The sequence below is a fragment of the Herpailurus yagouaroundi genome, unplaced genomic scaffold (assembly GCF_014898765.1).
Source record: "Herpailurus yagouaroundi ecotype Mexico unplaced genomic scaffold, PumYag 139, whole genome shotgun sequence".
NCBI classification, from domain to species: Eukaryota; Metazoa; Chordata; class Mammalia; order Carnivora; family Felidae; genus Herpailurus; species Herpailurus yagouaroundi.
In genome coordinates, this window is record NW_024412394.1 from 32,158,825 (window position 1) to 32,447,182 (window position 288,358).

At 37.0% G+C, this 288,358-nt stretch overlaps 4 protein-coding genes, 1 long non-coding RNA gene, 1 other non-coding gene and 1 pseudogene across 20 annotated transcripts in view; 6 read left to right on the forward strand and 1 right to left on the reverse strand.

Moving 5' to 3' along the window:
* Positions 1–23,637: 23,637 nt before the first annotated feature.
* Positions 23,638–23,847, forward strand: LOC121030147 (small nucleolar RNA U3). The gene has a single exon (XR_005790082.1). It is a non-coding gene; the product is annotated as a small nucleolar RNA U3 (small nucleolar RNA).
* LOC121029132 (uncharacterized) lies at positions 23,732–49,230 on the reverse strand. Its single transcript, XR_005789606.1, has 4 exons — positions 49,213–49,230; positions 28,412–28,566; positions 24,859–24,895; positions 23,732–23,849 (listed from the first exon to the last, which is right to left on the reverse strand). It is a non-coding gene; the product is annotated as an uncharacterized LOC121029132 (long non-coding RNA).
* LOC121029131 (NADH dehydrogenase [ubiquinone] 1 alpha subcomplex subunit 1-like) lies at positions 30,733–30,938 on the forward strand (annotated as a pseudogene).
* Positions 49,231–52,874: 3,644 nt separating the features above from the next.
* On the forward strand, positions 52,875–175,343 carry FAM135A (family with sequence similarity 135 member A). Of its 14 annotated transcripts, none has more exons than XM_040473883.1 (24): positions 52,879–53,073; positions 54,663–54,751; positions 67,872–67,961; positions 69,468–69,583; positions 72,654–72,733; positions 90,005–90,144; positions 90,255–90,325; positions 92,001–92,174; positions 95,807–95,933; positions 96,601–96,754; positions 100,435–100,512; positions 117,328–117,377; positions 122,778–122,933; positions 149,225–149,298; positions 150,642–150,796; positions 151,011–151,862; positions 152,532–153,366; positions 154,821–154,981; positions 157,298–157,389; positions 157,897–157,994; positions 159,645–159,796; positions 161,797–161,907; positions 171,219–171,332; positions 173,916–175,336. In XM_040473883.1, the coding sequence occupies exons 4-24, from the start codon at positions 69,507–69,509 to the stop codon at positions 174,119–174,121; spliced, it is 3,957 nt and encodes a 1,318-aa protein (XP_040329817.1). In that variant the 5' UTR covers positions 52,879–53,073; positions 54,663–54,751; positions 67,872–67,961; positions 69,468–69,506; the 3' UTR covers positions 174,122–175,336. The 14 variants fall into 14 exon arrangements, with proteins under 14 accessions (XP_040329811.1, XP_040329813.1, XP_040329812.1 ...); XM_040473887.1 differs by having other exon boundaries at positions 52,884–53,073; positions 151,599–151,862; XM_040473874.1 differs by having other exon boundaries at positions 52,876–53,073; positions 151,011–153,366.
* Positions 175,344–180,980: 5,637 nt separating this feature from the next.
* SDHAF4 (succinate dehydrogenase complex assembly factor 4) lies at positions 180,981–213,163 on the forward strand. Its single transcript, XM_040473889.1, has 3 exons — positions 180,981–181,154; positions 196,107–196,256; positions 212,911–213,163. Exons 1-3 carry the CDS (start codon positions 181,091–181,093, stop codon positions 213,018–213,020), a joined length of 324 nt encoding a protein of 107 aa, XP_040329823.1. The 5' UTR covers positions 180,981–181,090; the 3' UTR covers positions 213,021–213,163.
* A 32,757-nt stretch (positions 213,164–245,920) lies between these two features.
* Positions 245,921–272,726, forward strand: LOC121030042 (uncharacterized). Its single transcript, XM_040474601.1, has 6 exons — positions 245,921–246,203; positions 249,229–249,332; positions 251,656–251,768; positions 251,957–252,339; positions 269,850–269,944; positions 272,328–272,726. The coding sequence occupies exons 1-6, from the start codon at positions 246,095–246,097 to the stop codon at positions 272,724–272,726; spliced, it is 1,203 nt and encodes a 400-aa protein (XP_040330535.1). The 5' UTR covers positions 245,921–246,094.
* Positions 272,621–288,358, forward strand: part of SMAP1 (small ArfGAP 1) — a 204,069-nt gene continuing 188,331 nt past the window's right edge. Inside the window, exon 1 of one of the 2 annotated variants that reach the window (XM_040473891.1) lies at positions 272,621–272,873. In XM_040473891.1, coding sequence (XP_040329825.1) covers positions 272,756–272,873 — 118 coding nt within the window. In that variant the 5' untranslated portion in view covers positions 272,621–272,755. The remainder of the gene's footprint in view (positions 272,874–288,358) is intronic. The other variant, XM_040473890.1, reaches the window with a different exon arrangement.

A 288,358-nucleotide genomic window follows, 5' to 3' on the forward strand; every position in this document is an offset into this window, starting at 1 on the left:
TTTTAAATGATAATACATTAATGTATCATTTATAATTTAAAATGAATAAAACCAAATCAAGGACAAAAGCTTATAATTCCTTTGTAGTGATACCTTCAGTTATCTCAGACTCCAGAATTGAACAAACTGTAGGTTGAATGAGCCATAAGTGAAAAACATCAATGGACAGTTTAATCAATATTCACTCTCAATTTGTAAGGTGTCTCATTGATCCACTTGTCGACTTTAAAGTGATGCAATTAACAAGCACCACGGTAAAAAGATCCTTTAGGATGATATCAAAAACTCAAGAGAGTACTAAAATGTGGCTTTTCTGATGACATTTAGAAATATATATAAAGTTCTGCAATTACTTCAAAGGAGTACTTTATGAAAAAGAAGTTCAAACATTTTTTTTAATTTAGAGCTTAGATATCATCTGTGAAACTGGTAATATACTATTAGATAAAACACTTAAAGAGAAATTATAAATTGCTAAATTAAATATCGCTTTTAAAAAAGACAACCATATGCCTGTTATCAGAATATAACTTAAAATATAATTACTACTACCTTGGAACTTATAATTTAGTAGGTCAGACAGATATTAAACAATCAAATAAATTAGTATATAATTACAAATAATAATTTGGGTTTGTTTTAATTTTAATTCCAGTTAGTTAACATACGGTGATATATTAGTTTCATAGTCAACATAGTGACTCAACAATTCCATACAACACCTACTGTTCATCACAGCACGTGTGTTTCTTAATACCTATCACCTATTTAACCTATCCCCCACCATCTCCCCTCTAGAGAATGCTTCTATAAACGTTGGAGTGCATGTATCCCTTTGAATTAGTATTTTTGTATTCCTTGGATAAATGCCTACTAGTGCAATTGCTAGATTATAGGGTAGTTTTATTTTTACCTTTTTGAGGGAACTCCACATTCCACATTGTTTTCCAGAGTGGCTGCACCAGTTTGCATCCCCACCAACAGTACAAGAGGGTTCCCCTTTCTCCACATCCTCACCAACACATGTTGTTTCTTGTATTGTTGATTTTAACCGTTCTGACAAGTATGAAGTGATATCTCATTGTCATTTTCATTTATATTTCCTTGATGATGAGTAATGTTGAACATCTTTTCATGTGTCTGTTTGCCATTTGTATGTCTTCTTTGGAAAAAAGAATATTTATTCCTGTCTTCTGCCCATTTATTAATTGATTACTCATTTTGGGGATGTTGAGTTTTATAAGTTCTTTATATATTTTGGGTACTAACCCTTTATTAGATATGTCATTTGCAAATATCTTGTCCCATTCCATTGGTTGCTTTTTAGTTTAGTTGTTTCCTTTGCTGTGCAGAAGCTTTTTATTTTGATAAAGTCCTAATATTAGTTTACTTTTGCTCTTGTTTCCCTTGCCTCAGGAGACATATCTAGAAAGAAGTTTCTATGGCCAATGTCAATGTCAATGCCTGTGTTCTTTTGTAGGAATTTGAAAGTTTTCTGTCTCACATTTCTGTCTTTAATTCATTTTAAATTTATTTTTGTGGTTGGTGTAAGAAAGTGGTCCAGTTTCATTCTCCTGTATGCCGCCATCCAGTTTTCCCAACACCATTCATTGAAGAGACCATCTTTTTTCTCATTGGATATTCTTTCCTGTTCTGTCAAAGATCAATTGACCAGATAGTTGTGGGTTCATTTCCGGTTTTTTTATTCTGTTCCATTGATCTATGTGTCTGTTTTTGTGCCAGAACCATACTGTTTTGATCACCACAGCTTTGTAATGCAATCTGAAGTCTAGAATTGTGATGCCTCCAGCTTTGCTTTTCTTTTTCAAGGTTGCCTTTGTTTGTGTTGTGGTTCCATACAAATTTTAGAATTGTTTGTTCTAGTTCTGTGAAAAATGCTGTTGATATTTTGATAGATATTGCATTAAATCTGTAGATTTCTTTGGGTAGTATAAACGATTTAATAATATTGGTTCTTCCAATCCATGCACATGGAATGTCTTACCATTTCCTTGTGTCATCTTCAATTTCTTTCATCACTATTTTATAGTTTTCAGATTACAGGTCTTTCACCTCTTGGGTTAGATTTATTCCTAGGCATTTTGTTGTTTTTGGTGCAACTGTAATAAGATTGATTCCTTATGTCTCTTTTTCCCCATGAAGGGTGATATTTGCTGTGGGTTTTTTGTATATGTCCTTTATTATGTTGAGGTATGTCCCTCTAAACCTATTTTGTTGAGGGTTTTTATCATGAATAGATATTATACTTTGTTGAATGCCTTTTCTGCATCTACTGAAATGATCATATGGTTCTTATCCTTTCTTTTGTTAATGCAGTGTATCATGTTGATTGATTTGTGAATATTGAACCACTCTTGCAACAAAGGAATAAATCCCACTTGATAGTGGTGAATGATTCTTCTAAAGTATTGTTGGATTTGGTTGCCTAGTATTTTATTGAGAATTTTTGCATCCATCTTCATCAGGGATATTGGCCTGTAGTTCTCGTTTTTCATGGTGTCTTTATCTAGTTTTGGTATCAAGGTAATTCTGGCCTCATAGAATGACTTCTCCTTCCTTTTCTATTTGTTTGAATAGTTTAAGTATAATAGGTATTAACTCTTCTCTAAATGTTTGATAGAATTTGCCTGTGAAGCCATCTGGCCCTGTAGTTTGTTTGTTGTGACTGATTTGATTACCAATTCAATTTCTTTGCTAATTATCAGTCTGTTCAAGTTTTCTATTCTTTTCCTGTTTCATTGTTGGTAGTTTATCCTTTTCTAGGAATTTATCCATCTCATACAGGTTGTCCAATTTGTTGACATGTAGTTTTTCATAATATTCTCTTATAATTGCCTTTCTGTGGTGTTGGCTTTTTATTTTTCCTCTTTTATTTATTTATTTATTTATTTATTTATTTATTTAGGTCATTTCTCTTTTCTTTTTGATAAGTATAGGCTTGATATTTATCAATTTTATTAATTTTTTCAAAGAATCAGCTCTTGGTTTCACTGATCTATTATATTGGGATTTTTTGTTTGTTTTAGTTTCTATATCATTTATTTCTAGTCTAATCTTTATTATTCCCTTCCTTCTGCTGGCTTTAGGCTTCATTTGTTGTTCTTTTTCTAGCTCCTTGCATGTAAGGTTAGGTTGTTTATTTGAGATATTCCTTGCCTTTAAAAAAAAAAATTGATTCGTTATTTTTTGAGGGTGGAGGGGCAGAGAGAGAGAGAGAGAGAGAGAGAGAGAGAATTCCAAGCAGGCTCCGTGCTGTCAGCACAGAGCCCAACACAGGGCTTGGTCTCACAAACTATGAGATCATGACTTGAACTGAAGTCAAGAATCAGACGCTTAACTGACTGAGCCACCCAGGTGCCCCGAGATTTTTCTTGCTTCTTGAGGTACACTTGTATTGCTATATACTTCCATCTTCAAACTGTTTTTGCTACATCCCAAAGATTTTTGGACCATTGTGTTTTCATTTTCATTTGTGTCCATGTATTTTTCAATTTCTTCTATATCCTGGCTGACCCATTTCATGTTAGTGGCATGTTATTTAACATCCATGTGTTTGTGGTCTTTCCAAATTTTTTCTAATGGTTGACTTCTAGTTTCATAGCGTTTTGGTCAGAAAAGGTGCATGGTATTATCTCAATCCTTTTGTATTTGTTAAGACCTGTTTTATGACCTAATATGTGGTCTATTCTGGAGAATGTTCTGTGTGTATGTGAAAGAATACATATTCTGTTGTTTTAGGATGAAATGTTCTGAATATATCTGTTAAGTCCATCTGGTCCAGTGTGTCATTCAGAGCCATTGTTTCCTTGTTTATTTTCTCTTTAGATGATCTGTCCATTGACGTAAATAGGTTGTTAAAATCCCCTACTAATACTGTATTATTTTCAATGAGTTCATTTATGTTTGTTATACATTTTTTATATATTTGGGTGCTCTAATTTGGATTTTATTTTGTCTATCCCCTCTAAATTTGTCCATAGTACTTTTTACTTATTGCTATTAATCTTGCTTGCTGAGACCCTAAATCAGCCTTTCCATCTAGTGTATGTAGAGAGGTGTACACAATGAAGAAATTATTATATAAAGCACAGAGCACTGGCCTGAAAATCAGTTGAGTTCCAGCTCTGCCCCCAGTCAGTGAAATTGCAGAGTTCTTTGGGCTCTGTAAAATTAAGTGGTGCCATACATGTCCTGGTAGGGTCCTTGCAATTTTAAAACCATGGGATAAATATCTTTTCCATCCCAACATTATTTGGGATCCCAGCAATTTGCTATTTCATAACAAATAAAGGTTGTGTCTCCCAGCAGGGAAAATGGATTTAAAATTATTGATGTATAAACAATTCATACAAATAAGTAATAAGTAAGAAAACTTGTAAGATACGATAGTCTTGGCTTTAAGAAATATACAATAAAGAATGTTCAGTATAATCAATAATGCACAGGTTTGGTTGTGACTGGAAGGATGGTTAAGCTGTGCAATGTTGAAATCTTTTTCCCTACAGATCTTTTTTTTTTTTTTAATTTTTTTTCAACGTTTTTTATTTATTATTGGGACAGAGAGAGACAGAGCATGAACGGGGGAGGGGCAGAGAGAGAGGGAGACACAGAATCGGAAACAGGCTCCAGGCTCCAAGCCATCAGCCCAGAGCCTGACGCGGGGCTGGAACTCACGGACCGCGAGATCGTGACCTGGCTGAAGTCGGACGCTTAACCGACTGCGCCACCCAGGCGCCCCCCCTACAGATCTTTAAAAACAAAGAAGATTTCAAATTGCAGTGGGATGGTTTAAGAAATAGTAAAGTTGAGATGACATATATAAAGCACATTCCAAACCTCTGAACATTTCTGAGACATTTTCTTCATACCTAATGTATTTTTTTCCATAAAAGAAGAGTTCTTTTTAATTATCCATGGACATTCATTATTAATAAAACTCTATCTTTGAATCATAATTTACACTAAAGTCTCCAGAAGTTAAAAATATGTATGAAAATTTGAAAACTCCACTCAAGAGGTCACTGCAAGGACATTAAAGGCATTTACTTTGTTTAGGTGTGATGTGCCTTATGATTAGGGCTGAGTCACACTGCAATACTCTAGGGGAATTAAACACATTAATCTAATTATGAGAGTTTCACAGCACTCTTAGCAGAAAGACATTCACCAAATTTCAATTATTTTTAGAAGATCTATCTTTGATTTTAATTTAAAATGTGATTAAGTTCCCCTTTCTGTTACCTAAACTGAAGTAAAGCAGTCTTTAAGTTTATTCAAAGACAAAAGAATAGCATTATTAGTGTTTGGCTCTTTCACATAGCTTACATTTAACAATAAAATGTCAGTTTTCTTTATATCTAAAGATATTATTTTCTCAAGTAGGTTTAATATTTTCTCAACTAGGTTTAATATTGGACAGTCTTGAACCCAATAAGGTGCAAACATTACACATTTTATTTTTTTCCCAATCACTCTCTTCAAATATATTTTGTCAAATCTCTTTTCCTGACCTTAACAGCATCTCAGGCAGATCCTCTAGCTTTTAGGTCACTATGAATATTTTAAAAATCTAGTCCAGTCTAGGCTAGTTTAAATTTCCAAATCTTATATTCAATTTAGTGTTTATAACCTTGTTCCAAAGCACTAGCCAATGCAGCCTGAAGGACATGGATGATGTCAAGTTCATGATATGCTCTTTCACTCCTTCAGAGAGGTGGGAACAGAAACATGATATGAAGAGATGGGAATGGGGTCAAGATCATTGGTGCTCATTGAATATCTATGTGCTCCTAGATATTTTGTATCCCTCGTGCATCAAATTGGGGCAATACGACCAGTTCTTAAAGTAGAACATAAAGGCAAATGAGAGATGTCTCTTCTGGTCTAGGCAGTTAAAATCAAGGATATCTTCTATATGTATACTCTTTCCCTTGGCTGTGTGGCTGAAAACCAAGGACTCAAGTCTAACACGGCAGTGTTGAACTAGATGTTGCCTGGGTCTCTGAGTTGCAACTAGGAGAAAAGTGGCCTGCCCAGCCTGCATCAGATTATGATGTAAAGGTATATACATTTCTGTTTCACTAAGCCATTGAGAATCTTTTACCACAATATAATCCACCATGCATCCTATTTAATGCAAAGATAGACTGGGAGGTGAGGCAAAATGAGTAGGCCACACTGGATCTGATCAAAGAAACAAAGGAGAAGGAGAGGATGGGTACATGAAATGACAGCAAACCCACTTGAGGTTGTTTGTACACTGGTGAGAAAGAGCCAATAAAGTAAGAAACTGGCAATGTTATGAAGACAGGAGACCATAAGTGGGTCAGTTTTCATGAAGAGAATTGAAGGACTAAGGTTAAGGACACAAGTGAAGAGACAAGTCTGGGAAGGAGTGTTTGCCCAAAGACAAGAGAAAAGGAGAAAACAAATCAGCTGGAAAAATGATTAAAAGTTGCAGAAAATCTTATAAGAACAAAATGGACCACTTTTGCCTATCTTCTGATAGAGATGTAGTCAAAGGAATTTCTAAATGACTTGAGCTTGTATTAAGTTTCTCTCACATACTTAAATTTATTAAGTTTTATCCCCACAGAGTTCACTTAATACCTATTCTTAAGGTATACTAAGCCTGATATCTTCTAAATCTTATGTGCTTTTAATGCATTTCTGGGCAGAGTTACTCATGCTCCTTGTACACTAGCAGTATCATAAATTAGAATTGGGAATTACTAAGGTATGAGTTTACCAACCTGAATGTGATAAAAGTCTAACAGAATTAAGCACAGGTTTTACAGGAAGATATTTTGTTTAAATTGAGCACCAAACAGAAGAAAAAGGTTATTTCATTTTTTTAAAAGTTGGAAAAACATAATTTATAGAAAAGTATGATATGCTTTGTATTAAAAATACCAGAAGGGAGGAATAGAGGGAGAAAGGGAAAGGTGCCAGTGGTCAGTAGATAATTGGGCATGCAAATTTACTGTTCCCAATGAATGAGTCAATAGATTTGGAAATATTAACTTATTTTACATGTGCCAGTATCACTCTTTAAAATCAGGTGATGATTATCATGTTTTGTCTCTTTAAGAGATCAATCTTTAAATTGTTCAAGGATTCTATTTCAAGAGCACAGAATAATTATTAGTTGGTTCTTCCATACAACTGGTAATCAAGCCTTTTATTCTTCCTTTCCGATATCTCTTATGTCTGCCCACACTGTATCATATTTCAGCCCTTTGTCACCTTATACCAAGATCCTCTAGATCTTCAGAGTTCCCAGCCTTCCAGTCTATCCTGAATGCCTCCTAAAAGTGCTATTTTTATCATGTCATTCTCAGACTTGAAACTTCCAGTGCTTCCCCACTGTGTATAATAGAGAGGTTATTTGCCTGATATTCAGGAATGGCCTTCAAAGGCATTTTTTTGAGGGTACTGAAATTCTGTGCAAACTTTTTTATGCTGTATGTTATTTTGCTGGTAAAAATATCCAGTTTTCTCATATCCTGTGGGAAGCCCTAAAAAAGTTTGAAAATCACCAATCCATAGGTAAAAACCCAAACTCAATGACCAGCATACAAGAAGTGAGATCAAGCATGCATTTCACTAGTGGTCCCTAAGCAGAATTTCTGCTGGGTTAGTTCTTCTCATCCTATTCATTCATTTGTTTATTCACTCAACAAGAATTCCTTGAGCACTTTTATGGTCTATACATGAACTGTGGACACATAAATGAACAGAGAACACATAAATGAAAGAACAGTTTCATCCTTACAGTACTTCCGAGCTCTTATCAGAACACACCTCTCAGGCAGGTGGGGAATTAGGTCTGTGAGTAGGCCTGGGATTTCAGGAATTGAAACAAGGTATGAGAGTTAAAGGAAATGGCCCTTAGGGGTCAAGAACAAAAGGAGAATGAAAGTAATATCCAAAGAGCTCCTCTAACACATCAAGTCCAAAGGGGAATGGTAGGCGAAGAAGTGAAAGTCAAGCAGTAGCAGATGGAACAAATGAATTCAAGAAGATAAACAGAAGGTTGAGCCAGCAGAGAGACTCTGGAGTGCCCATGCATACAATCGGATTCCTTGCCATGTAGCCTCCACATGTGCCAGTGGGAGAGGAGGACACTAAAGGGTGCCGAGAGAATCCTAGAAGCTTTACAGTGCTGGTCACACATAGGCTGATCCTTCAAAGAGGAGCAGGATTTTGTCAGATGGACAGAGGGGAAGGTAGGACAATCCATAAAAGGGAATATTAAATGCAAAGGCCCAGAGACTTGACACATCACGTTTTGGGGAACAAAAAGTGGTTTAAAATAGAGATGTGGGGTAAATTATTTAGAGATGATGCCTAATAACCCTCTCTAAGTATATAGATACTTGGCAATCCAAAAGAAAATTAGACTTGTAATCCAGAATGTTAGAATAACCAGAGGTCACTAGACCAAGCCCCTTTATTTTACAGACCAAGAAACTCAGGTTTGGGGAGGACATTTGTCTCACCCAAGTTAACTAACAGCAAAGTCAACACTGCGTTCCTCATATGCTAGTGTAGGTTTTATTTGATGTATGCACATAACCTGATCCAAACCATTTGGCATCCTACCAGAACTAGACATTCAGAAGAAAAACCATTTATGACTATAAAATCAGAAGATAGGTGGGGAAATGGTAATTTTCTACTTTCATAGTTTATAATACTGAGCATCATCATTGGAGAGTCTAATAATTAAAAAGAAAAAGGTGAAAAGCATGAAAATGGTGAGGTAATCCTATCGTCTCTGTCCATTCCAGAATTAGGGCCTAGCATTGTGCCTGGTACCTAGTCAGTGGTGTGCTGGAAAATGGTTAACAAGCAGCATTCAGGAAAGGAAGGGTGGAGACTCATTTGTAGGGTTTTCCCATTTCTGTGGTGTAAATATGTCCTTCATGGCCACTTTTAAGCTACCAATGTGATATAAATGAGATGCTAACAACTGGCACTTAGGAGTCAGTACAAGCTGGTTCAAATGTGTTACTACTAGTAGATGAGAATAAACACCTAATGAATCCATCAACAACTAACCACCACCTGTAGAACGTCCAGCCTCCTTCTGGTTTCAGTTAAAGTTGAGCCAAGCCTGCTCATTTGTGACAGACAAAATGAAATAGTTAATCTATCTATTAGTGCATTTACTAAATGAATATAGACACTAAACCCTACCTTCCTAGTACAATAGCACTAGCCTGATCCTCCCTACCTTGGTTCACTACCTTGAACTTGACCTTGCTCTTGGTGGTAGTGTTACCCATCACAGTTTCAGGAACAAGTGTGACACAAAAGCACTGTCCAGAACCATTGGAGAGATTCTTTTAGAGTACTTAAATCATCTGGATTTGATTCTGAAATAGTGAGATCAAGAAGATGGAAGTCATGTATAAATCAACTTCAAGTGTGACACCCAGAGATAATACCAAGTGATGAGAAAAGGCTATATGGAAACTTAGTGACATTCACAAGCACCTGATATAGAGGCAGAGGGTCACTCATCACTGTTAATATCTCTACTGGTATTGCACCCTTAACATGGCTAAATGTGAATATTAGGCTCTGGATAAAGTACTACAGTTTGGTGTCTCTCCTAGGAGTTGAGCTATTCATTGCCCAGCCATGCTAAAGTGGGTATTTGAATGGTCCTTTAAGGAAAGGCATTCTAGGGCTAGAAAATCATGCTGGGGCATCCTCTGCAGGATTTCACCACTTAATCAGCCTAGCTGGCACTTCTGTAACATTCATTGAGAGGGTTTCTTGTTCTCTTTCCAGCTTTTCCCTTGTACCCTCATCTCCCAAATGGACTTTGTGGGAACCAGGCCACACTGGCAGCTCTCTGCTGCCCTCTTCTGTCACCAAGTGGTAATGACTCTAGTGGCCCCATCCTTTGGACAAGAAACCAAGGTCATGAGGAATTTTCTTCAAAACCAGTTATTCTCTGTTCTTTACCTTCCAGCTTCTATATATTTCTGTGAACTGTTGACACCTATTCATGCTTTGTACGCTGGCATCAGAGACAACTACGTCTCCTGGATTCTTTCATAATTTCTCTGTTGACACGTGTGGGTCTTTTCCTGAATTTCTACTTCTTTCTTATTAACAATAGATATCTTCAAAGAGATAATTCAAGGACATCTGCTTCTTTTCCCCCACATTCACTCCTAAAAGAAAATCAGCCCCTTAAAAATCTTCGAACAGCTACAACTGAAGTTATATTTTTCTATTACAAGACCTAACATTTCTACACTTCTATTACAAATGTAACACTGCTACATTGTTCACTTTTTCTTTTCACAATCCTTATGTATACAGATTTCTAGGATAGAGTTAATAGTTTAGCTAAATGTCTCACCCTGGCCCTCAAATGACAAGAGTATAAGATCCAGGTCTCTCAGGAACAAATTGTGTAGATCTTTCTTAAAAAATTAAAATATTACTTACCATGTGGATTTCCAGTGAACTTATGAAAATTCATCAACCCTAGAAAAATAATGGGTAATCACACCCTAAAATCAGGCAAATATGTACATAAACCAAGAGGATACAGGGAGTAAGATTATTGTCTCAGTGTGGGCATTAGCAAAGGGTTTGCTGTAACAGCTCCTGCCCAGTTCATGTAGCCATGAGTTGAGGTTTGCCAACAAGAAAAGATGGTTCTTACTTCCCAGAGGAAATTTATTTTCACTACCCTCTGCAACCCCTCTCCTGTGCAACCCTATTAAGAATGTACAACTCTATAATTTACAGACACAGACACATGCTAATTATTCTATTTTCTAAGGAGATAGAAAAATTCAGTCTGCCAGTATCAGTTCCAAAATGGATGATCTATTGAGGATTAAGTTCTAAGCTTATATTCACTACATTCATCCATAATAATAAGATTTTGGTTCATTTGAACATAAATGCTGCAGCTGGAGTATCTGAAAGCAGGATTTATTAAAATCTCCACCCAAGTTATTACTGAATATGTCGTCCACATGTCTGACACGAGTTTTCCAAAAGTAAATTAATATTTACTGAGAAGGGAGGTAAAATGAGTCCACAATGTAAATGAATCACCTCATTTCTATTTTAAATAATTGTACTTTATATTACCTTTTAAACTAACATCAGGTATTTTCCATTTTTAATAAAGAAGTATCTTTCTGTCATTGAGTAAAATCAGCTGATCCAAATCAAATATTATACTATCAAATTTTATAAAAGTAAATAACTCTGAAGTAAGCATAGCTTATTATGAGTAATGTAGTGTACTTACTATAAAACAGCTTTTTAAATTGCTTTATTATAATGTTGTCAGTAGGTAAAGGCAGCACCAACAATGGATTTTACATATTCTAAGGAATGAGACATCCATATTCTTGATTTTTAACATGACAAACCTAATTTCATCCGTCATATAAATAGCCCATGGCATAGAGAGTCATCACTCTGAACATGTGAGAAAATATATTCAATCAATTAAATCATAATGTAAAAGAATGAACATACCAACATTTAACATGTATATGTGTCAGAACTTAAGATTAAATATAGGTAATATTACTGACAAAAAATTCTTCATTTACCTTTTGTATATACTGCAAACAGATATGCTTTTGTAGAATCTAGTCTGCCTCAATTATAAGTGGTTAGAATCTACTAATGAATTTGTATGTCTTGAATTTCCAGCCTTTATATCTCAGGCCATCAACACCAAGAATATAAAAGAATGATATAGTCATAAAGATTTTATGTAAACACATAGTTCAGTGCTTTGAATTAGAGTAAACATAAAGATTAGTCATTAATTTGCTGATGGTTCTTAACGTTTCTTGTCTATCTACCAACTTTTTTGTACATCTAAAGCTGTAGAAAACCAGTATTTCTTCAGTATGGCCACTAGATGGCAGAGACTTGGAACTGGGTCTTGGCCTAAAAGTCGTTTAAACAAAACAAAACACAAAACAAAATTGTTATGAATGGTAGGCATAGAGAAATAGAATTTATAATACTTTGGCTCAAGAAGAAAAGAATTAATGATGAGTTTTTCCTTATACCAAATTTAGGTGTCCCATATAAAGATTTTAGGACACAAGGAGTTTGCAGTTTGGCATACATGGCGGTAGGGAAGAAAATTGGTAATGAGAGACAAAAATATTTTCCCTGAAATTTATCTGTTTTCACCATAATAAATATTACAACAGAATAGCAATAAAGGGAATCTATAGGGGTTAAAACCCGTGGTTCTCTCTCCTCACTTTGGAATGAACACAGATAAATATATGTATGCAACTACTAGGAACGTACTCTTACAGGTTAACAAATAAGTTGAAGTTTAAATTGAAGCCATCTAGTGGCATACTGAGCAATTTATTTATTTTTCAGAGATTTTTCAATGTTTGTTTATTTTTCAGAGAGCACAAGCAGGGGAGAGGCAGAGGGAGACAAAGGATCCAAAGTGGGTTCTGCGCTGTCAGCACAGAGTCCCATGCAGGGGTTCAAACTCAGGAACCGTGAGATCATGACCTGAACTGAAGTCGGAGACTAAACTGATTGAGCCATCCAGGCACCCCCACACTGAGCAATTTAGATGCCTTTGTATACAACTTCTTATTTATAAATCCCAATAGTAATTTTTACTCCAAATAACATTTTTAACACCTTTATTGAAATAAAATTCACATTCCATACAATTCAGTCACTCAAAGTGTACAATTCAGTATTTTTCAGTATATTCACAAAGTTATACAACCATCACCACAATCTAATTTTGTAACATTCTGTCCTCTTTCAAAGAAACCCTGTACCAGTTGGCTGTCAGTATTCATCGCCTTTACTATCTACCTCACTAATCACTAATCTACTTTGTGTCTCTATGGATTTGCTTATTCTGGGTATTTCATATAGATAGAGTCACACAATATATGGTCCATTGTGACTGGCTTCATGCTCTTAGTGTAATGTTTTCAAGATTTATTCATGTTGTAGCATGTATCAGAACTTCATTCCTTTCTAAGGCTGAAAATACTCCATCATGTGGCTATAACACATTTTCTTTATCCATTTTCTTCATCAGTTGATGGACATCGAGATTGTTTCCATCTTTTAGGTATTATGAATAATGTTACTATGAACACTGGCATACAGGTATCTATTTGAATCTCTGTTTTCAAGTTCTAGGTTATATACCTAGGAGTGGAATTACTTGGTCATATAATTCTATGTTTAACTTTTTGAGCAACTGTCAAACTATTTTCCACAGTGTCTGCATCATTCTGCGTTCCCACTAGCAATGCACAAGTGTTCCACTGCCATTTTCTGGAGGTTGTTTATTTGTTTGTTTTTTATAGCCATCCTACAGTGTATGAAGTGGTATTTCTTTTTTTTTTAAGTTTATTTATTTATTTTGAGAGAGAGAGAGAGAGAGAAATCATGTGTGAGCAGGAGAGGGCCAGAGAGAGGGAGAGAGAGACAGAATCCCAAGCAGACTTCACCGTCAGTGCAGAGCAGGATGCAAGGCTCAAACTCACAACCGTGAGATCATGACCTGAACCAAAATCAAGAGTCGGACACTTAACCAATGGAGCCACCCATGCAACCCATGAAGTGGTATTCCATTGCGGCTTTCATTCATTTTGTGTTTTTGTTTTCAAAAACCAATCTATCTATCTCCAACTTCATTTTGATTTTCTACATTCTACCTACGAATTATAAAATTCTCAAATTTTATAAGACATTACACTGTTAAATTCACTAAATTCTCATTTATATCTATTCATTTTGGCTCTTGATAAAAGCTACTATAAAGAAACTTGTTTAAAAGACTACCCATATTGAAATAGCATCTGACTAACTGGTCAAATTATCTGGAAAAAAAATTTTTTTTCTCACAACTGCTGTTTTTCAATCTTGACCCCAATCTTCTGGTAACAATGGCAGATGACACACAAAAATGTTCCATGAATTCATTTATAAAAGTGATATACAGGGGTGCCTGGGTGGCTCAGTTGGTTAAGCGGCCAACTTCAGCTCGGGTCATGATCTCACGGTTTGTGAGTTCGACCCTTGCATCAGGCACTGCGCTGACAGCTTGGACCCTGGAGCCTGTTTCAGATTCTGTCTCTCCCTTTCTCTCTGTTCCTCCCCCACTCACACTCTGTCTCTCTCTCAAAAATAAATAAAGATTTTTTAAAAAGTGATATACATTGTGGTGAGGACAACAACTACAACCATTATTGCACATTGTATCAGGCATTTACATCTGATAAGCCACAGGCCTAAGGTGGCAAAGTTACTAAACTACTGAACTTGGATTCAAACCAAGATGTCTGGCTTCAAGGACAATTTTGCTGGCCTCTTTGTTGTGTCCTCTGGAGATGGGAGGATCATATTAAATTTCCCAGTGAAGATTTAATATATGTGTCTGTAGACATATAGACAGGATTTAGATTTGTGATGATAACACTGAGGAGGTCCAGGGACAATAAGACCTTGTATTTCAAAATTTGTGCCCACCCAATATCTTAATACAACTATGCATAAAACTGCAAGAAACATAACAGAATATGAAGCATGACAGTATTCATTCATTTGTTCTTTCCTTTATTCATTCATTCGTTCAAAAATATTTAGAGTGATGATCATATGTTAGATAATACCCTAGGCACTGACAATACATCAACGAACAATAAAAATTCCTGCACTTGGGGACCTTCCTTGCAGTAGATAGACACAGATAAGAAATACAGGAACCTAAAAATAAAATAAGCTCATTTTTGATGGTGAAAAAAAGCTAGAAGAGAATTCAAAAGGGTGATGAAATAAAGAGTTGTGGTGACGAGAGGCTACTTTGGCTCAGAGAGTCAAACAAAATCTCTCCGCAAGGGTGACATTTGCACTTATGCCAAAAAAGATGAGAAGGAGCCAACTATGTCACGATCTGAGGAAAGAGTGCCAGGCAGAGGGAACAAACAAAGCAAGTGAGAACACATGGAGATGAGAACAAGCGTAGCTATTGCAGGAAGAGGCAGATGGCTACAGAGGTTGGGACATAGTAGATGGCAGTGAGACAGGTGGTGATAAAATCTGGGGAACAGGTAATGTCAGATCATGAAGGCTTCTTGGCCATGATAAGGAGTTTGGCATTAGTCTAATTGAGGGACTAGATGTTAGAGGATTTTAAGAAAACAAACAAACAAACAAAAAACCGTGGTCAACAAATATGGTAAAAGTGATTAGATTCAGGATGTATTTTAGAAGTAGAACCAGGATATCTTGCTGCAGTATCAGATATGGGCAACAGAAAGCAAAGAGTTACATTTATGAAATGGTCTTACATTGTAAAATATAATTTGTACTTGTATTTTTGGAAAACAGAAGAGCAAATGTAAATTTCCTAACAGGATTGAAATTAAAATAAGAGAAACACTCTGTTTCTCATTTTTCTCCTCTGGAGAAAAATTAAAATTTTCCATCACTACATCAGACTGCATTCCAATAATTTTAATTACACCATGCCTCTACTGGAAATGACACGTACTTTATTGTATTTGTTGTGCTATATGCAGAGAATTTTTCTAAGAAAAAAAATGAATAAACTACTTGGCCATAATCACCAAAAGGCTTTTCATTTAAATAGTTGCATGTGCTCCTAGTGGCAGACATATCTAGGGGTATCTGCCTCACAATCACAGCCTCTGTCTCTTCAGACTACCTTCACCTATAATCCCACCCAAGAAACCAACCAGACATCCATGTTTGTACCATGTCATTTCATTCCCTAACCCCAAGACACATGAGATCGCACCAAGATTGCCCAGGACTGGCTAATTTATTGGCAGACGATTGATAGAACCAAGACAAAAGAGAACCCATTTGTGGTGTAAGTTCTGGAACTGAAAGAAAGCATACAGACTCAGAATTCAGGAATCCTATAGTTTGGGTGGCTATCTTCCAACTAGAATTCCTGGCTGAGACACTCCCTTCCTCCACTTAAAATATGATGTTATTGACACATAGTTGGCTTTCACTTAACTTTTTTCAAGAATAAATCTAATGCAAGCCCTGGCTACAGGGTGGCCACTGGTGAGATATTGCTCACCAACTGATCTATCTTCTCCATTTCAGAGAAAGGATAATTCTGTCTCAGAGTATGAGTCTTCCAAGATCACTTCACTACCACGGTAACCCTCTATGTTTCTAGGAAAGTAAAGGTTAAAAATTACAGCTCCTTTTTCCAAAAACCCTTAACTGGTATTCTGTGCCACTTAAAACTTTCCTGATAGCCACCAAACCAAGAGTGAAAACTTTAAGAAAAGGCATTTTTTTCTGGCCAATTTTATTTGATGCAGCCCTAGTTTGCTAGCTGAGATTAGAATATGTTTGGTGATAAGATGCAGTGTATGAGAGTTACAAGTGTTTTATCACATTCTGCTATACCATAGGGCCAAAATAAAAAGAAAATATGTAGGGATATCACTAGAAATATGCAAGAACCTGATAAGGAAAAGGAAGCCTGCAATGTGACAAAGTCCACAGATAAATTTAATCAAGTGGAGCAAAATTCAAATAATAAATATTCTGGGCACCAAAAGACCTGAAATAGAAACAAGGACAATGTGATACATTTTTAACTGTATATTCCCACCCATACTATATTCCTGTGTATACCCTATACATATATGTATATAAATTCATAAAGAAAGGCTTGCAAGAAGGCATACCAACTGGTAATACCAGTTATTGCCTTTGGAGAGACCATCAGGGACCAGAAGTGGTCAGAGGGAACTTGGGCTTAATCTAGAATGTCTGCTTTTTTTTTTTTTTTTTTTTTTACAGCAAGAGTATATACATAAATTGCTTCTATAATTAAATGTGTTTTCTAATTATATAAGGAAAATATGAAGAAAGGCTTTAAAATGAAAAAAGAAAAAAATAACATCATAAGAATTATGCTAATGTGAAAATAGTTGCCAAGGACAAGGTGTAATGTTGGCCAGTTTGCCACTGTGTGAATCTACGGAAATCGTGGCTAAAGGCTTACAAATTCATACTACCAAATTCTACATAAAGCTTTTTTATAAGTCCCTCTAATCAGTTTTTTCATTGAAGTGGGAAGGAATAAGATCTACTACCACTAAATTGGCACGCTGCGTCAGTTCTCAACAAAAGATGAATTGCTCTAAATTCATTCTCACCCAACCTTGATAAAATCTGAAAAGATGTCCCCATGAAAAAGCTGGAAAGAGATCCACTAAAGCAGCAGGACTAATTAAGGACCCTCACTTCAAACCCTTAATGCTTTATGCTTCTATTGAAATGAGTTAGTAGTGGACAAACAGAAAGCAATGGATGACAGGTAAGCTGTTCTAAGAATTGTTAAGAGCACAACCTAAAGTTGAAATATCAAATAATTATCCATCTTGTCATTTTTTAATCACCCTGTTCAAACCACCTTGTTATTCAACACGTAACTGAGATTTCTTACCACCAAACCAAAAATTTCCCCAATCCCTTGTCAGAATACTAATCACACTTTCAAAACATGATTTAAAAAAAGAAAAAAAAAGACAGAAGATAAGGAAAGAAAGTAGTGAGAAATTTACTTGCTTGGGTGCCAGATATCTCAAAGTATTCCAAAAGCATGACCTAATCTAAAGTGTTCTAGAAGCAAAAGATAAAGTCATATTTATTTTCATTAGCTTTACAAACATCTTACCTACCTCTCTAAAGGTGTTTAAAAGGAAAATCTGAGAGATGAGATCATGCTTTTCTGGCTAACATAAAACACCATCTGAAAAAGTACATGGAATGTTAGGGAAGTTTTCAGAATGTCTAGGAGGAGCATTAAAAAAATTTTCCCTTGGTAGTCTTTCCTTCTGTTTTTGAGGATGGAAAATGCAAATAAATAAAGGCAATTTTTTTTAAACACTCTCTCTCTCTCTCTCTCTCTCTCTCTCTCTCTCTCTTTTTCTGTGTGTTTTTGTGTACACCACTGAATCACAGTGAATAGGGTGATGGACTTTCAATGGACTTCCCATTAATAACTACAGCTTTTCACACATCCGTCCATTCTCTTAGTGCCCGTAGGCCCAAACCACACATCTGCACAACAGCTGGGGATGGCCCCAAAAGCTGTGCTGCAGGCCCCAAAGCAAGTAGACATCACTAGATTCTGAGAGAATTGAACTCGTGATCCTGGCATCCACGAGGCTGTAATCAAAGGAGTTTACAACCAATAACTGCTTGGGTAAAAGTAGTTTTCAAGAATAATGATGGCATGAACAGTATTTCAGAAAATAAAAGTGTATTATTGAAGACTAGAAAATAGTATAGAATAAATTTCTGATTTCAAATCATGTCCAAAATACCTTTTTGTTGTTCTTTTTAAACCTCGGGTAACTTTTGGTGAAATAACTTTGAGTGTCTTTTTCAAACCTAAAAATTTGTTTTTGTGTATTTTAACAGTCTATCTTTTCAAAAAGTAATCTGTATCAAAATCAATTTAGAAGATGCTTTGAGTTATAAATTCATTACTAGGGGAACTATAATAAGCTATTCATCAGAAAAGACTGGATAAGCTAAGGTAGGAGCAAATTAGCAATAAACTAGTAAACTAGTAAACTAACAAATTTTATGCTGATGTGGAAAAATAAAAGCAACCATGAGATTCAACACAAATTACCAGCAATATTTAGCTGCATAAACATGGCTCTCAGTAGATCCCAAGTGAATGCAGTAGCCAGAAAAACCAGAAGTGAGGAACTGTCATCACAGGATGCATCCACAGGATGCTGTGGCATCCATACATTTGGTCAAGTCCCAGTCTGGATATTGCTGTAAAGTCATTTTTTTAGATATTAACATTTATAGCAGAAGACTTAGAGTAAAGCAAATTATCCTCTATAATGTGGGTGGGCCTCATCCAATCATTTGAAGCCTTTAAGAGAAAACAGACTGAGGTTCATCAGAGGAAGAGGTAATTCTGCAGTCTACCTTTGAACTCAGGCTGCAGCATGAACTCTTACCTGGGTTTCTAGCCTGCTGGTCTATCCTGCAGATTTGGACTCCCCAGCCCCTACAATCATGTGATCCAATTCCTTCAAATCTTTCTCTGTCTCTTTCTCCGTTTCTGTCTCTCTGTCTCTCTCTCCATATATATATATATGTACATATACATATACATATACATATACATATACATATACATATGCATATGCATATATTTACACATCATATTTGTTCTGTTTCTCTAGAGAACTCTGATTAATACAGAAACCAAAAACAAATACTTTCTCTATTGCCTTAACAAGTTTTTCCTCCTGGAAAAAATAAGGGGGGAGGAATATAAAGACACATACCTATGATTACTTTTAAATAGCTGCATCTCCATGAAAAAAGTGAAGGGAAAGACTTTGGATTCATTTATTCCACAAATGCTCATGGGGCACCTACTCCATGGCAGGCCCTGCACTGCCCAGTTCTCCTGGGAAACACAGCAGAAAATGAAAGGAACAAAGCCTCAACCCTTGTGGAGTTTACCATCCAGTAGCAAGATGGAGATGACAGACAAACAAATACACAGTGGATTAAATGGTGTAAGAGCAAGGAAGGAAAGGGAAATAGAGAAGAGGGTTTCTATTTTAAATGTAGTGAGCAGGGACGGCCAAGAAGCTATCAGCAGAAGAGAGAGCCAGGCTGAGGAAAGAACAAGTACAAGGTGCAAGGAGGCCAGGTACCTGGTCTATTCACAGAAGAGTGGGAAGGCCAGTGGGGCTGGAGGTGAGTCATCCAGGGAGAGAATAACGGAAGACAAAATCTTTCTCTGGGTGATGTGTAAAGCTATTGGAAGGATTTGGACAAAGGAGTGACATGATTTTGAACAATACTCAGCTATATGGAGGATAGATTATAGGAGGGCAAGCGTGGACTAAGGGAGACCTTTAAGATGCTATACTACAGGCAAGAAAGGATGATGACTGTAGTTATTAGGTGGTAGATATATAATCTCATCCGTACATGGAAAACAGAACTCCAAATTGGAGATGGCCCTTTTAGAAATACCAAGATTTAAAGGTTATACAGTTGGTTATGGCATAGAAGGATGATCAAGGCTTATGCATAAACCCAAGCAAGCATTCTTGGAAGTTCCTTGGCAGGGCACAGGCAGGAGAATCCATCAGAGACATCACAATTACAAGGGCTACATTTATAATCACAGATAAAAATGCTTGAGATGTTCAAGTTCCACAGCTATAGAGAAAGGCTGTGTGACCAAAAGGAACATAGTGTGCTCTGCAGTCTAAAAAAGGGAGCAATAGCTTTCCTAGTCTCTCTAGAATTATCCCAGATAGGCAAAACGTTGGCCATGTTTCCACATTCAGTCTGGCTTCTTGGCACATATATCCTTATAACACAGACAGATGCATCAGTCTGTCTTGGCAACAGCCGTTATGATCACCCACCTTAATCTTCTTGCACCAATTCAATGCTCAATAACAACCTAATTATAATGTAGCTTCCCATGGAGATTTTCCTATGAGAAGCAAGTTCTCATACTAGTGATTATGAAATTTAAGTTCTGATAGTTATGCTTTCAGTGTAAGTTAATAAACAGGCTCAGTGTTATATTTATGTGAATGTCATGAGTCTAACTGATATGAATCAATCTACTTGGATCTGAATGCTCAGAAAATTTAAGATTTCTGTCCTGCTAAACTGAGGAGCAGACTCCAAATCTATGATAATGATGCCCTCAGGTCTAGCATTAATAAGCCAGTCTCTGAGGTGATTTGAGTTGTCCTTTGACAAGAGAATAAGTTTCTTAGGTGAAGAATTCAGGAGGAATGTGAAAGGAATGAAATGTGCAAAACTACAGAGACAGGAAATGGAGGATTGTGTTCCCATCATCATTTAGCCTAAATGAAGCAGAGACTAAGTGTTTGAGCAATGTTGAGAGAGAAGCTTGGAAAAATTGTTTAAGGCCAAAATATCCCTTGAATGCCATAATGGGAATTTTGGATTCTTTCCTAACACCAAAGAGAGTGGGAGCTATTTTCAATCAGAAGAGAACTATAGAGGTGTATAGATACGTTTTAGAAAAATATGGCTGATGACGGTGTGGAGGATTAGACTAAAGTAGAGAGAGACTGAATGGAATGGGATGAGTTAGAAAGAGTCTAAGTGGAAAACTACATGGACCTGAATAAAGGCAGGGGCAATGGGGTACAGAGAAGATGAAGAACCAGCAAGACAAGACAAAATAAGCCACATGTGAATATTAATGGAGAAGCATGGATAGATTTAGCCTAGCCAGATAATTGGAAAGCAAACTCATTAACTGAGATAGGCAATGGAGATGGAAAGGCAGGCTTTGGAAGGGGTATATTGAGCTTAGTTTTAAACATGTTGATTTTGAAATGTTTATGGGTCATTCAAGTGGAGATGTCCAAAAGGCAATGGAACATAAGTCTGTAGTTTGGGAGAACCATGTGAACATAAGCTGTGACTCTGGGATTTGCCACAGACAATAAGCAAAGTTATAGAAGCCCATGAGTTAGAAGTTGGCAGTGGTGTGGATGGTTCACAAGTGAGATGTAAGAAGATTAAGAATGAAATTCCAGATGCTCACAATATATAAGGTGTTGACAGAGTAAAAGGAATCATTAAAAGATCCTTAAAAGTAATCAAAAGTATGAGGAGAGAGAAAAATGAACAATGTTATAAAAATCCAACAGAAAAATATTTAAGGATGAAGAGAGAAGTCAGCATTTCTAAACACTACAGAGTAGGTAAAAGAAAATAATGATGGAAAAGAGACCTTTCCATTTAGCAGTCAAGTCATTGGTAATCTTCGTCAGAACCATTTCAGTGAGGTAATGAGTCAGAAATGAAATTGCAAAGACAGTAGGTGAACACAGCTCTTTCAAGAAGTTTCGAAGTTAAGAAAAACAAAAGGGCAACTTGTGAAGGAGACATGCTCATCTAGGATCTGCTTTCAATCCTCCTAACTACTCTCCCTGCTTCCGCTTGCTCTTCTCTCCAAGTCATACACTATCCTGCTGCCAGATGAATCTTCTAGAATGGCAGTTACTGAATGTGATTCTTTCCTTAAAATCTTCAATGGTTCCTCATTCTTTCTTATTCACACTTCAGCCTGACATTTGACATTTCACCAGGATTGGTCCTCCCTATACATCCCATACCCACCCTCCTACTGTGCCTCAGCCAAGAAGGACTTCTCAGCTGCTCTTATGTACTAATCATTGAGCATACCCTTCCTTCTAATTGATATATTATCTGCCTTTTCTCAAGTAATCAATCTACCTGTTCTTCAGGGGTCAAGTTAATTTCCTAGTCTTTCATGAAAAACAAGGAAGAAAAGGAAGTGAGAATAATTACTAAGAAGTTTTATCTATTTTACCTTACTAGTGGGCTAGAAAGAAGGCAACGGTAAAAAGAGAAAGGGAAACAGCTTGAGAAAGTAAAAATGTCTATACCAATGTAGCGATCAATAACCATACTATTTTGAAAATAGTATCATTCTTGGCCAAGCGTTTATATACTTTTGGTAGTTAAGTTCCCTGTTTACTCCCAGTTGTAATGTCTTGTTTATACAGGACCATAACAAGTACTGTATTTAAAGCTTTTTAGCCTCTTATGAATACATATATGAATAATTGCTATTTAACAGATTTGGGACCCAGATTTGGAACTCAAACACTAGAGAAAAATACCCTGGGAACTTTTCAAAATTACACATATTCCTGGAGATTCTGTTCTCATCTCACTTGGTTTACACCCCCTACCTACTGGTTTTTGAGTCCTCTCACTGATAAGTGAGGTGCTTGCCTCAGGTATGGGTTTGAGAACCACCGAAGAGTTTGTTGAGTGAGAAAAGTCAAAACTGCTACAGAATTTCAGTTTGGTTATTCCTCGTGAAACAGAAAACACAAAAAATGGAAGCAATTAGCTGGGTGACTTCAATTCCTCAGAATATAAAGAATATCCCCCAGGAAAGTATTAAATGGTATCAGGAGATTTTTCCTCCTGAATAGTCACTTAAGAATTTGAAAAATATGCAAGGAGTGCCATATCAAAGTAAAAATAAATCAGCCAACAGACTGTCTCCAATCTGTTGGGTGATATATTTGGCATATTTTATAATTAAATAAGCTGACTTTTAAGAGTCTAAACAACTACTTTGTTTTCTTAATAAGACTGCATGGAACTCTGTATTCCTTGTCAATCACATTGATCCTGCTGTGTCTTGTAGACAGGCGATGCTGCTTTTTCCTGCAACACTGTATTAATACCTCTTAATGATATGGATGCAATTCTATTGAGGCACTAATATTTTTATTCAGTGTATGAACACCAAATAGTCCCAAGCTGTTTTGATAACTAGTACCTTAGACTGTGTTATTGTTGTTTACTCCATGCAATGATAGTCAGTATTTACTTAGCATCTTAAATTTTAATGGCTTTATGTTTATTTTTATTAACAAAAGAAAACAGAACTCTTTGAAATAAGTATCTGATGAAAGATACTAAGGTACCAAAAGTTCAAATTCTATCCCAGGATTTTAAAATCAGACACTTGTCAAGACTATACCTTCAGGGATCATTTCTATCGTTTGTTACTAGAGAAGTTTCTCTGAACGTGTAGAGTACCTGAAACTGTGAGGAGAGGGTGCAGTGTTCCTTCCTGTGAAGCTCACTCTGGGTGTTGTCTTTGCAGCTGTCCTTGGTCATTGATAATCGTTCTTCTCCTCCTTTGGGGGAGTAAGAGGGAAGAGACACTGTCTGAGTAGTTTCTGCAAAAATAAAATAAAATAAAACAAAGTAAAATTAAAAAAATAAAATAAAATAAGAAAATTGTCTCACTTGGCCCTCACTCATGGTGAGCATCAGAATCACTCAGGGAGCTTGTTAAACATACAGACTCTCACACTGGGAAATTTCCATGAGGCCTGAAAATCTGCATTTAAAATGAGAATTCAGGATGGTTCTTGAATTACAGTTTGAAAATTACTGACCCACTCCCTCACTTATACATGATGAAACTGAGCCTGAGAGGCTAAATAACTTACCCAAGGCCACATAGCTAGATAATGACAAGTGTAGAACTGAGATGGCTAACTCCCAGCTCTGTGCTCTTACCACCCTGTGACCCTGCCTATTTGGACTGCCCTCTCCCTGCATTCCTATAACAGGAGCTGTCATCTCTCTAGTCCTCCTATGAAAAGAAGTTCACAGACAGCAGTACCTACAGGTGCTATAGACCAGAAGGAAGTTGTCAATGTAAAGTAATGAATTTTTGTAATGAATAGTAGAAGAAAGGCTGTTACCATAAGGGGAGTACAAACTATACAAGCACCAATGGAACATTAAGGCAAAATATCAAGAGCTTGGTGAGATAGACAAAGACTACTATGAAATGGCAAGTTTACTTATTTTACTCAATGTGATTAAAATCATCAATAAATTTTCTTTATTCAGCATTATATTTTTTATATTTGCCATCTCAATAAATGTATAATAAAAATATTTGATAACTGATAATTAAGTGTAACTAAATCTGATAAGTGAATATCAGAGAGTCTATACCTTGAATTTAGCTTATCTTTCTAAATTTCAGTTTATTCTGTGAAAATATGTACTATGCTAAACCTACCCACTATTCAGAATTATCCTGAGTACAGCAACATTACATGAATAGGGTTTCATGCTGTCCTAGCACATGGTAGATACTCAGTAAATGTTACAAAATTTTAAAAATATTGTATGGTGGAAGAATCAGAGAGATTACCATTACATACATACCAAAGTAGAATTGTTGATACTTCCCATCGCTAGAGTGCTGTAGAAATTACAAAACATGACAGATCAAAGATATAAGAAAGATTTAGGAGATTTAAGAGAACACTTATGTATAATAACAGGGATGGAACCAATGGAATACAATGTCAAACAAAAGAAGCCAGAGGCAGTAACATAAACGCTATGATTGTAAACATTAAAAACAAACAGGCATTGACTAAACTATATTTCAGGGAATGCATAGTTAGGAGGCAAAACTACAAAGGAAAGCAAGGAATTAATGAAAACACCAGGATAGTGCTTCCCTCTAAAAGGTGCAGAGGGAGTTGCCATGAGGAAAGATGCATGATGGATTTCTAGAGTGATGGCCATGTTCTATTTTTTTGACCTAGGTGGCGTTTACATTAGTATCCCCTTAAACATAATTATTTACTTTTGTGTTTTATGTATTTCTATGTATGTATGTTATATGTCACAATAAAAATTTTTTAAGGTTTTTAAAGAGGCAAATTTAGTAGGTAAAGCTAAAAGGAGACACTAGACATTCTTATTAGACATTTGAGTTGTCTCTCCACATGAACTACTAAAATAATAGAGTACAGCTGTGCAGCAGGTTCATGTAAATATTTATCTGTGTCCTGACCCAGAGGACTCACCCTGGAGGTGTTGTGATGTTTAACTGGAAGGCATTTGAACACAGGTTGCCAGGATCCATTCAACACTAAACATATAGCCAATCTAATTCCATATGACTTACTCATGAGTGCTGACTGTATTCAAAATCTTCATAGTCTTAAAAATAGTCATGTTTGCTTATTCCAACAATGCTTTCAGCCATAGTTTCTATGGTTCCCAACTCCACATGGAGAAATAATATATGTCCTAAAGGATAAGATGACTAATTTTCTGAGATTCACAAGGACAAAAGTTGTCATTTTGTGACTTTGGCTAAACACATCTACAGCAAAATAAATGCAGGATGTTTTCAGAAACTAAACTAAGACGTTAACCAGAACATTAGAAGATGAAAATATAGTCAATGGCCATGGTTTATCATTTCATTATTTAAATTGACTAATACTATCTGACATCTAGATAAAACTGTTTGGGATGAGATACCCATGTTTGTTTTATCATTTGCTTTAAGTTACATAATAGCTAGAAACTTGAAATAAAATCAACTTGGTCTCAGAGTTACTGACAACTGCTTCCACGCAACTGAATTTAAATGTTTCTAATTTCCTGTGGTTTATTATTTGGAGCCAGAAAATGGACCTAACTTAATAATATGCTACTTCAAGATCAATTAACTGGATTTGCTTTAATGAAATTTGTCATACAAACAAAACAGTACAATTTATATGCACAACTTAAAGAATGATAATAAATACCCATGTGCCCACCACAAAACTTAAGAAATAGAATACAAAAAAATCTTTGTTTCCCTTTCTCCCCCATAAAAGATAAAAACTATTCTGAATTTTACGAATATCACTCCATGCTTCTCTCTGCAGTTTTTTTTTGCCACATGTATGCTGTATATACAATTATGCATACTGTTTAGCTATACATGTTTTAAGCATTATATAAATAGAATCATGTGGTAGGATGAAAACTCAATAAATTTTATTTATTAAGCATTATATTTTTTAGATTTACCATGTCAATAAATATATATGTACTTTATTTTCAATGTTTTATATTCAATTGTATGAATATATACCATAAAGTACCCATTCTTATATTCATACAGAAGGCATTTGGTTTGTTTCCAGTTTGAGTTTTTCTTTTTTTTCCTATTACAAAACAACAACAACAACAACAACAATGCTATAAACATTCTTAGACATGTTCTTGGTGCCCAGGTGCAAAAGTTTCTTATGAGTGACTATCTAGGAGTGGAATTCCTAGATCATAGGTATGCATATCTTTAAGTTCAGCACATATACCAAAATGTTTTTCCAAAGTGGTTGTACAAGTTTACATTCTTGAGGGTTTGAGTTTACTTTTCATTAAATCTATTCATTTACAAACAAAGCAACAATATTAACTTTCCCTTGTAGATTCTTGTGGTTACAAGTATTAGAAGCAAACCCTAAAAGGAGAAATTAATTGGCCCACCTAACCAAACTGTAAGAAGGGTAAAGGTAGAGTTAGCTTTGCATGTGATTGGAAGCAGAAATTTGGATTTCAACAGGACTCCTCTAACTCTCATTTCCACTTCTCAGTGAATATGTTATTCTCATTTCTCTCAGAACATTTCTCCACCAAGGAAGGGACATTGTTACTGATGCATGGGGACACTTGTACCCCAATGTTTATAGCAGCACTCTCAACAATAGCCAAATTATGGAAATACCCTAAATGTCCATCAACTGATGAATGGATAAAGAAATTGTGGTTTATATACACAATGGAGTACTACGTGGCAATGAGAAAGAATGAAATATGGCCCTTTGTAGCAACATGGATGGAACTGGAGAGTGTGATGCTAAGTGAAATAAGCCATACAGAGAAAGACAGATACCATATGGTTTCACTCTTAGGTGGATCCTGAGAAACTTAACAGAAACCCATGGGGGAGGGGAAGGAAAGGAAGGGACATTGTTTCTATAGATCCAGATTCACTTCCTTCCAATTTCTTCTCAGCTCCAGGTTGAAAATCCTGACAAAAATCTCTGAGGATCAGCCGGAGTTACAAGCCCATACCTTAAATTAATAATCACTGTGACCAGTAGGTGATGCACTCTGATTAGGTCACATGACCATTTCTGTGTCCAGAGGATTAGGGACTTTGTTGCCAGATAAGAGGGAAGAGAAAAATGAGCAGATAACAAATATATGCACTAGTGTGGGCAAAACCAGTAAAGAATTATTATAACTGGGATTGTGGCTAAATGAAATAAACCTTCTACCTAAATCTCACATGAATAAAAATTATCCTTTTTACACCCTAGAAACCAGAAGACACAGAGAATATCACACCTGAGAACTTCAACTCTTCCACCATTAGAAGGTCAGGTAAGACACACTTCTCTTTCCGCTCCCCTGTGGAGGAACCACAGGTAGGAGATGTGAGAACAGAAGATACCTCAGAACTTGAGCATATCCTCCTTGAGACTGAACTTGACCCAAAAGGACTGTTGAGGCTATAGAGCTAGAGAAAGTTTTAAATGTCATAACATTTTTTTCTTAACAATTTTTTCTTAACAATTTTTTTCTACTAATCAGAAGTTAGAGAGGTACTAGGGTGGCTCAGTCCATTAAGTGTCCGACTCTTGGTTTTGGCTTGGGCCATAATGTCAGAGGTCGTGGGTTCAAGCCCCCACACTGGGCTCTGTGCTGAGATTGTGAAGCCTGCTTGGGATTCTTTCTCTCCATCTCTCCCTGCCCCTCCCCAGCATGTGTGCTCTCTCTCTCTCTCAAAATAAATAAACTTTTTTAAAAAAGAGGCTGGAAGCTTTGAAAAGGGTCAGAATTGTTATAGACAGAAACAAATAACATATGTCCAACAATTGACCTGTGAAATAACACTGTATGCCTTCTAAATTCCTACCTTGTTCTTCCGGCTTAGGCAGTGCCGACATAACCTCCTCTCAGCCCCTCCTGGCTGCAGGCTCCCATGTCTCCACTTGGTCCCCTCCCTGCCTCAGCTTTGGGGTCATAGAGCCTTGCCACCAGGATGCCATGTAGAGTCAGCATCCATGCCACCTGGAATGAAAAAACAGGTATATCTGATGCTGTCAGGCCCAGCCAATATTCCCTCACACTTATCATTTCTGTGTACACCAGCCTGACTTTCATATCCCAATGCCTTCATATCCCTGACTAAAGGTTTTCTGTGGCCAGCAGTGTGAACTCACACTATAGTTTACACATGCCGAGGAATTAATGCCCTTTGGAAGCAGCCCTCAACTAATGACCGTCTGGTAGACAGTAGATAGATACTTTAGCTCCTTAACCTTAGGTGTGGGATAACCTGAGGTATGAGCTCTAAATTATTCCCCAGTGTCCCCCAGCAGGATTAGACTCTGTCCACAGCGGGAACTTGTTTGATAGCACAACTGTGAGATAATAGAACAAAATGTGTACTGGCCTCTGCTCCCCAATTCCTGTCACAACACTCCCAAACCTTGTGTAATTTCCTAAGTGCTGAGAGCACTAGCAACATTTTTGTTCTAATATTTGGGCTTTGACTCCACGTCCTGAACAGAGCTCCTAAAAACCTTTGTTAATTTCCTGGGTGATAGGGGTGCCTTTGTTCTAATGAGGTGACTCTGGGCTCCTGGATAGCTCCTAAATGAAGGCTGGTCACCGGAAAGAATAAGCCATGGTTAGAAGCTTGGAATTTTCAGTCCCACCTCCTATTCTCTTGAGGAGAGAGAGGGACTAGAAATGGAGTTAATGATTGATCATGCCTATGTAGGGAATACCTATGTAGGGAAGCCTCCACAAAATCCCAATAGTGAGAGGTTCAGGGAGCTTCCCAGTGAGTGAACACATCTACACTGGGAGGGTAAAACACCACAACTCCCTGAAACAGAATCTCCTGTGCTCAGGACCCTCCCAGATCTCATCCTGTGCACCTCTCCCTCTTGCTGTTCATCTGTATCCTTTATCATATCCTTTAATAAACTGGCATATGTAAGCAAGTGTTTCCCTGAGCTCTGTGAGCCACTCTGGCAAATTAATTGAACCTGAGGAGGGGGTCATGGGAATCCCCAATTTGTATCCAAATCAGACAGAAGTTGTGGGTAATCTGGGGATCTACGACTTGTAACTGGCATCTAAAGTAAAATGACAGTAGTACTGTGGGACTGAGCCCTTAACCTGTGGGCTCTGACACTGTCTCCAGGTAGAGAGTGTCAGAAATTAGCTAAATTGTAGGATACCCAGTTGATGCCATGGGGAATTGTTTGGTGCTTGGAAAACCTCCCACACATTTGGAGACCAGAAGTATCATAAGTGAAGTGTTTTGCATGAGTAGTAAAGAGATACACAGGAGAGGGGAGAACTGGGGCTTTCCCTATAAAGGAAGAAGACTACTGAGTACTGCTCACACAACACTTTTATTGGCTTTCTTCTCTTTCGTTTAATTTCTCCAGTAACCTATTGGTGTTTCCTAGAAATACATCTCAAGTAAAGCCTCCTGTACCCAAATCCTTTCCTTGGGTCAGCCTCTGGAGGGCCACAAATTAAGTCAACAGGGAAACTAAACTTAAGAGCCTCTAAATACATGATCCCGTTCTTCAGTTCTTCAGTTTCCAGTGTGTTACTTCCTGTTATGATATTATTCAAAGTAGTTTATTTTTTATTGTTGTTTTTCAAAGAGAGGTAGGCTGACCAGTGGTGACTTCCTAAAATTTGCCCTTCTTAAAAAAAAAAAAAAAGAGAGAGAGAGCCTGAAAGACTAACAAGAGATCAAAAAACAGATGAAGAGAGAACAGAGCTGAGAAGTGTATTTATGGAGTTCAGGTCAGGGATGAATAAAAGAATAAAATGAAACTATTACAGAGGTGAACTTGTCGTTAGAATCAACAAAAGGTAAAATAGATATGGATAAAAATATAGTCAGGGACAAAGAAGACATGCTTGAGGAAATACCAAAATGAAATAGAAAAGAACAAAGACATAAAATTATAGAAAGAAGATGACAAATATGGACAACATACAAATAATCACTGTTCTGAAAGAGAACACATGGAATGCTAAAAAATTCAAATACAAATGGGTATGCCTTGTTTTATTGAGCTTCACCTTAATATGTGCTTTGCAGATATTGCCTTTTTTACAAATTAAAGGCCTCTGGCAACCCAGAGGCTGGGTCGCCTTTAAAGGGCTAGGATAGAAGGGTTAGGCCTTGGCCACCATAATGCAATGTGGTTCCACATTCTGCCCAGATTGGCATCATGGCTGTGTGCTTGATCATCCCCAGCATAGCCACTGCGCATATCGAAGGCTCACTAAAGGGACAAGGGAAAAAGTGTTGCCCATTATTCATATGAGTAGAGTTTAATGGAAAGAGGCTCATGTGTGGAGTTTATCATTACTATGTATCAAAGGGTTTGAAGAACATTGATTAAGGAAGCATTTTCCTGATTGAAGAAAAATAACTCAGTTATGTTCATCTACCCCTTCTAGAAGGTTATGCACTGAATTAATGTAGTGCATAGTAAAAACAACAAAAAAGTAAAAAAAAAAAAAAGTGTTCTGGCAATCCTGAGTTGAGCAAGTCTGTCAGTGCCATTTTCCCAACAGTATCTGCTCTCCTCCCTGCATCACATTTTGGTGATTCTCTAAATATATCAAACTTTTTCATTCTTATATTTGTTACAGTGACCCATAATCACTAATTGCAACTTACTGAAACAGCTCAGAAGATGGTTGTCATTTTTCAGCAATAAATTATTTTTTAAGTTTATTTATTTATTTTGAGAGAGACATAAACAGCACAAGTGGGGAGGAACAGAGAGAGGGAACTCAGTGCACAGAGCCCGTCAAAGAGCTTGAACTCATGAAACCATGAGACCATGACCTAAGCCAAAACCAAGAGTTGGATGCCTAACTGACTGAGCCACCCAGGTGCCCCAACAATAAAGGATTTTTAACTAAGGTATGTGCACTGTTTGTTTAGTGCAATAATGCTATTGCACACCTAGTGGACCACAGTACAGTGTAAACACAACTTTTATGGCTTTATGTGATGGTTTGGAACTGAACGTGTAATTTCTCTGAGGTATGCCTGTAATTGAATAAATATCCCTGAAGTAAAGATTTGAATTTCTGTTTTACAAAGACTTGGCTTAGCCAATACCCCAGAAAATTTGATTAGGGTTTATTAATCAGACATATCCTAGAAAAGGGATCTGGGGTAGGGAGTTGTAGAAAGTTACACAGGCAAGAAATAAGAAGTGCATGAACCACATCAGCTAAAATAAGAAAGAAGAGAAGTAAATGAATTCAGGAGGTATTTAGGATCTTGACATGCTAGAGATCAGCATAGTATGGTTGTTAAAAGGCCAGCTCTATAATAAAACTCCCTGAGTTTAGATCCCAGCTTTATTTCTTGTATTATCCTGTGATCTCAGCAAGTTATTTTGCCTCTCTGTGCCTCAGTTTTCTGATCTTTAAAATGGAAATAATAGTAGCCACCTATAATAGGGTAACTCTGAAGATTAAATGAGAGGACACATTAGAAAAATGTGAATAAGAAATTTAAAAAAAATAGAAAAAAAGAGGACACTCTTAGCAAAATGACTGGCCCATATTAAGTACTATTAATTATTATTAAATTCAATAGAGATTGGTAATTTTCTGAAGGTGGGAGAGTCAGAGAGAGAGAAGATAAAGATATGCCTAGGTTTCAAGATTAGACAATCATAGTACCATCCCAATCATCCACAAGGAGAACACAGAAAAGATTATACAAATTTTCTTAGTTAGAAAGCATCCATTCTGAACATTTTAATATTGAGGTGTCTTTGGGCATTTAGGTCAAGGTGTTCTGTGGATATCAAGAGCTCAGGAGAGCAGTCAGGGCTAAAGGCAGATGTTGATATCTTTAATGTGAGCTTGAAGACATGGATGTGGGTAAGATCTCCTTTCTGATGCACAAAATGAGAGAAGAAAAGGAGGAGAGCTGAACCTGTAGAATATCCTCATTATGGCAGAGCAGAGAACTGAGGTTCATGACAAGGGACCAGTGGAAAATAAAGAGGAGGGGAAGGATAAACGATTGAGCAAAAGGCATGAGGACTTCGGAGAGCCTGTGGGCAGGAGCATGGATGAGCAGCCTAGCTTTCGTCAATAGGAGGATACTCTTTCTACTGTAAGAGAAAGAAAACTGTAATGGTGTATGTGGAAGCAGATAAGTTTGTAGGTGGCAGTTAGTAAAGCTGAAGGGTTCCTCACCAGTGCTTTGGTTTTGTCTGTAAAGTAAGAGAAAGTCCATCTGTAGCCAAATACAGGAAGGTGGTGCAGAGCAAGGTTAAGAATAAGTGATGATAGGAGAGTGGCCAGAGATGCCCCTCCCCCTCCCCTAAGAGAAGACCACAGTGAGGACACAGCAGACACTGAATGAAAAGCATGAATTAGAGTATTGCATATCGAAAAAAAAATTCGCAGGATTTTTCCCCCTGAAGCTTTTCCAGTGTTCTGAACACAGAAACAAGATGGTTAGATAGATCCAGGATGGAGAATTTGAGGTAAGATGTGGCCTGCAAGGTTTATAACATGGCTGCTTTTGCCATAAAACAAAGTAGGAAATAATTAAATTTGTTCCGTTTCAAGATTCACCTGGCAGGATAGTGTTGGCTTATGGTATAGAATACCTGTACCCTGCTTCAAGAGCCTATTATCTATGGAAAGGACTTTAATCCTATAATAAAATCTCTCATAGCATACAATGAACAGTATTTCCTAGAATTTTTAAAAACTAATAAGAAGGAAGTTTGAATATGCTGAGTAACGTGCAAGCCGGTTATTGGAAAAGGAAAGCATAGTTGAAAGATTATTGTTTTAATACCCTTTCAGCTATCTGAAAGATTCCATTTTATATTTTATATAACAAGTTCTATAAAGCACAAGGCTTAGTCAGAGAAACATCAGTCTCATACCTGACTTTTCATACTTAGTATAAAAGTCTGGGGAATTTTTTTATCCTCCATCCAATTATGGTTTGAAATTGTACCTCCAGAAAAACGGGCATTTTAGAATCAATTACTTCAAGCAGTTCATGTAGATAAATGCATTTTTAGTTCAATTTTAGCATTCAGTAGTTTGTAGCAAATTGTTTTGAGTGTAAATACACAATCCCTTCTTTGATCATTTCAAGATATAATTTATTAACTACCTCAAACTTTATTCACAAAACAGCATCATGGTGTAAGATTGTTAGGGAAGCTTGGCAACAAGTAGAATCTGTTCTTGCCTTTTTTCCAAAGGGTCAGTTGTCAATATAAAAAATATGTCGAAGAAAAGGTCAATCAATGAGGGACAAGGCAACGTATTGAAGGGTAATTAATCAAACTGAGGCAAACATAAAAAAGAGAATGCAGAATAGTGACAAGGAAAAAATTAATATAAAAGTAGTAAGGTGCATGTTATGAACCAAAATTACAAGGCAAATTCTTCAGAATAAACAAACTCTAAACAATGAGTCTATGAGGAGCTGCCATAGGGCTTTAGTTTCTCATGCACTTGCACTAACTCTGAAAAGGTAATGATAGTTAGTAACCCACTTTCCCCCTTCTTTGACTTTCTATCTCAAAACAAAGCAGGTCAACGAACAAACGTTAAAAAGTTAAAGGCCATGTGAGAAAGAGCTCATAAGACAACAGAGGTGCTCTGTGTCTAAAGGAAGGAAAGGGAAATACAGTTCTTAAAATCAGATAGAGCAATTAGAACTGATAAAGAACTTTATTCCTTAACACTTTTCATTATGGTATTGTTTGTGTGGTATATATGTGTATTATTACTTCCACTATCCTCTTTCCATAATAATCTAGGTCAGATGTGGATATAAATGATTTTCAGAAGTTATTCTTGGTATATACCATATCACATACACAAAAAAAACCAATGGCTCTCTAATAACTAGCCACATACATGGCATTTCTACCCATAATAGTAAATAATAATAACTTTCTTTTTTTTTTAAGTTTATTTATTTATTTATTTATTTTTAATTTTTTTTTTCAACGTTTATTTATTTTTGGGACAGAGAGAGACAGAGCATGAACGGGGGAGGGGCAGAGAGAGAGGGAGACACAGAATCGGAAACAGGCTCCAGGCTCTGAGCCATCAGCCCAGAGCCCGACGCGGGGCTCAAACTCACGGACCGCGAGATCGTGACCTGGCTGAAGTCGGACGCTTAACCGACTGCGCCACCCAGGCGCCCCTATTTATTTATTTTGAGAGAGACAGAGTCAGTTGGAGAGGAGCAGAAAGGGAGAGAGAGAGAGAATCCCAAGCAGGCTCCATGATGTCAACACAGAGTCCAATGTGGGGTTCGAACCCACAAAACTGTGAGATCATGACCTGAGCCAAGACCAAGAGTCAGACCCTTTAACCAACGGAGCCACCCAGGCACCCCAATAATAGTAACAACTTTCTAACTGAACTAATGTAAAATATGACATAGATGCATTTTATATTCTACAATAACCCATTCATCTTTACTACTTAGATTTTTTTTCTAGTTACCAATACTTTTGTTTTTCTGAAACCTATGCAATCAGTTCTTTGTCAATTCTTTACTAGTATCATTTGAATTTAAGAAAGTTGCATTGCAAAAAAGAATATAGTTTACAATTATATTTGAGGATGAGAGCACTAAAAATCTAATGATGCTTGTGAAAACGTGGCAAATAGTTATTTGCTTTCATGACCTTATTAGATGCCTAGTAAACTAAGCTGATTCCTAAAGCTCCCTTCCTACTTATTCTCAACTTCCATTATACATGCTATTTTAATAAATTATTTAATTTCTATTGTTCTGAGTTCTTAGAGTTTTCCACATCACAATTCTCTGGTTTCCAGTGTGTTATTTCCTGTCATGAGATTTTTTAAAGTAGTTTGTTTTTATTGTTGTTTTTCAAAAAGAGGCAGGCTGACCAAGGGTGCTTAAGGATATTTCACAATGCTAGTTCTTTCCTGCATACACACACACACACACACACACACACACACATATACACACGCCCACACCCACAAGTAAGTACACACCCCCACATACATACACACACACACACGTACACACATGTACACACACCTCCACACGTACACACATGCACACATACACACCCCATATGTACACACACATACACTTCTATATACGTACACTTTAATTACAAAGAGCTGGACATCAGTCACAACTCCTCACACTGTTGAGTTACAGTGGCTTACTCTGTAGATACTGGGTAAAGAAGCAAAGAAAACAGGTAGACTTGTCCCTCAGCTTGATAGCCTCACTCCACCTGGCACACCAGTCATCCTTTCTACAAGTTACATCCTGTCTATAGACAGACTGGCCCAACAACAAAGTTGTATCTGTTAAAGCGAAACATGCCCAAAAAGGTGTGTGTTGGAGCAGAGGGGCATGGGGAAGGGGAGTGAGTTGAAACAGGAAAGCGGATTCTAGAAAGAGATAATATCCAACCCATCAAAATTTTATATATACTAAGTCAGGCAAATCCTTGTGATTATTTTTACTTACATTTTGCTCTAGAAGATAGCAATATTAGCATATTCTAGAAAAGATCAACTTTAGTAAAACATCATTAAGTGAGAGACGTATAATTAAATGTTATTGAGAAAAAAAATTTTTTAGTCTATTTCATACATTTAAGTTTAATGAAGTCCCAAAATATAGAACCGCTACCTGCACACATTAAGTAAACACCAGCTGGGTAACTGGGTGGGGTTGGAAAAGAGGCACTCAATTATTTTAGATTGTTCATTCCTTATATACATTTGGTTTTATGTGTGAGAGTGTTTGTCACCCTGATTCAGAATGCAATGATTTTTAATAGTACTTGTGTCATCATTTTTTCTAAGCCTGCCGAATAATTTATTGTGGAAGAGCTAAAAAGGTGCTCTAATTTGCTAGTATTTCAAAGAATTTATTTCCTCAGGGAAAGAACTGGAAAGATTGGTTCCAAATTTAAAATATCAAATCTGGTAGTTTAGCACTCAAAAATGAGTAGTTACATGGAGTTTACCAGTGATACTTTAAAATTCATATTCTGGCTATATGTACAGGGTTTTTCTGGGCAAAATCATAGTAAGTATACCAAAGTGAGATAACAGTCTTCATTCCAAAATGTTCCCCAAAATAACTTCTGAACCATATGGTAGAAATTTAAAACAGATGACTAAATTTGCTGTCATCTTTGATTATTGTCAATAATAAAACCAACAGAGAGAGCTAGACTTTAAACACTAATACCTTATAAATATGAACTTACATGAAACTATAGAAATACTCTCTCAAAATACTCTTTTTCAAAAAAAAAAAAAAGGCAAAACCAGAGATGAAGGGAAGAAACAAATATTGAGTAACACTAATTGCCAGCCAGACACTGGGATAGATCTTTTACATACCTTAGATCATTTAACAGTATAGTTAGATAGGAAATGTTCTACAGCAGAGGTGTTTAGTTTTTTTCTAAGCTAGCGTAACTCTTGACTCACATGTTAATAATGCAAAGATTATTCATCCTGCCCTATGTTTCTCTTGCACAAGATTTTCTTTCTTTTAAAAGTTCTATTTTTTGACTCATCATCTGCCCCAGGCTGTCTCCAAAAGATTGGTTTAATACCCTAATGAGTCATGTTCCTCTTCCCAGTCAACTGAGCAGGATATCAAAGCTTCTTTATCTTTCTGGGAGGATACAAAGTCATTAAGCATAAATATGTCCTTTGCCAATAAACTTGTGGGTTGGGTTCAGTTATTAACTTGGTGAGCCTCCACCCAGCAAACTATTCTAGGAAATAATTTGATGAGTGAGGTGTTTTATATTCATATTTCAGCAAACCAGTAATCTCCCTAAGTACTGCTGCTGAAGGCTGAATGCCCTGGAAAGTTTGCCATCCCATCCCCATTAGTGCACAACCACCGAGTTTGACAGATGAAAAGATGCGTTGTCAACAGAATCATTTTTTGTTTTCTTTTAAATGGCGTTGCCTTGCTTGTTATAAAGATCAGTAAATCTTTGTTCGTTTCAACTTTGATGAGGCTATGAGCTGTTGTAAAGCACAGAGCTGCATCCTAACTTAGGGAGTATGGAAGTGGGAAATTGGAAGTGAGAGTCAATGATGATCAAATATGGCCCCAAACTGAGAAGTTCCTCCTCCACCTGGAAGAAAAACAGCACTGGGAGCATATACCCTTCTTTCCACTAAGAGAAGAGATTAGATTCACTGGTATGTTTTCGGTATAGCAGCCTGTGGTGTGACAATGGCAAATGATACAATTTCTATGCCACTCCTCCCTCCAACCAGACATACACGTGATACAAAGGAGAGCCTGAAGGGGTGGAGGGTAGGTAGGTGAGGCCTTTAGGGGACATAGCAAGTTGGGCACCTCCATTTTCATGGGATCAAATACAATCAGTTCTAATCTACTTGGGAGCTGAGTACACTCTTAGTTCATAAAACACCATAAGCAATATTTCATTTCCTAAATGCAAGGACATAAAGGAAATTTAATTTTTTTAGGGAAAAACTCTCCTGAAATCAAATGAGTTAATTTTGTATTGAATTCTTACCATGCAGTTGGTGCTGAGCCAACCAAGCTCCTTACATGCTTTTTTTTTTTTTTGCTCACAAAAGCTTACCATAAGTCCATAAAATAGCCATTATTTCATCATTTCAAAAATGAAAAACTTAAGACAGTAACTTGCCCAGAAGTCCACAGCTGAGCCAAAAATTAAGCCAAAGTTTTGTTTGTTTCTTTTTAAGAGCCAGAATTACTTTTTTTAATTTTTAAAATATTTTTATTTATTTTTGAGAGAGAGACAGAGCGAGTGGGAGAGAGGCAGAGAGATACACACACAAAATATCTGAAGCAGGCTCCAGGCTCTGAGCTGTCAGCACAGAGCCTGATGAGAGGCTCAAACTCACAAGCTGTGAGATCATGACCTGAGCAGAAGTTGGACATTCAACCGACTGAGCCATCCAGGCGCCCCAAGAGCCAGAATTATTGACAAGTATATTATATTGCCCATATAGTAACCAAATAAAACTAATCTAACTAGCATGCAGTTATATTATAATTAGTTTGTATTATGTTATAATTAGTCTTATAATTAGTTTGTATTATGTTTATATTATAACTTGTTTTGATATAAAAATTTTACAATTTTTATTTTTAAAAATCACAAGATGATGAAGTTTTCAAAGTAAACATTGTACGACAATGAAAAATAACTCTATAAAAAATGGCTAAAATTCCTACTATAAACAGCATCAAGATTCACTTTCAAAAGCAGTGATCCCACTGAAAACCACAAAGGGGGAAAAAAAAGACAAAATAAACAGAGATTTGACACAGGTGGGTTGTAAGGGCTCAGGTATTCTTCTTTATACTTCTCTCTATATTTGTATGTATGTTTAAAATATTTTACATAGAAATATGTTCATAAAAACCAGATCATTACTTATGCAGAACTTCCTCATTCTGTATTCTGGCTATAATCCTTTCCTTGACTATTCCCCAGGTAACCTGTGCTCTGACTTTGTGTCTACATCACAGGCATAACCAAAAATAATTTAAAAAAAGAATATAGGGGCGCCTGGGTGGCTTGGTTGGTTAAGCATCCGACTTCGGCTCAGGTCATGATCTCATGGTCTGTGAGTTCGAGCCCCGTGTCGGGCTCTGTGCTGACCGCTCAGAGCCTGGAGCCTGTTTCAGATTCTGTTTCTCCCTCTCTCTCTCTGCCCCTCCCCTGTTCATGCTCTGTCTCTCTCTGTCTCAAAAATAAATAAACGTTAAAAAAAAATAAAAAATAAAATAAAATAAAATAAAATAAAATAAAAATAAAAATAAAAAAAGAATATATATGAGGCAAAAACCTATCTTAAGTAATAAGAAAATATAAAAAGACGCTAGGGACAGATGATTTAATAAATTCTTTTAAAATCCCATGCAATATAACAACAAAAACAACAACAAAGCTTCCAAATTAATTTTACAAATTTAGTACAAACCTAATACCAACAGATGAAAAATACAAAGAGAAGGCAGGAAAGGGAATAGGGGAAGAAGGGAGACACTAAGAGAAATTTAAAAGAAAACAAATTAAGAACAATATATTTATGAATATAGATGGAGACAAATGTTAAATAAAATTATGGCAAATTTAATTAAAAACTACATTGAAAAAAATCAACCCCCACCAAAGAAATTTTACTCTCATGAAATGGAAGGAAAAGAGTACCTAATATACATAAATATACACATGAACACACACACATATACACACATGAATCTTTCTCAACCATAGAAAAGAATGAAATCTTTTCATTTGCAATGACATGGATGGAGCTAGAAAGTATTATGCTAAGCAAAATAAGTCATTCAAAGAAAGACAAATACCATATAATTTCGCTCATAGGTGGAATTTTTCTTTTTTAATGTTTATTTATTTATTTTGAGAGAGAGAGAGAGAGAGAGAGAGGGGGGTTGGGGCAGAGAGAGAGAGAGAGAGAGGCTCCCAAGCAGGCTCCATGCTTAGCATGAAGCCCGACGTGGGGCTCAATCCCACAACCATGAGACCTTGACCTGAACTGAAATTGAGTTGAATGCTTAACTCAGGCACCCCTCATATGTGGAATTTAAGAAACAAAACAGATGAACATAGGGGAAAAAAAGAGAGACAAACCAGGAAACAAATTCTTAACTATGGAGAACAAACTGAGGGGTACTGGAGGGGAGGTGGGCAGGGGAATAGGGTAAATGGTTGATGGGTATTAAAGAGGGCACTTATTGTGATGATCACTGGGTGTTACATGTAAGTGTTGAATCACTAAATTCTACACTTAAACTAATATCACACTGTATGTTAATAAACTTGAAAAAGAAAAAAAGAGGTACCTAATAAATCTAAATAAAAACTTGAAAAAGAAAAAGAGGGGGGTAGCTAATAAATTTAACACTAATTCTTGATTTTTTTAAACATCCACAGTAAACTAGAAGTAGATGGATATTTCCCGAACATGATTTTAAAAATATTATCTGTTGTATTAGTTAAGGGAACACTAGTTGCTGCAAGAGATAAACCCTAAAATCTCTGTGGTTCAATAAAATGTTTATTTCTTATTCCTAAGATGTCCAAACACTGGCAATGTCAAAGCAGGTGAAGAAAGGTGGTTTTAGGAGGGTAATGTGTAGATGTACTGTCCACGTGATCATTCAGAGATTTAGGCTAATGGAGCCCCTGCCAACTTCATTACATGACCTCAAAGGCTACCTTGAGAACTGACATCTAATCAGCAAACAGGGAGCAAGAGAAGATCATACATGAGATATTTGTGACATGCATTATGTCAAGAAGTGGCACCCATCACTTCCACTAGCATCCTACTAATTAGGGCTGACTCACATGGTTGCTTCTAACTGCAAAGAAGTCTGGAATGTGATCTGTTTGTGTGCCAGGAGAAGGGAGAAACAGGTTTGCATAGCTAGCAAGCTTCTGCCAAGTTTATCCTCCTGGTCATCATATAGCCTTTCACTCTTCTTCCAACATGGAGTTATGTATCTTCTTCCCAAGAGAAACAGTTCAAAAGCCCATACAGTCACTGAATCTGACCTAGAATCAATAATCTCCAAGAGGTGTTCTTTCTCTATCTGGTAATGGTGTGGTCTGAGAGTCCAGCAACCTATAAACTAAAATGATAAATTACCTGCCCATTTCCCTCACACACATATGTCACTCCATAAAAAGGGAGTCCTACTTTCCATATTCAACTCCTTTTTGTCTTTTATCCTCATCCTATTCTTGGTATTTGGAAATACTCTTGTCTAAGTAACAACCTCAATCTCTACTCGATAACAAGTTGTAGTTTTCATCTCTCAAAAGCTGCCTCGAGCCACCCTATTTAAACGCTGTTTCTGATTCCATTTGCTCCACCTGCCCTTTTGCTCCTTCTGCTGCTATTATTCCCATCCCTGATGCAGAGTTTATAAGCCTTTATAAGCCTTGCTAAGAAATCTGCACTTGACCCTAGATAGCTACCAAAGAATTTTAATCATAAGCATGATAACATAATAAAATTTGCATTTTAGGAAAATCACTCAGCAGTAGGGAGAATGGTTTGAATGGACATAAACTGAAGCAGAAGACATTCAGAGTAAGCTAGAAGAACAAAGAAGAAGAAGGAGGAGGGGGGGAAGGGGGAGGGGGAGGGGAAAGGGGAGAGGAAGAAGGAGGGAGAGGGGAAAGAAGAAGAAAAGAAGGAGGGCTAATTTGGGGCCTTGTTATTATCAGTAATATAAAATACAATTTTAGAAAAATTACTGTATCTAAGAGACCTTGAACATATCAGCTCAGGAATATTAAAGCTCCTTCATTTGTCTTGTAGAAATAGAGAAAAAGATGAGCTAAATAATAACTTCATTTAAAATTAAAAATCATTGGGGCGCCTGGGTGGCTCAGTTGGTTGGGTGACTGACTTCGCCCAGGTCATGATCTCACAGTTTTTGAGTTCAAGCCCTATGTCGGGCTCTGTGCTGACAGCTCAGAGCCTGGAGCCTGTTTCGGATTCTGTGTCTCCTCCTCTCTCTACCCCTCCCCTGCTCACGCTCTGTGTCTCTCTGTCTCTCAATAATAAATAAACGTTAAAAAAAATAAAAAAAAAATAAAATTAAAAATCATCTAACATTGAATTTTATACTCACCCTGAATGTAAGAAAGATAGACTATTAGTTTGTTTACAAAGGATTCATTAACTAATTTCAAGCAGGATTAATTTTATTACCCTATTATTTTACTGTGTCTAGCAAGTCTAAAAATAATGGATTAACTCTTTAAGGATTAACAAAAGGAAGTGAGTTCTATTTGAATTTTTTTCTTAGAGGCCCAGAATTCTAAATTAAATATTATCTTACCATGCATTGTTAATAAATTGTTTCATTGAATAAGATAAGGTATGTGAAAGCATAAACATAAAGTACAACATTTATTGAAGTCTTCTTTGTACAAGGCACGATACCAAGATAGAAAGAAGAGAAAAATATGTATTCTATCTTAAAGGAACGTTTATACTAACATATATACCAAAAAAGAACTCAATGTGAGATGAATATCTTCCTATGCCAGAAAAGTACATAGGAAGCATTTGTGATTGCCCTGTAAATACAATCACTTTGGCCAGAAAAAATAAATCAGATTCCAAACTGAGGATTTATAAGTAACTGAGCAGATCAAAATAGGCCCCAAATCTACCCTATCCCCTTTCTACTTAAAGAAATATCCTAAGAAAACATCAAAGCCTAATGAAAGGAATGAAAGCAGTAAGTGGAGTACAACTGACAATGTTCTTGACACAGGAGAATCACAGATTTTGAAGCGTAGGACATTAGCATCTTGCTCACAGTACAGAAGTAGAAACTGAGGGCTAGCGTGGTTACATGGCTCACCCAGATTCACACAGTTTTTCAAATCTGAAGATGTAATGCAGCAATAGTCTTTTTGTTTTACCAAATTGACAGGTAGAAGAATAGTCCTCCTGGACAAAACTCAATATTTATGCAGCAGGTATTTTCTGCATTTAGATGTAATCCAGTTCAAACCTTTTCCAGTTTATGAAAGTATCTTAAGAGAAAGGAGAGTTTCAGAAAGAATATCTTCAATCTTTAATCTCTTCTACTTTCCTATCCCAATGCTGTGGTAAGGACAATCTAAAGCAAAAATTATCTAGGAAACTAAAGACCCCCTTTATGCTAAGACACTAGAAAACCCTGTGGCATCAACATTCTTGTCTTAGTCTATTTGGGCTGTTAAAAAATATACTATAGACTAGATGGCTTATAAACAACATAAATTTATTTCTCATAGTTCTAAAGGCTAGAAGTCCAAGATCAAGGTGCCAGCACATTCATTGCCTGGTGAGGACCTACATCTTTGTTCACAGATGGCACTTTTTCGCTACATCCTCCCATTGCAGAAAGAGAAAAGGAGGTTTTGGGGGCTACTTTTATAAGGGCACCAATCCTATTCATGAGGGCAGAGCCCTCTATGATAAAACATCATAGAGTACTCATAAGGGCTGTGCCTCATATTGGGGAAAAATTAGTCATAAACTAAATTCTGCTCTTTTATCCCCCGACAAAGCATAAAAGCAAAACTTGAGAGGATCAAACTGGTTTCAAATAACTTAGTTACACTCCAAGATAAGCTCAAGAATATTTACAGGAACACAAAACTATTTGAAGCCCAACAAAGTAAAATTTACAATGTTGGCAATCAAATAAAAAATTATCAGGAATTAAAACAATCAGAAAAACACAATCCATCATAAGGAGAAAAATCAATCCATTGAAATTGACCCAGAGATGATACAGATAACAAGACACAGATTATTAGGACATTAAGCCATAACTGAATTCATATACTCAAGAAACTAGAGGAAATATTGAACATGTTAAATAAAGATATGAACAATATAAAAATTATGCCAAATAATTTTCCCTATCCTACATTAGAAAACCACAATGTGTGAAATGAAAAATACACTGGAAATGATTAACAGCAGAGTAGACATATAGAAGGAAATATTGCTGAACTTGAAGACACAGCAATAGGAACTATCCAAAATGAAACAAAGAGGGGAAAAAAACTGAAGAAAATTTTAAAAAGAACACAAATAAGCTGTGGGACTACTGTAAGACATCTAAAATATGTGTAATGATGGTTCCCCTCAGAAAGGAAAGAATGGTAGAGAAGACTATTTGAATAATGGTGAAAAGTACTCAAAAATTTGATGAAAAATGTAAATTCATAGATCCATGAACGCAACAAACCTGAAGCACAAAAAAAAAAAAATGAAGAAAATTACACCAAAACACATCATGATCAAATTGCTTAAAATCAGGAATGAAGAAAGGATGGGAGCAGGGGAAGGCATATGACACAATCAGGAGCACCAATAAGGATAACTGCAGATTTCTTGTTGGAAATAATGCAAGTGAGAAGACAGTATAGCAGCAACTTAAAACACTAAGAGGAAAAAAATGTCAGTCTACAATTCCATACGTATAAATAAACAAAATGAAGTGAAGACGTTTTCAGACATACAAAGCAGAAAGTATGCATCACCAGCATACCTGCATTAAAAGAAATGTTAGAAGAAGAACTAGGAATGATAACAGATGAAAATTTAGATCAACAAAAAAAATTGAAGAGCACTAGAAATGACAACTATGTGGGTAAATACAAAAGATCTCTCTAATTATTTAAATTAAAAAATAATTGACTGTCTAAAACCAATAATAATTCATTATAAGGTTTATAACACATGTAGAAATACATGTAAAATGTAAAATGTATGACAATAACCCAAAGCCTGAGAGGCTTTGCAAAGTTTTTACACTACATGCAAAGTGGTATAATATCCCTTAAAAGTAAATGGTAATAACCTAAAAATGTATATGATAACCCTTAAACTCTGAAATATTATAATAAAGAGCAGTAGCTAATAAGCCAAAAAAAGATAAAATGTAATCTTTTAAAAAAATTAATACAAAATAAGACAAAAAATAAGAAAAAAAGGACAAAGAACAGAAGGCACAAATAAAACACCAACAGCAAGATAGTAGATTTAAACCCAACCATGTCAGTAACTACACTAAATGCAAATGATCTAAACATTCCAATTAAAAGGCAGATTGTCAGTTTGGATTAAAAAAGCAAGGCATATCTATATGATGCATGCCTTCAAGAAGCCCACGTTAAATATAAAGACACATATAGGTTAAAAGTAAAATGATGAAAAACGATTTACCATGATAACATGAGTTAAAAGAAAGAAAATTGGAATGTTGGTATTAATATGAGACAAAGTAGATTTCACAGCAAAAAAAAAAAAAAAAAATCACCAGGATAAATGAGGGCCATTTCATAATGATAAAGGGATAAATTTCCTTAAAAAGACATAATGATCCTAAACATATATACACTTAATAAAAGGACTCAAAATACATGATAGTTTTTGAGTCCTTTTATTAAGTGTATATATGTTTATATATCAATACAGGATGAAATATCAACTCCATAATCATAATCAGAAATTTCAACACCCAACTCTCAATAATTGATAGAACACATAGAAATCAGTAAGGGTATAGAATACTTCAACAATACTACCAATCAACCTGACATAAGTGACATTTCTAGAATATTGCACTTAACAGCAGAATACCTTTTTTTTTTCAAATGTGCACAGAATATTTATGAAAATCACCCATATTCTGAACCATTTAAAAAATGCCAACAAATTTTAAAGGACTCAAGTAATACAAAATATAGTCTCTGAGCACAAATACAATTATAAATCAATAAGAGAAATATCTCTAAAATATCCTCAAATATTTTAAAACTAAATATCATACTTTTAAATATGTCATGGGGCTCATGAAATTAGAAATTAGACAGTATTTTGAACAGAATGAAAATGAAAACAAACATGACAAGGTTTGTAGGATTTGGCTAAGGCAGTACTTAAAAAAAAATTTCAAGTATACTACCAACACTTATATAGAAAAGAATAAATGTGTCAATCAACAGCCTGAGTTAAGAAATTAAAACAAGAACAACAAAACCCAAAGCAAGAAGAAGAAAGGAAATAATAAAGACCAGAGTGGAAATGAATGATGTAGAAAACAGAAGAACAATAGATAATATCAGTGAAAACAAAGCTGATTCTTGGTAAAGATTGATAAAATTGACAAACTTCAAGTCAAACTGATTAGGGAAAAAGAGAAGACAATTATAGCAGTATCAAGAACGAGAGGGGTAACATCACTAAAGGCTCTACATTTATCTAAAAAGATCATAAGGGAGTATTATAAAAAACATTATGCCAAAAAATGTGATAACTTAATGAAATGGACAAATTTTTCCTGAAAGACACAAACTATCAGAGCTCATTCAAGAAAAATAGTAACCACAATGCATTATATCTACAAAATAAATTAAATTTGTAATTAAAATTTCTTTCACAAAGAAAACCTCAAACCCAGACTGAGAGTAAAGTAAACCTGTGAGCATATATTTTCTTCAAGAAGTTTCTATAAATAGAATCACCCATAAGCTAACCATTTACTCAGCTCCCAGATCACTTTAGGTTGCATTTGTTTCTAAATACTTTGGGGGTGGTGGGGTGTGGGGAATGGTTTAGGTAGCTTTTTTTTTTTTTTTTCAACGTTTATTTATTTTTGGGACAGAGAGAGACAGAGCATGAACGGGGGAGGGGCAGAGAGAGAGGGAGACACAGAATCGAAAACAGGCTCCAGGCTCTGAGCCATCAGCCCAGAGCCCGACGCGGGGCAGAACCCACGGACCGCAAGATCGTGACCTGGCTGAAGTCGGACGCTTAACTGACTGCGCCACCCAGGCGCCCCTTAGGTAGCTTTTAAAGACATAATGGAAATAATGAATGAGATTCATATTTCCAAATACAAAGCTTTCCTTTTTCTGTACCCAAGATAAATTTGGCAACTGCTACATATTTAAATAAATCTAAGGATAAATAAATTTGGTAGTTGACCATGAAAGACATAAAGCATAATGATATCTTTAATATAGAAAAATGATTTATTATAGTCCCCCCTCCCTATCTGCTGCATTCCAATCAATATTCCCAATGTAAAATCTAAGAAGTGGAGAGTTTTTCTGCTGAAGAGATTTTAAACATATGAGTTAATTTTGCATTCCCTGTGGAGGTCTGCAAATTGACATAGGAGATTAGAGTTGTATATTTTGTTTATTAAGAGGGTTTAAGCACTGATTTTGGATGCTTCTTGTTATAAATTGATCTATCAATCTATCATTACTTCTCGTTACTCCTGCCAGTGACAGGGACAATCAGAAATGGGTACCTTTTTTGTGTGTGTGTAAAAGATCTTTGTAATAATCAATTTCACAACATCCTCATGAGGCAGCTTTTTATTATGATACCTTACAGATCAGGAAGCTAGAAAAGGAAGTTATGCAAATGTATAAGGTAATTGATATTAGAAAGACATTTTGAAGTTTTGACTATGTGCTTAATCTGTGAAGTTACTAATATGGCTGTGAGGCCCGGCTTAAGTAAATGCAGAGAGGAGGAGGGTAATAGAAACTAGAAGGTTGGGAGAGCAATGGAGCTATGTGTGATTGGGGAAAGCGGAGCAGGATGAGTCTAGTTTGAGATATGTTGAGTAAGAGAAGTCAGCAATATATGTGATGATGTCTGATGTGTGACAAGGTCTGATATGAAGCAGAAGTTATCTGACTAGAGTTGGCTTAAAGATCAGTATTCAAGATAAGAATGCCTGAGTCATTAGAAGATTGAGATTCTTGCCCTAATATGTTTGCTATCACAGATCAAATAGTAACTAATATAAATATTATTTTTAAAGAAAACAAGGTAAGCTTCAAGCATATAAGGAGGAGAATAATTCAGAAATCATTTCATTACTGTTACTTGATACTAGATAATTATGCTTCACAGGAATGATTCCGTGGGATGGTAGTGGGAGGAATGTCTTCTGTCTGACAGATTCTCTCTGAATGATCCAAGCAGACACTCTGTCTGGAAATCCAGATAATCTGAGTTGCAACTCCAAAGTCACTGCTTGACCGCTCCTTTCACACTGTATAACAAAAGCTTTTCTGCAGTATAATAAGTTATGTGGCTATCAGGTTTTTTTCTGTAATATCATTGTTAAAAACTACTGTATAAGCATTTTAAAAACTATTTATAGACCCAAATATTTTTTCCTTGAATATATTCACTTCTAACTCAGAAGAATATACAATAAAAAGTCTTCTTTCCTCCATTCACCAAGCACTCCAGGCTCCAAGTTTCCCTCTCAGGAGCAACCAACATTATGAGTTAAAAAAAAGCGGGGGGCACCTGGGTGGCTCACTCAGTTAAGCATCCAACTCTTGGTTTCCGCTCAGGTCATGATCTTGTGGTTTCATGGGTTTGAGCCCCGCATTGGGTTCTGCGCCCACTGTGCACCTGGCAGAGCCTGCTTGAGATTCCCTCTCCCCCTCTCTCTCTTCCCCTCCCCCACTAACACTGTCTCTGTCTCTCTCAAAAAAACTTTAAAAATAAAAAAAATATATTTAAAAAGAGAAGAAGAAACTTTTTTTTGATGGTTTGCTATTATGTTACAGGAAGAAAAAATTGGTAATTGAGTTTTATATGGTGGTTCTTCCAGAAAGATCATGGCTATTAAGTCATGAAATAATGTTACAACATTAAGTTATGAACTAATACATTTGTCTTTTTTTTTTTTTAATTTATTTTTGGGACAGAGAGAGACAGATCATGAACGGGCGAGGGGCAGAGAGAGAGGGAGACACAGAATTGGAAACAGGCTCCAGGCTCTGAGCCATCAGCCCAGAGCCCGACGCGGGGCTCGAACTCACGGACCGCGAGATCGTGACCCGGCTGAAGTCGGACGCTTAACCGACTGCGCCACCCAGGCGCCCCAACAAGAATATTTTAAAGACCATAAATCCCAGGAAGGAAAAAGCAAGCTTACCTGCTTAATGAATTAATGTCTAGCAACAGACAAATACAGACATAGTTCCATGAGGCTATTTTCAAGTTTACAATATTCATTTCTTCTAATGTCTCAATCTTTACCTGAGCCGATATTGTGCAATTTTATAGGGGAGAGATAACCTGATCTTTGGTTAAAGAGAATACTCCAGTTAGAAAGGTTTACTGAAGATTCAAAGATGTTCTGTGCCAGGGGCGCCTGGGTGGCTCAGTGTTGACAACTCGGAGCCTGGAGCCTGCTTCAGATTCTGTGTCTCCTTCTCTCTCTGTCCCTTCCCTACTTGTGCTCTGTCTCTCTCTGTCTCTCAAAAAGACATAAATGTAAAAAAAAAAAATGTTCTGTGCCAAAGTTAAATTATATAAATCAACTATAGGATGGAAAGTATTCCAAACCTTCCATTCTTTGAGTATTCATGACTTGTAAGACTCAGCTTAATGTACATTAAATGTGACCAAAAAAATGTTAATTAGCATAAATTCTGACTCAAAACCTGGGGAGGTAAATGGGAAGTAAATTTAGAATCATAAGGTTTCTAAAGGACCTTAGACACTATAATCTGATTCTCTTATTATATGAGAAAACTGGGACCAAGATTACACAGTATGCTAAAGAATCTAGAACTTTAACCCAGGTAATCTGACAATTAGATGAATGCATTCTCTAATAGAGATAACATAATTTTTCTAATTGTCTTTAATAGATTATTTTATATTCTTCTATTGGTGAATAATTTCCATGAAGTCTTGTCTAAATTTCTAGATTAGTTAAGTGCTCTTCCTCTCTTGGGTTCCCAAACAACCTCTTTAGTACAGTTTATTGGCATCTGAGGAGCATGTCTGCCCATACCAGATTGCAAATTCCCTGAGCATTGGGACTGACTTGATCCTCATTGTACCCTATTAGCTAGTACAGTGCTTGACACACTCTGAATAGATAATAAAAAATACCAGTTGAATAGATCTTTCCTTGAAATCCTTCAATGGCTCACCATGATCTGATCTTTGCCTGCTTCTCTAACCTCACATCCCCAAGTTGCGGCCATCAGATTATGCCTAGATTTAGTTCTGTGCAAAGATCAGTTTCTTATTACATAGTTCTGTCTAAGCAATTTCTTTCTCTTTCTGTCTCTCCACCTCCACACACATACACACGTATCCCACTTTATTAACTCTCTGGAATCATTTTCTCTTGGAAGTCTTTCCTGACTCATGACCTCTTCCAGCCTAAATTGGATTCATGCCCTTCCTCTGAGCTCCAGAGGAGCTCCTCCTTGTGCACCTATTTCTGCACTATACACATTACGTTGTAAAGTAATTATGCAAATACTCCAACCAAGTTCTCTTTTATTCACGTTGGTACCCTCCAAAATTAGTACACTGTCTGGCACATAGATGATTTAAAAATGTGATTTGAATAAAAAGAACACATAATAGAGAAGGGATCTTAGCACAGGGTGTATTTTAGGGAGGGCATAGATGTGTAAATGCAAATAATGGAATATTTAATATATTTTTTCTAAGAGAAGAAGAACTAAAGGAATAAAAAGCCTTTCAGTTTTGAGCCTATAAATTCAAATCACAAAATAAACAATAAAGGACCTTATGAGAAAGGATATTAAAATGGTATTTGGCTATTTAAAAAAAGAGATTAGGAATCAGGAAAGCAAACCATTCATGCAAATGCTAATAGACTGGTAATAATAGGATAACAGGGCACACAGAATCATGTTAGAAATACATACTAAGATGAAGAAAAACCAGAAGACAAATTATATTCAAAACCTATCCCTCAAATGGCCTGGGCTACGAGGCATCATTACAGATGGTCCCTTACTTATGATGGCTTGACTTACCACTTACAACTTTACTATGGTGAGAAAGTGGTAAGAATTCAGTAGAAAACAAACTTCAAATTTTGAAAAAATATTTTTTTTGGCAAAATGCAGTATACTGTCACAATACTGGGCAGTGGTAGTGAGCCACAGCTCCCAGTCAACCATGCAATCCTGAAGATAAACAACCAATACACTTAGAATCATTCTGTTTTTCAATTTCAGTACAGTATTCAAGAAATTATATGACATATTCAACATTTTGGTATAAAATAGGCTTTGTGTTACATGGTTTTGCCCAACTGCAGGCTAATGTATTCTGAGCACATTTAAGGGAAGCTAGGCTAGGCTGTGTATGCTTTGTAAGTTAGATGTATTTCATACATTTTCAACTCAATATTTTTTAATTTTTTTTTTTTTTTTTTTTTTTTTTTTTTTTTTTTTTGAGAGAGAGAGAGAGTGCGCCCAAGTAGGGTTGGGGCAGAGAAAGGGAGACACACAATCCCAAGCAAGCCCTAGGCTCTGAGCTGTCAGCACAGAGCCCAACAAGGGACTCAAACCCACAAACAGCAAGATCATGACCTGAGCCCATGACCTGAGTCGAGGTCAGATGCTTAATTGACTCAGCCACCTAGGCACCCCAATTTTTTTTAAGTATTTATTTTCAAAGAGAGAGTGCACTACCAGTGGGGTAGGGGCAGAGAGAGGGGGAGAGAATTCCGAACAGGCTCTGTGTTGTTGAAGCAGAACCTGACAGAGGTCCTCGAACTCAGACACCATTGAGATCATGACCTGAGCTAAGATGGAGAGTGGGATGCTTAATCAACTGAGCCACCCAGGCAACCCCAACTCCCAATATTCTCAATATATGATGGGTTTATAAGGTCATAACTCTGTCATAACTCAAGGAAGATCTGTATTCCCAAATAAGTGCACAAACCCTTTTCTTTTGAATTCATTTTTATTAAAACATACCTACAAAATTTACCATTTTAACCTTTTTATAACTACAGTTCAGTGCCATTAAGTACGCTTATTGTTCTACATCCATCAACACTATTCATCCTCCAAATTCACTTTTAACACACACCACAGCCACAATTTCCTTTTTTTCATTAACTTTGCTTTAGTAGCACAGCTACAAAAAATTCGCCTGGATTACATTCAGAAACTGGGATGAGAAAGTAAATCACAAGATTATCCTTCACGGGCTAACCAAATCATAGGCTTCTTTTAATGGAATTTCAAAGCTAAAGACTTCACTTCATCGCCCTCTCTCCCCGCCTTTGTGGGCATCAGTAACCTAGCAGTAACCATAGCAGCATCCACGATCTCTCCAAAAATGCAAGAAGTCCCTAAAAGCCAGCAGTTTTGAGCCAGCGTGGATTTCCTGCAGCTTCCTTTCCTACTGCGCAAGGGGAGTAGCGCAGGGACTAGGCTCTTTATCCAGGACGGCAGCCAAAAGGTCAGGAAGAGCGAATAAAAATCAACGTGAGAAATAGAGCTGAAGTCCTAGCACTCCCTCCTTTTGCGATCCTCCTATGCCCTCCTCTTCAGCATGAAACACAGACTCTCCCCTTGTTTCTTTAAACCCCTAGTCAGACACTTCTGCAGGGGTTCGCGCATTTTATTGACGCAAAACTCCCGTTCTCGCGAGAGCTTGGGATAGCGAGCCGAATAGAGTGGATAAATCCCGAAATCTGTTGGCACTGGCGCTTGAGAGGCTTGGAACGCGGGGGGAGGGGCGGGGCTAAGTGTTTGCAAGGGGCGGGGCCTAGCCTCAGAGAGGGGAGGGACCAGGGAGGAACGGGGAGGCGAGAGAAGGCCGGGGGCGGGGCCGCAGGGCCGGAGACCTGTTGATCGCAGGTAGCGCTGGCTGGCCGGGAATCCCTCGAGACTGGGGCGACTGCGCATGCTCACTGGCCGTGGTGGGCCGGTAGCCGAGCGGCGGTGACGAACCGGCTCCTCCGCTGCGGTGGTTGCGGTTGCTGCGATGGCGATGTGAGGGGGCCCGGGGCGGGATGGTGCTGACCCGGGTAGGGCCGTCTTTTTCCAGCAGGACAACGAGTTCCTCCGTCCGACAGGCAGTGGAGGAGGCCGAACCCGGCGAAAGGTAAGCCTCTGTCTTCACCGTCTCCCCGGGTTCCCTACACCCAGGACCCCTCCCTCCCTCCCTCTTTCCCACGGGCCCGGCAGGAAGCGGCCTCCTTCTCCTTGTCCCCGCTCGCCCGCTGCGGCCCCTCGTCCGGCGGCTGCCCGTCGGAGCCCAGCCCTGGGCCCGCTGAAGGTCGGTGGGGACGGCTGTGCAGAGTGCCCTCCGGGTGGCGAGGAGCCACGGCGCTCACTGGGTGCTCCCTGCCGCCCCTGCCCCTGCGGCATGTTCTTCGGCCGGCTCTTCCTGAACCTCACTCCAGTTCCCAGACCTCGCCTGCCCTTCGCCGTCTGCTCCATCCTCGCCGCTCTGTCCTCCCTTTACCCCTCTTTCGTAGTTCTGCTCTTTCATCCCCTCCTCCCACGTGCCCTTTCGCTCGGCTGGTCTCTCCGTTGAGGCAGTGTATCCTTTTGCTCCCCTCGATTGCTTCCATCTCGCTGTGCATCCCTAGTCTGGCTCTTCTTCCTGACTCTCCTTACCCTCACCGACCAAGTTTGCCTCTGTGATTTCTTCCTTGGCTCTCTTCTCATTTTTCTGTTGTCGGCACATCTTCGTTCTCTTTTGTGAGTTTACGATTGTGTGTTTGCTTTAATGTCGTTTTGCGCTGGAGTTCCTTCGGTGCCCCACCTTACCTTCGCAGGCCCTTACTCCCATAATCTTTAGCTCTTTTTGGTACCCTGTTTCATCGGTTTCCGTCTGATGGCTCGCGTCCTCCCGTCCTTTGCCTTTATTCCTTTATTTCTGTTATCTAATCTTGGGTGTTTCTCTCTCTCTCTCTCTCAAACTGCTTTTGGTGTTTTTAGGTTTTGTTTTGTTTTTGTTTTTTGCTTTTTCATAGCCTCTTCAGTCTGTTTTACTTTTCATTATATCTCTGAAGAGTTGTCTCTTGTGCTTTCTACCTAAGCTAGGTATCCTCTCAGTATTCTTAATTCAGCTTCCAATTTAATAAAATCTCTTTTATCTCTTTTCTTCCCTCACTGGGAATATCATCAAAAGAGTGACAGTAGCAATAAACCTCTTATATTTACTGATTGAACCTTTAATTTCTAAGAATTACGTTTATATGTCAGAAGAAGTAAGTTGAATGTAGACTTGATGAAAGTATAAAGGGTTAAGATTTGTTAAAGGCTGATCTACAAACATAAGGTTAAAATTTGGAAATTTTGTTGCCCTTCAGTAAATACAGTTGTCCAAGAGCTGACCTTAAATGAAATTTAACAAATTTTATTTTAGAGAATTCGTTAATTTGCTATTTTATATATTTACTATTGCAAATGATTGCATCATTTTCTTGAGGGTCTCTGTTCTCTTTAATAAATGCATATAATTTCTCCTAATTTAAGAATAGGTGTAATGTGCCTACTGAATGAAAAATATGTGAGAATAGAAGTATTAAATTTTTGAATTGGGCAAAAGACCTTTCTAACCAGTGTTGGAGCCCCCACCATTTAATTTACATAAAACCGCTCTGTTTAAATAATGGTGTAGTATTTTATTTTGAAGGCATCTGCTGAAGCAGTTACTTTCAGTGAAGTTTGCCTTTATTCTAGGGTTGAAGATCAACTGGATTATGTATTTCATTCTGGAATCTCAAAGCAGTCCACAAACAGTAAATTCTTCCTTACATTGTCTATGTCAGGTAGGACTTAAATTTTTCTGTTTCTGTTGTACAGAAGGGAGACACCAAGGCAAAAAAATGTAGTTTCTTATTCAAAGTGATACTAGAAATAAAAGTGGAGGGAAATACAATTTAGGATCCAGTGTCATTAAGCCACACCTCTGTTGGAAGAACCAGCAATTATTGTGTGTGGTAAGAGGTGATGAACTCCTCAACTTTTAAGACTTTTTTAAAGTGATTTTTCCAATGCAAATAGAGATAACTGCTGCTTCTGAAGGAAGCTTTCCATCTTTCAAAGACAAATCTTTTTTATTTTTAGGTAGCAATTCATGAAAAAAGTAAATGCCTACAAATTCTTGTTGGTTTTTGTTTTGTTTTGTTTTGTTTTGTTTTGTTTTGTTTTGTTTTGTTTTAGTGTGTTGATTCTGTGCTCTTAGAAATTATGGGGCGCCTGGGTGGCGCAGTCGGTTAAGCGTCCGACTTCAGCCGGGTCACGATCTCGCGGTCCGTGAGTTCGAGCCCCACGTCGGGCTCTGGGCTGATGGCTCAGAGCCTGGAGCCTGTTTCCAATTCTGTGTCTCCCTCTCTCTCTGCCCCTCGCCTTTTTGCTCTGTCTCTCTCTGTCCCAAAAATAAATAAACGTTGAAAAAAAAAAAGAAATTAAAAAAAAAAATTATGGTGGACAACAGGCACAGGACTTGAAGTCAGAAGATCTAAACTAGGGGCATCTGGTAGCTCAGTCGGTTAAGTGCCTAACTCCGGCTCCAGTCATGATTTCACAGTTCATGAGTTCCAGCCCCATGTCAGGCTCTGTGCTGACAGCTCAGAGCCTGGAGCGTGTTTCAGATTCAGTGTCTCCCTCTCTCTGTCTGTCCCCCAGTCGCGTGCTTGCTCTCTCTCTCCCTCTCTGTCTCTCTCAAAAGTAAATAAACATTAAGAAGATCTAAACTATTATGATGACTCATGACATTAATTTGTAGAAGCCACTTAACCTCTATAGGTAGGTGTTTCTACCTGTAATAAGTGGGTAAAAAAGGTGGCCACTCAGTGATCTTTCAGTGGCAAAGAAAGCCTTATTTAAAGATACTTAGGGCCACCACAGGCAAAAGTTGCTATATAAATACTTTATTTCCATCTCTTTTAGACTGTGTAAGAGAATAATTGAATGCTTAAATTCCAGATCAAACTGGAACTTCAATTTTTTTAATTTAATTTTAGACTTCTGTGAAAAATCTAGTAGAGTGCTGGTGAACTATATACTAGCTTATACTAATGTTCATATTACAATGAAACAGATACTGTTGCATTCAGTATATAGAATTAAAATGCCCTTTGTCAGGATTTGACACTGAGAAATGTAGGAGTTATTCATGTAACTTTGGTTACCTACATAATTTTCTGTTGTCTTATATTTTAGTTTTGTTTATTGTAAAAATACACCCTTGACAGTGGGGTTGTTTAGGAATTAGAAAGGGCAAGAATTTCCTTCACTTTGATTCTGGGAATTGAGGAAAAACTGCATAAAAATGAATGTTGTGGTATGTATCTGTGTGTATTTAAGTGAATGGCTACAGGTGGGTGCACATAGATTTGAAATGAGGAATGTGGTTTTTTTTTTAATATTTTAATGTCTTTATTTTTGAGAGAGAGAGAAAGACACACAGAGCATGAGTGGGGGAGGGATAGAGAGAGAGGGAGACACAGAATAGGCAGCAGGCTCTAGGCTCTGAGCTGTCAGCACAGAGCCTGATGCAGGGCTCGAACTCATGAACTGTGAGGTCATGACCTGAGCCGAAGTTGGATGCTTAATCGACTGAGCCACCCAGGCACCTCGAGGAATGTGTTTTTTATTTTTCTTTTCCTTGAGTTGTTTGTCAAGAAGAAAATCTGGAAATGAATAAGAATAAGCAGAATGGTGATACAAAAATAAAAGCTAAATGAACTCAATGATTTTTTAGAAAAGTTACAAAGCACTGGTTGTTAGGTCTAGATTTTTCAGAAGGAAGAGTGAAACAGCTCATAATGGGTTTCACCATTTTATTTTTAAAGATAAGCATTTTTTAATAAGTGCATACTTAGTTATCAGTAATGTGCTAAATTTAATAAAAATTAGCATCTTTTTTCTTAACAGGAATATAGAGGTGCCAGGCATATTATCCCAGATTATACCAGGTCTCTCCTGCTTGAATAACGCCTTCTTATTTTGATGAAATAATCCTTATGAGCTATCTCTCAACCAAAACAATATCCTGAGAAAATATAGCATATTTCCTTTTATGGGATTAAGTCGATTTACACCATCCATAATACAGAAAGTATTTCTACATTATATTGTCAATATAGAAGTCTATAATTAATAGTATTTTGGAACATTTCTGTCAAGTTTTATGAAATGTCCTTTTGCTACAGTTCTTAATATAATCAAAAATAGAAGTATTCCTTTTTGAAATCCCCTTGAAGTTGTCTTATGGGATGCAGCTGCTTCATTCAATATTGTTTTTAGGTCATTGGTATCTCTGACATCTGCTGCTTGATGTCTTCAAGTTGCCAGTAAGTCATGGCCTGCAACTGGAAGTACTGCTCACTGTAAATGTCTAAACAGCAAGGTCAGGGCTTATTGACAGTCACAGTTTCAGACCTTAGAAGCCTATATTTCCTTTGCCATCACCTTTGTCTTCTGGAATTGAGGACCCCATATGTTAAAACCACCCTCATTTGTCCTCAGGCTTACTGAAAATTCATTCTTTTCCTCAGGAGGGTAAGATTAGAGTATAGGTGTCACTAGTCCTATTCTATAAAAGTAGTAATTTTTTTTCAAAGTATGATAATTATATAATATAATGCTTGCCAAGGGCCCCAGTTTTGTAGAAGAGTTCTGAAATAGCCCTCCAGTTAGGGGGAACCAAAGAAATGTCTTTAGGGAGTGAAATCAGTAGAAAAAATTTTTGAATAGCGAGTTGTGATATTCACGTTTCCTTCTTTTTTCCCCTGGTTTTTCTCAACACCTAAGATCTTAGTGGAAGCCAACTCTTTTCCCTTTAAGGTCTGATGGCCTGTAAATGACAATATATATTTTTAAGTTTATTTATTTTGAGAGAGAGAGAGTGCAAGCACAAGCAGGGGAGGGGTAGAGAGAGAGAGGGAGAGAGGGAATCCCAAGCAGGCTGTATGCAGTCAGAGCAGAGACCGACATGGGGCTCTATCTCACAAACTGCAAGATCATACCTAAGCTGAAACCAAGAGCCTATCGCTTAACCTACTGAGCCACCTAGGCACCTCCTAAATCACAATATTTTTAAACCACGAAATTGAAACTGGTAATAAAAACCTATTTAGTTGAGTTACATTGTTTCTCTAAATGAAGTCTTATTTTAAAAATTGAGATAAGGGGCACCTTATCAGTTAAGCATCTGACTCTAGATCTCAGCACAAGTCTTGATCTCAGGGTCATGAATTCAAGTCCTGCATTTTGGGCTATGTGCTGGACATGAAGCCTACTTAAAAAAAATTAACATATTGAGATGTAAGGAATTGTTGAATCACTTTATTGTACACCTAAAGCTGAAATAATACTGTATTTTAACTATACTGGAATTAAAATAAAAACCTAATAAAAAAAGGAAAAAAAGTTGACATAAAATAAAATCATAGTATCAGCTATTTATTGAGCACCATGTACCAAGTACCATGCTTATGGCTTCATGTGTGTGTGTGTGTCTAAAATCTTTTTAATTCTTACCTTTTGACGTAGAAGTTACAAATATTTCCCCATTTGAGAAAAGTAAGATTTAGTAAGTCTGGATTAGAAGCCACATCTCTCTGACATCAAAGTTACTGCTAGACTAAAGAAAGCAAGAAAGCATAGACTTTTATGAAAGCATTGTTTGTTTCTTAGAATATTTTTCAAAGAGGGGTTCCTGGGTGGCTCAGTAGGTTAAGCATCCAACTTCAGCTCAGGTCATGATCTCCCCATTCATGAATTTGAGCCCTGTGTCAGGCTCTGTGCTAGGAGCCTGGAGCCTGCTTTGGATTCGGTGTCTCCCTGTCTCTCTTCCCCTCCCCGATTCACACTCTGTCTCTCTCTCAAAATAAATAAATATTTAAAAAATTTTTTTAAATTATTTTTTATAGTTATTCATTTTTGAGAGACAGAGAGACAGAGCACATGTGGGGGAGAAACAGAGAGGGAGGCACAGAATCTGAAGCAGGCTCCAGGCTCTGAGCTGTCAGCACAGAACCCAATGTGGGACTTGAACTCATGGACCGTGAGATCATGATGTAAGCCAAAGTCAAACACTTAACTGACTGAACCACCCAGGCGTCCCCAAAATTTTTTTTTTAAAATAATATTTTTCGAAGAGAGCATTATACTTATTTTTGTTCTGGTTCTGAGCTTTGTTGTCTGTTGAGATAACCAATATGATGAAATATTTTAAGGGATGCTGGGCAGCTCCCTGAACTAGGTAGTAGATAATGGCTGTGGTTCTTTGTGAATTTCTCTTCATGTTAAAAGAGGTAACTAGTTTTTGGTCATTTGGGCTATTCTTGTTTTTTTTTTAAGTAAATAATAACATACTACATTCAAAGGAATTCTGTATTAAGTTACTGGCAGATTTGTTTTATGTCATTGATGTGTCCCTGAAAAGTTTATGTGAGCTGGGTTTAATAAATTAAATCTGTTTTCTCATTGTTGATATAATGTCAGAGGTAGCTTTCATTAAGTGTCCCATAATGAGCGATAGAAGTTATTTGTCTGTTTATGTCATTCTCATTTAGTAAGTCAACCATGGGAATACTCTGAGAAGTTACCAACATTCTTTCAGTGTTTAAAAAAAATTCTTTGTGTGGATTTTCTATCACATTAATACAGTTATCCAAAGTGAAGAATGTTTTTTTTTTTTTTAATGCTTATTTATTTATTTTGATTGAGAGAGAGAGCATGTACATGAGCTGGGGGAGGGGCAGAAAGAGAGAGAGAGAGAAAGAGAATCCTAGTGCCTGACATGGGGCTCAGTCTCATGAATGGTGATCATGACCTGAGCTGAAATTTAGACTCAGATACTTAACCTACTAAGCCACCCACGCACCACCAAAGTGAACAGTATTTTGTTTTGAGAATGCTTTCTTCTTAATCTAAGTGCCAGTTCTAAGATTAGTAATCATGTATTTCTCTTTTATTAGATAATAACTGTTCAAAACCAAATTTTAAAGAAATTAGAAGATAACAGTGCCTTTACAACTTCAGATTTTGTGTTTCTAGGTGTGGGATGTGAGACATTTGAAGATTTCATAATTAGAGAAAAATGCTAATTACATGGAAAATTAAATGTGGTTAATTTATCAAGGATTATTTTTTTCATTAATGCTGCATTCTGATTTCAGTTTTTCTTTTAGTGGGGGCATATTTATCTCATGGCTTGACGATTATTCAATCTATTTCCAAAACAGGTCAGGTGTGGACTTTACAATTATGTAAGTTTAAATTTAGGCCCTGTAGTTTGGCACATTTGAAGGTTTTGTCATTTTTCCATTATTTCTTAACTGTAATCTTGGATAAGTTATATACACGTTTTGCTCTTTAGTTCCCTTACCTGTAAAGTGGAGTAATGATAGCTCTTTTCAGATTTTTATGAGAATTAAATGAAATCACATAGTTAAAGTTACTGGTATAATAGTAGGTACTCCAAAAAGTTCTGAATGTTTGTATTTCGTTTCAATTTGATAGTGCTGTTGGGTTTATATCTGATATCAGTAGAGAAACATACAGCTATTTCAAATATACTTTGTCTATCAAGCTGTTCTCATTATTTTCCCTTTGGAAGGTCTCCTCTTCCCCTGTCTCTAAAAGAGAAGAATTTAGTACTCTTTTCTCTTCTTAAATATTTCTGTAATTTGGGCAGTATAGTATATGGCTGACTCTCAGGAATTCATTGTGATGAGTAATCACTAGCAGCAAAAGTTTCTAGACCAGTGATCTTCCTTAATTTACATCTTCCTTAGTAGATAAGCTCATCTTCACTGTGAATCAGTTTTTGAAATGAGAGATGTTACTGATGAAAGTGTGTTGTGCATGTGAAATATTGTGAAGGCAAAAAGAGAGTTAAAAGCCATCTGAATGGTATGAACTTCAGAGTCAGGCAAGTGACAGGTGGCCTGGCCATTTTAGAGCAGGATATAATACAGTGACTTAGCATGTTTAGCCCCTGCAAGAGGGAGCTTACAAAGCTGAGCAGGGTGTCAGGGCTTCAGCCAAACAGAAAGAGAACTAAATGTAAATCAAGAAATAACATATTCAGATGTTTAGATATTTAGACTGATATTTAGACTGAACCAACCAGTGTAGACTTAACCAATTTAGGTGGCCAGAATTATACCAGATGGCAGGGTTAGGGATGCACGACTAATCCAGATATCACTGGTTGATTGTTCTCAGTTTGCTGTTGTGTAGTCTGACTTGGTCAGGATTAGCTCAAAGACTGTAGGGGCCTGAGCCTATGTAGATTGGAGTTCTACAATGCTCTAGGTGAGTGGGATTTAGAAAAGGTGGCAGCTCAGCACACTCCCATGCCCAAAGTACACATCTTCAGACTTTTCTCAGTTTGCTGTAGCACTTGACTGTTATAAGAGTACTTTTTTCACAAAGTTGGGAGAACAGCATTTTGAAGGCTTCTGAACGTGCTCCTATTTTGAGCTTCCTGCTTATTCATTAGGAGAAGGCCCAAGAAAATGAATCCAAAGCTGACTAGCTAGTAACAAATGGATTGAGTTAACCTCCTTCTTTGTTCCCATCATATTCGTATTTAACATATTTGAATTGAACTGTATGTATTAGATGCTTTCCTCTGTTGGTCCCAGATCCCAAATGTCAGTCTCAGGCCCCACATCTCTCTCAAAGTGTAAACCCCTCATCTATTTGGGCTTGAATGTGTTGTTCCTTCATTTGGTATCAGTTCCTATATGTCTGTCATATTTCGAGTTTCTCGCTATATTGAATATGAACATTTAAAGATGTGTTTATTTTTTGTACGATATGGCCCCTAAATGCAAGGTTACTGTGTTTAGTGTTCAGCTGAAGAAACAGTGAATTTTTTCCTAAAGCTGGAAAACAAAGTGAAACGTGTTTTACTCACTGGTAAATGGTATATTGATTGTCAACATGGAGCCTTTCTAGGGGAATTTTAAGAGTAAGTTGGCCCAATTTGCATTCCCACGAACAGTGCAAGAGGGTTACTGTTTCTCCACATTCTCTCCAGCATCTATAGTCTCCTGATTTGTTCATTTTGGCCACTCTGACTGGCTTGAGGTGATACCTGAGTGTGGTTTTGATTTGTATTTCCCTGATGAGGAGCGACGCTGAACATCTTTTCATGTGCCTGTTGGCCATCCGGATGTCTTCTTTAGAGAAGTGTCTATTCATGTTTTCTGCAAAACTTTCTAGTAGCTACATTTTAAAAAATAAAATAAGCTGGGAAAATTAATTTTTATAATATATTTTATTTAACCCAACATATCTAAAATATTATTTCAAGATGTGATAAATATATAAACATATTAATGAGATATTTATGTTCTTTTTCTATACTAAGTCTTTGAAATCTACTGTGTACTTTATGCTTAGAGCATATCTTAATTAGTGTACTACATTTTTAACAGTTAAAATAGAACATAGTCCTATCAAAATGATAAAGTTATGTTCAGTGGAAAAATTTATACTGCGTTAGTGTTTGGATTAAAATTTAAATTACTAAAAAAAATAAATAAAATTTAAATTACTTTAAAATTAAAAATTCAGTTCTTCGGTCACCGTAGTCACATTTTAATTGTTCAATAGCCAGGTGTGTCTAGGGGCCACTGTGTTGGACAGAGCAGTTCTAGAGGGCCAAGAACTTCTCTTGCAGGTTAACAGGTGATTTTGTTTCTTTGGAAGTAAGCTATATTTTCCTGAGGTATTATAAGGTAATTGTCAGATTGTTCTCCCTGTCAGTATAAGAGCCTTTCAGTATAAATTTCCCATTTAGTATCAGAGCCAGTTTCTGTTTCAGGCCCCCAGTGCCTTCTTTGGATTGGAGTTTGTAGTTTAGTCAGCTCAATTCTCTTAGGGACCTAGGTAATGCCCCAGGAAGGAATCCTACTTCAACAGACCTCTCAAATTATTCTGTTTAGCTACTTTGCCAGGTCCAGGAAACAGAAAGAACAATTTAGTCTCAGGTAAATCAGTTTATCCCCGTAGCTCCAAATGCTCAGATTAAAGTGACAGATTCTAAGCCAGCAAGCCGACTGTGGAGCAGAGTTCCCAGACATCATCTGGGTAAAAGGAAAGATGTTCTTTCTTCACCTTCTTTCATTCTTAAGAGAGGACAGACCAGGATTTTTCTGTTTCATGAAAGATCCTTTTCCTGAGGAGCAGAATGCCTAAGAATCTGTGTTAGTGAGAGATTGCAAACTCTAAATGCACTTTTCCTGTAGATGAATTTGATTTGAACTACATAGGTATTGTTTGTTTTTGTTTATTTTTTAGCTGTTTGGCAACATCTGAAGTTTAGTAGATTTCATCTTTAGAAAAAAAATTTTTCCAATTTCTCCTTGAAAACTTAGAACTGCCGACATCGCTGGGCCAGCAAGAATTGGCTATACCTATGTGGCAGTTGCTCCCTGTAATGGGAAAAGGGAAGTTTATGAGTTTATGAGAAGAGAATCACACAGATCCCCTTTGACTGTGAGAGTCCTCTGAGTTTTTCTTGTCCTTCTCTTTTTGCCTATTCTCCTTTTCCTTTAGTCCTTCTTTGAAATTTTTCTTCTACCAATACTTAAACATAAAAATAATTGTTTACTCCTTTTTTGAGGGGGAATGAAAATCAGATTTATCAGCATCACTCTGTCTATACCTGTACATGTATTATATATTTCTACTTAGAGAATAATCAATAAAAAGACATGGATTTGAGAAAAATGAGACAGTAACAATAGAACAAAAAACAGCAGAATACGAGAGGAAGAGTGAAAGAAGTTACAAACAGACCTAGAACATATGCTAGTAAAGGAATTTTATCATAAAAGTTTATTCATGCATGTCTCTTGTTTTCCTTATATCAGTGTAATAATTCCTTTCTTCAAGTTGGTTGGGTTTAAATAGAAAAATAGTTACATTTAATATTTATGGAAGAGTCCATGTTAATTTATTAAATCTTTGTTAAATATTAAATTGAGTGCCTACTGGGTGTCAGGCAGTGGGGAGACAGCTGTGAACAGAGTAGTCAGAAATCCTGCCTTTAGGGGTGTCTGGGTGGCTTAGGGACACCTGGGTAGCTCGGTCAGTAAAGCGTCCAACTTTGGCTCAGGTCATGATCTCGTGGTTCATGAGTTTGGGCCCTGCATTGAGCTCTCTGCTATCAGCGTGGAGACAGCTTCAGATTCTCTGTCCCCTCTCTCTCTGCCTCTCCCCTAGTGGCAGGTGCTCTCTCTCTCTGCCTTTTTCTCTCTCAAAAAAAATAAAGATTAAAAAAAAAAGAAGAATTCCTGCCATTATAAAGCTTACATGTTAGTGGGGAAAAATAATAAAAACTAATAAATTAAAGTCTTTCTTGTTAGATGGAGATAAGTTTGAGGGAAAACAAAAAAACATAAGGGAGGAAAAAGGATGTACCAGGAGAGTTACTATTTATTTTATTTTTTTTGAGAGTTACTATTTTAGATAGTGTGCCCAGGAAAGGGCTATTTGAGTTCAAGACTGGAAAGAGGTGGAAGAGTGATTCATTAAAATATTGGGAGGGAGGGGCGCCTGGGTGGCTCGGTCGGTTAAGCGTCCGACTTCGGCTCAGGTCATGATCTCATGGTCCATGGGTTCAAGCCCCGCGTCGGGCTCTGTGCTGACAGCTCAGAGCCTGGAGCCTGTTTCAGATTCTGTGTCTCCCTCTCTCTGTGACCCTCCCCATTCATGCTCTCTCTCTGTCTCAAAAATAAATAAACGTTAAAAAAAAATTAAAAAAATAAAATAAAATATTGGGAGGGAAGAGTGTTCCAGAGAACAAATGGAAATGTCCTGGAGTAGGAATATATTTGGTGTGTTTGAGGAATAGCAAGGAAACTAGTGGGCGGAGTGGTAGGAGATAAGGTCAGAGAAGTTATAGAAGATACAGATTATATGAAGCCAACATATAGGCTGTCGTAAGGGAATTTTACTGAGTATTGTGGGAAACCACTGAAGGTTTGGAAGAGAGGAAAGAGATATAATTTAGATTCTTTTCAAATAATATATATTATATAACATTAAAATATACTACAAATTATGTATAACTGTATAGTATTAAATATATATGTTATGCAGTATATAAAGGATAATCTGGCTGCTTCTTTTGCAAATAGCTTGCAGTGGGTGGCATATTAGAGTATAGGTTAGTTGTTGTTGCTGTAACAAAGAGTTATAAGACATAAAAGGCTGAGCAGTCTGGATAGGTAGGACATCTGTGCTCTGTGAAGCTATTCAGGAGTCCAGAATCTTTCCATCTTTTTGTTTTACCATTCTTTGGGGTTTTGTCCTGATTTGCATGGTCAAAACTAGATCACTACCAAGAAGATGTTCCCCCTTTGAAAAAGGGAAACAATTGCATCAAGAAGAATAAAATACCTAGGAATAAATTTAACTGAGGAGGTGAAAGACCTGTACTCTGAAAACTGTTAAGACATTGAAGAAAGAAATTGAAGATGACACAAATGGAAAGATATATCATGCTTATAGATTAGAAAAATTAATATTGTTAAAATGTCCATAGTACCCAAAGCAATCTACAGACTCAGTTCAATCCCTGTCAAAATACCATTGACATTTTTCACAGAACTAGAACAAATAATCCTAAAATTTGTATGGAACAACAAAAGACCTTAAATATCAAAGCAGTCTTGAGAAGAAAAAACAAAGCTGGAGGTATCGCTCCCTGATTTCAAATTATACTACAAAGCTATAGTAATCAAAACAGTATGGTACTAGCACAAAAACAGACATATAGATCTATGTAACAGAGTAGAGAGCCCAGAAATAAACCCAGTTTATAGGGTCAGTTAATCTGTGACAGGAGGCAGAAATACTATGGGGAAAAGACAATCTATTCAATAAATGGTGCTAAGAAAACTGGACAGAGACATACAAAATAATGAAACTGGACCATTTTTTTTATACCAGATTAAAAAAAAATCCAAAAGGATTAAAGACTTAAATGTAAAACCTACATCCAAAAAACTTCTAAAAGAAAACATAGGCAGTAAGCTTTTTGGCATTGAGCTTAGCAGTATTTTATATATATATATATATCTCTCCTCAGGCAATGGCAACAACAGGAAAAATAAACAAATGAGATTATATCACACTGAGAGGCTTTTGCACAGTGAAGGATACCATCAACCAAACAAAAATGCAGCCTACTGAATGGGAAAAGATAGTTGCAAAGATGTATCTGATAAGGAGTTGATAGCCAAAATATATAAAGAATTCCTACAACTTGATAGCAATAAAACCCCCAAACAACCCAATTAAAAAATGGACAGAGGACCTGAATAGACATTTTTCCAAAGAAGACATACAGATGGCCAACAGACACATAAAAAGATGCTCAACATCACTAGTCATCAGGGAAGTGCAAATCAAAACCACAATGAGATACCACCTCACAACAGACAGAATGACTAGTATCAAAAAGATGAGAAATAACAAGTATTGGTGAGGAAGTGGAGAAAAGGAAACCCTCATGCACTGTTGGTTGTAATGTAAATTGGTGCAGCCACCATAGAGGACAGTATGGATGTTTCTCAAAGTATTAAAAATAGAAATACCATACAATCCAGTAATTCATTCTACTTCTGGGTATTTATCCAAAGAAAATGAAAACACTAATGCCAAAAGATGTATGCACCCCTATATTCATTGTAGCATTATTTATAATAGTTAAGGTAAGGAAGGAATCTATATATCCATCAAGAGATGAATAAATAAGATGCGCTGTATTAATACAATGGAATATTACTTAACCATAAAAAAGAATGAAATCTTGCCATTTGTAGCAATGTGATGGGACCTAGAAGGTGTTTTACAAAGTGAAAAAAGGCAGACAAAGATAGATACCATGTGATTTCACTTATATGTGGTATCTAAAACAAAACAAATGAACACAACAGAAGCAGATTCATAGATACAGAGAACAAACTAGTAGTTGTCAGAGGGGATGGAGGTAGGGGAATGGGCAAAATAGGTGAAGGGAATTAAGAGGTATAAATTCCCAGTTATAAAATAAATAAATCACAGAGATGTAATGTACAACATAGGGAATTTAGCCAATAATAATGTAATAATTTATATAGTGACAGATGGTAACCAAAACTATTTAAGTGGTCATAAGGTATAAAAATAGCAAATCACTATGTTGTACACCTGAAACTAATATATTAATGTATGTTAGTTATAAATTACTAACAAATAAAATAGCAGTTATTGAAAGTGGTAAAGTCTATATGTTTATGATAAAGAAATCTATGAAGAAGAGTGAATGTGATCTTTATTCTAATATTTTTAGTATCTAAGGTAATTTTACCAAGGGCAAGTGGTTTATTTTTTAGGCTATAAATATTTGGGGTGTGAACAAAACTATCCATAACATATCCAGGCATTCTTTTTTGTCAAAATGTTTAAAATAGTTCAAGTGTGTGTGTGTGTGTGTGTGTGTGTGTGTGTGTGTACATACCTACATATGCACACATGCATATTTCATATATTTATAATTTCAGAAATTACTCTACCCAAGGAGTTATTTTAAAATGGTAAGTTTTATATCTAAAAAGTTAATAAGCTTATAATATTTTGAAGATTCATGAAGATTGTTTTTGAGCCACTGAACTAAGAAAGTATTCTTATGTATTATTGCCCTTTGAAGTATACACAGTGAATCCTTAACAAAGATATAATAGTTAATATTGATATCAGTGAAACTGTGAATGAAAAATCTCTAAAACTTATTTTTAAGCCTTATGCAAGATACAGATCTTTTAGATAAATTGAGATTGTTAAGTAATGAAGCATATGTTTCCTTAAAATGGACTTCTTTATGTGTAAAATAGAATAAAATGTTTAAAATGTTATTTTCTTTCTTTCTCACAGGGGGAACAATATATTTTCAATAAGAATCAGTAACTGGAAGTACAAGTTTGGTTATTTAATAATGTTAAAATGAAGCTTTAACCAACAGAGGTAAGAATATGTTACTTTTCTATTTAAGAGATCAGAATATTTATCAAATTTCTCTGAAGAACTATTTCAAAAACTATGAAGGGTCTGAGATTTTATCCCATTTGCAAGCTAACAAGTTGGCCTGCCACAATGCCATGGATGTGAGCAGAAGACAGGAGACTACCCCTAGATCTAAGAAAAGGATGGGTTGTATTCACAGCAGTAGCAGTAGCAGTAGCAGTAGCTATAGTACCAGGCCACACCTGCATGTGAGTAGTTTGTATTATAGGAGAGGAACCCCAAGCTAAGGGGACCCAAATCTTTTATAATGGATAGTAAGTCTGTCTGACTTATGCCTCAGGGGGAGACTATCTCTACTAATGGAATAAACAGATTTGCTCTTTGTTCCAGTATGAGACACTATCTGACTTCTAAGACTGTTCGATAAACATACATCTCTGAAAAGTAGCATGGAACAGAGACAGTGTCTCCTTGCAAAACATGCAGAAACAGGAGACTGGAGAATTGTCTTTCAACACTTTCTTAACTCTGAATTGTATTTTAAAGAATGTATTATTGATAAAGATGATTGTTACAGTACTTTTTTGAAATAGTGAAAAGATGGAAACCACTGAAATACCCAATAATAGGAGATGGTTTAAATTATAATAGTAAACAATTGAAAATAATATTATAAAACTATGTTTATTGACATAGGTGTTCATCAAAAAGTTAAATAAATAAACAGATTATAAGATATGCATGAGGTTTGATCCCATTTTTATAGAAATTTTACAAATGCACACACATACAAAGAATATATACCCAAGTATACATTTTAGTGGATAGAATCGTGAATGTTTTTATTTTTGCTTGTGTATATTTTTTTAAACCTCTTAAATGAATACTTCAGGCTTTTGTAATGAGGGAAATTTTTTTTTTGAAATTTAAAAATGAATAGTAATTTAAGAACTTCATGTAACAGAAAAAAACCTTCATGAATTTTAATGGAAATTAAAGAATGCTAATTCTCTTTTTGACTCTGGGGTTGCCTTTATGTGCAATGTGAATAATTAGATTGTTTACTTTTTTCTTTACTATTTTATCTGTAATAGATAAAGTCCAGAGTTTCTTTTAGCAGTTTGCTATATTATATTATTTATTGCTATAGCAGTTTGCTATATAGCAGTTTGCTATATATATATATATATATATATACTATATTATTGTGACATATATGTCACAAAGGGAAACAAATCTTAGAAAATACATTCTGTTAGAACATACCTGAAATTATAGATTATTGCTATTTAGTATATAAATTATTAGTAAGTATATTTAGTTGATTCTGGTGCTCTTTAGTTGGGATAGACTAAGTTAGGTACACTGAACTAATGTGCTTCATTGCTTCATTTTTATTTTCTGCCTATGTATCATACTCTGAAATATGTTTAAATATTAATGGTTTTCTTAAGTTGGCATTTTGTTGTGCTTCTCGTGATTTTTTTTCTGCCTTCTCTTACCGAGGTGCTGTCACCAGATTTGTCTTCTGAGTATAAATTGAAAATGACTGAAGTTCAAGCAATGGTAGAATTCTCTGTGGAGCTAAACAAGTTCTACAATGTGGATTTATTTCAGAGAGGGTGTGTATTTTAATCATGAAGATTATATATCTTGCATAGGAAAAGGTGTACAGTTTCCATTTAAATTTAATTACATACTTATATTCCAGTATATAAGGAAAACAATGAACTGTATTCAAATAATTATTTTCTTAGAAAAATTTTATTTTAAAGTAGATGTTTGAGAATTATTCATATGAATTTAATGATAATGCTGAATATATGTAATGTGCATTTATGATTTTGTACTGAGCCTTGAAAGGACTTTTATGAAAATGTTTAAGATCTCATTTTTGCTTGTAAAAGCTTATAGTGTATGGGAAAAATAAAATATATGCACAAAACAGCTAAGTGGAAACAAAATGATGATCTTTCAAGAAGTGTATATAGAAAGTGCTCTAGGAATCAGAACAGAAAGACATTTTTTCTGGGTTAATATGTTAGGAAAGTCATTATGGAGAGTGCGGTACAAAGTAGGCATAAGATAAAGTGAAAAACTCTTGGTAGGAGAGAGCAGCATGAATCAAGCCTTGGAAATAGGAATGAATATGCTATTTTATTTTTTTTAATTTTTTTTTTCAACGTTTATTCATTTTTGGGACAGAGAGAGACAGAGCATGAACGGGGGAGGGGCAGAGAGAGAGGGAGACACAGAATCGGAAACAGGCTCCAGGCTCTGAGCCATCAGCCCAGAGCCTGACGCGGGGCTCGAACTCACGGACCGCGAGATCGTGACCTGGCTGAAGTCAGACGCTTAACTGACTGCGCCACTCAGGCGCCCCTGAATATGCTATTTTAAAGAATATTTAGTAGGGGCGCCTGGGTGGCTCAGTCGGTTGAGTGGCCGACTTCGGCTCAGGTCACGATCTCGTGGTCGGTGAGTTCGAGCCCCGCGTCAGGCTCTGTGCTGACAGCTCGGAGCCTGGAGCCTGTTTCGGATTCTGTGTCTCCCTCTCTCTGACCCTCCCCCGTTCATGCTCTGTCTCTCTCTGTCTCAAAAATAAATAAATGTTAAAAAAAAAATTAAAAAAAATAAAGAATATTTAGTAAATTAGATATTCTCTAGGAGAATTGCAGAAGAAAAGATAGTAAAGAAATGAAAGGTTATGTTTGTGAAGGGCTCTTAGTGTCTGGAGAAGAGTTGACAGGGATTTGGGCAGCCATCAGTGGTTTCCAAGTAAGAATGAAATTATCACTATTATTACAATAAACACTAACATGATGAAGATTGTGATATATTAGATTGATTGTTGTAGAAGAAATAGAAGCATAATGGACAGTTTAGAAGTGCTTGCAGTAACTCAGGGAAAAAAAACCTAAAGGAATGTACTAAGAGTGGTAGTAACGGAACTCTGACTAACAGAAGTTGGGTGAGAGAGATTTTCTATTAGTTTTTGTTGTTGTTTTGCTTTACTATGTGGCTGCTCTTGGCTTTGCCATCTTGTTGAAAAAATAAAAACAGCTGTCCTCTGCTTTACATGGTCTCTCACTTCTCAGCAGGACAGGCTGAACTTATTTTTATGGCAGAGACAGGAGTCAAAGAAGGAGAGCAGAGGATGCAGGACCCCTTGAATTGCCACTCTTGTTACTTCCACTCCATTCTGTTGACTAGGCAACTTATGAGACCAGCCCGGGAGTCTAAGCTGATAGTTCTTAAGCTAGTAAAACTTACTTAAAAACTTTATGAGGCTTCTCTGTGACTGATACAGTTCATTCCAAGCTCTGGAACCCACACCCACAATTGTCTTTTGAGACATGACTACTAGATGTAATTACTATTTGGGGATCAGAATTCTGTGGGATCATGCCCTTAAATTTCCTAAAAGTCCTTTTGTCAAATGAACGTCTACTTAGACACTGTTTTAGTTTCTGTAGCAATCTTAAGAAAGGGATTTATAGTCATATTCTTGGTATGATCTTTGTCCATGGCAGCATTTTATTTGGAAAATCTTTAAGGGGTTTTGTTTTCCAATCTAACAAGTTCTAGTCCATCTATATTCCCTCTAGGTCCTGTTTGTAAAGTGACTAGTTCTTTCTTTAGCTCATCTCTTTCTTGCAAAACCTTATGATACTTAGCTAGGAGCAACGAGTTGACATTTTCATCATTCTGCCTGGAAGTTAGCCTGCTCAAGTCCCGAAGTTTCTTAGATACATTGTCCAACTTCTTCTAAGTTATTGCTGACAGTGTATTTTACAAAAGTTTCTGTGATATATTACATGGGTTACCATTTTTAAAATCTCTGTAGTTTACCCATCTTTTTTGCTTCTGTAATTGTAACTGTTACATTAGTCTCCAAATCAATGCCATATATTTGAAGTTTTCCTTATGGTACATACTACTTCAAAGTTACCAATTTGTGTATTAATATGTATTGTGGCAATATGCAACTAATAATAAACACAAAGCTTCAAACACAAAGCTTGAATTGAAATGAAAATAAACATTTATTTTTGCTCACAAGTCTGTGGATTAGCTGAATGATTTTGATCATCTGGGCTGGCCTGGCTGACTTTGCTGGGCTCCGTTATGAGTTCACACTCAACTGGAAGGTTGGCTGGGTGCTAGCTGATACAGAATGGCCTTACTTGGGTGGACTCAGTTCTGTTTTATGATCTCTCATCCTCCAGCTTATTTTCACAGAGGAGGCAGGGTCCAAAGAGAGAATCTATGCAAGAAGACCTTTTAAGACCTAGGCTTGCAACTAGCATTCTTCATCTCTGCCAGATGGTATTGCCCAAAACAAGTTATAAGGCCAGTCCAGATTTATAAACCAAATTAAGCAGTGAAAGTCTTAGATGCCTTACTAACTCCTCTGGTTGCTATGACATTCTCTCATTTAAAGTAAGAAATGCTGTATATATTTCTTTTGTTTCTCTCATTCATCTTTATATATGCTGGTTTCCCTTTGGGTTTTATTCATGCTGGTATTTGACCTATGGATCTTGTTGTTTTTCACCAGTAATAAATATTATGGGAAACTGATATAAGTAGAACAATTTTGTTGTTTAATGCATACAGATATATAGATATTGGGGCATTGCATATTTTAAAATATTTTTTGAAATCATTTTTTTGTCTATTTTTCTTCAGTTTTTACCAGATACGTGCATCTATGAAAATTCCACCAAGAGTTCCTCACAGAGTAGAAGCTAGTTTGTTACATGCAGCAGGTAAGCCAAGGAATACTTTTAACATTTAAGAAAATCTGAAGCATCATTATAATGGCTAATAATAACATTTAATAATTATTCTTATTTTGGAGGCGCCTGGGTGGCTTAGTTAGTTAAGCATCCAACTCTTGATTTTGGCTTAGGTCATGGTCTCGCAGTTTGTGGGATTGAGCACATTGGGCTCTGTGCACTGACCTGCTCAGAGCCTACTTGGGATTCTCCCTCTCTCCCTTTCGTTTTGTCCCTCCCCCACTCACACCTTGTCTCTCTCAAAATAAATAAATTTTTTAAAAAGTCTTCTTCCTTTAAAAAAATTACCATTTTTTAATTACAAATATAAGATACTAAAGGGTATCATTATAATACTTTTTATAAGAAATATATTTAAGGCCTCAGTAAAACAAGCATGATTATAGGTTCCTTGTCTTTTGATTTCTTGTGAAGAACAAATGAAAGAATGTATGTGAAATTTCCATGAAAACAAACGTAAGTAGGGGTGATATCAATTACATCATGTAAGATGTAATTTTTAAAAATATACAGTGAATGTGTACATATAATTTGATATATGATTACAAAGGTGTTTTATGATAAAGTTTTATAGTATGCCTTTGAGAATATTTATTAGCTACATTTTGGTCTGGATTAACTACAGTAAAAAACAAAACAAAACAAAAAACAAAACAAATGCCAGAAAGCAATATATAAGGTATAAGATGGATATATTACAGCCGTTCAGTAATTTACTTACATTCTGTGGAGAGACCAGCATTAAAATGTTTGAGCCCAAACTGGTGGTCCTGACATAATCAGTGGGCATTTTTTAGCTTTCCTGATACAGTATACTCTGTTTCATTCTATACATTTAGGAAATGAAATGGTTAATGAAACATTCTAGTGAGTTAACATATATGTCAAATATGAATAATGAATTTTGAAGGTATCATTAAAAATAAAATACACCTAACACTAAAGCTATGCTGACCATAATTCACTCTATTTTTTAAATTTAAGAAAGTATTTTAGGAATTTGAAGTGTTTAGGATTATCTTTTTAGTATCCTATGTGTACTAAAATGCTAGATTATGATAAATTTTAATGAATTGTACAAAGTGGAGAGTTTATTCTTTCTTTCTGAAGACTCTTCAAATGCTCAGGGAGACTTCTTGCTTATGACCAAAAATATGTACATTCTGTCTTTTAAAAAAAATCAATTTTTGTGTTGGCCTGGCATACATATTAAAGTATATATTTATTGTCACTTGGACTTTTGTACGTCTACTTTCTATGAAACACAGGGGTTAAAACCACTAATATTACAAGATAGATTTGATCCTCCCTTTTTGAACTTCCTTAACCTAGTAAACTAAATATCTTCCCTATTGTGTCATCTAAAGTTGCCAGTTGAAAAAAAGACCTTTTTATTTATTTTTTTCAGCTTTATTGAGAATTAATCAAATAGAATTTCATATATTTAAAGTATACAGTGTGATTTGTTATATGTACATTATGAAATAATTGACACAATCAAGATAATTAACACATCCATCACCTCACAGTTTACTCTTTTTTGTGTGTGTATTTGTGCATGTGTGTGTGTACAGTGAAAACACAAGATCTACTCTTAGCGAATTTAAATATATAATACTTTATTATTAAAGGTAGTCACCATGTTGTGCATTAAATAGAACTGAAAGTTTACACCATTTGACCTCTCCATTTCTTTCTTTCATCCCTCAACCCCTAGCAAGTACAGTTCTGCTGTCTGTTTCTAGGAAATTGACTGTTTTGTTTTGTTTCCATATGTGATTCCATGCAGTATTTATCTTTCTCTGTCTGACTTATCTCACTTAGCATAGTGCCCTCCGGGTTCATCCATAATGTTGCAAACGGCAGGATTTCCATCTTTTTTATGGCTGAATAAGACCTCTCTCTTTCTCTTTCTCTTTCTCTTTCTCTTTCTCTTTCTCTTTCTCTTTCTCTCTCTCTCTCTCTCTCTCTCTCTCTCTCTCTCTCCCTCTGTGTGTGTGTGTGTGTGTGTGTGTGATACCACATTTTCTTAATACATTCATCCACTGACAGATACTTAGATTATTTCCATATCTTGGCTATTGTGAATAATGCTGCATTGAACGTGGGAGTGCAGATTTGTCTTCAAGATACTGATTTCATTTCTTTCAAACATATACCCATGAGTGGGATGGCTGGATCATTATGGTAGCTGTAATTTTAATTTTTTGAGGAACCTCTATAAAGTTTTCTGCAGTGGCTGCACCAGTGTGCACTCCCACCAACAGTGCACAAAGGTTTCCTTTTCTCTGTGTCTTTGCTAACACTTGTTATATTTTGACATTTAGATAATAGCAATTCTAGTAGATGTGAGGTAATATCTCTTTGTGGTTTTGATTTACATTTTCCCTGATGATTAGTGATGTTGAGCAACTTTTTATATGTACCTGTAGTCATCTGTATGTCTTCTTCAGAAAAATGTCTGTTCAGATCTTCTGCCCATTTTTTAATCAGATTGTTTTTGCTATTGAGCTATGTGAGCTCTTTTTTTGGATTTTAATCCCCTGAGATATATATGATTTTCAAATATTTTTCCACATTTTGTGGGTTCTCTTTTCATTTTGTGGATGGTTTCCTTTGCTCTGCAGAAGCTTTGTACTTTGATGTAATCCCACTTGTTTATTTTTGCCTTTGCTTTTGGGGTCAAATCCAAAGAACATTACCAAGATCAGTGTCAAGGGCTTTCTCTCTTATGCTTTCTTCTAGGAGTTTTTTGGTTTTAGGTCTTAAATGTAAGTCTTTAATACAATTGAGTTAATTTCTGTGAGTGATATAAGATAGGGGTATAGTTTCATTCTTTTCCATGTGGATATCCAGTTTTCTCAGCACCACTAGGACACTATCCTTTCCCTATTATATGTTGTTGGTACCTTGTCAAAGATTAGTTGACCATGTGTGTGAGTTTATTTCTAGGCTCTGTTCTCTTCCCTTGGTCTGTGTACTTTTTTTTAAATGTCATTATCACACTGCTTTGATTACTATAGCCTTGTAATAGTAATACTGTAGCCTTGCAATTAGGAAGTGTGATGCATCTAGCTTTGTTCATTTTTTCTTAAGATTGCTGTGGCTTTAAATGAATTTAGGATAGTTTTTTCCTGTGTCTGTGAAAAATGGCATGGAAATTTTGATAAAGATGTTATTGAATCTATAGATCCCTTGGGATAGTGTAGACATTTAACAGCATTAATTCTTCCAATCTAAGAACGCAGGATCTCTCTTCCTTCATTTGTGTCTTCTTCAGTTCCTTTCATCAGTGTCTTATAGTTTTCAGTGTACAGGTTTTTATCTCCTTGGTTAAATTTATTCCTAAGTATTTTATTATTTTCGATGCTATTATAAATGAATTTCTCTCCTTTTTAAATAATAGAGTGATTTTAAATTTATGAAATAAACATACTAGAAAAACTTACTTTTATTTTTATTTTTTTTTTCCAACGTTTTTATTTATTTTTGGGACAGAGAGAGACAGAGCATGAACAGGGGAGGGGCAGAGAGAGAGGGAGACACAGAATCGGAAACAGGCTCCAGGCTCCGAGCCATCAGCCCAGAGCCTGACGCGGGGCTCGAACTCACGGACCGCGAGATCGTGACCTGGCTGAAGTCGGACGCTCAACCGACTGCGCCACCCAGGCGCCCCTTATTTTTTAATTGAAGTATAGTTGACACATAATATTAGATTAGTTACAGGTGAGCAACACAGTGATGGGATTGCTTTCTTGATTTCTCTTTTGAATAGTTCATTGTTAGTGTATAGACAAGCAACTGATTTTTGTATGTTGATTTTATATCCTGCAACTTTAGTGAATTTATTGGTTAGTTCTAACAACTTTTTGGTGGAATCTTGATATCATGTTATCTGCACTAAGAGATAATTCTACTTCTTCCTTTCCTGTTTGGATGCATGTAATTTCTTCTTAGTGCCAAATTGCGGTGGCTGGGACTGCCAATAATAGAAGTGATAAGAGTGGGTACTTTTGTTTCTAACTTTAGAAGAAAGATTTTAACTTTTAACTGTTGGGTATGGTGTTAGCAATGGGCTTGTCCTGTATGGCCTTTATTATGTTGAGGTATATTTCTTCTATGCCTAATTTATTGAAATTTTTATCATGAAAGTATGTTGAATTTTGTCAAATGCTTTTTCTGCATCTACTGAAACGATCATGATTTTTGTCCTTCATTCTGTTAATATGGTATATCATTTATTTGCATATGTCAAATCACCCTTGCATCCCAGGGATGAATCTCTTGGTCATAGTGTATGATCCTTTTAAAGTACTCTTGAAAAAAAAAAAAAAAAAAGTACTCTTGAAGGGGCACCTGGGTGGCTCAGTTGCTTAAGCTTCTGACTTCGGCTCAGGTCATGATCTTATGGTTCATAAATTTGAGTCCCGTGTCGGGCTCTGTGCTGACAACTCAGAGCCTGGAGTCTGCTTCAGATTCTGTGTCTCCATCTCTCTCTGCCCCTCCCCCACTTGAGCACTCTCTTGCGCGCGCTCTCTCTCTCTCTCTCTCTCTGTCTCTCAAAAATAAATAACACAGGTATTGAGGAGATCACCTTTTGGAATGAGCACTGGGTGTTGTATGGAAACCAATTTGACAATAAATTTCATATATTGAAATAAATAAATAAATAAATAAATAACACATTAAAAAAATTTTTTTTAATAAAATAGTCTTGAATTTGGATTGTTAGTATTTTCTTGAGGGTTTTTGCATTTGTGTTCATCAGGGTTATTGACCAGTAATTTTCTTTTCTTGTAGTGTCTTTGGTATTGCTAGCCTTTTGAAATGAATTTGAAATGTTACTTCTTGGTCAATTATTGGAAAAATTTGAGAAGGATTGGTATTAATTCATCTTTAAATGTTTGATAGAGTTTGCCAGTGAAGACATCTGGTCCTGGGCTTTTATTTGCTGGGAGATTTTTGATTGCTGATTCAATGTTTCACATTTTGGTCTGTTCAGATTTTGTTTCTTTATGATTCAGTTTTGGTAAGGTGTATGTTTCCAGAAATTTACCCATTTCTTCTAGTTTATCTACTTTGTTGGCATATAATTGTTCATTGTAGTCTCTTACCCTTTGTATTTCTACAAAGGATAGTTATAGTGTCTTCTCTTTCATTTGTAATTATTTGAGTCATCTTTTTTTCATAGTCTACCTAAAGGTTTGTTCATTTTATCTTTTCAAAAAACCAACTCTTAGTTTCATTGACCTTTTCTATTGTCTTTCTAGTCTCTATTTCATTTATTTCCACTCCAATCTTTGTTATTCCCTTCCTTCTGCTTACTTTGGGCTTAGTTTGTTCTTTTTCTAGTATCTTGAGGTATAAGTTTAAGTTGTTTGAGATTTTTCTAGGTTATTTGTATGGCAGAAATTTACATGTAGTTAATATCATTTACAAAGTAAGGTTCTTTTGACATTATGACAAATATTATTTCAGAAATACCCAATAGAGTACTTTCTTTTTTTTTTTTTAATTTTTTTTAATGTTAATTTATTTTTGAGAGAGAGAGAAAGGGGGGGAGGGGCAGAGAGGGAGGGAGACACAGAATCCGAAGCAGGCTCCACCAGGCTCTGAGCTGTCAGCACAGAGCCTGACACAGGGCTCGAACCCATGAACTGTGCAATCATGACCTGAGCCGAAGTCAGATGCTTAACTGACTGAGCCACCCAGGCGCCCCTAAGTACTTGCTTTTTAAGTGCCTTAAGTGCCTTTTCCTGGACACTGTCACTGTGATTTTGGTTTAGGTTTTTTGTTTGTTTATTTTTGGTTGGATTTTTATTAGGTGTAAGTCCAGATTGAGTCATTGTCACTATCACCAGCTTCTGATACTAATAACTGTGTGTTATTGACTGTGAAATGTCAATTATCTGATAATTTACTAGTGTGTGGAAAGGAAGTATCTTTTAAAAATAGTTGATAGCAGACACCAGTCTTTAAAAGAGAAAGCTTGGGTTTGGAAAGCAATAGGATTTTATAATATATAATTTTAGTTTGTATGTGAAAATATTATTTATGTGTGCATTTTTTATAGCATTACACTAGAAATTTTTAAGAGGTTACATCTTTTTTATTAAATTATAACAGCCAAAATCAAGAACATGAGAACTAGATTTTGAACATAAGAAGTAAGTGTTAATTTCTTTCATACTTTTTCAAAATAGCAAACTTTTGTCTCTCATGTCTAAAATGTAATACCTAATATAATTTTTCAAGGTCTTTTTTTATCCTGGGGTGCCTTGGTGGCTCACTTGGTTAAGCAACTGACCCTTGATTTCGGCTCAGGTTGTGACCTCATGGTTGTGAAGATCAAGCCCTACGTTGGGCTCCATGCTGAATGTGGAGCCTGTGTGGGATTCTCTCTCTCTGTCTCTCTGTCTCTCTCTGCTCCTCCCCCACTTGTGCTTTCTCTGTCTCTCTCTATCAAAAAGTAAATGAATAAACACTTAAAAATATATTTTTTAATGTTATATCAGTATATTTTCTTTTTCTCTAGTTGAGAATATCTTTCCTGTTTATGGTACATGATCATATCTATGGATTTTTACAAATAGAATGACCTTTAACAAATTACGAGGTGTGCATCTTTCTTTATCCCAATACCATTCCCAGCATGACTATCTTTTATATGTGTGTAGTACCCCACAGGTTCTTGTTTCATCCTCTGAACACCTCTGTATAATATGAATCTGGTATTTCAGTTGTATTTTCTGCCATTGTACCCCAGGATAGCCTATCATGTTAAATGTTTAAGTTCATATGAAAATTAGGTATAGTAGATCCAAAATAATGTTCTCATGTCCAGATGAATTTTTCCTTATCAGCGATCTGGAAGAACAAAAGAGAGGGAGAGAGAGCAAGCACAAAGAAAGCAACCAGTGTATTCTAGTCTTAGAAGTACTGATTTGGTTCTCTTTTTATGCCCCTTCTCTTCCAAGATGTGTTTCATTTTAAAATAGTATTTAAGAGTTCCTGGAGTTTGTATCTTTTTAATACTAGTAAATTTGTTAGGAAAAGGTATCCTTCCCAAAAGTTTCTCTAGAAATTATTCCTGTGAATTTGGTTGACTTTGTTTTAATAAGTACAGATCTTTGATGTCTAGACTCATCCTTGATAACATAAATATATTCAGATAGGGGTAATTTTTCTTTATCTGGTGAGTTTATTCTCTTTTTACCTCTCTTCCTTAAAAATTCACTTTTTCGGGGCGCCTGGGTGGCGCAGTCAGTTAAGCGTCCGACTTTAGCCAGGTCACGATCTCGCGGTCCGTGGGTTTGAGCCCCGCGTCGGGCTCTGGGCTGATGGCTCAGAGCCTGGAGCCTGTTTCCGATTCTGTGTCTCCCTCTCTCTCTGCCCCTCCCCCGTTCATGCTCTGCTTCTCTCTGTCCCAAAAATAAAAAATAAAAACATTGAAAAAAAAATTCAAAAAAAAAATTCACTTTTTCTTCTAAGGGCTTGGATTTTCTCTATACTTTTATTACACACCCTATTTTTCTTGTTGGATTTGCACTATCATCTTAAGACCTTTCCTTTCCAGCACTGTATTTTACCATAATTCCTATACTTTGTGTATATTTCTGGAAAACTTTTAGAAGAAGAAAGAAAGTACTGATTTTGTCTGTGAGTTGCAGAAGGGCAAGTTAGATGTAGGAATTAGATGGTATCATACAGCTTATTGCAACACATTTAAATTATTTCCAGCATGAAATTGTGCTGACAGTGAGAGGTTTGAGTCAGGAAATAGCTGTCATCTGCAATAGCATCAGTCATAAAAGACAATGAGTATTTATAGAGCTGTTGAAAATTGATTAATAAGAAAATATTTACAGACTTCTACAACAAAGAAGTCATTCTTGATTCTAAGGAACTGTCCCCAGTTTGAAATGTTAGAGCACTATGTACTATTGTGATAAAAAGTGCAAATAACAACTCCCCGTTTCTAATAACGATAGCATTTTTTTAGAAAGAAACATACATTGTTTTATTTGCTTTTTTAATATCCACCCATCCCTTTTTTCTGAAAAAAGAAATAATTTTTTGCAAATAATACAAATAGTTAAAAAATCTATTAGTCTAGAAAGATTTGTAGTGAAAACATAGTTACTTCCCTAGATGCATCCACTTTTCACTATTTCTTTAGTTCTAATGGTTTCCTTTATATAGGCTTTTTTACTTCCTGGTATGATAAATGACAACTGAAGGATAGACTACTTCCTCCTTCTCTTCTCTGCTTTTTAGGAGATGCCATTATGCCCATGTCATTCTTTGTTTCTTTGACCTTGGCTGTAACTGTTAAATGATATATTGTTTAAACCTCCATTTTCGATTTTAGCAAATAAGACAAATCCTATTTTGTAATGCCTCTTTTTTCAAATTTTCTCTTTTCCTCCACCTTTCAACTTGTTAAATATATCCTTTGTTTTATGTTATCAAAGTTTCTAACATTCATATTCTGTTTTGTAACTGTAGTTAAATCTTACTGTGCTTTGTCTATGGGTTTGTTCCAAATGTTGAAAACAAGTAAACAGCTTTTCATTTTTCATTTCATTTTCATGAGAGGGAGAGTACTTATAAAATTGAAACGACTATCCAACATAAAGAAAGGATCTTAAGTTTCTGTGAAGACAAGACAAATCTAGTTACCATTTTGGTACTGATCTGGGTCACCTGTTACAGAGAGGTAGCTATAGATATATCTTAGAAGCTGTAAATTCAAAGATGTGGCTCTGTTGTAGTTAATAAAGTAGTGATTTGGAATCAGGATACCAGCTTCCTTTTATGTTACCTTGCAAAACTCACTTAACCTCTGTGAGCCTCAGGTTCTCATCTGTGAAGTGTGTTACCTGCTTTACAGGGTTGTTATGTGTTTAAGTGAAAGTTCTCGGTAAACTGTAAAGGGCTGTATACATATGTAAAATATTATTATTTGACATCTGGTACTATAAGAAAGAATGAGAAACAGTCACGTTTTGACTTACTGTGTATACTATTTGTGAACCATTTAATGCACAGAGCTAAAAATTATAATAAAGTTATTTTGATGATTTCCTGTGATATATATAATTGTGCAGCATAGTAGGTACATAGGATAACATCTCATGTTAATATGTAAATTACAATGTTTTTTAAATTAATAAAGCCATTTCTGGGATAAGAAGAATGAGCTAGAATGACCAAGGGCAAAAAGGGAAATCCGAGGGAAAGAAGAGATCTCACAAAAGACCCCTGAATTTATAACTTGTCAAGGAAATCTAAGTACCTACCCTGCATTTCTATGCTTATAAAACTAACTTAATCTGTAGATAGTGTTTGAATTTGGATTTGTTCTGCCACTCACTCGTAAGTGTTGTTCTGCCACTTACTAGCTTTTGGTCTTAAAGCAAATTACTCTGTTTCTCTGAGACTTACCTAATCAGTGGAGGGAAATAATCCCTGTCTTACAGTGTGTTTGTGAAAATTAAATGAGAAAATTAGATACAGAGACCTGGTATAATGTTCAGTAAATATTGGTTCCCTTTGTCATGTCCTCTATTTCTACCCTAAATTACCCCAGATGTTAAAAAACTGAAATAAGGTGAACTCTAGGATCTCAGAAACAACTTGATTTAAGGACAGTCATGAAGAAGGAGTTGCCCGTCAACCATATATGTGCCTTTTCTTCCTTAGTTTTCAAGAATTAGCCTTACTAATAACACAGGATAACTGAGTGGTATGGTTTAACCTTTCTATACCTCCTTTGGGTCTTTTCTTCCCCTATGAAACACCTACTTCTTACTAGTGTAAGGGTTCTGTGATATGTAAGAGTGTACTGCATACCTATGTTTAAACTAGTTTATCAGTGTGACATAGAAGACCGAGCACAGGCTTTGGGGCAAACAGCAGTGGCATTTGCTCCTAGATAAATTATTTAAATTATCGGAGCCTTAGTATCTCTAAAATAGATTAGTTCCTGCACAATAAAATTGCCTAAAGGATTAGTAATAATATACATAAAGCACAGTGCCTGGCACGTAAGTGCTCTGTAGATGGTAGCTAGCAGTAGTAAAATAAAACAACTACTTTCTTCTTCTTTTTTTATTGGATAAATTTGACATACAATATGTAAATTTAAGGTGTACCATGTGTTGCTTTGATACATTTGTTTATTATAATGTGATTGTTGTAATAATATTTATTGACATTATATAATTGTAGCACAATATTGTTGCCTACATTCGTTATACTGTACAGTAGATATCTATGGCTTATTTACTACTCCTTACAGGTTTGTATTCTTAAATAACATCAAACTTATTTCCCCACCCCCTCATCCCCTGTTAACTACCATTTTACTCTGTTTTTTACGACTTTGAGTTTTTTAGATTCTACAAATAAGTGATAATGCATTATTTTTTTATTTTTCTGACCTATCTCACTTAGCATAATGTGCTCAGGGTTCATCCATCTTGTTGCAAATGGCAAGATAGTCTCCTTTCTAACAGCTGAATAAAATTCCATTGTGTATATATACCCCATCTTTTTAATCCATTCATTCATTGTTTCTGTATCTTGGCTGTTGTGAATAATGCTGCAGTAAACATAGGAGTGCATTTATCTCCGTGAAATCTTTTCATTTCCTTTAGATATATACTAGAAATGAAATTGCTGGATGCTATGGCAGATCTTATTTTAATTTTTTAAGGACCCTCCATATTGTTTTCCATAGTGGTCAGGCCAATTTACATTCCCACCAGCAGTGGATAGGGTTTCCCTTTCACCACATTCTTGTTAGCACCTATTGTCTGTTGTCTTCTTGATAATAGCCATTCCAATACATGTAAGGTGATAACTCATTGTGTTGTTGATTAGCATTTCCCTGATGATTGTGATGTTGAACATCTTGTCATGTACCTATTAGGCATTTTGATGTCATGTTTAGAAAAATTTCTATGTAGTTTTTCTATGAGACTGCTATTCATGAGGAGAAAGAAGGGAAATTGCATAAAACTTCAAACAATAATATGTGAGGAAGGTCTTATTACTATATATATATATTTTTTCTCTACTTTGATAAAAATTTCATAGCTAGATAAGCATTTGGACTAATAAGAAATCAACCCTGCTTGAACAACAAAAACATTTTTCCAGTTATTTGTATTTGACCAGATTTTTTCAAAGTCATTTATTCTAGATAAAATTTTTTGCGTGTATATATATTCCTATCTACCACCACCCAGTGCTTTTTATACAGGTGATAGCAGTTAAGAACAAATTAATATCAAGAAAAAAGGAAGGTTGGGGCACCTGGGTGGCTCAGTCTGTTAAGCATACAACTCTTGATTTCAGCTCAGGTCATGATCTCACAGTTTGTGGGTTTCAGCCCTGCATCAGGCTCTGCACTGACAGTGCATAGCCTGCTTGGGATTCTGTCTCTCTCCCTGTCTCTCTCTCCCCCTCTCTCTCTATCTCAAAAATAAATAAATAAATAAATAAACAAACAAACAAACAAACGTTTTTATTAAAAATTTTTTTTTCAACATTTATTTATTTTTGCGACAGAGAGAGACAGAGCATGAACGGGGGAGGGGCAGAGAGAGAGGGAGACACAGAATCGGAAACAGGCTCCAGGCTCTGAGCCATCAGCCCAGAGCCCGACGCGGGGCTCGAACCCACGGACCGCGAGATCGTGACCTGGCTGAAGTCGGACGCCTAACCGACTGCGCCACCCAGGCGCCCCCAAACGTTTTTAAATAAAGAAAAAAGGGTGGAAATAAGGACTAGCTATCAAAGTAAGGAGGGGTTGTCCCAGTTATGTGCCTTGGCAGTGGTTAATTGGCCACTAGAAATAAAGCTTCAAATATTTTGACATGCTGGTAGATGAACCATCTGTTTCCTCCCTGTTAGTTGTCTCCTTAAGCTTTTCCCAGCTATCAACTTTTCCAGGCCTTCCTTTGAGAGCCATTGAAATATTTTGACAGTTTTGCTGAATTGTTAAGATTTTTCATGATTTGACCCTATCCTACATGTCTAACTTTATTTGCTACCATTTCCTTGTGGATTTCTCCCCATGGAACCACTTCCAGTTTCTCACATTTGAAGAGTTCTAACTTACTTAATATTTTGTGCATGTATTTTCCACCTCATTGTCTCCTTTGTCCTAGTTTAGAAGTTTCCTCTGCTATGTTTCATAACACTTTTCTATAAACATCTTTTTAACATCTTATAATTTTTTGTTATTTATTTTATTATAATACAATCAAACATCAAGAATCATAAAAGGAGATTGCTTTTTTTAGAATGAGGAAGATTTGGGGTGCCTGGGTGGCTCAGTCGGTAGAGCGTCCGACTTCGGCTCAGGTCATGATCTCGTGGTCTGTGAGTTCAAGCCCCATGTCGGGCTCTGTGCTGATGGCTCAGAGCCTGGAGCCTGCTTGGGATCCTGTGTCTCCCTCTCTCTGCTCCTCCCCCACTCATTCTCTGTCTGTCTCTCTCTCCTTCAAAAATAAATTAAAAAAATTAAAAAAAAATTTTTTTAAATGAGGAAGATTCTGGGGTGCCTAGATGGCTCAGTTGGTTGAGCATCTGACTTTGGCCCCAGTCGTGATCTCACGGTTTGTGGGTTCAAACCCCGCATCAGGCTCTGTGCTGACAGCATGGAGCCTGCTTTGGATTCCATGTCTCCCTCTCTGTCTGCACCTCCCCCACTCACTTTCTCTCCCTCTCAAAAATAAACAAACATTAAGAAAATTTAAAAAAATATAATAAAATGAGGAAGGTTTAAATAAATAAATCTTCATTTTATGTCACTAATCCATTACTGTTAATAGTAACTGAATGAGCTCAACAATCATGAATGGAAAACTCAGCAGAGTTAGATCTTTCAATAAACTTGGCATAGCTTATGAAACTTGAGTCCATTTGGCATTATAGCCCTCCATTTTGCTTTCCCCAGATTGAACAGCTTCCTTCTGTCACAACCATTGTCTTTTTACCTGGCTTAAGAGATAGTGATAATTACATTGGCATTTGCTTTGGCCTCCAAAATAGGGAGTTAAGAGATTATCCCATTGTAGTCCAATTATTTGCTTGAATGTTTCTATTCAAACTAGATTGGGAACTCTGAAAACAAGGGCAGGGTTCTTATTTATGTTCATTATCTCTTAGTTCCCGATACTTTAGAAGCTTAATAAATTATGGTTGAATGAATGCTCACTTGTTCACAAAATAAATAACAGATATCAGTACTAGCTGTTTAAGCAAAGGGAACATAAATGTGAAAGATAATGATAGGAATAAAATATAAAACATAAATTATCACAACTTAATGTAAGTATTCATAGGCCTCTATCACAGGTCTCTAAAAGTGTAGATCAGATGTTTGGGTTAGCAGATAACTGACAGGCAAAGTGACAATAGAGTTCTTTCAACAAGAAATTAGGGCACTAAATTAAGTGTGATGAAAGTTCAAGTATTCAATAAATACATGCTAAGGGCTTATTATGTGTAAGACATATTGCTCACTCCTAAATTATAGCAATGAAAATGATATATGTGGTCCTGACCTCATTGATGGAAGTTATCATCTAGTAAAGATTAAAAAGCACAGAGTGTTTCACATTCAAGACAAGAAAAGAACTATACACATATGTTTGGGTCTTTTTGTTTCTAAGACTCTTCGGTAATAGCAATATAAAACACAAAAAAGGAATAGTAAAATATTTCAGTAAGTTTTTGCAGGCAGAAAACAGAAGTGAGAGCTGAACTGCTTTTTAAGGACACCTTCTCCCAGGGATTTCAGGAAGGTACAGCAGGTGAAGGGAAATAAGGGGTGGGCCTGAAATCAGAGATGAATTAAAGGTCTGTAATCAGGTCAGCTGTTATAGTTGGCCACCCCAGACCCAACTGCAGTATGTCAGGAAGATTAGTGTTTACCTTAGGATAAAAACGTGGGGACTTTTCTCTAAGTAAATTGCCATGAGATATTAACATATTAATGCTTCAGAGTAAAGCACATTCTTTTTTGCGTGTGTTAAAAATCTACTCTCAACAGACTTTACAGTATATAGTACAGTGTTGCTATAACTTAGGAGTGCACATTGTTGTACAGCAGAGTTCTAGAGCTTTTTAACTTTGCATGACTGAAACTCTGTACCACTGACTAGCAGTTCCTCATTTCTCCCTCCCCGCGGCCCCTAGCAACCACTATTCTACTTTCTTTGATGAGTTTGACTATTTTAGATAGCACATATAAATAGAATCATGCAGCGTTTGGCCTGTTTCACTTAGCTTAAGTCGTTATGGTCTATCCATATGTTGCTGCATATTATAGGATTTCCTTTTATTAAGGTTGAAAATATTCTATTGTATAAATCATTTTCTTTACCCATTCACCTACTTACGGACAGGTTATTTCTACCACTTAGCTATTGTGAATCATGCGGCAGTGAATTATGGAAGTGCAGATGTATCTTCAAGATCCTGTTTTCAATTCTTTGGGATAAATAGCAGATGTATAATTGCTGGATCATATGATAGTTCTATTTTTAATTTTTTGAGGAACCTTCATTCTGTTTCCAGTAGTGGCAACACCATTTTACATTCTCACCAATAGTGTACAAGTGTTCCAGTTTCTCCACAAGTGCTGACCCTATACATAATACCACTATATGGAGTAAGAAGAATGTCAGACATGGACCTTGACTTCAAGAAGTTTATATTCCTTCTCTTCAGATTCTCTCCCTTTCCATCTTCATTTGACTCTTTTTTATGGTATTGTCAAATACCATTGTCAGTAGGGTCTTTCCTGAGATCCCAGACGAGGTTCACCCTCATAAGATAACATAGCACTCTATTTCTGTCATACTCAGTACAGATGTAATTTACAGAATTCGAGGAGGGCAGGGAAAGTGGGTTTTTTTTTTCCTTTGGTTTGGTGTACTTAACTTGAAACAATGTATGTCACAGAGTAACTGTACAACACATATTTAGAATTTTTATGAAAAGTATCACACATTTTTGAAGATCATATAAAACATTATTTTATTAAATAATAAAATGAATACCCAAATACTCATTCCTTCATTTAAGAAATAGAACATTGTTGGGGTGCCTGGGTAGCTCAGTCGGTTGAGTATCTGACTTCGGCTCAGGTCATGATCTCATAGTTTGTGAGTTTGAGCCCCACATCGGGCTCTGTGCTGACAGCTCAGAGCCTGGAGCCTGCTTCACATCCTGTGTCTCCCTCTCTGTCTGCCCTCCACTGCTCATGCTTTCTCGCTCTCTCTCAAAAATAAATAAAAACATTAAAAAAGAAACAAAGAAATAGAACATTACTACTACCATAAAAACCTCCTGTATACCCCACCTCATTTTTGTGTTAATCATTCTTTTTGCTTTCTGTATAGTTTTATCACCTGTGAATGTCATCCAAGTATATATCTGGTTGAGTTTGGAGAAACTGAATAGTAAGCACAAGCCTAGTCGTGTAAGAAAGCTGTAGTATCACTACTGTTAAAAGAAGTCTCCCAGAGAAAAAGCTGAATGAAGTCTCTGGGTCATAGTACGCTTCTGTATACTAAAAAGTTTTAAGACCCCTTTTTGGGGGAAGTTAGTCGACAAAGTCAGGAGTGAATCATGTGAAATTTAGATCTCATCACAGTGCTTCTGGTAAGTTTGTAATATGATGAAGTATTAGATAACAAACACATTGAGTAGGCTGATTTGCCTCTAAACTTAACATTTAACTTTTCTTCCTCCAAGGGAATGGGTCAAAACAGAAACCTTCTGTTCAGTGAAAAGACTGCCCTCTTATGATCTAGGCAATAGGGCAGAAACTTCCATCAGTGTGCCCTCAGATAAATTGAGCAGTGAAAAGAATCTGGTCAAGCTTTTAATCTGTTCTTAAGTTAAAAAATGATACCATGGCAGCAAGAATCTTTCATATGACAGACCTCAAAATATTTGTTGAGGCACACTAATCCAATATTTATTAGCCATGTTCTAGAACTAAGGCAGAAGAAGGGCTCTTAGTACCTCACCGTAAGTCATCCCTTCACTACACAGGTTCTGACCTCAGGCCACCACTCCATATGGATACCTTCTTATTCCGTTTGAACTCTGGTGTCCCACTCTAGGCTCCCTGCTGTGCAGAGATACCCACGTTGTTGAAATGTTTAGATTCCACCTTGTTGGAATGACCTGACACCAACAACCTGGACGGAGGTAGAACAAACTTGACATGTAAAGGGCATGGTCTTCCATGAGACTGATCTTACTTCAGACATAAGGTGCCACTTAAAGGGTCCAGTGGCTACCCTCATTTCTGATTAGATAGCAACAAATTTGGGGTTCCCATTACACTTCAGGTGTGATAATTCACTGAAACAACGCACAGAACTCAGGAAAGCACTCTACTTATTATTATAGTTTTATTATAGCAAAGGGATACATATCAGAGCCAGCCAAAAGAAGAGGTGCATAGGGCAAGGTCTGAAAGGGTTCCAGATTTGTAAAGCTTCTTTGTTCTCTCTGCAAGGAGTCAGGACATATTACCCTCCCAGAAAGTTTGCATGTGGCAATATGTAGAATACTGCCAATCAGGAAAGCTCACTTGATTGAATCATTGCTCAGTCTTCAGCCCCCTTCCCCTCACTGGAGGTTGAGCTTAAACCATGTGGGTCAGTCGCCAACTCTGTATTCATGTAGTTGATCTTGTGTGGCCAGCCTCCATCCTGAGTCATCTCCTTACCATTATTTGGGCCTACCATGAATAACTCATCACTGGGAAATTCTAAGGATTTAGAGGCCACTTACAAGGAATTGGGACAAAAGCCAAACTCTTTATTCCAAGGATTTAGAAGTTGCCACCCAGCAACCAGGACAATGGCCAATCAAATTCTTTACTATGCATCTATGGAAAACTAAATTGCTTCCTTCTGCGTGTACAGATCAGTTGTTCCTTTTAAAAGAATCTACCTTGAGATTCCTCATTTACCTTCTCAGATTAAGATAAGTTGTACAAAAATTTTATGATGGTTATAATGTACTTATTTATTCATTTTTTTACATAGAAAGTAGTAAACTTTCAGAAATGTTCTAATACTGCTATGTAAAATGGTAATGGTACTGGAGTAATACAGTAAAACATATGGTATTTTAAAGTATTAATTTACTTGTATTGTGTTTTTACTTTTACCTGTCAGTTACATATCTTATCTGTTTTAGGTATGACTTTAGCCTTTCCAGCTTCAGTTCATGATTCTCTGATTTGCAGTAAAACATTTCAAATTCTATATAAAAATGAGGAGGTTGTTTTAAATGATGTCATGATCTTCAAAGTTAAAATGTTGTTGGATGAAAAAAAGGTAAACATCTCTTCATATATATTTAGATAAATATTTTTATAGAGCCTCAAGGCTTATTTCTAACTTTGTGTAAGTATTCAAAAATATCTTACATTGTAATTTCTCTTGAGATTGAAGAAACCCTTGAAGAAATGAATTTTCTGTTATCTTTGGATCTACACTTCACAGATGGAGATTATTCGTAAGTAGACTAATCAAACAATTAAAAATCTTTCGTTTCTCATAACTGGTATCTATTCTCCATTTTGTTAGAAATCTAGCCTGTCCGTTTCTTGTTTATTTAAACTACTTCTGTCTAGATACCGTATGTTTTCACTCATAGATGGATCTTGAGAAACTTAACAGAAGACCATGGGGGAGTGCAAGGGGAAAAAAAACAGTTACAGAGAGGGAGGGAGGCAAACTATAAGAGAGTCTTGGATACTGAGAACAAACTGAGGGTTGATGGAGGATGGGGGGAGAGAGGAAAGTGGGTGATGAGCATTGAGGAGGGCACTTGTTGGGATGAGCACTGGGTGTTATATGGAAACCAATTTGTCAATAAATTATATTAAAAAATAAAATTAAATAAACTACTTCTGTCTAACTGGAACAGTCTCATGAGAGTGGTTACACATACTCTTTTGTATCCATGTCAATTCTGTGTGCCCCAGGTAGCAAATCAGACAAGTTGAAGAAATATGATACAATTTCCTAGACTCTAGAAACTCCACTGATAATACCACTACTATGAGACATTTAAATGTAACTGAACTCTCTTTCACTATATCACTGACCATCTTAGTGGCATGAGTGATGCCATGTTTAGACGGGACTCTTGATATGTAGAGTGTTATCAAGACTGATGACTCTTATACTTTGCAGTTATTTCTAGTTGAGTAATTCCTAGAGCCCTTGAGGAAGTTTTAGGACTGGCTACTCTGAACTTGTTCACACATGTGGACATTCAGTCATATATGTTAGGGACACGTGCTTGTATTCATTTAAAACAAGAATCAGAGATTTGTTTAGCAATTTTATCTTTTGCAGTTTTTTTTTCTCATTTCAAACATACTTGTAGAAATACTTTTTAAAAATTGTACATACATTTAGACTCTTGTGGGAAAAATGGCTAAGCAGTCACATCCTGAAAAGTCTACTTGAGATGTCCTCTTTACTATCAGGGAGGAATAAGAATTTTTGATGTGGCAGCTACTGCTCCTCTATAATACTTGTTTATTACAAAGAATTCCTTAAGGGATTATTTTCAAACCAACTCAGAATTTTATAAATAAAGTAAAATGAAATGAGTAAGTAGTTTAACTATAGGTAGTTATAACATATGTATGGGTTAAAATACATACACACACACAAACTCATTGGGAATCATTCTCATGGCATTGTTTTAATTTTTTATATGTAGAAATCTGACAGACTAAATATTTATAATAAAATATCTACCAGTTGCTTACTTTCAAGCATCACTTAATAACAAAATTTTGTATAATAAAAGTAATTTTAACTGTCTTTTGGGATTTATTATTATAGGATTTGACTTCTGTTATACTGCAACCTTATAATGAACAGTATACCCTAGGGAGTAAAATTTAGTGTAAGGTAAGAGTACTTCTTAGTCTGTCAAAAAGGATTCGTTTTATAGGAACATTAGTAAAAAAACAACAACAAAAAAAAAACCCAGTCTATATCATGGACTGGTAGAAAACTGAAGGTAAGATCTGGTTATTATTACTAGATTTAACATTTCTGTCTAATGAGATGTGATGCTTTAAAAATTATTCTGAGTTTTTAAAAAGTAATTAATTAAATATTAGCCTTTATTATGCCATACTTATATGCAAATGTGTTGCTTTTTATAGGGCAGACGACCTGAATGCCTTGCAGCTAATAAGTAGCCGAACATTGAAGCTGCACTTTAGCCTCCACAGAGGCCTTCATCATCATGTTAATGTTATGTTTGATTATTTCCACCTCTCTGTTGTGTCTGTTACAGTCCACGCATCATTGGTTGCACTGCACCAGCCACTAATAAGGTAAATTTAATCAATACCCTGGTCCTAATTAATGTAGTATCTTTTATAGTGAAAACATATACATTGATAAAGTTAATTAGGAATTTCTAAATTTATAATTATTAAGTACTTTCATTTTATACTAAAGTCATAAAATAATAATATTTAAGAGCATGGGAATATTAAATTGATAACTCTTTTAATGCAGAAGTATGAAACAATCTTTGTCAAATAAACTGATCAAGAAAACCAGTGCAGTCTGGAAATAATCATACAGCATTGTTTAGTCTGTACCTGTGTTTTTGTTTTTTAAATGTTTCTTTATTTTTGAGAGAGAGAGAGAGTGTGTGGGGGGGGGGGGAGAGAAAGGGAAAGAGTTGGGGAGAGAGGATGACAGCCTGATGCGTGGCTTGAACTCACGAATCGTAAGATCATGACCTGAACCAAAGTTGGATACTTTAACCTGCTGAGCCACCCAGGTGCCCTTGTACCTATGTTTTTTGTTTGTTTGTTTTTTTAACGTTTATTTATTTTTGAGACAGAGAGAGACAGAGCATGAACGGGGGAGGGTCAGAGAGAGAGGGAGACACAGAATCTGAAACAGGCTTCAGGCTCTGAGCTGTCAGCACAGAGCCTGACGCTGGGCTCGAACTCACGGACCGCGAGATCATGACCTGAGCCAAAGTCGGATGCTCAACTGACTGAGCCACCCAGGTGCCCCGTACCTGTGTTTTTAAGCAGTGCTGTACTATATTCATTCTCTGGAAAAGTATATTCATTTTTTTCTTCTTTTTTTGGCCTCATCTCTGGATCAGCTAATTCTTTCTTAAATCTATTGCTATATAATAATTCTTGTTTTCCAAGTCATTAATCAATTTTATGGATCTTTACTAATAAGCTTTTAAACTGTATCATGTACCATTTTCTCCTAAAGGTACATGATATTCTGGATTATAATAAATGCATTGAGATAATTATTTATTTCTGCCCACTTCCATAGGAAGATGAATTGTTTTTCATTATGTAAGAATGCATGTCAAGCTTTTCAGTTTTTTACAATAAAACATTGTCCTTTTGTGGTGTGGGCAACAGATAGACACTTAAAATCAGTAACTTACATGAAAAAGACTCCCAATTGATTTGATTTCTGAACTGTCTACTTTACAATTTCTGTCACAAATCTGATCCCAACAACTGATACTTAGGATGGTGCTTCAGGAATGTGATGTTAAACTGATTTGTCAGAAAAACTAAGTAGGGGGCGGGGGCGCTTGTGTGGCTCAGTTGGTTAAGCATCTGACTCTTGGTTTCCACTCAAGTCATGATCTCATGGTTCGTGGGATTGAGCCCTGCATTAGGCTCTGTGCTGACAGCTCAGGAAGAAGTCTTTTTCCTAATGACTTGCTTTGCTTTCCTTATACCTGTAACTAGTTGTTTTATTATCTTTTTTTTTAGCTCTTAGGACTTTGAGAGCTTGTTCTTGGTTGCTATAACTTTTGTAAACAGGAAAGTGTTCCTATTACATAATTTTATTGTAAACTTTTTCAAAAAATTTTTAGATATTGATTGAATAAATTAATATGTAATAACATGAAAGGTAAATGAAATTTCTTTTATAAGAAAGTGCTTCTTTTGAAATATGACTTTGAAATGAATAGTATACAATATTTTTAATGAATTACATGTTAGGTTTTAATGCTAAAAGTTTATTTAAAAATATATTTCTGTAGTTTTCTGAATCTCTTGTTACTGTAATTTCAATAATCTCTAAAATATTTCAGCCATTTTTTTTCTTTAGAATATTGGCTTAATTTCTCTTCTGAGAAATATACAAACAATTTATAGAGGTTAGCTCATCTTATTGATGTTGCTTCCTAAGGCCCCAAATAAATAGAGTTAGTGATATTTACATCACTAATCCTAGTGAGTTAAATGTGTGCTTCCTCTTGCAATGCAGCAGTTTTTGCCACAGACTAGTAGGAGAAAGAGGCAGCTCATCTCCTACAGACCGTCCAATGTCTCCTAGAGACATTTTGGCTCGGAATTAGAAGCCAAGAGGATTAGCTGTTGGCTCTGGTTAGTGACTGGAAAAGAAAATGAGATGCCACAACAGCTGAGGTTGCTGTTCTTTTATTTAGCTGCCGTGGGCCTTGATCTCCCTTCTGTTGTGGCTAGAACTTTGCCATGAAAGATGCAGCACCTTTTGCTGCCTTTTTCCTTTCCTGGAACTGAGAAGGGAAGCAAGGAAGGGGTAAAGAAAAGCTTTTTGCTGGTGCATGCCAGTAGAGGGGTCACGTTAAGGGTAACATTCCTCACTATGCTTTGACAAGTTTTTTCTGAGGTTTTATTAAATGGCTTTTTTCTCCTCTAAACAAAATGAAACAATATTTTACAAATATCATCTTTTTAAATGTTATTTTTATTTAAAATAATTTCTATGATCAACACAACTACAGACATTAAATCAATTACTTATAATAAGTGGGGTTAGATTTCTTTCTTTGCTTGTTTTTTACATAATCTGTTTTTAGATTTTTTTTTTAAGTTTATTCATTTTTGAGAGAGAGAGACAGAGCATGAGCAGGGGAGGGGCAGAGAGAGAGAGGGAGACACAAAATCCAAAACAGGCTCCAGGCTCTGAGCTGTCATCACAGAGCCCAATGTGGGGCTCAAACTCACGAACCATGAGATCATGACCTGAACTGAAGTCCGACACTTAACTGACTAAGCCACCTAGGTGCCCCTATGTAATATTTTTATATGTGAACTTTTCTAAGGATAACTTCTATGACTCAATTCTGAAAAACACATTGTGGCAAATGTAAGTTACCATTGACTTGCAACTCCCTTCTTTGCTGGGATGTGGATATTTAATTTTTGCAAAGCAAATTGATTTTGCAAATGAAGACTGCTTTCTGCTTATGGCAAAATTGACTTTCATTCCTGTCTTTTCCGTTTTGCCAAACTGTCAAACAGTCCAAATGCTTTGGGCTACTTATAATTAACCAATACTTTATCTCAAAATTGTATATGACTTTAAACATTCAAATAGAATATGCCTTTTACTGTATAGAACTTATGGTATATTAAATGTAATGTTAATATTAACAATAGTTCATATATGATTGAGACAGTACCTTGAAGTGCTTGAAGATTGTCTTAATAGAGTTCATAGGCTTATAGTAAAGAGAAAGGAAATACCTTGTTTTTGCTAAATAGAGGCAACAAATAGATTTAGTAGCTTTTCTTTTTCTATATTTAAGTGGGAAGCTATTTCTATAAGTAGAGTCCATATTTGATTAGCTTTATGAACTTGGTACCAGTTCTGACAGATTAGTATTTCCAAATTAAAGCTTGATCCTCATTTGTCATTTAACTACTTGGATTCCACACTGTTTTTATTTTTAGAATCCTTTGAGACTTCCTAAAACCCAGTTATGGAGACGTTATCTCAGGCATCTAGTCTTGATTTTTTATATATTCTTTGTCTTTTCATAAATGATTTCAGTTATTAAAGGACATTTTTCAGAATACTTTAGAAATTATAACTTTGCAAAACCCTTGCTCTTTATTTTTATAAGATTTTCTTTTGTAAGTATTCAACATTCAAATAGGCTATTAGGACAATAATAATGTAATAATTATTTCTCCAGCTTTCCTCGCCCTGTGAAGACAACTTGGCTAAATAGAAATGCACCAGCACAAAACAAAGATTCTGTGATTCCTACTCTTGAAAGTGTGGTCTTTGGTATAAACTACACAAAACAGTTATCACCAGACGTAAGAACTGAAATACTTATGCATCCTTTTTTCCTCTTATTTTAAATGAAGTCTTTTTTAACTGTTGTATCTGTGAATGTGATGTTTATGTTATTATTTGAATTCAGTAATTTACAGATCTAGTTGAATATGATCTTAACAAATTGGTTGGTTCCAGTTGTTTATTGTGAAAACTAACCTGATACTTAGCGATTAACCAGATTTAATGGATAAAGATCTTTGACAATGCCTTTTTAACTTGTTACTATCACCTCTTGCTCCCTTAACAGAACTGGTAGAATCATTCCAAAGGAGCTTGTAAAGAACAGTTGCCAGAGTTGAGACTCAGCTTGCAATAGTATAAGTACAACCAATATTTCCTTGAAAGGGACTTATACTATAGAAACAGAGTATCTGTCCTGCAGTGCAAATGTAATTTGAATCTCCAGTTTTCAAAAAGCATAATTTAATCTGTTTGTTTTGAAAGCCCACTGTAATTGAAATTACTAGAGTCACATTTTATATGTTTCAATTACTTGTATGAACAGAAGCAATTCTCTAAAATATTACTGAATTTTTATGGTTTAGAATAGTAAATGTTTAGAATTTTTCCTTTATTATTCGAAGTTTTAAGTGTAGTATTTTTTGGTTACTAATACTGTATATCCCAAATCTATTCTTTGTTTAGGGTTGCAGCTTCATCATTGCAGACTCCTTCCTACATCATGCGTATCATTTCCATTATACACTTTGTGCCACTTTGCTGCTAGCCTTCAAAGGATTGCACAGCTACTTCATTACGGTAACAGAAGAGATTCCCTCTTGTCAGAAACTAGAACTGGGTATGTTAAAAGTAGCCAGACCTAATCTATAGTTGAAGTCTTCTCTTCATTCTCATTTTGCTAGTTATCAGCTTTGCCGTAGCTTTTCTTTACTAAAACTACAGTGTTTATATGCTTCACTTCTACTTCTTTCTCAATTCCATCTTTTTTGACCCTTGATATTACTTTCTGCAATTTAAAAATTCTTTTTATGGTATTGAGAAATAACTTCTTGGTTCTAAGTTTGAAATGAGTCTTTTGATAGATTTTTAAAAAATATATGTCAATATAACATTTCTATTAAAATATAACCAGAAAACATACTAGATAGCAAATGTTATAATTCTCTACAAAATCATGGGGAGATGAGCTAAATCTGTACTTCCAAATATTTAAATCTAAGCAGATTGTAGGTGCTTGGATCATTTTTATATACATTTGGTTCTAAGTGATCTCAGATCTTATTTCTTTTAATTCAGAGAATAATAATGTTAGTTTTAACATTCTGAAATTTATTTAAATCATTAAAATAATCAATCTTGGTTTTAGTCCAGCAGTAATATCTGCATATATGTTACAGTACACAATAAAAAATGATCTTGTCTTGATTTTGCATACCATTTGTAGAATGGTATACAGAATGCTTTTGCACATATTTCACAGAAGATAAATTTTGGAGATTAGCAAAAATAGGTTTTTATTCAGACCTTTTATGTTAGCTTAATAAGCTTTTCTTTTCAGACATCAGCTAATAGTTCATCATAATAAGCACATTTTAAAATTCTCAGAATAAATTAATTTTGTCATTATATACTTGAATAAATCAAGAATTACTTTTAAATTTTACTTAATCAGTTTTCTTTGTTTATTTGTTTCTCAAGGATATCAGTCTTTTAACAGTGTTGAGGCACTTTTAAAAATAGTCACTGTTATTGAAAATAATTCTTGGGTTTGAGACTAGTTAGCCTATTATTCTAATTGCCTATTTGGGGATATAAAAGAATTGTAAGAACATGTAATGATTTGTATGTCACTTAAATTCAGCTGTGCTGATATTGTGCCACTGCCTATCAGCAATTACTCCAGTGGATTTGATTAACAGATATCACTCAGTTGACTACTTAGAATACTTAATTCAAGGATCCCAATGTATATACAGATGTACAAACAATAGGAAAATTTATTCTTTTTTGTTCATGTATTCTTTCCCAAGACAAAAATGGTAGAAACATTTTGATTACTGTCTCTGAAATACTCTTTTTCCTTTCTATTTTGTGTATTTAGAATCCTTCTGTTTCTCTTAGGAAAATCTTGTAGGAAACCACTGCCTCAAAAGTCAACTTTTTCAAATGTTCTCTTTTGAACATGTAAGAAATGTTTGTAGAATAGAACGAATCTAGACTATCACTATCCTCAATTCATGGAACAATGATGCTCATATATTTTTTAATTTGATTTTTTTGGAACTCCAGCACATTTTCTTAGAATCACATTATAAATTTTGGTTAATGACCAAAGTACAAAATTATTAAGTTACAACATTGATGAAGGACGATACCAAGTGCCTGAAAAATAGAATTCTAAAAAGAAGCAGTGTGAAACTTAGAAGCCATGAATAATGGTATTTCTACTAGAAAAATCTGTTAGTAGTTTGGATGTTGAATGGTGTAGTAGAATTCATAGAGGCATTATCTTGTGCTTAAGAGTACATGTTTGGAGCCATTTCTGTCCCTTACTAGCTTTGGGACTGTATACACAAAGTGGTTTTCATTTGAAAGAGTGATTGAAGGGAACCAGATGTGCATAAGTAGGAAGGAAAAACGAGGACATCCAAAAGGCAGAGGGTGTAAAGGAGCTCTAGGAGTAAGACTTCTTAATGGTGTAGTTCCCTTGGGCTTTTATGGGCACCTACTGTGTCAGGTATTAAGCTAATTACTGAGGAAAGAATAGGGTCTCTCTTTAAAGAACCTTGACTTCTCTTCTTTTAATAAGTGATCAGTTCAACATTGGGATGGACAGGAGGGACTCACCCAGCAAGACAGGACTTCTTGGGGCTTTAATGTAGAGAGTTGTACCTGAGATGGGCATATAAATGTCTGTATAAGGAAGACATCTATCTGCATATAATTTTCAAATAGATTTAACATGTAATACTTGAGAACGAAAAAGCACGAGTCACATTTTAAGTTAGATAAAAATATTTCTAAAAGGAAGTAATATTTATTGGTAAATACATAATGATTAAAACAAGCACCTCTTCAAAGCCAAGATTTATTTCAAATATCTTACACAGTATTAGCACTTTATTACTAATTTATTAATATAATTCAACATGATAATTCATTTATTTATCAGGTTATAAATTATCTTACGGGTAAGGGTGGCTTTTATGTTATATATATTACTTTGGCCTTATACATGTAATATAGAAAAATCATAATTAAAAGAGCCCTTATATTTAATATCAGAAGTTAGGTACTAAATGAATACAAACTTTATTCCAAATTATTTGCTTAAAATATTTTATCACAAACCAACTTCTAAGGCAAACGTAGACTTTAGTCTTAAATAGTGAAAGAATAAAATTATTAGTACCTTACACATACTACCTACTCAAAATATATTTGTTGAATAATATATATGAATGAATGAATGAAATGGCACAATATAGTTTTTGTTGTTACTTATAAAGTATATAGGCATCAACACATAACTTATCATAGTTTACTAGGGATCTTTAAAATCAAGACTCATCTTCAATAAATATTTATTGGTAGCATTTGTTATTCTTAAACTTTTCATCTTTATATTTTCTATTTATTGTGAATTTTAATTTATTCTTCAATGCATCTTCTAAATATCTAAAAAATACTATTAACTATTTAAAAAAATAATTACATATTCTGAATTATTAACATTATTTATTTTTATCCTAGCAAAATTATATTACAAGCACTAGAGAGTACTTCCATAAAGCACTGTTGACTATCATTACATTCACCAGTTTTAATAGGTGGATATAAAGTAGTTCTTAATTAAAGGGTGTTTATTGTGTTTCCTTCTACTATTTGATATTTTTCTTGAGTTTTCAAATAAGTATATATAAAAGTCTTAAACTCTACCATGCTTTGAAAAATAGATCTAAACCCTATTCCCTCTTTTAAAATAATACCTTGAATTCCTTTCTGCTTTTGCCATTTTCTTTTCTACTAGTTGAATGATGTACATTTTTTTTTTTTTTTAAATAATGTGTAGTTAAATATGTGTTTGGTGCAAGGAGCTCTTACTGGAAATGGGAGTCACAAGTTCAGGAATCTAGGCTTTGGCAGATGATGTAAACTTTCTGGGCCCTGGTATCTACACTTGTAAAAGCAGGGGTTGATCTAGCTCATTTCTCAGATCCCTGCCAACTCTAAAATTCTTAGTCTAAGAAATTAAAACATAAAAATAACATTGGATTATGAAATGTTGAGTAGTTCATACATTTAAATAGAAAAAAGAACAAAGTAATATAAACTTAAATGTACATCATTTGCAATTCTAATAAGCTAATTAACTAACTGAAAGACTCTGCTGTGGTGTTCTAATCTAACTGCACTGTCAGATCAATACTAAGTCTATTATCAGGTTGGAAAATTCTAGTAAACTTTATTGTAAAAGGAGTATTAGTAACTAGTGCTGTGTGCAATCCTTGTAACTAGCCAAGGCCAACATGCAGGTCCTTTATGAGCGCCTTCTCAGAAGAAAACAGCCACGAACCCAGAAAGACACCTGTCTAGGTATGTTTACAAATAGGTTAAGTAAATAATCCTTTTCTATTAGTATGAAATTTTGCTTTAAATTAGTGTCAAATTTCATAAATACGTATTTATTAATATAGTATGTTCCTACCACTATTATTTTAGAAATTCTAGAATCAGTTTTCTTTGTAAATAAGCTTCAGTTAATTTCTTAATTTATAATATTGACGTTTTTAATTAAAACTTGAAAAGGTAAATACAAATATTTCTTTGGCTATTTTCCATATTCTTTTTACAGTTCCTACAAAGAGCACTTTTTGGAAACCATGTTTATTGCCAGAATTTGTGTTTACTGATAATTACCTTAAATTTGTCCAAAGTCAGCTTATCTTTGGGTAGGCCCAATTATAATGAAATGTGGCTTAAAAACTGAAGCTAATTAATTTCATGCACTATTAGAAATAAAGAAGAGAAATATCTTCAGTATCTGGTTTTGCTTTCTAAGTCAATTTAGATTTATTTTTTACTGTTCTTAGCTTCAAAAGCAAAATAGTATCAAAACATTACTATCCAGATATTACATATTTTAACGGAAATAATCTGATTTCATTATTTTATTTATATGTTTCCCTGCATATTTTAGACTTTTGTTCTTGAATAGCAATAGTACTTAACTTACTGTACTTTCGTAAGTATATTGAAGGTTTTTACTTGGTGTTGAATAGACCCATTACAATTACATTTTTTAAAAGTTATGAAAAACTATAGAAATAAAAAATAAAATCATAGTGTTTATTTCTTGGTTTTCAGAAATATGAACAAAATGAAATTAAGGAGCCAAAATCTTTCTCACTATTTCTCAGATGAAAATAGCTCAGAAAAAGTTAGGTCAATTTTCAATAAAACTGTTAATGGAGAAACTGATCTTATTGTCAGAAAAGAAAAAAGAAAGGTTAAAGATTTATTTGTGGTTATTATTTTAGAATATAATTTTATATTCTCATATAAAGTATAAAATTAAAGAATTCATAATATTAAATTGTGATCATTTCTGACATACTTTAGTGGATGAAAATATATTTCTTGTTTAAACTGTTATATTGCCAGCCTATCAGCTTACGTTTGAGCATAGTAAATTCTAAATAACTGTACAAAATGCTGCGTGTATTAAGTTCTATATAAAGAAGGGCCCAGTTTTTGGTTAGATGGGAAAAGACCTGATTCAAACCATAATGAAGTTAAGTGATACTTGTATTGAGGTATTTTTTATCCTTAAAACCTGGTATTATATTGGCATTTTCTGAGCTATGTTATTACAGATATCAGTTGAATGAATGAATAGATGAATGGGTGGGTGGATTTAGAAAATAAATGTAAGATATATTTACCCTTTGACCTAGCATCCCCACTTTGGTTAACCTTTATCATAAAAATATGAGTACTAGTATGTAAAGATATATGTATAAACATGCTTATTATAGTATTTATCTTTATGATAAAACTCTGAAAATAAAGATAAATGAAAAAGAGTAGAATATGAAGGAAATTTTCTTTTTTAATTTTAGTTAGTTAACACAGGACAATATTGGCTTTAGGAGTAGAATTCAGTGATTCATCACTTACATACAACACTCAGTGTTGTCACAAGTGCCCTCCTTAATACCCATCACCCATCTAGCCCATCTCTCACCAACCTCCCTCCATCAACCCTCAGTTTGTTCTCTATTATTAAGAGTCTCATGTGGTTTGTTTCCCTCTCTTTTTTTCCCTTTCCTTCTCCTGTGTTCATCTGTTTTGTTTCTTTAATTCCACATATGAGTGAAATCATATGGTATTTGTCTTTGACTTATTTTGCTTAGCATAGTACATTCTAGCTCCATCCACATCATTACAAATGGCAAGATATCATTTTTTTTTATGGCTAATATTCCTGTGTGTGTATACCACACCATCTTTATTCATTCATCAGTTGATGGACATTTGGGCTCTCTTCTTAGTTTGGCTATTGTTAATAATGCTGCTATAAACATTGGGGTACATGTACCCCTTTGAATCTGTATCTTTGTACCCTTTAGGTAAATACTTGAAATGTAATTGCTGGTTTAATTTTTTGAGGAACCTCCATACTGTTCTCCAGAGAGGCTGCAGCAGTTTGCATTCCGCCCCCAACAGTGCAAGAGGGTTCACCTTTCTCCACATCTTCGCCAATACCTATTGTTTCTTGTGTTGTTAATTTTAACCATTCTGCAGGTGTGAGGTGATATCCCATTGTGGTTTTGATTTGTATTTCCCTGATGATGGGTGATATTGAGCATCTTTTCATTTGTCTATCAGCCATCTGGATGTCTTTGGAAAAAAATGTCTATTCATGTCTTCTGCCTGTTTCTTAACTGGGTTGTTTGTTTTTTGGGTGGTGAGTTTGGTAAGTTCTTCATAGAGATTGGATACTAAGCCTTTATTGGATATGTCATTTGTAAATATCTTCTGCCTATGGAATGGCAGTTTTCCACCATGTCACCATCCAGTTTTCCCAGCACCATTTGCTGAAGAGACTGTCTTTTTTCCATTGGATATTCTTTCTTGCTTTGTTGAAGGCATTTTAACAATGTTTGTTCTTCCAGGCAATGGGCATGGAATGCTTTTCCATTTCTTTGTGTTTTCTTCAGTTTCTTTCATGAGTGTTCTATAGTTTTCAGAGATCTTTAACCTCTTTAGTTGGGTTTATTCCTAAGTATCTTATTGGTTTTGGGGCCATTGTAAATGAGATCGATTCCTTGCTTTCATTTTCTGCTGTTTCATTATTAGTGTATAGAAATGCAACAGATTTCTACACATTTATTTTATGTCCTGCCACTTTGCTGAATTCATATATTCTGGTAGATTTTTGGTGGAGTCTTTCGGGTGTTTTATATGTTTCGGGTTTCCTACATAGAATATCATGTCATCAGCAAATGGTGAAAGTTTGATTTCCTCCTCGCCAATTTGTCCTTTATTTGTTTTTGTTGTGTGATTGCTGAGGCTAAGACTTCCAGTACTATGTTAAATACTAATGGTGAGAGTTGACATTTATGTCTTCTTCCTGACCGTAGGAGAAAGGCTCAGTTTTTCCCCATTGAGGATGAGATTTGCTGTGGGTCTTTCATACATGCCCTTTATCATGTTGTAGTATGTTCATCTAACCCTAGTCTCTTGAGGGTTTTTAATCAAGATTGGGTGCTGTATTTCATCAAATGCTTTTTCTGCCTCTATTGAGGGGATCATGTGGATCTTATCCTTTTTTTTTATTAATGTGATGTATCACATTGATGGATTTGCGAATATTGAGCTAGCTGTGCAGCCCAGGAATAAATCCCACTTGATCATGGTGAATAATTCGTTTAATGTACTGTTGAATTCAATTTGCTAGTATCCTGTTGAGAATTTTTTGCGTCCATGTTCATAAGGGATATTGGCCTATAATTCTCCTTTTTGATGGGTTCTTTGGTTTTGGAATCAAGGTAATGCTGGCTTCATAGAATGAGTTTGAGAGTTTTCCTTCCATTTCTATTTTTGGAAAAGTTTGAGAAGAATAGGTATTAAGTCTTTTTTTAAATATCTGGTAGAATTCCCCTAGGATGCCATCTGGCCCTGACTCTTGTTTGTTGGGAGATTTTTGATTACTGATTCAATTCCTTAATGGTTATGGGTTCATTCAAATTTTCCATTTCTTCCTATTAAAATTGTGGTAGTTTGTGAATTTCTAGGAATTTGTCCATTTCTTCCAGATTGCCCAGTTTGTTGGCATATAATTTTTCATAGTATTATACTTGTTTGTATTTCTATCATGTTGGTTGTGATCTCTTCTCTTCCATTTGTGATTTTATCTATTTGGGGACCTTCTCTTTTGTTTTTGGTAGGTCTGGCTAAGGGTTTATCAATTGTGTTTATTCTTTCAAAGAAACGGCTGTTCGTTTTGTCAATCTGTTCTGTTGTTTTTTTTTTTTTTAATTTCTATATCATTTATTTCTGATCTAATCTTTATTATTTCCCTTCTTCTGGCATGAGGCTTTATTTGCTGTTCCTTTTATAGCTCCTTTAGCTGTAAGGTTAGGTTGTATATTTGGGACCTTTCTTGCTTCTTGAGGTAGGCCTGAATTGCAATATACTTCCCTCTTAGGACTGCCTTTGTTGCCTTCCAAAGGTTTTGGACTGTTGTGTTTTCATTTTCATTTGTTTCCATGTATTTTTTAAATTTTTTCTTTAATTTTCTGGTTAAACCATTCATTTCCTTAGTAGGTTATTCTTTAAACCTCCTTGTATTTGAGGGCTTTGCAAAATTTTTTCTTGTGGTTAACTAGAAGTGTCACAGAGTTGTGATCTGAAAATATGTATGGTATGATTTTGATCTTTTTGTACTTGTTGAGGGCTGTTTTGTGACCCAGTATGTGATCTATTCTGGAGAATGTTCCATGTGCACTCAAGAAGAATGTGTATTCTGCTACTTCACGATGAAATGTTCTGAATATATCTGTTAAGTCCATCTGGTTCGTTGTAAAATTCAAAGGTGGTGTTTCATTGTTGATTTTCTGCTTACATGATCTTTCCATTGCTGTATGTAGGATGTTAAAATCCTCTACTATTATTGTATTTTTAACAATGGGTTTCTTTATATTTGTTATTAATTGATTTATATATTTGGATTCTTCCAAGTTGGGGGCATAATATTTACAGTTGTTAGATCTTATTGGTGGATACATCCTTAAATGTGATGTTATGCCCTCCTTCATTTCTTATTACAGTCTTTGTTTTAAAATCTAGTTTGTCTGATATAAGTATGGCTACTGTGGCTTTCTTTTGACATCCATTAGTGTAATAGATGTTAGCTGCTATGTCACCTGTAGAATTGGTGTTTCTGGTGATGTTCTCTGGTCCTTTCTAGTCTTTGTTGCTTTGGGGTTTTTTTAATTTTTTTTTTCCTCCACTCAGAGAGTCCCCCTTAAAATTTCTTGCAGGGCTGGTTTAGTGGTCATGAACTCCTTTTGTTTTTGTTTGGGAAATTCTACATCTCTCCTTCTATTCTGAATGACAGCCTTGCTGGATAAAGAATTCTTGGCTACATATTTTTCCCTTTCAGCACGTTGAATATTTCCTGTCACTCCCTTCTGACCTGCCAAGTTTCAGTGGACCGGTCTGCTGCTAATCCTACTTGTCGAACCTTGTAGGTTAAGGTCCTATTGTCCCTAACTACTCTCAGAATTTTCTCTTTATCTTTGTATTTTGTAAGTTTCACTATGATATGTAGTGGCATTGACCTGTTTTGTTGATTTTGACAGGAGTTCTCTGTGCCTCTTGGACTTGAATGCCTGGTGTGTTTTTTTGGGTTCTTTTGTTTAGTTTTGTTTTTGTTTTGTTTGTTTGTTTGTTGCTAGATTAAGTAAGTTCTCAGCTATAATTTGTTCAAATAAACCTTCTGCCCCTTTTACCTGTTTTCTTCTGGGACTCCTATTTCACTTAATGGAATCACTGAGTTCCCTAAGTCTACCTTCATGATCTAATAGTTTTCTTTCCCTCTTCTTTTCAGCATTGTTATTTTCCATAATTTTATCTTCTGTATCACCTTTTCTTTCCTCTTCTTCTTCATTCCTTGTTGTGACTATTTACCATCAGTTTTGCCTCTCAGTTACACCATTTTTTATTTCAGCCTGATCTGTTTTTAGGTCTTTTATCTCTGCAGCAAGAGTTTCTCTGGTGTGTTGAGTGCTTTTCTTTCAAGCCAAGCTAGTAGTCTTATGACTGTTGTTCTAAATTCCTATTTAGATATTGCTTATATTCCATTATAAGATATTGCTTATATCTGTTTTTAGCAAGTTCCTGACTGTGATTTCTTCTTGACCTTTCTTTTGGGGTGAATTCCTGTATCTTGTCATTTTAGCTAAGTTTCTGTCTTTTGCGTGTTTTGAAAGCTTGTTATATTTCCTGCGCCTGAGAGTAATGCTGTATTAAAAAGGGGTCATACACTGATCAGAGCCTGGCACTTAAGGAAGTGTTTCTAGTGTATGCTGTGTGCACTCTGCTATTGGGTTTTGGCTGCTCTTTAAGACTGGTCAGCCCTCTGCAGAGTTCCTTGCTTGCAGTGGGGAGTGTTTGGACCTTTAACTAGGTGTGCTCTGATTTGTTTGTTAAAATAAGCCTGGAAAGAAAAGAACAAAAGAATAAAGAAGAGTGGGGGGGAAAAGAAACCTGATGATCCAAAAGAAAAGGAAAAGGAATGAAAAAAACCCAAACAATCAAAATATGTAAGCCTTATTCCAAAGAAAAAGAAAAGAAGAAAGAGAAAGAAAATGAGAAAAGGAAATGAAAAAACAAAGAAAAAAAGCCATAAGGCTGATTCCAAAGGGAATAAAAAGAAGAAGAAAAAAAGTAAGCCTGATCCAGTTTCCACCAGAACTGCAGGTGACGCTTTGAAGTATCTATGACATTAGCCTTGGTACATGCAGGGTGCTGCCTGTGCCGGTCTTCTGGAGGAGAGGACTGCTGGACTCACTCAGGGTCAGACCTGCCCCAGTAAATATGCAATTGCCAGGCACAGAGGGACGGGGCTTGGTATGAGCAGGTCCCACCTCCACTGGGGTCCGTTGTGTTGCTCTCTGAAGTCCCACCATGTCAGTGGTAAGAGGGAAAATGGTGCCACCCCACTCTCTTATCCTTGGACAGGGGATCTCACACCCCAATTTGTTCAGGAAGCCCTCAAAGAATAGTGAGGGCAGTCAGCACGCCTTACGCCACAGCTCTGGTGTGTGGCTAGGATTCAGAACTCAAAATCTTAAAGGACCAGGTACCACATGGACCCACTCTCCTCTTCTGGAGTAGAGCTTCTTTGTGCTATGTCTGATGTTCTTTGTGTCAAAAAAACAATCCCTTACCTGTGCAGAATCTATGGTTATCAGCCTCTGTGTGTGCATGCTTCTGTCCGCCTTTCACGGGCACCTACAGGGTCTTTTGTCCTTGGAGAGGCAATATACTTCTTCCAAAAGTACTTCAAGAAGTGGAATGTTCTCTTCCACTGGGACCCAGGAGATCCCTATACCACACTATCCTATCCACTCCAGGGCCAGCGCCCTCCTCCCCAGGGGCAAACACCACAGCTCCACTCTGGAGAAAGTCATACACTCCCAAAACCTCAGAGTTTGAGCTCCACAGACTATTTGCAAAAAACCTGGGACACTGAGTGCCTCTCACTCCCCAGTCTATGGTCCAGAGAGGTTTTCCTCTTGTACGAATCCAACACTGCACTCTCAAACCCTTTCTCTTTCTCTCCCTTTTGTCTCTGCACAGAAAGGGTTCACTCCCCACCGTGGCACCACTGTTTTTCTCTCCCCCAATTCTCTTCCACACACCTCACACCTGCACACTGTCTCCCTCCAACTGTGGAGATCCTTCTGCCAGTCCTCATATCGATTTCCTGGGTATCCTGAGTGATCTGACTTCAGTACAGCTGTGTTTGAGGGAGGAGAAAAACCCAGGGTCCCCATATTTCTGTCATTTTCTACTGACCATCAATCAAGGAAATTATAAGGCATGCACACCAAGGAATATTGTGCAGCCATTTAAAAAAAAAATTAGGGCTACATACCAGATTTCCATGGAGTATTGCTGAGAGAAAAAAGCAAAGTGTACAAAAGTGTGTAAAACACAATCATGTTTTTATTTAAAAAAAAAAAAAGTGACTCCAAAACCCATATAAAGGCATACCTCATTTTATTGTACTTTACAGATACTGCATTTCTTACAAATTGAAAATTTGTGGCAACCCTGCACTGAACGGGTTTGTTGGCACCACTTTTCCAACAGCATTTGCTCACTCCATATGTCTGTCACATTTTGGTAATTCTCACAGTCTTTAAAATTTTTACATTATTTTAATATTTGTTGCAGTGATCTGTACTCAGCAATCTTTGATGTTACTATTGTAATTGTTTGGGACACCATGAACCACACCCATGTAAGATGGTGAATTTATTAATAAATATGTGTTCTGACTGCTCCACTGACCAGTTTTCCCTCATCTCTCTCCGTTTCCTTGAGCCTCTCTATTCCCTGAGACACAACAATATTGAAATTAGGCCAATTAATAATAACCCTACAATGGCCTTTAAGTGTTTACGTGAAAGGAAGTGTTATATATCTCTCATTTTAAGTCAAAAGCTAAAGATGATTAAGCTTAGTGAGGAAGATACTTTGAAGGCCACAACAGGCCAAAAGCTGAACCTCTTTCTCCAACCAATTAACTGAACTGTGAATGCAAAGGAGAAGTTCTTGAAGAAAATTAAAAGTGCTACTCCATTGAACACATGATGATGAGAAAACAAAACAGCCTTATTGCTATTATGGAGAAAGCTTTACTAGCAATTTCACTCATATGTGGTATTCAAGAAACAAAACAAAGAAGCATAGGGGACAAAAAAAAGAGAGGCAAACCAAGAAACAGATTCTTTTTTTTTCTTTTAATATGTAATTTATTGTCAAATTGGTTTGCATACAATATCCAGTGCTCATCCCAACAGGTGCCCTCCTCAGTGCCCATCATCCGCTTTTCCCTCCCCCCCTACCCCATCAATCCTGTTTGTTCTCAGTATTTAAGAGTCTCTTATGGTTTGCCTCCTTCCCTCTGTGTAGCTTTTTCTTTTTTTCCCCCCTTCCCCTTCCCCATGGACTTTTGTTAAGTTTCTCAGGATCCACATGAGAGTGAAAACATAGGGTATCTGCCTTTCTCTGCCTGACTTATTTCACTTAGCATAACACTCTCCAGTTCCACCCACAGTGCTACAAATGGCCAGATTTCATTCTTTCTCATTGCCAAGTAGTATTCCATTGTATATATAAACCACATCTTTATCCATTTGTCAACTGATGGACAGTTAGGCTCTTTCCATAATTTGGCTATTGTTGAAAGTATGGCTATAAACATTGGGGTACAAGTGCTCCAATGCATCAGCATTCCTGTATCGCTTGGGTAAATTCCTAGCAGTGCTATTGCTGGGTCATAGGGTAGATCTATTTTTAATTTTTTGAGAAACCTCCACACTGTTTTCCAGAGTGGCTGCACCAGTTTGCATTCCCACCAACAGTGCAAGAGGGTTCCCGTTTCTCCACATCCTCTCCAGCATCTGTAGTCTCCTGATTTGTTCATTTTGGCCACTCTTGACTGGCGTGAGGTGATATCTGAGTGTGGTTTTGATTTGTATTTCCCTGATAAGGAGCGACGTTGAACATCTTTTCATGTGCCTGTTGGCCATCCGGATGTCTTCTTTAGAGAAGTGTCTATTCATGTTTTCTGCCCATTTCCTCACTGGGTTATTTGTTTTTTGGGTGTGGAGTTTGGTGAGTTCTTTATAGATTTTGGATACTAGCCCTTTGTCCGATATGTCATTTGCAAATACTTTTTCCCATTCCGTTGGTTGCATTTTAGTTTTGTTGATTGTTTCCTTTGTAGTGCTGACCTTTTTATCTTCATGAGGTCCCAATAGTTCATTTTTGCTTTTAATTTCCTCACCTTTGGGGATGTGTCAAGTAAGAAATTGCTGCGGCTGAGGTCAGAGAAGTTTTTCCTGCTTTCTCCTCTAGGGTTTTGATGATTTCCTGTCTCACTTTCAGGTCCTTTATCCATTTAGAGTTTATTTTTGTGAATGGTGTAAGAAAGTGGTCTAGTTTCATCCTTCTGCACTTTGCTGTCCAGTTCTCCCAGCACCATTTGTTAAAGAGACTGTCTTTTTTCCATTGGATATTCTTTCCTGCTTTGTCAAAGTTGGTCATACTTTTGGGGGTCCAATTCTAGGGTCTCGACTCAATTCCTTTGGTCTGTGTGTCTGTTTTTATGCCAGTACAATGCTGTCTTGATGATTAGAGCTTTGTAGTAGAGGCTAAAGTCTGGGATTGTGATGCCTTCTGCTTTGGTTGTCTTGTTCAATACTGCTTTGGGTATTCAGGGTCTTTTGTGGTTCCATACAAACTTTAGGATTGCTTGTTCTAGCTTCGAGAAGAATGCTGGTGCAACTTTGATTGGGATTGCCTTGAATGTGTAGATTGCTTTGGGTAGTATTGACACATTTTAACAGTATTTATTTCAGTCCATGAGCACGGAATGTTTTTCCATTTCTTTATATCTTCTTCAATTTCCTTCATAAGCTTTCTACAGTTTTCAGCGTAGAGATCTTTTACATCTTTGGTTAGGTTTATTCCTAGGTATTTTATGATTCATGGTGCAATTGTGAATGGGATCAGTTTCTTTATTTGTCTTTCTGTTGCTTCATTATTAGTGGATAAGAATGCAACTGATTTCTGTACATTAATTTTCTGTCGCGACTTTGCTAAATTCATGTATCAGTTCTAGCAGATATTTGGTGGAGTCTGTCGGGTTTTCCATGTATAATATCATGTCATCTGCAAAAAGTGAAAGCTTGACTTCATCTGTGCCAATTTTGATGCCTTTGATTTCCTTTTGTTGTCTGATTGGTGATGCTAGAACTTCCAACACTGTGTTAAACAACAACTGTGAGAGTGGACATCCCTGTCGTGTTCCTGATCTCAGGGGGAAAGCCCTCAGTTTTTCCCCATTGAGGATGATATTAGCTGTGGACTTTTCATAAATGGCTTTTATGATGTTTAAGTATGTTCCTTCTATCCCAACTTTCTCGAGGGTTTTTATTAAGAAAGGATGCTGAATTTTGTCAAATGCTTTTTCTGCATCGATTGACAGGATCATATGGTTCTCATCTTTTCTTTTATTAATGTAATGTATCACATTGATTTATTTGTAAATGTTGAACCAGCCCTGCAGCCCAGGAATGAATCCCACTTGATCATGGTGAATAATTCTTTTTATATGCTGTTGAATTCGATTTGCTAGTATGTTATTGAGAATTTTGCATCCATATTCATCAGGGATATTGGCCTGTCGTTCTCTTTTTCTTGCTGGGTCTCTGTCAGGTTTGGGAATCAAAGTAATGCTGGCTTCATAGAATGAATCTGGAAGTTTTCCTTCCCTTTCTACTTTTTGGAACAGCTTGAGGAGGATAGGTATTCTCTCTGCTTTAAATGTCTGGTAGAATTCTCCAGGGAACCCATCTGGTCCTGGATTCTTATTTGTTGGGAGATTTTTGGTAACTGATTCAATTTCGTTGCTGGTTATGGGTCTGTTCAAATTTTCTTTTTTTTCCTGTTTGAGATTTGGAAGTGTGTGAGTGCTTAGGAATTTGTCCATTTCTCCCAGGTGGTCCGGTTTGTTGGCATATAACTTTTCATTGTATTCCCGGATAATTGCTTGTTTTTCTGAGGGGTTGTTATAATTCCATTTTCATTCATGATTTTATCTATTTGGGTCATCTCCCTTTTCTTTTTGAGAAGCCTGGCCAGAGGTTTATCAATTTTGTTTATTTTTTCAAAAAACCAACTCTTGGTTTCATTGATCTGCTCTACAGTTTTTTTAGATTCTCTATTGTTTATTTTTGCTCTGATCTTTATTATTTCTCTTCTTCTGCTGGGTATAGGGTGTCTTTGCTGTTCTGCTTCTATTTCCTTTAGGTGTGCTGTTAGATTTTGTATTTGGGATTTTTCTTGTTTCTTGAGATAGGCTTGGATGGCAATGTATTTTCCTCTCAGGACTGCCTTCGCTGCATCCCAAAGTGTTTGGATTGTTGTATTTTCATTTTCATTTGTTTCCATATATTTTTTAATTTCTTCTCCAAATGCCTGGTTAACCCACTCATTCTTTAGTAGGGTGTTCTTTAACCTCCATGCTTTTGGAGGTTTTCCAGACTTTTTCCTGTGGTTGATTTCAAGCTTCATAGCATTGTGGTCTGAAAGTATGCATGGTATGATTTCAATTCTTGTATACTTATGAAGGGCTGTTTTGTGACCCAGTATGTGATCTGTCTTGGAGAATGTTTCCTGTGCACTCGAGAAGAAAGTATATTCTGTTGCTTTGGGATGCAGAGTTCTAAATAGATCTGTCAAGTCCATCTGATCCAATATGTCATTCAGGGCCCTTGTTTCCTTATTTATTCTCTGCCTAGATGTTCTGTCCATTGCTGTAAGTGGAGTATTAAAGTCCCCTGCAATTACCACATTCTTATCAATAAGGTTGCTTATGTTTGTGATTAATTGTTTTCTATATTTGGGGGCTCCTGTATTTGGCGCATAGATATTTATAATTGTTAGCTCTTCCTGACGGATAGATCCTGTAATTATCATATAATGCCCTTCTTCATCTCGTTATAGCCTTTAATTTAAAGTCTAGTTTGTCTGATATAAGTATGGCTACTCCAGCTTTCTTTTGACTTCCAGTGGCATGATAAATAGTTCTCCATCCCCTCACTCTCAATCTGAAGGTGTCCTCAGGACTAAAATGAGTCTCTTGTAGACAGCAAATAGATGGGTCTTGTTTTTTTATCCATTCTGATACCCTGTGTCTTTTGGTTGGTGCATTTAGTCCATTTACGTTCAGTGTTATTATAGAAAGATATGGGTTTAGAGTCATTGTGATGTCTGTAGGTTTCATGCTTGTAGTGATGTCTCTGGTACTTGGTCTCACAGGATCCCCCTTAGGATCTCTTGTAGGGCTGGTTTAGTGGTGATGAATTCCTTCAGTTTTTGTTTGTTCGGGAAGACCCTTATTTCCTTCTATTCTAAATGACAGGCTTGCTGGATAAAGGATTCCCGGCTACATATTTTTTCTGTTTATCACATTGAAGATTTCCTGCCATTCCTTTCTGGCTTGTCAAGTTTCAGTAGATAGGTCTGCTACTTCCCTTATGTGTCTCCCTTTGTGTGTTAGGGCCCGTTTATCCCTAGCTACTTTCAGAATTCTCTCCTTATCCTTGTATTTTGCCAGTTTCACTATAATATGTCATGCAGGAGATCGATTCAAGTTACGTATGAATGGAGTTCTCTGTGCCTCTTGGATTTCAATGCCTTTTTCCTTCCCCAGATCAGGGAAGTTCTCAGCTATGATTTGTTCAGGTACACCCTCAGCCCCTTTCTTTCTCTCTTCTTCTTCTGGAATTCCTGTGATACAGATATTGTTCCATTTGATTGCATCACTTAGTTCTTTAAATCTCCCCTAGTACTCCTGAATTTATCTCTCTTTTTCTCAGCCTCCTCTTTTTCCATAATTTTATCTTCTAATTCACCTATTCTCTCCTCTGCCTCTTCAGTGTGCACTCTGGCTGCCTCCATTTTATCTTGCACTTCAGTTATAGCATTTTTAATTCATCATGACTATTTTTTAGTCCCTTGATCTCTATAGCAATAGATTCTCTGCTGTCCTCTGCTTTTTTCAAGCCCAGTGATTAATTTTATGTCTATTATTCTAAATTCTTGTTCTGTTATATTGCTTACATTGGTTTTGATCAATTCATTAGCTGTCGCGACTTCCTGGAGTTTCTTTTGAGAAGAATTCTTCTGTTTTGTTACTTTGGCTAGCTTTCTCTACCTTATGCGTTTTTTTTTTTTAATTTTTTTTTTTTAACATTTATTTATTTCTGAGACAGAGAGAGACAGAGCATGAACAGGGGAGGGTCAGAGAGAGAGGGAGACACAGAATCTGAAACAGGCTCCAGGCTCTGAGCTGTCAGCACAGAGCCCGACGCGGGGCTTGAACTCACGGACCGCGAAATCATGACCTGAGCCGAAGTTGGCCACTTAACCGACTGAGCCACCCAGGCGCCCCTACCTTATGCGTTTTAAAAGCTTGTGTGCTCTGCACCTGTGAGCACTGCTATATTAACGGCAGGCCATACACTGTCCAGGGCCTGGCCCTTCAGGAGGTGTTTTTTTCGGGGCTTGTTATTTGCTCTCTGTTGTTGTGACTTTGGTTATTTTATTACCCTACTCATAGTAATATTTCTGACCCTACACCAGGTGTGCTTTGATTTGTTCCTTGGAGTAGCCCTGCTGATGTGATTAACCGAGTACCCCAGTCTGTGTGCCTCGGTACCTAGATCTAACGATTCCCTGAGCATCTTAGCTTGAGGCCTCCCCACATTGTGCATGACAGAAGGGATCCAAGAAACAGATTCTTAACTGTAGAGAACAAACTGATAGTTATTAGAGAGGAGGTTGGTTGGGGCAGGGAATGGCTTAAATATGATGGAGATTAAGGAGTGCGCTTGTTGGGATGAGCACTGGATGTTACATGTTAAGTGTTGAATCACTAAATTGTAAACCTTAAACTAATATTATTCTGTACGTTAAGTGGAATTTAAATAGAAAGTTAAAGATCAAACCATCCAAACATTCCCTTCAGGCAAAGCCTAATCTCGAACAGGTCTCTAACTCTTCAGTTTTATGAAGGCCAAGAGAGATGAGGAGGCTTCCAGAGAAAAGTTTGAAGCTAGCAGAGGTTGGTTTATGAGGCTTAGGTAAAGAAGCTGTCTGTATAACAACAAAGTGCAAGATGACGCAGCAAACTGTTGATATAAAAGCTGCTGCAAGTTATCCAGATCTAGCTAAGATAATTAATGAAGGTGGCTACATTAAACAATATATTTTCAATGTAGACAAAATAGCCTTTTATTAGAAAAAGATGCCATGTAGGACTTCCACAGCTAGGGAGGAGAAGTCACTGCCTGGTCAACGTTTCAAAGGACAGACCGACTCTCTTATTAGGGGCTAATATAGTTGGTGACTCTAAGCTGAAGCCAGTGTTCGTATACCATTCCATAAATTCTAGGGCATTTAAGAATTATGGTAAATCTACTCTGTCTGTGCCCCATGAATGGAACAACAAGGCCTAAATGACATCACATCTGTTTTCAACATAGTTTACTGAATATTTTAAGCCTGCTGTTGAGACCTACTACTCAGAAAAAATATTCCTTTCAAAATATGACTGTTAATTGATAATGCACCTGACCCCACAAGAGCTCTGATGGAGATCAGAATGAGATTAATGTTGTTTTCAGGTCTGCTACCACAGTATCCATTCTGCAGCCATGGATCAAGGAGTCATTTGGCTTTCAAGTCTTAATTTCATGTATTTCTTAAATAATAAGGCTTGAAAGCCATTTCATAAGGCTGTAGCTGCCATAGATGGTGAGTCCTCTAATGGATCTGGGCAAAGTAAATTTAAAACCTTCTGGAAATGATTCACCATCTGAGATGCCGTTAAGAATATGTGTGATTTATGAGAAGAAGTCAAAATCAGCCTTAAAAGCAGTTTGAAAATTTATTCCAACTCTTGTGGATGACTTTGAGGGGTTCCAGACTTTAGTGGAGGAAGTAAGTGTAGATGTGGAAAGTAAATGCGAATCTAACAAGAGAACTAGAATTAAAAGTGGAGTCTGAAGATGTGCCTGAATTGCTGCAATCTTGTGATAAAACTTTAAAAGATGAGGAGTTGCTTCTCATGGATGAGCAGTATCTAATACAGTATCTAAATACAATTTTATTTATATATTATGTGACTCAAATATTTATGTGTTCTAATGATTTTAGTTATTAGTGGAATATTCACATCATAGGTTGATTGTGTTTACCACATAAATGTAACTTTATTTTATCAAATTTAAATGTTTATTTTTCTTTTTATCAAATAGTATACGTTGAAGTCTATCTACCTTATGAGATAGCGAGCTGATGAATAAATTCAGGGATGTTCTAGAATGTATTCTTGCATTTGTGTGAGAATGATCAGTTAACAAGGTTGTGGAGCAACAAGACAATGGAGTTTTGTGTGATCACAAAAAGTTATATTATAGTTCTTGTAGGAGAACTCATTTTAGTTTGATTTCTGATTAAAAATTAGGTGTATCTAAACATATTTCAGGCCTTAGTGAAATTTCTGACTTGCAAAAAGCAGGGAACCTTTCTGTTCTATTAGTTTCTGTATTCCCTTCTAAATATTACCACTTTAAGTTAATCTGTACACCTCCTTGTAGAAGGTTGTAGCATACATTAAATAAATCAATTGTATGGACAAAATATACTTCAATTTTAGACTGTCTTAGAGAAATCTGCATGTATTAAACTAAATTAGAAACTCAAAGATTTTTTTCATTCATTACCATTATATAAACTTCTGATCCATGTATGTTTTAAGTGTTTTGGCGCTAAAGATTAATTTGACTTGAATTTTTTAGGAACAGCTTTTGTTAAAAAAACAAAAAACAAACAAGGCATGTACATACTTAAGACAAATGTTAAACTGTTTGAAATTTGCAATGTATACAATGCAGTAAAACCTAATTATATGTTTTATCTTTTCTGTGATATAGTTGTGCAAGTTACTTTAGGTCCACAGTCAATATTTCCTTGACAGTGTTAACCTCTTATGAGAACTGGAACACTAATAATAAGAACATAGAATTTAATAGGTTTAACATTACCTACATGATTAATGTGTTTATGACAGTATATTACATTGAAATTTACTTCATTGAATGTAGTGCAGATATTTCTCAACCTTCTGGTTTTTTAAAGGTAATTTACACTTGACTCTCAAAAACCTGGGACTTGAACTGCACAGGTCCATTTAAACGAGTATCTTTTTTCAATATAGAATAGGACTAAATGTATTTTCATTTATGATTTTCTTAACATTTTTTTTCTCTAGCTTATTTTTATAAAAATACAGTCTATAATACATACAACGTACAAAATATGTGTTCATCAACTGTTTATGTTATTTATAAGTCTTCCTGGTCAGCAGTAGGCTATTTAGTATTTAAGTTTTAGGGGAGTCAGAAGTTAGGCTGCACGGGGGGATTGATGCCCCTAACCCCTGTATTGTTCAGGGGCCAACTGTATTTAGATAATTTTAAAAATAGATTCAGATCTAATATTGAAATATTTCCTCTAATTACTCTTTACTCCTTTCAGAGGAAATGGATGTAGAAGCTCGACTTACTGAACTATGTGAAGAAGTTAAGGTACTTGGATTTTTTTTAATTAACATTATCAAGTTATTTGAGTGGATTCTGTTTCCTATTCTAAATATTTTATCCAAGAAAACTTAATGATTTATTCTTCCTCAAGTGGTTGATCATAGTAGAATAACAGCTTAGTTGATAAAAAGTTATTTGGCTTCAGCATGAAGTTAACTTATTTTTAAAATATACATTACTCTGGGGGCGCCTGGGTGGCGCAGTCGGTTAAGCGTCCGACTTCAGCCAGGTCACGATCTCGCGGTCCGTGAGTTCGAGCCCCGCGTCGGGCTCTGGGCTGATGGCTCAGAGCCTGGAGCCTGTTTCCGATTCTGTGTCTCCCTCTCTCTCTGCCCCTCCCCCGTTCATGCTCTGTCTCTCTCTGTCCCAAAAATAAATAAAAACGTTGAAAAAAATTAAAAAAAAAAATATACATTACTCTGCCTATGAATGAGATAGCAAAGACAACTAATTGTCAGAAGTGTGCATTTTCTTCAGTTAGTTTATTCAAAAGAATTTCTGGACAGATTTTTAAATCATCCTTAAAATTACATATATTTACAAAATGATAGTTCAGAAATGAAAATTGATTTATTTCAGCAGACCAGTTTGTCTCAGACCATTTTTCCAGTAGTTTATTCTTGAAATTAAATTAAATTGATTTTTCTTTTTCCTTTTTTTTTGTTTTTTTTTTTTTTTTTTTTTGGCTGTGAAACTAAATGTTCTATTTTAAGTATTCTGTTTTAAGATTACTATAGATTTCACTCTTGGTTAGCTACAAATCAGAGACATAAACAAAAATATATATTTGGCTTTGGAATGTATTTCTGTATGTAAATTTGAATAAGGACTAGACCACTTTGAAAAGGTATTTACCTTCTCCTTGTAAAATTATACATATACATGATACACAAGTAATTTTGTATCCTCTTCTAGAGGTTTTCCCCACAGCTCAAATAAGAGTATTTTCTTTAAAAATCAACAATGTTGTCATAATATTTGCTCACAAGAACATTAAACATTTAGAAGTAATCTTAATAAGATGTGTACAATTAATGTGAAAAAATCTTCAGTGTTTCACTGAGATATTTGAATAAGTAAACATGATACTTTTGAATGGAAAGAGAAACAGTCACTGAAAGATACCAGTTTTTCTTAAGTTAATAATTGATACATTCATATCAAAATACCATTGGAAATGTTAAAATTTGACTCACTTTAAAGAGCACTTGGAGAAAGGTAAAAATGACTAAGAAAATTAAAAAATACATTTTTGTAGAAGGACTTGCCCAAATGTGTGTTAAAATGTATATAAAACTAATGGAAATAGAGAATGACTTCTCTAAAAGAATAGAAAAACAGCAGCTTCTTGGTGGGGACTCAGTTCAGCATCTGAGTCTGTTTCAGCTCAGGTTATGATCTCACTGTTTGTGAGATAGAGCCCCACGTTTGGCTCCGCACTGACCACCAACCCTGCTTGGGATTCTCTCTGTCCCTCTCTGTCTGCCCTTCCCCTACTTATATATACATACAATACATATACTTTGTATCATATATATACATACACATATGTATGTTTTTCAAACTGTTAACAATAATACAGACAAGAGTTGCATGAAAGATGGAATTGTAAAGGAAAATTTTTATTCTTTGCTCTATATCCATCTGTGCTAGATTTTAAAAATATTGTATGTATTGATATATTACTAATAATTTTTTAGGTACACATTTAAATTTCAGTATGTAAATGGACATCATAAAATTTAAGATCAACAACATATGGTAAATTTTGACAGCAAATAGAATAGACAAAAGATACAATATTTGAAGAGCTCTTTCAAATCAATAAGAAAACCTATAACCATTTTTTAAGTTAGTATAGGATAGTCATTTACAAAATAGGTTAATAATTGAAACATATTCAATCTCACAATCATGAAATAAACAAAATTTTAAGTATTCTCATACCTTTTTTAACCTATCAGGTTGGCTGTGGTTTTCTAATAATGTAATGCTTGTTAAGATATGATAAGATACAGATTCTTATATTTCTCTCATAGATCTTGGAGATCTTTTTCAGATATTAATTTGGCAGTATATATTCAAAGCCAGGGTATTACTTGTCAATCAGTACCAAATAAAAAATCAGAGATTCATATACATTGTAATTTATAATGTAAAAATATTAACCTAAGTAAATACCCAATGGTAGGAGAATGGTTAAACAAGTTATGGGACACTTACAGTCTAAAAAATGTTATACAGGGGTGCCTGGGTGGCTCAGTCAGTTAAGCATTCAACTTTGGCTCAGGTCATGATCTCACAGTTTTCGGGTTTGAGCCCTGCATCGGGCTCTGTGCTGACAGTTCAGAGCCTGGAGCCTACTTTGGATTCTGTGTCTCATTCTCTGCCCCTCCCCCACTTGTACTCTGTGTTTCTGTCTCTCAAAAATAAATAAATGTAAAAAAAAATTTTTTTTTTAATAAAAAAGTTATACAACCTGAAAAACATGCTTTCAAAGGGCACCTGGTGGTTCAGTCAGTTAAGCATCCACTTAGGCTCAAGTCATGATCTCACAGTCCATGAGTTCGAGCCCCATGTCATTGGACTCTGTGCTGACAGCTCAGTGCCTAGAGCCTACCTGAGATTCTGTGTCTCCCTCTCTCTCTGCCCTTCCCCTGCTCACACGCTCTCTCTCTCAAAAATAAATAAATGTTTAAAAAAATCCTCATTATTCAATGGAAATGGCATAATAGTATATATGATTCTAGAGTTTTCTCTATGTATATAACTGAAAAAAAATTGAAGACTCCACGCTAAAATGAACTTAATTTTCTTTTTTGTTTTTCACCTGTTTTCCAAGTCTAATATTTAAGTAAGCAGCATTTTGTAATCAAACAAGATCAATGACTGCTATGAAAAAGTACATATCCATAAAAGACAAGATGTTATTTGAGAAAATATTCTACAAATGTAAGATCGTATTCCTACATTTATACATATAACACAATTTGTTAAAATTTTTTCTAATTTCCTTTTTAACATAAAAATATTTTATTATTTATATTTTGAGACATAGTGCAAAGATTTATGTAAACCAGAGGAGTAATTTATTTATGCTTGTAAGGATGCTTTCCTAATAATGAAAATACTAAAGTCCTCTAAGAACCTTGGTGCCATGATTTCTGAAAAGGAAAATTAATAATTACAGGGTAGCTAGACAGCCTTGCTTTCAGGGGATTAAAAAAAAGTGTTGTTTACATTGTTCAACCTATGGTAAAACCAAGAGAATTATTTCTACATGTGTGGAGATTATACAAAGAATAGCATTGCTTGCCTTACACACTGCTGTTTAGTTACTGTCAAATGTTTATTCAAGTCATCTTTTTCTAAACTCCCTTAACACTATTCTTGGAACAACACTGCTTGTTTCAACTTATTTTAGAGTACACTTTAATCTTCTGTTTGTTCTTAAGAGAGACATGAAAAACTTGTTAGCATCATTTCTAATACGTTTATAAACTATTTCCTGGGGCAAAATACATTTGTAGATTTATTATACATTGACAAATCAATATTTATTATATGTTGAGTCTCTTAGTTTCCATTCAGGAATTCTGGAATTTTTCAGCATTTTCTGAGTTTGTCCATAAATTTGGGGGAATTTTTCCTTATCTGAAGTCTGTAATTCCTTATTCATTCATTCATTCATTCAATAAATATTTATTGAGTGACTACTGTGTGTACTAGTAACCAAAGTCACAAAAGTGTATAAAACACAATCCCTTCCCTTTTTACTAATTTTGCTGAATTTTTGTTTTATGTCCTCTCTGAGCTAGGATAGAAAAGAAAAGCCTACTGAACTGCAAACTTCAAAAATAAGTAAAAATAGGGGTGCCTGGGTGGCTCAGTTAGGCCCCAACTCTTGATTTTGGCTCAGGTCATGATTTCATGGTTCCTAAGCTTGAGCCCCACGTTGGGCTCTGCCCTGACAGTGCACAGTCTGCTTGGGATTCTCTCTCCCCCTCTCTCTCTGCCCCTCCCTTGCTCTCTCTCTCTTTCTCAAAATAAATAAATAAACTTAAAAAAAAAAAAAGAAGTAAAAATAAACTGAGTAAGTTTAAGTGTGATAAGCAACATTTTTTTTTTAAAGGGGCATGAAGATATAATTAGTACTCTTTAGGATATGCTGAACTTGAACACATTTCTTATCACATTCAAATATAGTCATCTAGTGAGTGATGGCTCTACAGTTCGGGAGAGATGTGGTCCAGATATAAAGATTCAGCAGTCATTAGTGTATGTGATAATTGAAACTATGAGAGTGGCTTTCAGTCTTAACCGGAATAGACTATTACCTTCTTTAGGATGGGGAAATGAAATCATCATCTATCTGTATATTTAAGGTAGATTTCCTAGTGTTACTAGCAATTGAAGACAGATTTTTCCAGCAAGATATAATCTGCCTGAACAGCGCTGCCTCAGTGAATTAAAGAAAGGCTTGCCTTCATAACAAAAATGCCTGTCCAAAAGAGAAGGAATTATTCTGATGTATAATATAGTCTTATTTTTCTTTGTTCACAAATCCTTATTTTACTTACGCAAGAAATCCAATGGCTCATAGAAGATTCTGCATTTTGTGGTATAGTTCATTACTTTTAACTTTTATCATGAGTTTAGGTGAATATTTAAATAAATGGGACAATTTAATACCACTATTAGAACCCTCATAACAGCATAGTAAAATTGGTTATCCACTTTTGTTTCCTTACTAAACTGAGCTTCTCCTGTTAATCTTTGATGTAGATTGGAATGTGGGCCCTAGCATTTAAAATGTGCTCAATAAACAGTGGATAAATGAATTGTTAGAAAAGAGAAAGAAGTGTTTGATGACTGTAAAAGGACTACCAAGGGCAAAATAAAACTTAGAAACTTAGGATGAAAGAAAAGCAGTTAGTACTTTAGAAAGTATCTCTGTTCTTTCTGAGGAGTTACAGATTTTCTAAGTACTTCAGTTAGCAGATTAGAGGAAAAAATCTTAAGATTTCATTATCTTCTAACACTTCTATAACTTTCATCATGATTTGTACTTATGTTTAAAATTCTCAAGATTTTAGTGTTTGAGTTGATCATGCTCTTTAGAATCCTATGTGTAATTTTAAACTATATTTGACATTATTTTGGTAACAAGATACCTCAGATATTGAAATATCAATTAAGTTGCTGTAGTAACTGTCAAAATTTTTTAAAAAGCCATTGCTCACTTGGTCTCTATACATATGAGCACGTGCACACACACACACTTTTTAAAACTAAAAATTTGCCTTTGTATTGATGTTCCAATAACATTATATTTAGATATAGTAAGTCTCAGGAAGCAGTGAAGTTTTTTTCTTGTCATTTCAGAAAATAGAAAATCCTGATGAACTGGCAGAACTTATAAATATGAATCTTGCACAACTTTGTTCCCTTCTCATGGCTTTATGGGGTCAGTTTCTGGAAGTTATAACACTACATGAAGAACTAAGACTTTTATTAGCACAAGAGCACCATACTTTGAGGGTAAGTTAAAGAAAAGTGATGTTAGAACATTTTGATCAGTATTAATTACCTTTGAATTTCATTATGAATAAAAAACCTGATTTTTACCCTTATGTTGATAAATTAGAAAAGAGACATTTACTGTTGTGTTATTGTTTGATTTCTTAATAATAAAACAATACAGTTAATCACATGATTTGTCTCAGTTACAACTCTTGCCAATAAGAAAAATCATCTAAGTGTAATTAAAATAGAAAACTATATGATACAGGCTAGCCACTGGAACCCAAGAACAGGTATTAGTCAGGTCTCATTAGAAACAAATCAGGAACAAGAGAGCCATCTTAAACTAATCTAGACTCTCTCCGACTTTTCCTCCTTTTGCCTCATTTAGGAATGTGTATTACAAACTTGGAAAGTCAGGGGGTAGTAATCTAGACGCACATGTTTGCTGTAGGCTTACTATGGACCTTGTGCAGAAATTTTTGTTCAATTTTATTGTATAGCTTATCAAGAGGCTTTGATATATGAAACATCTGACTACTTTTCCAGTCTTATCTCTTTGTATGCTCTGTACACACATTAATTTTCCTGACCTACTTACTAGTAGGTCCTTGAAAACACTGTGTTTTCTTTTTTTCCTTTTTCTTTTCTTAATTATAAAACATATTATCAAAATTAGAAAAGTACATAAAACATGCATATTTTAACAATTAATTAAAGGCACATATCCTTTTAACTCTCACCCAGACCAAGAAATAGAAAATTGTGAATACCACAGCAGTGCCTTGTGTGTTTTTTCTAATTTCTTTTCTCTCCCTGACATTTAGAAGTAATCACCATCTTGTCTTTTCTGATAAGGAGTTCATCACTTCTTTTAGTTTTTCCATCTGTGTATGCATTCTAAATAATACAAGTTGTTTCATCCTGTCATGTTATTCAGCCTATGTTATTGAATTCTATATAAATGAGATGATACAGTGTATATTCTTTTATATCTTCTTTCACTCAAGATTGTGTTTGTGAGATTAATCCATGTTTTTATCAGTAGCTATAACTGTTCATTTTCATTGGTGTGATGTATTTTATTTGCATATACCCACAGTATGTGTATCCATTCTGCTGATGGACATTTGGATTACTCCTAACTTGTAGCTATTACAAACCAAGCTACTATGAACATTCTTGTACATACTTCCTGGCATGATAGTTTCTCTGAATTATTTACTTGTAAGGGAAATTGCTATGTCATAGGATCTGTATAACGTCAGTTATTTACAAGCAAATGCCACACTATTTTCCAAAGTGGTGCCAGTTTTCACTGCCACCAACACTTGATGAGAGCTCTTGTTATTCCACATACACCCCACACCTCTTGATTTTTGGCAGACTTTAAATTTTGCCAGTCTGATACCATTGTAGTTTTAATTTTCATTTCTCTGATGACCTGTGAGGTTGAACACTATTTTGTATGACTATTGGCTATGTAGATTTCCTGTTTGTAAAGTACCTGTTCAAATTGTTTAATCATTTTTCTATAGGATTACCTTTCTTTTTCATCTTGATTTGGAATACTTTTCTATGTATTGGCCTTTGTTACATGTTTTGTAAATAAATCTTCTCTTGTGTCATTGTTTTTGTCCCCCCCATTATCTTTGTGCTGTCTTTTGATAAATTAGAGGTCTTAATTTTAGTGTAAATGGAACAGAAGAGAAAGGCCAGATATAGACGTAGCCATGCTTGGACATAATATATCCAGAGCAACATATAGAGAAACCTCAAGATTTCAAGAAAAGTTGAGATTTTCAATAAATGATGTTGGGACAATTAGGTATTCATGTGGAAAAAAAATACTATGTAAAATTCAGTTTAAGGTGGATTGAAGACAAATATGAAAAGCAAAGTCATAAAGCTTATAAAATATAATAGAGAATTTACAGAAGAGTTACTAAAATAGTACAGAATAATCCTATATACTCTTCATCAGAATCACGTTACAATTTTGTCATGTTTATCATTCCTTCTTTTTATAGATAGGTTATACACACACACACACACGGATTTTTTTTTCCTGGATCATTTGTTTTTTAGACGCATCATGTTCTTTTATCCATAAATACTTAAGGGCATATTGACTAAGAACAAAAATACTTTCTTACTTAACCATAGGACAGTGATCAACTTTATGAAATTTAATATTGATACAATATTGATATCTAATGCAAAACTCACTTGATATTTTATTGTTTGTCTTAATAATGTCCTGCCTGACTTTTCCCCTTTTCCAGGATCAAACTCAGAATCACACATTGCATTCAGTTTTCATGACCATTTAAATTCTTTAGACTCATTTAATCTGGAATAGTTCCTTGTATTTTCTTTGTCTTTCATAAAGAGTATTGGCTAGTTTTGTAGACCATTGTTCAGTTTGGGTTTGTATTATGTGTATTATGTTTCCTTATGGTTAGATTCAGGTGATATAGTAATAGTGGAAATATACTGTATTTTATTTCTTTGTCAATCAGTTTTGGTAAATTATGTTTTTTAAGGAGTTTGTTCTGTCTAAATTTATTAATTTATTGGCACCGAATAATTCATAGTATCCTTCAATTATTTTTTTTAACATCTTAAGTATCTGTAGTGTTTTTCTGTTTTATTTTTCTTGTCAGTTATTTGTGCCTTTATTCTTTTTTTCTTGACTGATCCCATCAGAAGTGTCATTTTACTAGTTTTTTCAAAGAACTAACTTGATGTTAATTGTCTCGTGTGTTTTGTTTTGGGTTTTATTAATTTTCCTTTTGACTTTAGTAGTTCCTCTTACTTTCTAAAAGTTTATTTTGCTTTTTAAAGCTTCTATAAGTAGATGTTTAGCTTATTGATTATAGCATTTCTTTTTTTCTGCTTTATACATTTAAGTTGATAAGTTTTTCCCTAAGTACTGCTTTAGTACAAGTTTTTAATATGTTCTTTTTATCCTTTGGTTCTCAGTATTTTCTAAATTTTGTGAGCAGTTTATTCTTTGATTCAGGGTTGTTTAGAAGTTTTTTTTCTCATTAGTATATAAAATGGTTTATAAAAATAATAAATACATCTATTCCTTCTTTTTCTGGATATAAACATAAACAATTTACTAGTCAATGACAGGACTCCATGGGACTAGTCAATGATAGGACTTTATACACACACACTACCCCAAATGGGAAATTATGCAGCATACCAATAATAATTTGGTTGGGAAATCTTTGATTTAAAGCACTATAGGTAAACAAAACCATTTTAAAGAATACACTAGATATGTTGTCCTATATTTAGCAGTTGTTATTTTTGCCTTGCTCAGAAATCCAAGAAATTGAGTGCCTGCCCATAGTCTTCTGAAATAAGGGACCAGAGACCGTTCTTGTCCAAAAATTGCCATATTTTGTATCAAGTGACCCTGCAATTTGAATTAGAGGTTGGCACTTAGACCAAAGGTAGTCATCTACAGCGTGAACATAGAGAAGATTGGTAATTTTTGAAGGTGGCTGCTGCATTAACTCTGCTGATTTGGAGCATTTTCTATTAGAAGAATGACTGAATAAAGTATTCAGATCATTTGTCTTGAATAATTCAAACATGGGACACAAAAGAAGAGACCCAGTTACTAAACAGTGGCAGAAACCAAGAGAAGGTCATAGACAAAAGTCATGAGACAATAGAAGCCATGAATAAACCATTTATTACAAGATAGGGATGAAAGTAAAAAGGATCAAAAGCAAAGCAGGGAGAGTGTCAGAGAGAGAGAGGAACGTGAGAATGGAGAAATGACTAGAAAAGGAAAGAACAAACACTGGTTTCTGAACTGCTACTAGAGTGATACTAGGATATTAGTCTAGGTGTTATTTGCTAAATGGCAATGAACAGCATTTCAGTTTCATAAGAACTGGCTGTTTGGCTACAGAGTCACTTCCTTGGATGTCCTTACTTTATATCCTTATAAAAATCCCACACAGCCTGAGGTTATCTGACCACATCTCCATCTCTTGCTAACTAAAGAGCCTGTATTTCCAAGGCTGTGTTTCTTTGTTTCCAAATGTATTGATTTCCTGGTTGCCTTTTTGTTGTTGATTTCTAGTTTATCTTCATTGTAGTTAGAAAAGTCTGTGATTTCAGTATTTCAGTATTCTTGGAGACTTGCTTTATACTAGGAATGTGTATTCATCAGATTGCTGGGTTAAGTGTAAAATATGCTGGGTTAAGTTTATAAATCATTTTGTTCAAATTTTTCATATTCTTCATGAATTTATGGCTGCTAGTGCTATCAACTACCAAGAAAAGTGTGGTAAAATCTCCCATTATGGTTATAAATGTGTCTTATTTGTTGTTACCAGGTAGTAAGTGGCAGAGATGGGATTCAGACCCAAGCAATATGGTTCAATAGCCTGTGTTCCTTACCGTTTGACATACTGCCTCTCAAGATAGAGAAGGGAATTATAGCAAGGATCAGAGGCAACTTTGTCGCATAATATTTTATGAGGTTGGGGTTGTCCTGGGTAGAATAAGAACAAGAAGGTAAGCCAGTAGAGAAGCTGATGAACGCAACTTTAAAAAAAGGGAGCAAAGAAGGAAGGCCAAGATAAAATTGGGTTTATGGAAAACTAAAATGTCAAAGATAAACTGAAATTTTTCCTAGAGCTTCGTTTTTCTCACTCCATTCTAGATAATAAAAAATGGCCTATTTAACTCCTAAAAGAATCAAGGAAAGGTAATTAAGACACAGAGAGAAAGTGCCCTATTGTTACTTAACCAGGAATAATAATCCTTGCCCTGTCATGCCCTGCTCTGATGTATATCACAAAAACTGGAAATGGTGGTATATTATGTCCTTTGATTCCCATTTATGCAGTTAAATAGGAACTTTGTTCATAAAGTTTATCAGTATTCTGAGAATACATTGCTAAGCCTACAGTAACCGAAGTAGTCCACAGGTCATTCATTGTTTGTACTGGGACAGAATTGGCTGTAATAAAGTGTATAGGCTGTCTGATAATGTATTCAGAAACAGTGCAGTTGAACTAAGTTACAGAAGTGAACGTATGATATGGAATCTCTTGTTGGAGTGAAAGCAAATAATGAGGCAAAGAAAGAGTTGGACTAAAAAGAGGAAATGTAATTCTATACTTGGTAAGAACAATGTAATGAATTAGTTTAACATTTGTTCTACCATGTTATGTGATATCAAGATTCAGAAAGGACAGATTTCCTGAATCTTGGAAAATTAAGTCAACCAGACTGGTAGAATTTTGTGGTTACGTGCCATACACATTCACATTAAAGCATAGAGACTATTATGTATGAATGATTCCAGTACCCCATATTACATAAAAAGATGAAAGGCAGTAATATCAACATCATGGCAGTATAAAATGTCTTTTGTTTTTGTCCCACCCACAACAACAAAAATTTAGCATCTATCCATGAACAAAAGTGACTGTGGGAGCTGTGGGATCTAATACCATATACTAAGGAACCCTGGAGGCATCTCACCCACCTGTGCATTGGATAATAAGCAGAAGGATTTCAGTCTTGACCCTGCAGTGGCCTGTTTACCAGCTCTTGATGCTCGTGGCTACAGTCTGGCAACCCCTGGGGAATTAGATTTAGATAGTTACCCAGGGTTGAGAGAACCTTTGCAGAAGTTCATATTTCCAGAAGAGAAGTTCCAGTATTCCATTGGCAAAAAAAAAAAAAAAATACAAGTTTGGATGCATTAGAATTCTAGCAAGAGGAATAGCTTGTCTTTAAATATATCATCCCTCGCCCAAAATAGCACAGCTTAGGTCTAAGAGAACCCTTCTTGGCCTGTGATTTTTCATGCAGAGAAAAAGAGGAATGGATGAGTTGAGTACCCAGCTTCCCTAGCTGTGCAGGACATTGCCAAAGTGGCTCCTCTCTCTCTCTCTCTCGCTCTCTCGCATTCTCTCTCTCTCTCTCTCTCTCTCTCTCTCTCTCTCTCATCCCATCTAGAGTTCTAAATCAGGAGTTCCATGACTTGGGGGGTAAAGTGGAAAGAGACTGGGAGAGTGGCAGATGGGTCTCTCAGAAAGCATTAAAGGGACTCATACTTCTCACTACATCACAAACTCCGTTAAAAGTTTGTTCATGAGCTACTTGGACAGCCTCGGCTGTGGATCCCTCCAACTGGCCATGGGTACCTCCACCATTCCATATGCCTCACCCACACCCTCCCTTCTACTCTGCATCTAGCTCCCTTTGTGCGCTGCTGAAGGCAGTGACAAAAGTAAACTTTGGCAGATCTGTAGCTGCAGGCCAGGAAGAGACCGTAAATGAGCTGTGGCATCACATTTGAGAAATAAAAGATAGGCAGTCAGCACTCAGCCTGATATGTTGCAGGAAGGAGAGAAGGAATACAATATTAAAAAATTTGCCAAAGAGGGAGCAAGAAATATAGAGCAGGTATATCCATAGAAAGTCTGAGAAAACCTCAGAATCCCTGTCAAGACTGAGGAAATATTTCTGCCCCGAAGACAGTAAATACTGGAGGAGGTGACTGCTACTTCAAATGTTAAGGTAGAAATGCAAAACTCCAAGGAACGTGAAACATCAGGGGAAAATGACATCACCAAAGGATCATAATCCTCTAGTAACCGAACACAAAAACAGGAAGATCAGAAATTTACCCAATAAAGAATTCAAAGTAGCCATTTTAAGGAAACTCAGCTACAAGAAAACACAGAAAGATAATTCAACAAGATTAAGAAAGCCATGCACAAAATGAGAAGATTAACAAAGAGATAGAAATCATTAAAAAAAAAAAAAAATCAAAAGCAAATTCTGGAGCTGAAGAATTTGGTGAATGAAATGATAAATGCAGTAGAGAGCATTCACGACAGAATGAGCCAAACAGAAAAAAAGAATCTGTGATAAAAGATAGGAACTTGAAATTCCAGTCAGAGGAGAGCAAAGAAAAAAAGAATGAAAAAGAGTGAAGAAAGGCTTCCTGATCTATGAGATACCAGCAAAAGTAATAATTTGTAATTATTCAAGCTCCAGAAGAAAAAGAGAGGGAGAAGGGAACAGAAAGCCTATTTGAAGAAATAATTACTGAGAGTGTCCCAAACATGGGAAGACATTTGGATATCCAAGTACATAAAGCTCATAGGTCACCACCAAACCAACTAAATCTAGGGAGATCCCCTCCAACACACTATAATAAAACTGTCAAAAATCAAAATCAAAGAGATAATATTGAAAGTTGCAAGAAAAGAGAAGATTGTAATCTACAGTCAGTGGATTTGTTAGGAAAAACAAAGACTGGAAGAAGAGAGCTACAAAACAGCCAGAAAACAACTAATGAAATGGCATTAATTAATCCTTACATATCAGTACTCTAAATGTAAATGGATTGAATTCTCCAATCAAAAGTCATAGAGTGGCTGAGTAGACAAAAAAAGAACCAACTATATGCTGCCTACAAGAGACTCACTTCAGCTTTAAGGACACACACGGGCTCAAAGTGAAGCAATGGAAAAAGACATTCAATGCAAGCAGAAACCTAAGAATAAGGATAGCTATACTTGTTTTTTTAAGGTTAGTTGTACTTATATCACACAAAATAGACTTTAAGTCAAAATGATAATAAGAGACGGGCAACTAGGTGGCTCAGTCGATTGAGCATCCAACTTTGGCTCAGGTCATGATCTCCCGGTTCGTGGGTTGGAGCTCTGCGTTGGGCTCTGTGCTGACAGCTCAGAGCCTAGAGCCTGGTTCAGATTCTGTGTCTCCCTCTTTCCCTGCTGCTGCCCTGCTCGCACTTGTCTCTGTCTCTGTCTCTCAAAAAGTGAATCAACATTAATAATTTTTTTTAAAAAAGAATGAAAATGAGATAAAGAAGGTCATTATATAATGATAAAGAGGTCAGTTCTTCAAGAAGATCTAACCATTTTAAGTATATATGCACCCAGCATTGGAGCACCTAAATATACTAAGCAGATACTAACAGATCTGAAGGGAGAAATAGAAAACAATACAGTAATAGTAGGGGACTTCATTACCCCACTTTCAACAATGGATAGATCATCCAGATAGAAAATCAATGACGAAACATTGGGCTTGAACCATACTTCAGACCAAATGTACCTAACAAATATACATAAAATACTTGATCCAACAGCAGCAGAATACACTTTTTTCTCAGGTGTACATGGAAGATTCTTAGCAAATTTTAAAAGATTGAAATCATACCAAGTATCTTTAAATCACAACAGTGTGAAACTAGAAATCAATTAACAGAAGGAAATCTGGAAAAATCACAAATATGTGGATGTAAAACAGCACTCCTAAATAACCAATGGGCCAAAAATCTCAAATAAATAACCTAAATTTACATATCAGGGAACTAGAAAAAGAACAAACTTAAGCCCAAAGTTAGCAGAAGGAAGGAATTAACAAAGATTATAACAGAAATAAGACCAAAAAACAATAGGAAAAATCAACAAAACTAAGAACAAGGTTTGTTTGTTTGTTTGTTTGGAAAAGATAAGCTCAACACTTTTAGCTAGACTGAGAAAATAATTTATAATATAAAATGAAAGAAGATAGAGTGCAACTGATAACCACAGAAATACAAAGGATTATGAACAATTATAAACCAACAAATTGGTTGAGTAAAGAGATTCAATCGTTAACCAACAATTACTCATCAAAGAGAAGTCTAGGAAAAGATGGCTTCACTAGTGAATTCTACCAAATATGTAAAGGATTAAAGCTAATCTTTCTCAAATTCTTCCCAAAAAAATAAAAAAAGAACACTTCCAAACTTTTTTACAATGCCAACATTAGCCTAATACTAAAGCCAGATAAAGAGAATACAAGAGAAGTAAACAACAATCCAATATCCTTGATGAATGTAGATGCAAAAATTCTTAAGATAATATTAGCAAACTGAACTGAACAGATTAAAAGGATCATACACCATGATCACATGGGATTTATCCCTGGGATACAAGGATGCTTCAGTACACACAAGTAAATAAATGTGATATATACCACATTAATAGAATGAAAGATTAAAATTATATGATCCTCTCAATAGATGCAGAAAAAGTATGTGGCAAAATACAATATTCTTTTATGATAAAAACTCTCAACTAGATATAGAAGGAATGTACCTCAACATAATAGTAATATGACAAGCCCACAGCTAACATTATACCCAAGGGTAAAAAGTTGAAACCTTTTCCTTTACTATCACGAACAGGACAAGGGTGCCCATTTTCATCACTGCTATTCAACAAAGTACTGGAAGTCCTCATTAAGCAATTAGACAATAAAAAGCAATAAAAGATATCCAAATCAGAATGGAAGAAGTAGGGGTGCTTCGGTGGCTTTGTCATTTCAGCTTCTGACTCTTGATTTTAGCTCAGGTCATGACCTCGTGGTTCGTGAGATTGAGCCCCACATCTGGCTTTGCACTGACATCAATGTGGAGCCTGCTTGGGAGTCCCTCTCTCCTTCTCTCTCTCTCTGCCCCTCCCCCACTCACGCTCTCTCTCAAACATTTAAAAAAAAGGAAGTAAAATTGCTTCTGGTTGCAGATGATATGATTTTATATATTAAAAAATGCTTGTGACTTCATCAAAAAACTGTTGGTATTAATCAACAAATTCAGTAAAGTTTTGGGATACAAAATCAATATATAAACCTTAGTTGCATTCTGTACACTAACAGTGAAATACTTGAAAAAGAAATAAAGAGAAGAGTCCCATTCACAATAGCATCAAAAATAAGAAAATACTTAGGAATAAATTTAACCAGAAGCTATAAGATCTGTTACTGAAAACTACAAGACTTTGATGAAAGAAAATGACAGAAACACAAATGGAAAGATACTCCATGTTCATTGATCAGAATTAATATGGTTAAATATCCATCTATAGTTTCAGTTCAATCCTTATCGAAATTCCAAGAGTATTTTTCACGGAAATAGAAAATCACAGTTCTAAAATTTATATGGAACCACAAAAGACCCTAAATAACCAAAGCAAGACTGTGAAAGAAGAGCAAAGCTGAAGGCTTCACATTTCTTGATTTCAGACTATATTACAAAGCTGTAATAATCAAAACAGCATGGTACTGGCATAAAAATAGGCAAATAGACAAATGGAACCAAATCAGGAGCCTAGAAACAAACTTTTGCATATATGGCCAACTTATATTTGACAAAAGAGCCAACTATACTCAATGGGGAATGGTGTCTTCAATAAGAGGTGCTGGGAAAACCGAGTAACCACATGTAGAAGAATGAAATTGGACCCCTACCTAAAACCATTCACAAAAATTAGCTCAAAATGGACTAAAGACTTCAACCTAACACCTGAGACTATAAAACCCCTAGAGGAAAACAGGGAAAAAACTCCCTGACATTGGTTTTGGCAGTGATATTTTGGATTTGACACCAAAAGCAAAGGCATAGGTAAATAAGTGGGACTACATCAAACTAAGAAGCTTCTACACAGCAATGGAAACCGTCAACAAAATGAAAAGGCAACTTAGTTAATCAAGAAAATATTTGCAAGTCATGTATATGATGAGCTTAATATTTAAAATATATGAAGAACTCCCGCAACTCAATTTAAAAAAAAACTGATTAAAAAATGCACAGAGGCACTGAAGAGCCATTTATACAGACATGCAAATAACCAATGGGTACATGAAAAGATGCTCAGTGTCACTGATCATTAGGAAAGTGCAAATCAAAATCGCAATGAGTCATCACCTCATACTTGTTAGAATGGCTGTTATAAAAAGTCAAGAGATAACAAGTGTTAGCAAGGATCTGATAAAAAGGGAACCCTTGTGCACTGTTGGTGTGTATGTAAATTGGTGCAGACACTATGGCAAAACAGTGTGGAAGTTTCTTAAAGTCTTAAAAATAGAACTACCATATGGACTAGCAATATCACTTCCAGGTACATATCCAATGGAAAAGAAAACAGGATCTCGAAGAGATACCTGCACTCCCATGTTTATTGCAGCATTATTCGTAATAGCCAAGACATGGAAATAACCTAAGTGTCCGTTAATGGATGACTGGATAAAGAAGATGTGGTATATTTAGGTTTCCCATACTATCACTTTGCTTTTGTGAAACCTCCACTAGTTACCTGTTTTTGCTAACCAGAAGAAGTACCAAGAAGATTGTTGGTTTTATGAAATGGTTTTATGACCATTTATGAAATTGTCATTGCTTTCTTACTTTATGCCAATTCAGCTTAAGAAAGGTTTCATAGTCGGGGGGTGCCTGGGTGGCTCAGTCGGTTAAGCATCTGACTTCACTTCAGGTCATGATCTTACGGTTTGTGAGAGTTCCAGCCCCACATCGGGCTCTGTGCTGACAGCTCAGAGCCTGGAACCTGCTTCAGATTCTGTGTCTCCCTCTTTCTCTGCCCCTCCCCCATATGTTCTCTCTCTCTCTCTCTCTCTCTCTCTCTCTCTCTCTCTCTCTCTGTCTCTCAAAAGTAAATGTTAAAAAATTTTTTTTAAAAACTCAAAGTTTTCACTGGAATCCTCTGTTTTTAGATAGTGGGAGAAACCTGTATATACAATGGAACATTATTCAATTATTAGAAAGGACATCCTTCCATTTGCAACAACACAGATGGACCTTGAGGGCATTACACTAAGAGAAACAAGTCAGGGAAAACCAAGTACTGTATGATATCACTTACATGTAGATTCTAAAAAAGCTGAACTCATAGAAACATAATAGAATGGTGATTACCAGCGGTAGAAGGGTGGTGTGAAATAGGGAGCTACTGTTCAAAGGGTACAGACTTCCAGTTATAAGATAAATAATTTCTGGGGATCTAATTTATATCATGGTGTTTTAGTTAACAGTACTGTACTGTATACCTGAAAGTTGGGAAGAGAATGGATCCTAAATGTTCTTACCACAAAAAAGAAATGGTAATTACGTGACATGATGGATGTGTTAGCTAATGCTTAAGGTGGTAATCATCTTGCAGTATACAAGTGCATCAAATCAATACCTTGTACTCCTTAAACATGTATGTTGCATGTGGTATGTCAGATATACCTGAGTCAGTATAGCTGAGAAAAAAGGTTAAAGGTATTTAATATCAAGTGAAAGATGTCTTTGTCATTTTAAACTGAGAAATGGAATTATCAAGGAAGATAACTTATAAAAAGCAAAAAAATAAATCGAAAATCAATAAATTATAATGAAGTTTCTATGTGTCAAGAACTATAAAGAATCTGAGATCTGTAAAGGACTTACAAGCACATAAGGTAACCTGTAACCTAGCATACATTTATTGATGCATAGGGGTCCTACATTTGCAGTACATGTCCCATTTTGTAATGGACATGGGCATGCATGCTATTTACTCCAAAGGGAATCTTTATCTACCAAGGCTGTGAGCAAATCTGCTCTTTGCTCCTGAGGAAGACATATCTCTGTCTTCCTAGGCTATTCTCAATACAAACATCCTTGAAAAGATAGTCTGTAACAAGGACAGTCAATGTTTCTGCTCACGAGACTTAGAAATGTAAGAGACCCTGAAGAATTGTCTTTCAACAGTGTTTTTGGAGAACTTATTTTCACCAGTTTATTTCCTCAACAGTTTCACTGATCTTTATTGCTAGTGCTTCCAAAGATGCCTCTTGTGTTACAGTGCTTCCCATTATACCATCAGAGATGCCATATTTAATGTGTATTGTAGCTTGTGCCTAGAATTGTTAAGTCCAGTGTTGAGATCAACATATGCCATTTACAGGTTTGGAGAGCCATGTTGTGTGCTTTGTACTTTGTCCCAGCATTGCAGACTTGTATTCTGCCCTGAACAAGCTCTTGTTAGGGCTGCTGAAGTAAGACAGAATAACAGTTGATCTGGCATTCTTTCAGGGACAACTTGAATAAATCTTTACTTCTGTCCTACTAAATAAATACCTTGAGTTGACAGATAAAATACAGAGTACCTGATTAAATTTTAATTTAGGTAAGCAATGAATAACTTTTAGTATGCAGTGTTTGGGAAATACTTACACTAAAAAAATTATGTGTATTTCAATGTCCTGTTTTGTAGAATTGCCAGATATAGCAAATAAAAATATAGGATGCCTAGTTACATCTGAATTTTGGGTAAGCAACAAATAATTTTTCAATTTAAGTATGTCTGGTGCAACCCTATCAAATAGGATACCAAAGCGGATTTAACCTTGTTTTATATATTTTTGGGTTAATGAAGTATGTCTTATGGAGGTGCAGAAAATGGGAAAGAATTCCTTGGTCAAGAAGAAAATAATTTTGAGCTTAGTAATCTTGTGTGGAAGCAGAACATGTGGTAAACATGGCTTTACTCAATATGCACTGATATTTATGATCCTAACCTAAAGAAAAGAAATCCAAGTTGATGTAATGTTTTTGCTGTTTGATTACTTAATATTCTTTGCTATTACTCATTTAAACTCTTCATTTAATGAGTCTTTCCTTAGACTGTAAAATGAAAATAATTTGCTTTATAAGCCTTCGTAAAATAGTATTTCAAAGTATACAATTGTCAGAATTAGGGAAGTTTTAAGAATTTTCATTGATCTCTGTATATTCCTCTGAATTTGTTAAAGTTTATTTATTTTGGGAGAGAGGGAGAGAGCGTGCATACACATGTGAGCAAGCGTGAACAGGGGAGGATCAGAGAGAGAGAGGGAGAGAGAGAAGCCCAAGCAGGCTCCACTTTGGGCTCTCCACTGTAGAGCCCAAAGCAGGGCTTGATCTCCGGAACCATGAGGTCATGACTTGAGCTGAAATCAAGAGTTGGGCACTTAACCAACTTGAGCCACCCAGGCGCCCCTCCTGTCAATTTTAGTGTGAACCTAAAACTGCTCTAAAAAAGTAGTCTTTAAAATAATATTTTTTAAAGAATTCTTCATTGGACATCCTCATATGCAAATTTCTATGCCCTGTTTGGCATCTATGTTTTATTCAGAGTTGTGCCCACCTTTGCTCCCATAACCCTATTTTCTTTGAGTAACATCTCTTCTACCTTGTAGTTGCATATTTAGTGATTCTCCCATAACCAATGACTAGAAGCCAAAGGATTCATCTTAAAATTGGAGACAGAAAGAGCTATTTTTTCTTTCTGGTTAGATAGAATACATTGTTGTGCTCTTAGAAATGTAAAGTTTGGGTTGGTTTTTTTTTTTTTTTTTCTCCATAGAATGTTCAGGACCATAATTTATTCATGTATTTTTACTTAACAAAGTATGTATAACAATTATTATCTTCCAGACATGAGTTGCCTTATAAATGTTAACTAATTTAATCAAAATGCCATAAAGTAAATACTTTATGATACTCATTTTACAAAAGAATTTAGAAAAATGAAATAACTTGGCCAAAGTCACACAGCTTGTACATGATAGAGAGGAGATGCAAACCCTTGCAGTAGATGCAGATCTGATATTTTTATGTTTCATCTGTTTCGCATGCGTTTTTAAAATATCAAAAATGAGGTAAATTAAGACTTCAAACAAAATAGTCCAGACTTGTAACTTTGGAATACCATTCATTCTGATGCTGGTGTGCTATGCTATTCATATTTTAAAAATAAAAAGAAACACAGTCTCAAACATAATTTTCAGTGACCACTTGCTAATGCAAAATATGATTTTGTATTTTTTTCCCAGTTGATGTAAAGAGAAAGTGCCATTTGCATTTATTCCCTGGGATTATAAAAAATCCTGTGGAACACTAAACATACCACAGATGATATAATAGCTAGAAAATCAAAGCATCATTTATTGACAGCACCACAAAAAGAGAATAGTCAAAAGCATAGGTTATATGTAATATAATGGCTATAGGTAACTCTTGTCTGAGACTGAATTTTTGAAGAGATGGGTTTAGATTAGTTTAGTTTTCTTTTTTTACATAAAATTTACATAACCATGTCACATGTACAATTTAGTAGCATTTAATACATTCACAATATTGTACAGCCATCACCTCTGCCTGATTACAATACAGTTTAAACACCCCAAAAGGAAACCCCATACCCATTAAACAGTCCCTCCGCATTTCCTCCTCCCCCCGTTCTCTAGTGAACACTAGTCTGATTTATTCATTCTGGATGTTTCATATAAAGGTAATCGTGCAATATATGACTTTTGTGTTTGGTTTCTTTCGCTTCATTCATTCATGTTGTAGCATATATCAGTCCTACATTCCCTTTTTTTTTTTTAATTTTATTTAAATCCAAGTTAGTTAATAGATAGTGTAATAATGGTTTCAGGAGTAGAATTTAGTGATTCATCACTTACATAAAATACCCAGTGCTCATCCCAACAAGTGCCCTCCTCAATGTCCATCCCCCAACTAACCCATCTCCCCACCTAACACCCCTCCAGCAACCCTCAGTTTGTTCTCTGTGTTTAATAGTCTCATATGGTTTGCCTTCCTCTCTGTTTTTCTCTTACTTTCCCTTCCCTTCCCCTATGTTCATCTGTTTTGTTTCTTAAATTCCACATATGAGTGAAATCATATGATATTTATCTTTCTCTGACTGACTTACTTCACTTAGCTTAATACCTTCCAGTTCCATCCACGTTGTTGCAAATGGCAAGATTTCCTTCTTTTTGAAAAGAGTAATATTATTTCTCCGAGTAATATTCCATTGTATATGTATACTAATCTTCGTTATCCATTCATCATTCAGTAAACATTTGGGCTCTTTTCATAATTGGGCTATTGTTGATAGTGCTGCTACCTTTGCTTTCCATGTCTGGGGCTCGGCTCTTTTAAATCTTGAGTAGGGCAAGATTTGTTATTTTTATTGTGGCCAACCTACTGGGTTGCACAGTGGTATTTCATTGTGGCTTTGATTGGCATTTCACTAATGACTAATGATACTGAGTATCTTTTTGTGTGCTTGTTGGCCATTTGTATATTTGAGAAATGTGTATTCAAAGAAGTGTGTATTCAAAGTCCTTTGCCCATTTTTTAATTGGTTGCCTTTTGTTAATTGAGTTCCAGGAGTTCTTTATATATTCTGGAAACTAGACCATTATCAGACATATTATTTTCAAATATTTTCTTCTATTCATGGATTGCCTTTTTTACTCTCGTGATAGTATCTCTTTATACACAGGGCATAAGGACAGGAAAAAAAGTCCTAAACTAATTTTTTTAATAAAAGGGTCTTATAAATTAAGGCCAATATATTCAGCAGTTATTTTCATAGTAAAATTTTTAAACAATATAACTTAACCCTTTTTTTAATTGAAAGAAAGTGTTATCGTTATGAGTCCTACCAATAAAATTTTCTTGGAATTATTCATTTATTACATACAGTTGGAGAAAATCCACATAGCAAGGGAAAAATGGGTTTTTTAATTTAAATTTCCTTAATGTATATATCTTTGTTACAGTTAGATTTTCATTCCTAATATCTATGTATGTATGTCTGTGTATATATGTATGAATATATGTCTGTGTGTGTATGTATATATACATAATATATATAGTCCTCATAGAGGCTTATTAGCACAGAAACTTTACATTCAAGAGATCTAAATTTTATAAATACTAATACAAGCTTCTTGAATTATCATTGGTAACATATTTTTTAAAACCAGGCATAAATTATAATCTCTGCCTCTTCTGTTTAACCACTTAACTGGAGAAAAACATGAAAAGGAATTAATTTTATTATCTCTAATCAATATTGTCACATATGCTTTTAATGTAAGGTGAGGTTCCCCTCTCCCAAACAAAGGTATCCTGTAAAAAAAGAAAGATTTACTTTCTATTTAAGCCCTTATAAACATATTATTGAGTGCTCTCTCAACTTTATTTTGAACATAAAGTAAGAGAAAAAATTTATTGTCTTCAATATAAAAGGAAATAAAGTCAGAGATTAAGTTTGTATGAAACATGGTGGCAAGTGAAAGAGTTTCTTAAATGACTTTAAAGAGCATTCCAAAACAAAATGCTCAGGGAATAGATCACTAAAGTTCTTATCACTATTTAGAGACTGTTTAGAGAAGGCATGTTAGCTTAAAACACCTTAGGCCATGACAGTGTTTTAAATGATTTTACAGGTTACCTGATAAGATCAGTAAAAAAGGGAGTCAAAGATATGTACACATATTAGTCATTATTGCTGGGATTGAACTTTACACTGGCAAGTGTTGAATATCAGTTTAAAAAAACTTTGTAAAGATTTTCTAAAAACCAACACAAAATATTGTTATAGTGATCACAAATTTATGAAACTATGAAACTAATGAAAAAAAAATTAGTATTGCACAAATGACTTGGGATAAAATTTCCTATGAAGGCATTATTATACATGGATCCAAAAGGGGCTATATCTCAAAACACTTGGACAAAAGTGAGGATTATGATTGAGTTGAACTCAGTGTTCTTGAGAACTTAAAGGTTCTAGAGAGGTAAGAGTTATATGATCTAGGAGACTCAGCAACTCATGTTTGCCATTGATTGAAGTGACAGAGGCCAGTAGACCAACTCCCAGTGTCAGTGAAACACAATAGATTGTATAAACTACACATCCAACAGATAGATGAGGATATGAGAAGAGTAGAATATGGATTTTATTGTGACAGTCTACCAAGTATTAGAATATATGTATTACATCAAGTAGTGAGGGTTTATTTTTATTTTATTGAAGTCAAGTTTAAACCAGTGAAATGCACAAATTTCAAGTGTATGATCAAATGAGTTTTGACAAATCTGTTCACTAACACACCAGTCAATATATAGGACATTTCTGTTATTTCAGGAAATTACCTTGTGCTGCTTTTCATTTTGTTCCCACATCCCATAAGCAATCCCTCTTCTGATTTCTATAACCACAGTTTAATTTTATCTATACTTAAAGACCTATAGATTCAGTAATACAATATGTACTCTTTCTGCATCTGACTTGCTTCACCCATTTTTAGATTGATTCATGCTGTGTGTATATCAGTAGTTCATTCTTTTTGTTGTTGTTGTTGCTGAGCAGTATTCAATATCTGTTGTCCTGTTATTTGTTTTCATTTTTTGGCTATTATGAATAAAGAAACTAACAATTCTTTTTGTGAACGTAGGTTTTTATTTCAGTTATATAAATATATAGGAATGGAATTGCGTGATCTTAGAGTAGATTTATCTTTAACTTTATGAAAACTGCTAATCATTTTTTCCAAAACAGCCATACAGTTTTAAACTCCACCATCAATATATGAGAGTTCCAGTTGCTCATATCCTTGCATTATTTGGTATTTTCAGTCTTTGATTTTAGCCACAGCAATAGGTGTGAAGTAGTATTTAAGTATGGTTTTATTTTGCATTTCTCTGATGACTAATAATAATGAGATTTTTTATTTTGAATTCAGTTTTGTATAGTGTTAAATTAGGTTGTTTTTTATTGTTTACCTATTTAGGAGTATTTATATATTCTTGTTATAAGTGCATTGTCAAATATATGTATTAAAATTTTTTCTTTAGTCTGGGGCTTGTATTTTCATTTTGTTGATAGTACATGTAGATGAAAATACTTGTTTATTCTTTTGATTTTGGTGATTTTTGTGCCCTAAGAAATTTTTGCCTATCCCAAGGTCATGAAAATACTATCCTTTGTTTGCCTCTAGGTGTATTAGAAATACATCTTTTACATTAAAGTCCATTGTCTGTCTTGAATTAACTTTTGAACGTGATTTAAGGTAGAGGTCAATATCCATTTTCTCTCTCTTTTTTTTTTTTTAAGTAGGCTCCATGCCCCATGTGAGGCTTGAACTCAGAACGTCATGACTGAGAGTTGCATGCTCTACCAATTGATGCCCCAAGATCCATTTTTTTTTAGTCTATTCAGTTGTTCCAGCACCATTTAAAAAAATTTTATCATGGAGGTGTAGTTGACATACAGTGTTATATTAGTTTCAGGTGTACAACATAGTGACTTGACAATTCTATACATTACTCACTGCTCAACATTGATAAGTGTAGTCGCCATCTGTCACCATATACTGTTATTACAATATTATTGACTACATTCCCTATGACATACTTTTCAACTCCATGTCTTAATTTATTTTATAACTGGAAGTTTGTGCCTCTTAATCCCCTTTACCTATTTAGTTCATCCCTTGAACCCCATCCTCTCTGGCCACTACCAATTCTCTGTATTGATGAGTCTGTTTATGTTTTTTTGTTTTGTCTCTTAGATCCCACAGTAAGTGAAATCATATGGTATTTGTCTTTCTCTGACTTACTTCATGGCGTAATACTCTCTAGGTCCATCCATGTTGTTGCAAGTGGCAAGGTTTCATTCTTTTTATGGCTAAGTAGTATTTCATTATATATATATATCCCACATCTTCTTTACTCATTTACCTGTGGATGGATGCTTTAATTGCTTCCATATCTTGGCTAATGTAAATAATGCTGCAATAAACATAGGGGTGAATATATATTTTTGAATTATTGCTTTCATTTTCTTTGGGTAAATTCCACTACCCAGTAGTGGTTATACTAATTTCCACAGTGGTTGTACCAACTTAAATTTCTACCATCAGTATACAAGGGTTATTTTTTCTTCATATCCTCTCCAATACTTGGCTTTTAGATACTAGCTATTTGGATTGGTGTGAAGTAGTAGTTCATTGTGGTTTTCATTGGCATTTCCCTAATGATTAGTGATGTTGAGTATCTTTTCATGTGTCTCTTGGCCATCTGTATATTTTCTTTGGAAAAATGTCTGTTCAGGTCCTCTGCACATTTTTAATTGCATTATTAGGATTTTTGTGTGTTTTAAATTGTGTAGGTTCTTTGTATTTTTGGATATTAACCCTTTATTAGATATATTATTTGCAAATATCTTCTTCGATTTAATAGGTTGCCTTTTTGTTTCATTGATGGTTTCCTTCACTGTGCAAAAGTTTTTTAGTTTGATGTAGTCCCAAAAGTTTAATTTTGCTTTTGTTTCCCTTCTTAAGGAGACATATCCATAAATGTGTTGCTAAGGCCAATGTCCCAAGAGATTACTGCCTGTATTTTTAGGAGTTTCACGGTTTCAGTTCTCACATTTAGGACTTTATTTTACCTTTGTGTTTGTTGTAAGCACATGGCCCAAATTTATCTTCTTGCATGTAGCTGTCCAGTTTTCCCAGCACCATTTATTAAAGAGACTGTTTTTTCCCATTGTATATTTTTGCCTCTTTTGTCATAGATTGGCAGTATAAGATTGGGTTTATTTCTGGGCTCTCTATCCTATTCTGTTGATCTGTGTGTCTATTTTCATACCAGTGCCATACAGTTTCAACTACTCTAGGTTTGTAGCATATCTTGAAATCTGGGATTGTGGTATCCGCAGGTTTGTTCTTTCTCAACATTGCTTTGGCTATTGGGGATCTGTTGTGGTTCCATACAAATTTAGGATGTTTGTTTTAGTTCTGTGGAAAAAACTGTTGCTATTTTAATAGGAATTGCATTGAATCTATCAATTGCTCTCAGTAGTATAGACGTTTTAACAATATTAATTCTTCCCATCCATGAGCATGGAATAGCTTTCCATTTGTTTGTATTTTCTTCAGTTTCTTTTATCAGTTACTATAGTTTTCAGAGTACAAGTCTTTGATCTCTTGGTTAAGTTTATTCCTAGGTATTTTATCCTTCTTGGCGCAATTGTACATTCTAACCTTATACCAAGAGGAACTAGAAAAAGAAATCCAGAGATAGTAGAAGTAGAAATAATAGAGTGAAAATAAATTGAGACTAAAAAGTAATAGAAAAGACCAATGAAATCGAGAGCTGGTTCTTTGAAAAAATAAAATTAATAAACCTTTAGCTAGACTCATAAAGAAAAAAGGACTCAAGTAAATAAAATCAGAAATGAAACAGGAGAAATAACAACCAATACCATAGAAATACAAAGGATTATAACAGAACTATGAAAAACTATATGCCAACAAATTGGACAACCTAAAAGAAATGGGTAGATTCTTAGAATTTTCCATAACTGAATCAGGAAGAAATAGAAAATTTGAACAGATCCATCAGTAGTAATGAAATTGAATCAGTAGTTAAAAAACTCCCAACAAATAAAAATCCAGGCTTCACAGGAATTCTACCACAAATCTAACACAGAGTTAATACCTATTTTTCTCCAACTATTCCAGAAAATAGAAGAATTTCCAGACTCCTTCTGTGAGGCCAGTATTACTCTGATACCAAAACCAAAGACACTATAAAGAAAGAAAACTAAAGGCCAGTATTCCTAAAGAACATACTTGCAAAAATCCTCAGCAAAATATTAGCAAACCAAATTTAACAATACACTAACAGTATCAGTCACTGCTGTCCCTGGGATTTATTCCAGGGATGCAAGAATGGTTCAATATTCGTAAGTCAATCAGTGTGATATATCACTTTAACAAGACAGAGGATAAAAACCAAATAATCTTAACAGACATAGAGAAACCATTTAACAAAATATAACATCCATGCATGATGAAAACTCTCAACAAAGTGGGTTAGAGAGAACATACCTTAACATAATAAAGGTGACATATTAAAAAAAAACACAGCTAATATCATACTGAGTAGTGAAAAACTGAAAGCTTTTCCTCTATGATCAGGAACAAGACAAGGATATCAACTCTCCCCATTTTTTTTAAACATCATACAGGAAGTCCTGGCCATAACTATCAGATAAGAAAAGGAAATAAAAGGCATTCAAAGTGGTAGTGAAGAAGTAAATCTGTCACTATTTGCCAATGACATAATAATATATAAAGAAAACTCTAGGGTCCCCTCAGCGGCTCAGTCATTTGAGCGTCCAACTTTGGCTCAGGTCATGATCTCATGGTTTATGGGTTTGAGCCCCGCATTGGGCTCTGTGCTGACAGCTCAGAGCCTGGAGTCTGCTTCGGATTCTGTGTCTTCCTCTCTCTGTCTCTCCCTCGCTCACACTCTGTCTCTCAGAAGTGAATAGATTTAAAAAAAAAAAAAAAAATTTTTTTTTAAAGAAAACTCTAAAGAGTTTCTCTACCAAAAAACCATTACAAGTAATAAATGAATTCAGTAAAATCACAGGAGACAAAAATTAATGTATAGAAATCTATTGCATCTCCATACACTAATAGCAAAATAGCAGAAAGAGAAATTAAGAAAACAATTCCATTTACAATTCTAGCACCATTATTTGAAAAGCCTTTCTGTCTGTCTGTCTGTCTGTTTGTTTGTTTGTTTGTTTGTTTGTTTGTTTTGGGGAGAGCGCAAGCAGGGGAGGGGCAGAGAGAGGGAGACAGAGGATCTGAGGCCAGCTCTGCACTGACAGGCTGACAGCAGCGAGCTCAATGCGAGGCTCCAACTCAGGAACCAGAAGATCATGACCTAAGCTGAAGTCAGTCACTCAACGAGCTGAGCCACCAGGTTCCCCGAAAAGACTTTCTTTTATTGAATTGCCTTAGCATCTTTGTTGAGACTCAGTTGACTGATAAGTTGAATCTATTTCTTGGCCTTCTTTTCTGTTTCATTGATCTCTTATATATCTTTATATGAATACCACCCTAACTTGATTGTCTTGTAGTTGTACATTCTCCAATTTTGTTTTTCTTCTCTTTCAGATTGTTCTGTCTCTTTCAGATCCCTTGCATTTTTATGTAAATTTAAAATCAGCTGGTAAATTTTTATTTTAAAAAATCTTGCTCAGATTTTGGTTTACATTGTGTGCTCAAGGGTTTAATACACCGGTGTTTCATGCTATTAAAAATGTCTAGAGGCGCCTGGGTGGCTCACGGTTAAGTGTCCGACTTCAACTCAGGTCATGATCTCACAGTTTGTGGGTTTGAGCCCCACATCTGGCTCTGTGCTGGAGCCTGCTTCTAATTCTGTGTCTCCCTGTCTCTCTGCCCCTCCCCCACTCACACTCCATCTCTCTCTGTCTCTCTGTCACTCTCTCTTTCAAAAAATAAACATTAAAAATGAATGAATGAATGAATACAATGAAAATGTTTGGATGTTAGATCCTCCATTAAAGGGTTCCAAATTAATTTTAATTTATTTTGTCTGCTTTTTATGGGATTGTTGTAGGTTTGTGTTTTATGCTTTTAAAGCAGGGCCTTTTTGTTTCAGTATCAAGCTCTCATAACTGCCTAGTATACTTATGTACATTTATGTATATTCTGTTCTCCTTTTTCCTTTGTCTCATTTGCTTTTTTCATATGCTGTGGATTGAAAAGTAAATAACTTGGGGCCCCTGGGTGGCTCAGCCAGTTAAGTGACTGACTCTTGGTTTCAGTTCAGGTCATGATATCATGGTTCATGGGTTCGAGCCCTGCATCAGGCTCTGCACTGACTGCACAGAGCCTGCTTGGGATTCATTCTCTCTCTCTCTCTCTCTCTCTCTCTCTCTCTCTCTCCCTCTCCCCCTGCCCCCCTTTACCTCTCCCCTGCTCTCTCTCTCTCTCTCTCAAAATAAATCAATATTTAAAAAAAAAAAAAGAAAAGTACATAAACCAGTTAAGTTATATCTGGTAGTGACCATAAATCAGCATTGTGCATAAAGGGATCTTTAAAGTATCCTACGATGAGTACAGTCTTAAGAATTTGGGGCACCTGGGTGGCTCAGTTGGTTGAGCATCTGACGTCAGCTCAGGTCATGATCTCACGTTTCATGGGTTTGGGCCCCGCATTGGGCTCTGTGCTGACAGCTTAGAGCCTGGAGCCTGCTTCGGATTCTGTGTCTCCCTCTCTCTCTCTGCCCCTCCCCACTTGTGCTCTATGTGTCTCTCAAAGGTGAATAAATGTTAAAAAAAAAAAAAAAAATTAAAAAATTTTTGTTTAGTAAACATGTGTGAGGTGACTGTTTTCTTCAAGGTAACATAGGTAATATGATCTATCTGATATTTAAATCCTGCAATCCTGCATTCAAGATTCAAATATTACCTGGATAGGCATGTATAAAATTATTATCATAAATATATTATTAATGTATTATAATTATGTTAATAATACATGTTATTTATTATAAGTACTATAATAAATACTGTGATTTTATATGCTAGTCATTTTATACAAATGCTATTTGTAATGTATTATTATACTATAATAAATTTATGTTCTAAATTTATGCTGTAATAAATATTATTTAGCAATTTAAGCAGCATGTTAGAGTGAACACAGATACATTAACACTTAGTTCTGTAAAACATTGATAAATACCCATTTTGAATGTTGAGAAGCTTTTTTTAACATCCTAGCTGTTTGCTAAATTTTAAATAGTTGATATTGCCAACTAAGTGAATTTTTTAAAATTAGGGTACATACACAAAATTTGTGTTACAAGCATATATACCAAAGTAGTAAATATATATTACTTATCCTAGGTTTGAATTTGTAAATTTAATATTTTTCTGTGTATGTCTTTTGCCCCAAATTAAGTAGTGCTGCCATCAGGTGGCAGTCATACCTTAGTTCTAGCCACACAGTACATTGAATAGGGTTATTTATTACACATTGCCATAGCACAAAATTATGGCAGGGGAAAATTAGATAAAGAATTTTGTGTGGGTACATAGAGGGAAGGAAAGGCTTTCTCTTAATAGGGAGTCTTTGTGTAGAAGGGAAGAGATAAGTGGTTTGAAGCAAAGATCTTGAATTTCTTAAATCTTTATTTGAATCCCATATTTATCAATGAGTAGCTATGTTATCTTGGCCAAGTAATTCCCTCTTTGTCCCTGTTTCCTCACTTATTAAATGAACACATACTCACTTCATAGGGTTTTTTATGGTTTAAATAACAGAATGCAAATGAAATGCTTAGCATGGAGCCTGGTAGGTAGAATGCTATCAAGAAATGATAGTTATTATTGTCAGATCAGAGCAGATAAAGAGAGAAGGAAAACCAACCAGCCAGTTTTGTAGGCCCAGCAACAACTGCAGGAATCCAGATGGCTTCAAGCTGCATTTCTTCACATTGTACAACCCTCAGGGGAAAACATCTCTCATAGATAGACAGGCAGGCTGAACCCTTTCTTCATCTTTCCCTTAGTGTTGGAGAGAAAGAAGAGACAATTGGACAGTATCTGAAAGTAAAAACACAAACCACATTCTTCTTACAGATGCCTCACATCCATCTCTCCTTAACTCCCTCCCTGACTTCTTCCTCTAAAGACCCAGTCTCATCTACTTACGGAAGCAAGTTTAGTAAGTCAGAAATTTAGCTGGCTAAGTGTTGATGACAAGTAAAATATATCTCCATTTTACTTTATGTTGAAAACCAAAGAACCTTAAATCATATTCCCTTTTAGAAAAGAATCTTAGCTATAATATAATCTCAGGATGTATTGTAATTTGTCTCTCTTCCCTGTACCTTCCAAACAAAACATCTTTTCCATCTCTTTACTATTGCTTCATATTCCTCTGATAGCTGATAGAGGCTTTTCTTGAACAGTTAGAAATGAAAGGGTCTAAATACAACAATGATGAAGGAAGTATTCAGCTAGATTCGACCAACATTTACCAAGTACTTCTAAAACATACCAAGATAAATGTTTGGAGGTAACCAAGATCATCAAAACAAAAACAAAAAAAAAACAAAACAAAAAAAAGATCATCAAAACATAGTTCATACTCTAAAGAACACTACACATTGGTAGCAGAGACAATTCATGTATACTAAGTATTTTAAGGAAAAATATGATAAATGTTATAATGGCAGTTATAATAGCTTTTATTTATATACACTTATCAGACCACAAACTGCTGTCACATGTTACCTTGTTTATTCTTCACAATAACCTAAAATGTAGAACAGGGTATTAGGAGAAATTTGAAAATGAGTCATCTGAAGCTCAAAGGTGAAATGTCTTGGAGTCACAATGCCAGTAAGATGGTGAGTTAGTTCAGCTGGCTATTGTTCAGCATATACTTGCATAATTGGCATATAGTATGGTGTAAGTGCTGGCTGATTCTTTGATTTTTTTTTCCATGTGTTGGACACTGTTCTTGGTACTGGGATCTAATGGTGAATAAGACAAACTAAATCTTTGTCTTCGAGGAGGATAGATCATGGATCCATAATGTAAACCTAAACTTCTCACTCTACATTTTATTGTTTCTCTTATTTCATGCAGTACCAAAATACAGTACTTTAGCAACTTTGAGGAGGGAAATTAATTCTTGTATAGGGGTGGTTATAGAAGGCCTAATGGAGGGAAGTTTCTTTTTCTACCATTGATTGACCTTGTAAATCATGCCATTTTATTCATATACCCTTTTGGATTTTTTTCAGGTACGCAGATTTTCTGAAGCATTCTTCTGTTTTGAACATCCAAGAGAAGCAGCCATTGCATACCAGGAACTTCAGTGAGTAGCACAGACCCATAGTTTAAAGGATTATACCTCCTCTTGAGATCTCTGTCTCAAAGTTTTTCACACCAAATATATGGTATTTACAATAGAAGAAATTAGGAGAATTTAAAGTTCAGAAATTCCCTATTTAAACAAATTTGGTTTAATTCTATGAATAACTTTACCAAAGACCCATACCTTACATAAAGAAGCATATGCCCTATTCTCATAGCTCCCATATCAGACCTGTTATAACCTTGGTAGTCCTAAACAGCTCTGGCTCCAGCCTTCCATTTTTCCATCTTATATCTTTATATTTGCAGGTAAGAATCTCTTAACATCTGTAATATATAAATTACAGATTTTCACAAGTGGTCTGACACTGCCTTTTTTTATGAAAATGATCTACAGCTAAAATATCCAGAATAGATGCCTTTCATTTTTCCTACTGAGTATATTTAGATCTGATTTTCTTTGGCTTTAAAGAATATTTTGAGGACATTACGCTGAGTGAAGAAGTCAGACATAAAGAGTAAATATGGAACAAGCAAAAACTAAGGCGAAAAAAGTCGGAAGAGTGGTTGTCTTGTTGACTTGGGCTAGGTGTTTGACTAGAAAGACATGAGAGAACTCTCAGAGTAGATGGAAATATTCTGTATTGTGTATCCATTTGTCAAAATCATACAGCTAAGATTTGTATATTTCAAAGCGTGTGAGTTATACCTCATAAAATCTATAATAATGGAGTATGGGGTGGGCAGTGAGTGCAGGTATATAGACAAGAAAAGCAAAATGTTAATTGCTGAAGTTGAGTGACAGGGTTTATTATACTATTCTATTTACTTTGATATGTTTGAAATTTTCCATAAGAAAAGGTTTTTAAAAAAGCATTTTGTATTAAAAGTTAAACACCTTGTTTTTAATAGTTGTTAATTATATTCACAAACATATGTTAAGTATAGCAGTAGCCGTGGAATACATTTTTTTCAATAGTATCATCAAGTTATTAGTAGGCATTTGAGCTTTTGACATTTCTCCTGTATGCTATTCTCAGCAAATAAGTAAATTTGCACATCAAGCATAGATAAAATTTTGAAATAACATTTAAAAATATAGAAGAATATAATAGAAATTAAATAGTTTATCAACAAACCATAATTTTGTAAGTCCATAATTGTCAACAAACCATAATGTTCACTGTACCAGTTTCTATCTCTGACTGCAGAGCTCTTTCATTAGGAGGTTATATCTTTAGGAAAGGGGCAGATGAGAATGGTGAGAGAAAGGGTGGTGTCTATAAAGTGGAATTGAGTATGATATTTTTTAATTACACTCTGACTTAAAGAAATATTTTTCAGTGCTCAGAGTCATCTACAGATGTGCACCGCTATCAAAAATACTTCCTTCTGCAGTTCTCTTCCACCTCTGCCTATTGAATGTAGTGAACTAGATGGAGATCTCAATTCATTACCTATAATCTTTGAAGATAGGTATTTAGATTCAGTTATTGAAGGTAAGTATAATCTAAACTATCTAAGTTGTGTGTGTCATTTTCAGTATATTCTTCGTAAGATATATAATACCATTCCTTGGTGTGGGACCCTTTTTCCCCCTCTAGTTTTATTTATCTTTGAGGATATTAGAAGGTTATAGTCAGTAAACATAGTCTTAAATCATGTGAGTTCGTACACATTTTAAATCTGAATCTTTTTTTCTTTGGATAAAAGACTTAGATGCACCCTGGATGGGAATTCAGAATCTTCAGAGATCAGAGTCCAATAGAATGGATAAATATGAGACTGAAGAAAGCTCTATAGCTGGACTTTCTAGCCCAGAGTTGAAAGTCAAACCTGCTGGTGCCTCCAGTTTTTGGTATACAGAAGGTGAAAAGCAGCTAACAAAATCTCTAAAAGGAAAGAACGAAGAATCGAATAAATCCAAGGTTAAGGTTACTAAGCTCATGAAAACAATGAAACCTGAAAACACAAAAAAATTAATAAAACAGAACTCTAAGGATTCTGTGGTTTTGGTAGGCTACAAATGCTTGAAAAGCACAGCATCAAATGATCTCTTTAAATGCTTTGAAGGCAGTCCTTCACATAGTCAGAAGGAAGGTCTGGATCCCACAATATGTGGATATAATTTTGACCTAAAGACCTACGTCAGACAGACAAGTCAAAAGGAAGCTAGCTTTTTGCCAACTAATACAGAGAGAACTGAACAAAAGTCTCCAGACATTGAAAATATGCAACCAGACCTGTTTGATCCTTTGAGCTCTGGCAGCCTAAATCTTTGTGCAAATTTGTCCATTTCAGGTAAACTTGATATCTCCCAGGACGATAGTGAAATTACACAAGTGGAACACAATGTGACATCTAGAAGTTCATCTGATGATTGCCCTGATCATCAAACAGCCCCATCTTCAGGAGTCAGAACAATTGAAGTGAAGCCCTGTAATAAGGATCCTTTCAGTGGAGAGAAAATAACTGTTAAAATAGGACCTTGGACAGAGCTTCGACCAGATGAACTATTTGTGGATAATTTACACCTACCCAACTTTGAGTCCTTAGAATCTAATGGTAAATCTAAATCTATAGAAATAACACTTGAAAAGGAAGCTGTGCAGGATGCAAAGTGCCATTCTATTGGAGAATCATTAGCTAAGTTAAGAAGTAACCAACCTGCTGCTTCTACAAAAGAATACCATGTTGTAGTAAGTGGAGATACAATTAAGTTACCAGATAGTAATGCCACATATGCCTCATCTAGATTTTCAGATTCAGGTGTTGAAAGTGAACCAAGTTCTTTTGCAACACATCCAAATCCTGACGTATTTGAAACTGTGCAAGGGCAAGGTCCTTACAATAACGAAAGATTATTTCCTCAAGTTTTGATGAAACCTGATTATAATGTAAAATTTTCATTAGGAAGTCATTGTACTGAGAGTACAAGTGCTTTAAGTGAAATACAGTCATCTTTGACATCCATAAACTCTCTACCTTCTGATGATGAACTGTCACCTGATGAAAATTCTAAGAAACCTGTTGTGCCTGAATGCCACCTAAGTGATAGCAAAAGTGTATTAAACGTAGGAACAGTTGACTTGCCAAAATGTGACGATAGTAAAAAGTCCAGTATTATTTTGCAACAGCAGAGTGTCATATTTTCAGGGCATTTGGACAATGAAACTATAGCAATACATTCCATAAATTCAAGCACTAAAGACCCTTTACAATTTGTTTTTTCAGATGAAGATACTTCCTGTGATGTGAAAAGTAGTTGCAGCTCCAAACCTAACTTGGACACTATGTGTAAAGACTCCCAGAGTCCTGATAAATCTAATAACTCTGCAGGGACAGCAATTACATTAAATTCAACACTGGTTTGTGTAGGTGCCCCTTGTGTCGTTTCAGGTTCCATTTCTACTAATACAGAAGTTAGAAAAGATGAAACTGTAAAAAGAAAAAATGATGATACCTTAAATCTCAAACAAATAAATTCAGAAGCCCAAACAGTTAAAAATGAAACTCACCTGGGTACAAGTGATCCTTTTTCAGCCAGTCCTGATATGGTTAAACAAGGGCTTGTGGAAAATTATTTTGGCTCTCACAGCAGTATGGATATTTCTGACACATGTGCTGTTAGCTATAGCAACTCAGTTAGCCCTCAGAAGAAAACTTCTGAAAAAGAAATTAGTAATCTTCATCAGGAACAGGGTAAAGAGGATGAGGAGGAAGAACAGGATCAGCAAATGGTTCAAAATGGGTATTATGAAGAAACAGATTATTCAGCTTTGGATGAAAAAGTAAATGCTCACTATACAAACAGAGATGCACTAGAAGAAAGACTTATAAAATCTGAAAAACTACACAGTGATTATCTAAAAGATGGTATAAATATGCCTGCTGTCTGTACTTCTGGTTGTTTGTCCTTCCCATCTGCACCACGAGAGTCTCCTTGTAGTGTTAAGTATTCTTCGAGAAGTAAATTTGATGCCATTACAAAACAGCCAAGCAGCACTTCTTACAACTTGACTTCATCAGTTTCCTGGTATGACAACTCACCAAAACCTCAAATACAAGCGTAAGTAATAAAGCACAATGGCATGTGCTACTAAATATACGTATAGAACATATATATGTATGTCTCTGATAACATATATTTCATGTTCTGTGGTTTCTGTAATACAGAAAGTCCTTCTTTGATTAACTATCTAAAATGGAGACATGAACTCCATATACTCTGTGACAGAAGACATGTAGTTCTCCATATGCTTGTCCTGTTCTGTGGGCTAGACATTTTTGATTCAGATTTTCCATTGGTAGTTATATGCCAGATGTATGGAATAATTGGGGTTAAAACTCTTTCTTTCATCAGTACCTCATTTCTCCCCCACTAACTTCCAGACAGCATAGATTTTATAAGTGCATCTAGCAAATAAGGGCAATATTAGATAATGAACAAAAGGTTAGTAGAAACTTCCTAAACCTACCAGACCCAGATTATCTCAGCTAAGTCCATGGTTTCCAGACTTGAGATTTCGTGGAGCAGTAAAGTATTCAGAAAACTTTGAGGATATAAGTTTACTAACATGGCACTAGTTCTCAAAATACTCTGCTACCTTATTCCAGTTGGAATTATAATCCCTGGAGTAAAAGGTCTGGACATGTCTACAATAGATTTTCCAAGGTCCCAGATTATTCAGATTTATATATATAATTAAGATACATAGTGCCTAAAGCTAGTGAAACAAGGGAGGTGGTATGATCTGTTAAAGAATTGTAACACTGAAGGTTATATCACCTTCTGGGTACCTCAAATTTTTCTGAGTCATTAATGAAAACAATTTATGTCTTCATCCAATGTATCCTGCTCAGTTTAGTAGGGTTCATCAGCTTCTTCTCAGTCCAAATGATATAATGTTATTTTAACAATTAACTATTTTAGTTAATACTTTTTGATGTTTGCAGTTCCTAAGTTGATTAGATTTATCACTCATTCACAATGAGTGTATACCACTAATTATATTTAGTCACGTCCCCCTCTTGGTTCTGTTCCTTTTTATTGGTATTTTTAGAGGAAAAATATAAATAATCTAAGTGTTATAACTACCATTCTTCCTGTTAACTTGTAGAGCAGCTCCTCATTTTACATTTAAATAAAATTGAAAAGAAGCAAAGAGGATAAGCTTTGATTACAGAATAAGCATCAGATTGTCATCTTTCTGGTACTTGTCCCAGCTTTTCTACACAATATAAAATTTGGTAGGAAGCATAACTTCACTCTTAATATTTTCTTAGTTGATTTCAAGTTTAAAGCATTCATTCATTGTATCTTAGAATATGTACTAAAAATAGCAAAGAAAATTACTCTGATTTCTAAATTATTTAGGCGATCCCAAATATTTTGATTATTTTAAACCCCAATATCTGCTGGGTTTCTTCTTATAGTTCCCTAAATTCAGCATACTGTCTTTTTGGTTCTAAAAACTGAATATGATACTTAGTAAAGAGTATCTCTTATTATATTTTGTTCAGCTTCCTTCAGGCAAAAGAAGAATTGAAGCAACTTAAACTCCCTGGGTTCATGTACAGTGATATCCCTCTGTTGGCATCCTCAGTCCCTTATTTTAGCATGGAAGAAGAGGATGGTTCTGAAGATGGAGTACATCTTATTGTCTGTGTGCATGGGTTAGATGGTAGGTAATATTTATTTAATATAACCCATGGCAACTCAATATATTTTCCTAATAGATTTCATTTAGTTTTTATTTAATCTTTGAATTGGAAAATATTTTAAATTGCTTAAATTAATTGAATCTTAAATACATTCTAAGACAAATATGTTTAACTTTGCGTAGTATTAGATTTCCTTTTAAATAAATTTTCCATGGAACTGTACCAACATTCTATCCATGTACCAACACTTATTTATTTTAACTTCGGATTTTTCTATCTTCTGTTGTTCGTTTTGTCAGCAGTCACCTCATGGCAGTCATTTTGTCTCCCTTTGATAGTCTTCCTAGTGCCCTTTTAGCCTGATGCTTTAAGCCTTATGAACTAGAAAAATCAATACCTAAGAATTAAAGATTCACTAACTAGGTGTAATTTAAATTCTAAATATAGTGCTACAGTTTTATGGCAGCTATTTTGGTTACTGAACAGACTTTTTCCCCTAGATTAGGAACTATATTAGAAAATGCCAAATATTTCTAGACTAGCAGATTATTGCTGTGGTATAATATTCTGTAAGAACAAATTGAGGAAAGATTTTGTAAATTATAAAAATACTAAACACAGGTCTAAGCTAGTAAATATTCATGAAATTGAAGATTTTTCTTTTAAAAAAAGCAAAACTTAACTCTCAAGAAATAAAGTATCTCCAATACTGACCTCTCCCCTCCCCCCCCCCCCCCAAGCCCCCGGAATAAAATTTTCAAAGGATTATTGCCCAAGAAAGACTTCTTGGCCCAGTAGAATCTCTGGAAAATTCTTCTTTGAAATGTTTATGAAACACATTACCCCCTGTTACATAAATTGTTCCAGAATAATAGGAAAAAAGATGGAATGCAGCTTATTTTATTCCTTGAAGTTAACCTAACCTTGTTACTAAATCTGGAAAAGATGTCAAACGCACACCCCAAAGAGAAGCAGACCTATCTGACATAAATTTAATAATGATTTAATAACACTCTAGCAATGTTGTGGAAATAAATAGGTAAGTAAATGAGTAAAAAAAATTTTTATATGTCCCCCAAAATATCTAGTAAGTAGAATCAATACATTAAGTCACTACAACAACTAGGATTTAATTCCCAGAATGCAAAGAAAAGTACATATAAAGAAATTTAATAATAAAGGAAATTTATTAATAAAATATAACTACATCAGCAAATCAGGTAAGAAACTATTGATAAAATTCAACGTCCATTCCCAGTTTTGACCACTAAGCACCAAACCTTAAGTTTTAAAAAGCATTAATCTGATTTATTAATATGATTAAGCATACATATATTCTCAGCCAGTGGAAAACATATACTTTGTAGTGAAACACTAGTAGTATTCCTTGTAAAATCACGAATAAAACAGTTATCTCTATCAATGCTTGAAATATCTAAAAGATAAAAATATTGGGAGGGTACGGGGCGCCTGGGTGACGCAGTCGGTTGAGCGTCCGACTTCAGCCAGGTCACGATCTCGCGGTCCGTGAGTTCGAGCCCCGCGTCAGGCTCTGGGCTGATGGCTCAGAGCCTGGAGCCTGTTTCCGATGCCGTGTCTCCCTCTCTCTCTGCCCCTCCCCCGTTCATGCTCTGTTTCTCTCTGTCCCAAAAATAAATAAAAAACGTTGAAAAAAAAATTAAAAAAAAAGAAAAAATATTGGGAGGCTAAAGTAGAAATCCAATAATCGGGAACATCTTTACATTGCTAATTAAACCAAAGGAAGTAACCAAAAGCCACTAATTTTTAAAAGCAATAATTATTTTTATGTTATGTATTATATTTAATAAGTATTCTATATTTATAGATATCTTTTAAGTTAGTAATTAAAATAAACTCTCTTAGATTATGTAAATGGAATTTTATTTCTATTTAACTGTTGCAATACTGCCAAAGGATGTGAACAGATTAAATCTGAAACACATTCAAGGTTTGTTAAATGATCGACTATAATAGTGATGGAAGGAGTACTTCGTCAGTCATTCACAGCAACCACATTCAGCAATCTCCAAAGCTAACAGTATAACAAATACACCGTCAGATAGTAAAGTGAAAGCATCAGTGTGACCAAAACTCCTAAGAAACCAGGTGTGAAAGACATTGTCTGGCTAATGGAAATCAGCTTTGAAATGAAAATTGAGGACTCTATTTCAGAGTGCTTTGTCTGTTCAAAACTGGCAGACATCATATATTTAAAGACAGATATATATTGGTCTTCAAATATATGATGATATACTTTATACCTTTTGCTTTATCTCATCCTTTAGACATAATTTTTCATTGTCTTCATTTTCTAGGTAACAGTGCAGATCTCCGATTAGTAAAAACTTACATTGAACTTGGACTGCCTGGGGGAAGAATTGATTTTCTTATGTCTGAGAGAAATCAGGTACAGTATTATAGCAGTGTTTCCAGTGGAAACAAAGATTTTTGTATTGCTTTCTACCTAAATATTTGCTTACTACAAAATGTCTGTTACTACTAGAAATAACTTCTCTGATTTGTATGAAATTTAACATTAATACGTATCACAAGGAAATTGAAATCACTTACAGTGTGACTTATGAGCTCTTCACATGCACAAAATTTCTAGAATTTCACATTTCTATGCAAAAATTTTATTACTTAAACCACTGTAAATAACCTTGTGTTAAATGTGGATGGTGGGCTAAACAATCAACCTAATGAAGCAAGTGTTATTAAGAACACTGAATCTTTTCTTTTCCTAGAAATTTACTCTTTTGCTCACTTTAATATAATGAATATTATTCACCAGCTTCTCTAAAAAACATTGATCTTACCCATATTTTAATACCTAAATTAAAAATGTTTATATTCAGTTTTTCATGTGATTATTCATATTCAATATATAATATATCTGTTTTCCTTTGTTTAGAATGATACTTTTGCTGATTTTGATAGCATGACTGATCGCCTTCTAGATGAAATAATACAGTATATTCAGATATATAGTCTAACAGTCTCAAAAATAAGGTAACTTTTATCATATTCTGTAATATTATATAACATTTTTATGTCTGTGAATTATAGAAAAATTACAGAATGTGTAGTAGTTTTGTTGCACTATTATGAAATATAGGAGACAATTCAGTTTATCCAATTTAAAGAGAAAAGAAAAAATTTTAAAACTTTAGGGAGAGACCATTATATGTTTCCATTTATATGAATTATCCAGAATTGGCAAACCAGAGACCAAAGTAGATTAATGATTACTTAGGGCTCGAGGAGATGGCAAATGGGGAGGTGATAGCTAAAGGGTATAGGATTTTTTTGAGGTGTTGAAAATGTTCTAAAAATCTCTTGTGGTGGTTGCACAACTCTGCGAATGCACTTAAAACTATTAAATTGTACATTTTAAATGAATGAATTTTATGTTATGTGAATTATATCTCACTCAATAAAGTGGTTACCAATAAGAAAGATTATAGAGCAATGGATATATACAAACAAATGAAGCAACAGAAATACTTCCAAGATTTCATGACTGTACTTTGTAAGTCTGTTTTCCACAAGCAAGAGATGATGATCAGCCAATATAAGTCTCATAATTTAAGCAGATACTGTAGATAGACATGGGAGAGAGAAAAATGTTTGTTTGTTTGTTCTAGTATAGTAGGACTTAAAGAAAAAGTCAAAACTAATCATTCTGCCTCAAAAAGTTTAGTAAACTTTTTGTTTACTAAATTTAACACGGTGATCTTATATTCCTTTTATTCATTTGAAAATAATATTTTAGTTTTTTCATTCATCCACAAAAGTCTTACATCTTTTAGATTAGATTGTCAATTAAAATCAACCATTATTCAAAAGCCTTATCTGGTTAATTGAGGCTTGTTAGTTACCATCATAACTCTCACCCCACAGCTTCAGGAACTTCACCTTGGGAGGGAAGTTTATCCTGAGCTTCTCACTAGCTGTATCTATAAGCCAGTTTAAGATAGCTTTCAAACTTTCTTCTTTCCTTGCTTATTATTCCCAGGGATCAATATACCATCTGTTATAAAATGATGGTAAGCAGAAAGGCTCTTTTGATTTAAACTATTCCTTAATAAAAGTGAGGTGCTTTATAAATATTACTCTTTTGGTATAATCTTAGACTTATAGTAAGATAATACACATATTTTATATGTGCCTTGAAAGTACTCAAAGAACTCTCCCACTTTAGAGTGTAGACCAGAGAACAAATGAAAAAGATATGTAATTTCTCCTAAGTTATCCTTTATAGGTACAATTTCATTATTTTGTTTTAAATCGTGACTTAATGAGTAATAATTGCAATGTGTGGTTAAGGAGGCCCATTTATCATCCAGTCAAACTGTAGTTTACTTTTAAAATGTATTTGTTTCTAAGCACTTACAAACTATGAATATAAATTTTCTGATAAGCAATATCTTGTTTCTGCAGAATATGCATTTAAATTATATAATAGGAATTTTCTACTACATTCTCACATTTTTATCTTCAAAACCTAAGTTACATCATTTCAAAGTATCAAACCATAATTTAAAACATACTCTAAATTTCCAAATTCTTAGTATTTCATATCAGTGTATAGTGATATTAGCGTTAATATTTGTTTTTAAAATTAATACTATGAGAGAAATGTCTTTTTTTTTCTTAAAGCTTTATTGGACATTCGTTGGGCAATTTAATAATCCGTTCAGTGCTTACAAGGCCAAGGTTTAGATATTACCTCAACAAACTTCATACCTTTTTATCTCTTTCTGGACCTCATCTTGGTACACTCTACAATAGCAGTGCTCTTGTTAATACAGGTAAAAAGTTTTATTGTTCAATATAAAAAATACGGCATGGGGAGAAAATTTAAATACGGATTTAATGTTTTCTAGTGTTTATTTTAGAGTTGATATGTCACATACTTGGAATTGATGAAACAAAAGATACAGCTATTTTTCTACTTTGTCGTGCACATGAAACAAGCTGATAAAAGTCATTTCAGAAAATGAATATTATGTTGAGATGATATATGTCAGAAGTCACAAAAGCATTTTTAACTGTTTTTAGTTAAACTATCTAAATATTTTCAATAAATGTTTATCTTATAAACAGGCTATTCTGTCGTTCCATTAGTTGAGCAGATAAAAAGGAAACACCTGTATTTAAGGTATTATAAAGTTATAAAATATTAAATGTAGGATGTTAAATCTGATTTTGTAACAAAAAAAGGGATATTATGAAAAAATACATTCTAAAATTTTTGAACAAATTAGAGTTAAGACCCCAATTTTGATTAGAATGAATATTCTCATTAAGAAAGAGGGGCGCCTGGGTGGCGCAGTCGGTTAAGCGTCCACTTCAGCCAGGTCACGATCTCGCGGTCCGTGAGTTCGAGCCCCGCGTCGGGCTCTGGGCTGATGGCTCGGAGCCTGGAGCCTGTTTCCGATTCTGTGTCTCCCTCTCTCTCTGCCCCTCCCCCGTTCATGCTCTGTCTCTCTCTGTCCCAAAATAAATAAACGTTGAAAAAAAAAAAATTTAAAAAAGAAAGAACTGATACTTGGGGCACCTGGGTGTCTCAGTCGGTTAAGCATCGGACTTCGGCTCAGGTTATGAGTTTGAGCCCCACATTGGGTGACCTCGAGCCCCACTTCGGGTGAGCCCTGTTTATCTCTCTTTTCTCTCTCTCCCCCTCTCTGCCCCTCCTGGGATTCTCTTTCTGCCCCTCGCTCACTTGTGCCTTCTCCCTCTCAAAAAAAAGAAAGAAAAGAAAAATCTGATACTTGGTTTGCCTTTTGTTTGGTTTGGTTCTTCCCTTGGATTTTTTAAGTAGTTTTTATATTTTAGGCTATTGATTCCCATTGTGAGAATAAATTAGATTTCATTTGTCTCTTTGCATTGAGCCTTGAAACTCTTATTTCCATTTTCTCTTCTACTTTCATTGACAAAGAAACCATACTGTTTTCCTTGTGCCGCATTCCAAACTCTGGTATCCAAAATAGATTTGGATAGTGGTAGATTTTTATAATTTTAAAAAGAGGACATGAAAAAGATGAAATCAGTAAGTAACATAAACTAGAACCCAATGTGAATAGTATGCAGCATTTTGAATTTCTTCACTAAACTTTAGTTACAAATTTAATCAAAGAGTTTTTTTTTCTCTTCTTCCCCTGTTCTCCTCTGTAATATCAGAAGTAACAAAAGTAGAAATTGATATTGCACAGTTTTGAAAACCCATTCCAGAGTGATTGCGGTTTCACTTAATTTAAGAGGAAGATGCATTTAAGTATGGGTTACTGATAAGTAACCATTGTAAAGAAATACAATTAAATATGAAACTTCATTATAATCAGCTCTTACTAGAAAACATTAACCAATTGCTAATCCTAAGAGTTAGTCCTTATACAATTAGTCCTCCATAACTATATTTATCTCTAGACTGAAGATTCAGTGCTTAAGTATTTGGATCTACTACTGTGTTTGAAGTTTTTCCATCTCTGCTTCTTTATAATTTGAACAAATATATCTAAAGGTATAATTTTCCCAAATTTGTTCTTCTTAAACCATTATCTATTTCATTACTGAATAGGCTAGAAATAGCAAGCCCTCTGTCAACCACCATTAACCCATAGTTAAATGTATATGTTTATATTTGTTATCAGAAAAAGGAAATATTTTGCAAATATATTTGTTATTAGCTAAGAAAATGCTAGTTTGGTAGATGTCATTTTTGAAGTGAAATGTATTTTAAAATTAATAATCTTGACATATGTTACCCTGTATTTCCACTTTTACTCACATGTCATCTATAACTCTCTAGGTCTGTGGTTTATGCAGAAATGGAAAAAATCAGGTTCTCTTTTACAACTGACATGTCGAGATCATTCAGACCCCCGCCAAACTTTCTTATACAAGCTTAGTAATAAAGCAGGTAAGTATACGGTAAGAGTTTTGAAAATATTCACTTGAAAACCTAATTAAAATAAGCCTTTAGCAAATAAATTATCCACATGTCTTTCTGGTGATTAAAAAAGTATCAGTCAGGCGTGCTTGGGTGGCTCAGTCAGTTAAGTGTCTGAGTTCAGCTCAGGTCATGATCTCATGGTTCATGAGTTCAAGCCCCATGTCGGGCTCTGTGCTGGCAGCTCAGAGCCTGAAGCCTGCTTCAGATTCTGTGTCTCCCTCTCTCTCTGCCCCTCTGCCACTCACACTCTGTCTCTCTCCCTTTCTCAAAAGTAAATAAATATTTAAAAAATTAAAATTAAAAAATTAAGTATCAGTCAACTGTAATTTTTTAACGTTAATTTATTTTTGAGAGAGAGAGGGAGGAGCAAAGAGAGAGGGAATCTAAAGCAGGCTCCAGGCTCTGATCTATCAGCACAGAGCCTGACGTGGGGCTCAAACTCACAAGCCATGAGATCATGACCTGAGCGGAAGTCAGACACTTAACCAACTGAGCCACCCAGGTGCCCCAGTCAACTATAATTTTTTAATAATGAAATAGATTCCTAATTAAAGCTAAGCAATTAATAACATAGTTGTTTGATTTTAATGGATTGTATTTGTGTTGTGTAAACACAGGTACTTCGAAATTATCCTTAACTTTTTGACATTTATAATTTAGTACTAATCATAAGTCAGTTTGGCAACTAGGCCTCTGCATATCCTGGCCCTCCTGCCCCCACCTCAGTCTTTAACCCTTTTTATTGAATGTCATATATTTTTCTACCTTCCTATTCAATGGCTATAAAGCTCTTCTGGAAAATGTCGGAAACTAAACTATTAATAATTATATTCTCTACAGATTCTTACTACTGGATGAATCTTGTTACTCATCTCTTATTAACTGATTATCAAATATAGTCCCTATCTTGCGTTACATTCCAGGTTTTTACAACCTGAGGTCCTCAACTACTACTTTGCCATCCTCACTGTCTATAAATTACCTTACCTCTGACTTTACCATCTCTTCCTGTCTCACCCTCACACTCCTGTCTCCCTACCATATTTTTTTCCACTGTGTCCTCTGAAATCTCCATTTGAGTGGAACAGACTCCAATGTTTAGCTTCTTCAAAGAATGCTCTCTCCATTTCCTTTAGAAAATGGAGACATAAGTGAAAACTAGATACTTCCCCAGCCTACTCTCATTTCCCCACTCCCTCTGGTTGTAGAGCAGATATTGGCAAACTTTTTCTCTGAAGAGCCAGATAAATATTTTGGCTTTGCAGGCCCTGTGATCTCCATTGCATTGTTGCACAAAAACAGACACAGACAATACATAAATGAGTGTGGCTGTGTTAAAAAAAAAAAAAAAACAGTAACAACAACAACTTTATTTCAATTTTATTAACAACAATTTTATTTCAAATAAAAAGAAAAGAAAAAGCAGCAGGCCAGATCCCACAGGCCATTCCTTGCTAACTCCTGCTACAGGAGAAGCTCAGTTTCTCATATACTGTGTACTACTGAGAGGGGAGGAAGCAGTCCTCTTGCTTTCCTTTTCAAACTGCAATGATTACTCCTCTATTGTCATAAAACTTTCCTTTGGATTTGTACCATCCAAGCTCTGCTACCTTCTAGTCATCTTCTTTTTTCTTTTTTTTTTTTTTTTAACGTTTATTCATTTTTGAGAGCCAAAGACAGAGCGTGAGTGGGGGAGAGTCAGAGAGAGAGGGAGACACAGAATCCAAAGCAGACTCCAGGCTCTGAGCTGTCAGCACAGAGCCCGACACGGGGCTCGAACCCACCATTTGCGAGATCATAACCTAGGCCGATGTCAGACGCTTAACCGATTGAGCCACCCAGGCACCCCTAGTCATCTTTAATATAATGATCTCCTGGTCACTCCTCACATATTCAGTGAGAACCCCAGTAAGAGTTCATTGACAAATACATAATTACACTTGGGAGAAGATATTCTTCTTGGATCTTAATATACCTAATCTTGGCATCATTTTTGGGAATTTGATTAAATCAACCCTTTAGATGATCATCAACCATAATAGAGGCTTTCTCAACTATAGTAACCTTCCATTCCGCTCCACTTGGAACCCTACTCATGGCTGCATTCCACTCCTGAAATTTCAATCAATTTTCCATTCTGAGACAACAGTATTCTATTCTCTTTCTCACTCATTCCCTTACTCTCATCTGCTTTTCAGACTATTTAAGATCCCTACTAAGTTTTCTTAAATTACCCTGTCCTTCATGGTTCACTCCCTTCCTGTTCCATCCCAGACCCCATGATTTATCATTTTAATCATTCATACATTATTACCCCAGGTATTATCATCATGGCCATCTAGCAACCTGTGTTACCGTTTCTTTACCTGGCTTGTTGAGCTCTACGAAAGTGGATCATACAGACTTGCAAGTCACTACCACGGTAGATCCATGGAGTTACCATCTAGTTAACTCTAATAGCATCTTAACCATTCCCTAGGAGCTTTTGCAGGTTTTACCTCTTTTCATCAAACTTCTAACTACCACTGCTACCTTCACTTCAACAAATGACTTTGTTTTCCTACTTTATCTGCGAGTCAAGGCTATCAAGAATTTTCCTACTTCCTTTCTTTTTAGCTACAAACATGACCACACCTTTGCTTTCCTTATAGTTCAATAAAAAATATATATCTATGGTGCAAGAATAATTTCCCTTTCTGTTTTGGAACCCATTCCTTCTCTCTGTCTTTCAACATTCTCCTTTCAGTGACTAATTCCTTAACATATAAAGTTATTTTGTTTTCTCCCATCTTAAGTTTTAATAATAATAGATACTTCCTTTGATCAATGATTCTATGTTGTTCTGTTTCTTTTTTTTTAATTTGTTTTAATCTTTATTTTTGAGAGAGAGAGAGAGAGAGACAGAGTGCAAGCAGGGGAGGGGCAGAGAGAGAGGGAGACACAGAATCTGAAGCAGGCTTCAGGCTCTGAGCTGTCAGCACAGAGCCCAATGCAGGGCTCACACTCGTGAATGGCAAGATTATGACCTGAGCCAAAGTCAGACACCTAACCGATTGAGCCATCCAGGCACCTGTATTTCTCTTTTTTAATAAGAATTGAGCCTCATAAAAAAAGAAAACAATTACTTTCACTACTTCCTCACCTTTAATTTCACTCTTCAATTCATTATAATCTGATTTCTGTCCTCACCTCTCCATTGAAACTTGCCATATCCAAGTATCTCTTTTCTTTCTTTTAGTTGAACATGCTGTCATTTGTGACTATTGAAAATACCCTCCTTCTTGAAATACTTTCCTACCTCCCAGTCTTTATCAGCCTTTCCTGATTTTCTTCCATGTTGGCTCTTTGCTTCCGACGTAGATTCCTTTTCTCTCCTTGCCCCCTAAATATAGGTGTTCTTGGGCTCCAGCTTCTGTCATCTGCTCTTCTCACTCTGTACATTCTTCTTTGACAACATCATTTCATATCCATCTTCACCATTGGTGACTCAAGTATGTATCTTTACTTTAGTCCTCTAGGCTGTATTCTAGACTTACATGTCCAGCTGCCTACTAAATAAACACATTTGCTTAGATGTCTCATGGTTGCCCCAAATGCAATATTTTTAGATACCTCATCTTTCCCCTCAGATTCACTTCTCTCAATTCTACATCTAACACAGTCTGCACAACCAAAAACTTGGAAGTTGTCTTCTAGACTCCTTCTCATTCTCCCCACACATCTGCTTAGTTACTAAGCCCTGAAACATTCAGCCTTCTTAGTAACTAATAGAGGCTTCTCTTTCTTTTCTTTGCTATTTTCTTAGTTCAACCTTCATCACTCTTGCTGAAGTTATTGCTATGGCCTCCAAACTGGTTACTCTGCCTCCTCTGTGCCCCTTTCTCCCCAGTCTTACTTCTTCTTTAGATAAAATTATCTTCTGAAAATTACATCAGGCCATATTGCTCCTGTTTGAAAAATCTTTTCATTATGGCTTGTGGCTTTCAGGATGAGGTTTAAATTCCATGACTTACAGCATCAAATCCTTTATAATCTGGTTCCTGATTCTTTTCCTGATTTCATATCCTGCTCTTCCCACAGATATATCCTTTGTTTTAGTCATGCCACACATGTTTTATGCTACACTCACCCATGCTTTTTCTACCACCATTCCTCCCCATGTGTTTACTCATCTTTTTAGAACTGATTCTCTTCAGGGCGCCTGGGTGGCTCAGTCCAGTTGCGTGTTGGACTCTTGGTTTCAGCTCAGGTCATGCATGATCTCATGGTTTGTGAGTTTGAGCTCCATGTCGGGCTCTGCACTAACAGCATGGAGCCTGTTTGGGATTCTCTCTCTCTGCTCCTCCTCTGCTCATGCACACACACACTCTCTCTTTCTCAAAATAAATGGACAGACTTAAAAAAAAAACAAAAATTCTCTTCATCTTCTAAAGTTAAACTCAAATACTACCTGCTATTAAAAGCTTTCTTGATGCCCTCTCTCATTTAATGCTCCTCTACTCTCAGAGTACCCACTAGATTGCCCAATATATACCTAGATTTTACACCTCCACACTGACCTCATCAATGAATTCCAGTCTTCATTTGCCCTCTAGACATCTGTACTTACATATCAAACTGAATATGTCTAAACCTGAACATATTGTTTTCTTTTGCTAACTCTTCTTTCATCATTTTAATCGTACTCTGTCTTCTAAATTACTTAGTTTTTTGAAATACCTCAAAAAACTTTGCATTTTGCAAAACTTTGACCTCACTTCTTTGCATTCTACCTCCCAAGATTGTTAAAATTGTAACTGAACTCTAATTAAACACAGAATCTGAAGCAGGCTCTAGGCTCTGAGCTGTCAGTGCAGAGCCCAACAGTAGGCTCAGACCCACAAACTGTGAGATCATGACCTGAGCTGAAGTCAGACACTTTACCGCCTGAGCCACCCAGATACCCCCTGAGCCATAGTCTATTTAACTAACTTGGTTCTTGGCTAATAAAGTAAACCTGCCATGCAGAAGCACAATATTAGTATTAACGCATTGTTGTTGAAAAACTGTTATTAAAATTAGACTACTAACTTTTAAAATGCATTTTTAAAGTACAGTACTGTCAGGGGCGCCTGGGTGGTGCAGTCGGTTAAGCGTCCGACTTCAGCCAGGTCACGATCTCGCGGTCCGGGAGTTCGAGCCCCGCGTCAGGCTCTGGGCTGATGGCTCAGAGCCTGGAGCCTGTTTCCGATTCTGTGTCTCCCTCTCTCTCTGCCCCTCCCCTGTTCATGCTCTGTCTCTCTCTGTCCCAAAAATAAATAAAAACGTTGAAAAAAAATTTTTTTAAAAGTACAGTACTGTCAGACACCAGGGTGGCTCAGTCAGTTAAGCGTTCAACTCTTGATTTCAGCTCAAGTCGTGATATCACGGTCCGTGAGATTGAGCCCCATGTCAGGATCCACACTGACAACACAGAGCCTGCTTGAGATTCTCTCTCTCCCTCTCTCTGCCCCTCCCTCACTTGTACTCCCTCTCTCCCTCTCTCTCTTAAAATAAACATTGAAAAAAAAGTACAGTACTGTACTGTCATTTCCCTGTAGAAGCATGTCAGAATCTCTGCAAGGAGCTATTCTTTTGAAAAATAGATGTTAATATAATGCCTATTCTTACAATATATGGTATAGAAAGAAAACAGTGCCAAGAAATTGGGTGGTGTTTGGGAGTATAGAGTCTAAGGACAGGTTCATTGATTTTTTTGTTTAATGGGAGATATTACAGTGTTTTATTAATAATAATGATTCATACAAAAGAGAAAATTGATGATACAAGAGAGGGACAGGACAGCTACTAGAGCCATGTCTTTAACTAGGAAGGAGGGAATGGCATCTCACATTCTAGTGAAAGGGCTGGCTTAAGGTGGGAACATACACAGCTCATCAGTAGAAGAGCAAAGACAGAACATGAAGTCACAGGTATGGTAGGTTAGTTTGGTTAAGATAGGAGTATGTGGAAGTTCTGTTCTGATTCTTCTATATTTTTCAGTGAAAGAGGAAGCAAGGTCATGAGGTAAGACTGAAGAGGGGATAGAAGGTGCTGGCAGTTTGAGGAAAAATAGTCATTTAGCAAAGCACACAAATGAATGTTACCTAGCAAGGCTGCCATAGGCTGTGCAATGCGCAGCCCCAAGAAGTGTCATTCTTGTGACACCTGAAGTTGCACAGTATGATAGCCCTTTATGGGGAACACAAATATATATCTTTCAGAAAAACGAAAAAGCCAGCTATGCTGTTACATAGGCTGGTTTCATGCGACTTGGGATAAAATTTTAGTAAACAGCATCAACTTAGATTCAGAAAGCACAGTACCTAGAACAGCTCAGGTAGAAGTAAAGATGGTATACTACAGGACAGTTTTTTTCATGGTTTGGGCTACCCCTTAAAAGGATTTTGAAGAAGTATGTACCCCTTGTATAATTTTAGGGTGACACCTAAAAAATATTTTCTATAATTTTAAATAGTGGCAAAGGATATATTTTCTGGCATATAAGGTAGTACATACTTCCTGTAATTATATTTTCATAAAAATATAAATTCATTCAGTTGGAGTTATATATTCAGTTCATATAGTTTCTAGAACTTGTGTGCCATAAAATCTAATTGGCAGTGCTAATTCTTAATGTCATACAGTCAAGTCAAACTTATTTTTGTCAGAAAACATTGTATTTCATTCGTATTTTGCTTCATTCCCCCAGAGACTTTTATACCTCAGGCCATATGCCACAATAAAATCTGAAATAGATTGGAGAAATGCCTTTCTCTAATAAAGTGAGAGAAGGACAAGTCATTTTTAGGAAAACCCTCATACAGAAGTTGAGATCTAGAATTCAGTTTCCTTAAAGCTATACATGCCCATCCTCACCATCTAGAGTTTTTTTTTTTAATTGAAGTATAATTAATATACAATGTGACATTGTATGTATAACTGTGCATATATAACATACAGTTTCAAGTGCATGGAAAGTCTTAAATTACCCCTGAAGGTAGATGTATACCAGTTTGAAGACCTCTGCTCTAGGACACACAGGTGATTCCCAAAGTAACGCCAAGGTGTCAAATCATGCTAAAAGTAGAATTAATTTGTCACACAAAATGTGAGAATGAAGGGAGAAAATAATTTTTGTTAATATTTTTCTCAAATATGATTTTAAATATGTGTAATTGAATTAATTCCTGTTACAGACATTTGATTATTTCATTTATATCCCTAAGGTTTTATATATCCAGATTGCCACAGAGGGTTATCGTCTCATTGAGAAAAAGGGAGAATGACCTTATATTTGACATAGAGGGTAAATACAGTCCCACCTGCCCGTATGTGCGTCTAGAATCTCTCATTATTAGGATCATAAGTTCCAAGAGAGAAAGGAGTATCTACAAAGGTGCTCTGGATATTCTGGATCCACAGTAGTCCCCACAATTGGCCTGTCTCTAACCCTGAATTTCAGTAGGCAAAAAGTATCAAAATTTTACTCTGGAATGTTCCAGAACAAAATTATATGACCTAAACTAAGCACCCCAATCCTAATGTATTGTCATTATTGGCTTGTATCTTATTTAATAACCACATGGATTTCTCATTTTTTATTTATTAGTCTGAGCTACATAGCAAAATTAGTAATACATAGTAAAATTAGAACATTACTGGTAGTGGGGTGCCTGAGTGGCTCAATTGGTTAAGTGTCCTAAACTTCAGCTCAGGTCATGCATGATCTCACAGTTTGTGGGTTCGCCCGCATCAGGGTCCCTGCTGTCAGTGCTGAGCCCTCTTCGGATCCTCTGTCCCCCTCTCTTTCTGCCTCTCCCCTGTTTGTGCATGCTCTCTCTCTTTCTCTTTCTCTCATAAATAAACAGTTTTTTTAAAAGGCGGGGAGCTAACTGTTGGTTAAGCCTCCGACTCTTGATTTCAGCTCAGATCATGATCTCATGGGTTTTATGAATTCCAGCCTCTGCATGAGGCTCTGTGCTGACAGTGTGGAGCCTGCTTGGGATTCCGTCTCCCTCTGTCTCTGCCCCTCCCGCGCACCCCCCCTTCAAAAATAAATAGATAAACATTTTTTTTTTTTTAAGGCTCCACTAGCAATCCAAGAGTATTTAAGAAAAAACATTACTGGTAGTAAAGTGGACAGGAACTTGGTTTTTCAGTGCTTAAATGAGTTAATTAGTTCAAAGTATCACAAGACCTAAATTCACGTAGTTTGCTGAAATATAAAAATAGAAGAACCTGACTAAAATCCGTGGATGGATCACAAACCTCCTATTTTTACTGAAAAATCTTAAGTATGTATTCTCTTGACATCATACTTCAATAAGGAGAAAATATTATTAATATTAGGCAAGAGTCAGATGAGAACTTAAAAATCAGCTTTAGGAGGCGCCTGGGTGGCGCAGTCGGTTAAGCGTCCGACTTCAGCCAGGTCACGATCTCGCGGTCCGTGAGTTCGAGCCCCGCGTCGGGCTCTGGGCTGATGCCTCGGAGCCTGGAGCCTATTTCCGATTCTGTGTCTCCCTCTCTCTCTGCCCCTCCCCCGTTCATGCTCTGTCTCTCTCTGTCCCAAAAATAAATAAATGTTAAAAAAAAAAAATTTAAAAAAAAAAAATCAGCTTTAAATGATTTCATATAGGGTGTACTGTTTGTTCTTATGGAAAAGTATGATTTTATTTCTTTAGGAAACAGCCCTAAATATTGAGGATTATCTTTTAGAAAGTAAGAAGGTCATAAAATACTTCCTTGTAGAATTTTATCCCACCCTATATAATCTCTCTCGTAACCACGCACTACCATGTCACAGTCCTTGCTCTCACTCAGCACAAACACACATTTCTCATACCAGCATGTAAACTACATAACAATGAAGGTAGGGGTTTTTTTGTAGATAATATATGGAAATTGGAGAACGAATTCATCAGATTTAAAAAGCCATAAACTTATTAGTACTACTGAGGAAATTAAAAAAATTGTGGTCACTTAATATATTAAATATAATATATTAATAGAATATACTTAATAGAATATAATTAATTAATATAATATATTAAACACAATATATTTAATATAAAATTAAAAGTTAATTCAAATTAACTTATTTAATTTTTATTAAATTTATTATTTATTATTTATTAAATTAAATTATTAAATATTAAATTTAACTTAATATATTAAATTAAAAGTTAATTTAAATTAACTTACTAATTTAAATCTGGTTACTTACTGCATTATAATTCCATATTTTTTCTTTATAGGGCTTCACTATTTCAAAAATGTTGTGCTAGTGGGATCTCTACAGGATCGCTACGTTCCTTATCACTCTGCTCGTATTGAAATGTGTAAAACAGCTTTAAAGGACAAACAGTCAGGTAACTGAGTAAATTAGAAGTATTTTATCTCCATTTGTTCCTCTGACAGTGCATCCCATTGTGATTTGTATTTGTATTTCACCAACTACAAATGAGATTAAAACTTTTTTCCTATGTTAATTGATCATATTATTCTTTGAAATGCCTGCCTATGACTTTGATTCATTATTTTACATTGAGTCATTTATCAGTTTCTCAGTAAAATCTCTATGTATTAAAAAAAAAAAAGAAGTATTTCAAACAGTTGTATCTACAACATGAGCTTTTTCCCAAATTTTTCTTGTAGTCCCTTTCTTTCTTCTTCCTCTCATCTCTCCCTTTATTTCCTTTTCCATCCACTGTTATTAACATCTATCCTTACTCTTTTTTTTCCTTTCTTTTCTCCTGGCATGTGGTGTTTTTGCCAATAAAACCATCATTCTTATGAAAGAATTCTTTTATCTAATTACAAATGCTGCTTTTGCTACCTCGAAGGTAATCTGTACTTTGATTTCCTCACAATTGTTGGGATTGGTGATTATGGTAACAATCATGCTGCGTGTTCTGCTGTATCTTGCTTTTCATCAAAGATGGCAGCAAAGACTTACCTCACTTTAATAAAGTAATAAAGATTTTATATATTCTTTTGCTAGTTTTGAATAATAAAAGAAATTTAAATCATAGCTATTTAGAGCCAGAAGGAGACTTGGGTCTTGTTGGCTCATTTTATAATTGAGGCCCAGAGATGCTAAGTGGCTGATCCAAAGTCACTGGTGATTAATTAATTACAGGCTTAGGGCAAAAACACAGGTGTCCTTCCTTCCCATATTTCCTCAGTCCCTTTTTTGGAATGAGGCTGATTTTTAAATGAACTCTGAATCCTTTGCATTTTCCACAGTTTAACAGTGAGCAGCCTGTTTAGGCAGGGACTCTCTCTTATATATATTTGTATTGGCATTGCCTGGCATGATGCCTGGCACACAATGGGTGCTCTGTTCATTTAACACATATTTTTTTAGCATTTTGTGACATCAAAATAACCTTTTTTTAATTATTATTATTAACTTCTGTTCTAGCAGGGATTTAAGGATAAATTAAGAAGAGATTTAACTTCCAGATGGGTCACAAAAACTAGAGAAATGCCCTTTGTTTTAACAGTGATCTTTGCCACTAGGGGGCAGGGGGAATCTAATAAAGACAGGTTTGGATTTCTTCCTATGTAAAAATACTTTTTAAATAGCGTAGAACCAGAAATCCAGCTTGACAATCATAATGAAAACTAAGAGAAGAGGTGAGAGAAAAAGTTTTGTATGAATTTATGTGATAATAATCTCTCAAATATCTCTCTCTCCTTTCTCTAAATGTACTTCCATATTCTTTTCCTTTCTCATGATTCCTCAGGGATAAACTCTGCCTCTCCTCAGAAATTTGATACTTGCCTCCCTAAAATCCACAGGTCCATGGATATATGTTTGCACTCGTCTGTAGTAAGGTGGTGATACACAAGCATTAAAAACTGCCCCTCGTAAGGAACTTTGTGCTTTTATATATATACACACACACACACACACACACACACACACACACACACACGTATATATACTTGTATATATACGTGTATATATACGTATATATGTATACATATATATGTATGTATGTATACATACATATATACGTATATATACACATATATATATACGAATGTATATGTATATATGTGTATATATATATACGTGTGTATATATACACACACACACACACACACATACATAACCTTCATCTCTTATGCTTAGAATGAGCTCAATAAATTCGTTGTAAGAATTAACCAAAGAGAGGGAGACAGCACAATTTTGGATTTAAAAGCAGGACCCAAGCATTAAATAAACCTTTGGATGAAAAAAAGAATTCTGTCTGACTTTTGAGCCAAACTCACATTGTCTTTCTGACTATAGGAAGTTGCTGTTTTTGCTCAGAATAATGTGGAAATATGTGGAATACAGTTGAATGCCACAAACATTTTTAAAGTACTTGCTATAGGTTCAAGTTTTAAAAGTTATAAAAAGCAAAATGTCTTTTTGTTTTTAGTATAGTTGACACACAACGTTACATTAGTTTCATGTGAACAGTGTAGTGATTCAGCTTCTGTGTACGTGATGCTATGCTCACCACAAGTGTGGCTACCATCTGTCACCATACAATACCATTACAGTATTACTGACTATTCCCTATAATGTGTAAAAGGCAAAATGTCTTAGCATGGCTACCTTATTGTCACAATGGTTCAACAAGTCATAAGTGACTTAATGTTGAATAAAACTGTTTGTTCTGTTATATTCATTGCTTTGAATTAAAGTATCAAATTGACAAGAATTTACAATAAATTTGCAATTTTTACTTGGCTAGATAAATAATGTGGTTATTTATATTTTTTATAAAATCATCTCAAAAATGATGGTCAAAGAAAAAGAAAACCTTTTAAAAGACATTTGTCTGCTTTAAATGGAAATAATAAAACTAAATTTTATAAATTACATAAAAGTTGGCATAGAATTTTTTTCAGTTACTTACACGAACTAATTTTCGTACTTTCTATTTGTTCCATAGGACAGATCTATTCAGAAATGATCCACAACTTGCTTCGCCCAGTTCTGCAAAGCAAGGACTGTAACTTGGTTCGATATAATGTCATCAATGCATTGCCCAATACAGCTGATTCACTCATTGGGAGAGCTGCACATATAGCTGTTCTTGATTCAGAAATATTTTTAGAGAAATTCTTTCTGGTTGCTGCCCTCAAATATTTCCAATAGGATAAAAACATTGTTAGAGACTTGATAATTACCTCATTCAACAATGATTCAAATAATGTATTATATTAAGCTGTAGATGCTGATAGTTCTAAGAATATTTATACCTTTTTGTATGGAAGATAATTTATATCATCCATGTTTAGAGCTTTTTAAACATCAACTTTACTTTCTAGGTAATGTGGCTGTGCAATATTTTTTTAATTTTATCTTTTTACTTTTCTATTACTTTTTCATATATTTTGCTACATAAGTATTTCAGTGAAACTTTAAGCCCATATGTATATCTGATTGTTTATTATTGGCTTTCCACAATTCTCACATCGGACACATCATATTAAAGGCCATTATCGCTAGAATAGCATGAGATTTTAAATTTTCTAGTATTGGGGTATTATTTAGTTAATTATAAATTTTACTTTTAACATTTTACTATGTTTTAACTGGAAATAAAACTATGGCTGCTAAAGTATATTTTTTGAAGAAATCAACTCTAGCCCAGTCAAACCAGGTAGTTCCTAGATGACATGTTAAAAAAGTTTTCTAGAAAAGTCATTATTACTATTGCTATTAAACATATGTCATGCCTATTAAAATATATTTTCTACTGGTGATTTCAACATTATTTCTCATACTGACTTTTATTACTGGAACTTTTCATGTTCATGTTAGCAGCATCTAGAGATTTTTGAATGTTTGAATGCCCTCTGCGTAGATTTGGTTGGAATTTTGCTAAATTTGGTAGTGTTGCTTGAACTTTCTGACTATATTTCTTTAACTTTTTTCATGGACTTTCTTGTATGTACATAGTAAGTGTTGAAATTTATGAAATACTTTTATGAATTTAGATAATTTTTAAATATTAAAGTTTGTTGAACTAAAAAGTAATGTAAATAAAATAATTCATGTTAAAAATGGAACAAAATAATTACATGTTTGGGGATACAGATGCAAATGTTTTTGATATATGGAGATGTTTAAGTCTTTTGACTTTACTAAAGGTGCTGAATAGCATTAAATTCACTATTTTCCTTTCCTGTTTTACTTGTGAAAATAATAATGCACTAAGGGTGGATAGAAGGTCTGTTTGCATCCACCAGTTGTGGTGGACAGAGGTTTTTGTAAGTATGTGTTGTATAATTGATGCATGTTTTATTTTTAGCATTGTGTTATTGCCTCTGATGTTAATAAATGAACAAATGACTATCTGGAGGAACAGCTAAAACACTTGCTTATTTTCAGAATACGAGAGTATATTTTTATTTAAAATTGGATAGACTATGCTAATTAATTGTATAGACCAGCATAATTATATAACTTACAGCCTTTGTATTTTTATAATTTATATCTTTTGCATATATTAAGTAGTTAAAAGGTACTTCATTGGCTCTCCATAAGTCTTTACTTTGTAAAAGTGTTTGAAAATTCAGTGAATTGACTAAGCAATATATACCAAGTGCATTATAACTGGAAAATATAAATATATGCATTAACCACCACATATTTTTGCCACACACATTTTTCCTCTTGACATACTTGGCCCTGAGTTTGAAATATGCTTATTCTAAGTTTGAATAATCTTCCAGGTTTATCAAAGGACTCATTCTTACTCATAATCATTTTATTTGAAGATAAATTGTTCTTATAATCATGGTTGGTTGGTTGTTGGTTTTAAAACAACAGTTTTTTTTTTAATATGAAATTTATTGTCAAACTGGTTTCTATACAATACCCAGTGCTCATCCCAACAGGTGCCCTCCTCAATGCCCATCACCCACTTTCCCCTCCATCCCACCCCTCTTTAAAACAGTTTTAAAAGCACATCAATGATCATGGTTTAAAATCTAACAGATTTCACTTTTCATTTACCAGGGAAACTATCATATGTTATTTACCTCCAAATTTGGATTATAGGGGTGGGATGGGGTTCTGAGGGAGAGGGGAAGTGATTGTCTGAAACACTATAATTGACTTTTACAGAATGAATCTCACTGAAGTGTATACCCGTAAGGATTCTTGTTGCAAACAACAAAAAGCAATTATGATTAAATTAAGCAGAAAAAGAATTTATTGGAAGAATATTAGGTAGCTCACAGAATTTCTGGAAAGGCTGGAGAATGAGCTTTGGAAAACAGATAGAAGCAAAAGGAAGCTGGATGACCAAAATTGTAGCCAAACTCTGACCTCAAAAAGAGCTGAAAGTTTGTGTATACGTCTACTGGTAGTGGTGCTTCTGAAAACAGGATTCCAAACACTCTGCTTATTTGAATCACTCCTTCCAGATTCAAAGTCTGATGGGAATGTCCAACTGACCAAGGTTAGTTTATGCCAGCACTCAGGCTGTCAGGCCTCAAAGACAGCAAGTATATCCAACCTTCTCAGCTTCTGCAGTAGAAGATGGCACCGTTTCTCTCACCAAAGTCCACCAAGCATATGAAATAGGTTTGATGACTGAAAATCAAATATAGAAACATGAGAGATCAACTGTTGTCCATCTCTTTGTCTTTCTTTTTTTATTTATTTTTTTAATGTTTTATTTATTTTTGAGAGAGAGAGAGAGAGCTCCAGCAAGGGAGGGGCAGAGAGGGAGAGAGAGACACATTCTGAAGCAGGCTCCAGGCTCTGAGCTGTCAGCACAGAGCCTGACGTGGTGCTCAAACTCACAGACCGCGAGATCGTGACCTAAGCCAAAGTAGGATGCTTAACTGACTGAACCACCCAGGCACCCCAATCTCTTTGTCTTTCTAACATCAACATATACCATTCTTCCCATATTTACACATTTACATATTACTAACAGTACAATTTTCCTAACATAATACTATTATCCCTCATCCACTTTCAAGTCCAGAATCTCCATGTGATGTCTATTCCTCCTCTAGTTCTGTAATGATCTTGTCTCAGTAGTATGCAGCCCATAGACAAAATTGTGACCTAACCACCATCACCCCATATACAAAAATAGTGTAAGATAGGAAAGAAAAGAGAAATTACTAAATATATAAGCACATGTGTGCACCAATGGGGAAGAAAATATAGTTAGAACAGGGCTTTGCAAGCTTCCTTGTTGAGAATTACCTGAATTACTTGTTCAAAATACAAGTTCCAGGGGCGCCTGCGTGGCTCAGTCTTTTAAGCATCCGACTTCGGCTCAGGTCATAATCTTGCATTTCCTGAGTTTGAGCCCCTCATTGGGTTCTGTGCTGACAGCTTGGAGCCTGGAGCCTGCTTCAGATTCTATCTCTCTCTCTGCCCCTCTCCTGCTTATGCTCTCTCTCTCAAAAATAAAACATTAAAAATTTAAATTCCAGAGCCCTATTACAGACAAATTGAAACAATCTCCAGGGTAGGATATGAGGAGCAGCATGTTTTGTCCCAAAGGTCTGATTTAAAAAGAAAACCATACAGCTCTCAATTCTGCCACTGGCCGGCCATGAGGCTAAATTGTTACGATTTGTCACCACTGCCATTTATTCCGTTTCCTTTGTGTTCAACCAGTATCTCAGTGAATGAAATGTCTTTACCTAGTGGTTGATGCAAGGATCTGAGTCTTGAGTGGCCTTGCCTATATATGATTGCAGATCTTTGTTTAATTTTTATAATTCAACATGGGTATTGTGAGGAGGATCTTATCCAGGAGATAAGATCTCCCAAGTTCTTCAGGGCCAATCACCCCAGTTAGCACCATGACCAATTTTTTAAGTCCTAACCTAGAGGAATGAGCTAAAAAATGACCAGTTTACAATCCCAACTTCCAGTGCAGAGAATACATTCTATCCCCTTGTACCCCACTCTGTGTACAAAAATTGGTACGCCAACAGAACCTGGAATCATGGAGATGGATAGTGAGAACCATAAAGGGTCTAAGATTTTATCCTGCTTGTAGACTTGCTTGCTACAGTGAAATGGATGCCAACAGGAGACTCCCGGGTACCAAAGACTATTACAGCAAAATCATAGTCAAAGCATCAGCATATTTGCACTAGTTCATGGAGCCCCAATTCCCACAGTGATGTAGAGGGCCAGATGACTCCTGTACACACTATGGGTTGCATCACAGGAGAAAAGTCCAGAGCCAAGGGCCAAGCAGTTCTGAGCAAGCAGCAAAGAAGCCAGTCTCTTTTCCCTAGGGGAGCAGCAGTTAAATGGTAGTAATACTCTATTAGATGCCTATATGACTAACTACGGAAATTGCTAAGTATCAGGAGATGGATAAGCCTTGCCGTTAGCATACTCAGCAATAATATGAAGGGAGGCCCAGGACCCATGGCAGATTGCCTCTCCTCACAATGGAAAGCAAAATATATGGACAGTATATTAAATATAACAAGATATTAGTCCCTCTACTACTCTTTGGATCCTGTTATTCTGTCAGCAGAAGAAATACTACTGAAAACACTGTTAAGTCATTTGGAGCATATGCCAAGACCTTTAGGACAGCATCTCAAAGTATTTTCTGACCTTCGTCCAAAAGTAAACCTTCAGTAGGGTTGTCCATTATTCTATAAGACCAGTTGGCTTCTGGTCTGATGGGGATATGTGATAAAGCTTGTTAATCCCAGAGGCATCAGTATTCTACAACTTTCATAGGAAAGTGAGTTCTTTGATTAGAAGCAATGTTGTGTGGGATGTTATATAAAGTATATGTAGTATAAGGTATTCAGTAAGTCCACAGAAGGAATGTATAAAAGTATAAGTCAGAAGTATAACCAATCCAAATGCAGTATCATTGTTCCAATAGAACAAGTTGCTACCTCCTTCAACATCGTAAGATTCCATTGTAATCAAACCTGCCACCCAGGCTATATAGTGCTATATCAGGGAGACAGATTGTTCACTGCAAGTAGTGGTGCTAGCCAATCAGTCTTGGCAGGGGAAAAGACTATGTTAAAAGTATATGTGTATCTCTATGCCACCATGGCTACCTGGTAGTGGGTCCAGCTGTGGTGAGAGAAGGAGGCTGATTGATGTCTACAAAATGGGTCACTATAGTAGGCAGCCTCTGAAATGGCCTTCGTTGATCACCATCTGCTGGTATTCATCCTTTGTGTAATCTCTTCCCCTTGGAGGGCTCTGGATATACTGACTCACTTCTAATGATAGACTACATCAAAAGTGATGGGATGTCATTCTGAGATGAGATCACAAAGACTGTGGTTTCCATCTTGAGCAGTTTTCTTGTTCTGTCATTCATTCTGTGGAAAACCAACTGCACATATTATGAAGTGACCTTTGCAGAAGCCCACATAGCAAGAGCTGAAGGAGGTTTCCAGTCCCAAAGCCCACAAGGCATTAAATCCTGCCAGTAATTGGGCTAGTAAACTTGGAAGCAGATCCTCCCCTAGTTGTGCCTCCATCTGGGACTGGATCCCCAGCTAAGACCTTGACTGCAACCTCCCTTAAGGCCTAGAGCCAGAGAGCCAGAGGTACACTGGCTCCTGGATTCCTGACCCATAGAAACTGAGAATAAGTGTTTATTGTTTTAAGATATGAAATTTTGGTATATGTGATGGAGTGATAGGTAAGTAGCAGTAATCTTGTTCTGATTAAGAGACCTTCTGAAATGGGAGCCTTTTTTTTTTTTTTTTTTTTTTTAATTGAGCAACAAGATCCAAATGTTCTTATGCTTTGGAGTAATTTTGAGAGGTCCTATTCCAAAGGACTATTCCAATACCTTTATATTCCCAGTCCCTGCCCACTTGACTAAACCAGTGCCCATGAAGTGATGTAGATCTTTAGAGCTTTATCTCAAGCCATGTCTCCTTCCGGGAAGGCAAAGTGGACAAAATAAAGTTCTAGCCTCTTGAGAGGATCTCTCCCCCAGGCATCTCTCTCTGTCCTCCCCCACCCTGTTCCTTCAGGGCCTCTGTTAAATGGGGCTCTAAATGCCAAGGCAGTCCATTGACAGCTGAGTCAGTATATTTAGCAAAGCCATCTGTATAACAGCTTCGAATTTTTTCCTCAGTCAACTAGTCACAAGCAACTTGTTGTTAAGCTATATATATAAACTAAGGGTCAAATGTATGTGTGGGAGCTACCTGCTAATAAAAATTGCTTGAGTTTTGTTTCCGGCCCTGATCTGTCTATAATACTCTTAGTAAAAGGACTCCTTATCTAGGAGGATCAGATAACTCCCAGTTCTTGATGAGAAACTCAGATTGCATAGCCCCCTAATGTCACACTGTCAGACGTTACCAGCGCCCAATAGTTAGCCAAAAAATTTTCTGAAAAATAAAAAATCTAGGGACCTGCACTGTGATTCTGTAAAGATTTCCATAAGTTACATAAAGCCTCCTGATCTGCCACATATGTTTCAAACACCACTGCAACTGTTGGAATTCAAGGGCCAATTGGCAGGGCTCCTTCCACTACAGCCTGGACCAGATGGCATGCCTTCTCTTGCTCTGCACTTCACTCACAACTGTCATCTTTCAGGTCATCTAGTCAATGAGTCAGACATCACGAATTAGTGCACTGAACAACTAGATGTTTAAAAAACAAAAGAGAATTGAGGGGAAAGAAAACTATTACACGGGCAAAAGAGTAAAAGGTACTTTTATCTTTGTATACTATAAAAGAGATCTTTCAAAAGACCTCTGCTTCAGATTAAGAGGAATACACGGAATTATTCCCTCATCCAACTTCAGCCATGATTTGGGATTTTAATCACCAGGAGGGTCAGGGTAGCTTGAGTCGCTCTTCGCGAAAAAGCTGACGCTCTCCATCCGCCTTTTCCTGCACACAGCCCAGGATTGGAGCATAGACTCCTAGAAGAGCTCTGGAAGCCCCGCCCCGCCCGGCCACACGCACGCCCCGCCCCTCCTTACGCAAGCCCCACCCAATCTCAAGAACGCCCCGCCTCACGAGAGATCCGCCCCACCTGTGGGTTGGGCTCCGAACTGCGCCGCTGGCTCCTTCTTCCTGCTCCTTCATCCTCTGCTGGGCCCAGAGGACGCTGCAGGAGTCGGCAGCATGACTGTAACGAGGCTAGCTCGGTTGCTTGGCTACATCCCGGCCACCGCGTGGAGAGCGGCAAGTAAGGCGCCCGGCCCCGGGGCCAAGGTCGCGGGCGGGGTCGCGAAGGCCGAGCGCCGCGAGAAAAGCCTCCCTCGGGGAAGCCGCGTGCGTGTCGGGAGTCTGAAGGTGCTGGGTGTTGCAGAGCTTCTGTTCCTCGGCTCAGCCACCCACGTCTTGGTCCTGGGCAGGTCCCTTCACAGCCCGGCTCAGGGGTGGGACTAGGGCTAGAAGATCACCCCAGCCCTTCGAGAGCCTGGACACCTGCGTCCTTCCGGTCACTGCTCAGGTCTGGAAGGGCAGCAAACATTCTAGGTTGTTTACTTTGGAGCTCTCAGGGCGCACTACGCTTTGATGCTCGTGAAAAAAAAAAAAAAATGGAAAAGACGGCCCTTGGGAACGAGAATCATTCATTTACTTTCATTTACTTATTTAATTTACATCAAAAAATGTAGCGGTTTACTGTATTAAAAAAAAACTGGAAAAGTGCAGACGTCGCCCCACAGTAGCAAATTAGTATAATAAAAATTAGATGAAGTCGAATTGTTAACTACAAAGAAGTGTGTATGCTTTCAGTAAAAACTGACATTTTTAACCTATTTTTGTTGGAAGCTTTTTTCAATATTTTGAACTTAACCACAATTAGTTTAATTGAGGGCATCCTGGAGAAATTCTGTAAGTTGAAAACAGAATTACTGCTTCTCATATTAATGAACTCCAGATTTCTATGCAGTTTGTTTTCTGTATTCATTTCTTCCCAGATATATTACTTGTTAATTGTAAACATTTAAATGTTCCAGGAAAGAATAATACAGAAAGTGAAAGTCCCATTTTTATCTAGCCTTCAAGGTAATAACTGCACATTTTGTTATGTGTTCATTCACCATCCCTTTCGCACTTGTGTTAAAAACTTAAGAATGAGGTATTTGGTACCCAAAACACGTATAACACGAATAAGTTATGAAGCACAGCTTACATTTATGAACCTATTTTCGAATTTAAGAAACAGAATATTTCTGTTATTAAACAGCAACCTGTGTGCTTTTTCCTGATGCAGCCGTGTAACTTTACATGTTTTTGATCTCTATAGAAATGCCTTCTTACCATTTGTATTTTACTTGCTTTTTTCCTACTAACACTGTATTTTAAGAATCATATATGTTGCTGTGTAAGGGTGTAGTTATTTTCAGTTGTGAGAATATATCGTACAGTTTTTCCATTCCTCTTCTCAGTGGACATTTGGGTAATTCTGGAAACACCAAGACTGGCTGCTACACATTCTTGCATAAGTTATGGGTGCTCTCATGCAAGGAGTGGAATTCTGGAACCTATGGTATAGGCCTTTGCAGTATTACAGTGTGATGCCAAGTTGTAAAGGCAATTACGTTCCTACCAGCAGTGTATTAGAGTTCTTCTCGCTCCACATACTTGTCAATATTCGATAATCACCAGAAAATTTGATTTTTGCCTGTATAGGGTTTTGAAATGGTAGATCATTGTGATTTTGCTTCAGGCAAAATCTGGGTTTTATATCCAGTATCCTAGCTAAATTCCTTTTCTCTTTTATCCAATTAGAGAAGTTAAACATCTTTTCAAATATTTATATTAGCTTTTTTGGTGAAATCTTTTCATTTTCTTAATGGATTTTTTTTAATGTTTATTTTTGAGAGAGAGCGCGAGCAGGGGAGGGGCAGAGAGAGAGGGAGACAGAAGATCTGAAGTGGGCTCTCTGCTGAAGGCAGTGAGCTCGATGCGGGGCTCAAACTCCTGAACCATGAGATCATGACTTGAGCCCAGGTCAGATGCTCAACCGACTGAGCCAACTGGCACCCCCATTTTTATCTTTCTTCTTGATATTCTTTACATATATTTGAATGCTAAACCTTTTTTGGTTATGTAAGTGGCAAATAGCCCAGTGTGGGGCTGTTTTTGTCACTCCATGGTGTCTTTTTAAAAAAAATTATGTACAGTGTAGCACAGTAAAATAATGGTTCTGCATGTACAATCACACATCTTCAAAAGAAAGTTGTCTTTTGATGAACAGATAATCATAATTATATTGTAATTTTGTCTTGATCTTTTGTTTATTGTCAGTGCTTTGTGATCTTGTTTAAGAAAGTCTTTTCTGCCTTAAAGTCAGAATTATTCTCCTATACTTTCGTCTCAAAGGACCATAGTTTTGCTTTTTATATTTAAGCCTTTATTCTACCAGGATTGATTTTTATATATGGTGTGAGGCAGGAAACCAATTTCATCTATTTTTCATGTCAATAATCAGTTGTCCCAGGTCCATACAGTAGACCTTTCCCCCACTGATACAATGCCAGCTGTCTTAAATCAAGTTCACATAAACATATATGCATGGGTTTATTTCTTGGTTTCCTTTTCAGTTGCATCGATTTGTCTATTCCTGTGCTGATATTTATCAGCTGTCTTAATAACCATACCTTTATAATAAGTCTTAATATCTAACAGGGTAAATCCTCCCATTTGTTTTTCAGAAGTGCCTTGGCTCTTCTTACATATCTGCTTTGCATATCAAATTCTTTAAAAAAAAAAAGTTCCTGTTGCGATTTGATCGCTTCTCAATAATTTTTTAAATTATCATTTTCTGACTGCTGCTTATGTATAGATACATAGTTGAATTATTAATGCTTTTGTATCCTGCAGCCTAGCTAAATTACTTTATTAAATAATTTATTTGTAGCTATGTGGGGAGGGTATGTATGCTAGGTAGCCACTTATATTATCTGCAAGTAATGAAAATCTAGTTTCTTGCTTTCTAATATTTATATCTTTTTTTCCTCTTGCTTTCCTTGCTCAGATTTACAGTAACATGTTGATATCTTGTTTGTGATTGTAAAGGGAATGTGTTCATACTTTAAGTGTCATATTAGCTGTAGATGTGCCCTTTATCAGGTTAATGAAGTCCTATACTATGTCTAGAAGGGTTTTTGTTGTTGTTTATGTATTTGTCTGGTTTTTAAGACAGTAAATCTTGAAATTTACTGAACTCATTTTTCTTCATCTTCTCAGTGATTATATCATTTTTCTCCTTTAAATCTGGTGAGTTGGTGAATTGTAGATCTTGCTAATGCTCTAGCATTCCTAGAAAATAATTCAAATTGATCATGATTATATATTTTTTTAAGTTTTATTTATTTATTTTTGAGAGAGAGCACAAGGGGAGAGGGGCAGGGGGGACCAGAGGATCCAAAGCCAGCTCTGTGCAGACATCAGAGAGCCCAATGTGGGGTTCAAACCTTAAACAACTGAGTCACCCAGGTGTACCATAATGATTATATTTTTAATTTTTTTTTTAATTTTTTTTTTCAACATTTATTTATTTTTGGGACAGAGAGAGACAGAGCATGAATGGGGGAGGGGCAGAGAGAGAGGGAGACACAGAATCGGAAACAGGCTCCAGGCTCTGAGCCATCAGCCCAGAGCCTGACGGCGCTCGAACTCACGGACCGCAAGATTGTGACCTGGCTGAAGTCGGACGCTTAACCAACTGCGCCACCCAGGCGCCCCAATGATTATATTTTTAATATGTTGGATTTGATATGTTTATGTTTTGTTTAGAAATTGGCCTGTAATTTTGCTTTTTTGCAATTTCCTTTTCTGGTTTTGAAATTAAGTTATTCTAGCCTCTATTCGAGAATCAAATTCGAGAGTCTTCCACCCTTTTGCTCTTTGTTATATTTTGCTTAAAGAGGTTATTTATTCCTTGAGTGTTTGGTATAACTCGCTATAAAACTATCTGCTCCTTCAGGGAAGATTTTAAATTACTGATGTAATTTCTTCGACAGTTATTGCATTGTTTATCAGGTTTTCTTTTAGTTTTGATAAGTTAAATTTTTCTAGAAAATTGTTCATTTTGTATACTTTGATTATATAGGCATAAAGTTCCCTTTTTAAAAAATTTCTGCTCTCATTATGTAATCTACTTTTTAAATTTTTTTCCTGTTTATTTATTTTTGAGAGAGAGAAAGAGACAGCCAGCAACAGAGACAGTGTGAGCAGGGTAAGGGCAGAGAGGGAGGGAGACACAGAATCCAAAGCAGGTTCCAGGCTATGAGCTGTCAGTACAGAATCCAACACTGGGCTCGAACTCATGAATAGTGAGATCCGGACCTAAACCAAAGTCAGACGCTTAACTGACTGAGCCATCTGGGCTCCCCCCATTATGGAATCTATTTTCTTCATGTTATTTTGCCTTCTCTGTCTCTTTTTTTTTTTTCATATTTGCCTAACTAAATACTTTACAGTAGTTTTAGTCTCATCAGGGAACCAACTCTTGGTTTTGTTGATGCTCTCAGCTTTTTTTTTTTTTTAAGTTTATTTATTTATTTTGAGAGAGAGAGGGCACAAGCTAGAGAGGGGCAGAGAGAGGGGGAGAGTGAGAGAATCTCAAGCAGACTCCACCCTGTCAGCATAGAGCCCGATGCAGGGCTCCAGCTCACAAACTGTGAGATCATGACCTGAGCTGAAACCAGGACGCAGCCAGTGGCTTACTGACTGAGCCACCCAGACACCCAATCTCTTACTTTTTTATGTCTTTTGTTTGTGTTATCATTTTCTTCTCTAACTGTGGTTATTTTCTTTCCATTTTCTGTGTGTCTCTCTCTTTAAAACAAAACTAAACAAAACATGGAAACGGTGCATCTCCCATGGCATAGTTGTGGCTGCAATAACAAGTTACCACAGTGTGGTTTAAACATCAGACATTTATTTCTCCCAGTTCTGGAGGCTAGGAAGATCAAGGTGCCAGGACATCTGGTCTTTGATGAGAGCCTACTCCTGGTTTGCAGATGGCCGTCTTCTCATTGTCTCCTCACATGGCAGAGAGCAGAAGGCCACAGCAGGCTCTCATATCTCTTCTTATGAGGGCACTAATCCCATTCATGAGGGCTCCACTTCATGACCTAATTACCTCACAGAGGGGTCACCTCCTAATATCACTACATCAGGGGTTAGAATTTCAACGTATGAATGAGGGTGGTGAGGGGAACTCAAACCTTCAGTCCATAAAATGGGTCTTCTTTTTTTGTTTGTTTTAGAAACATGGTGTGGTGCTTGTTACATAAACAGCATGTGGCTGGATTTTGTTTTGGAGTCTGACAAGTTTATACCTTTTTAACTGAAGAGTCCATTTATAACCATAATTATTGATATAATTGGCTCTATTTCTACCATCTTTTTTCACCTTCTGTTTGTCATACTTTGAGTTAAATATTTTCTTGTTCCATCTTTTTTCCTTCTGCTGGTTTGGGAGATATACATTGTCTTTTATTGGTTATCCTTGAAATGCATACCTAGGGAAGTCTAAAGTTAACACCTTATCCTAAACATTACAAGGTGTGAAAATGCTTTGAATTCACTCACCCTCTACCTTTGTTGTTCACCCTTTTAGGTGTGTATATGTCTGAGTTCTCATGTATATGTTGGAATGGGTTGTGGTTTTGATAATCCCACATCACAGTTGTTATGGTTTTATACAGTCAATGAATGAAACTTTTATTTTCTCTCTATTCTTTTTTTTTTTTTTTTTTTTTAACGTTTATTTATTTTTGGGACAGAGAGAGACAGAGCATGAACGGGGGAGGGGCAGAGAGAGAGGGAGACACAGAATCGGAAACAGGCTCCAGGCTCTGAGCCATCAGCCCAGAGCCCGACGCGGGGCTCGAACTCACGGACCGCGAGATCGTGACCTGGCTGAAGTCGGACGCTTAACCGACTGTGCCACCCAGGCGCCCCTATTTTCTCTCTATTCTTATCTCACACTTCACCTTTGGGATCACTTTCTTAAAGTAAATTGCTTAGAAGTTCCTTTCATGACAGTCTTTTGTGATAAAGTTTCTTAGTGTTCTTTTTGATATATATCTTATTTTTAATCCAAAAATCTGGTTTCTTTTACTTTTTGTTTTTTAAAGGTGGTTTTAATGGGTGTATCATTTTCTCATAGCTCTATCTTCTGGCTTCTATTATGGCTATGGGGAAGTTATCTGTCCAATTTTTGTTCCTTTATTAGTAATCTGTCTTTTATCTGTCTTCTTAGATCTTCCTTTGATGTTGGGATTGTTCATTTTACTTTGTGTCTAGATGTACTTTTTTGCCCCTTTAATTTGGCATTTCTTTGTGCTTCCTACACCTGAAGATTCCTGTCTGCTTTATTTCTCATGGTCTTTCTATTATCTCTTTGTGGAATTATGATTAAACAAACATTTGTTAGACCTTCTCATTTTATCCTCCACATGTGTGAGCTTCTCTTTGGTTATTTTCATCTTTATCTCCATGCTTTTTCCTGCATAATCGCTTCAGAACTAAATTCTAGACCACAAATTCTCTTTTCAACTGTATCTGTTCTGCTATTTAGCCCTTCCTTTGAGCTTTAACTTTAAATTGTTATATTTCTTAATTTCTGTGTTTTTTAAGTTGGTCTTGCATAGTCTCTTACTCATTTCTCCTTTTTTTGGCTTTTTTTTTCCTTGAACACATTAAATAGTTATTTTATATTCTGATGGCAGTGATTTCAGTATGTTGAATCTTTATGGTCTGGCCCTGTTTGTTGATTCTGCTGACTGTTGCTTGTGATGGCTTGTTTCCACACATATTTTCCTGAGATTCTCTCTGTGAGACTTACATGAGACGTGGGTTGAGAGAGTATTTTTCAGAGGATTTGCTTTTGCTTTTGCCATGTGACCGGGGCACTTCAACTTTAGACTTGGGTCCACTTTATATAAGGTATTCCCCTCGGGGGGTTTTCGACCGTGCAGATAGCGTGCAATCAGGCATACATAAACATAGGTATGGTCAGCCAGTACTTTCAAAATCTCTAGAAGGGTTCTTTTACACATCCACTCAGAACCAAGGTTGAGATGGACACTTATCCTTCCTTCACAGTTCTCTTCATTAACTGGAAGTTTTTTTCTAGCTCCTTGTTCTTTAGACCAGCAGCATGAGCATCACCTGGAGATTGTTAAAATGCAGAATGCAGATGCCACTCAGACCTACTCAGAATCTGCTTTTTTAACAAAGATCCCCAGGTGTTTTATATGCACATTAAAATCTTCAGGCTCAATTACTTTTCTGAGTGCTGTGCCTCCTTGAGTCTTGGCCTCTGATAGGCTTTCTGTTTTGCTCAGGTTCAAAAGACTCCTCTCCCTGCTGTCCTGGGAGCTCTGTACCCTAAACTCTAGGTGAGAAAGGCACAGGATATATGGTGGTTTAAGTGTTTGGTTACCTCACTGGACTGCTTTGTTAGTTTCTCATTATTTACTTTCTTAAAGGTTCTTTGATTAAAAAATTTTTGTATATTTTTCAACCTTTTTAGATGTTTTATAGCTATAGGTTTTTGGCATCTCTAATTTATCAAACTGTCAGAAACAAGTTCTGAAAAGTTGTTTGTTTTAATTTTTTTAACAGTAATTCAGTTTTTTTTTCTGTTGCTTTTATTATTTCTTCTTTAATAATTAAAAAAAATTTTTAATATTTATTTTTGAGACAGAGGGAGACAGCACGAGTGGGGGAGGGGCAGAGAGAGAGACACAGAATCTGAAACAGGCTCCAGGCTCTGAGCTGTCAGCACAGAGCCCGATGTGGGGCTCGAACCCATGAACTGTGACATCATGACCTGAGCCAAAGTTGGACACTCAACTGACTGAGCCACCCAGGGGCCCCTATTATTTCTTCTTTTAGAAGGTCATCTTCGGGGCACTGGGGTGACTCAGTTGGTTAAGTGTCCAACTCTTGATTTCAGCTCAGAGCATGATGTCACAGTTGGGGAGTTTGAGCCCTGCGTTGGGCTCTGTGCTGTCAGCACAGAGCCTGCTTGGGATTCTCACTCTCCTCTCTACGCCCCTCCTCCACTTGCACCTAGTCTCTCTCTCTCTCAAAAAAAAAAAAAAAGGTCATCTTGTTTCTGGTAATGTACTTGTAAACACAGTTCAGAGTAAGCTTTGGATAAGGCCAAATCACCCCTTGATGAAGAAGACATGGGCTTTATGGTGGTGATTTTGTTTCTCAAAGGATAATTTTTGCTTTAAGTTTGTCAGCTATTGCCCATGTAGTTGATACAGTCAGAAGCTTGCTGATGGCCAAAATGTAATACTAACATTAATATACAGCTAACTTTTGAATAATTTGGGGGTTAGGGCCTGAACCCCTGTACCATAAAAAGTCCACATATGACTTTTGGGGTGCCTGGATGTCTCAGTTGGTTAAGTGTCTGACTCTTGATCTCAGCTCAGGTCTTGATCTCAGGGTTGCGAGTTCAAACCTCACGTTGGGCTCCATGCTGGGCGTGGAGCCTACTTAAAAAAAAAATCCACGTATAACTTTTGACTTCCCCAAAACTTAACTACTATTAAAGCCTACTGCTGAACGGAAGCCTTAGGATAATGTAAACAGTTGACTAACACGTATTTTGCATATTACACATATTATATATTCTTACACTAAAGCTAGAGAAAAGGTTATTAAGAAAATCATAAGGAAGAGAAAATACATTTACAGTACTGCGCTGTAAAAAGTCCATGTGTATGCAGACCTGTGCAGTTCAAACTTGTTTGCTCAAGGGTCAGCTGTAATTACTGATGCTTAGTAATTACTGATGCTTACTGATTACTGTTGTTTGACAGGCAGAATCCATAGGAGTGGCTCTGGGGCTCACCTTCACCTCTTTGCTAATCCTTATCATCTGATAGACCCTTTTTTCTTGTTGTCTGCCCATCAAGCTACTCACATGTGTCTCACTGTCACCATGACTGCCAGGTTGCTGTGCATGGACTCGTTTCCAAAGCTATAAAGTTTGTGGGTGCCAAAGAGCACAGTGTCCCTATCTTCTCTTGTACTGTCCAGAAATGAGAGGAATTCTCCACATTCTGTCACCCTGTTACCTGTCTGCAAAAATAGTTCTTGTAGGCCTTCCTGATCTCAGAGTCCCCTGAGAAAACTGGTTTTTTAGCTTTTCCTTGCAACTTTTTTTTTCTACAGATAAAGTTCTACACTTTGCAACTCTTCTGTCTTTTCCAACAGCACACCTACCTTCCTGTTCCTTACCAAAAACCCTTTTGTACGTTGACTCTTGTGTCCTAGAATTAGGCTCAAGTTATTATTACACTCAGTGTGCGCACATAGAGACATATGCATTACTTAATTTCTCTGAACTAGCCTGCTAGATAAGTAGAAGTACCCCCATTCTGTAAATAGGGAAACAGATTCAGTGAGATACATACAGTAACTTTGTCAGGGCCACATTGCTAATAAGTGGTGTTGCTATCATTGGGACTCGTGTGATTCTAATGCCCTTGGTTTGCAAGTTTTTTGTTGGTTTTTTTTTTTTGTTTTTTTTTTTTTGTTTTTTTTTTTTACTTTTTTGTTGTATTACTGAAGCAAGGGGCCAAGCTGCTGTAATGGTTCTGCTGATGGGACAGGCAGGACACCTCTGCTTTGACAGGTAATTCGGGGATCCATGTTCTTTTCATCTCATTGCTCCACCATCTGTAGGGCAGTGCTGATGATCAGCCCCATATACAGTAGTAGAATTTTACTAGTTATTTACAACCTATGTTCTGAATGGTTGGACATATGTTCTGAATGGGCACTGTCTATACAAGTTATTAAATATTTTAAGTATCACCTTGCTCTGGATTTTGTCCACATCTGCATGGTTGAAGCTGGGTCCCTGCCATGTCTATATTACAACCCAAGGAAATGGGAAAAGAAATCCAGGGCAGTTAGCTTGTTGCAAAATTAAGGCAACCTAAAATTTACGCATATCATTTTCGGTCACAACCCATTGGTCACAACTTGCACACATGGATGCTTGGCTGCAGGGGAGGCTGGGAAATGTAATCTCTAAGTGAGTGGTCTGATGCTCAGCTTAATAGCAAACAAGGTGGAAGTGGGAATCCTAGAACTAAACGGAAGAAGGGAAAAGTGGCTACTTGAGACATTTAGCAGTCTCCACCACATTGACCTAATGCCACTTTTTCAGAAAATGATTTTGTTCATATTGAACAGAATTACTGCAAATTAAAGACAGTCACACCTGCCCCATCAGATAATTGTGAGGTCTAGTGACATGTCCTATTTTTAGCTTCTAGCACAGTGCCTGGCACATAGTAGGCATTTAACACATATTTATTACTTGTATTATTTACATTTAGTATATCTGTATCACTTAAGAGGAAAAAGATTTTTTTGTTTATTTATTTTGAGAGAGAGAGAGCAGGAGGGGCAGAGAGAGAGAGAGAGAGAGAGAGAGAGAGAGAGAGAGAGGGAGAATCTGAGCTGGTAGCGAAGAGCCCACCACAGGGCTTGATCTCACAAACCATGAGATCATGACCTGAGCTGAAACCAAGAGTCAGATGCTTTACCAACTGAACCACCCAGGTGCCCCAAGAGGAAAAATTTTTAGCTTCAGATTTTGTCTGCATTATAATTGGTAGCCAAGACTATATTTTGTGCCATTTTTATGATTTTGTATAAGTGCTTAGGAATTTCTACAGATTTGGAACATACCAAGATTAATTTTTACACTGAATATCATCATTTCAAGCTTTGAGTTAAGAGATTTTTTGATTTGCAAAAACAACCAAACCTAAACAAAAAGTGTTAATTTTATTGTACTGAGTTGAGCTTGAGTACACAGGAGAAGATGGCTATTGGTATATGTTATATACTTGCTGATTTTTAGGCTTCAAAGTGAGTTATTTGATGTACAGTAGCATAGACTTACTTAGTAACCTGATGCACAGTCTAGTCAGTCATTAGCCACAATTTAGATCTAATCTGTATTATCACTGAATTATCACGATTTACAGCCTTTCATGCTTTACAAATTTGTAACAGATTTGTAGATGGATAGATAGTTGGACATCAGATGATGGACTGAAGTTTCTATTGTGGAGGATGGCCAAACTTCCTAAATTGGGATGTTTTGATGTCAAATTCTAAAGAATCCTATATTTCAGACAAGAAGTGACTAATTAACAAAAAGCCCATGATTTGGAGTAGAAATATCTTTCAATTGAGCATTGTCCGTGTTCACCAAAATTTTCAATATAATATTTTTCTAAATAGTTAATCACAATGAACCAAGATCAGATTGTTATATGAAGTATGTTAATATAATCAAAACTCAGATTTCTATATTTTCCATTTCTTAAATAAAAATAAATGCTGAGGTGCCTGGGTGGCTCAGTCGGTTGAGCGTCCGACTTCAGCTCGGGTCATGATCTTGTGGTCCATGGGTTTGGGCCCTGCGTCAGGCTCTGTGCTGACAGCTCATAGCCTGGAGCCTGCTTTGGATTCTGTGTCTCCCTCTCTCTCTGCCCCTCCCCCGTTCATGATCTGTCTCTCTCTGTCTCAAAAATAGATAAACATTAAAAAAAATTAAAGAAAATAAATGCTGCCTTATAAGATGTTATTACCAGTTTTTCTCTTTAGCCTTTTAGTATATGTTTAAGTATTATTATGAGAACATAAGAAAAAATGCAATATGTGCTTAGATACTGAAGTGGGAGTTTGAAGGCAAAATGATCTGTACTCTAAGTCAATAAATAAAAATTTTAAATAAATACATGTTTTCATTTTAATGTATATAGAAATTTTTATATAAATTCCAGGTTGGCTGTGGACTGAGCCACCCAAGCGCCCCTGTAATTTTTTAACTTTTTAATAATTTTGTTTATATAATTTTTAAAAATTTTTGTTAATGTTTTATTATTTACTTTTGAGAGGGAGAGGCAGAGCATGAGTGGGGGAGGGGCAGAGTTTTTCTCAGCCAATTAATATCATAAATATGAAGCATTTATATAAGTGAGCATGTAGATGGGAGAAAACTATATTAATCCTGTAGATCATTGTCATAGCTTTATTAAAACATTCAGTTATATATTTTTTTAATATTTGTGTTTTGTGGGCTCTTGGATTTGTGGGAGAATGCTAGTTTGTATTCCAGTTGGTCAAACTATAATTTCTCTGCTCACTCATACAGTAGATAAATGAAGAGCCTGATGTACTATTTTGAAATTGCTAATACAGTTTGTATGTAATTTTAACTTTATCTAATCTTACAAACAAATCTTATATAAATTCCAAGTTGGCTGCGAACAGTGTATATGTATAAAAAGATACACACATATATATAAATATGCGCATATGTGTGCATATATATATACACATTTTATATATATATATATATATATATATATATATATATAAATACATAAAATTTTTCAAAGTAATTTCTGTGCCCAACATGGGGCTCAAACTCATGACTCCAAGGTTGCATGTTCTACTGACTGAACCAGCCAGGCTCCCCTATATATAATTTTTTTTTTAACTTTTTTTAATGTTTGTTTACTTTTGAGAGAGAGAGACACACAGAATGTGAGCAGGGGAGGGGCAAAGAGAGGGAGACACAGAAACCAAAGCAGTCTCCAGTCTGTCAGCACAGAGACTGATGTGGGTCTCAAACTCACAAACTGTGAGATCATGACCTGAACCACTGAATCGACTGAGCCACCTAGGCATCCCTATAATTTTTTATTTTTTTTATAATTTTGTTTATATAATTTTTAAAAATTTTTGTTAATGTTTTATTTATTTTTGAGAGAGAGGGCAGAGCATGAGTGGGGAAGGGGCAGAGAGAGAGGGAGACACAGAATCTGAAGCAGCTCCAGGCTCTGAGCTGTCACCACAGAGCCCGGCACGGGGGTCGAATTCACGAACCGCGAGATCATGACCTGAGCCGAAGTCAGACGTTTAACTAACTGAGCCACCCAGGCGCCCATGTTTATATAACTTTTTAAAGCAGAGGGTAGGGTGATGTAGTGATAACTAGAATATGAATAAAATACATATAATGAAAGAAAATTCTAATTATATGTAATGCTACCAGGAGCTTCCAGATAATACTATGATGATAATAGATAAAATTTGTCACAGTTCTCAGTGCTATGCATGAATTGTCTTATTTAATCTATTTAGCAACTCATGAGCTAGGTACTCTTCAATTTAGACAGGAGGAAACAGATTTAGAAAGGGTAAGTCACTTGGGGTGCCTTGGTGGTTCACTCAATTAAGTGTCAGACTTTGGCTCAGGTCACATACTCAGGGTTTGCTGAGGGTTTATGAGTTCGAGCTCCGTATCAGGCTCTCTGCTGTTAGCGCAGAGCCTGCTTCAGATCCTCTGTTCTCCCTCTCTCTCTGATCCTCCCCCGTGCACATTCTTCCTCTCTCTCTCTCTCTCTCTCTCTCAAAAATAAATAAACATTAAAAAAAAAAGCAACTTTGTAAGTCGCTTGACAAAGGTCCAACAACTAGTAAGTGCTTGTATTAGTTTCCTACTGCAGCTGCAACAGATTGTCACAAACTTAGTGGCTTAAAACATTTTCCAGTTCTGGAGGTGAGAAGTCTCTGGACTAAAATCAAAGTGTTAGGGCTATGTTCCTTCTGGAGGCTCTAGGGGGAGAATCTATTTCCTTCCTTTTCCACCTGCTAGAGGCTGCTACAGTTCCTGGACTCATTGCCCCTTTCCTCCATCTTCAAAGCCAGCAATATCCATCAAGGCTATTTCATACTGCTCTCTCTATAGTTCTCTCTTCCAGTTGTCTCTTCCCCTTTTAAGGATTCTTGTGGTTACAGCAGACCCACACAGATAGTACAGGATAATCGCCCTGGTCCAAGGTCATCTGATGAGTAGCCTTAATTCGAACTGCTACCTAAATTCTCTTTTACCATAGAACCTAACTTATTCATAGATTCTGGGTATTAGGTTCTGATCTTCAGAAGCCATTATTCCACTTAACCACAGTGGTGGAACTGGAACTGGTCCCTACCTTGGTTTGCCTTGGAGCCATTCCTTTAGAAAGTTGAAAACCCAACCCTGAGGTCATTTTTTCAGGGTGGTTTAGCCTTTTGAACATTATCTTGACAAGGGTTGCATAACTTTCATAGTACTGAAAGTTGTTCAACTTTTCTCTTTATAACCTATAATGAAAGTGATCTCACTTTTATATTGTAAATGCCCAATACATTTTTAAATGTTAATTGGCAGGAAAAGAAGACCATGATTAGGATTCAAATATATTTTAATTAGGATTAAGATATATTTATTTATTTATTTATTTATTTTTCTTCAATATATGAAATTTATTGTCAAATTGGTTTCCATACAACACCCAGTGCTCATCCCAAAAGGTGCCCTCCTCAATACCCATCACCCACCCTCCCCTCCCTCTCACCCGCTATCAACCCTCAGTTTGTTCTCAGTTTTTAAGAGTCTCTTATGCTTTGGCTCTCTCCCTCTCTAACCTCTTTTTTTTTTTTTTTTTCCTTCCCCTCCCCCATGGGTTTCTGTTAAGTTTCTCAAGATCCACATAAGAGTGAAACCATATGGTATCTGTCTTTCTCTGTATGGCTTATTTCACTTAGCATCACACTCTCCAGTTCCATCCACGTTGCTACAAAGGGCCATATTTCATTCTTTCTCATTGCCACGTAGTACTCCATTGTGTATATAAACCGCAATTTCTTTATCCATTCATCAGTTAATGGACATTTAGGCTGGATTAAGATATATTTAAATCACAAGTCCCTTGCGATTTAAATAGTAAATCCTGTCATTAAACTTTGTACTATTTAGTTACTGTTAATGATCTCATTTCTGGTATTTTGGGCATTGCTTCAGACAGGAATCAGTATTTTATATTAGAAGTTTTTATGATTTTGATAATGGTTAATTTATTTCAGAGCTCTTCTTTTTAAACTGATAATATTAGTTGCCTCCAAGGAAGGGAAATGCCTGTCTGGAAGATAGAGGGAAGATTTTTAGCTATATGTCCTTTTGTACTTTTTGAACTTTGATCAAAGTGAGTGTATCAACTAAAAACAAATAAATTGTTAATTTTTTAAAGTAGAATAAATAAGCAGCTCCTATTTTTTCACTGTCTCCACTCTCTAGGATCACCACTTGTGTGTTGTTCCATGAGGAAAATGAGTTCTCAAGGAGAAAAATCCAAACCCATCAAACAGTCTCATAAGAAGCCAAAGTTACCAGAAGGTCGTTTTGATGCACCAGAAGATCCTAATTTAGAGAAAGAACCACTGACAAGTGAGTATAGGCACGTCTCACAGATATTACAGGTTTGGTTCCAGAATACTGCAATAGAGCAAATGGCAGTAAAGCAAGTCACATTATTGTTTTGATTTTCCAGTGCATATGAAAATTATGTTTACACTCTATGGCAGTCTATAAAGTGTGCATTAGCATTGTGTCAAAAAAAAATATGTATACCTTAATTTAAAAATACTTTATTGCTGGGACACCTAGGTGGCTCCATTGTTGAGCGTCTGACTTTGGCTCAGGTTGTGATCTCATGGTTCATGAGTTCAAGCACTGCATTGGGCTCTTTGCTGTCAGCACCGAGCCTGCTTGAAATCCTCTGTCCCCTCTCTCTTTATCCCTCCCCCCCAAAATAAATAAATATTAAAAAATACTTCACTGCTAAAAAATCCTAACCATCATCTGAGTTTTTAGTAAGTTGTAATGCTTTTTCTGGTGGAGGGACTTGCCTTGATGTTTATGGCTGCTGACTAATCAGGGTGGTGGTTGCTGAAGGTGGGGGCTGTGGCAATTTCTTACAATAGGACAACAATGGAGTTTGCTGCATTGATTTATTCCTTTCATGAAAGATTTCTCTGTAGCAGAGATGCTGTTTGATAACCTACAGTAGAACTTCTTTCAAAATTGAAGTCAAGGGGCGCCTGGGTGGCGCAGTCGGTTAAGCGTCCGACTTCAGCCAGGTCACGATCTCGCGGTCTGTGAGTTCGAGCCCCGCGTCAGGCTCTGGGCTGATGGCTCAGAGCCTGGAGCCTGTTTCCGATTCTGTGTCTCCCTCTCTCTCTGACCCTCCCCCGTTCATGCTCTGTCTCTCTCTGTCCCAAAAATAAATAAAGGTTGAAAAAAAAAAAAAAAATTGAAGTCAATCCTCTCAAGCTCTGTTACTGGTGTATCAACTATGTTTATGTAATAGTCTGAATCCTTTGTTACCATTTCAACAATTATTTTAATTTTATTTTTAATATGAAATTTATTGTCAAATTGGTTTCCATACAACACCCAGTGCTCATCCCAACAGGTGCCCTTCTCAGTGCCCATCACCCACTTTCCCCTCCCTCCCACCCCCATCAACCTTCAGTTTATTCTCAGTTTTTAAGAGTCTCTTATGGTTTGCCTCCTTCCCTCTCTGTAACTTTTTTTCCCCCTTCCCCTCCCCCCATGGTCTTCTGTTAAGTTTCTCAGGATCCACATAAGAGTGAAAACATATGGTATCTGTCTTTCTCTGTATGACTTATTTCACTTAGCTTAACACTCTCCAGTTCCATCCACATTGCTACAAAAAGCCATATTTCATTCTTTCTCATTGCCACGTAGTATTCCATTGTATATATACACCACAACTTCTTTATCCATTCATCAGTTGATGGACGTTTAGGCTCCTTCCATAATTTGGCTATTGTTGAAAGTGCTGCTATAAACATTGGGGTACAAGTGCCCCTATGCATCAGCATTCCTGTATCCTTTGGGTAGATTCCTAGCAGTGCTATTGCTGGCTTACAGGGTAGATCTATTTCTAATTTTTTGAGGAACCTCCACGCTGTTTGCCAGACCAGCTGCACCAGTTTACATTCCCACCAACAGTGCAAGAGGGTTCCCGTTTCTCCACATCCTCGCCAGCATCTATAGTCTCCTGATTTGTTCATTTTAGCTACTCTGACTGGTGTGAGGTGGTATCTCAGTGTGGTTTTGATTTGTATTTCCTGATGAGGAGTGACGTTGAGCATCTTTTCATGTGCCTGTTGGCCATCTGGATGTCTTCTTTAGAGAAGAGTCTATTCATGTCTTCTGCCCATTTCGTCACTGGATTATTTGTTTTGCGGGTGTGGAGTCTGGTGAGTTCTTTATAGATTTTGGGTACTAGCCCTTTGTCTGATATGTCATTTGCAAATATCTTTTCCCATTCCATCGGTTGCCTTTTAGTTTTGTTGATTGTTTTCTTTGCAGTGCAGAAGCTTTTTATCTTGTTGAGGCCCCAATAGTTCATTTTTGCTTTTAATTCCCTTGCCTTTGGAAGTGTGTTAAGTAAGAAATTGCTGCGGCTGAGGTCAGAGAGGTTTTTTCCTGCTTTGTCCTCTAGGGTTTTGATGGTTTCCTGTCTCACATTCAGGTTCTTCATCCATTTTGAGTTTATTTTTGTGAATGGTGTAAAAAGAGTTTATTTTTGTGAAAGTGGTCTAGTTTCATTCTTCTGCATGTTGCTGTCCAGTTCTCCCAGCACAATTTGTTAAAGAGGCTGTCTTTTTTCCATTTGATATTTTTTTCCTGCTTTGTCAATGATTAGTTGGCTATACATTTGTGGGTCCAGTTCTGGAGTCTCTACTCTATTCCATTGGTCTATGTGTCTGTTTTTTTTGCCAATACAATGCTGTCTTGATGATTACAGCTTTGTAGTAGAGACTAAAGTCTGGGATTGTGATGCCTTCCGCTTTGGTTTTCTTGTTCAATATTACTTTGGCTATTGGGGGTCTTTTGTGGTTCCATACAAATTTTAGGATTGCTTGTTCTGGCTTTGAGAAGAATGCTGGTGCAATTTTGATTGGGATTGCCTTGAATGTGTAGATAGCTTTGGGTAGTATTGACATTCTAACAGTATGTATTCTTCCAGTCCATGAGCATGGAATGTTTTTCCATTTCTTTCCTGGAATCTTCTTCAATTTCCTTCATAAGCTTTCTATAGCTTTCGGCACACAGATCTTTTACATCTTTGGTTAGGTTTATTCCTGGGTATTTTATGATTCATGGTGCAATTTGAATGGGATCAGTTTCTTTATTTATCTTTCTGTCGCTTCATTATTAATGTATAAGAATGCAACTGATTTCTGTACATTAATTTTCTATCGCAACTTTGCTGAATTCCTGTATCAGTTCTAGTAGACTTTTGGTGGAGTCTGTTGGGTTTTTCATATATAATATCATGTCATCTGCAAAAAATGAAAGCTTGACTTCATCTGTGCCAATTTTGATGCCTTTGATTTCCTTTTGTTGTCTGATTGCAATGCGAGAACTTCCAACACTCTGTTAAACAACAGCGGTGAAAGTGGACATCCCTGTCATGTTCCTGATCTCAGGGGGAAAGCTCTCAGTTTTTCCCCATTGACGATGATATTAGCTGTGGGCTTTTCATAAATGGCTTTTATGATGTTTGAGCATGTTCCTTCTATCCCGACTTTCTCGAGGGTTTTTATTAAGAAAGGATGCTGAATTTTGTCAAATGCTTTTTCTTAATTGATTGACAGGATCATATGGTTCTTATCTTTTCTTTTATTGTGATGTATCACATTGATTGATTTGCGAATATTGAACCAGCCCTGCAGCCCAGGAATGAATCCCACTTGATCATGGTGAATAATTCTTTTTATATACTGTTGAATTTGATTTGCTAGTATCTTGTTGAGAATTTTTGCATCCATATTCATCAGGGATATTGGCCTGTAGTTCTCTTTTTTTGCTGGGTCTTTGGTTTGGGAATCAAAGTAATGCTGGCTTCATAGAATGAGTCTGGAAGTTTTACTTCCCTTTCTACTTTTTGGAACAGCTTGAGAAGGTTAGGTATTATCTCTGTCTCTTATAGACAGCAAATAAATGTGTCTTGTTTTTTTATCCGTTCTGATACCCTGTGTCTTTTGGTTGGGGCATTTAGTCCATTTACATTCAGTGTTATTATTCAAAGATATGGGTTTAGAGGCATTTGTGATATCTGTAGGTTGCATGCTTGTAGTGGTGTCTCTGGTACTTTGTGGTCCTTGCAACATTTCACCCACAGAATCCCCCTGAGGATTTCTTGTAGGGCTGGTTTAGTGGTGATGAATTCCTTCAGTTTTTGTTTGTTTGAAAAACCTTTATCTCTCCTATTCTGAATGACAGTCTTGCTGGATAAAGGATTCTTGGCTGCATATTTTTTCTGTTCATCACATTGAAGATTTCCTGCATTCCTTTCTGGCCTGCCAACTTTTAGTAGATAGGTCTGCCACTAGTCTTATTGGTCTCCCTTTGTAAGTTAGAACCTGTTTATCCCAAGCTGCTTTCAGAATTTTCTCTTTATCCTTGTATTTTGCCAGTTTCACTATGATATACCATGCAGAAGATCGATTCAAGTTACGTATGAAGGGAGTTCTCTGTGCCTCTTGGATTTCAATGCCTTTTTCCTTCCCCAGATCAGGGAAGTTCTCAGCTATGATTTGTTCAAGTATACCTTCAGCCCCTTTCTCTGTCTCTTCTTCTGGACTTCCTGTGATAAGGATATTGTTCCGTTTGATTGCATCACTTAGGTCTCTAATTCTCCCCTCTTCCTCCTGGATTTTTTTGTCTCTCTTTTTCTCAGCTTCCTCTTTTTCCATAATTTTATCTTCCAATTCACCTAGTCTCTCCTCTGCCTCTTCAATCCATGCTATGGGTGCCTCTATTTTATTTTGCACCTCATTTATAGCATTTTTTAATTCATCATGACTATTTTTTAGTCCCTTGATCTCTATAGCAGTAGATTCTCTGCTGTCCTCTGCTTTTTTCAAGCCCAGCGATTACTTTTATGACTATTATTCTAAATTCTTGTTCCGTTATATTGCTTAAGTTGGTTTTGATCAATTCATTAGCTGTCGCGACTTCCTGGCGTTTCTTTTGAGAAGAATTCCTCCATTTTGTCACTTTGGCTAGCTTTCTCTACCTTATGCATTTTAAAAGCTTGTGTGCTCTGCACCTGCAAGCACTGCTATATTAAAAGAGGGTCATACACTGTCCAGGGCCTGGCCCTTCTGGAGGTGTTTTTTTGGGGATTGTTACTTGCTCTCTGTTGTTGTGACTTTGGTTATTTTATTACCCTACTCGTATTAATATTTTGTGCCCTCCACCAGATGTGCTTTGATTTGTTCCTTGGAGTAGCCCTGTAAAGGAAAAACTGATAGACAAACAGGAGACAAAAACACGCAAACACACAAACAAATAACACAAACAAATAAACAGAAACAAAAACCTAAACACTAAAAACAAAAAACCCCAAAACACGGACTACAAGTAAAGAAGAAGGTGGAGGCAGTGCTGATGGAAGAGCACATACAAAAAGAGAAATGACGGGGGGGGGGGGCGGCTGTGGGTGTGTGTGTGTGGAAATAAAAGTTGACTAGGCAGAGAGACTAAAAGGCTTAACCCAGAGGGAGAGAAAGGAAAATATAGAAGGAGGCGGGAAAAACGAAACAAAGATAAAATTACCCAGACAGGGTAGATGGTATATGGCTAGATTATTCTAGAGAAAGAGAAAGGAGTGTAAAGAAGGAGGTGTAGAACATGCATCAAGACAATGGATTAAATATGCCTGTTTAGACAGACCAATAACCAGAGTAACCAGCCTAGGGGAGAGAAGAGATAAGGAGGAGAAATTGGTTGGGGGTGAGAATATATCTATATATCCAGAATTGACCTAGAGTTAATCCAGGCAATGCTGCATTGCTTGTCTCAAGTAGCTGTCTGCAGGGTCTTTGCCACTCTGGTGGATATGCAGTTACCCAGTGCAGAGGAGCGTGGTTTGGCATTATCTGGACCCACCTCCACTATGGACCCCCAGAGTGATCCCTGAGGCCCTTCCTTGGTGGTGGTGGGGGAGGGGGGAATGGTGATCTTCCAGTCTCTTCTCCACGGAGCCGGACCTGGCGGACTGTTGTTTGAGTCGTCCTCACTGTGCTGTGGGCGCAGATGGGGCGGTCCTTCTCGCTCCACCAACTGCCTTGACCCTGTGCTTGGCTAGAATTCAAAGTCCCGCTCTGTGCACTCTGGCGCTGGGAAAGCGCCTCTCAGTGCCGCAATATGTGTTCCCGACTGGCTTTGTCTGTGCCACCGCACTTCAGGGAAGACTGACTTCTGTTGCAGACTTATTGCGACTGAGAGCTGCTGCCCTCACCGCAAGCCCCTGGGGTGGCAGATGCAGACAGGCTTTGTCTTTTTCCACAGCACTCCAGGGAAACTGGAGCTGCCTTATCCTCCTGCAGGCTGAGCCCTCGGCCCAGCCACTGCGCCCCAGGGTGGCAGATGCAGGCAGGTTCTGTCTTCAGGGAAGGAACCACTTTCTCCAGCTGCAGACTGAGCCTCTGACCTACCACCACACCCAGGCCTGGCTTCCTTCCTCCCCAGGTGCTCGAACAGGGAGCTGGCCCCAGTCTGAAGAAAGCCCCACAGTTAGAGATAAGATCCCTCTCAGTCCCAGTCCAAGGTCTTTCTCCTGTCCAGCTAGGTCCTGCACTTCCCTAGAGCCTCTTTCTCTTCCCTTTGTCTCTCCACAGAAGGGGGTCTCTCCCCAGAAGGAGGTCCCTCCCCTCTGTGCCCACATGGCCTTTTTTATTTGCCCCAGTTCGCAGTTACCCACCTATCTTTTTTCCAGCTTTCCCATTTTCTTCCTAGTAGATTCAGTCTCTTTTCCTCCCAGGCTCTGGTGTTCAAAGTCCTTTGGCTTCTACACTTCTTTGTTTGAGAGACGCGGGACATATGGATCCCCCTACTTCTCCACCATGTTGGCCCTCTCACCATTTCAACAATCTTCACAGCATCTTCAGTAGGAGTAGATTCATCTCAAGAAACCACTTTCTTTGCTCATCCACAAGAAGCAACTCCTTACCCATTAAAGTTTTTTTTTTAAGTCTCTCTCTCTTTTTTTTCTTTTTTTTAGTGTTTATTTATTTTGAGAGAAAGAGAATACATGCATGAGCCAGGGGTGGGGGCAGAGAGAAAGGAAGAGAGAGAATTCCAAGCAGGCTCCTGAGCTGTCAACGTGGTGCTCAATCCCACAAACCAGGAGTTCATGACCTGAGCCAAAATCAAGAGTTGATTGATTTAGAGATCAACAGTTAATGAGCTACCCAGACGCCCCATTGTCCATTAAAGTTTTATCACAAGATTGCAGCAATTCAGTCACATCTTCAGGCTCCACTTTTAGTTCTAGATTTCTTGCTATTTCTATCACATCTGCATTTTCCCCAATGAAGTCTTGAACCCTTTAGAATCATTTATGAGAGTTGGAATGAAATTCTTTTCAACTCCTTGTAATGTTGATATGTTGACCTTTTCCCATGAATCACATATGTTCTTAATGCATCTAGAATGGTGAATCCTTTCCAGAAGGTTTTCAATGTAGTTTGCCCAGATCCATCAGAGCAATCACCATCTATGGCAGCTGCAGCCTTATGAAATGTATTTCTTAAATAATATGACTTGAAAGTCAAATGACTCCTTGATCTTTGGGCTGAAGAACAGATGTTGTGTTAGACATGAAAACAATATTAATCTCATTGTACATCTTCATCAGAGCTCTTGGGCACCAGGTGCATTGTCAGTGAGCAGTCATATTTTGAAAGGAATCTTTTTTTTCTGAGCAGTAGGTCTCATCAGCAGGCTAAAATATTCAGTAAACCATGTTGTGAACAGATGTGCTGTCATCCAGGCTCTGTTGTTCCATTTATAGAGCATAGGAAGAATAGATTTAGCATAGTTTTTAAGTGCCGTAGGATTTGTGGAATGGTAAATGAACACTGGCTTCAGCTTAAAGTCACCAGCTACATTAGCCCCCCTAACAAGAGAGTCAGCCTATTCTATGAAGCTTTGAAGGCAGGCATTGGCTTCTTTTCCCCAGCATTTGTTTAATGTAGCCACCTTCATTAATTATCTTAGCTAGATCTTCTGGATTGCTTGCTGCAGCTTCTATATCAGCGCTTGCCGCTTTACCTTGCACTTAGATGGTGTGGAGATGGCTTCTTTCCTTAAACCTCATGAACCAAGCTATGCTAGCTTTAAACTGTTCTGCAGCTTCTTTACCTGTCTGTCTTTAAAGAACTGAAGAGAGTAGGCCCTTGCTCTGGAAGGCTTTATCTTAAGGGAATGTTGTGACTGGTTTGATCTTCTATCCAGACTACTATAATGTTCTCAATGAGCAATCAGGCTGTTTTGTTTTCTTATCATTTGTGTATTCACTGACGTAGCACTTTTAATTTCCTTCATGAACTTTTCCTTTGAGTGCACATTTTGGGTAACTGGTTATCACAAGAGGCCTAGCTTTTGGCCTGTCTCAGCTTTCAATATGTACCTTCCCTGTTAAGCCTACTCATGTCTAGCTTTTGATTTAAAGTGAGAGACATGTGACTCTTCCTTTCATTTGAACACTTAGAAGCCATTGTAGGGTTATTAATTGGCCCAATTTTAGTCTTATTTTGCTCCCGGGAATAGGGAGGCCCAAAGAGGGGGAAAGACAAAGGAACAGCTGTTCATGGAGCATTCAGAGCATTCACAATGTCTATCAGTTAACTGTTTTATATGGATATGAGCCCTGATGCCCCAAAACAATTACAATAGTAATATCAAAGATCACTCATCACAGATCACAATAGCAAATATAATAATAATAACAAAATTTGAAATATTGTGAGAATTACTAAAATATGACACAGAAACACAAAGCGAGGAAATGCTGTGTGGAAAAACGGCACCAATAGACTTGTTCACTGTAGGGATGCCACAATTTGTAAAACATGCAGTATCTCAGGCTCCTGGGTATTTCACTTGGTTAAGTGCCCAACTCTTGATTTCAGCTCAGGTCATGATCTTGTAGTTCATGGGTTTGAGTCCTGTGTCAGGCTTGTGCTGCTGACAGTGTGGAGCCTGCTTGGGATTCTCCTGCCCCTCCCTCCCTCTCTCTCTTTCTCTCTCTCTCTCAAAATTAATAAACTTTTTTTCAAATGTAGTATGTGTGAAGCACAATAAAATGAAGTATGCCTTTATAGTAAAGCTCCTTCCTTAATTTTTGAAGTATCAAAATATTTTAGTTATTGAAGAGAAAGAATGAAAGAAATATGTTATTGTTTATAATTCTTTATTAACAATAATGAAGCATATTTCACAATGACTAAATTCCCATATTGACCATCAATATGTGTAGATTAAAAAAAAATAATTTCTAAGCCCCTGACATTGATTGATTGTGTTTGATTGTTTTATTCGTTATAAGCCATTATTCATATGACAAAGTATATGAACTGAGACCTGCTTTGATCTGAGTAACAGAAAACCACTTGAGCAGACTTAAACAAGAGGTAGTGTAGGTTGTTATTGGGCTACGAGGTACATAGGTGGGGTACTCAGGGCAGTGATGCTGCTGGACCTTAGAAAAAACAGACCTTAGGAGTAAACAGTATATGGAAACCAGGATATTCTCCCTCTTTCTCTTGTCCCCCGTCTCTTCTTTTTGTTGTTTTCTGTCATTAGACTCCCTTTTTTTAAAAAAAAAATTTTTTTTTAACATTTATTTATTTTTGAGACAGAGAGAGACAGAGCATGAACGGGGGAGGGTCAGAGAGAGAGGGAGACACAGAATCTGAAACAGGCTCCAGGCTCTGAGCCGTCAGCACAGAGCCTGACGCAGGGCTTGAACTCACGAACCGCGAGATCATGACCTGAGCTGAAGTCAGACGCTTAACCGACTGAGCCACCCAGGCGCCCCTAGACTCCCTTTTAAGTCCACTGGGCAGAAGGAACTGTTCCCAGCATCTACTCAAGTCAATAGAGCAGCTAGCTGAAAATAACTAGTTGTTTAGTTATAATTCCAAAAGTATTTTATTTTATTTTATTTTTAGTAGGCTGCACACCCAGCATGGGGCTTGAATTCATTACTCTGAGACCAAAAGTTGCCTGCTGTACCAACTGAGACAGCCAGATACCCCTCTAATTCAAAATTTCCTAAGAAAAGAGCTCATTGGCCAAGCTTGGATTGGGTGCCTATAGCTAAATCAATGTGGGTGGCACTGGGGTGGATCACAGGTGAAGGTGGTGGTTCTCACTGTAGCCATATAGTTGGAGAAAGAGAAGAGGAAGTTTGGAGAGGAAAGGGGTTTTTAAGGATGGTGGGATGATAGACTAAACATTGTATGGGGCGCCTGGGTGGCACAGTCGGTTAAGCGTCCGACTTCAGCCAGGTCACGATCTCGCAGTCCGTGAGTTCGAGCCCCGCGTCAGGCTCTGGGCTGATGGCTCAGAGCCTGGAGCCTGTTTCCGATTCTGTGTCTCCCTCTCTCTCTGCCCTTCCCCTGTTCATGCTCTGTCTCTCTCTGTCCCAAAAATAAAAAAATAAACGTTGAAAAAAAAATTTAAAAAAATAAACATTGTTTTGTATTTAGTGTACACGAAATTCCACTCATGTTCTAAAGCTGTGCTTTTTTTTTTTTTTAAGTTTGTTTGTTTGTTTGTTTGTTTGTTTGTTTTGAGAAAGAGAAGGGTGAGCAAGCCAGGAAGGGACAGAGAGAAAGGGAGAGAGAGAATCCCAAGCAGGCTCCATGCTATCAGCACAGAACCCATTGTGGGGCTTTGATCTCACAAATTGTGAGATCACGACCTGAGCTGAACAAGAGTGGGCTGCTTAACCAATTCATCCACCCAGGCACACCAAGCTCTGATTTTTAAAATGGTACTTTATTTTTATTCTGTACTCTTTTGTATCTTTGAATTGTGGAACATGTGCATGCATTTGCTATTCAAAAAATAACGTTGTAGACAGCATACATGCAAACATACCAGTTTGAAACTTTGGCAAGGCTGCCTGCTTGTCTAATTTATCCAGTCTCCTGAGAGTTAACCCATCTATGCAATGAAGCATCCTAGGTAAGAAGATAATAAACAGAGGATATAGGGACCTATACCTGGAACTCTTCAGAATATGAAAACTTCTGTTTTTGTTCTTTCAGTTAAATATTTCAATTTATAGCATCTTTTCTAAGCCCAGTCTAATAACCAGATCAATCTGCCAAAATGATGGAGACCGTTAAAGAGTTGGTATAATCTAAAGGTAAAATTCTTTCCTGGTTTTAGCCAAGCACAAAAATCTGAGAGGAATATTTTCATTAAAGCATCATACACAAAAGCAGCAATCCCAGAAGTAAACCCCCACCTATTGCTCAGTTGGTTTTTGAGAAGGTTGCCATGTTCATTCGGTGGCGGAAAGGACAGTTTTTTCTATAAGTGGTTCTGGGAAAACTGGATAATCACATGCAAAAGAAAAAAATTGTACCCTTACCTTATACCATATATAAAAATTAACTCTAAAAATGTCGAAAACCTAAAATTAAGAGGTAAGCCTATAAAATTCTTAGATGAAAACATTGGGGAAAATCTTCATGATATTGAATTTGACAACTGTTTAATTGCTATGACAGCAAGAACATAGACGACAAACACAAAAAATAGATAAAATTGCACATTAGCAAAATTAATAAATTTTGTACATCAAAGGACATTATCAAGAAAGTAAAAAGATAACCTACAGAATGGCAGAAATATTTGTAAATAATATAGCTGACAAAGAGTTAATATCCAGAGTATGTGAAAAGCTCCTACAACTCCACAAAAACAACCTAATTCAAAAATGGGCAAATGACTTGAACATACATTTCTCTAAAGAAGATATACAAATAACTAACAAGCACTTGAAATAGGGCTCAACACCACTAATTACAAATCAAAACTACAGTGAGATACCACTTCAACTGCAGTGGGTGTGTATGATGGCTACAATTTAAGGAAAACTGGAAAACAAGTGATGGCAACAACGTGGAGCAACATAGCAACTGTTCATAGCAACTTTATTCACAATAGCCAAAAGAAACGACTCAGATGTTCATCGATAGGTAAATGGGTAAACAAAATGTGGTAAGTACATATAGTGGAATACTATTCAGTCATTAAAAGGAATGGCATGTTATTTTATTTATTTTTTATTTTTTTTTTAATGTTTATTTATTTTTGAGACAGAGACAGAGCATGAATGGGGGAGGGTCAGAGAGAGAGGGAGACACAGAATCTGAAGCAGGCTCCAGGCTGTGAGCTGTCAGCACAGAGCCCAACGCAGGGCTCGAACTCACAGACCGTGAGATCATGACCTGAGCTGAAGTCAGACGCTTAACCGACTGAGCCACCCAGGTGCCCCAGGAATGGCATTTTAATAATGTGCTACAATATGGATGGACCTTGAAAACATTATGCTTAGTGAAATAAGTTAGACACAGAGGGACAAATACATGATTCCACTTAAATTATGTACCTTGAGTAGGCAGATTCATAGAGACAAGGTAGAATAGAGGTTATCAAAGTCTAGAGGAAGGGAGAAAGGGAAAGTTTTTGCTTAATGGGTATAGAGTTTATATTGAGGATGATGAAAAACTTGTGGGTGTAGATAGTGTGATAGTTACCAATGAGAATATATATAGTCAGTGCCACTGAATTGTCACTTATAAGTGGTTAAAATGATAAACTATATCATAATGGGATTAATATGATAAATGTTATATATATTTCACATAGTAAAGAAAAAAGCACATTTCAAAAGGTAATCATCTGTTTGACACAATGCCAGCTATTCATCTTAATTTTTGAGTCGCTGCAATTTATGTTGAACCTACCATCTCTTAGAAGCTGGTCTGGTAAATATCACCAAACCCAGCAAATGCCTTTCAGTCCTCATTTTATATGAACTGTCTACAAGCTTCAACATTGTTAACCACTGCTGCTAGAAATCTGTCTGTCGTGGTTTTGGTTATGTTTTGCCCAGTTTCTCCTCCTGTTTCTTCAACCAATTTTTCCTCACTTCTTTTTTAAGCTCTTCTACCTCTGCCCAAAAGTAGAGAGTCAGAAATCTGGGGATATCCTTCACTCCTGCTTCTCCTGTGTCCTGGATCCAATACCTTCTTAACATGTCAAACTCATTCATCCTGCCAATGAAGCCCAAATTCAAGCATCTGTGGTTTTGTTGGTCTCCTAACAAGTTTGTCTTCTTCCTTGTTTCCTTCTTTCTGGGCTTGTCTCCCTGCCTATGGTACGCATGTCATTCTAAGAAAAATATATAGGTGGTCCCTTTGCAGAGAGTAGACTTCATTAAGATAATAAAGGGGCGTGCTTGGGTGGCTCAGTCAGTTAAGTGTCCAACTCAGGTCATGATCTCATGGTTCGTGAGTTTGAGCCTCGTGTCAGGCTCTGTGCTGACAGCTCAAAGCCTGGAACCTGCTTCAGATCCAAGTCTCCCTCTCTCTCTACCCCTCCCCCACTCACGCTCTGTCTCTCTAATAAACATTAAAAAAAATTGTTAAGATAATAAAGGAAGATTGTTTGCATCTGAACACCCTGTTTGATGCAAAGATGAATAAGGAAAATGAGATACGAAAATAACTATCAACAGGACATCATGTGGTAACTGGCATAAGAGATAATGCAAAAAGTTCAGAAAAAAAGGAGAGAAAAGAGATTAACATTGAGCTTGGTTTAAAAGGCACAATAAAATCATAAGTAGTTAAGGAATGGTAGGAAGACATTTCAAAAAAGAGAAAGATGGGCACCTAGGTGGCTCATTCGGTTGAGCATCTGACTCCTTGATTTCGGCTCAGGTCATGATCCCAGAACATGGATCAAGCCCTGTGTAGGGTTCTGCACTGAGCATGGAGCCTGCTTAAGATTTTCTCTCTCTCTCTCTCTCTGCCCTCTTCCCTGTTCATGTGCTCCCTCTAAAATAAAAAAAAAAGAAAGATGTGGTCAGAGAAAGAGAGGCCAGGGAGATACATGCAAGATACAGCCAATGTTCCTGTTTTGCTGCAGCATAGGGTGTATATAGTGGATTAATAGAATATAAAGCTAGAAAGGTAGATTTGGCTCAAGTCTGGGAGTGCCTGAAGTACCAGTTTATAGCATATGGGCTTTATGCAGTAGACAGTGAAGACAGCTCTCAAGTTTTTTGAATGGAGATTATTTTAATCAGCTTTACTGTAGTATAATCTGCATATAATAAAATTCACCCATTTTAAGAAACAGTTTTATGAATTTTAACAATGTTTATAACCATATAACCAACACAAAGTATAAAACAATTCAATCCCACAAAGAGCCCCTGGTGCCTCTTTATAATTAGTTTCATTCTCCCATCCCCCTGGCAACCATGAATCTGTTCTCTGTCACTATAATTTTGCCCTTCCTAGGATTTTATATAAATGAAATCATACAGTGCATAATCATTTGTGTCTGGCCTCTTTCACTTAATGTAATGTGGAGGAGGGATTCTGTTTTAGAAAGATTAATTTATCCTTCTGTGCAGGTTAGGCTGGAGTCATGAGAGTCAGAAAACAGAGATGAGTTAGAAAATGGTTGCATTAGTCTAGAATATGACTCCAAGCATGACTCAGGATGGAACTAATGAGAGTAAAGAATTTCAGAAAGCTATAGATTATAATGAGGGTGAAAATTGGGTTAAACAAACATGAGGGAAAAGCCTCCATAGGAGGCTGCAGTCAGAAAGAAGAAAGCTCAAGAGTGTGAGACTTGGAGAAGGAACATATTCAGGAGATAATGAAATCGAAATGGATAGCACAAGTGGATGTGAAGATCACTAGGAAAGAGGATTAAGGGCCTCCATGTCTCCAGTATGTGAGGATACTAATGTGCATGTTGATATGAAGAACAATGGGGAGAGATCAAACTATGAATCAAATATTGATCCTATCCAAGAAGTTAGAAGAGTCTTTGACTTTATTACTGGACTACAGAAAAGCACTGGACAAGTAAATGGTGCAGAATTCAAAAGAGGAAAGGCTGTAAAGATTTGGTGGTAGAATGAGAGACTGGAAGTAGCAGTGAGGTGCAGGGACATCTTGACCCTTTCTTTCTTGCCTAGTGCTATGGACTGAGTTGTATCTCCCTAAAATCCATATGTTGAATCCCTAACCCCCCAGTGGGGGTGGTATTTGGAGATAGGGCCTTTAAAAGATAATTAGTTTTTTTTTTTAATTTTTTTAATGTTTATTATTTTTGAGAGACAGAGCATGAGCGGGGTAGGGGCAGAGAGAGAGGGAGAGACAGACTCTGAAGCAGGCTCCAGGCTCTGAGCTGTCAGCACAGAGCCCGATGCAGGACTCGAACCCATGAGCTATGAGATCATGACCTGAGCCGAAGTCGGGCTCTCAACCGACTGAGCCACCCAGGCGCCCCTAGAGATGGTTTTAAATGAGGTCATGAGAATTCCCTATGTCGGAATTCGTGTCCTTATAAGAAGAGACACTAGAGAGCTCGCCATCATTCTCTCCCTGCCATGTGAGGACATTGAGAAGGGGCTGTCTACAAGCCAGGAAGAGTCTTCACCAGAACCCAGCCATGCTGGCACCCTGCTTGCAGACTCCTAGCCTCGAGAGCTGTGAGAAAGTTAGTTTCTGTTGTTTAAGTCTACGGTAGTTTGTTTTGGCAACCCAAGCTGATGAAGATACTCGGTGGGCCCCAGAAATATGGGAGATGGAAGAGTTTCCATTAGATGCTTTCAGAGGAAGTCCCAGCAAGTTCTTAGAATGACAGGGTAGGGAATACTTGATTCACAGTAGAGAAAGAATTTTAAAAACAGGTACATATTTGAAAATTTTCAGGGATGGGCGCCTGGGTGGCGCAGTCGGTTAAGCGTCCGACTTCAGCCAGGTCACGATCTTGCGGTCCGTGAGTTCGAGCCCCGCGTCAGGCTCTGGGCTGATGGCTCAGAGCCTGGAGCCTGTTTCCGATTCTGTGTCTCCTTCTCTCTCTGCCCCTCCCCCGTTCATGCTCTGTCTCTCTCTATCCCAAAAATAAATAAACGTTGAAAAAAAAAAAATTTTTCAGGGTTAATTGTCTTTTTTCCTAGACAGGGACTATGGGATTTTGGTGATGTTCATCTAGTTTTCTAAAGAGACACAGAGTAAGAATTGGGGTTCTTTCTAATAGCTGACTCCTCTTCTGTCCGTCCCATATACAGAGCAGTAGTTTATGGGTTAAAAACAAGACTGCAACCAGACTGTCTGAATTCAAACTCTGTTTATCACTTGGTAGCTAGCTGTGTGATCAGGAGCACCTTTCTGAACCTCTTTGTGTCTCATGTTCCTCATCTATAAAATGGAGACAATAATTGTTCCTGTCCCATATGATTATTATGAGGATTAAATGAGTTACTGTGAATAAAGTACTCAGAATTGGGCCAGACTCAAGATGAATAGTCCTTTATGAACACACAGTATTCAGAGTAATAGTTGTTATGTCCATGAATGGCAGTGTCAGCTAACCATTTCATGAAGCCAAAATCCTATGATGAAGAACAATAATACTCATAACTAAAATTAATTGGGCATTCTTAGGTACCCGGCAGTGAGCTGGATCCTTTACATGCATCTCTTTGTTTAATTTTCAACATAGCAAATCAGATATGGTTGTTATACCCATTTTACTGATAAGAAAACTGAGGCAGTGAGCCAAAGTAACCTTGTTTCACAACCTTCCAAACCCTGTGGATTTGTACTCTGTATTCCCTGCATTCCTTTCCCTCTCTTTTAATCCATCCATACAAATGCAGCCACTCCCCATATTGGGGCCTGAGAACACTCCCAAGAATTCTAAGTAATTAATGTAGGTAATAAAGTTCGTTGGATATGACATTTGTGTCCAGAAGTGATTTCTCAAACTTGAGGAAAAGAACCACATTTACAGTTCATTTAAAAGACTGCATTGTAATAACCTAGTCAGTAGTATCTAGCCTATTAACTCTGCAACTCGACCACTCTGTCTTCAGAATTGGTCTTCACGCTTTTCTTGTCTGTATTGACTGTTTTTTTTTTTTGTATCTTCTGTCTTTCTTTAGAATTTCCAGATGATATTAATCCCGTTACCAAAGAAAAAGGTGGACCCAGAGGCCCAGAACCTACCCGATATGGAGATTGGGAACGAAAAGGACGCTGTATTGACTTTTAAGCCGTATATTATTAACTTCAGTATCTTTTTCTGAATATGTACATCTGAATTAATTTATTTCTCATTATTTTCTCTCTGTATATCCTTTAAGTCATTTAATCTCTATAATGTGTTTAAAAACACAAATAGGGGTGCCTGGGTGGCTCAGTCAGTTAAGCTTCCAACGTCGGTTCAGGTCATGATCTCTCAGTTTGTGGGTTTGAGCCCCACATAGGGCTCTGTGCTGACAGCTCGGAGCCTGCAGCTTGCAGCTTCAAATTCCGTGTCTCCCTCTCTCTCTGCCCCTCCCCTGCTCATACTCTGTCTCTCAAAAATAAATAAAAATGTTTTAAAAACCCACAAATAATGCCTTGAAAGGAAATATGCTGCTATAAATTAAGAAAGGGGAAATATTTCTACATTAGCACATTAATTTTAATTTAAATATATTGGAGTATATAAAAGATGATTAGAGCTGCATATTTCATCATTGCATTTTAAATTAATCAGCTGCTTATAAAGTACAAATGTAAAACAAGTTTTAATGATTTTTATTGCTATATGCTAGGTAATAGTGCTTTTTGAATGTGAGTTAAATAACACGTTATAGTTTTATAAGGCCACAGTAACAACAGAAAGTCTAGCTCCAGAGACAGATTACTTAGGTTCAAATTTTGGCTCTGCTACTTACTAGCTGTGTGACCTGGGGTAAGTTATTCAACTTTTCCACACCTCAGTATCTTCATGTGTAAATTGGAGATAATACTGCCCTTTTTGGGCAGTTGAGAACTTTAAATGAGTAGGTACATGTACTTGGAACAGTGCATAGCACAAACCTCTCATTAAGTGTTAGCTATCTGTAAATCATAAATGTATTTTTCCAAGTCTCTAGGCTTTCTGGGGGGGAAATATTTAGAAACTAAGTTTGAAATACTTTAATTGAAATTGTTTTAGGGGCGCCTGGGTGGCTCAGTCGGTTGAGCGGCCGACTTCAGCTCAGGTCATGATCTCGCGGCCCGTGAGTTCGAGCCCCGCGTCAGGCTCTGTGCTGGCATCTCAGAGCCTGGAGCCTGTTTCAGATTCTGTGTCTCCCTCTCTCTGACCCTCCCCCGTTCATGCTCTGTCTCTGTCTGTCTCAAAAATAAATAAACGTTAAAAAAAAATTGTTTTATGAATATAACATTACAAAATCATTAGTAAGAAAATTAGTGATTTTTTGCACCGATGAACTGAGCAGAAATATGCACTAGTTTGTTAACACAAAATTTAGGTACAGAGGACCAATTTGTGACAAAAGCAGGGGATGAAATGGGCCAGCTTAGTCAGTTTTGATGACTCAAAAGCTCTTGTCCTGTGGCCTTTGGATAACTGGGTCAGGAAAAGTCAAGGCCAGTTTATAGACATGGAATGGAAAGGAAGAATAGAAATTGCTGGGCTTGCCTGTGGCAACCCATGCTGGCCTCTGGCCTTACTCTGTCACAGGGATTGGGCCTTCAGCCCCCAGGCTACACTGAAATTACCTAGGAAGAAGGGGTTTGCACGGCCTGTAGAAGATAATGCAGTGGGCTGATGATTGTGTGACATGAATTATAAGTGTAGTATTATTTGAGAAGATTGTAGGAGATTTATTTACATAAATAAACTTTTTGTAATGTGTGTTCTCAGAAACAAACTAACTGGTGTGGTAATTGGGCCTAGTCATCAGTCTTTGTCAACATTTGTTCTTCTAATGGCAGTTACTATGTATGTTGCTAAGTAAGAACCACATTCCTTTAAAAACATTCTGTAATTTAGTCAACCTTCAATTAGCCCACATTAATGGAGGTTTTTATTATGTTACTCCAGAACTGTATCAAATTATTTTGTATTGCATATTCTTGCTTGTGTTTATGCTGTGATAGAGGAAAGACAACTTAGACACGTCAAACACTAATATAAAGGATGTTACAACCAAAGTGTTGTATTATAACAGAATCCTTAACCTCTGTTAATAGTAACATGTTTCATGACAGCTGTCAAATATATAGGTAAGATTTGATGGCATGAAAACATTTATGGTCTTTATGTCCATCAAACATTAAATGGAAAAACCTGAAGTCTTCAAAAAATGATACAGCAGCAATGGATATGCATCACTCACATCTCCTATGAGAAGCAGAGTTGACTGAGAACCCCAGCTACTACCCCATGGAATCCAACACTGTGTTCCTACTGAGGACACACTTTCCCCAGGCTGTTCTCAGCCAATGAATGAGTATGCTGGCCCACGCCCCTGGTGGGTGGCATTGACTCAAACACTCCCCATTAACCTGCCCAGTACTTTGTTCAGACCATGCTTTCTTCAGACCATCTGAGACTCTTCCTACCCAATCCTCCTTTCCTTCTCTCTCCCCTTCACAGGAGTCAGACTCTGCCTACTTTTCCCCTTTATAATTCAAAACATCTCCCCAATAAATCTCTCACATCTAATCCCATCTTATCATTTGTTTCTCAGAGAACCCAAACTAACATGGATGATTTTAAAAGAACAGCTTATAGAAGAGCAATTTATAGGCAGGATTTTTTTTTCTAGTACAATCATAGTCTAATCGCTTAAATTTTACATTGTAGATTTCTGGGAAATTATAGGTTGTATTTTTATATAGAAGGCACCATGGAGCCTTGTACCTATTAGGTGTTTTGGTAGAAGTAAGTTATGCCCATCCTTTTTTCTTATTTTGATGTCAGTTGCTGTGACCTACTAGTCAAAATATAATATTGCCTATTATTAAACTTGAAGAACCAGGGGCACCTGGGTGGCTCAGTCAGTTAAGTGTCTGACATTGGCTCGGGTCATGATCTCGTGGTCTGTGGGTTCCAGCCCCACATTGGGCTCTGTGCTGACAGCTCAGAGCCTGGAGCCTGCTTTGGATTCTGTGTCTCTCTCTCTGCCCCTCCGCTGCTAACACTCTTTCTCTCTCTCACAAAAATAAAATAACTTTTAAAATGTTTGGAAGCCATAAAAAAAAAAAAACAGACTGTAAACTGGGGGCTAATACTCAATTTCACAGAAAAATAAAACAAACTTTTAATAAAAAAAATAAAATAATTTTTTAAAAAATGAAAATAAAAAAATAAACTTGAAGAACCAGCCTAAAGCCATTTTCTGCAAGTAAATAACAAATGTTCATTAGATGGATAGAATAGTTTACAATGAGAGAACTTAGTAAAAGTAATTGTTAGTGTTGTATCAAGAATTTTAATGATAATTTCAGAACAGGACAGTAATTTTTATAAGTACAAGATAAGAATGGCAATGGAGTGTTAGTTAACCAATACGGATTGATCAATTTGGGAAGAAAAGCAAAATGAAGAATGCCCGAGTTCATTCCTTCATTCTGTTGATTGTCTCATTTAATCAGTGATTATTTGTATACCATGTTCCAGATACTCTGCTAGGCTCTGTATATTTGGTGACGAATGAAACAGAGCCCTTGCCATCCTGGCATAAAATCTGATGGATTTGATCTGCACATGAGAACAGTTCCAAAAGACAACTGATTGAAGACAGTGCATTGCAAGTGACTGTATTTCACCCCAACAAAGCCAAAGGGAACTTCCTGTGTTTGATGAAGATACCACTTTCTGGATTTTGTTACTAGACGACTGTTTAGAGACCTAAGTTTTCACCTTTTTAACTCTAAACTGATTCTGTGAGCTATGAATCAAGTCAGATATCCATTCTGTGATCAGTTGTGCTCTGACCTTGCCAAATATCAGACATTGACGTAGACACTGACCAAGAAGATGTGGAGTGAACAGAGTGATATAATTAAAATTCCTGGACATGTAAAGATTCTTCAAGCCATTTCTGGCTCCAGAAAAGCATTTTTGGTAGGCATCCCTCTGCACAACCACTGGCACTAAAGCTGTCTCTGACTTCCCTAAGCTAGGACTGGCTGCTATGAATGAATTATAAAGATTATTGAATGATCCATACAAATGAGGGTATGTGTGAATATTAGGAAATATTTATGATTATTAGTATTCGGTGTTCTGTGTCCTCTGGGGACCATGTTCTAAGTCTGTCTCCTTCAGAGCTTTCATTTCTAGAAATAGATAACTCTCTTCTGACCCTCCCATTGACTTTGGTCTTGGTCTAACATATGCTGCTTTTCATCTCCCTCTCCTTAGTGGGAGCAGTACTGTGTATTCTCTCTAAACCACCTTTTCTCTTATGATCACCCAAATCTGGATGGAAAATTTAAAAGGCAGCCTTCTGGGGGTCAGTCAGTTAAGCGTCTGACTTCAGCTCAGGTCATGATCTCGCAGTTCATGGGTTCGAGCCACAACTCAGGCTCTGTGCTGACAGCTCAGATCATGGAGCCCGTTTCAGATTCTGTGTCTCCCTGTCTGCCACTCCCCCACTCACACTCTGTCTCTCTCTCATAAATAAATAAACATTAAAAAAATGTATAAAAGGCAGGCTTCTCTGTTATTCAAAGTTTTCAGATAACGTAAGAGAACCTACTGTGTTTCTGTGATGGTTGAACTTTTTGTTCTTAAAATCCTCAAAAGGTCTTTGGAGGCCCCTAAGTTGTTTAGGACCCCAAGGAACTTTTGTTTATGTTTGTAACATATATTGATATTTACTATATTAGGAATGAAAACTGAGCAGTCCTTAAAATATTTAATTAGTTTTGAAATAACCCCACAATTGGGGCACCTGACTGGCTCAGTGGAGCATGTGACTCTTGATCTCAAAGTCATGAGTTCCAGCCCCACATGGGGTATAGAGATTACTTAAAAATAAAAAATAAATTAAAAAAAAACATAATAAACTCATTACATGTTAGCATATAATAGCATTTTTTTGGAAAAATAAAATTTTTCCAAAACCAAAAAAAATTAAGAAGGATGGTATTGTTTCCTATTTTTGTAATTCTCTTTAATGTCTAACAGTAGAAGGCAGCTGTATTTTCATATCGTCTTCTGCATTCAATCTGTTGGGGTATTGGTTTTTTGTTTTTTAATTTTAACAGTTATTTATTATTGAGAGACAGAGAGACACAGAGCATGAGCAGAGGAGGGGTAGAGAGAGGGCAAGACACAGGATCTGAAGTAGGCTCCAGGCTCTGAGCTGTCAGCACAGAGCCCAGCCGACGCGGGGCTCAAACTCACAAACTGAGATCATGACCTGAGCCGAAAGCGGTCGCTTAACCGACTGAGCCACCCAGGTGCTCCTGGGGTATTGTTTTGATTGAGGTCTATCTAAGAAAAAAGCTGGCTTCACACAGGTACATAGTTAGAAAAGGGAGGATCTCGCAGATCCCCTAAAAGGGTCTTGGGGACCCCTAGAGTCCTTGGACCACACACTTTGAAGAGCTGCTGAACCAATTTAAGTAGAAAGAAGGTACTAAATGCAGACTCTTTGGAAGGACGAGCAGAATAGGCTGAGCCTCTAAAACCAATATCAGAACCACACAATAGTGCTGACTGGAGAAAGGAACTGCTGTCTGAAATCCAGGTCAACTGCACATCTTGCAGGCAGCAACCTGCCACCACCACTGCTACGGACCTTGGAACCCCTGAGGCTGCTGCTGACCACACTGGCAAACCAAAGTCCTAGTAGAGTTTTTTTCCCCCTCATCTAACCTATATCTGCATCTCTGTCTTATGTGAGTGGACACTAAAGTCAGATGTTTACCCTAGTGGAGGATAGGACATGTACTTTTATCGAATTCTGTGTGGGTAAGGGAGGCTCCACGTGGGGAACTATCAGGTGTAGAGATGATGTTCAAAAAATTTTGTACAGATGTTATTGTTGACCACTATCCTCTGAGAAAACTAGTTAGGAATCAGTTTTATTGGGGTATAGAAGTGTAAAATACTTAAAGTATAATGTAGATGTGTAAACATAAGGTTTGAGTAATCCCTAAAACATGCTGAATGGCTATTCCTGTTCATTTGAAGAATGTTTCCATAAAGTTTGGTCATTTGAGCCTATTAATTTCTTTTTATGCCACTTATATAGTCTTTGTTTAATGAAATGAACATTAGTTATGTGAAAGTTGCTTAAAATTCAGTAACAGCCCATATTCATTTAAAATACAGTCTAGGGGCACCTGAATGGCTCAGTCGGTTAAGCGTCCAGCTTCGGTTCAGGTCATGATCTCGCGGTTCTTGGGTTCGAGCCCTGCGTTGGTTACAGTCCTGTGCTGTACAGCTCGAAGCCTGGAGCCTGCTTTGGATTCTGTGTCTCCCTCTCTTTCTACCCCTCCCCTGCTCACACTCGGTCTCTTTGTGTCTCTCAAAAATGAATAAACGAAAGAAAGAAAGAAAGAAAGAAAGAGAGAGAGAGAGAGAGAGAAAGAAAGAAAGAAAGAAAGAAAGAAAGAAAGAAAGAAAGAAAAAAAGAAAAAGAAAATAGAGAATTTAGGGTGCCTGGGTGGCTCAGTCGGTTAAGCATCCAACTCTTGATTTCAGCTCAGGTCACAATCTCATGGTTCATGGGTTCAAACCTCACGCCGAGCTCTGTGCTGACAGTAAGGGGCCTGCTTGGGATTCTCTCTCTCTCCCCCTTTCTCTGCCCCTCCCCTCAAAATAAATAAATAAAAATTTAAAACACAGTCTAGATATATTTAGGCCCTGTATTTCTAACTTAGACGTGGAATGTGAATCTTGTCTACCTACAGCCTTGAAACCGCAAGTACTCCTAATTAGGTGTTGCCAGTACAAAGGAATCATGGACAGATTGAGAAGGGAATTTTTGTTATGCAGGTGTGAGAAGGGGATGAAAATCAAAGGAGCTTGTGGAAGCACCTTAGAATATTGGAAGCTGAAAACATACAATGGAGAAAACTAGGAGAGTGTCTGCAGGGTTGTCTGTCTTTGGACCCTTTGGAAAAATCTGAATTTATAAACTGAGATATTATAGAGTGGACTGTAACCATTATCTTAAAACATTGCCTATTTCTAAGCACAGAAGATCAGTGTAGTTAAGTTGGCACCTACAACTTTACAGATAATTAAAAGTTTGGATTCTTTGGGTTTATCAGAAGAGCTCCTATTTTGTCTCTTCCCTAAGTCAATGACTCAGGTGGATCCCTTATTTTTAAAAAAGCTTGTATAAGATTTTATTGTGATAGTATCCTCTCATTTTCTGCTGGTCAGAAATGTCAGAACTTCTGAGTGGGTTGTCTCCCATCAAATCCGAACACTTGATTATATGACCCTCTGCCATTGTCCACACCCACACACTAAATGTTTCAACTGGGCAAAACAACCCTGATCTTTTTACTTCACAGTTTTATATAGATAGGTTAACGCTGATTAGAATGCCCCCTGCCTTTCTCTACAAACACATACCTTTTCTCTCTTCCTCTGGTCCTTTGCTGGAATGAGGCAAGGTATAAATTACATAAGTGAAATGACCTTCTCTACTTCAAAAAAAAAAAAAAAAAAAGATTCCTGTCAGACCTTAATGTTTTTCCATGTGATGAATCCCAACCACCTCTCATCAAGCCTGCCCCTGCAGCAGCTCCTCATCCCTACTGTAGATGCCACTGGGGGCACACACAACACTGCCCTGCAGGTATGGACTGTAGTGTTTGTGGTGACTTGGCCCTTGTCCTCCTTCCCAATCTGTGTTTTTCTGTTCTGAAGGTTCTGAGAGTAAGTTAAATTCTGCCAATTAGATGCACTTGATGAGATTTGAAAGGGCATGTGAGGCAGGGCTGTCATCCCGTTGCTAGCTTTTTAGGTGGCAGGCTCAGCCACTCATACTTCAGATTGTCCTGGAGTGCTGCTGCACTAGGCCCTAGCCTTGTAAGTTCAAGAGGCATCGCAACATCTGTGACTCCGGATTCCTGGGTCACTACTACGTTGGCGTATTGTACTGAACAGTTCCAGATAGAGACTTCTCATTCCCCACCTTCCCCACTGTGGCTGAGGTGATGGCCACCCCCTGCCATAAGCCATTTTGGCCATCTTTTTCTTGAAATTGTTCCTAGAAATTCGTTCTGGAGTCTACCCACCTAGCCCTTCCACTGTCCTCACTTGAATACCTTCCCACTTAGAGTAACTAGAGAGGTTTCTGTTTCCTAAGTTGAATCCTGACAAGCTGTTTATCTGTGAATAGACCACTTATGTCCTGTTTTGTTCCTAGATTCTGTACTTCCTTTTCTCTATATATCTGAAGCTACTTGACCGCCACCCACATGGCAATCCCTACTGCAGCTGACTAATAGGAGTTCCAGAATGACAGAGAAACAAGGTAGAAATTATTAAAGAGGCAATACAAGACTATTTAGCAGAATCGAAGAATATATTACCAGACTAAAGAGGCCCACCAATACTAATTCCAAGTCATAATGAAATTATAGACTACTAAGGATGGTCAAAAATCTTCCAAAGAAGAGGTGGGGTGGGGCGGAGGAGTCCATAGAAAAGAACAAATGGTACCAAACTTTCCAGCAGGACACTGGAAAATAGTGAAGCAATCTGATCCAATTTTTTTGAGGGTAAAGTTTTTTCATTTAGAATTCAGTACAGAATTTCATTTAGAATTCAAATGTGAGCATAAAATATATACAATTAAGTATGAATAGACTAAAAATAGTTTCAGACAGCAAAGTCTAGGGAAAAAAGCTTTACTCCCATATACCCCATCTTAGGAAGCTGCTGGTGGATGTGTTTTAGCAAAAGATGGTATAAAAATTAAATAAAATAGATGGGATCCAGGAAGCAAGGCATTCAACACAAGTGGTTCAGTAAAGGAAGATTCCAGGGCACAGCTGAGTAATAGCCCAGAGAACAACCAGCCTGGACAAGAGTAAGAGGTGGGAGGTGTGTGGAAGGAAGATATGGGAGAGAGAGGGAAGTGGAAAGATGTATTATTTAATGTGCTTGAGCATTAGAAAACTCATTGATAAGCATTTGACAAATGTTGGAGAATTTAGGAAACATCAACAGGAACATAGGAAACTATGCAAACCAAAAAAAATGAGATAATTTTTAAATTATCAACTCTAGGGAAAACCAAACTTTGTACAAGAAAAATTGTGTACCTGCAGTAGTACACTGCCTGTTTCAGAAGGTAGCTCAGAATGTATATGATTATTACATAATCACAACAGTTTTTAAAACATTATTTGTTGAATTTTTTCAAGTCATGACTTACCTGTAAGGAGAGGAGCAGGGAGAAGTGGGCAAAAGATGGTAGTGTTAGAGAACTCAATCTACAACTCTGTATTCAGAAGCCATTATCAAGAGGTAATGGCTAAAATCGATTACTCCAGAAATAACAGTGTATGTATATCATTTAGAAATATGGAGGTAAACACCAGGAGAACCAACTGAAAGAGCTGAAAGTGGTAGCCCCAGGAGGTGAATTGGCTAGGCAGGAACTGCTGTTTTTCATTAGAAGCTCTACTTCATTAGAAGCTCTATTTTGTAAAATAAATGAATATATTAGTTATTATTCTAAGAATGTATATGGGTTTATTGGGAAAATTTAGAAAACAAAGTATGAAGAAGAAAACAAAATGATCTATGAAACCTCTATACCTGCTTAACCTTTGGTGAATTGTCCTTCAATTGTCTTAAGTATGTAGATATGTTTTTTATGTAGGCGTTATTCTAACAATTTCATAGCCAAAATTATATTTCACTATTTTAATCTTCACTCTCTTAGTCACAAGTGATATTAAACACTTCTCCCTATGTTTATCAGCCTTTTGCATTTCCTCTATTAATTGCTTTTACTTGTCTCTTGTTCATTTTCTTTTGGATATTGGTCTTTCTATTATCAATTTGTATGAGACTTTTGCTTTTCAATTCTGCTTGGTTAGGCTGAAATTTTTATTTTTATGGGGTCACTTAAAAAAATTTTTTTGGTATAATTTGGCCTCTATGATCTTAACTTATTAATATCCCTTAACAAATTCCTTTGGCGGTTCTTGCCCATGATGAAGTTCCAAGTTCTGTGTCCTTCCTGGTCTGGCCTTTGACATCTGTTCAGGCCTGTCTTCCACAGGCCCCTTCCATTCCAGTCAAGACCTACCACTCAAAGCCTCTCAAACAGGCTTTTCAATATCTCTACACCTTGACAGATAAACATGCTTTCTGCCTGAAATGACTTCTTTCCTCAAAAACATCTTTTGAGCTATACCTCACCTTCTTGACTATCTTTTCTGCGTTATTTCCACGTTCAACTATTACAGACATACTAACTTGTTTTAGAATTAATTTTCAATTCTGTCTCCTCCATTAGTCTGTGGGCTTCCTTACCTATCTTTGTTTAGCTTTGAACCCCAGTTGCAGTACAGTGCTAGGTATTTAATAAACAATAAATGTCGGCTCAGTGTTGAATAATTCATTATTTGTGGTAGGCAGAATTCCATAATGACCTCAAGATTCCCTCCCCGTGGTGTATGTGAACTGTATAATCCCCTCCTCTTCCAGTGCAGGTAGGGCCTGTGAATATGATGAGATAGTCATTCTCTTTTTGTTTTTGTTTTGTTTTAGAAAGAGAAAGAGAGAGCATGAGCCGGGGAGAGGGGCAGAGGGAGAAAGAATCTCAAGCAGGCTCCAAGCTCAGCACAGAGCCTGACACAGGGCTCAGTCCCAACCATGACCCTTGGATCATGACCTGAGGCAAAACGAAAAGTCAGACACTCAACCAAATGAGCCACTCAGGTCCCCCAAGATAGTCATTCTCTTGGTTAGTTTACATTATAGGACAAAGGTGTTGGAATAGTTGTTCTAGTGGTCGTGTTGCCTTTGTAAGACTCCACTGTAGCCAACTTGAGGAAGATTCTCCTGCTGGCTGTGAAGAAGATGCTCTGTTGTGAAAGTGCCATGAGCTAGAACCTGAAGGCAGCTTTTAGGAGCTGAGAGTGATCCCAGTTGACAGCCAGCAAGAAAACACGGACCTGAGTTCTGCCACCATAGGCTCTGAATTCTGCCAACCACCTGAATGAGGATGGAAGAGGATTCTGAGACTCCGATAAGATCCCAGCCCCAGCAGACAACTTGATTTCAGTCCAATGAGACCCTGAGGACAGGGCCTAACTGACAGGTAGGTGCCCAGACTAGTCCAAGGAAGCTGTAGATAAGTTTGTGCTGCTTTAAGTGACTAAATTTGTTGTAATTTCTTATGCACCAGTAGAAAACTGATAGAGCCTTCAAGCTGCTATTACTAGGGCATTGGCCTTGAATTGCAGGAGAAATGACTGAGTGGGCTTTAAGACCTTATAGTTTGGACAACCTGGATCCTTATTTTGATTGTTTGTACACAAAATCCTTCTGAAAGACCTGCCCTGCCAAACTCTCACCATTGCGTCTCTTAAGAGAAACAAAGCCCTATGACCAGCAGGTATTCTTCTCTGTGCCAATCTCCTATTGATCAACAACAAAATTTACTTACTGCTCTTGGGTTCCTTCTTGCCATGCTCTGTCTACATATAATATCATTCCTGTTATTTTGCAGTGAATCTCCCTTCCCTGTGGAACCACATATGTGTGAACTACCACCTGCTGTTTTTGTGACAACTTTTGTATGCTGCATTAAGCCCGCTTGACTGAATCCTCAATAGCCCACAGCCTGGTTCTTGTTCATGGCCCAGAAGATAGATCTGATTCTTTTGCAGACTCCCCTCTAATAACAGTTAACCTGGCCCAATATTCTAGATTTGGGCTGGGTGGGTCCCTCAGGTGTGATAAAATGATTAATCTAAGTCATTGAAAGAACATTTAAATATATAATGCTATTTGCTTTAATTTGGAAAATATAATGAGAAGCATCTTTATAACTTTGAATTGCTATAAAAAGTGTCCACAATTCTTTTAGGTATTGATTTATTAAATAAAAATGCACTTATGAAAGATGAAGTTAGGGCAGGCCAAGTTAATGTGCTGCTTGAGGGAAGATGGAAGGGCTGGGAAGGGCCAAGTTGTGAGGAATTTAACCTAGTAACAGACTTGGTCTCAAAATATCTGAGACTGGGCCTGGTCTTAACATCATTTTTATGAGGATATAAGCTGAGCCACAAGGCAATTGCCCTCTGTTTTCTGTAAATGAACCAAGAACTTCAGGCTATATAAGAGACCTCATTTACCTTTCAGAAACACTAAATTCACTTAAACTACCCATGTTATTTGTGTTTAATTTTTTAAGGAAATCTAAAAATAGTGTACTAGAAATGGGAATCTTTAGGGGTGCCTGGGTGGCTCAGTCAATTAACAGATGACTCTTAATATCAGCTCAGGTCATACTGTCATGGTTCATGAGATGGAGTCCCATACAGAGCCTGCTTGGGATTCTCTCTCCCTCTCTCTGCCCCTCCCCCTGCTTAAATAAATAAACATTAAAAAAAGAAAAAATATAGGAATCTGTAAGTACAGCAAGTGCCAAAACAACAGAATAAAGTTTCTTTACCATGTTCAGATGCTTTCCAAAATTTTAGAATAATTAAAATGTAAAAGGCAAAAATAGTTTTAGAAGAGAATAATGCTGACATTTTCAGATACCCTGCCAAAGCAAAGCTCCTCTTCTGGCGTGTAACAGCCTGACTTCAGCGATCACCAGTGGGGGATTGAGCTCCTGCTGACTTCCTGCCAGGCCCCTCCACCCCCACATGCCATCCCCACTGCAGGCAACCGAGCAGGCCTTGTCACCACACCAGGGTCAAGTCACTAAAAAGATGCTTAGGCGAGAAATGTCATAGCAATTTCAGCAATTGAAATATGAAGTATTTCCTGTTTTCCCCTTCACAAGGTGAGTACTAGGGAAATTTTTCAGGACACGTGCAGAACCAATTCAAGACCTACATATCATGATTTAATTTAAACCCCCTTAGAGAACTTGCTTTTCTCCAAACTTTTTCATCCTACACTTAGTAACATTCCTACACTAGAATCACTCCCAAAAGGCTCTCTAAATACATACTTGTCACAGTTAAAGATAATAAGTGCACGTTAAGATGTGTATAACTCATTAGAATGTGTTAATTACTTTTGGTATATTCATTGCCACTTGGCATTAAGCAATCTCCTGTGGAAAGATACCAGCTATCATCTTTATTATTGTGGCTTAAGCTTTTATTATGGAAATTTAAAAAATACACAAAAGTAGAAAGAATGATACAATGTGTCCCCCATGTATGTACCATCACCCAAGTTTAACAATTATTAATATTTATCAACAGTTATTAATTTTGTTTCATTATCCCCTTATCCACACTTTTTCTCTCCTCTGAGATATTTTATGGCAAACAACTTTCGACTAGATGTGTAATATTTTGTAGAGTGAAGTTAAGCAAATTTCAGAGAATAATTCCCTTACTGGACAGCCTGTCTAGCTGTTGGTGGGTGACGTTAGCAGAGGTTGTCAGCAGGAAGGAGGTACTAACTAGTCGAGGAGTGGGGTACTGAAAGGTCAATGAGGTTTTTTAAATGGATATTTTCTGAGAAAGAAACAATTGATCTTGACTACAAACAAAAAAAAAAGAAAGAAAGAAAGAGAGAAAGAAAGAAAGAAAGAAAAAGAAAGAAAGAAAGAAAGAAAAGAAAAGGTCTAATTTTAAGGCTTTGTTTCATCTTAAGTATAGGAATATTGTGTCTATATTTTCATTTATTTCAAAGTATTTATTTTAGACTTAAAATACTCATACTTACACTGAGTTTAAACATCCTGTTGTAGGCAGGCTGGCAACCCATTGGTTCTCACTTTCTCAGTTTTACAACCTATTCTTAAAGACCAAGGACAGTGATTTCACAAATTTTAGGAAATATTAAAAAGTTTCACCATCTTTTACATTCAGGAAAATTATTGTTTCAGTTCTCTTTGATTATATAGTATATTTCCATTTCTTTTCCTTTGGAGAAGTGGCAGTTAAACTCTTTGGAACTGTTAACTATTCCTTAAACAAATCTCTATTTCCAAATATTCACCATACAGTCAGTCCTTCAAATAGTCCCTTGTCTATCTTTAAATGTAAATGTAACCCAAGTGACTAAGTCCTCCTTATACTAGCATGTTTGGGAAAGGGGGGCTATTCCAGGACATTGTGTTCCTAACTGCAGAGGTGACCTCCTTGCCACTTGGCCACTCAGTGCCTGTCTGTGGCTCATAGTCCTGCCCATACCTCCATCACCCATGCTTCCTCTCAGAGGGATGCTGATGTTGCCAGTCATGACATGATGCAGGGTGCAAGGAGAGGGCCATACTTCCCTGTACTTCTGACACAGAGGTACACACTGTTTCTCACGCCATCCTCTCAAGGTTTGAGGGGACTGAGATTGTGTTGCGGGCAGCACAAGACAGGGTACACTAACATGATAAGGTAAGCTGTTATGGAAAAATCCACTGGGTTTTTTTTTTTGTTTTTTTTTTTATGTTATTGGTTTCCTTCAATCCTTGTACCCTCAACAGAGAAGTATACATTCTCTATCCCTTTCATCAATCCAGTAAGAAAAGGCCAGTCTTGTGTTTTAAGGCCCAAGTTCTTTTTACTCTCTGACTCCACCAGGGAATCTATTGTGATTTGGATTCTTTGAGGGAGGCTAAACTAGGCTGCCTCTGAAGGAAAGGGGAGGAGGGCTCAGGCTTTGGCCTAAGGAGGGAGTGTGGCCCATTTGTACCCTACCCCAAGCAGCACCCCTGCTGGAAACACCTTTGAGGGGATGGAGTGGGGATACCTGGGGACCAAATGCCAAGTGCCCCAGCCTGGAGAGCTGTATTCATTTCCTAGGGCTGCCACATCAAAGTATCACAAACTGCCTTGCCTGGCTTAAAACAGCAGGAATTTATGCTCTCACCATTGTGGAGGCCAGAAGTCTGAAAATCAAGGTGTCAGCAGAGTCATGCTCCCTCTGAAACCTGTAGAGGCGAATCCTTCCTTGCCTCTTTCTAGCTTCTGATGGAATGCGGGCAGTCCATGGCATTCCTTGGTTTGCAGGCACACAACTGCAATCTCTGCCGTTGTAGTCACATGGCATTCTCATTGCGCGTCTCTGTTTTCACATGACCATCTTCTCATAAGGACACCAGTCATATTGGAGTAGGGGCTCACCCTACTTCAGTATGACCTCATCTTAACAAATTACATCTGCAATGACCCTCTTTCCAAATAAGGTCATATTTTGAGGTATTGGTCTTAGGACCTCAACATATCTTTTTTGGGGAGAGACACAATTCAACCCATAACAAGAACCGTGGTACAAGATACCTGTACCAAACCTGCTATGGAGGAGGCAGCCACCAGCCCTTGAATAGGCCAAGCAAGCTTGAATAATGAGTGTTTTCAGCATCGACCAACCAAAGACCAGAGGCCATCCCCACATTTTCTAAGTTGTGTAAGCATTTAGAGACTCTTACACAACCTGAAGAGGGTAAGGAAAACTCCCTCGCTCCACCTCCACCATCCCAAATAATATGACTGCTTGTACTCCCTGGGAGGACAGATACACTGATTCTGCACTTGAGTGCATGGAAACATATTCAGATGATTGCACTTGACATCATGGTTCTTAATGCTCCCTGGGCTATCCCTACCTCCAGCCATTTCTCACTGGCTGCTTTTTCTCTCCTAATGCCTCACTCTTTCATTTTCTGTCCACAGTTGCTATTGTTCTACCTTTAGAATACTCTTTTATTTTCCATTTGAAACCTTTGTGGACCGTATACACATAAGCAAAAAAAACAAAGGTCATTTCCTAGTCAAAAGGAACCATCTACTCCTAGTCGGCAGGCTTAATAATAAAACATTTTGCAGTGACAATTTCTCTTCAATACATCCTATATAAAATTTGTAAAAAGATCTTATTACCCTGGCTGACCCTAATAAGCAGCAGGGAAGAGACAGAGAAACATGTTCCTCTCCTCATAGAGTCAGTCCCTAGGTGTTGAGAATATGAGAGGCTGGATTTTTTTCTTCCAGTTATAAAAATCAAACAAATTTCTGCTCAAGTTCATTTGAGATATCACCACTCTGATTTTTCCTTAGTTTTAAAACTAGAATCTGTCTACAATTTTTTAAGTCCCATAAATAGCAACCTCCTACTCAGAGACAAAATGGAAACCTCTGTACACTGCTCTGTAATCAAAGCATCTTCACACAATTGCCCGTAGAAGTCCAAGAAATAAGGCAATGACAGGCAAACTATATTTATAAAAGCATTTAAATGTTATGTAAAAGCATTTTAGTTATATTTGATAATACAAGTAATTATCAATAAAATTGCCAAACCACTGTATTTATTGAATACTTTTTAAAAATTCCCCTTTGAAACAATGAAAAGGTGGGGCTGTAGGAAACTGCCCTCACCTTCCCTTAATAGAATATCATTAAGACAGTTCTAACAGTCTGAATACAGGATCATTTTACAAAGAAGAATTAAATTTGTTTTTTTAAATACATATATGTAGGGCACCTGGGTGGTTCAGTCGAATGAGCTTCCAACTTTGTCTCAGTTCACGATCTCAGGGTTCATGAATTCAAGCCCCACATCCAGCTCTCTGCTGTCCACACAGAGCCCGCTTCAGATCCTCTGTCTCCCTCTCTCTCTCTCTCTCTCTCTCTCTCTCTCTCTGCCCCTCTTGTGCTATCTCTCTCTCAAAAAAAATATTTAAAATACATATATGTACATATAATTTTTCTTCATGGCTGTGCATATTTGTGATCCAATGCCTGAATATACCCACAGCCAGCCCAGGGAAAATTACTGCATTTCACTGACTTATTTACCTAAAGCTTTATTAGCCATAACCTATTAAAATGTAAAAGAGGGAAGAGGGGTGGTGGGGACCAGAGAATGCTGCCTGGATTCTATTGTTTAAGAACCGAGAGCAGTGCCTGGAGTGTACTGTTGCAGGGTAGAACGAGAGTGGGGCAGATGCATTTGAGGAAGGGTGTTGGGATGAGGGTAAGATGTTTATCTTAGAATCATGGCTTCTAGACCCTGACCACAGGTCTTAGATCTTGGAAGTACTTAGAGGTATCTAATGTTCAGCCGAGTAAACAAGTGCAGAGACTAATAAGTGACCTAGATGAGCTCACCCTCTCACTAGCTCTAGGGCCAGTACTTAGCTTTCTAGACCTCCAAGTCAGTGCTTGCAACCCTCCCTTCTACCCTCCTCCCATCCCACCCTTCTACTTCATTGCTTCTTTTAAAACTAAATTTAAAATGACTTAGAAAAGGAAGTTTCCAGTTTGAATTCGTTTTGAGGTTTATATGTTAGATCACTAATGTATTTTCCTCTGTATTAAGCCATTTCAAAGTATGATGTATAATGTAGATGAAACTGATAGTCCAGCAAATATCTTTTTAACTTTAGAAACAGTTGCATTTGCAGAGATTCTCAGCAAGCCTATTTGTCTCTTAACTGCTTCTAGAATTTAAAGGGGCACAGTCAAGAACAGCGTTATATGATTACTTGCCTAAATATGTTATCCTGGCCTCTGGCATCTGGGTAACACTAGTAGTATTTCAACTCCCTCTTTGCCCCAGCAGCTATCAGCTTGAATTCATTTCCCCACACAATCCATTACCCTCTGAAAGACATTTAGCAATACATCATACTCTCACACCAAGAAATACGAGCATTGACAGTTTAATAGCCAGTTACAAATCATTTCCATAAAGTTTATGAGTTATTTCTTGGGTTTAAAAGTATTGATACAAACTAAATTACATACTGGTAATTTTTTTTTTTATGAAACCATCCATTTTCCTTTATTTACTCCCAAGCAAAGCAAAACAAAGCAAAACAAAACAAAACAGCATACTTGTTACATTTTTCTTAAGTCAAACCAGGGTGTTAACAGGGTGAAGAGTCAATATACAAGGTATTCAATGAAAATTAATCGAGGCCACTCTAAAAAATATCACTTGTGCAAACCAAACCCATTTGTCATTCATATTCTTGAGAATAAGTAACGTGAAACTCAATGATCAACTCTTTACCACCTGAAATTTTTATAGTGACTAGTGCAGTCATTTTGACTCCTCACTTTCAGCTTCCCAGCATCCATACTAAGGTTAGAATTATTCAGAACTGGCAGATGATCATGTGGTATAATAATATGGTTGGTTTTTAGAGTGGCACATTCATCACCTTCCCCATAATGGCTGCTTTTCCTTGAAACTGTTCTCTCACCTGGGACAAGCCCGTCACCTGTATCTGGAGAGCACCCTGGTGTCTCCTGTCAACATCAAGGTGGTGATATTAAAGATGGACAAACCTCCCTCCAACTCACTCTCACAAAGGCCCTTGGCCATTGTATCGATTGTCCTTGTGAACCCGACATCATGTCTGTATCATGGGACAACACCCCTTGTACGCTGAGCCCAGGGCCTGGAGCAAAGCCAAAGCCAGACTGGGGTCCCCTTCAGCAGAGGTGTCTGGATGGTGGGAAGCTCCACACCTTCTCACAGAGCCTGTGGCTACCCTTCCACCTTTCCTGGAGCTACCACCAGCTCTAGTTAAATTGATCAGAAGTTAAAACTGGACACTGCCTATGTATTACAAATCCCAGATGTTATCCAGAGCAGAGGAGAATAATTAGGAAATTAAACAATTTATGAACTAATTGCTTCAGAGGCTCTTGAGAAGTAGCTGTAGCTAAATAAGAACGTGGACAGTGCCTGCAAGCTAGGAATTCAGGTTCATCAAGTCCTTTTGGAAGGTAAGATTTCTGGTCAAGGTGGAAAATCTTACTTAAGGAAATGAATAATCCCAATTATAGAAGAATCAAAAAACTTGGAATAAACCAAAGAATTACTGTCTCCAGTCCTCTTATCTCATGGATAAGAAAACTCAAGCTTAGAGAGAGTAAGTGTGGGAAACACAAGATCACATGGTCTCCTACCCTCTCATGTAAGACTAAAGTAACTCAGCCAACCAAAGCAGCCTCTCTTGATTCAGCCTCCTTCATCAGGGTACCCATTGCCAAGGGCACCTGAGAGGTGGCAAATAGTTATCCACCAAGAAACTGTCTGGCCCATGTCCCAGGAATCTTTCAGAAATTGTACCGGGTTCTAGTTTACTGACTTTTCCCCTATTATGAAATAGCCCTTTCCATTTCTTTTTTATTTTTTTTAAATAATTTATTGTCAAGTTAGCTAACATACAGTGTATACAGTGTAGTCTTGGCTTGAGGAGTAGATTCCCATGATTCATCACTTACATACAATACCCATTGCTCATCCCAACAAGTGCCCTGCTCAATTCCCATCACCCACTTTCCCTGCCTCCCTTCCTACCCACCCCCACTCCACTCCCCATCAACCCTCAGTTTGTTTTCTGTATTTAGGAGTCTCTTAGGGTTTGTCTCCCTCTCCTTAACTTATTGTTTCTTCCCTTCCCCTATGGTCTTCTGTTAGGTTTCCCAAATTCCACAGATGAGTAAAAACATATGATATCTGTCTTTCTCTGACTGACTTATTTCACTTAGCATGATACCGTCCAATTCCATCCATGTTGTTGCAAATGGCAAGATTTCATTCTTTTTCATCACTGAGGAGTATTCCATTGTATATATACATACCACATCTTCCTTATCCATTCATCAGTTGATGGACATTTGGTCTCTTTCCATAATTTGGCTATTGTTGATAGCACTGCTATAAACATTGGGGTACATGTGTCCCTAAGAATCAGCACTCCTGTATGCTTTGAATAAATTCCTAGTTGTGAGAAATAGCCATTTTCAAATGAAATATGGATATATATATTTATGTGCCAAACTATACATAGAATGGCTTACTGTTTCTGCATAGCATTCTGCACAATGCTTTCACTGCCATTCATTAATATGTTTGGTAGGATCATATCAAATTTGAAAAGAAAATTACCAGTCTGAACCAACACCTTGATTAACTCCAAGCAGAATTAAATGTCAATTTGTGAGAGTGCTAACATTATCTTGAAAACAAAATACACTAAAATTATTATAAAAATAAAAATAGACCACTACTTTTACTTGGTTTGTACCCATTTTTGTTCTTGGAATTACAAAAATGAACACATTTGATAATTTCCCCCTAATAGGAGTATGTATATGTATGCATATATAATACATTCAAACAGATAAATACACACATTTACACATATACACACATTAGGTAAAGAAAAGTTAGATTTTTTTTAATGTTTATTTTTGAGAGAGAGAGTATGAATGGGGAAGGGGCAGAGAAAGGGGGAGATACAGAATCCAAAGCTGTTTTCAGGCTTTGAGCTGTCAGCACAGAATCTGATGTAGGGCTCGAACTCAAGGACTGCAAGATCATGACCTGAGCCAAAGTTGGACACTCAACCAACTGAGCCACCCAGGCGTCCCCCAGAAAACTTAGATTCTTAAAGCTGAGCAGGGAATTACTCCTAGGAAATAGTACCCCCAACATTCCCACCCCACTCCCATGCATTGACTCCTATATCCATCAGCATACACTGGGATCTGCTGAGGTAATAAATAACCCTTGGGTTGGGGGCCCAAGGGCTTTTTAACATGCGAACAATCACAAACATTTTTAGCCAGGATTATTATTTCTTTGATAGTATAACTGCCTCAAAAACTTAGTTGGTCCCTTCCCTCTTCCTTTGATTGGGATAGGGACACTCAGCTGATGTGGTTCAAGTGCTCAGCAGGGTAAAGGAAACTTGGTGATTGTGGTCTGTGTGTTCAGAAGAGGTAGAGCCAAAGATCTTGCCTGAATGTTTGGAAAGCTGATTACATATGGAGGGATTGAGCAGATAAGTAAATATATTGAGGATAATAGGAGCCATGTTTCTTACTGTTAGAGAAAATAGGTGCAAATATGGTACAGGGGAAGACCAGAATAAATGCTAGAGTATCAAACTGGAATTGGAGATAGAAGTACCAGTATGAACATTTGATTTTCAAGGTAGGTGTGTAGATAGTTGATAGGTATTTGTGTACATGTTTTCTTGTGTGTGTATATTCATACATATATCACTTAGCTTTTTCTGCTGAGAAGGCCTAGAAGTATTGATATTTCTGTAGAAATGAGCATATGAAACTCCCAGATTTTGGTTTCTCAATACTATTTTCAATTCAAGAAACTAGGGTTGTTAAATAAGTGACCTATAGGGCTGGAGCAAGGAAAGTACAAAATAAGCCTAGAATATCTAGTTTTGTCATAAAGTAAGTATGTGTTCAAAGAATAATAAGCAGAAGGCCATAGGAGCCAGCTTCAAAGATCTCCCACTGGTCAAATATGAAAGATTTTGAGGCTAAATGGTGATCCATTTATACTATGGCAATGTATACTACTGCCTCTAATAATTTGGAAGGCAAATGATGTGCCTCTAGACTTGCAGTTTTAGGGGAGGGGATGAGTTAATATTTGCTGCATTTCACAAGTTATTTCAAGATAGATGAGTTCAGACATAACTTTGTTAGTTTACAGGCAGGAACAAAAGGGAATAGAGAATCTAGAAATTTGGAACTTGCAGCATTGAAAGAGGCACCTGCAGCTTAACTCCAAGTAATAAAAGATGAAAACTAAGAAGTGGCTTGAGTTTGCAGCAAGGATCAAACCAAGAATATGGCTGTCAAATTCATGGTTTGCATCAATGAATGGATGAGGTACCCAGTAAGTCCTTTCAGTTGGAAAGAGAGCTCAGGGAAAACACACTAGAGAATGTGTCACTCTAGAATTCTTCAGTCCTTATCAACCACATTGACCTTATTACATTCACCATCTCTCTGTTCTCTCTCACCACAACACACACACACACACAAACACACGCGCGCGCACACACACACACACACACACACACACACACACCATTACTTTTTCTGTACCCCTTGAGAAAGTAAATGGCAGACATGATGCCTGTTATCCCTAATACTTTGTTAATCTATGTGAATTCCACGGCTAACATCATACTTAATGGTGAAAGGCTGAATGCTTTCCCCCTAAGATCAGGAATAAGACAAGGATGTCTGCTCTTGCCACTTCTATTCAGCATTGCTCTGGAAGTTCCAGACAGAACAACTAAACAGGAAAAAAAAAAAAGATAAAGTAAAAAAAAAAAAAAGTCATCCAAATTGGAAAGTAAGACATAAAATAATCTCTACTTGCTGATAATATGATCATGTACATAGAAAAGATGAAGGGATCTACTAAAAAGATATGAGAATTAATAAATGAGTTTGGCAAAGTTGAAGGATAAAAGATCAATATACAGAAATCAATTGTATTTTTATATATTAGCAATGAAAAAATCAAGATGACAATAAAAAACAATTTAATTTATAATATCATCAAAGAGAATGTGATACCTATGAAGAAATTTCTTAAAGGAGATGAAAACTGTATTCTGAGAACTACAAAACATTGTTGATAGAAATTAAGGAAGACCGAAATTAATGGAAAGACATTCCCTGTTTATGCATTGGAAGACTATGTTGTTAAAGTGGCAATACTCCCCAAATCGATCTATAAATTCAATATAAACTCTTCAAAACATCATCTTCCTTTTCTGAATAAATTGACAAGCTGATTCCAAAATTCCAATGGAAATGCAAGAGACCCAGACAAGCCAAAAAATTAAACAAAACAAACTTGGAGGATTCATGCTTCCCCTCCTGATTTTAAAACTGACTCAAGCTACAGGAATCAAGACTGTGGTAGTGGCATAAGAATAGACATATAGATCAAAGAAATAGCACTGAGAGTCCAAAAAAAAAAAAACCCTTCACATGGTCAATTGATTTTTTGATAATGGTAGCAAGGCAATTCAATGGAGAAAGATAATCTTTTCAACAAATGCTGCTGGGAGAACTGCGTGTTCACATGCAAAGGAGTAAAGTTGCACCTGTCCTGGGGCACCTGGGTAGCTCAGTCGGTTGAATGTTGGACTTCACCTCAGGTCCTGATCTGGCGGTTTGTGAGTTTGAGCCCTGTGTCAGGCTCTGTGCTGACAGCTCGGAGTCTGGAGCCTGCTTCAGATTCTGTGTCTCCCTCTCTCTCTTCCCCTCCCCTGCTCATGCTCTGTCTCTCTCTGTCTCTCAAAAATAAATAAATGTTAAAAAAAATTTTTTAAGTTGCACCTGTCCCTTACACCATAAACAAAAAATTAACTAAAATTGATCATAGACCTAAATGTAAGAGCTAAAACCATAAGTCTCCTAGGAGAGAGCATAGGCATACATTTTCATGATCCAGAGTTAGGCAATGAATGTTTTCTTAGATATGATACCAAAAGCACATGTGATAAAAGAAAAAAATAAACTGGTCTTCATCCAAATTAAAAATCCTTGTGTTTCCAAGGACAACACCATGAAAGTGAAAGACATCCCACAGAATGGGAGAAAATATTCACAATTCACATATCTGACAAGGGACTTATGTCTAGAATATATGAAGAACACATACTACTTAATAATAAAAATGCAAATAGGTGCAAAGGATCTGAATCTATACAAATGATGAATATGTCAGAAGATGCTCAATGTTATTAGCCATTAAGGAAATGCACATCAAAACCACATGCAATGCTGCTTCACATACAGTCTGATAGCTATAATGAAAAAGAAAAAAGAAAAAAAGAGAAAAGACCATTGCAAGTGTCGGTGAGTATGTAGAGAAATCAGAGCCCTCATTCAGTGCTTTGGGAATAGATAGCCACTTTGCGAGAATGTTTGGCAGTTCCTCAAAATGTTGAACATAAAGGTACCATATGACTGAGCAATTCCATTCCTAGGTACATAGCCAAGAGAAATGAAAACATGCCCACACAAAAACTTGTACATAAATAGTCATAGCAGCATTATTCATAAATTTGTTACGTTTGGGATTTCTGCTAATTAGACTAACATATGTGGTGCTTTGGTTTGCTTTAACTGATTTCCAGGTAGGTAGACTATTTCTGTATATGTTTACCACTTTTTTGGTTTGTTTTCTCATTTATGTCTTTGACCACTTTTCCATTTTATTTCTTTTGGAGGCTATTTTTCTTACTGACCTGTATGTAAAGCAAGTCTTACCAAAAACAAGTTGCATTTGACAGGAGGGGTGAGGAGGTCTGAGGTTTAGGGATCCACTGTAGAACTTGGCCCAGAGTGAATAGTGAACAATTAGGAACAAATAAGAATGTCTGCTCTCACCACTTGTATTTTACAATATAAATATGGGGAACAATGCTTCTTCTCAAAAGAGTGGGAACAACCCAAATTCCAATTTGATGAATGGATAAATAAACTGTGGTATATGCACACAATGCAATATTATTACACAGCAATAAAAGGAATGAAATATTGATACTTGCTACAGTATGGGTGAACCCTGAAAACATTATAAACACTACATGAAAGAAGCCGATAACATGAAAGAAGCTGATAACAAAAGATCACATATTGTAGAGGTCCATTTATATGAAATGTCTAGAAAAAATGTACAGAGATAAAATGTGTATCAGTGTTTGCCTAAGGGTAGGAGGGAGAAAGGTGGATGGGGTGTGTTATTAACACCTTGGGGCAATGAAAATGCTCTAAATTGATCATGGTGATGGTTGCACAACTCTTAATATACTAAACACCGTTGAATTGCATACATTAAATGTGTAAATTGTGTGGTTGTAAATTACATCTTCATAAGCAGTTTTTTTAGTGTGCATGTATTAAAGTGGAAGACTAAAAAACTGAAATTTCCAACCAATTAGGGTTTAAGACGTGGCATTTCTTTTCTGTTTTTACATTGAGGGTAGATGAAGTACTGTGTTCAGAATTACCTAGATTATTTTTTCTGTCTAAAGTTATGTTCATTTGAAATACAAATAGGCTCATTTGTTTCTGTTTATATTCAATTTTAGAGTTATACCTACATTTAATTTTATTTTTTAATAATTAAAACATTTATGTTTCCAAAATAAAAACTATACATGTTATGCTCAGACAAGCATTGATCCTTCCCTTATTCTTCCCATTTTGTTCCCACCCAAGCCCCATATATGACCAATTTCATTAGTTTCTTATTATCTTTCCTAAGGTTCTTTTTTTCTTTAAGATTTTATTATTTTTTAAAGATTTTTTTAGGTTTATTTGCCTATCTTCAGAGAGAGAGGGAGGGAGGGAGGGCCAGCGAGAGAGGGAGAGAGAATCCAAAGCAAGCTCCACCCCATCAGTGCAGAGCCCACCCTGGGGCTCGAATTCACGAACGCTGAGATCACAACCTGAGCTGAAGTCAAGAGTCAGATGCTCAACCAACTGAGCCACCCGGGTGCCCCAAAGATTTTATTTTTAAATAATCTCCACACCCAGATAAAGGGCTCAAATCCAGAATCCCGAGATGAAGAGTTGCACGCTCTACCGACTGAGCCAGCCAGGAGCCCCTGGCAGAAGATTTTTGAGAAAAACCAAGTAAAAAATGAAGCATTAAAAACTTAAAACGTAACAGCATTAGGTGATATAACTAATGTAAAATGGATTGACTTGCTTATTAAAAGATAAAAATCTCAGTTTGGATTACAAAGCAAACCTAAATATAATCACCAAAAGGAGATACACATAAAAAAGTGACTCAGAGCTTTAAGGTAAAAGAATGGTGAGAGATATATCAAATTCACACAAAAAGAAAATAGAAGCCCCACTATTAATATCAGACAAGGTTGAATTTTATAGGAAAAAGCATTTAAACTAGACAAGGAAGATCATTTTACAATAAATAAAAGGGTTCAATAGAAATGCACTATGGATTGGCCGAGGAATTTCACTTTTAGCTAAGATGTATGTGAAGGTTATGACTACAGTATTGTTTATAATAACAAAAGACAAGAATACAGCTCCCCCACACCGACAATTTCTATCATTAGGATTGGTTGAATAAATTACAGTATAGAATATTATCTAACCCCGGAAAATAGTGCATTTCTAAGGAACAGCATCAAAGATATATTGTTAAGTAAAAAAAAGCAAGATACAGAACAGTATGTACAACATGCTTTCATTTGAAGTTATATTGTGTATGCCTAGACAACTTCTGGGAGATCTATTTATTGCCTTTGGGGAGGATGATTAGGGAATTGGAGCTGTAGGTTGAGATTTAAATATATATATAATATATATATAATATATATAATATATTAATATTTAAATATTCAAGTAGGTTAAGAAAATTCAAATAGTGTAAGAAGGTATGTAGGTACATCTATATATTATAAGGCTTATACCTACATACCTTCTTACACTACTTGATTTTTCCTGTATGTATTATATTTTAATTAAAAAAAGAGCTAATTTTAAAAGTTTTAAGAGATGAAAATCATTTCCAGGCCCCAAATTCTATTGTATCATCATACTGCATAACACTATTCAATAGAGAATCTCCAAGAATACAGTATAAATTGAAGTATTAATGGTAGAAAATGGTTGTTTATGTTATTTGGAACTTACATACTGCTGAATATTTTGTAAACCATGTGTTTAATTTTGTCACCAGAGGATTGTATGTCATAGAATGTGCCATAGAATAAGTCTGGTTATTTCTTTCCACAATGAAATGAATAGTCTACAAAGTCCAGTTTCTTGAAATAAGTGGAAAAGTTTTAGGTGAATTCTACCTTCCCTAAGGTAGAGAAGGCATCATGGTAAAAAAAGTACATTGCTGTTTTTTTTATTGGACTAAGGTTTGAATCCTTCTTACCACTTATTTTCTGTGTGACCTTGAGTGAATCATGTTGTCTCTTGCAATCTAAGATTCCTCTTACATAAAAGGGGGATCACTTCTTCTCCGCTGATCTTATGAGGGATTGCAGGGATCCAGGAAGATAATGGATATGAGGAAATTAATCAAGCCTAAGGGATTATTAATAATTTCACTACTCAGCATACGTATACCATGTATTGAAAACATCCTAAAAAGGAATAGCCAGGTATTCAACTGTCAGTTTACTAGAGTTTTCTGAGAAGACAGATTAACTGAAACAGCCACAGTGTGCTGGCTCGGAACACAGGAGGCTACAGTGCTCACTGAAGTGTGGAAACTGATACCATAATGAAACATGAGAGAGGAAGCTGTTGATCAGATACCTGATTTTTAGGACCATGGAGTGGTACAGAAATACTCAGGGTAAGATTTGAAGTACTTGAGTTACTGGGACCTCAGTGACTCACAGTTGCGGCGAATATACCACTACATCTTGCTTTAGGAAAATTGTTATTTCCAAGTGTGATACAAGAAGAGTAGGGAGAGATGGCCTAAATCAAAAGACAATTCTAGGGGTGCCTGGGAGGCTCAGTGGGTTGAGCATCTGACTTTGGCTCAGGTCATGATCTCAGGGTTTGTGAATTTCAGCCCTGCATCAGGCTTGTTGCTGTCAACCGGAGCCTGGGTTGGATCCTCTGGCCTCCTTTCTTTCTTCCCCTCCCCAGCTTGTGCATGCACTCCTGCATGTGCGCTGTCACTCTCTCTCAAGAATAAATTAAAAAAACATTAAAAATTTTCAAAAGGTAACTTTAATAATTCAGATTAATGATTAGGAATGCTCTTTCCACATGTGATCCCACACAAAAGGAACAAAGGGCATTTTACTTTAATAAGGTCAAGGCTGCAGGTGGATCAGCTCTGGGCGTTTAGTGCAGGTGTCATTCAGAGGCAGGACGAGGAGCACAGTGTATGCATTCCCCTGCAATTTGCAGCTGTACACTCACACATAAACCTGTATCTCCAAAGATTAACTAAAATTCTTATGCATTAAAAAGGTATTCGTATGGCGAAAAGGTATTGCTTAATAATTCAGTGCATACATTAACCTAAGAAGGGTTTAAAAGTCATTTATTGGTATGAACAATTCACTGCCAGCCCATTTTCAACTGGCAATTTTATTACCATTTTATGTCAAAGGTTATCATTTCTCTCTTTCATATTTTGTTTTATATCTGCTTTAATATTTTTTATGGGACAGATTTAATAATAAATTGTGAGATATTTCTTAATTACGTCTTTACCTCTGAGTTTTTTCACTCTTCTGCTGCTCCTTGTCCCTGGAGCACATAACAGATTTCATCAACAACAAGAAATTAGAGGTCTTAAAATAAAAAGTACTTGTCTGATATAGGCATAGTGACACTACAACAGGAATGTATGTTAAATAGAAAGTGGGGACTGGATATTAGTAACCAATGAGCTTAAAATGCACAATAGATTGAGAGATGCTTTAAAAAAAACCCAAGAGGCAAAATAGGTTTAGGTTCCATATGTGAAAATAAAGTTCTTGGAGCCCAGGAAAGTAGTAATTCTGTTTTCTGCTGATCAAACCACAGCTGAGATAAAGAGTTCAATTTGGGAAAACATAATCTAGAAGAAATATGGAGGAGGGCCACCAGAATAGAAGGAATCTGGAAATAGGCATGCGAGGAAGCACAGAAGGTATTTGGGAGGATTGGCCTGAGGAAGAGAACAAAAGAAGGACACAGGACAATGCTCTGAAAATAGACAAAGAGCTACTAAGTGAAAGAAAGTGTGAATTTATTATATTTATCCACAGAACTAGAATTCTTATGCAGAAATCAGAGGGAAGTGCATTATGGGTTAAATTATTTAAAGTTATGTTTTAACAGATAGACCTATTTAAAAATGGAATATGGTCTTAGGACATAGCTATTTCCCCACCATTCAAGTAGAAGATAAACAGGCACCAATTAGGGACACTATAGAGCAGTGCTATCCAATGGAACATTGTACAGGATTACAAATGTCCTAGATATGTCCTATCAAAACAGTAGTACTAGACCACATGGGCCAAAGAGCCCTTGAAATATGACTAGTGTGACCAAGGAACTGAATTATTTTAAGTAATTATATAACTCAAATTTAAACAGCCATATGGGCATAGTGGCTACCATATTGGAAGATACAGATATAGAGTCTAGAAGAAATTCCTACATCAGGCTGAAATTTGGAATATACCACCTCTAAGAGTTCTAAACTTACCTCCTAATGCCTCCTCTCATCCTGCTTCCTTCCCCCCACTCCTCATACCCCACTCAAATAATACTAACTTGCTTATATTTCCTTGAATATATGGTGCTATTTCATGTTTGTGAATGGTATATTTTTATGGAATGCTCTCCTCCAACATAATCTGCTTTTCCTTATTCTTCCTTACATTATCAGTTATTCTTCTTTTGTAGAATTTTCCTGATACCCCAAAACTTCTGTCCTCTGATATTGGCATGTATATCTTTTTAAGTGCATCAGACAATATTCCAATTGTATTTCTTTTTTTTTTTTTTTTTTTTTGAGATTTTATTTTTAAAATCCAACGTGGGCTCAAACTCATGACCCTGAGATCAAGGGTCTCTGAGCCAACCAGGTGCCCTGACTCTGAGTTTCTAAGGTTTAGGGAAATTTTGGGTCTCCAACATGTAGCATAACTGGCTTCCATTAGTAGTTCCACAGAAATGGAGGATGCGCATGCCTGATACTCCAACTGACACATGTATTTACAAAATGATACCTAAGAAATCTCCATACAACGGGAGATGTTACAACTTAAAATTTATAGCTGAGAATAAAGAAGTCAAGGTTTTAAGATAATTTGTCCAGTATAACACACAAAAAGTAGAACAAATTGGCAAATGATTGCATATTAAACTCACCTCACTGCTCCATTCCTGAATATCACTGTGTCAAGTTAAATTCAGTTACTTTGGAAAAATTTTAATTAAAGCTCTTAGATTCGCAAGGGATCTCAAGATATATCCTGCCTTTTAGCAGGAGATCCAAAAAGGCTAAATAAATTTCCCAAATTTACTCAGCTAGGAAGTATCAGAGTTGGCTTTAAAACGAATTCTCCTATTTATTAAGAATTTATATCTCTGAGATATAATACTAATTGTTATTTTAAAATTAAATATATGATCAAATTTTCCTGATTCCAAAATAATACTTGTTCTTCATAGAAACATTAGAGAGTACAGAAAAAAAAATAGGAAAGTATGGAGACTAAAGATCATCCATAATCTCCAAATGCAAAGACTGATTCATTCATTCATTCTGTCAATGTTCACTACAAAAGACCACCAGGAACACAGCTGGAATTGAGTAAGTTGGACTTATTACTCATTGCAGTCAGGGAGAATACACATCATGGAGAATCATGGGGTCTCTCAGTAGACAGTATCTCAGAGAGAAGATATTACAAGATTTGTGCCTTGGTTAAGTGATTCAGGGAAGGGTCTAAGGAATAAGAGAAGGAGTTTCCTTCTAAACTGGTTCATGTTAGAAAACAAGACAGTTCTGTGATTGGGTATGTCAAATTTTAGTTACAAGAAGGGTACACCCAAATGAGAATGAAATTTATAAAGAAGCAGTCACTTATTTTGTCCAAGAGAGAAAGCATCTGGGAGTAGAACATTGACCTTGTTTTTGTTTTGCCTGTTCTTAGACAAAATTATGAAGTGGCCTTACTTGTCTCATTTCATCATGGTCTCAGGATAAGCTTGAAGTTGTTGATCTCTGAGATGGTTTATGTCTAATGGGAATATAATGTGCCCTACTGTGTCAAGGCCAGCTCTGAATGTCAGGGGCTGCCACTTTTTGTCTTTCTTCTCTATGCATTTATTCAGTCAATAAATATTTATTGAGCACCTACTTAAAATGCAGATAAAGAAGTTAGAATATAGTGGATAAAATATAGCCCACGTTTTCCTGGAGATTATATTCTAATGTGGGCATTTAACTAAGGAAACAAATAAGTATATAACACAAGGTCATGTAATGCTGACTGTCACAGTCAATGCTATGAAGAAACATAAAGCAAGGACAAAATCCCGAGTGGCAGGGTTTCTGTTTTTTTTTTTTAATTTTTTATTAAAAAAAATTTTTTTAGGGGCACCTGGGTGGCTCAGTTGGTTAAGCGTCCAACTTTGGCCTAGGTCATGATCTCGTGATTTGTGAGTTCAAGCCCCGTGTTGGGCTCTGTGCTTAACCCACTGAGCCACCCAGCCACCTCAGGGGTCCTGTTTTAGATAGCGCGGGCAGAGCAGGCCACTTTTGAAGTGGTCTGATCAAAAGTCTAAACAAAGTGAGGGAATAAACCATGAGATATCTGAGGGAAAAGAATTCCAAGTAGAAGGAATAGCAATTGAAAGTTCCTGGTGGGGAGGGGTATGTTTGCTATGTTTGAGGAGCAGCTGGGAAGCCAGTGGGGTGGTAAAGGAGTGACAATGGGGTCTGTGGGGAGGGGAAAGTTGGGGAAGGAAGTCAGATCCTGTAGGGCTTTGTAAGCAATGATGAAATATTTGGACTTTAAGTGTGATCATTGGAGGATTTTGAGCAGGGAATAACATGATCTTGCCTATATTTGTAAAGGATCACTCTGGCTGTGGGAGGTCCAGGTAAGAGATGATGCACTGTTCATATGACAGCCACATGTTACATGTAACTACTGAGCACCTGAAATGTCCAGGGTCACCTGGGTGGCTCAGTCAGTTGAGCATTGGACTCTTGGTTTCAGTTCAGATCATGATCTCATGGTTCATGGGTTTGAGCCCCAGAAATTCTCTCTCCCTCTCTCTCTCTCTGCCCCTCCCCTCACCAAATAAATAAATAAAACTTTAAAAAAATATGGCTAGTTCAGATTGGAGGTGCTATAAGTGTAAAATACACATGGGATTAGGAAGACAGCTGAAAAACAATGTAATATCTCATAACTTTCGTTTATTACACACTGAAATAATAACATTTTGGATATATTTGGTTAGATAAAGTATATAATTAAAACTGATTTCACTTTATTCTTTTCACCCTTTTTTTAAAATAAATTTTTTATGTGAACTCTACACTCCATGTGGGGCTCAAACTCATGACCCCAAGACCAAGAGTTGCATGCTGTACCGACTGAGCCAGCCAGGTGCCCCTCTTTTTACCCTTTTTAATATAACTACTAGAAAATTCAGAATTATTCTTGTGGCTTCCACTATATTTCTATTAAATAGCACTGGTCTGGAGGCGAGGGTGAAGGTGATGTATTTCCAGGGTGATGTTGGCATTGCTTGGTGATAGATTGGAAGAGGGGTATGAGAGAAAGAAAGGAATCAAGGATGATTCTATGGCTTGAACTTGAGTATCTGGGTTAATGGAGATGCCATTTGCTGAGCTAGGGAACACTGGAGCAGAATCACGTTTGGGGGATAGGAGATTGAGAGTTCAATTTTGGATATGCTAAGTTTAGTGTGTCTATTAGGAATCCATGTGGAGGTATCTAGTTGGCAGTTTAAAGGAAAGGACAGGACTGAGGATATAAATATGGGAGACATAAACGTTTGGATGCTATTTAGTCTTGGGACTGGATGAGATCACCTTAGAAATAAGAATGGTGGAGAAAAGAAGCAACCCAAGAACTGTGCCTAGGAGCACTAGGGGGAAAAAAAGAATCTGTTGGGGAAAAAGTCCATGAGAGTGTAATATCTCAGGAGTCAAATTGTGGGGGGCTGGACCCCGGTGCCAGGCTGAGACCGGGTCGAGCAATGTTCCCCGTTGACTCAAGCCAACCCGGTGGTTCCCCCTCCCATTCCCCCACTTTCAAAGGCATACGAAAGCCTTGTCAAGGCTGAGAGAGTTAATTCCTGAAGCCTGTGGTCTGCAGGTGTTGGCAGTAATGCTACCTCCCTTTTTCTACCCCGAGTCAGATAGAAACAAACATGGGAATTGTGTTTTGCTAGCAATCTTATCAACAAGGTCTTGTGACCCGTCTAGAAAATGCACAAGAAACACAGAACTAAATGTTTTGGTTGGCAGCGATTATGTGAAACCTGTTTATTCTTAGAATGACCTAACCCATAAGAGTCTGGTTATAAAAGACTGTATACAGCAACAATAAAGCCATCACTTGGGCCATCAGCCCAGGGGAACCTCCTGTTCCCAAACTTTCTCTTCTCTCTTTTTTTCTTGCATTCCCCTACCCTCAGGACCCTGACCTCGGTGTTTGTCGCGCCAGTCGCAACATCAAATGAAGAAAGTGTTTCAAGAATTTGGAAGTGATCGGTTCTATCAAATGCAGCTAAGAGATTCAATTTGTGAAGGACTCAGGATTGACCATTGGATTTTAAAATGTGGATCAGAACATTGTCAGTGCTGTGGTAGAGATGAGTCCTAATATGAATGAGTACATGAGAGATGGGAGTTGGAGAAGAAGACATAGTGATTCAAGTCCATCCTTGGGTTTTGCTGCAAAGAGGAACAAAGAAATTAGAGGTAACTGTAGGGCAATGTGGAGTCTAGTAGAGACAGGGATGGGATCTGGTAACAAGTGGAGAGGTTGCCTTAGGTAGGAACCCACATTGTACTTCCATTTCCAACAGAAGGGAAATCAAAGAACACAGCATGGAGGCAGGTGAGTTGAAAACAGTTTGGTGAGGGCATTTGGAAGTTCTCTTCTGATTGATTTAACTTTCTTTTTTTTTTTTAAATTTTTTCAACGTTTTTTATTTATTTTTGGGACAGAGAGAGACAGAGCATGAACGGGGGAGGGGCAGAGAGAGAGGGAGACACAGAATCGGAAACAGGCTCCAGGCTCTGAGCCATCAGCCCAGAGCCTGACACGGGGCTCAAACCCACAGACCGCGAGATCGTGACCTGGCTGAAGTCGGACGCTTAACCGACTGCGCCACCCAGGCGCCCCGATTTAACTTTCTTAGCGAAGTAAGAAACAAGCTATCTTCTGACAAGGGCAGGGAGACTGTTGAAAGAATGAGGAAAGAAAATGTGTAAAATAGTCACCTTGAAGAGTTGGAGAGTGGATGTTACTAAAGAAGATTATAGCTCTTGGGTCACTATGACTTTCCCAAACTTTCATAAAATGCAATGATTTCAGTATCCATGTACATAATTCTTCCAATACTCTGGCCTTGCTCTGGCCTTGTTCCTTGCTCTCTTCTCTTCCAATGATCTTCTCCTCTAGCACTCTATCTTTTCCTCCACTTACTCCCATGATACCCTAGACCTTATCATTTACATGAAAGGGCCACCCTCCCATAATTTCAATTTCAAACTCTCCACTTTCTGACCACCACTTTCCAACTTTCTAGCTTATTTCCTTTAGTACCCCAATCCCAGCAATCCTCCACTCCATCCCTACCTTTTCACTATCCTTCTTTTATCTATCCTTCACTGCCCTCCTATTCCAACTCCCTCATTTGGCTCAGGTACCTTTGTCAATCATACGCATCCCCTTGACTATTGCTTCCAGTCCCTTGCCCTGAATGTGCCTTGCCACTGCTCAGGAACAGCGCTCTAGCAATTCTCCCCACCTCCACCCCCAGTTCCCTCAAATTGTCTTTCTCTTCTTTTCTTTTATTATACAATACATGCTGTGATTTCTCCCATCTTAAACAACACCATTTTTAAAATCCCACATTTTCCATTAACTACTATGCTTTCTCTCTTGTATAGAAAAAAAAAGTTCTTAAAAGAGTTACCTCTATCACTGATTTCACATCGTTCCTTCCATTTTCTCTTAGAACCTCCCTGGCCTAACTTTACCACCACCCCACTAAAACTCTATTTTGCAAAGTCTAGTTATTTATTCTCAGTTCTTATTTTACTCTGTCAGAGATTTCATCTTCTTTCATCCTTTTCTTCACTTGGCTTCCAGGAGATCAGAGTTTTCTGATTTTTTTTTTCTATATCACTGGCTAGCCCTTCTGAATACCAAAATGCTCAGACCTTGGACTTCTCTTTTCTATCTCCATTCACTCCATTCGTCATCTGATTCAGCCTCATGGCATTAAATGCCACACGTATGCTTATGACTCCCAGATCAATATTGTCTTTGGCCAAGATCTGTTTCTGAATTCTAAGCTTGTATATAACTGCCTACACAACATACCCACTTGAGTGTCTAACTGGCATCTCATATCTAGAATATCCCAAACTGACATTTTATCATCTCTGCTAAACTTAAACCACCCTGTCTTCTTCGTCTATGGTTAATGGCAACTCCACTTTTCCAGTTGTTCAGGCCAAAAGCCTTGAAGTGATCCTTGACTTTTCTCTGTCTTGCATCTCACAATCAATGTGTTAGAAAATGTGCCCATTTCTTACCATCTTAGGCCACCCTAGGTCTCCCCTGACTGCTGCTAACTGAGTGGTTTCATATGTTGTTCACTTTTGGTCTGCAACACAGTATTTGCAAAGCCATAAGTATGTGGAAGAGAATGGTGGATGTAAGAGGATAAGGAGAAGTTTCCTAAGCAAAAGAAAATAAAACCAGGGAAGAATAAAATGACTGGTAGCCATTTTTGAAGGACTACTAGTAGTTCATCATAGCTAAAGCAAAGGATATAAGAGATAGGCCTGGAAAAATACACAGGGGCCAGATTATGAAAGGCCTTCTATTATTTACTAGGCAGTGTGGACCTTATTTTGCAGGCAATGAGGAGTCAATGAAAAATCTTAAGTAGGAGGGAGCATAAGCTGATTTGTGTTGCAAAGATCACTATTACAGCAAAGGGGACGAGAAGGTAGACAGGACATAGCTGGGGTAGGGGGTGGAGGGTAGACAGTCAAAAAGAAGAACTTTTGGAATAGCCTAGGAGAAAGATGACAAGGACCTGAAATAAGGTAGGTTTTGTGGAGATTGAGAAAGGGAAGACAAAGCTGAGAAACCTTAAACATATAGAATCTTTTAGATCTGGTATATGATTGAATATGGGGAATGGAGGGAATCAAAGGCCATGCCCAGTTTTCTGCCTTGAGTGTATTTGGATGGTGGTGCCATCATCTGAGAGAGGAGACCAGAGCAACAAGTATAGAGGAAAAATGATGACCTTCTGTTGGACCAGGTGCTAGGTCCAGGGACATCTCACTGAAAACATTCAGGACGTTGTAAGTTTTATAGGTCAGGAGCTCTGGAGAGAGGTTTGGGCAGTAGATGTGAATTTAGGAGTTATTTGAACACAGCACTTTGTTCTAGTCTGAGCATTGTGAATTGCTCAGTGATGGTACACTATGGGAGAAGAAAAATAATCTAAGGATAATATTAAGTATGTGCACAGAAAAAGAAGCCCCTGAACATTCAGAATGGTTGGAAGTAGATGAGAAACAAGAGGGGGTGGTGTCTCAGAAATTCAGGGAGAAAAAGAAAAAAAATCAGGGAGGGATTTCAAGAAAGGGAGTTATCATTAAGAAGTAAGATGAGGACTGTCTTAATCAGTCCAGACTGCTAAAACAAAATACCACAGACTGGGCGTCTTTAACAACTGATTTTTATTTCTTACAGTTCTGGAGGCTGGGAAGTCCAAGATCAAGGTGCTGGCTGATTCAGTTCCTGATGAGGATGGTTTTACTTACTTGCTGTCTTCTTGCTGTGTTCTTATATTTGAGGTGGGTTGGGGGAGAGTGAGAGAGAGAGGGTGAATGAGTGAGCTCTGGTCTCTCCTCTGCTTCTCATAAGAACACTAGTCCAATCATAGAGGACCCAACCTCATGACCTCATCTTAACTTAATTACCTCCAAAAGGCCCCACCTCTAAAAAACATCACATTGAGGGGTAGGGCTTAAACATATGAATTTGGGGAAGACACAAACATTAAGTCCATAACAAGAATTAAAGGAGTCCCTTAGAGCCAATACTATACTGTCTTAATGATTACAGTTTTGTAGTAGAGGCTAAAGTTTGGGATTGTGATGCCTCCCACTTTGGTTTTCTTTTTCAATATTACTTTGGCTATTCAGGGTCTTTTGTGGCTCCATACAAATTTTAGGATTGTTTGTTTAGCTTTGAAAAGAATGCTGGTGCAATTTTCATAGTGATTGCATTGAATATGTAGGTTGCTTTGGGTAGTATTGACATTTTAACAATATTTATTCTTCCAACCCATGAGCATGGAATGTTTTTCCATATCTTTGTGTCCTCTTCAATTTCCTTCATAAGTTTTCTATAGTTTTCAGCATACAGATCTCTTATATGTTTGGTTAGGTTTATTCCTAGGTATTTTATGGTTCTTGCATGTCTGGCCTGGTGGAGGACAAATATCAGGAGGCCTGTGTGGCTGGAATGGAGCACATGTTGGGCACTGCAGCTTGTGAGGAGTTCAGAGAAGTAACAAAATTTGTACAGCAACAAAAGGAGAAATGGTGGTGGCAGAGACCAGCCTGACAACAGTAGAGATACTGACAATTGGCCAAAATCTGGACATATTTTTAAAGTACACTGATTGTTGATGGGAGTGATGTACGAGGAGTGTGTGAAGATGGGAGGTGGGAAAGAAAGAGAAGATCAGGAATGACTCCAAAGTTTTGGCTTGAGGAACCAGAAGCATGAAGTTGCCACCAATGGACAGGAGAAAAACTGCAGGAAGGGAAGGGGTGTGTTAATGGGTATGTGGGTGGAGATCAGGGATCTGGCTTTGGACATGTCCACTTTGGGGACTCTACTAAACAATCCCACAGTGAAGCTGAGTAAACAACTGGATATGTGAGTCTGGGCCCTGGGATGAAGATCTACATTTGGGAGTTTTCAGCATATAGATGGTATTTGAAGCCACAAAGCTAGCTTAAACTATCAAGGGAGTAAGTGTGTCCAGAGAAGAGAGGATGGCCAAGAACTAAGCCTTCTAACGTAAAGAAGTCAGAGAAAAAGGAGAAACCAGTTAAAGGATTCAGAAGGATAAAAACAAGGACTATCTGGTGTCCTACAGGTGAGGAAAGTACATCAAGGAAAAGCATGATTACCTGTGCCAGGTGGTGCTGCTGGATCAATAAAATGACTAGATTTACTTGTCATTTGCAATGACATGGTTGGAGCTAGAAAGTATTACGCTTAGCGAAATAAGTCAGTCAGGGAAAGACAAATACCACATGATTTCACCCAAATGTGGAATTTAAGATATAAAACAAAAGAGCAAAGGGAAAAAGAGAGAGAGATAGAGAGAGAGAGAGAGAGAGAGAGAGAGAGGAAAACCAAGGAACAGACTCTTAACTATAGAGAACAAGTTGATGGTTACAAGAGGGGAGGTAAGTGTGGGGATGGGTGAAATAGGTGATGAAGAGTAAGAGTGCACTTGTGATGGACATTGAGTAATGTATGGAATTGTTGAATCACTATGTTGTACACCTGAAAGTAATATAACACTGTATGTTAACTAACTGGAATTTAAGTAAAAACTGAAAAAATTTAAAAAACATTAAGGAGTCCCTTAGAGAGGTGCCTGGGTGGCTCAGTCAATTGAGCGTCGATCCCAGGGTCATAGGATTGAGCCCCACCCACGTCAGGTGCTGCACTGAGCATGGAGCCAGCGTGGGATTTATTCTCTCTCTCTCTCTGTCTCTCTCCCTCTGCCCCCTATTCGTGTGCTCTCTCTCTCTCTCAAATAAAAAATAATTAAACTAAACTAAACTAAACTAAACTAAACTAAACAACTAAACTAAACTAAAAAGGAGTCCCTTAGATTTGACAGTCAAGAAGCACTTGCTGGCCTTCATCAGAACAAAAGTTGGTGAAGCTGTGAGTGTAGAAGTCTGAGAGCAGATAAAGGGAAAAGTCTGAAAGCCAAGACAATGATCTCATTCTAATTTCCCAGTAACTGACTTCAAAGGGAAGGAGAAAAAGAGGAATGTTTTTGGAGAGGGGTGCAGAACTGTTTTAACATGGAGAGATTTGAGCATGCTCAGTAAAGAATAATTTGATACTTTTAAAATACTGCAGAGAAAGGAGATGACAAATGGAGCAAAGTCGTTCAGGGAATGGAAGAGGATTGCACCAAGAGAAAGAAGAGTTGGACAGGAAGCAAGACTTCTGCTGGGATTACAGAAGAGGAAGTAAGTTTGGGGGCAGATAAAGTAACATGCAAATGTTAGCAGGGTCAGCTTCCTGGGTGTGTGACCTGAGCAGTTGCCTAGAGCTCACTCTCAGAAGGAACCCTGTTCTTCATTTAATCTCTGCCTTGAGCACTTTGAAATTCTTAATAGTGTTCTCTTTGAACTTGTATGTCATATGTGAAATTCAGTGGTACAAAGAAGCATGAGAAGATCTGCCTGGCGACCGTGTGCAAACACTCAAGTTTAAGCCCACAGATGTGGGAGGCAGCAGACAAGTCACAGGCATACCTGACACAGACCTGGAGAACTACTGAAGGGTGCCTGGGGCTGAGAACTGGGTCCAAATTCGGTGGTGATTGTGGCAGTAGCAGCAGAAGCAACTGTAGCCCAGGAAAAGAGGAGGGCATGGAGGCAGCATCCGTGCCTGCAGTAGGAGGCAGGCTTGCATCTGTCCCAGGACCCCAGCTCCACAGCATCTACACAAATATGAACTTTTTACATGAGCAGTGGGACAGGAGCTGTTGGTGTGCAGGCAGCAAACTTGGTAAAATTATGTCAATTCAAAATGGAAGTTTAGGGGCGCCTGGGTGGCGCAGTCGGTTAAGTGTCCGACTTCAGCCAGGTCACGATCTTGCGGTCCGTGAGTTCGAGCCCCGCGTCGCGTCGGGCTCTGGGCTGATGGCTCGGAGCCTGTTTCCGATTCTGTGTCTCCCTCTCTCTCTGCCCCTCGCCCGTTCATGCTCTGTCTCTCTCTGTCCCAAAAATAAATAAACATTGGGAAAAAAAAAAAAAACCAAAATGGAAGTTTACACATGGGCATTGCAATCATGCATGTCAGAGAGTTATTAGACTATTTCAGAGTTCAGAAATCCTGGTATTGAAAACTACTCAACACAGTCAAGCAAAGGACTGTTAAATTGCCATTGTATAAATTTACATTTATAATTAAATTCAGACTTGACAGGAAACTGATTTGTATGAAGAGTTAAATCTTTTTAGAAAAGTTGTTTAGAACATCATGTAGCTGTACTAAAATTTATACTTCAGAATAATTTATCGGAAATTTATCTCAAATGTTGTCATAGCCTATAAAACACTCTTAAGAGCTCCAATAATAGTTGCTTCAGCAGAAAGATCCTTCTCAAAATTACAAATTATCAAAAATTATTTTCAATCTTGCATTTGAAAAGAGCTACTGATGTTGCTTCCAGTTAATATCAATTGAAAATGAAGTTGTTAAAAGTAAAAAGTGGGCCAACCTAATAAATGAACTTGAAGAAAAGTGAGCCAGAATAGTCTTGTGATTAGGATGTCATGTTAATAAAATACTGTTATTTATTGTATTATATAAAAGTATGAAACCAAAAGGTTTTTTTTTCAATTTGAAAGTTTATGTTTTATTCATATATCACTATGGATAAAGCTTTATATTTTAGTACCCATAACTGCACTTTTTTCTTTTTTCTTGCTTTTTAAAATAAGGGGCCCCAGGGCACCTGGGTGGCTCAGTCTGTTACGCATCTGACTTCAGCTCAGGTCATGAGCTCACGGTTCACGAGTTCAAGCCCTGCATTGGGCTGTCTGCCATCAGTATGGAGCCCACTTTGGATCCTGTTTTCCCTTCTCTCTCTGACACTCCCTGGCTTGTGTGCTCCCTCTTTCTGTCTCAAAAGTACATAAACATTAAAAAAATAAAATAGAATAAGGGGTCCTGTTTTTCACTTGGCATTAAGCTCTGCAAAACATGTAGCTGAACCTGGGTGTAAGGATGGGATGTTGAGGAAGCCTAGGCCTGATATACTCAGTTTCTTTCTTTTTTTTTTTTTTTTCCTTCTAGAAAGTTGGAGGCAAGAAAATGAAAACTGTAGGGAATAGGAAGTTGTGTTCTGAGGGTTGCCTTCGAGGAAGAGTTTAAAGATCTAAAATGTGGTATAATTAAGCTCTTAATTTCAGCTCAGGTCATAATCTCACAGTTTGTGAGTTCAAGCTCTGCATCAGGCTCTGCGCTGACATTGTGGAGCCTGCTTGGGATTCTCTCTCTCTCCCTCACTCTTTTCCTCTCCCCCACTCTCTCTCTCTCTCAAAAAAATAATAAATAAATAAATAAATAAATAAACAAACATTAAAGAATATAAAGATTTAAGATGTAATGGGGGAATCAGTAAGGGAATATAGCATATTGTCTGGGGGTTTTAAAATACTTTCAACATAATAACTTCTATAAGCTTTTGAAAATTACTACATCTATAATATGCATTTTATGACAAATCATAAAGAAAATTACGTTGGTGGATTATCCTATTTCTGCCCAAACATTTGTTAGGTTTAATATCCTGTTGTGAAGAAAAGTCAAATACAGTTAGCCTGACTTGATATGAAATAAATGGTGTGCTAAGGTCTCAACTGCTATAGATGATAGAGAATGAATGTAAAAATGTCATGTAAACTGTAAAGCGTTATAAGTACTATAGTTGTTAAATTTAGTTCTAGTAAATGATCTATAAAATGTGAATTTTTAAAAATGTAGTTTTGTTTATAAAAGTGTAATTTTCCATATTAGAAAACTGGCATATGGCCTCTGTGGAAAATGTGAAAACTTTGTTATATGGAGAAAAAAATTACGGGTCCTTCTTTCAAAGTCTATTACTGTTATCATTTTGATATGTTTTTTTTCCAGATTTTTTTCTCAGCAATAATTAGAATCTAAGTGTGATCATATAGTTACATGTTATATAAATTTTTCATAAAAATTGTTTTGATATTTGCATGATTGTCCATTATGTGGCTCTGTCATATGTGACTTATCCATTTACTTATTGTTGGACATTTAGGTAGTTTCCAATGTTTTTGTAATTTTATATAACTACATGAAGATTCTTCAGTGAACTCCTTTCCAGTTAAAATATTTCTAAAATTAAATGAACATCTTCCATTTCTCTGCCTGTACCCCCCCCTTCTTAACAAACACAAATATGTGAGTCATTGATGTATTTGAATCTTGTTACTAAGGCCATTGTGCATTAAGAAAGTATCCTTAGAAGGTGAAAAAACACTAAGCTTAACCCCATAGGAAATTACCTTTATGAATTTATTCTCTGTTTTATGGCCACACGATAGCAATGCCTGAGAATTTCTTAGCAGGGAGGAAAGGCAAAAATTCAGATATTGTGTGATAGTTGGGTTAATTATTGCAGAAGAGAACACAGGCTGGAAACAGGATGAGGATCCCTGCCAGGTATAATTAGCTGTTTTCTATCACCTCTAAACTATTTAAATGGAAATGGGTCATTTGGAATCACATTTAGATTTTCTCCAAAATGACTATTCTAACTAGGAATATTTCACTTGTCCTCTGTTCAGTTCAGTCTGTTTATTTTGTGGTCAGGAGACTTGAAGGAGTTAAAGCACTTTGCAAATGCCTTCCTGTGTTTGGGATTATTTTCCTCCCCCAACAGGATCTGGCTTATTAGAGCCTCAGATATGTCTAAAGAAAATTCTATGTTAGATGCATCGCTGAAATGCTTGCTGTCTCACTAGGAGCCCCCATGAAAATGGCATGGTGGAGTAAATTTATTTTTGTCTCTTCTCATGAGTTTTCCACAAAACAGCTGGCCTTTTCTAAAAGGAGGTTGACAAACAATTTACGAGGTTTGAGAAGGGACTAATTAGTATTGTAGGTTGATTAGGGATCACATCTATTTTTATTTAAAAAGTCACACACAGAGAAGCATTTGTTAGGTGGCTTGCTATAAAATTACTTTTCACTAACCACAGCATTACTGTGTGGCTATTGCATTGGAACAAAGCCCATGATTCTTGATCACTGTTTGAAATTGGGCTTATTCGTAATCGGTGTCCCTCAACTACATGATTTTACACAGCTTTACGGGTTGAAGCAAGAGGTAGCAGGAACCCTGACTTTGGTCTTAATTAATTTTTCAAAGTAGAGACTAGGACTAATGTGCCTTTGCAGGCCTTTCCCATGGGGGTGAACAGAGATGACCGGTACAACACAAGAGTCCTGCATTTGAGGGAACAGTGACCAAAAGGGGACCCTCCCCACCACCCTGTCCCATCCTGACCTCTGAAGAGGAGGCCCTTTCAATGCCAGGCCAACACTGGGCCAATCCGTACCTCACAAAACATGCATAATGAATAACACAAAAGAACGCCGAGAGATGGCCTTTTTAGGGTTGAACTCTCTAACTTTAAATCTCATTACTATGCTTCTCTCACTGTCCTCCAGCTAGATTAAGTCTTCTGGTTAGTCTGAATTAACTTGGAATTCCTAAAGAATCAGGATCTCTCTTTTCTCTTTACACTTGTCAAACCTCAGACTCAGGCTACTTTTCCCTACACCACTCTCCTTTCTCTGGCTCTTTTCACCGCCCCCCCCCCCCCGCGCCTCACCCCCCCCAATGCGGTTTTGGTTTGGATGTCAGCTTCCCTGACCACACCTCGCCTCACTAGAACCCAACAAACAAACAAGCAAACAAACAAACAGAAGACCACAAATATAATAGCAGCAATGACAAACAAATTTAGAGACTGTTGACTGTTTTCCCACAGCATTCTGCTCCTAAGCTTTAAATGATTCCTATACTTTGTTAGAATCACCTATTTACTGGGGGGTGTCTCCTCTGTTAACTGGTAGCATTCTTATTTGTTTATTTATTTATTTACTTACTTACTTATTTAAATTCAAGTTAGTTAAAATAAGTATAGTATTGGTTTGAGGAGTAGAACCAAGTGATTCATCACTTCCATATAACACCTAGTGCTCATCTCAACAAGTGCCCTCCTTAACGCCCATCACCCATTTTGCCCATCCCCCCACCCAACACTCTACCAGCAACCCTCAGTTTGTTCTCTGTATTTAAGAGTCTCTTATGGTTTGCCTCTATCTCTGTCTTTATCTTATTTTCATTCCCTTCCCCTATGTTCATCTGTTTTGTCTCTTAAATTCCACATATGAGTGAAATCATATGGTATTTGTCTTTCTGTGACTGACTTGTTTCGCTTAGTGTAATATACTCTAGCGCCATCCATGTTGTTGCAAATGGCAACATTTCATTAGTTTTTATTGCTGAGTAACATTCCATATATGTATACATACCACATCTTCTTTATCCATTCTTCAATCAAAGGACATTTGGGCTCTTCCCAAAATTTGGCAATTGTCGATAGCAGTACTATAAACATTGGGGTGCATGTGCCTCTTCAAATCAGCATTTTTGTATCCTTTGGATAAATACCTCGTAGTGCAATTGCTGGGTCATAGGGTAGCTCTATCTTTAATTTTTTGAGGAATGTACATACTGTTCTCCAGAGTGGCTCTACCAGTTTGCTCTCCCACCAACAGTGCAAAAGCATTACCCTTTCTCTGCATGCTTGCCAACATCTGTTTCTTCCTGAGTTGTTAATTTTAGCCATTCTGACAGGTGTGAGGTGGTATCTCATTGTGGTTTTGACTTGTATTTCCCTGTGATGAGTAACGTGAGCATCTTTTCATGTGTTTATTAGCCATCTGGATGTGTTCTTTGGAAAAGTGTCTGTTCATGTCTTTTGCCCATTTCTTCACTGGATTATTTGAGTTTTGGGTGTTGAGTTTGATAAATTCTTTATAGATTTTGGACACTAACCCATTATCCTATATCCATTTGCAAATATCTTCTCCCATTCCATTGGTTGCCTTTTAGTTTTGTTGATTGTTTCCTTTGCTGTTCAGAAGATTTTTATCTTGATAAGGTCCCAATAGTTCATTCTGGCTTTTGTTTCCCTTGCCTCCAAAGACATGTCTAGTAAGAAGTTGCTGCAGCCAAGGTCAAAGAGGTTGTTGCCTGTGTTCTCCTGTAGGATTTTTATGGTTTCCTGTCTCACATTTAGGTCTTTCATCCACTTTGAGTTTATTTTTGTGTATGGTGTAAGCAAGTGGTCCAGGTTCATTCTTCTGCATGTCACCCTCCATTTTTTCCATCACCATTTGCTGAAGAGACTGTCTTTTTTCCATTGGATAGTCTTTCCTGCTTTGTCAAAGATTAGTTGGCCCTACACTTATAGGTCCATTTCTGGGTTCTCTATTCTGTTCCATAGATCTATGTGTCTGTTTTTGTGCCAGTACCATACTGTCTTGATGATAACAGCTTTGTAACACAGCTTGAATCTGGAACTGTGATACCTCCAGCTTTGGTTTTCTTTTCCTACATTACTTTGGTTATTCAGGGTTTTTTCTGATTCCATACAAATTTTAGAATTGTTTTTTCTAGCTCTTTGAAGAATGGTGTTTGTTTGTTTGTTTGTTTTTCTGTTTTTTTGTTTTTTGTTTTTGACAGGGATTGCATTGAATGAGTAGATTGCTTTGGATAGTATAAACATTTTAACAATATTTGTTCTTCCAATCCATAAGCATGGGATGTTTTTTCATTTCTTTGTGTAGTCTTCAATTTCTTTCATAAGCTTTCTGTAGTTTTCAGCATACAGATATTTTACCATGTTTGTTAGGTTTATTCCTAGGTATCTTATGGGTTTTGGTGCAATTGTAAATGTGATCAATTTCTTGATTTCTTCTTCTGTTGCTTCATTATTGGTGTATAGAAATTCAAGTGATTTCTGTACATTGATTCTGTATCTTGCAATTTTGCTAAATTCATGGGTCAGTTCTCGAAGTTTTTTGGTGGAGTCTCTCACATTTTCCACATAGTGTGTCTTGTCCTCTGCAAAGAGTGAGAGTTTGACTTCTTCCTTGCTGATTTGGATGCCTTTTATTTCTTTTTGTTGTCTGATTGCTGCGGCTAGGACTTCCATTACTATGTTGAACAATAGCGGTAAGAGTGGACATCCCTGCCGTATTCCTGACTTTAGGAGGAAAGCTCTCAGGTTTTTCCCATTAAGGCTGATATTAGCTGTGGGTCTTTCATATATGGCTTTTATGATCTTGAGGTATGTTCTTTCTAGCCCTATCTTTCTTTTTATCAAGAAAGGATGTTGTATATTGTCAAATGTTTTTTCTGCATCTAATGAAGGGATCATGTGGTTCTTATCCTTTCTTTTGTTAATGTGATGTATCATGTTGATTGATTTGCAAATATTGAACCAGCCGTGCAGCCCAAGAATAAATCTGACTTGATCATGGTGAATTATTCTTTCAGTGTATTGTTGGATTAAATTTGCTAGTATCTTCTTGAGAATTTTACATCCATGTTCTTCAGGAAAATTGGTCTGTAATTCTCTTTTATACTGGGGTCTTTGTCTGGTTTTGGAATCAGTGTAATTCTGGCTTCATAGAATGAATTTGGAAGTTTTCCTTCCATTTCTATTTTTTGGAAAATCTTCAATAGAATAGGTATTAACTCTTCCTTAAATGTTTGGCAGAATTCCTTTGGGAAGCCATCTGGCCCTGGAGATTTTTGATTACTTATTCAATTTCTTTTTTTTTTTTTTATTGTTTTTAAAAAATGTTTTTTTTCAATGTTTATTTATTTTTGGGACAGAGAGAGACAGAGCATGAACAGGGGAGGGGCAGAGAGAGAGGGAGACACAGAATCGGAAACAGGCTCCAGGCTCTGAGCCATCAGCCCAGAGCCCGACGCGGGGCTCGAACTCACGGACCGCGAGATCGTGACCTGGCTGAAGTCGGACGCTTAACCGACTGCGCCACCCAGGCGCCCCACTTATTCAATTTCTTAACTGATTATGGGCCTGTTCAAGTTTTCTGCTTCTTCCTGTTTCAGTTTCGGTATTTGATATGTTTCTAGGGATTTATCCATTTCTTCCAGATTGCCCAATTTGTTGGCATATAATTGCTGATAATATTCTCTTATTATTATTTGTATTTCTTTGCTGTTGGTTGTGATCTCTCCTCTTTCATTCCTGATTTTATTTATTTAGGTCCTTTCTTTTTTCCTTTTGCTAAATCTGGTTAGGGGGTTATCAATTTCATTAATTCTTTCAAAGAACCAGCTACTGGTTTCATTGATCTGTTCTACTTTTTTTTTTTTTTGGTTTTGATAGAGTTGATTTCTGCTCTAATCTTTATTATTTCCTGTCTTCTGCTGGTTTGGGCTTTATTTGCTGTTCTTTTTTCCAGCTCCTTTATTTTATTTATTTATTTTTTAATTTTTTTTTAATGTTTATTTATTTTAAGAGAGATAAAGAGAGACTGAGTGCAAGCGAGGGAGGGGCAGAGAGAGGGGGAGACACAGAATCCAAAGCAGGCTCCAGGCTCCAAGCTGTCAGCACAGAGCCCGATGCGGGGCTCGAACTCACGAACCCATAAGATTATGACCTGAGCTGAAGTCGGATGCTCAACCGACCGAGCCACCCAGGCGCCCCTTTCCAGCTCCTTTAGATTTAAAGTTAGGATGTGTATTTGAGACATTTCTTCCTTTGTTAGGAAGGCCTGCGTTGCTATATTCTTCTCTCTTATGACCACTGTTGCTGTATCCCAAAGGTTTTAGATTGTCATATTTTCATTTTCATTGGGTTTCCATGTACTTTTTAATTTCCTCTTTAATTTCTTACTTAACTCATACATTCTTTAGTAAAGATGTTCTTTAATCTCCAAGTATTTGTGTTTTTTCCAAGTTTTTTCTTGTGGTTGATTTCAAGTTTCATTGCATTGTGGTCTGAAAATATGTATGGTACGATATCGATCTCTTTGTACTTGTTGAGGCCTGATACATGACCCTGTATGTGATCTATTCTGGAGAATGTTCCATGTGCACTGGAGAAGAATGTGTATTCTGTCGCTTTAGTATAAAATGTTCTGAGTATATCTGTTCGGCCCATCTGGTCCAGTGTGTCATTCAAAGCCATTGTTTCCTTGTTGATTTTCTGCTTAGATGACCTGTCCATTGTTGTAAGTGAGGTGTTAAAGTCCCCTACTATTATTGTATTATTATCAGGGTCTTTCTTTGTGTTTGTGATTGAGTTTTATATTTGGATTCTCTCAAGCTGGGGGCATAAATATTTACAATTCTTAGATCTTTGGTGGATAGACTGATTACTTATGATATAATACCCTTCTTCATCTCTTGTTACAGTCTTTGTTTTAAAATCTATATTGTCCGATATAAATATGGCTACTCCAGGCTTCTCTTGATGTCCATTAGAATGATAGATGGTTCTCCATCCCTTTACTTTCAATCTGGAAGTGAGTTTGAGTCTAAAATGAGTCTCTTTTAGGCACATAGAGATGGGTCTTGTTTTTATTTTTGTTTTTGTTTTTAATCCATTCTGATACCTATATCTTTTCATTGGAGCATTTAGTCCATGATTGAAAGATATTTAGAGTGATTATTGAAAGATATGAATTTAGTTCCATTGTGCTGCCTGTAGAGTTGGTGTTTCTGGTGATGTTCTCTGATCCTTTCTAGTCTTTGTTGCTTTTGGTCTTTTTTGTTTTGTATTGTTTTCAATCTACTCAAAGAGTTCCCCTTAAAATTTCTTGCAAGTCTAGTTTAGTGGCCACTAACTCTGTTAGTTTTTGTTTATCTGGGAAACTCTTTATTTCCCTTTCTATTCTGAATGACAGCCTTGCTGGATAAAGAATTCTTGGCTACATATTTTTTCAATTCAGCACATTGAACATATCTTGCCGCTTCTTTCTGGCCTGCCAAATTTCCTCAGACAGATCTGCTACAAACCTGATCTATCTTCCCTTGTAGGTTAAGGATGTTTTTCTGTTGCTGCTTTCATGATTTCTTTCCTTGTCTGTCTATTTTGTGAATTTAACTAGGATATGACTTGGTGATGGTTGGTCTTTGTTGAATCTAATGAGAGTTCTCTGTGCTTCTTGGATTTTGATGTCTGTGTCCTTCCTCAGATTAGGAAAGTTTTCAGTTATAATTTGCTCACATAAACCTTCCACCCCTTTTTTCTCTCTTCATCTTCTGGGACTCCTTTATATGAATGTTATTCCTCTTTAATAAGTTGCTGAGTTCTCTAAGTCTTGTATCATGATCCTTTGCCTTTGTTTCCCTCCTTTTTTTCTGCTGCATTATTTTCCATAATTTTATCTTCTATCTCACTGATTTGCTGCTCTGCTTCCTCCGTCCTTGCCATTATAGAGATTGCATCTCATTTATAGCATTCTAATTTTGGCCTGACTAGATTTTAGTTCTTTTATGTCTGCAGAAAGGAATTCTCTGGTGTCTTCTATGCTTTTTTTCAACCCCAGCAGTCATACTTATCATTGTGGTTTTAATTTTTTTTTAACATTTATTCCTTTTTTGAGAGACAGAGAGAGACAGTGTGAGTGGAGGAAGGACAGAGAGAGGGAGATACAGAATCCAAAGAAGGCTCCCAGGCTCCTAGCTGTCAGCATAGAGCCTGATGTAGGGCTTGAACTCACGAACCGTGAGATCATGACCTGAGCCGAAGTTGGATGCTTAACTAACTGAGTCACTCAGGCGCCCCTATAATCGTGGTTTTAAATTCTAGTTCAAACATCTTACTTCTATCTATGTCAATTAAATCTCTGGCCATCATTTTGAAGATGCAGATTTCTAAATGAAGCCAGGTTCTCCCAATGGAAATGGCCAGTGAGGCACTGGAGATATAGACTTGAAGCTGATGTGAGAGATCTGAAGTCCACTGGGTGTCTCCTCCTAGGGGCCTGACATGGCTGCTGAATCCCAGGGTCTTGGCAGTCTGGGTTCAGTGAACCTGCATGGGGAGGAAAATAGGCAGATAACCTGAGAGGCAAAGGACAAAAGGAAAGTGTTGCTTCAGAACCTCTAGGCCAAGGAGTTAGTGGAACTCTCAGTACAAAGTGTCAAGGCAGAGATATGGAATCTCTGGGGAGCTGATTGAATGGAAAATGAGGCTCCAGGAGAGATGGGAGTTTTGAAGAGCATGACAGAAATTAGAACTTGGAAAAGATTCCCTGATCCAAGGGGAAAGCAGCTGTCAAGGCTGTCAAGGCTGTCAAGGCCTGTAGAGTGGCAGGCACAAGGATGGACCCTCCACAGTTCCTTGCAGTAGAAATGATAGTGAAGTTGTGAGATGCAGAGCCCCTAACACAAACACATGTGCTTTAGGAGAGAACAGCAAGGGGCTGAGGACTCAACACTGCCAAAGAAGGAAAGGACCAAAATGGAGTTTTCTTAAGGCTTAACAAGGAGAGTTTGGATGTAGTTATACAGAAGTGCCAAGAGTGATGTTTCCAGAAAGAAGGGGAAGTCCTTAGCAGAGAATGAGGAATAATGGGAACAAATGAAACCAAATTATGCTCAACTTCCCAGTGGACCTATATTATATAATATTACCCAATTCCTTTTCTCCATCTTCTTTCTATTGAGGTATAATTTATTTACAATAAAATGCAGAGGTTTTAGGGACATAGTTCAATGAATTTTGACAACTGTATATATCTGTATAAAATCATCACCCCGGTTAAGATACCAAACATTTATATCACCCTAGAAAGTTCCCCTGTGCACCTTTTCAGTAAATCTCCACCCTACTCCCTTCCCAGACAATTATGGTTCTGCTTTCTATGATCATATATTGGTTTTGTGTCCCCTCTAGAACTTCATATAAATAGAATCATACAGTCTGTATTTTTTTGTATCAGGCTTCTTTTACTCCACATAATATTTTTAGATTTATCCAGTTTGTTTTGTAGATAGTAGTTTCTTTTAGTTGCTGAGTAGTTTTCCACTATGTAAATACACAATTATTTGTCTACCCATTTTCTTGTTTATGGACAGTTGGGTTGATTCCAGGTTTTGGATATCATGAATTAAGCTGTTATGAACATTCTTAGGTGAGTTTTTTTGTGACTGTATTTTTTTTCATTTTTCCTGGAGTGGAACTGCTGGGTCATAGGAGAAATGTATGTTTAACTTCATAGAACAAATAGTTTTGTAAAATGATTATAACATTCCATATTCCCACCAGCAATAAAGTAATATTAAGTGTCAGTTGCTCTTTAATATTTGGTATTGGTATTGTTGATCTTTTTAATTTTAGTCATTCTAATGGGTGTGAAGTGGTATCTAATTGGTTTTTTTTTACATTCCCCAATAACAAATGATAATGAGCATCTTTTTTTATCTCATTGGTTATTTATGTATCTTCTTTTTGCCATTTTATTTTATTTTATTATTTAAAAAAATAAATGTTTTACTTTGGAGTGATTTTAGGTTTATAGAGAAGTTGCAGAGGGTCTTTTGCCATTTTAAATGAGTTGTCTTTTTATCATTGATTTGTAGGAGTTCCTTATATATTCTCTAGGTCTTTTGTATTTATCATGTATTACAAATATTTTCTCCAAATCTATAGTTTGCTTTTTATTTTCTTCTTAAAATATATTTTCTAAATTTTATATTTTCTCCAGGTTTTTGAGATATAATTGATATATAACATTGTGTAAGTTTAAAGTTTACAATGCTTTTTCATATGGATAGTGTATCTTGTGTCCTACGAAATCTCTGTCTACCCTAAGGTAGTAAAGGATAAATAATATTTTTAAATGATTTATAATAAATCTATGCTTATTTCCTTTCCCTTTTTTTCCTAAAATGATGCTACTTTTGGTTTAAAATTACTAAGATAATACACACTGTTTTGGTAAGAAGGTCAAGAATGAGAACAGCAGAAAATTCCACATAAAAAGTGTCTCATCCCAGCAAAGTTACAAAACCTCAAAGGCCTAGAAGAAAAGGACTAAGTTCCTTTAAAGGGTAGCGAAGTTCTTTGAGAACATATTCCTTCCACTTCTATCAAATGGCACACGACTCATTATCAATAATTTTGGTGCTCTACATAAATCAGTTTTAGTTTGACTTTTTATATCTAACAAACAAAAGACTAATGCGTTAGAAGACTTCCTGGTGGTTAAAGTATCTAAAGGGAAACTAAAGAGGCAGCTTCAGAAAGACAGCAGCTGAAGTAGCTGTGAGGATCAAGGGAGCAGGATCCAATAGATGAACAGATCTCAGTAGGGATGAACCATCTCCAACTGTTCTTGTCTTTGTGCCACTCAGTTCAAGCTCAACTTTCTAGGGGAAAGTATCTGAATGGCCTAATTTGGGCACACGCCCAGGGGACCTTGGCTAAAAGTCCCTCCTTCAAAACTGGATTCAATAGAGGAAGGAGATAGTTCCCCAGAGAAAAAATGGGGCACTGCTACTAAAGAAGGCGAATGGATTCTAGGAGGACAAAAACAATACATGCCCACAACATGCCTTAAAAAGGCAGAACATATATCTTTCAATTTGTGTTTGTGTCTTCTGCTTTAAGCAGGATGAAACTGCCTTTATTCGCTCATCTTTGAGTCTTCCCTCAAATAACTGGGCTTGGTTGAGTTAAAATATATTACTGCCAACGCCAAATTTGTGAAAGCAAAGCCCATCCCAGGTTAGTTTTGTTGTGGTGTTGTTTTAAATCTTGAAGTGCAATGTGTACTTCTGATGACTTAGAATTTTTCTTTCTAAATTGAGATGCAGAAACTCTGTGGACTCTAATATTAAGTGGGGGAAAAGGGATAACACTAAATAAGATATAACTTGGTCAAGATTGGAAGTGAGTTAGGATTGAAAGTGATACAAACAATTTTTATGCATCAGATTCCGTTTTTAAAAAATCACTTAAAAAGTTACGTTTCTTAATTTTGCTCTTAGACATTATATGTTTTTACAGACAAGTTCCTACATTCACTCTTTTTGCTCATTCATGCATTCCGCAAACTTAATTAAGGTCTTGCCATGTGCATTAGCAGCAGAGGCTCTGGAGATCGGTGATGAGATTGTGAAAGAACCTGATTTATGAAGATACATGATAAACTATGATAGGATTGAGGGATGGGATTGGCTGTTTTGTTCACTAATTTTTATCTTTAGTACCTAGCACAGTGCCTGAAAAATAGAAGGAACTTAAAAGTATGCTGCTGAATGGAAGACTAAATGAATGGAGGGAACAGTCAACTGGTGGTGTTGGAAGTACAGAAGATAATAGGATGGTACAAGTTCAGGAAGATTTTCTTAGAGTTGTTTAACTCTGCTTCAACAAAATTCTGCTTCAACAAAACTCTTAGAAGAATGAAGGCTTGAGTTGCCAAAGTCCAAACTTGAGGACTGGCTATCCCTCTATGTTTCCATCAGGCTCTGCATTTAGTTACAGATGGAAGTTGGTTATCTTATCTCCAACAAAGACTGCAAGAGTGGGATGTGTCCTTCTGGCTCTTTGTAATCAGGCTTTTTGTGACTGGGGATGCTGGTTGCCCATATGACATTAAAATTTTTTCAGTTTCTCTGTACTGGGGGTAAAAATATGAGCAGAATTTGAATTTGAAAATTACTTCTTTCTACATTGAGTGGTGTGATGTTGTATGTTCTTCTATAATAGACACTCGCTCAACACTGTATATTTGAAATAACTCCCTTCTGGAGGAAGGTAGAGAAGTGTGTGGAAGTTATATATCTTTGACAGAAACCACACTCTCCCTACACTGAGGAGAGTCCACTGGTACCTAAGCATTGATCACGAGTACTTCACACACCAGTTGGGCAGGGTTTTTAGGAACCACAAACCTATTAACATTCCCTGATCTAACTTTTGAAAACAAACGAAAATAAAATCTATGTCTGTCCTGGGTTTCCTCTCTTTGCATGTTGTAAGTTGTATTTGTTTATATATCTCCATGTTTGTGTATTCTCTTGCTTTAACATACTTGGTCTCTCTTTAACTCTCACCATCTAACTTGTCCTACTCAGTTTTCCATCCCAGGGGGGTAGCATGGCTTATGAAAAGAGCAGGGCCTTAATGCCAAAAAGCAAAAAGACCTAGCCTCAAATGCCAGTTATGCTCTTTCATATCTACGAAACTTTCAACAAAGTATTCAACATCTTTGAGTCACAGTTTCTGTGCTGTTCAGTTATATTTCCGTTTCCTCTTTTTGGGTGCATGGTAGGATTATACTTCTGGTTCCCTTAATATTAGCACATGTCATGTACTTGTCAGTGGATTGAGAATAGAAGTAGACATGTGTTATTCCTGGGGAGAAGGCTGTAAGAAACTAATCTTGTTGCCTTTCTGCTGAAACATGACAGAGACTCTATCAGTCTGATCCTTGAGTGAGGGCCACATGGAGTAGAACACCAACCCAATGGATACATAGCATGACCAAGAAATAAACTTCTATTGATTGAGGTCATTAAAATTTGGGGGTTGTTTGTTACTCAACATGAATTATCCCATCTGGCTGATGTCTCCTAATATGAATAATGATTATAAGATTTACCTCAAAGAGAATTACCAACCCACATTAGAGGATTAAAATGCAGGGGCGCCTGGGTGGCGCAGTCGGTTAAGCGTCCGACTTCAGCCAGGTCACGATCTCGCGGTCTGTGAGTTCGAGCCCCGCGTCGGGCTCTGGGCTGATGGCTCAGAACCTGGAGCCTGTTTGCGATTCTGTGTCTCCCTCTCTCTCTGCCCCTCCCCTGTTCATGCTCTGTCTCTCTCTGTCCCAAAAATAAATAAACGTTGAAAAAAAAAATTAAAAAAAAATGCAGTGGCTTGGGGCGCCTGGGTGGCTCAGTTGTTTATGTGTCCAACTTTGGCTCAGGTTGTGATACAGCTTGGAGCCTGGACCATGCTTCGGATTCTGTGTCTCCCTCTCTCTGCCCCTCCTCCGCTTGTGCTTTGTCTCTCTCCCTCTCAAAAATAAACATTAAAAAAAATTAAAATAAAAAAAGCAGTAGCTCTTATTACTATTACCCCCCCCTTCTGCCAGCTGTCTGTATCTACCATTCTTATCAGACATTCCACTTACACACTCATACATGGCTCACTCTTGTCCATTTCACTCCACCCCCATAATTCTCTTTCACTCTACCCATAATTGTCCTTCATTGCCCTCTGCCCACCCCCCTACCCCCCCACCCCCGCTTACCAACTCCTTCTCTTAGTCTTCTGTGGAATACCAGCTCCAATTTGGTCAAACTCTCTAAACCTGTTTCTTGTCTTTTTTTCTCCAAATGGGACAGATTTTTTAATTTAATTTTTTAAATTTTTTAATTTATTGTGTGAGAGAGAGAAATCGTGAGCAGGGGAGGGGCAGAGAAGGGGGGAAAGAGAGAGAATTCCAAGCAGGCTCTGAACTGTCAGCACAGAGCCGACATGGCACTTGAACCCATGAACTGTGAGATCATGACCTGAGCCAAAACCAAGAGTCAGACGCTTAAAACACTGAGCCATCCAGGCACCCCTGGAAACAGAATTTTAGAGTTAAAAGGGACTTCACTTCTCTAAGAATCTGTAGAAACAGACATTCAACCTCACTCTTCAGCCATCAAACATCCATAAACACCTTACCATCTGGAGTTCATTGATAGAAGTTACTTCTTCCCGAAGAGCTAGGTACTCTAGGTCACTAGGTACTCTGCCCCCCTCTTTTTTTTTTTTTTTTTTTTTTTTTTTTTTTTTTTTTAGCTCTTAGCATTCATTTCCTAAGGGCACCAAATTATCTTTGGCCTCAAAGGAACCTGTAGTCATTTAGCTGTTCTGACTTCACCTCTCCCACACACAGTTTGGACATTTACCTTACACTATACAGTTAACTGTAGCCATGCTTTCTATCCCTGTACCTATATTTTCTTCTCTCTGGCCTTTCTAACCATCCTCATCCCTCCCTCAACATTTTACTGAAACACCAGATAGTTGCAGTCCCTGGGAAGTATCACCAGCTGATTTCTCCTCTCTTGCTCCTGGGCTAAAGGAAAACAATGAACTGTACAGACCCATGACTGTGTGTTATCTAAAACTGAAATAATTGACTTTTCTGGACATTTGGCTTTAGTGCTCATGCTTACTTCTCAGAAACCTCTCCTACCATGGCCTCTGGTTCTCTTCCTGGCCACACTTTACCTCTCTTTTCAAAGGTTCACCTTTCTCTGTCCACTCATCGTTTAGCTGGAAATCCCCAGAGTTTTGTCCCCGGGACTCTTTGTTTTTGTCTACATGTCTACATGTCTCTAGAGGAGTCTCATTTTTACCCTATGGCTTCTATGACCATTTAAATGTAGATGATTCTCAAATGACTTTCACTAGCACTAACTTCTCTCTAGAGCTTTAGAAGTAGATATGCAATGTCGTATTAGACATATGGAGGTGGATATCGCATGGACATGTCCTTAAGTAAACACCTTTCCCCCTCTAACCACAAAAGTGTACTATCCCTTCTGTCTTGGTCTGAGTTAATGGCATCACCATTTACCTGTCTCCCAACTTAGAAACCTTGGTGTTATTCTCACCTCCTTTCTCTCAACCCCCACATGCAGTCAGCTGCCAAATCTTGCTGCTTCTAATTTTAAAACATCATTTGACTTTGTCTCTTCTAAACTCTATGCTACTGGCTTAAAATAGGCCTTTGGCATGTCTTCTTTGGACTTACTGCAACAGCCCTGTCTGTAATTTGTTTCCCTGATCCCTGACAGTATTCCTCCCCTCCCATATCCTCCAGCCTGCCATTATAGTTATAGAAAACAAAGCTAACCAAGTCTTTTCTCTGTGTCAAAGCTTCTTCTGGCTCCATATGCCCACAGGGTAAAGTTCAAACTAGATAGCCTGGCTGTAAATTTCTTAACCTCCTGACTCCATTCTACCTCTCCTCCTTGTTTCCTTTCCTGTCTTCATGTTCTCTGTGCACATCCTATTCTCACTGCTTCCAGCACAAAACCATGCTTTCAGAAGTCTACGTTTAAACGCATATATGTATTACATTTATGTAATATATGTGTACATATACACATACATATATGTAAGTATATTTAAATACACGTAATATATTTATATGTAAATGTATGAATATTTATATGTAAATACATGTGATATATATTACATATAGAAAATATATGTAATATGTATATATTTCAAGATATTTCTTTTCCTCCTCTTCATCTGTATTCACTTGAAAAATTCCTACATGTGTTAACATCTAGTTTAAGCATCATGTACTCTGTGAAGTCCTTCTCAGTTCTTCCAGGCTATTGGTGCTCTTCCCAGAGCATTTTATATTTGCTGCAGACTTTACTTTGCGGCTTTTAATTTTTCTATTTACGTGTTTGCATCTTACATTAGACTGTAAGCTTCTGATTGTCAGAGAACTTTACAGAAGTTGCCCAGTAAATATTGATGAATTAATGCAACATTGTTTTTCTCCCAAGGTGTTTTTGGTATCAGTGTCTTCTTTTTCATTCTTTCTATTACATATTTAATAAATAGTCAACTCAAACTTAGATTTTTAATAGCCTCCAGGATGACCATCTAGACAAGCACTGTTTAGTGATGTAGCCACTAGCTACATGTGGTGATTGAGCACTTGAAATGTAGTTAGTTCAAGTTGAAGCAAACTGTAAGTGTAGGATACACATTGGATTTTGAAAACAGTAGGAAAACAAGAATGTAAAGTATCTCAGTAATAATTTTTAATTTTATTTTGACAATTACTCATATGTTGAAATGATAGTATTTTGGATATATTGGATTAAATAAAATATACCATTAAAGTAAAAATTTCCTGTTTCTTTTTTTTTCTATTTTTAAATGTGGCTACTAGAAAACTTAAAAGTATATATATGTGGTGTGCATTATATTTCCATTAGACATTGCTGTGCCCCTTTAATCATGTGAATCATTTCTTGGTGATAAGCCTGTGTCTGGGTTTTTTTTGTTTGTTTGTTTTTTGTTTTTTCCTTAATCCTTGCAGTGGTAAGCAGAATTTCCAGGCAGGAGAAAAATGGTGTCTGTTAACTGGTATTATTGGACTAACCTTCCCCAAACATCCCTTTTTTTTTTAAATTTTTTTTTTTTCAAGGTTTATTTATTTTTGGGACAGAGAGAGACAGAGCATGAACGGGGGAGGGGCAGAGAGAGAGGGAGACACAGAATCGGAAACAGGCTCCAGGCTCTGAGCCATCAGCCCAGAGCCTGATGCGAGCCTGACGCGGGGCTCGAACTCACGGACCGCGAGATCGTGACCTGGCTGAAGTCGGACGCTTAACCGACTGCGCCACCCAGGCGCCCCTAAACATCCCTTTTTTTAATGCTACCATCCTACTTGAAGAATCTGCAGGTTTTCTGTTGTCAGCGGCATCAAGGCCATTGCTTTGTCTGGTTCCCCAAACAATTAATTCTGTTGCACCTCACTCACCCAGACTTCTCTCTCACTCATCTTGAGTAGTACCCTTGACCTTTAGTCTGTGTTCCAAGATCTTTGAAGTCTGTGCTTTTGTGCATGCTTCTCTTGCTCAGTATTTTCTTCCTTGGCCCCCATTTAAATCAAGCCAGACTTTTTTTTTTTTTTTAAATTTTTTTTTTCAACATTTATTTATTTTGGGGACAGAGAGAGGCAGAGCATGAATGGGGGAGGGGCAGAGAGAGAGGGAGACACAGAATCGGAAACAGGCTCCAGGTTCTGAGCCATCAGCCCAGAGCCTGACGCGGGGCTCGAACTCACGGACCGCGAGATCGTGACCTAAGCCAGACTTTAAGATATGACTTAAAAGTTCTACCTCCCACATAATGTTTTTTCAGTCAATTGGAACTGACTCTGATATCCTACTAGTTATTATTTGTCAGAGACACACAGTTTAAGTTCTAATTTGTTCAGTTACTCAGCATCTTCACTGATATCACCATTCAATTGAATTACACAAGAATTTTTGAGATCTTGTGCCAAGAACAGGGATAAGTGAGTATGAGGGTCACCTTTATGCAGGGCCTATGGTAGGAATTGGCCCTGTGGAAAACTATAGGACACAGGCCCCATCTCATTGCCTTTCTTAGCATCTGTTCCTCCATAGGCAAGAGCCACGTTTATTCTGATTGCAAAAGCTTCATATTAGAAATTGGTCATATGCCATGATATGCCAAAATAGTCAAATAGCCTCACACAGGGTTCAAATCCCATGAGGCAGTCCTGATTGGGGAGCTCCGGGTTCTAATTAAGTGTCTTCTTTCCCTAGTTTTTCACACATTAAAGAACACTGTTTATACAGCTTCTTGTTAAAGTAACATCGCCCACTGTTTGCCTCCTTGTGAAAGGCCTTTACTTTCCTTATGAAAGGCCTTGTTTTCACGTGTTTTAGACTCTGGATCCACACTGTTTTGGATTTGTATCTCAACTCCTCCACTGGGTAGCTCTGTAACCCGGGCAAGTTATTTAACTCTTCCATACCTCATTTTCCACATCTGTATAATGAGAATAACGTTATCACAGGGTTGTGATAAGGGTTAATGAGTTCATAGTTCTTGGCACAGAGTAACCACTCAATGTCAGCCCTTAACATATGTCACTACCAAACTATTTCTCTGGGACTGTTTTCACTATTTTATTCCACTAGTGTCTCCAATTTCTAGGATAGTGCCTGTTTCAAAACTGCAGGTGAATAAACATGGAATGAATAAATGAATGCACTCAATCACTTTTATTTATGCATTTCCAACGTTGCGCCAGCAAGCGCAAAGGCAAGAAAGCAAGTCAAAGTCACCTCCTTGTAAAGGTCTTCCTTCACCGGGTTTCACCTGAGGGCACTCTGGTACAGTGTGATCTCCAAGGTGGGGAAGCCCACAGCGGGCAGCACCAAATACCTTCCCGCAATCACCTTTGGCGAAGGGCCCAGCGCAGCGATCCCCTCCCGGCCGGTTTCCCGGGGAAGTTCGGCGCATGCGCAGCTCGCCCGGCGCCTGTGTTCCTTCCTGCGGCGCCACCCGGAAGCTTCAGCTCCGTCTCCCCCCTCCCCCTCCCCCTCCTTGTGCCTCGCCGGCTCTGGCTGTGCGTGCGGGGCTGGCCCGGCGAGGAGGCGGGACACGTCGGCGCTGCCACCCGCCGCCGCCGCTCCTCCTTCTGTTCCAGCTGCCGCTGCCGCCGCCGCTTCCTTGGCTGAGTCCGCCCGCGGTCCGGCGGCTCCAGGTGTGTTCACCCCGCCCAGCTGCCAGAGCCCGCCGCCGCCGTAGCTGCCCCGGCTCCTCGCCCCGCTTCCGAGATGGCGACGCGCTCCTGCCGGGAGAAGGCTCAGAAGCTGAATGAGCAGCACCAGCTCATCTTGTCCAAGCTGCTGAGGGAGGAGGACAACAAGTACTGCGCCGACTGCGAGGCCAAAGGTAGCGCGGACGTCGCCGCCCCTAGTCGGGGCCTCCTGCGGCCGGTGACCTTCCCGTCGCCACGGCGCCCGGGGCCCGAGCGGACGCCGCGGCTGCGCCCGGCCGGCCCCGGCCCTGAAGGGAGGGCGGGCGCAGGCTGGAGTCGCCCCTCACCTCCGCCAGAGGCGGTGGCGAGGTCAGGCCCGTGGGCGCCGGCACTGGCCCCAACCCCTTCTCCTCCCCGGCCCCGGGGCAGAGCCGTGCCCGTGTCGCGATGCTCAGACCCCCCCCAGAGGGCCGGGGCCAGAGCCGGGCCGGGAGCGCGGAACGGGGCGACGGCCTGGCCAGGGCTTAGGGTTAAAGGGTTGCCCTCCACCCGCCTCAGCTCGCAGGTACATCCGTGGGTGGGGCCACCCTTAGTCTCGGTCCCCGCCTCGACCCTTCCCCCGTGACCACGTCGTGCCTCCCGGGGCTCCGAGGCTCGGTATCTCAGGTGGAGCCCTACCTGCCTGTCCACCTGACAGCTTTGTACCGGGCTTTTGCTTCTTCACGAGAAAGAGTATGGTGGTCCTTTTTTGCTGGTTTGGAGTTTTACTGAGTGAAACCATTGGGGAGGGGTCTTTAGTAGTAGTAGTAGTGATAACTGTTTTTTTAAATCTAGATATTAGCCAGAATGAAGAGGAATTTCATTACGTGAGTCCCGTGGACGGTGTGCTTATTATGTTCCTGAAGCTTTTAATAATTATATGGTGTCTGACCAGTTGCTTTGGGAGAACATGTGGACATTGGTTTGTGTGACCCATAGACGTTGAAGGTGCATTTTTTAAAGATCCAGAGGTGAAAAAAAACCCCTAATTTTAGTTTGTTCCGTTGGAGGGCTTCTGCCTCAGCTTTTGAAATAGATACACTATTTTTAGCCTATATGTTTGGGTTTGGCGATCTGATTTATATTTAATGTCTTCTAAGTAATCTCATGAGAAAAAGGTTTCAGATTTTTAAAAAGAAACCTGTCATGTGTTCAGGAAAAGATCTTGCTTATTTGTAAATTGGTTTATTTGGTGAGAAATAGGTAGTTCTCCAAAGCAGAAGTCAGACTTTGAGAATGTCATTTAAGATTTCTGTTATTTGACTTAGACTTTTCTGAAGCTTTACTGTTCTTACTCAATATTGTGTAAATGCACGTTTCAGTGGGCTGATAATGTTTGATTAGACTAAGCCACATGGCATCAGGAAGTCACTTCACTACCATACTATCATAACAGGTACTGGATCACTGGAAGGTCATGTGGGAATACTGTAACTGACCATGTGTTGAAGCACTTTTCATATAGTACCTTGACTCACCCAAGCTGATATTTATTCTGTGTAACTTTTCAGGTGATGAATTAAAAATGCCTGATTATTGTAGTAAAACTTGTTTACCTCATATTGATTATGTGTGTGGATTTTTGGGGAATACTCTTTTGTATTGAGGCTCAATTACTCATCACTGCACTAGTAAAACGCTGAAAAATGGGGCCTTTAAAAGGCCAGAAAAAGAAATGAGCTGCATTTTGGGTAATAAGTTACATGCTTAAAAAGAGATCCTAGTATATTTTAAAATCTATTCATTAAATATTAAATAGTAACAGTTTTAGTAAGTACCTTCATTAGGTATAGAAATAATTGAAAAATAATGTTTGTTTAAATTTTTGTCCCCCAAAAAGTACTTTATAAAATCAGGTATTCACTAATGCTTCCCAAAATAATTTATAGGTTTTTAAAAAGCCATTATGTGCCACATGGTAACATTTCCATTTCCATCTTTTGAAGTAAGGAGAGGAGAATCATGTACTTTTAAAATTAGGGCAAAAATTTTATTTTAATCTGAGGAAAAGGGAGCATTAGTTTTGCTTGCTATTTGTATTGCCACTGAGGTCCATAGATATATATTGCATGAATGTTTTATTTTGGTTTTGTTTGGTCTTCTGTTTCTGGGTTTGTTTTTGAGAAATGGAGAAGGTTGGAGAGAAGAGAATAGTATCAAGAGTTTGAGGATGCAATGTGAAGGGCATGAATTCCAGTCATGATTTAGAAAGACCATTACTCTTTCCATGTTGTTACTAAATCTTGAATGATACTAAATTGATCTTCTAAAAATTTATTTTATTTTAAATGTTTATTTATTTATGAGAGAGACAGACAGAGTGTGAGCGGGGGAGGGGCAGAGAGGGAGGGAGACAGAATCGAAGCAGACTCCAGGCTCTGAGCTGTCAGCACAGAGCCCGAAGGGGAGCTTGAACTCAGGAACCGTGAGATCATGACCTGAGCCAAAGTCAGACGCTTAACCGACTGAGCCACCCAGGCGCCCCAACTTCTAAAATTTTTTTTAATGTTTATTCATTTTTGAGGGAGAGAGATAGACAGAGTGAGACAGAGCGTGAGCAGTGGAGGGGCAGAGAGAGAGAGAGAGACACACACAACTGAAAGCGGGCTGCAGGCTGTCAGCACAGAGCCTGACACGGGGCTTGAACTCACGAACTGTGAGGTCATGACCTGAGTGGAGTTGGAGACTTATCCGACAGAGCCACCCAGACACCTCTTAAATTGATCTTCTGAATTATTTCACTGTTTTATCTTGATCTTCCAGGAAAAAAATCACAGTTAAGTTTAATTAGTTTAATTAGATTTGATCTCATAGTTGTATTACTTGAAAAATTTGACATGATTGGACCACTGATATAATTAAATATATTTTGTACAAGTTTTGAGTCTTTGGTATGGTTGAACCCCATTAAAGAGCTCTTTAGTAGGGTTCTTTGCTTGTTAAATGATTTTGGATTCATTATTATACATGCCAGACAACATAGTAAATGCAGATAGTGAAATTCTGGTTAAGTGTATTTAAAAAAAAAATTTTTTTTTTTTAACGTTTATTTATTTTTTGGGGACAGAGAGAGACAGAGCATGAACGGGGGAGGGGCAGAGAGAGAGGGAGACACAGAATCAGAAACAGGCTCCAGGCTCTGAGCCATCAGCCCAGAGCCTGATGCGGGGCTCGAACTCACAGACCGCGAGATCGTGACCTGGCTGAAGTCAGACGCTTAACCGACTGCGCCACCCAGGCGCCCCATAAGTGTATTTTTAAAAGATATGCTAAGGGTCTTATTCTACACCTTAGCTATTATACAGAGTTCCATACTGTATGTGTATATATATATATATATATATGTGTGTGTGTGTGTGTGTGTGTGTGTGTGTATGTATGTATATATATATATATATATATATATAAATGTTTTCCTCACTAATAAACTACATCAAGCTTTTCATGTATTTTGAAGCTATTTCCTAGTTAACTCAGTTTTCTTTCAAAAAATACTTCCTCCACTGCTCTTTGAGAACAAGTACCAAAGACTAAAGTGTAGGGCTAAAGATTACCCCATTCTGTTGACTTGTAATAGTTGGCAGAGTTATATCAATTGGATTTTGACATTTTCTTATTGAGTCACCAGTGTGTTTCCTGAGTTGACATTATTTAAGAAGTAAGGAGGGAGAGAAGGATGGCATAGGTGCCAGTTTCCTGCTCTTGATTCTACACTTACTAGATCTGTTGAGCAACTAGAAAAAAAAAACCAGGCAGATGGGGCTGGACTTCCTCTCCCTGGCCTCGTTGGTGACTCTCTGGGAGTTTTAATACAGTTCTATTGGTTATTAGTTGGTGGCGATTTATGGAGCAGTGAGGATTTAGAGCCTCTTGCCAATCTAAAGTTTAGTTTTTAGTATTAGTTTCATCCACGGTTAGTACTAGTTTTGATTCTGAACGTGTATCAATTGGCATGAATATGTTGCCTCTTGCCCAGTAAGTTTTGGGGTAGTAAGAAACAAGCTTTTTTGAACACTTAGAGATTGTTTTGTTTCATCTGTCTGGTATTAAGAGGTTAAGTTCCTTGCCCAGATCAAGCACTTATTTCTTCATTCCACAGATCGTGACTTGAGGGGACACTGCTAAACACTGTATCGGATTATGGAGCTAAAATATTTGTGAGACCTAAGGAGACCTAAGGAGTTTGTTCAGAGAGGACTGCATTTTTGCAAATGAGTAATTCCAAAACAGTGTACTAAGTGTTATAATAGTGGTTATAAGAGGTGCCTCCCTCTCTACTTATTTTGGGCTGCCGTCCCATCTCATGTGACTTTTGGTTGTCTTCATGGTTCCTAGAATGCTGCCTCAAGGCCCTTGCACATGCTGTTCTTTCTGCCTGTGAAGTTCTCTAACAGTTTTTTGCTTGATCAGTTTTACACATCATCCCCTTTCTGCTTAAATGTTTCTTGAAGGGAAGTGCTTCTCTCTGATTTTCTGTATTAGATTAGACTTTCCTTTATACGTGTAAGACACATCCTGAATGTTTTATTACACTTAAGTACAGTTGTAATTAAACATTATTTGGGTATTTATTGGGTAATCTATATCCCTGTTGGATTATAGCTATAAGAGAGAAGAGACCTTGTTTATCTTGTTTAGGCTTGTATCCCCTGCCCTCTACACAATGGGTGACATGTGGTAGGTCTAGTGTAACTCAACAAGTATCTTTTGAATGAATGAATGTGAATGAGTACAGAGCCAAGGGCAGGCAGCAGGGTATGTGGAAATAGTTCACATATAGGCGGAGTGACCCTGTTGGAAAATATTTACAGGAGTCTTGTTTGAGCTAGGTTCAGAAGATGGAGTGGGATTTTAGCAGATGGAGAAGGAATTAAAGGAGACAGCTGCACACACAAGGTGCATAAGAGGTATTTAAAATAACATAAGAGGTTTCCATGTGGACTTTTTTGGGTAAGCTTTCTTTAAGCATGGTCAGATTTGATGGTGGCGGGTCAGGAAGAACTGAAATGGTGAGAGATTCCAGGCATGTCACTTAATTATCACAGTAGTCCAAGCAAGAGTGTAAGGACCTGAACTCACTTAATGTTGGGGTATAGGGCAGGAAACAGAACAGCTGTAGCTATTTTAAGGAATAGGGTGTTTACATTGGAGAGGCTGAAGGAGCAAAAATTGGGAACCACTACTGGACTTCTGGCTTCAAGGCTACACACTATTACCACTGCTACTGTTACCACCACTGCCATGGCTTCTCACCCGTGGAGCTGGTGAGCCAGCGGATGAGGGAATAAGACTGTGGTTACTGCAACCCTTCAATGTCTTGTTAGACATTTTTTCACTTGCCCTTACTATAGGAAGATGGTCTTTGCTGAACTTGTGCCTTCCACGTGCAAATAACTGGCAGACTAATGTCCAACACTTTGCCTTCAAGGGAGTCTTCTAGCTTTCTAACCTTTTCAAAAAGTAGAAACATGAAGTGAAGGTTGTGAGACCCAGTCCAAGAGTCTACTACAGGCAGTGAGGATGGAGAACATTTTTCATTAAGTGTGTAATGTTTAAGAGTTCTTATGTAAACTTATTTTAAAGTAATTCATATTAAAAAGTAAAATTCACTTGAGAAACTGATGTTTATAATGATGTTGATGCTTATAGGATAAATTCATACAAACAAAATCTTTGATTGTAATTCACCTAAAGAGACCTGCAAATCTGAAAGTTCCCTCAAAATGCTAACCTTCAGGTTTGATTGGTCCGTTGTTGTCATAATTCTGCTGATCTTGAGATTTTCTCTGATGATTATGTGTAGAGCCTGGTGTCAGAGCCAGGATAGAAACCACTGGTCTCTCTCTGACTCATCAGAGCACAAGCAGGGAAGGAGCAGAGAGAGATGGAGACACAGAATCAGAAACAGGCTCCAGGCTCTGAGCTGTCAGCACAGAGCCTGATGCGGTCTCCAACTTGGAACTGCGAGATCATGACCTGAGCCGAAGTTGGACGTTTAACCGACTGAGCCACCCAGGTGCCCCTATCTTGGCGTTTTAAACCACAGAAACAACTTGATGGACTTGAAAGAGCACTGACCTGGATTAAGTTAGTAAAGCTAGGTTTGAGTCCAGCTTTTGCCTCTTGACTTACTTGGTGACCAGTTGTCCCTGTTCTCATTGAACCTTACTACAAAGATTTATTTCAGCTCTGATGTGATCTGTGTTCTTTTTTGAAACCTATGTTTCATATCACTTCTAAGTCAGTATTTACTATTGTTGATTTCAAAAAAATTGTTTTTTTTTAAATTAATTAATAATTTAATTTTGGGTCTTACAGAACTTTGGATCTTGATCAAACCTGTATACTTTTAAAGCTTTTCACTGATGATTTAGGTCTTTCTGAGCCAATTACCTGGTATTATCTTTAATTATCTCAAGCTGTATCATATAACCCACAGGAATATTCCTCACAGATTGAGGAATCCTTTTGTTTGGAACTTTTTCCCTAATGCTTTCATGGATTAGAGTAAGATCAAAGAAACTATCACCCGTTCTAGTCATCTACTACAGCCATACTTTAGGACTGTATAGCCATACATAACCATACATTTAGTCATACATAGTACCATATGGAAATGATTTAAAAAATTTCACTAAAAAGAGCTTAGAGGCACGTGGGTAGCTCAGTTGATTGAGTGTCTGACTCTTGATTTCAGCTCCGGTCATGATTCCAGGGTGGTGGGATTGAGCCCCACATTGGGCTCTGTGCTGCTGGAAATATGTACTAATTTCATGCTCGTGTCCATTTTGAGTGGTAAATATGAGGACTTTGAGAGTCTAAAGGGCAGAGAATTATAAGCCTTCCAGTAATTCTCCATTCTCTGTGCATCCTCCCCTTTCCCCCAACAATTTTTCTTTTTTTTGCCTCCATTTCACAAGAGATCCAGGTGATTGCTTTTACGAGTGATTGATGATAGACTTTCATATGTCTATCACTGATCTTTTGTAAAGAGTGCATTTCAAGGACCAATGATCAGCTAAACCCAAATCTTAAAAAGAAAATAAAGGGAATTTAAAACTTCTCTGGGAAATTATATTTAGGATAACTTTATCTTCCAATACAGGAACATTCATTAAAAATTATGGTTTAGTCTAGATGTTTTTTAATTGATGTATTTCTACTCTTGAAAGCTGCTTTTAATGTAGGGTGGTGATGGTGCATCGTGCCAAAAAACTAGCAGAAGTATGATTTTTGAAGTGAAATGATCATCACTAGTATATTAATTTCCTAATGCTGCTATCAAAAATTATCACAAACCTAGTGGCTTAAACAACACAAATTATCATCTTACAGTTCTGGAGGTTAGAATCCAAAATGAGTCTTCTTGAGCTAAGATCAAATGTGTTCCTTTTGAGGCACTAGGGGAGAATCTGTTTCCTTATCTTTTCTAGCTTCTGGAAGTCACCTGTGATGTTTGCCTCATGGCCCCTTCTGCCATCTTCAGTGTGTCATCTTCAGATCTCTTTCTGCCTTTTTGTGTTTGCATCAATACATCTTCTCTGGCTTTTGTAAGGACCCTTATGATTACATTGGGTTTATCTGGATAATCTAGGATAATACTATCTCAGTGTCCTTAACTTAAACACACCTGCAAAGTCTGCTAGGCATTATGATAATTTATAAGGAGCAAATAAAATACAGTCTAAAGTTTGTCATATTATTAGCCAAAAGAATGCCCCATAAGTACTTTTAGCTCCAAGGAGCTGTACAACTTTTTGATTCTGTGACATTGGAATTTTTTGTTGTGAGACCTGTGGCTCACTTCCTAAGACTTGAAAATCATTGTTTGGGGGAAATCCCTGATTTTAATGGCTTCCTATTGTGCCAAAATGAGTTATTGCTCTATTAATATGCCCTTTATAAACAAAGAGGGGTTTTCTCAAGTTTGTCTTCTCTTTTTTTTTTTTAATGTTTTTATTTATTTTTGAGACAGAGAGAGACAGATTATGAACAGGGGAGGGGCAGAGAGAGAGAGGGAGACACAGAATCTGAAGCAGGCTCCAGGCTCTGAGCTGTCAGCACAGAGCCCGACGTGGGGCTCGAACTCACGGAGTGTGAGATCATGACCTGGGCCAAAGTCGGACGCCCAACCGACTGAGCCACCCAGGCGCCCCTATGTCTTCTCTTAATAATTCTTTTGTTTTTGACCTCAGGAGAGTGATCCTTTTACTGAGATTAGCTTGCTCCAATCTAGGGTTCATGATAGTAGGATATATATTTGAATAGCTAAATCAGAACAAAACTGATGGCAAACAGTGGAGCATGAACTTGATCAGGAGCCTTCACCACTACACCATATCTTTGTCAAAAACCAAAACACTGCACACGGGGTAAAACAAAGCAGAAAGATGAGTTTATTATAAGGCTTTTTACCTGCAAGTCAGGAAACTCAAGGCTGTGGGAGCAGTGAGTTCGGAGTTGCTCACGGACTAAGGGATTTTTATGGGATAAATACAGAAGTTACTTGGTTGCCTAGTGGTCTTGTTTCTTATTTGGATTTGGGTAGCTTGGTTAGGAACAAGGAAGTTCATAGATGGCCTGAACAGACTTGGTGTTTGATGATTGGCTGGTGTCCTTTACTTATTTCTGAGAGAAGAGCTGTAAGTTTCTGTAAGATTAGGTTAAGTTTCCTTTATGCATTGGTGTTGACTGTGTCCAATTTGTCCTTGACATAAGTGACTTCATTTTGGTTTGGTTCTACACCTTCTAGACTTAAGAGTATGAAATCATATCTTATATAGATAAAATTTAAAATCAGATTTGACTGGGCTTTAAAACCCCTTAATAGTTTATATGATTTTTATGTCTTCAACTGTGTATAATTATTCTTATGGAAACAAGAATTTCATTACTTCAAAATAATTGGGCTTCATTAAAGAAAAGAAACAAAGGAAAGTTTCTGCATTTCAAACTGTTCTACTTAAAGTTAAATATTGTCCCTAGTGGTGAATGGCCATAGGTGAATACTCAGGTTATTTCTCCTTGACAGCATTCCTTTTTATAATTTTAATATTAAATTTGTGTAATCTTAATAAATGTTGATATATTTATTAATAGAGCTATATATGATGACTATTATATGATAATAATGTATATGAAGCATTTATAGAGTTTGATATATAGTAGGTAGTCAATAAATGTTGCATTTGTATCTTAAGTCTTGTATAAGACCTATAAACATTTTTGTTTTCTTTCTTCCTCCAATTATTTTATTATTATTATTTTTTTAATGTAAGTATTTTTTTTCTTTTTTCTAAGTGTTTTAGTTCTGGTTTAGTTAACATACAGTGTTATGTTAGTTTCAAGTGTACAGTGTAGTGATTCAGTAATTCTGTACATTACTTGGTGTTCACCATGATAAAGGTATTCTTTAATTTCCATCACCTATTTTCACCCTCCTGTAACCATCAGTTTGTTCTCTATAGTTAAGTGACTGTTTCTTAGTTCTTTTTCCATTTGCTTGTTTGTTTTGTTTCTTAAATTCCACACATGAGTGAAATCATATGCTGTTTTTCTTTCTCTGACTTATTTCCCTTAGCATTATAGCATGTATAGCATACATCTAGCTCCTCCAATTACTTTTTAAGAGAATTGTTCAGGGTTTCAGATGTAAGAAAACTCCTTCCTCCTCCATATTTTCCCTAAGTTTTATTGTTGTGAAATTTTTCTGAATTTTGTGTTTTGTTTTTTTTTTTAACTTAGAAGTTGTAATTGACTATGAGGGTTAACTTTTGGTTGTAATTATTGTAGGAAGTAAAAACAAACAAACAGCTATCCAAATATTTGATAGAGACACATTCTGTTCTTTGTAATGTGGTTTCCTTTTCTATTTGCATTAAATTGTTATTTTTTACAAGCAAAGGTTACTAGTCTCTTGTTGTAATTACTCTCTCCATATTGTGAGATTACAAATGATTTTTTTCATTGTGGAAATTTTGCTAAGCTATTGTGCAGAAGCAGCTTCCCTTCTATTGTTTATTTACTGAAAATTAGTTGTTACTTGGGATTTGTTTTTTAGCAGGGACAATGATTTTACTTCCGTAGATGAGACAAGGCTATCAGGTGACTGCCTTCTTTTTTGGCCTTTTATCACTTGTCCCAAATTTATGGCAATTATACTTTGACTGGTTTTAACTTAGTTGGTAAAATATGCCTGTAAACAACAGGAAACAATAGTTTTTGCCTAAAATAAATGTTTGTCTAGCTTTCAAAAAAATAGTTGAGGGGACTTCCAGTTTCTAGTCTGGCTTTAAGACTGGAAGGAGCTTCAAGTCTCCACTCCATCCTAACAAGTAAAAAGCTCAGCAAACTGCAAAATCAGCATCTCTTCTTAGATCTTAAGTGAAGTCACAGGGCAAACTGCTGTCCCCAAAATAGGAGAGACAGGCGAATATAGAGAATCACAATTCAATTATAACTCTGTGGAAACCAGTACTGAGGTAGGAAAACTATTGACAAATTGCTGGAGGCCTACTGTGGACAAATATGAGTCAGAAACTCCAGGAGGACACAGTTATGGGTAAGGTCCCACACTTTGGTGAGTTTTACCACCAGGAGCTCAACACAGTGAATATGGGATAAAAACCTATGCTTCTGGCAGGGGAAGGAGAAAAGGAACCATCTTGAAATACACCAGAGCATTCTGTTCTTACTTAGCAAGGTCTGCCTTCTGGAGAAACTGTTTAACTAGAGCTTAACCGACTTGGGGAAGGGAAATATCTAACTCCAGCCACCTGTAGCCTTTCTCAGGAGAGAAGGGAAATGCCAGTTTCAGTCTACTCTAGCCATCCTGTCCCATGGGGGAAGGGGACAGCTGTGGTAGGGGGGCTGAGATTTGTGAAGCTCACAGTACAGACAGAGGCTCACTGAAAGAGTGAGATGTAATCATAGAACTATGGAATGCTTCCCACCACATTACTAAAACTGTCTACAGCAGTTAATTTTATCTAGCACATCATATCCAGCTGTCAAGAAAAAATTACAAGGCAGGGTGCCTGGATGGCTCAGTTGGTTGAGTGTCCGACTTTGGCCCAGGTCATGATCTCAAGGTTCATGAGTTTGAGCCCCATGTTGGGCTTTGTGCTGACAGCTCAGAGCCTGGAGCCTGCTTCAGATTCTGTGTCTCCCTCTTTGTGCCCCTCCCCAGCTTGTGCTCTGTCTCTTTATCTCTCAAAAATAAATAAAAACATGAAAAAAATAAAAAAAAATTACAAGGCGTACTAGGAGGCACAAAAAATAGTTGAGGTTCTTAAATTTCACAGTGAAATTGTTTCACATATCAGAAGTATGGTTACAGGCTACGAGCTCACCTTGTGACACCTAAATATAGTTGGAAAAACATGTAAAAATACTTTCATACATTAAATGAATGTGTAAAGCATATGTAAATGGCTAAAGTTACACTATGTTCAGTTTGAATAAACTTGTTCACATCAAATCTATTCCAACCTCTTCCAGTTTAAAAGGTTCTGAAGTTTTGTAGACGACAGTATCAGTCCCAAATAATACTGTTACCCAGAGCTAAGGGACAGATCTGTAAACTTTTGCTGCTCAACTGAACTATAATCTTTATAGTAGATCTCAAATACTCACATTCAAATTATTTTTAGAATTCACATGAAGTAAGGAGCATTATACTCATCAGTGACATTTCATATATGTATGTGTCCCTTGAAAATAGTTTACATGGAGGTTGTAATTACTCTTTATATTAAACCTTGGCTTAATATTTCTTTACCAAATCAATGATTTGAAAAAGTTGGGAGGGGGATCCTTCTAAGTTAAAAGAAACAAGAGATACAGCTAATCACAGTCTATGGTCCTCGAGAGGATGTTTTTGGAAAAAGATATTTACAAGAAAATTTTGTGGTGAAGCACTGTTGTGGGAAATAGAACACATTATTAGATGGCATTGAAAACTTATTGTTAATTTGGTAGGTGTGATAATATTGTGGTTATGGGGAGAAAATTTATATTTTTTAGAGATTCATACTGAAAAAGTTAGAGGTGGTATCTTGATGTCTGAAATTACTTTCCTGTACCTCAACATAAAAAATGAAAATATGGCTAAAATGGCAAAATCTTAACAATTGTTGAATCTGGGCAGTGGATATGTGGGTGTTTGCTGTGCTATTCTTGTTTTCTGTTCTCTGTTTGAAAATTTTTGATAATAAATATTAAAACAAGATTTTAGTTTTTAAGAAATAAACTCAAGGTACCAAATAAGTACATAAAAAATGTTCAGCTCTCCTTGGTTGCAGGTTTTTCTTTTTTTCCATTTGGAAGGATAGCACTAATTAACTAATCTTGACTGATAGTATGTTTCTAGATATTTATATAATTCTGTATCAAATGATATCAACATATATCAAGTATTCTGAACATGCTCAGAGTCTGCATAAACACACCAAGAGAATAAAAGAAGTTAAAAAAATCAAACTATGATTACAAAAACAGTGTGATTAAGGAATAATTACATAAACTTTTGGCTCTTCATGGTAGACCCTTAGTGATTTTAGGTTGCTGGTCAGAAAAAGGATTATCATGGAGCTGTTTTAGTGCTGTGTAGCTGTTAAAAAAGCATTTGAAAATGCAGTAGTGAATGCTCTAATTTTACTTCTCCATCATCCTGTTTTTTAAGAATATGTTAAAGAGAACTGCCACAAACCATCACAGTACACCAGAACTTCTAATGCTAATCACTATCTTGGATTTTATCCAGGGGTTACTTAAAGAAGTATTCATTTCACAGGTACTTTATGAACACCTATTATGTGTAAGGCACAACTGCTAATTGCTGTATTAATTGAAGCAGTGTAAGGTATGTGAATCCTTACAAGGCTTCTGTTTAGGACTTTCCATTGTAGGACATAAAAACAGAAGTAGAATCAGGTGCTTATGAAAGCCCAAGAAGGGGTAGAAAAGTAGGCTCCATGCTGATGGAGCCTCTAGGACTGACTCCCAGATCACAGCAGAACTGACCTTCCAGGGAACCATTAACTCAGAGCCTGTCACTGAACTGTTGAGTCTAAGAAAACACCAAATTAGCTGTAGCCCAGGGATTAGAAAGCTACATCTGCCTTACAATACCGGTAAACTGGTAAGTAGGTACTGGAATGTGGGGTCTGTCATCATCTGTGTCAAAATTGCTTCACACCCACGAAGTGGGAGACTAGACATTCTATGATCTTGTCTTCCTGCAGAAAATAGCTAAAAAGGGCAGGAGAGTAGTTACCGCACTTTTGCTTTCAAATATTGCATAAGTGCATCTAATTGATGGAAACGTTCTCAGTCAGAACTTTATAAAAGAATCTGAGAAATAGAGTTTTTTAGCTTTTCATCCTCTGAAACCAGGAAGGCACACCAGAAATAGGGTGGAATAGAGGTTGTGTGAGCAAATCAGCAATATCTACCATGGTTTCTGTCTTAGCTAGTTGCATCAGAATGAATAGAATGTATGTAGCTTGAGAAGGAAAGAACTAGAAAGTCCTCCAGCAGCCATTTATTTTTTCTTTGTCTTTGGCTCTGTCTCTGGGTCTATAACACATGATTCTTTTTGCCTGCTTCATTCTTTACTAACTGCTTTCCCTTATTCATATGCTTGCCTATACCTCATTAGTTCCTAAGTCTATATGACCTGTTATTTGGCTTCCTAGAGGTGGTTGTCTTTTTCTTTGGGTCATATACCATATTCCTGGGTGAGATGAACGGGCCCAGCCTGGGCCATGTGCCTACCTCTAATCATTGTAACATGGAGGTGATGTGGTTTGAAGTAGTGGGGTTCAGAGCTAATGGGCAAGAAAGAATTCTTGAGACATCTTTGGGAAAAGGTGGTTTTATTAAAGCATGGGGACAGGACCTATGGGCAGAAAGAGCAATACTGGGGTTGTGAGGAGTGACTGATTATACAAGATTTTCTATCCTGTGGACAGGAGGGTGATATTAGGGCTTTAGGAAATTGAGTCTATAGGTTTCTGGAGATGGCATTTTTTCTTTCAAATCATTAAGACAGTTGCAAACTGATGGAGACTCTGCCCTGCATGATCTTGATCTCTATCAGTTAACCATTTGTTTTTCCTTTTGTTCTTGGGCAGCCTGAGGAATGCCTGAGGAATGGGGGGTAGTGATTGTGGGGTGTTAGCTTGTGCTTTGCCCTCAGCTTGCCTTTTGCTTCCTCATCATTTCCCCCCTGAACAATTTTGACCCTTAAATCTCTAAGGTTGTTGAAGGCAGAAGGTCTCATGTTCTGTGTAGCTTCTTTCTGCTGAGTAGGGGTGTAGAGATGTCCCTACTTTTGGCTTGACATTGATCATCTGGGGAGTTTATATATATGAGTTACCAAAGGCAGAGGCAGCTGAATCCATTGTGGACAGTAAGTATCTCTGTGGGTGGTAAGGATCATCGATGTGAAATCATTGTAGTGATGGAGTCTTGGCACCAAGTAGAGACATTGAAAAAGCTAGCATACTAGGTAGGATTAATATGGCTATAAGGAATAAGTCCAACAGAGAGACCCCTAACAGTTGACCATAACCCCCCCTCCCCCCAAACCAGTAACTTAACCAATCATTTAAAGAGAGAGAAGGATTTTATAGAGCCTCAGTTTGGGTATCTGTATCTTTTAATAGGCCTGTGACATTTTTGTGATAATCTGGAGTATATATACATCACTCTCTTAATAATGGCATATGTACCACCTTGTGGTGCTGTTAAAACATCTAATGCCATTCTATTTTGTAGAACTGTTTCATGCATTTGAGTTTATTTTTGAGAGAGAGGGAGGGAGGGAAGGAACGTGTGTGTGCATGTGAATAGGGAAGGGACAGAGGCAGAGGGAGAGAGAGAATCTTAAGCAGGCTCCATGCCCAGGTTGGAGCCCGATGCAGGGCTTGATCTAATGGCTGTGAGATCATGACCTGAGCCGAAATCAAGAGTCAGATGCTTAACCGACTGAGTGACCCAATTGCCCCTGCATTTATTTTAGTGTTTAATAATGTAATGCTGTTTTGAGAGTCATTTGAGGCCTTAATTGTGTAACAGGTGTTATTAGCCATCATATAGACTCTGTCTATATGATGTAAACGTCAGATAATTAATAGGAGGCACTTTTATAGAAACAAAAGAAAAATATACATTAATGGTTAGAGCAAATTATAAACCCAGTGTTTGAGTCTCGAATGCTGCCCATGAAAAGATTTTTGGGTGTCAGGCTTGAAGGTTCCTCAGATGGAGTGGGAACAGGCAGCTGGAATCAGATGGGTTTTTCTGGTTTGTAATTCAAATGTATCTGGTGATCCTTTTGAAAGGCCCATTGTGAGAAGGAACTGTCAGTATAAATTGGGGAAAAAAGAATGAAAAAGTACTACCATCACTTTCCTTTGAAGAGAAATTTGAGGTCTTCCATAGGTTCACAGAACAAGAAGGGCTGTTAGTTTGCTTATTGGTTTCCTGTGAATGACTTACAGGTTTTATTCTAGATATATGAGCCTGTGAAGAGTGTCCCTCTAATGTTATTGCAGTGGGTATACATAATATGACCTGGTAGAGGCCTTTCCTTTTGGAGTAAATCCCCTGCTGTATTAGACTTTCAATCCTTTAA

Excerpts from the sequence above, each read along its gene's own strand:
- FAM135A (XM_040473874.1), top strand. The coding sequence starts at position 69,507 with ATGACTGAAGTTCAAGCAATGGTAGAATTCTCTGTGGAGCTAAACAAG. Across the intron at positions 149,299-150,641 it reads ATTGCATACCAGGAACTTCA|TGCTCAGAGTCATCTACAGA; the intron begins GTGAGTAGCACA and ends AATATTTTTCAG. Across the intron at positions 150,797-151,010 it reads TTTAGATTCAGTTATTGAAG|ACTTAGATGCACCCTGGATG; the intron begins GTAAGTATAATC and ends TTTGGATAAAAG.
- SDHAF4 (XM_040473889.1), top strand. The coding sequence starts at position 181,091 with ATGACTGTAACGAGGCTAGCTCGGTTGCTTGGCTACATCCCGGCCACC. Across the intron at positions 181,155-196,106 it reads CACCGCGTGGAGAGCGGCAA|GATCACCACTTGTGTGTTGT; the intron begins GTAAGGCGCCCG and ends TCCACTCTCTAG. Across the intron at positions 196,257-212,910 it reads AGAGAAAGAACCACTGACAA|AATTTCCAGATGATATTAAT; the intron begins GTGAGTATAGGC and ends GTCTTTCTTTAG.
- LOC121030042 (XM_040474601.1), top strand. The coding sequence starts at position 246,095 with ATGAGTCCTAATATGAATGAGTACATGAGAGATGGGAGTTGGAGAAGA. Across the intron at positions 251,769-251,956 it reads CTGGGATTACAGAAGAGGAA|TGGTACAAAGAAGCATGAGA; the intron begins GTAAGTTTGGGG and ends TGTGAAATTCAG. Across the intron at positions 252,340-269,849 it reads TATGTCAATTCAAAATGGAA|ACTGTAAGCTTCTGATTGTC; the intron begins GTTTAGGGGCGC and ends ATCTTACATTAG.